Source organism: Myodes glareolus, chromosome 17, assembly GCF_982192425.1.
Source record: "Myodes glareolus chromosome 17, mMyoGla1.1, whole genome shotgun sequence".
In the NCBI taxonomy this organism is placed as follows: Eukaryota; Metazoa; Chordata; class Mammalia; order Rodentia; family Cricetidae; genus Myodes; species Myodes glareolus.
In genome coordinates, this window is record NC_142042.1 from 34,488,131 (window position 1) to 34,740,906 (window position 252,776).

Below are 252,776 nucleotides of genomic sequence, written 5' to 3' on the forward strand. Positions count from 1 at the left end.
GCAGTTGATTTAGTGGCAAGTATTTGAAAGTTCCCTGCATTTTCCCAAGGCAGGAGCTCAAAGCTGAGCTGTTTTCATCAGACATATTTCATAGTTCCCTCCTGGAGTTTGGTGGCATTTTCGGCTTTTTCGTGGTCCCTGAGCAGCGCCTGCCACAGTGAACGGGATACTCTGTGATACAGTTTTCATCTGACACATTCTAAAACAAACTCTGTCTTAACTGTGGCTCTTTCTGTAAGGAAATTAAGGTCTGTGGGTGGTATGTCACAGTTGTTCTTCATGGCGGTGGTTTATTTCTCTGTGGTAGAGGCCCAAACATTAAACAAAAGTATACAAATTATAAATTTAGGGATGGGAAGGAATGTTTACAAGGAGAAAAACACCAAAGGGGCAAGTTGGAAAAAAGATGATAAATGTTGCAAATGTACACCATGATACAAAAATATACAAAATCCAGGCAAAGGAAAGGTTACACAGTTTCCATTTGGTATACTTTCCCCCTCCGTGACCCTTGCTGGATGGCATAATCTTTTTATATGATTATAATTTCGTTATTGCTTAAGCGTCTTGATCTGGTTCATTTTAACCAGTTTAACCATTTTAATTATTCAGTTAAAGAATCAAAAGGCAAAACTCTGAGGAAAAATTCTGAGGCCCAACAGGTAATGGCAGGGAGACTCTCAAACACAGCAGACAGATAGAATCGGCCAATGAAGAAAGGCAGATTCAGTGTGTGAGGAGAGCTCTTTTCACGGCCTGTGGATGGCTGCCTCCTTCAGACATGTTCACAAAGAACAGATAAACACAGCAGGTACATACAGAGAAAGACCTTCTAGAAAGTAGAGGCGGAGACTAGGGGACCCTAAAATCCAGTCTCTCCTCTAGGACTGGGATTTTTAAGGATTTTTGAGGGGTGTCTCCCTAATTTACATTATGCTTTGAACAAGGTTTGAACAAGGACAGGGTGACTGAAAGGTCCACAACTTTGATATTAACATGTTCTGATCCTGCCTTGAACTTGCCAGGCCAGTCTGTTATCTGCAGGGGTGTGGTGGGATGGGGGAAGGGTGGGACTTTATTTTAAAGTTTAAGCTTCCAGGCTTCTGTCTCAGGTCAGGAGGGTGAGGAAGAAGTCAGCCATTTTGGAAAATTACCATCTTTGTTTTATGGCTTCTTTCTCTGTCTGCCTATCAGAGCTTTCGTCTAACTCCTAATCCCTTAGTTTTGTAACAAGTTTCATTAACTTTAAGCAAGATTAATCAGGATCAGTTATTCATCACTGATAATCACATGCACACAAAATGTGAATTATCCTAACAGTCTTGGAGGCTTGTGCCCATAAAATCATGAGTACTTTGCATTTGACAAATCCTCATTTAAAAATAAGTCTTTCCATGATAGTTTCTATTTGGAAATCGGAGGAATTTTCCGCGGACCAGTTTCTGTTACTTCACATATCAATCTCCGTGTCTCCCTTCCATTGCCCAGGTGCTTAGTGTCAAACGGGAGGATGCACACTTACCTCTGCCTTTGCCCGTAGTATTTCCACATCAGGTGAGTTGGCACAGGGCATGGGAAGATTGTGCCTGGAAGCCACCATTCCTTCTCTGGACAGTTGACAATAACTTTACATATATGCGATTGCCAAGCCAAACAGAGAGTAAAGAAATCCCCAGCGTCTTCCTCTTAGTTAAATTCCAATGACATTCCTGCCACTTCAGTACCACACTAGAGGAGAAATTAGAGTTAGTGACACCCAAATCCATTTAAGTGTTTTTACCAATTTCACAAGGGCATACAAATATGCAAACAGACTGGTCTTTCTTCCTAGGCCTCAGGGGTGTTCTGGACATAAGGTCTGTGGGGCTTCACCTTCGTCAGCTTCCTGTTGTGTTGTTCTCTGGTGGAAGGTTTGAACTAGAGTGCCTCAGCTGCACCAGGCTCCACTTAGTCACGTATAGACCCTGCCTCCTTCCACTCCTACTGCTTCCCAAATGATTGTCTCCTTGTCGTTCATCTCAGCCCACGGAGATGTTCTTGTTATCCGATGTTCTTGTGTCTTGTGCCTATCATTCCCGCCACATAACCCTGCTTTACCCTGCTTCAGTTCCTTGTGAGCTCTCACTTCTCCCAAAATGATTTCACTTAGTTTTCAGATTTCTCCAGAAAGATTTCTCCCTAAGAGAGTGGGAAACTTTTCTCTGTGCCTCACTGAAATATTATCTAAAACGCATCTGATAGTCATTCCGTCAAATAACCCTTTGAACAAGTGGACAAACTATGAATATAGATATCTTATATCTTTTTTACTACCTCAACAATTTTACTTCAGTACTTAAATCTCCAACTCTAGTCCCCCTCCCCACTGGGTGGGTGAGGAGATAATTCAACTACAGGTGAAGCCCCGATGTTATGGAGTGAACACTTGTGCCCCCTTCAAATGCATATGCGGTGATGGTACTTAGTGGTAGGGACTCGGAAAGACAATTAGATCCTGGGGATGGAGGCCTCATCAATGAGATTAGAGCCCTTGTAGAAGATAGTCACAATGGAGGTGAACTTCAGTTCCCCATGTAAAAATGTATGGAGGAGTTGTACTCCTCCAAGCCACAAAGAGAGTTTTTATCATACACGAAATCTCAGATTTCCAAGCTTCAAGAACTTTGGGAAATAAATGTCTGAGTTAAAATCAACCTATCTATTTTATTCTTCTATAGCACTCCAAACAGATGAAGACACCAGGATTTGCAAAGCTCTCAGGGGTTCTACAGAGTTTAGGTGGCTTATCCCTTGCTCTCTCTGAAGTCACTGACGTAGCCATGGCATTGGTTAGTGGTATTTATCTATCTTCGGCTTTCATGACATTCGTGTGTCAGGGGATGGAGTCCAGTATCTTCCTGTGACCCAGCAGCTATTTCTCTCTGGGGCCTGTCCTTTCTCTCCATGCCACCAGCAGAGTGGACACTGCTTGCTGAGAGGCCCACAGACCACTGTTAGGGCCAGTCCTTTATCACTCATCTCAGTGACACTCTCCTCTCTCTCCCCCTTGTCTGGAATACTTTACACACTTATTTCATGGAGGTTTAGGCTTTCCAAAACCAACACAATGATTGCCATTTTCTGTTCCATCTCAACAAATGGTCCTGAGGCAGGGAAACATCAAGACTCTGACCACTTGCTTAGAATAGCAAGAAATGGAAAATCTGGATAACAAACACAATTGTCACAGTCTGAAAATGTTTTATATATTTTCATGTATTGAAAAGACATGAACTTCCATCTAAGATATCTGTGTGTATAAAAATGCTTGACAGGGATGACAGAAGCGGGGAAGGACTTCCGTTGGCTGAGGGTTTGTGCATATAGGCCATCACCGCGGCTGGAGAGGAGAGTATGGATTGGGCTCCTCCCACATGACTTAGATGTGAAGCAGAAAGCCTTGGGCAGAGCCAGAAAAGAATGGGCTCTTAAAGGCCACCCTTGGTGATCCAACTTTGCTAGGTTAGGCCACAGTCACCAAGATTCCACAACCCCTAAAAGTGGTGCCACCAGCTGGGGACCAAGTGTTCAAACACAAGACATACAAACCATGACACCTCCAGAATAGTGCAATGATCTTGCTGTGTTTAAGTCCAGCATTCCGTGGTCTCTGCCTGGGGTTGGCAGCCCCGGCACTCACACATGCGCTAATGCTCAGAGACTGAGAAAGGCCAGAGTTCTGAGCTCTCTGCGGAAGCAGTTGTTGCTGGTGAGCATGCCCCATGCTCTGGGACCCTCATGATAGCGGTTCCTCCGCATACCGCTGTCAGTCTCAGAAGAGAGGTCTATGCGTGAGTGAAAACGCCTCAGGGAAGGCCCGAGGGCCCTGTCTCTCACTGTTCTTCTGTCCCCCCACTGGAAGCTGTAGAGCTCAGTCTGCACCTGCTCCGATGGCATTGCCATAGCATGCCTTCCAAGAGAAGACATAAATACTCAAGGCCCACCAGGCCCTGGTAGGTCAGCAGGGGATGGTGAATCAGTGACCCTCTGACAGAAATATAATGGCACATGTTTGCGGTGACCGCACAAACGGTTAGCCATTGTGTTGTTTATCAAAACAGTGTGTGTTGTGAAGCTCTTGGCAGCTGATGACTGCCGGGAGAGGAAGTCAGTTTTCGTCAGGGGATGCTCACCGAGACCTATATTCCAGTAGATTGTCCTTCACCTACACACACACACACACACACACACACACACACACACACACGCACACTGGCAGCACAAGAGGACTCAGTTTAACAGATGACCATATCAGCGGTGGTGGGAATAGGGAAAGAATTGGAAGGGAAGGAGAATAGGAGATAGACTTGACTTAAGTACTTTATATGCATGCATAAAATAAACAGCAGACGACGTTTAAAATATCTGGAACCTTGCAACAGAAAAAAAAGTTATTAGAAGATAGTTCCTAGTAGAACTAGCCCCTCTTCTTCTCCCCCTCCTTCCTCTTCTAAACATATGTTAATTCAGAAAAATACAGTTTCAAGGAAAGATTTTCAAAAACGCTCGTGATTTATTTCCGCCCTTTAAAGGGTTGCCTTCTGCAGGCAGCAGTAGAACAGCACGGAAACTCGCTTTACCTCATCCTTTTTATTCATCAGCGTGGTAGATATAGAAGTATTCTTTGAGAGAGAGAAAGAGAGAGTCTAACTCTCTAGTAATTGATTCCTGAGAACTTATCTTTAGTCAGTTATTCATGGAAGTTAAAACTCCCCCAAGCTGGCTTCTATTTATAACACTGTTAAATCTCTGGTGCTGAATCTGTTACAGCGAGAACAAAGTCGTTCTCCCCGCTCTACACTCATCCCCTCTTGTCCCAAACAGGGATTTTTCCTTTAGTGTGAAGCCCTGTCCTTTTTGCCTACAGTGGGCTGAGCGAAGGGTGTGACGCAAGAGAGGGCGGTTCAGGTGCTGGGAGGGCGGTGGGGAGGCTCAGCCGCCGCGCACTTTCCCTGCCGCCAGCAGCGGGGCAGCCCTGCGTCCTGCACCCTCTGCACCAGCTGGAGCTTAAGGCGCATCCTCCACGGCACCCCGGCCTCGCCTGTCTTTCCCAAGCTCTTGATGCTGCCCGGCTGAAGGGAGAAAATGGGCACTGGAGATTTTATCTGCATTTCCATGACTGGAGGGGCGCCCTGGGGGTTCAGGCTGCAAGGAGGCAAGGAGCAGAAGCAGCCCTTGCAAGTCGCAAAGGTAGGACCGAGAGAGGTGTTCTGAGCTGTTAGAAGCTGGGAAGGAGGGGGATGAAAGCAACCTGTTGGTGGTCTTTCTGGTCATTGGCTTGCTTTCTGCGCTGTTGATGAATTTTATCTATTTATTGATGTGGTTTTTTAAAGAGTGTTTTGTGGAGAAATGTACACCGTACGCCATGTAATTAGCTATCAATTTTGTTACACCCATCAGGTGAAGACAGGGGCTGGTGAATTGTCGTCTGTCAGTCAGCTGGCAGCCTTAGACTGCTTTGATGTGTTCTCCTTCACGTGGCTTTGCTTGACTCCCACCAGAGGAGAAAGGCCTTTGCTTCCCACGGACAATCACTGGGCTCTAATAAACAGTTGGCAGTGACATTTGGTGTGTACTAGGCATAAAAAAAAGGCAGTTTGGGGGCCAATAATCGTTAAGATATAAAGAATTGCCATGAGATCTGTATAAAAGAGTGGCCTTTTAAGGATTTAAAGAAATGCAAAAGCCCAAGTACTGTATTCCATTAACTAGACTCATCTGGCTAAGAGCTCGGGATAGACTCATAGATAGTTTATTATTTTTTTAAATTTTATTTTATTAAAATATAATCACATTATTTCTCGCCATTCCTTTTCCTTCTTCTACCTCCTCCCATGCCCCGACCCTCTTCCTTTTAATGGCTGTGTGTGTGTGTGTGTGTGTGTGTGTGTGTGTGTGTGTGTTTAGGCATAAACATATAAACAGAACCCGCTGAGTCTGTTCAGTGTATTCAGAGATATTTTACATATGCACTGATTACAGCTAACTTTCTGGTGCACCTAATAGCTATTTAAAATATTTTTGTCGCAGCAGTTCGATTTTTCAGCTTAACACAATACCCACGATCTAACAGAGAGCTCTAATTTCTAATTGGCATCCAGCTAAAATAAAGTTAAAAAAACAAGAAGGTAAAATCTTTTAATTGAATGCTAATACTGAGAGCTTTAGAATGCTATGACCTCTTTGACCGGCTCTGGAGGCGGAAGAGGTTACTTTCTTGTTGTATTTTTATATTTCAAATGAATCTAGACCCATATGGAACATGTGGCTCACTTTAGCCTTTGAAGCTATTCTTTCCCTCTGTCTTTTTACCTTTTTCAAATGTTCCCTGTGAAGCCAGAAGTTTCTTTGAAACTTTCTGCTTGCAGGCATGGAACAGAAAATCCTTTCTTCGGTGGTCGAGTTCTGCCACCTAGTGAGGAGTGCGGAAACAGAGCTCTGAGCACCGACCTGGAAGATGAAAGCAGTTTATATCTGGAAAGTTCCTCAGAGGTCCCCAGTTCTTCTGGTTCTTTTGGATAAGCAAAAAAGCCTCCAGAGGCTCCCTTCTGGTAGGGCAGAATGACAAAGGGCTGGAAGGCTGCTCCGTGGGGATTCTTCAGGAGTCAGGGACCAGCAGCAGAGGCGGCGATGTGACTGCCGGATTCAGCGTATCACACGACTTGGGAGACTAAGGCAGATTTATTCACTAGCAGTTGGTTGGCTGGCTCCGGTAGCTGAGATGTGGGTTCTAATTGCAGCTCTGACCTAACTTGTAGTTTGACCCGAGGTCATTGGGCCTGACTCAGGTGCCGTGAAAGGAGAGATGTTGACTGGGTAGGGAAGGAGAAAAATCGAGGAAGAAACTGAATCTATACACTTCATGAGTTCTAGCTTGCTGAAATATCCACTAATCCTAACAGTGTGTAATTTAGAGTCCCTCACCTGCTAGCTGAAGTGTGGGGAGAGAGGTGGCAGACAGCTGGAATTCTGCACAGGCTTTTCCACGGCCAAGCCTGGGAAACAGAGTGGATGGCGGGTTTCCTCTGACATCTCTTAGGGACTGTGGTAACTCTGTGTGACAAGTTTCTGGGGAAGGAGCTGTGGCTCATTTTCCACCAGTCTCCGAATTGCCAGGCTGTATGAAAGTCAAGCATACTGGTCATGCACTCTGTCCAAATCATCTTCCCTAAAATATCCAGGCGATATGTCGATGGCTTTTAAAAGATCGTTCTGAAAGCACCTAGGTGTTCACTTTAAGGAGCCAGTCTGTCAGAGGCAGATGCAGGTCAACGGAAGAGCACAGGGGAGGCACCGAGCTCCCTCCCCATCACTCCCTGACAGTACACCGCATAATTTCCTAGAGTATGTAGAGTTGATTTTAAAACGCTGTTATGAAAGCTCTGAATGTTTGCTTCATTTGTGTTTTCGTGGGCGCTCTGCCTCCTCCAGCCTGCCTCTTCCTCATACGTTAATGAGTTGCAAGAGGAACTAAACAAGGTGTAAGCTTCAGATAACTGTGACTATGACTTTCCATGTTTATCGTTGATCTAAATGTATTATATTTGGTTTTTTATATTATCATACCTGTTTAGCTTTAGAGTTTTTCAAGAGACTACAGAAACTCAGTGAGTGGAACCTCCAGTAAAGATTTTCAATGAGCTCAAGACAAAGTGAATGTCAGTTGCCTGTAGACTGTCTGTCTCAGTAAGACTCCTCCAAGCAGGAGAGAGTAAGCAAGGAAGTGGAAAGGCTAAGTGGAGGAGGATGGCCAGTAAGTTAAACGAAAAATATTCAAGTGAAACACTCGGGAGGTAGACTCTGGAGTAGCGGTGCAGTCTTCCACCTTCGCATGGCGAGTTCTAGTCTAGCCTCCTTCAACAAAATCCGTGCAAGTTACTAGTTTTAGAGTTTAAAAACTGTAGGTGTGTCTAAAAAATAGACAGTCTAATTAAAGCAGTGCCCCTTGGCTTATAATAAGATACTTAAATGTCTGGATTTTCTATACCCCTATGTAGAAATTCTAACAGGCTGAAATAGCATAATAAAATTTGGTTCAGTAATATTGAGATTAGAAATTTAGTTGCTTCTTAGCCCCCAGGAAATACCTTTCTAGTGACAATTTAGTTGTTTATGAGTTATGTACAAACATTTTTTTTAACATTTTCCTGTATACAAACCCAAAATTTTAAGGATTTATGAGAAGAATATTAGTGAAAGTCTTCATTGACATTCAAGCTCAATGCTATAACATTCCAGTTTTTCTTAAAAGTTCAAGTAACCAGGAATATTCTGCACGTCCATAATCAGTAATTCAAAACAGACCTTCCTTACACCCACTCACAGGCTAATCCTCGACAAAGCAGAGTCTTCGTTCATCACAGGAACAAGTTTATCTATACAGAAAGCCCCATTTTGTGTGTGTGTGTGTGTGTGAGTGTGTGTGTGTGTGTGTGTGTGCACTTGCGTGGGTGTTTGCATATTTCCTCACAAAGGGGATGTTGATGTTTTTGCTTTATGAGCCTCTCTCTTTGGGGACATGTGCCTACATGGCCGTGATGGTTTCTTGGCAAACGACTTAAAGGAAGAGAAATCTTCCTCTAAGGACTTGGAGAGAAAGTTTTATTGCAGACAAACCTTACAATTGATAAGTAACTCACATTTTGAAAGTAATGAGAAAAATAAATGGTCAGACTAAACGTAAGTTAAGGTGACCACCATAAAAGTTTCTTTAAAAAAAAAATTAATCCCATAACCTGAGTTAGTGAGTTTGCCCTGGTATCAATATTTCTTAACATTCCAAGGGGAATTCAGATATGTGAGCAAACCCACAAGGCATGCTGATGAGAGCTGAGGCCAGCCATGCCCCCTAAGAGCTGACTAGGGCCTGGGATGTCCTGTGAACATGTCCCTGTTTATTCTTTCTCAGTTTAAGAGGTAGAGCAGGGAAGGCTAAGAGCTGTGTGAGGCTTTGGCATTGCGAACAGGTCATGATTAGCAAAGGGGGTTTCTTTCCCCTTCTGATGTCAAGATAAGGGGGCTATTGGATCAGGAAGAGGTGTTGGGAAGCCCAAAGTGACCATGCTAAACAGACTGCCTGCAAGTTGGGACAGTGGACATGTTTGTTCCTATGTGCTCATTTGGTCGGTGGGTATGGGAGTTGAATGGGAACGGCCCCTATAGGTTCATATATTTGAATGCTTATTCACTAGATAGTAGAACTGTTTAGAAGGATTAGGAAGTGTGGCCTTGTTGGAGGAAGTGTGTGACTGGGGTGGGCTTCGAGGTCTCTTGCCCTGCCTGCTGCCTGTGGACCAGGATGTAAAGTTCTAGTCTACTTCTCCAGCACCAGGCCTTCCTGCCTGCTGTCATGCTCCCCACCATGATGATCATGGGCTAAAACTCTGAAATCATAAGCCAGTCCCCAAATAAATGCTTCCCTTTCTCAAAGTCATTTTGGGCATGGTGTCTCTACACAGCAGTAGGGCACAGTGTAAACCAGAGAAATAGAGCCGGGGACAGAGAGAAGACGAAGGAGGAGGAAAGACAAGGAAATTTTTCTATTAAAGCACCCTCAGTTATTGTTTTATTAAAATACCTAATAAATACTCAGTGTTATTAAATCTTGAATTCTAGAATTAATCTTGAATTCTAGAATCTGACATTAAGAAAATCCCCTCTATACCAGCTGAAAGTAAGACTCTTCCTAAAAGTAAAAATCCATCCTAGGTCTTGGGCATGCTGTCGTCATTGCTGTGAATTCATACGGGAAGCTGTCCTGTTGTGTCCAGAAAACACTGTTAGAGTAGCCTAGGGGATACAGGGGGGCTAACTAACACTAAAGACATCGCAGAAAAGTCTCACATGGAAACCCCTTGCTGCAAAAGCTTCCTAACGTATGTACATACACATACATGAAGAGCGCAATGAAGCAAGGGTGCTCCTATGAGACACCACAGGATAACAATCAAAAGCCCAGAGCTCTAAATGGGGTGTCCCCATCAAATCCTCCCTCAGAGCTCAAAAATCTCCATGGAAGAGGAGGCAGGAAGAGTGTAAGGGCCAGGCAGGACGGGGAGAGCAGGAGAGCAAGGCCCTCGGACTAAACTAAACGAGGTTCATTTGAGCTCACAGAGACTGAAGCAGCAAGCAGGGGTTTATACAAGGCTGCACCCGGTCCTCAGTGTAATGGTACAACTTCAGGTTAGTGTTTTTATGGGGCTCCTGAGTGCTCAACAAGTGGGGCCCTGATTCTTGTGACTTCTCCTGGGGCTCTTTTCCTTCTGTTGGTTTTCCTTGTCCAACTTTTGCATGATGGTTTTTGTTTTGTCTTATTATATTTTATTTTGTTGTGTTCTGTCATTATCTCTTAGAATCCTGTTCTTTTTTTTTTAATGAGAGACAGAAAGGGAGTTGGATCCAAATGGACGGGGAGTTGGGAGGATCTGGGGGGAGTAGTAAAGGGAGGGGCAATTGTAATAAAGATATATTGTATGTGAAAAGAATCTAATTTTTAGTAAAAGAGGGAGAATAAAATTAAAATTTTAAACATGCCCAGTGCCAGGAATGAATTGCCTTCTTTGGAACTGTTGGTAAGTGAAGTCCTATAACCCTCCAGACATCACAGACTCCTATAGACCTCCAGACATCACAGATTCCTATAGCCCTCCAGACATCACAGACTCCTATAGATCTCCAGACACCACAGACTCCTATAGATCTCCAGACATCACAGACTCCTATAGACCTCCAGACATCACAGACTCCTATAGACCTCCAGACATCACAGACTCCTATAGACCTCCAGACATCACAGACTCCTATAGATCTCCAGACATCACAGACTCCTATAGACCTCCAGACATCACAGACTCCTATAGATCTCCAGACATCACAGACTCCTATAGACCTCCAGACACCACAGACTCCTATAGATCTCCAGACATCACAGACTCCTATAGATCTCCAGACATCACAGACTCCTATAGCCCTCCAGACATCACAGATTCCTATAGCCCTCCAGACATCACAGACTCCTATAGATCTCCAGACATCACAGACTCCTATAGCCCTCCAGACATCACAGATTCCTATAGCCCTCCAGACATCACAGACGCCTATAGATCTCCAGACATCACAGACTCCTATAACCCTCCAGACACCACAGACTCCTATAGATCTCCAGACATCACAGACTCCTATAGATCCCCAGACATCACAGACTCCTATAACCCTCCAGACACCACAGACTCCTATAGATCCCCAGACATCACAGACTCCTATAGCCCTCCAGACATCACAGACTCCTATAGACCTCCAGACATCACAGAATCCTATAGATCCCCAGACATCACAGACTCCTATAACCCTCCAGACACCACAGACTCCTATAGATCTCCAGACATCACAGACTCCTATAGACCTCCAGACACCACAGACTCCTATAGACCTCCGACATCACAGACTCTCGCCAGTGCTCTTTCTTACCCTGTTGAACTCGATAATAAGAAGACACCACACCTCATCTCACAGAGATCCGCCTGCCTCTGCCTCACGAGTGCTGGGGTTCAAGGCAAGAGCCACCACCACTGCCCAGCTCACTTGTCTTTTTGTGTAGGAATTTATTACCGTAAATTTCTTTATTGTAAAAAAACAAAACAAAACACTTTAACTGTGTTCTACAAATTATTATATGCTTTGTTTATGTTTTGTTTTAAAGATTTAAATTCTTTTCTTTCTAACGTCTTCACTGTTCACTGTTCACATTCATGTTTTGTATTTCTATTTATTTGTGTATTTATATTGTGTATTTATTGGGTCTGGTTTTCTTGTTATTTCCTATTTTATGTTACTGTAATCAGGAGAAGATATGTGATATGATTTTAGTCTTCTTATTTGTTTCTATTTATTTTCTGGTTTAATGTTGTGTTCTATCTCAGGTAACATTCCACAGGCAGTTGTGAGAAATGTGTAAACTATATATTTTCACACACACACACACACACACACACACGAACACACACGAACACACACATTACATACATTACATTCTTTCCTGAGCTCACACCTGGATGCAGTTGCCTTCTCTGTCTCCTTCTCAGGTTTCGCTAAGGACTGTTTTATCTGATGTCAGTGCACTCCTCTTGCTCATTTGGTTTCTAGTTGTGCAGGGTATCTTTCCTCGGCTCTCACTTTCTCGTGAAATGATTGTCTTCTAAGGGGCTATGTCTTGAATTTTTGAAAACTCTTCATTCCCACCAGGCCCAAGAGAATTTAATCTGCTTTTATTCAAAGCAGTTATTGGGAAGTTAGAACTTATTGCTGCATTATTTTTATTTGACTGTCTGGATGTTTCCTTCCTTCTTTTGTTCCTTCCTTCCTTCCTTCCTTTCTTCTTTCCTTCCTTCCTTCCTTCTTTCCTTCCTTCCTTCCTTCCTTCTTTCCTTCCTTCCTTCCTTCCTTCCTTCCTTCCTTCCTTCCTTCCTTCCTTCCTTCCTTCCTTTCTCTTAATGTCTTTCTTTGTGGTTAAATAATATGTTTTGATTCTTTCTTATTTTTATTTAATATAGCTACCATAGGGTTCTTTGTTTGTTTGTTTGTTTGTTTGAGATAGGGTTTCCTCGTATAATCCTGCCTATTCTGGATCTTGCTGTGTAGACCAGGCTGGCCTAGAACTCTGAGATCTGCCTGCTTCTGTTTCCTGAGTGCTGGGACTAAGATGCATGCCACTAAGTCTGGTTTACCATATGTTTTTAACTTGTCATCACAAGACTTGCAAAGAACACCCAATCTATATTCATAAAAGATTATGTTAATCTGATAAGAAGCTGTATTGCAAGAAAACAAATTGAAGAAAAAAGTTTACCCTTTAATTCTACTTTCTCCAATTTTGAGTTTTTGTTGAATATCACAAATTACATTCTTTATCACAATCCATTAAAATGTTGTGGGCATTGTTTCAATTTTTTAAGATTTGTTTTATTTTTAACATAATTGTGTGTGTGTGTGTGTGTGTGTGTGTGTGTGTGTGTGTGTGTGCGCAAGTGCCCATGAAGACCAGAAGAGGGTGCTGGATCCCCTGGAGCTAGAGTCCCAGGAGGTTGGGCACCACCTGATGTGAGTGCTGAGAACAGAGCCTCTGGCCCTCTGGAAGAGCAGTGGCTACTCTTAACCACAGAACTATCCCTCCAGTCCCTAAGTAGTTTGTCAGTTAACCTTTAAACTATAAATAGTTTATTTTAGTTTGTGAATCACCATCGGTTCACTAGAGTGTTCAGAACTGGGCTGTGTACCTTCAGTGATCAGTAAATCTAGACTTCCAGCCATTTTTATGTTACTCATTGGCACTGATTTTTCTTTTAGCTCAGAAAACACTGGAGCATTTCTTTTTGATGTTTCTCCTTTTTCAGTTTTATTTTACTGTATGCATGATATTAGGCTCCTTGCTATTTTTCCCAAACTACATTAAATATCTCACACTTCTCTGTTTACGTGCACGGATTGTTTTTACTTTGAAGGTGAAAATAGATTTTCTTTCATGTAATATATTCTGATTATGGTTCCCCTCTCTCAACTACTCCCAGGTCCCCCCTGCTTCCCCATCCACCCAAATTCATATTCTTTTTTTCACTCTCTCTCTCTCATTAGAAAACACACAAGCATCAATTAAAAATAGTGATAATATAAGATAAAATAAAAACAAACAAACCTGAATAGGGCAAAATAAACAGATAAAAACATGCAAACAAAAAGAACCACAAGAAACATATGCAAACACTGAGACACATACATTCACACATGCAGAAAACATATAATAAAAACAAAATTGAAAACCATAGTATATAAGGAAAAGATTTGTAAAGAAAAAGAAATCCCTGACAAAACATTGCAAAACAAAAAAACCCTCCAAAAATCCCACTGAGATCCTTCCATGTTGGCCATTTACTGAGCTTGGGACTTGCCCTTAAGGGCGGCATGTATATACAGTGAGACTCTGGTGGAGAAAACTAACCTTTCCCTTGTGGACAGTTACCAATCAGAGATGGCTAGATTAGGGATGGGAGCGTGTGTGCTTCAGTCTCTGTTATATACTTCTGTCCATCCTGTTGTGTCCAGAAGACCTTATTTTCTTGGTGTCTTTCATCCCCACTGGATCTAATAATCTTGCTGCCTTCTCTTCCTCAGAGTTCCCTGGCCCTGGGGGGAAGGGATTTGATGGAGACATCTCATTTAGGACTGGGTGTTTCAAAGGCTCTCATTCTTTCATTTCGGTCGTGGGTCTTTGTATTTGTTACCATATACCGCAGGAGTAAACTTCTCTGATGATGGATGGTCAAGACACTTATCTGTGGGTACAAAACAATGTTGTTAGGAGTTGTTTCATTGCTATGTTCCTTTGGCAGCACAATAGTATTTGGTTTCTCCTCGGTTTATGGCCTATCTAGTCTTAGATTCTTGGCCACCTGGGCAGTGTCAGGCATGAGTTCTATCTCATGCATAGGGCATTATTCCTTCCAATCAGTGGTTGGTTACTCCCACAAGCTTTGTGCCATTATTGCACAAAAGGCCGGTCACCACTGTAGATCCCAGTGTGTGTAGCTGGGTTGGTGTTTTACCTTTACAATAGAAAGCAAACTAATATAGAAAATACCAGATAGTCCTACACTCATGGGCAATTTCTGTAGTGATATTTTGCTTGTGTTTTAACAAATAAAGCTTTCTTGCAGATCAGAATGCAGAGCTAAGCCACTAGAAGCCAGGGAGTGGTGGCACACACCTTTAATCTCGGGACTCGGGGGACAGAGGCAGAGGAATCTCTGTTAGTTCAAGGCCACCCTGAGTTACAGGAGATTAACTCTATCTAAAGGAGAAACAGAGCTCACACAGAGGTGATCCCAGCACTTGGGACCACAGGTCTTTAATCCCAGCACTAGGGAGGTGGGGACAGGAGTGATATGGCTGGGCAGCGAGAGGAATATAAGGTGGGAGAGAGGGCTCAGTGCAGTCTAGTTAGGCAGTCTGAGGAACAGTGCAGTCTGAGGACAGGATCACACCTCTGATCTGAGCATTGGTAAAGAGGTAAGAACTCTAGTGACTAGCTGCTTTACTTCTCTGATCTTCACCATCAACCCCTATATCTGGCTATGGGTTTTTATAATTAAGATTGTTTAAAATTTGTACTACAAATTTCTGTGACAAATCTGATCATGTTGCTTCAAGAGCTTTGGGTTAGAAAAGCCATATGTTCACAACTTAATGGGCTGTCCTTCGAAAGCTTAGGAAATAAGAATATTGAGAGAAATGCAGGTGCTGGAGGTCTGGCTGTGCACTTACAGAGGGGAGTTTTAGAGTCTCTCAGACTGTGCCAGGGCTGTTCATGTACTATTTTGATCTGGGATGGAGAGACAACTCAGTATTTTTTTTATTGGTTTTATTGAACCCTACATTTTTCTCTGCTCCCCTCCCTGCCGCTCCCCTCCCCTTTAACCCTCTCCCAAGGTCCCCATGCTCCAAATTTACTCAGGAGATCTTGTCTTTCTCTACTTCCCATGTAGATTAGATCCATTTAAGTCTCTCTTAGGGTTCTCATTGTTGTCTAAGTTCTCTGGATAATTGTCTTTCTCGGTCTGGGTTTCCTCACACAAAATGATGTTTTCTAAGAAGTTCCATCCATTTGCCTGCAAATTTCAAGATGTTATTATTTTTTTCTGTTGTGTAGTACTCCATTGTGTAAATGTACCACATTTTCCTTATCCATTCTTCAGTTGAGGGGCATTTAGGCTGTTTCCAGGTTCTGGCTATGACAAACAATGTTGCTATGAACATAGTTGAGCAACATGTCCTTGTGGCATGATTGAGCGTCCTGTGGTATTATTTGTGGTATTATTACTGGGTCTTAAGGTAGGTTGTTTCCTAATTTTCTGAGAAATCGCCATACTGATATCCAAAGGGATTGTACCAGCTTGCACTCCCACCAGCAATGCAGGATCTGCAGGCAGCAGGAAGAGACTCTGGTCTTGGCTTGGGTTTTTGGAACCTCAAAGTCTACACTCCAGTGACACTCTTCCTCCAAGGTCAAAATCTCTTAATCCTTTTAATCCTTTCAGGTAGTGCCACCCCTGGCAACTGAGCACTCAGATATATGAATTTACGGGGCCATTCTTACTCAGACCACCACAGCCTCGTCAAGTACAGGTTTTGAGCAAATCACACACACACACACACACACACACACACACACACTCTCTCTCTCTATCTATCTATCTATCTATCATCTATCTATCATCCATTTATCTATCTATCTATCTATTTACCTATCAATTATCTATCTATCTATCTATCTATCTATCTATCTATCTATCTATCTAGTATGTGTACATATATATCACATTCATATCATATATATATATATATATGTATTGGTGTGATAACATTTCATATCTAGTGTAAGTAAAGAGAAATGAATAAAAGATAAAACCAACAGTGTTTAAAACTAATTTTCAATTACTCTATAGTTCAAAAGTATTCTTTTTTTTAAAAATTTTTAAGATTTTATGTGCAGGGGTGTTTTTTTCTGCATGCATGTATGTGTATTCCACACATTCCTGGTGCCCACAAGAGGTTAGAAAAGGGTGTCAGATGCCCTGGAACCGAATTGACAGATGATTGTGAGCCCACCATGTGGGTGCTGGGAACCAAACGCAGGTCCTCTGCATGAACAGCTGAGCCTTTTCCCCCATTCTTGCAGAAAGTGTTCTTAATCTCACTGAGAACAGTTTCTGTGTAGTAAAAATAATGATTTATGGAGTTCATAAATTTTGAAATCTTAATGTGGCCCCATGGGTTACAATTTATTTATTTAAAGATCTAGTGAGATTTTATTTACTTTGGTACTTGAGTTAAATGCTATCATAGCTAACAGAAATAATCTTAGAGAATACATAGATACCCATTGAGGAGATGAATCATGTGACAGCCCTTTATCTCCATTCCATCAGCCAGCAGTGCAAAGACTTTTGCTGAAAGTTGATTTCTGTGTCTGCATGAGTTTGCTCTTTGTTCTCCCAGCTGTTTATGTGGGTACACTTTATATTTTAGTGTTAAATATTATTGTGTTTTATGTTATTCTTTGAAATGTCATTTCTGCATGCCTAACTAGAAAAAAAGATTTCAAGTGTGGTCTCTGATCTTCAAAACATAAAACATACAGACCTGTCCAAACTTTATTATGAAGTTTAAAACTCTGTAAAGTTTTCAGTTCAGTACTGCCTGACTTCAACTGTTGCTGAAAAAAAAATCACATCTAGAATTTTTGTATTTTCTGGTCCAAGCAAACTTCCTCTGCAGCAACAGTGTCTATGCATCGGATCCCTTGTGGGCCTCTTGGTAGTGGTTTTCGGTCTCATGGTAGGACTGGTGATGAGTAGGGCAGAGATGGGTCCAAATCAACTCTATTCTCATACAGTGGGAACACGTCATCTTTAGCTTAAAGCTTTTTATTCCCCCAGAAATGTTTTAGCAAAGATAGTTTTGTGAGTATTGATTATATCAAATTAGGTATGCAAATGAAAATTTGCTAGATCAAAGACAGCAAAGTGTAGCAAAGTTTCTTCTTCCTCCAACTTGTCAGGAGGTCTCATTGTAGGTGAAGTTACATCTTAGTCAGTGTTCTATTGCTGTGAAGAGAAACCATGACCATAGCAATGCTTATAAAAGAAAACACTTAATTGGGGCTGGCTTACAGTTTCAGAGGTATAGTCCATTATCATCATGACAGGAAGCAGGGCAGCGTACAGGCAGACAAGGTTCTGGAGAAGTAGCTGAGAGCTCTACATCTGGATCTGCTGGCAGCAGGAAGAGAGATACACTGGGCCTGGCTTAAGCATTTGAAAACTCCAACTGCTGGATTCCATCCCCAGAATCCTCTAACTGCCCTAAGGGCTGGACACAGTTCTCGACTTACAGAGTAAAATGCCCAAGCTCTGGACTTGAAATGCTACCAATTCCCACCCTGGAAAGCTTCACCCTGAAAAGTTCCACCACCCCGCTAACCCTAGAAGCTCTATATAAACCCCGCCTTCTGCTCAGTTCCCTGCTGTTTCTCACCTGAGCAGAGGCAGCCGCCTGATCTTTTCCCTCCCAGTAAATCTCACGTGTGTGAAGTTTATGCTATCATCCTGGCTCTCAAATGCCAGGATATTTTTCCATCAGAGCTGTAACACATCCCCAGTCCCAGTTTCACACACTTCATAATATGTACTATCAGTTACTAATTAAGAGACCTTTGTTATGCAGTTTTCCTTCAATTGAAATCAGTAGGTGCTGAAATTATGCATTCTATTTGTATGTGTGTGCATGTCTGTGTGTAGGTGAGGTGTGTATGTGCCACAGCACATGTGTGGAGGTCAGGGGACAACCTCAGGCCTGCTTCTCTTGTTGTTCTCCACTGTGTATGCTGACCTAGTTAGACCATAAGCTTCTGGGAATTCTCCTGTCTCTACCTCCAATCTCTCAGTAGCAATTTGGGGATCATAGATGCCCACTTCTTTGTTGGGCTGTTCTGTGGGTTCTGGAGATCCAAACTCAAGACTTCACATTTTAATGAGTGTTTTATCCATGGAGCAGTCTTGCCAGTCTCCAAAATTATACAATCGAGCACTGGCTTGATTGAAACTCACTAGATCAGGCTGGTCCTTGAACTCACAGAGGTACCCCTCCCTGCCTCTTCCTCTCTAGTGCTGACATTAAAGGTGTACACTTCTACACCTGGCTGAAATTATAGATTTTAAAGGCAAAATAAGGTTAAATGATTGGCCCACTTAAAATGGTATGGCTTTTAAAAGATACGACGATAAAATTGATTTATTATTTATTCATGCATTAATAAATGACTGCACATAACTGTCAAGCAGTACTTAGAGTGAGTAGACGCTATCTGTGTGACTTGGTTTCCTCACTTGTGAGACAGATATAGTGATAGCTGTATTTCTAAGAATTGTTTCCAGGGTTAGAAATTACACATGACAACCACTTAAACAATCAAGATTTTAAAAAAGCCATTATTATTCCCTTTGTGGTTATCCCAATTTTTTAAAATCAACTTTGTGAAGTCAAGGCTTTGAGTCTGGGAGGTCATTGAGACGGCTGCTCCACTCTTGGGTCCCTTCCTGGGAAGTGACCGTGAATGATGCCATAATGTTGCTTCCTTCTCAAGGAATACTCTATCACCGTGTAGTCGGAAATGGCACATAGAATCATTATGGAGAGAAGGAATCATTCCATGTTCTTAAGAACTCTAAAGGAAAATAGATTGTCCCTAGTAACTGTAGGGCAGAGCTCTCTGAAGTCAGAAGAAGGCTGTGCCCCTCCCATGGCAGACCTGCCGAGCATCCTTCTCTCCTTCCCTCTTCTTCCTCTAGTCGCTAATATTAGATGGCATTACTATATAAGGCTGCTTTCTCTAAGTACATGATAATATATTGCACTCTTTGGTGCTTTTAGCTTTTCAAAGAATGGTCAGTTATTTTTATCCCTCATGTTCAAACTAAAATGAAAATGGATCATGGTACCGCACACCTTTAATCCCAGCACTGGGGAGGCAGAGGCAGGTGGGTCTCTGAGTTTGAGGCCAGCCTGGTCTGCAGAGTGAGTTCCAGGACAGCCAACGCTATACAGAGGAACCCTGTCTTAAAAAACAAGGGGGAATAAAATCAAACTAAAATGAAAACCAAAAACTGTCAGAGGTGACTACGGGAGAAGTCGTCCTTATTATTCTTTTGTCTAATGAAATCCTACTGGATGGAGGTCAGCATGGCATCTGGAGGCTGTAGATATAACGTGCGCTTTTGGCTGCTACAGAATGTAGATGTCCAGGGATGAGTTTCTAGCTCTAACCTCTAGGCTGTGTGCCTACCAGAGGAGGAAGAAATGCAAATTTGAGCGGTTTTACCCCAGGCACGTGGAGCTTAGCAGAGTGGCCATGGGGGTGGGGTGAGGAGGAAGAACTCATCTTTCTACCAGCTCATTTCCTTGCTCCCTTCCCCTTGACAAAATGAAGCTCCCCATAGCTTCAGCTGAACAGTTTGCCGTGGCCCCACACCAGACACAGGGCTGAGAGCAGACCCTCGTTAGTGTTCCTGGTCAAAGATCTGCATTTTTCACATGTCTGATGTCAACTTTGTCTTTAAACATGGGAACCACGCCATTTCATAGTTGTTGGCTTCTTCTTCTTCTTCTTCTTCTTCTTCTTCTTCTTCTTCTTCTTCTTCTTCTTCTTCTTCTTCTTCTTCTTCTTCTTCCTCTTCCTCTTCCCCTTCCCCTTCCCCTTCCCCTTCCCCTTCCCCTTCCCCTTCCCCTTCTCCTTCTCCTTCTTCTTCTTCTTCTTCCTCTTCTTCCTCTTCCTCTTCCTCTTCTTCTTCTTCTAAACTTTTTGATTTTTTTTGAGACAGGGTTTCTCTGTAGCTTTGGAGCCTGTCCTGGAATCAGCTTTTGTAGATCAGACTAGCTTTGAACTCACAGAGATCCGCCTGCCTCTGTCTCCCGTGTGCTGGAATTAAAGGCATGTGCCACCACTGCACCACTGCCTGATTGTTCTTGGCGTCTTCTACTTGACATGAATGATCAATACAAATCACATGTATGCCTGCATGCCTGACTAGAAACTTATAGCAGGTTACATACATTATTGCTGAAATGTGGAATAAATTAACTAATGAATCAGTATGTCCTTTAATCTTAGTGTGAGAGTGGCAGCTAGTTACATGTATGTAGGTATGTGTGTGTGTATGTGGGGGGGGGGGTTGTATATGTGTATGTGCCATGGTGACAGTTTGAAGGTCAAGAGATAACTGACAGGAGCCAATTCTCTCCTTCCACTTTGCAGTGGTCAGGCTTGGTGTTGTGTTTATCCACTTGCTGGCCAAAGTGATGTCACAGAGGCTTAATTATGAGGAATTGATTTAAATGGTAACTAGAGGGGTTACCAACGTGTTTTGTATGTGTGTGTTCATGTTTTTATTTCATCTTATACGGTACCATGATAAATCCACAAGGTTTGGTGAAATGCACGTTCAGGACATCGGCGTTCTAGACCCGTGTCAGGTTTGACTTTAATGTTAAGGACATCCCTCAGATGAAGGGCCTTCAACTGCTCTATTTATATGCTCTGTCTAAATGAAGGGTTTGGAATAGATGATTTTATTGTTCATTCTGGCTAGAGTTTATTTTTAGATCAAAAGATAATAGATGAAAGGCAATGTTCATGAATGGCAATATTTTCCATAACTTACCAAAGACTTTTTTTTTTTAAAAAAAAGAAAGTTTAATTCTTTGCATAGTGTTATATGGAAATCCAATGTACATTTCTTTCAGTCATAATTTCTGGGACATACTTATTTTAAAAGGCAAAACAAAAACTCTCAAGTGCTACCAATTTAATGAACTTTCACTAAATTTTACTTTTCCATTGATTAAAATAATAGTGCCTTGAATTACTATTGAATTCAATGTGTCCCCTTGCTTTTACTTTTAAAACAAATGTCTGAGATAGCCAATGCATTTTGAAACAAATTATTTTAAAATAAATTGTTTCTTTATTAATTTTCTAAATAATGAGACAGTTCTTCATCACACAAAAATGTAGTCTTTTACAAAACTATTTGCAATTCATATATTTAAGCATAGTTGATATTTTCATAAATCTAAGTTCTTTATTTACATTCTGGGTCAAGAATTATTTGCAGTTAAGATTTTTCTCATCCTTCTGCTGGAAATCCCAAAGAGGCAAAGGATTCAGATTATCTCACATTTATTTCTTTTATTACAGCTACTAAGCAGATAAAAAAGCTTCTGACCAAGCAAGAAGGACCTGAATTTGATCCCTAAGAACCTACATGGTAAAGGGAGAGATTACCACAAGATCTTACCTCCCACAAGTTGTCCCCTGACCCCCTCACATGCCCGGTGGAGAGCACACAGACACACCCATAAAAATAAATAGATAGATAGATAGATAGATAGATAGATAGATAGATAGATAGATAGATAGATAGATTAGAGAGATGTGGTTAGACAGTTTAATTCTAAAAATTTACTTCAATGCAAGTGACCTAGCTGTTCAAGTCTGTGAAGCACTCTGATGTGTATGGAAAAGAAAAACATATTTGATCCTGCTTGCCTATATCTTAGCCCCTTAACCTTACTTGAAAGGAATTCACAAGAGTGGCCCATGTACATACCAAGTGTCAAAAGAGAAAGGAGAGCCGCTAGTTTCTGTGTCTCAGATGTGGTCTTTTAAATCCAACTGTTTTTCCCTAACAAAGGAACTTTTTTTGATGTTTAAAATAGACTTGAAAATGTCTTTCAATTTTAGATAGTAATAAAACAACTTTGTCATTGTAAAAATGATTCAAGCTGCACAAAAAAAGGCTAAAAATGAAACGAACATCCTACAGCCAGGGATAGCACAGCGTCACATTTGGGCAACAGCTTTCCTGGTGTTTCACGTGGCAGGGCAGTGTCCAGTTCATGCCAACAGGATGGCACTTAAGGTCTTTTGTTTGTTTGTCTGGGACAGGGTTTCTGACCGTAGCCCAGCCTGGCCTTGAGTTTGTATTCTCTGACCTCAACCTTCTAAACTTGGGGTTACAGGTGCTCACCACCAGATCCTGTTGAAATGCCTTAACAGTTTCTCCCCTGACCCCCTTTCTCACTCCTAGAGGGAAGTCAGGGCCTCACAAATGCAAGGGAAACCAAAGAATCTGAAAACATTAAAGGAGGGACAGCCAACTTTTAGGTGCATCGTTTGATTGCTGGTATGGAAGACGGGACTAGACATACCTAACAGCCTGGTCCAAAGCCTCCTCCCTAGGACCATCCTCGTTGCACTGTTGTGCAAGGCTCATGTGTAACATCCGTGAGGCAGAAAAGAGGAACAGCTATGATTATAAATTCAGCCTGAAGACACCCAATCTAGCAGAAAGAAAGGGGGGCAGAGGAGAGACAGAAAGAGAGAGAGAGAGAGAGAGAGAGAGAGAGAGAGAGAGAGAGAAGCCTTGATACAGGTATGGCCATATGCCTTGCTGCCATGGCCTTAGTAGAGCTGAGTGGTGGGGCTGCCTCTGAGGGAGCTGAGATTTTCCAAGCATGTCTAAGATATGGACCCATAGAAGTTGTTATGTTTGGGAGTGTGAGGAAGGGGGTTGTCTGTGGGATGTGAAGATGCCTGTTCCCAGGATCTTGGCAAGGGAAAGCTTGAGAGGCATGGTGGGCAGGACAGATGCAGGTTGTAAGAATTCTTCTTTGTGACCTCCTAGGTTGTCGGCGTTGCTAGTCAACACTGTGGAGAGGGATTTTCTGGATATTTCTTCCCCTATGTAGATCAACCTGGTTGTGGCAGATGCAGGGTGGATTTCTGGTCACGCCCATGGTTATCCATGCTTGCAAGGCTGGCAAACAGGTAAGAGGAGCAGAGAAGAGTTGCATTGGTGTCCTCAGGGCATCGTCATCATGCAATGTCATCTGTGCGATTTATAGGACACAGGCTGGATCTTTATCTTCGACTCATAACAGAAGCTGGAACCCATGCACCAAAGGCTCTCTAAACTCATTGTTATTAATGAAGTTTTGAAGATAGAGTCTTACTCTGTAACTCAGTGCGGCCACAGGCTTGTGAACCTGCTGTCTCAGCCTCCCAAATGCTAGGATTTTAGGCCCTCATGCCTTGCTCCAAACTAACATCATGACAGAAGGGACAAGATGGCAATTATGCAGCGGCTCTGACTGATCGCCTAGTGTTTTCCTGACCCCTCCAGTTTTGAAGACAGATGGGATGGGAACATAATTTCTTTTTTAACCCCAGTATTTATTTTTCCATTGTTAGAATTTGTTTTACTATGACCCACAAACTGTCAAACCCTCTCCAGTGTTAGAAGCTCCCCTGTTCACTTTGAGGTGTTGTAACTCACCCGGACACCGTGCAGGAGTGTATGTGGCTGTTGCCCACTCTCGTTGTATCCTGGACGTCGCGCACTGTGGTGTGGCTCACTACCTCCCCTCTGCCACACCCCAACTTGGCAATCTCGGACATTTCTTCGGAACCAAGTCCTCTTGAGAGGATGGTGTCAGGAAGAGCTGTGTTGGGCTCTCTCAGCCTGGCTGTTCTGTCTCTCCCTGAATTTTTTTTAACCTCTGGTAACACTCTCTGTGCATATCCGAAAGAAGAATGTTGTACTGGATGGTTCTATTTGTTCCATTTCCCAGTCTTCTACTCTTCATGATGACAAATGCCTGGAAATTTCTTCTTTTATTGTGCATAGGCATATGTGGGAAACATAATTTGGATATGGACAGTCTTGACAGTTTTGTCAGTTGATGGGAAAAGCAAGGAAAACTGAAAAGCTGTTATCCGAATCAAGGAGTAACTTCCAAGGACCATTGGCTGGAGGTGATTTTAGGCAGCTACCGTAGATAGGCATTTGACCAGGAACTTAAGTCTTAGCATGTAGGTGGATAAGTATGTGCATGTATGTATATGGTCTAAATGTATATCTATGCTAATCCAATAGTTTATTTTCAGATAGTCTGAAGGAACATATGGGGCTGGAGAGATGGCTCAGCAGTTAAGAGTACTGCCTGCTCTTCCAAAGGTCCTGAGTTCAATTCCCAGCAACCAAATTGTGACTCACAACCATCTGTAATGAGATGTAGTGCCCTCTTGAGGAAGGGACCTGGTCAGTCATCCTCATCAACTTAGGCCATGAAACCCAACATGGACAAGTTCAACAGAACTGCCATATACGGGCTGCCCATGCATGCTTCAGCATAGCTAGGGCGTAAATTTCATTCATTCATTCATTTCAAAGGAACATATGTAGCACCTGAACAACCAATTCTTTGGTCTTTCCTAATAATATTCTTTACTGCCATTCTTTAAAGTTTAGTTCAAGCCAGTTTGTTTTAACGAATCCTTCTCTCCACAAACATGAGTGTCTGTAAAGTTCTGGAATCAGCCTAGGTGCCCGCTGATGAGGGAACGTTTAAGGAAATGTGCACAGACACATGGGAGCTTTTTCATTCATAAAGAAGAATGAAGTCATGTTGTTTACAAGAAATGGAAGCAGCTGAACAATCATATTAATAAGTCGAGCCTTTCTTGGGATGATAAATATCTCTCATATGTGGTTCCTAGACTTTATACAGTCACATAAAATTGTTTATGTATATATTAAATGGAAGGTGAAGTCAAATTGGTTGGGGGCTAACAGGAATGGGAAAAGAAGTGAGAAAACATAGGTGGGGAAGTGAGGTGGGGGTGGGAGTTATGCCTAACATACAATATATAACTGTAAGAAACCTAAAAAGTAAGTGCTTCACTGTCTAAAGTCATCCCTGTCCTTCTTGTCTGTGGGTCATACTGTGTTAATTTACTTGATTTTTTAAAAATAAATGTTCTCACTAAGAAAATGATAAAAATCCCTAATTTTAGGGAGGATGCTTTAATCTCTTATTTGATGTCTTCTTGCACATAGAATACACTCAGCAAATACCAAGAGGTCTCCCCTGGGTAGACCTAATTATTTTCCACAGTTGCATCTTTCCCGCTTGATGCCAGCTTGAATCAAGTGTGGATGAAGTGAAAAATAGCAAAAGCTAAAACAAACAAACAAAAATCCTCCAAAAACTAAAGCATAGTGAACATATGATGAGGTTTGAATCAAGGTTAATACTTGTGTTATCTGTGAATTCCAATCGTTTCATTCCCCCTCCGAGCCCATTGTCATGGAAACTGGGGGTAACCGACACTAGTACCGCACCAGTGTCTTAGTTATCGGCATGGATGAGTCAGAAGAAGGACTCCATATATGAGATTAATTAAATTTTTATTTTCTCTTCTCCATTTTTCTCTCTGTGAAATCCAGTGCAAACCAGTTTGTTCCCTGATGCCTATCTGTTCATTCTTTCTTTATTAGTGTTTTATTAGCACAGGCAAAAAAGTTTGTAGCATCTTCCTATGATAACATAAGAAATCTTAATACTTTCAGGACAACTTACATGAAATCTCTGTGTTCGGAAACAAAAGCAGAACTGAACATGAAGGTCTTGCCATCTTGCCAAGGTAGAAAGGGTTAAGAGATATTAGTATTTAGGGTCTATAGAGATCATTAGTTGTAGGAGCTAAGATGTACAATGAAGTAAACATTACTTTGTTTTCAAGTCTAATTTTCTCCAAGGCCTTTTTTCTTCTCTTATAATGGATCTAGATCTACCTCAAGGAGCACACAGACTTAATAGAAAAATGACCCTTGAGATGCAGACATGAGTTAACACGTTAAGCCATCAGACATGATTAAGCCTAAGTGCAAAATATGGCTGATTGCAGAGGGCAATAATAAAATAATAATTGAAAAACCAGGGAAAGCATAAAAAAGTGGGAGTGTGAAGAGCCAAGGGCGGTGATGCACACTAGCAATTCCCAGCACTCGGAAGGGAGAGGGTAGGAAAATCAGGGCTTTAAGTCTAACTTCAGCTATGGAGTTTGACGCTACCCTCGATGACAGGAGACAAGTCTCAAAAAACTAAAATCAATGAACAAAACAATTTAGACTTTGAAAGAGATAACTCTTTTGATGTTATCTGCCCCTAGCTGGTAGCCCTGTTTGGTTTTTTTTTTTTTAAATAACATCACTAACACCTGATCACTCATAACAAAGAAATCACCTTTTCAAAAATAGTTCTGATCAGGAAACGGATCTTGGGCACCTGGACACAGAGCGGGAAAAAAGTCTTTTTTTCTTTTTTTATATTAGATATGACCTTCATGTTTTTAACTTCTGCTCAGTGGTTTAAGCTGGCTTTTGGTGAGAAATGGAGCAAGCCAATCCTCCCAGAACAGCTGTTCAAATAAAGCCAATCATTCTCCTGCGTTTTGCCTGTCAAATGGAACCCATCTACCATTAAACTCTATGAACCCAGCCAATGGATGGAAACCACTGCATTTAATAAGATAATATCAGTTGTATAAAGTGACAGCCGCCAACAACAGTTACTTCAGGTCTGTTAGGCAGGGATTTAGTTGAGTAAGCTCAGCACCAGTTCATAGAGTAAAATCTGGCAGTTATAAAACATTTTCTGGGATCATGAGTAAGGAAAATGTTTCATAAGACTCATAGTTACGACTTATGTTTCCAGCCTTGATTTCATTGCAAGAATACTCGTTTTGTGTAATTTCCCAGGTGGGATCCATAACCACTGGAAGAGCTTCAGGGTAAATCAGCCCCAGGTCACAGGTTCCTCATCTCCAGCTTGTGGCTCCAGCTTCTGATGCTTGTTTTCATTCTATAACATAGTCACTTGTTCTTTAAAGTGCTGGGCTGCCTCTGGAATGAGTCACACAGGAGCCTTGCTCGTTAGAATGTAAACATCTACAGAAGAGGTAGATCTATAACCATTATACAAGATGACAAGAGTTTAGTGGAAATAACATAAAATATACTCTAAAGCACAAATCAGGAAGAAGTTAATTCTGTTTGGTAGCAATGAGGATCAGTGAAGAATTAGCATTCAAACAAGACCCTAATGGTTCAACTGGACAGAGATATTCCAAACCTCAGGGACAGCACCAGCCAAGATGCAGGACCAGCAAAAGAATGGTATGGCTAGTGGATGTCAGGGAATTCCAGAGAACTTTCAGTTCTGGGGCTAGAGTGACCTCTTTTCTAAAAATTGGGATTGGGGATGGGGAGATGCCTCAGTGGCTAAGACCACCGCTGCTCTTGCAGAGAACCAGGTTCCAGTGCCAGCACTCACATGGTTTAACTGCCCGTGACTTCACTTACAGGGGATCTGATACTCTCTGCTGGCCTGTTTAGCACCAAGCATGCATATGATGCACATACACACATTGCAGACGCTAACATATGCAGATAAGATAAAAATAAATATTTAAAATACCCCTGAATTTATCTAAGAAGCTTAGGATTAAGAAAACAGTGCTCTCCAATGTAGTCTAGTTTTCCTGTGTACATGTGTAACCCACCACCGGCATGTCCCTTGGACAGCATCCAAGTCTTTACTCATTTTCCATCATTTGTAAGAAGAAATTATGGCAGCATAAGAAGAAATCCCCATGTGAAGAGGACCATGACAGTGATCTTGCTACTACTACCCGACTACCATGGATAGGTTCAGAGTACTGGCTGTTAGAACTGCCTTAATTAACTCAGAACTCCTGAAGAACTAAGTCCTTAAAACCACCACCTCTTCCTCTCAATGCACTGTTTACTCATTAAGAACCCATTTTGCAAAGTCATTAAAAAATTTTAAGCAAGGATGTGGCACTGTCTGATGCATCCTGAAGACGGCTGGTGATGATGTAGGGATGGGTTGAGAAGCAGAACTGGGAGAAATGCATTTAAACACTCCACATGGCAAACCCAAAGACTATTGGTTAGTCCAGCGGGACCAATGGTGTGCTCCATCCTCTTACTACAAGCAAGAGTCACAGATGAAGCAGAAAAAACATTGGACGTGGATAGCAGGCTGAGGAGCAGAGAAGACAGTTGTGTTGAGACATTTTCCAGGATGACAAAAAAAGATGAATATTGCACTTATTGAACCATTATGTAATAGGAACAGTTATGGGAAAAGGAAAGTGAATGTAACTTTAAATAAAATCAAATTTAAGTTATCTATGGAGAACAGGGGAGGAGCTACTCAATAGCCAGTTAAGATGGTCTGCACACGCTCAACAGGCTGCTTAGTGGTAGAGACCACAGCTGAAGTACATGAAAGTGAAGCATAGACAGCAGTGCATGAGAACTTGATATTTGGTTAGTATTCTTTAGATGACAGACATATTGTTAAGAGCAGAAAAATGAAGCAGTAGTTTTAGTATCTTAAAGTTTTCTTAAAGGCATTTGCGTGATAGATTTGTATCTTAGGGTCTCTATTGCTGTGAAGAGACACCATGACCATATTAACTATTAAAGGAAAACATTGAATTGGGGATGGCTCACAGATTCAGAGGTTTCGTCCATTATCTTCATGGAGCCATGCAGGAGATATGGCCCTGGAGAAGGTGCTAAGAGCTCTACATCTTGATCTGAAGACAACAGGAAGTGAACTGAGTGCCACACTGTGTGTAGCTTGAGCATAAGAGACCTCAAAGTCCACCCCTACAGTGACACATCTCCTTAACAAGGTCATCCCTACACCAACAAATCCATACCTCCTAATACTGCCATTCCCTATGGGGACTATTTTCTTTCAAACCACTACAATCTGAAATTGTTAACTTGTCTAAATTATTATCATCATTATTATTATTGCTATCATTATTTTACTTTAGACAACAGAACAAAGAATCAAATAATGATGATCCTTGGTTTGTTGTATATTTCTTGTTATCTTAGTACTATCCTGAACACATGCTAGCTCAGCCCCCTAGCCAGAATTCAGGTAGCACCCTGTGTCTGTCTTTATGACTGCCCCACCTTACATCACCCTGCCTTTCTCACTTGAGGTAATATGACCCTGGGTTTTGCTTGCCTTTCTTTTTACATAGTGTTACTGAAGATTTATGTGGTACAATGAAGTACTGATTTAGTTGTTTTAGCTTTGTTGAAAGGATTTCATGCTGTGTGTAGTCTCTGTAGATCTTGTCTTTCTTTCCTTACGACATAATACTGGGATTTGTCCATGTAGCTGTAGCTCCAGCTCATTTGCATTATCTGTATACAGTTAATATTGATGTATATCATCCACTTACAGCCTGCAGTTAACTTACCATCCTCTTGATGGGCATCTGGTTTGCTCCAGGTGTTTGTTCTTGTGAACAGTGTTACTAAGACACATCTGCTGTTGTAAACAGGAAAGGACTTAGTTGAGTTGTATGCCTAGAAATGGAAAGGCTGGGTCATGTGTTTGAAGTCGAGGTCTAGGAAAAAAAAATGATGTATGATTTTGGTGTTTCCTCCAGTAATGTAGAAGTGACCCATGTCTCCTGACACTGGATATTATCATGAATTTATTTATATCATTCTGCTGAATGCCCAGCTGTCCTCAGTGTGGTTTTGATTTGTGTTTCTATGACCACGGGTAAGTAGAAGAGCCCTGCATGTTTTTATTGGCTGTCTGTCATTTCTCTGGATTGACTCTTCATATCTCCAATGTTCCTATTTGTGTACTTGTTGATTAGTACAAATGTTTTATATATTCATCATATTGAACATTGCCAGTAATCATGTTTGATTATTCATATTGTCACTCTTCATATTAAACTATGTATCAAATGACGACTCAGTTTTATAACTTATATTTTCATGTTGTTTAAAGTTTCTTTTGTTGAAAAATAATTTTAATGTAGTCAAACTTACCTATTTTGAACTTTTAAGTGGGTATTTGGGGGCCTTGTCAAAGGAAAGTTTTACCTACATGAAGGCCCAAGAAAATTTGCTATAACATCTTTGTGTTTTAATGTTATTAGCTGAAGAGGTTTTTCAGGGTTTTCCACATACATTTTTATAGTCCTTAGTGCTCTTTTCAACCCTACAGAATTTGATTAAAAACCAACAACTCCAACAAAAAGCCCTTTAAATTCAGAGTCTTTAACCAACTCTGCAATTTCCTGACTAAGTTGTAGTATTGAAATTCTTCACCTTAGTAAAGATAACTTATTGTTTGAATCTATAAATTTTTTAGTGGTGAGTTTGCTGCTTGGATAAGAGATATAGGGACCAAATCAAGTTTTACACTAAGAGGATGTGCACATGTGCTCTCTGTGTGTGTGCATGTGTGTTCTGTGTGAATGTGCACGTGTGCATGTGTGTTCTGTGTGTGCTTGCATGTGTGCTCTGTGTGGATGTACATGTGTGCTTTGTGTGTGTGTTGAATGTGTGCTGTGTGTGTGAATGTGTGCTCTGTATAGATGTGCATGTGTGCTATATGTGGGTGTGCATGTATGATCTGTGTGGATGTGGATGTGTACTCTGTGTGTGTGCATGTGTGCTCTGTGTGTGTGTGCATGTGTGCTCTGTGTGTGTGTGCATGTGTGCTCTGTGTGTGTGTGTGCATGTGTGCTCTGTGTGGATGTACATTGTGCTCTGTGTGTGTGCATGTGTGCTCTGTTTGGATGTGCATGTGTGCTCTATGTGGATGTGCACTTGTGCTCTGTATGCATGTGTGCTCTCTGTGTAGAAGTGCATGTGTGTTCTGTGTGGATGTGCACGTGTGTGTGCTCTGTGTAGATGTGCATGTGTGCTCTGTGTGTCCAGTGTGTCCAGACAGCACTAGGTCACTCAAACTGCCAGATGAGTTTGTGGTGCTGGTGAAGAAGTATCTCATTGTGTTGGGGTCATTTCTATAGCCCATTCTAATAGACAGTTTTCCTGTAGAAACTTTTTGCTATAATATAGGGAGAATCAAATGTGAAGAACAGGAATTCAGAGGATGAGAAGTGCTAGTTTTTCACGTTTAAGTAGGTAGTCAATATTTTTTATTTTTGTGCACGCATGGTATCAGGCCTCACACCTGCCAGGCAAGCACTCTGCCATTGTGCTGCATCCTCCACTCACTTCCTGCTTTGTATTTGGAGACAGGTTTGCACTAAACAGTTTAAGATGACCTTGAACTCACCCTGTAGGTCATGCAGGCCTTGAATTTACTGTTCTCAGTCATTAATCTCCAGGGTGGCTGGGATTACAGGCCTACAGACAGGCTTGGCTCGTTCAATGGCTTATATAAATCTATTGCAATATAAATCCCATGCTGCACAAAATTCCTCGATAGTGAATGCTCTTTTTTTTAACTTTTGGAAGTGAATGTCTTCAACAAAAATATCCAACCTTTAATTCCAAACTCCACTTAGATGTCTTAATGTTTGCGAAACCCCTGTGCCTTCTGTCTAACATTTCACATGAGCCTGGGTGTGTGTTTCTGCAGTCTGTTTATGTATGATAACTCATGGTATAGAGGAACTTTAAACAGACCTGCAGATGTGTTTTACAGAGCAGCTCATTTAGTAGGTAATGTATTGTCCGGAGTTTTTCTTTCTTTGGTTGTTGAGACTAAGCTCAACCAGAAAGGAAAATAGGCTTATCACTAGAACAGGCTCGACTTCCTTAAAAGGCAATTGTTTCTTTTTTCCTTTGCTTCTCTGGAGAATTGGCTACGGACTGGGAATAGCTATCCTGTGACTCATGTGCAGAGTGGTGCTGCATCTATAGTTTCAGATCAAACGATAAAGAAACGAGCCTCAGTTAGACCGTGTGGAACAAGAGTAGCCTTCCAAAGGAAGTCTGTGGATGGCAGTTTCTTAACTCTTAGTTTGTCGATACAATAAGTTGGCCCTTTAAGAAAAGAGCTAACCCAGACATTGGGATAAAGTTTATATTTACCCTTTAAGCTTACTATATCTAATTTTTTTTACTTACCAAACGTTATGATATGTAGAGTATACTAGAGAGTAATAGCTTAATCCTCATTCAAGTACTGCAAAGACAATTTAATTGCAATTTCATCTGATTCACGTATAAAATATCGGGATGGGGAGGCTCACTTGGTAAAGTGCTTGCCAGGCAAGCGTGAAGACTTGTGTTTGGATCCTCAGCACTCATGTAAGATGCCTGGTGTATGCACACGTGATCCTGGTGCTGGGTAGGCGGAGAGCAGAGGACCCTCGCAGGTCCCTAGCCAGACCCAACTGGTGAGCACCAGGTTTAGTGAAAGTGTCCGTTTCAAGGAATCAGGTGGAGAGAGATCAAGGAAGGTACCTGGTATTGAGCTCTAGCATCCACATGGATGCACACATATATGTGCACATGCATGCACTCCTATGCATCCATACATCTCATGCTCCCACAAGACATCCATACATGCATGCTTCCAGAATACATACATACATACACACTCATGAGCACACACACACATACAGATATATTTTTGTACCAACCAGACTTCCCAGGCTAACGTTCAGACTATCATAAAAGTAAACATACATTTAAAAACTCTACAGTTGCAGAGTGGCGACTAACAGAAACTCCCTCTCCCCTTTTCACTGTGTCGCTCCCAGTGACCAGTCTTTGAATGGAGACGCTGGCTCACTGGTGCACTCATGGCAAGAGCTTCAGAAATTGAATTCTTATTCAACAGGACTCGACTATGGGACACTTACTTTAAGTGAGAATAAATATAAGGCACTGACACAACCCAAGGGGCTGGCATATTGCAGTCACTCTGCCAAGCCTGGACAGAGCTTCCCAGCTCCCAGGCTTGCGCCATTGCCAACTATTTGAATTGGTGAGAGCTGGATGTGGAGACAAAAGTCTCTTTGTAAGCCTTGCACTTAGCTGTCTTCTGTCCTCATGTGCCCACTACCACAGTAACCGAATGAGAAAGTTTATTCGTGTGAACCTTAGTTTTTAAATCATTCGATGTCAGTAAGCATCAATTAAGGGATTATTAAAAATTAAATAGACTCCAGGGAATGTAAAGGTGAATATTGCAGAGTTCTTCAACTCAAGAAGTTCACTGTGGTCCAGCAAGATGGCTCAGCAGGTAAAGGCACCTGCCTCCAAGGCTGACCATCTGAGTTCTCCAGCCCCTGAGTGGTGGAAAGAGGGAACCACTTCCTGCAAGTTGTCCTTTGACCTCTGCATGCATACTGTGGCACACAAGTGCACACATGCAAAAAATAAATAAACGAAATGTAATTTTAAAAAGTGCTCACACTTTTGCAGAGGCAGGCAAACCTGGCCCCCATTCAGGCATAAAAAGATTCTGTGAGTATAATCATGGAGCAGGAGGTGGAGGACTATGGGTACAGAAAGGATAATTGAAAGAGACGATTTATAGGTTTCTAGGAGAAATTCATTGTTGGAGGTTAAAATAGGAAAGGCGTCTGACAGGGTGGATAAGAGGGTTACTCTAAGTGTTCTAGACAGCCACTTTCAAGTACTAAGCCTCAACTGGGCTAGGAGCCTAGAGGACAGACATTTGTCACAAGATCAGAGGCTCTACTGGCAGGGGGTGGCTGAGGATAGGGAGCCCAAGCAATGGAGAGTTGGGAATCCCATCACTGAAGGGCTCACTGATCCTGCCAAGAAATTGGAGTGCAGTAAAGGCAATAAGTGTTCTCAGAGTTACTATTGATGGGATGGACGGATGCATACTCGGGTGGATAGATGGGTGGGTTGGTGGATGGCTAGATTGTTCTTGGCCATCCTGTCTTCACCCTTGTCCCTCTCAATCTTCAACTCTCCTCCGCTTTCACCTGGAACTTTTATCTTCTCCACTAGCCTGACTTGGCTCTGAGTGTTTTTATAATGCTGTGTTCATATGTGTTCTTTAATATGTGGTTCCACCATTATCTGTTTTGATGCTTCCCTTACTAACCTGAGAGCATTTGAGGGTTGTGATTGTACCTTCTCAGCTTCATAACCTGCCACCCATCGTATGCTTATCACTAAATAAAGGAGTGAAGGTCAAAGGCCACCTCCCACGGGGAACTTATCTTTGTATGTTAGTATGACTTTTTATCCATTCAGTAATTCCAGCCAGTTATAAGCACTCTTTTTTTTTCACGCTTCTGTTATCCATTCTAACTCCCAAATCCCAATTAGATGCTGCTTAAAGGCTAATAGATAGGCTTACCTTTGTAGGATGAATAGAGCTATTTCTTGCACGCCAAAATCTTTCAGAGAGAGAGTAGAAACACAAAGGTTGCTTTTGGTCCGAGATTGCATTGATCTCTTCTGGGAGTAAGAATATGTAGTATTTGTGGTTGTCCTTATTGAAGCCAAACAAAGAGCTCCTTGAGCAAAAATTGATGGTTGCTTTAAGCTTGATGGCATGGTCAAGATGTCTCTACTCTTAACACCTTTCTTTAAACACTTTAAATACATATACTCATGGACACATGCATCTACACAAACACACATATACACACGATCACGTAAACATGAACACACTCAAGCACACCTTCTGATCTTTGGTTACTAAATCAAGAGGGTGCTGGTGAGATTTCCAACTGGATTAAAGACACATGCTGCTAACCCTGACAGTAATGCTCTATTCCTGAGTTCAGTTCCTGGGAACCATCTGGTAGAAGGAGAGAACCAGTTCCTGAGAGTTGCCGCCTGATTTCTATAATAAATGTAAATAAGTATAAATAATCAAATTAAAGTGCAAAGCCAATGACTTTTTCTTTGGAATTAATTCTCATCATTTTTGTAATAGTTGTGAATATAAGGCTATGATAACAGACAGAGAAAGACAAAGTTATCTGTAGCACAAATAATAAAAACCAGGGACAGATATTGGGGTTCAAGATGAAGATCAGAAAATCAAAGCAGCCAGTCCACTAGAGAGTTCTTATGTCGATCAAGGCTCAGACAAAAAAGGGATGATCCTGTCCTCAGTGTGACTATAGCCAACTATGCTCTCCACCAAACCTCAGGCTGCAATGAGCTCTTGTTTCCTCCTGCCTTATACACCTCTCTCTGCCCAGCCATTTCACTCCTGTCTCTTCTTCCCTAGTGCTGGGGATTAAAGGTGTGTGATTTGCAAGTGCTGGGAACACCTTTGTGTGAATTCTATTTCTTCTTTTAGACAAATTCAATTTCATGTAGCCCAGGGTGGCCTTGAATCCTGCGATTAGAAGTATGTATCACCCCTCCTGAGCCTCTAATGGCTTAGCTCTGCACTTAGATCTTCAGGCAGGCATTATTTGTTAAAACACAAATAAAATATCATGATAGTCCCCTTTTTGCCTAATATAAAAAAGAATGCTATAACTAACACAAGAAAAACTATATACAATAAGTACAATAATTATTTGCGGTATAGACAGGCAATAAGTACATCAACAATGTCTAGTCCATTTGCATTTTGACAAATTCAGAGAAAATACTCCATATATATCCTATCTTGATGAGTCCAAATTTTTGTACCTAATTTACTTTCTATCATCACTTTCATTACCATTCAAAACTGTCTTTTGATATCTCTCAACCTTATACACTTTACACTTCTTTAGCAAATTTCTTTTCTGAGCCTCATAAACAAGAAAAACTTTAACTGTCTAGTCTTCACTACCTCAGAGACCTGAGAAGGAAATAATACTAACTGAGTAAGCAGGAAGTGATAGTAGGCGACTTCCAAAAAAAAAAAATGTGTGAAATGACAAAAGCAGCTTATTGTCTGGACAGTCACCAAAGATTCTGCTGCAATGTTGGGGCCTCTATCTTCAGCCTACTGGCCTAGAATATTTGACAGACTTTTCTACAAAGCAGGATTTTTGAAGGACTGTCCTGCCACGCTTCACAAGGTTTGGCAGTCACTGTCTTCTGTGTTCTGCTTTTCCAACTATGATAGCACACTGTCAGAAGTTGAGGCAAGGGCATTTTCTTGCCCAGTGACTTACTTTTGCCACAAAGAAAGTAAACTCCAGGTTGAGTTTCTTCAATGCCCATCATCTTCTCTGAAGTAGATTGGTGCTGCCAGGAGCAGACATGTCTTAGCCTGTGTTATTAAAACATCTTAAATGGCATATTCTGTAGATCGCTGAAGTGTTTGAAGATGACCCGCCTATTTAAAATATATCTCTGTTTGACCTTGGAAACATACCTAAAGTGACTGCAAGTTTAATTGTAATAGGTGACTAATTACTAACCCATATTTCCTTATTATTCTAAACAGTTGGTAATAATAACTTTTGAGAACTAGAAATTTGCATTACATTATTAAATGAGTTGCATACATACAGTACCTTTAACTAGATTAGAAATGTATGTACAGTATGTTTTAATAGAATTAATCTCAAATTTGTATAACTATACAGAATTTGTATACAATATACAAAAGTTCAATCCAGCGTAAAGTGTTTAAAGCTAGTAGTTTCTTTTTAAAAGAAGATTCAATAATCTACCTTTTTGTCTTATTGTATCTGTATCCTCCCTTTTTTCTTTTCTAAAGAAAAACTCTGAATCTAATCAACTTAGTTCAGCTTTCCTCCTGACTGTAACCAATAACAACTTGTAACCAAACCACCCTAAACAATGACAAATATTCATAACCCATAAAAGGATCAAAAATCACTTACCCCACCTCTTGGGAATGTGGGCATCGTATTCTTAAACTTTCTTCCTGCTGTCTGGGTGGTGACAACTTACTCTTTTCCTTGGGAGATTTTTTTCTGGATTCTTTGTCCTTTTTCTTTTTTCAAATGAGTTGTCTCATTTGTCCAGTGGTCTTCAGATTCCTTAGCTGGATGCCTTTTTTCTCCTGAAAAAGACAGAAACAAAATTCTTTACCAAAATTGACCTATTGGTATATCACATTTCCAACAGGATAAAATTTCATAAATCTTCCCAAATGTTTATTTCTGCTGTTCTCTATAGACATACAATGCAAATGGTCTTTTTTGTAGTTGTGGTGCAGTTGAAGATTAAAGTCACCTTTGGAGTTGGATTGTGGCTCTCTGCTTCTCTAAAACCAAGCATGCTTATTAAAGTGAAATTCAAAATCTCTGTCTTATGTCAGAGGTATCTTATAAATTAAGCTTGTAGAAAATGTGTCTTGTATTTTATATACAGGGAACCCAGACAATTAATAGGGCCAGTCCATCAAAAAGAAATAAAACCCTTTTTTAGAAGTATCATCCACCTGAATCAATTAAGTCATATTTTGACTGGCTGAACTACTCTATGTTTCTGCCTTTAATTATAGGTCTGTAATAATATTATCATGACTCTCCTAGGAGGAATAATAAGCTCCTTGTAGAGATGCTAAAACAGCTGTGGCTCCTTGGCGCTCTGCTTGTATTGGTGCTCTTCTCTGCCATGTGTACAGGATGGCTGTGGCCTCAGAAAGTGGATGTTTTAGACACCTGCTACATATAGTCTAAAAACCCCAATGCTCACCTTTGAGTGTGCTTCCTAGCTCTAAAGACAAAGCAAGATAGCCAACTGAGCTGTGCTGTCTCTACTGGGATGTGGAAGGGGCACAGAGCACAGACCATTAGGCAAAGGAAAGGAGGCTTAATATCAGAGAGACTTTTGTGCTCTGTGCAGACAGTTCCTTCTCTGTGTTCTCCAAAACTCTTCTTATGGGGTGACCTTAGGGAAAGGACAGACATCTCACCAGGCTGCACCCAAAGAAGTCAAGTCATGTGGCAGCATGTGTTCTTAAGAAAGTCTGGAGGGGATTGTTATTCTAAATTGCAACTAATGCTGATCTCAGCTTGAAGAATGCGCACTTCTGGGTGATTTGTGTTTTGATACCTATGCAGTTGACAGGAGCTGTCTACATGTATTACACTTTACGCATCTGTCAGTGGATTGAAACTTAAATGGGAAAGGCGGTACCCAGGTGCTTAGTGTGGCTTTGGAGCGTTCCTGAGTGGATTAGGCCCAGATCAATGCAGAGCTACGGGTGTATCAGAAAGCAGCCCCTCCATGACACACATGCCTTACTCTAGGACTGCACATGTCTATAGGAAACTTTTGCTCATGTTTTCAGTAGAGACACCTACACTTGGCAGAAGAGGGTCATGTGGTAGACCTCTAATGAGGAATATAGATGCCTAATTTTCCATCACCTGTAATGCTGTCATTTGAGATAAAATAAATCCATGAACATTGTAGGCTGGTTTTTCCAGAACATGGCTCTAATAGGGAGAAATTATCTCCCCATATGTGTACCCTGTGCTTTGGCAACATAAATAACAGTGGGGACTCAGAGCACAGACTCTCGGGCACTGGCCAGTTTGATTGGATGACTCACACATGAGAGCATCCCCACTGTACCCATTTTTGCTCTTCAGGTTAGGCACTTGCCAGGCCATCAGATCTGACTTCGAGAAGTGCACTGCACCATGTTGTGAGAGCAAGCTGAAGAATCCTCAACAAAGAGAGAGGAATTTTCTTTGGGGCCATGTCTTCTGTGGTCAGCAGAACTCACTACTTGGAAACTGAGCAATCTTTCTGGCTGGGATCTCTTTTGTTTGTTTATTTGCTTATTTATTTGATACCTGGCATCAAACCCAGGGCTTTTCACACACTAAGTACATCTACTCCTGAGTTACATCCCAGCCTTCTTGATGTGCTGTGGGACAATGATCCTATACCCTTTAAAGATTTGTCAGTTGTATTGTTTTAATAGAATTTAATTTAATAAAACGCTGATTGGCCAGGCAGGAAGTATAGGTAGGGCGACAGGAACAGGAGAATTCTGGGAAGAGGAAAAGGTCAGTCTGCAGCCATCACCCAGTCACAGAGGAAGCAAGATGTGACTACCTTGCTGAAAAAGGTACCAAGCCAGGTGGCTAACACAGACAAGAATTATGGACTAATATAAGTTATAAGAGTTAATAAGAAGCCTGTGGTAATAGGCCAATCGGTTTATAATTAATGTAGACCTCTGTGTGTTTATTTGGGACTAAATGGATGTGGGACCTGGTGGGAAAGAAACCTCAGTCAACACTGGTGCTTCAAAGGGATATTTGTGACTAGGCCACTCTATAGGTCATAAAACATGTCTCTAATCCCATTTTTTGTTTGTTTGGCCTTTTTGTTCAGTCTCTTACTTTGAAAAACTAAATATTATGCAGTTGAGCTGACTTCCTATTACTAGATTTTGAAAAAATATTTCAAAAATTTAATCCTAGGTACATAAAACCCAATATACCATCTCTGTGGCTGTAGTATTCCCACAGCTGAACTCTTACAGTAAGGTCGTCCATCATCTTGTCTCTTATTTGGGGTATACTCACAAATGCACTTAGTTTCTTTGTACTGCCCAAGGGAGCACATGTTTAGAATTTGTGTCTGTTATTTAATTATGTGAGGGGAAGGGCACCACATTTTAATGCAATCATTTCAGTATTATTACAATTCAAAAGTGTATGCTAAGTAGGAAAATGTTTCTGACACAGCAAGAGAACAACAAAACAAAATAATAACTTAGTTATCAGGACTTACTAGCCTAACCCTTCAGAACCAATGTACTACCAGTCTCACCAGGTAGTTGGATATCAACTTGAAGTTGCTGGGCTATTGACCTTAAAAGCTCAGCTTACCTGCAAATAATGCATTGGTATTTTTCCATTCCCCAAATACAATTGTTTCATGGTTTTCCTAGTCATGATGTATTATGATTATTTATAGCATTAGATTTTCTATTGTAATACAGGTCCTGGATATTGAGTCTGTGGTCTTTGTCATTTTCTTTCATGTCCTTTAAAGCTGTTCTTTGAGAAGAGAGCTCAAATGCTACAGTTTTCTCACATCAATAATCATAACCTTCAATCACATGAAAGCCTGTCATTAACACAATTTCTGGATGCAACCTTACAGTTATTCAATTAAAATCAATGCATCAGTTCAGTTCTTTCCTAAGTGTATTCAGAAGAGGAGGAAATGTGAATTACAGTATTAAAGGTATGTAAGAGATACGTGTTTTTCTTCATAAACTTGTGAGCATGGTGTATGACTATAAATATGCTCAGCGGAGTCTGAGAATATTGTAGAATATTTTCCCGGCATTGCATTTCTGTCTATAACAGTTCCCTGACCTTAGAGTTTCAGAATTCCCACTTCAAAAACTTTTCAATCCAGGCACAAGGGCACATGCCTTTAATCTCACTACTTGGGACTCAAGGCAGGTAGAAATCTGTGAGTTCAAGGCCAGCCTGATCTATATTGTGCACTTCAGACTAGCCAGGGCTATACAGTAAGACCCTGTCTCAAAAGACAAACAAAGAAAAGTAAAGTGAAATAAAATAAAAATGTTTAAGAAGAATGGCAATTTTGCTGTTTTCTGGGAAAAGAAAGATGAGCTAGAATGGATTCTGATTCCACAGGCATCGCTCCCAGAGGACAAGGTGATCAGGGCTCAGCTGAGAGATGAGCAGCAGAAATGCGGTCATAGCAGAGAAACATCGTGATTTCCTATAGCTAGAGCATGGCTTGATTGTGGAAGTGATGGCGGAGAACGAAGCTGAGACTTAGAGGAGATGCTGTGTTTGGGGTATAAAATGTCCTCTTGAGACTTGAGCATTCTAGCTCCCAAACATGGTGTTGTTGGAAGCTGATGGAAACTTGCAGAGGTGGTGTATAGTGGGAGATTTAGTAGACTATAATGTGACCTTGCAGAAGTGGTGCATACTGGGAGATTTTAGGTAACTGTGGGTGTGACCTTGCAGAAGTGGTGCATACTGGGAGTTTTTAGGTAACTGTGGGTGTTGCCTTGCAGACATAGTGCATGCTGGGAATTCTTAGGTAACTGTGGGTGTGACTTGCAGAGGTGGTGCATACTGGGAGTTTTTAGTAGACAGTAGACATGACCTTGAAGGAGACATTGGTATCCTGGCCTCTTCCTTTCTGTCCTTTTTGCTCCCTGGTTATACGGTAGATAATTTTGCTGGGACATAAACACTCAATGCAATTTGCTTACCTCCAACGAATTCTTTAACAGTATGGATCAAAATTAACTTTTCTTTTCTTTAGAAGTTGCTACTTTAGGTCTTTGCTTTCATCATGGAAAGCTGACTAACATAGGAGGTTAGTTAGAGAGATCATGGGGATTCCAATACAATTCCTGACCTCTTCCCTGTGAATATGTGAAGGGGAAGTAGCAATAGCAGCTAATCACATAGTTCTTGAACTTTTATGGATAGGGGTGTGTCATAGGGTTTCTATTGCTAAGAAAGAGATGTCACGACTATAAAAACTCTTATAAAAGAAAGCATTTAATTGGGGCTAACTTATATTCAGAGGTTAAATTTATTATCAGCATGGTGGGAAGCATGGTGGCACGCAAGCACACATGGCATTGGAGAGTTAGTTGAGAGTTCTACATCTCAGCAGGGAGCAGGAAGAAAGACACAGGGCCTGACTTGAGCATTTAAAAACCCAAGCCTGGTCTTCTGTTTAAGAGAGGGAGGAGGGATCACATGAGCAAAGCAAGGAGAGGGGCCGGTTAAGATCATGATGGGGAAAACCATAGAAACAGCTGACCTGAGCTAGTGGGAGCTCAAGGACCCTGGACTATCAGCTGGGGAACCTGCATGGGACCGAACTAGGCCTTCTGAATGTGGGTGACAGTTATACGGCTTGGTCTGTTTGGGGGACCGCTAGCAATGGGACCAGGAATTATCCCAGAACTAGCTTTTTGGAGCCAATTCTCTATGGTAGGATACCTTGCTCAGTCTTGATGCAGGAGAGAGTGACTTGGTACTGCCTCAACGTGGTATGCCAGACTTTGTTAACTCCTCAAGGGAGGCCTTACCCTTTCTGAGGAGTGGATGTGAGGTGGGATGGGGGAGATGTGGTGTGGGATAAGGGGAGGGAGAGAGAACTGGGATTGAAATGAAAATGAAAAAAATTAAATAATAAAAAATTCATATAAAAATAAAATCAAACCTCATACTCCAATGACACACTTCCTCCAACACCTACACAGACAAGGATACATCTCTTAATAGCGCCACTCCCTAATGACCAAGCATTCACATCTGTGAGCCTTTGGGGGCCTTGCCTGTTCAAACCACCACAGGGGGAAATGACCGTTGGCATTTGACCAGTGTCTGAAGTTACTGGAACCTCTACTGCAGTCACAGAACACAGGGAGCTTGTGCATTGTGGTAACTGCAGTGTGCTGAGGAGAACAGTGCACGAGGAGCTAAACCATTTGTCATTGGTCCTTCGCATTTCCCATCAGTGCAAGCAAAGGTTAGAAGAGGCACATCATAAAATGATCCAATAAACCCAAACGCTCTGTTATAAAATATCAAAATGATAAGTTATGACTTACACAGTCCAGTAGTCTTTGCCCTAGCAGAGGCAGGATGCTGCCAACACCCTAGAGTACATGGACAGGTCTACTCCTCCAGAGCATTTATCCACAGGCTGCCAAAACTCCTCTGCCCACCATGAAGCCTCCTTCACCATCTCAACCCTGAAGCAGCATCTTTACCATTTTGGGCTCCCAATTTGTCTTAGTTGGGTTTCTGAGGGATGCTGGGACTGCCAAGACTGTCCTCCATCAAGTGTCTTTCTGGAATTTTTCGTTCCTTTTCTTGGCAGATGGAGTCTCTCAGTCTGTTTTACTAGTCAGTGCAGTGTGCACAGCCTTTCCTGGATGGCAGCAGGTGCTGGGCAGAGAAGAAAGATGAAATCCCTGCTCCACGCTGTTTCTTCATTAACAGAACTTGTTTAACAAACATACCATGTAGGGTGATGGGTACAATGGACCAGGGATACTTTAAATGATGTTGTTCTAGAGCTTATTTTTGTAAACAATATTGAAAAGTTGCAGTCATTACAGATATTTGGCGGAGGGGGGGAAGGTGTTCCTGTCCTATAGATGACAGCGTTGGCTTGCTGTAGAGATTGATTTCTTTTTAAATTTAGCTTTGCTGCTGACTTGGGGGTGGCTTTTTCTGTGTCCTTCAAGCTGTGCTGGCCTAGGAAAGCCCCCCTATCTTCACCCTTCTAGCATGCTGTGGTTAGTTATCATACCTCTTTGAGCTTATCTGGGGAAGAGGAGGAGGTTTGTGTTGCAAACTCCCCAGGCTTTGTATAGGCCAGCCTGCTCCCACGACAGCGGGTTGACTAGGCAACGTGAAGGGTGCTTGCAAACAAGCCTGGATGTTCCTGCCTGGTTGGCTGCCATTCCCTAAGAAGGCAAGTAGGCACAATGGCTTGGACAGTATTAGCTGATGGCATTAACCTTTCAGACGTGTTGATGTTTTATGGCTAGAGGTTTGTTTGGACAGAGCTAGTTAGTTATCTCATGAAAGGATGTGTGTACTAATTAGTCATAGTCAAACCTAAAAAAAAAAAACTTGGAAGCTATTATCTGTGATTACACTTGGAAGAAGCATTGTATGAAGCAATGAAGTCAAAAGCATTGATCTTTGAGTTGCCGACATGCATTTAATTTTGTGTGGGAAGAAGTACCTTTTAAATAGCCCTACTAAACTAAACCAAGCAGAAACAAAACCAAAAAAAAAACCCTCCAAGCAAGAAGAGAACAGATGGTCAAGACCTTATTAGGCCATCTTTAAGATGTGCAACCCCACACCAGTTCCAATGGCCTCAGATGCCACCAACGATGACATTTCTTGAGAAAGCTGAGACATTTCATAGCAAGTCACCCACCCAGATATAAAATGGGCATTTTCTTTAGCCCACTTTTCTTTGTTCCTTTTAAATTAAACATCTGCTAATGGAGATTAAACTATTTATTAGAGTAAGTTTACACATAAGGATCTTAAGCCTAATTTTCTCAAGATACTGTGAGTCAATGTTTGACTGCGCTATATATAACAGCTATGGTAAATCATAAACAAAAGCAGACATATGTAAAGCAGATTCAGGAGCCTGGGGTCGTGACCGCTGCTCTTATTGTACGCTGTACTTGCCAGATTCTAACCTTGCTATGTTAAAGTAACTACATTTTTTTTCCTGGTGGAAAAATGGTTTATTTTTCTGTGGTATTTTTTAGTTACTATTGTTTGTGTGTGTGTGTGTGTATGTATGTATGGACAGACTTCTGAGTCCATTTAGTTTTGCTCATACGTATATATTTTTAGGGCAGACCACTTTGTATTGAATAGTCAGGGGGCTCATCCCTAAGACTGGTTCTCTCACAATGGCTTCCATCTAGGGGTGGGACCTCGTGAGACTTACCCCATTCACGTTGGCACGTAAACTAGTGTTGTCATTGTTTGGATCTTGTTGAAGGGGTCATTTTGGGGGCCAGTGATGTGTCTGGACTTTTGTCGTTGTTGTTGTTGTTGTTCAGTTCCTTGGTTTCCTTGCTGGTAACATACCAATTTAGGCATGCTTTCTCCTTCTGTCCTGAGATAAATGTCAGTCATTGTAGAAGCTCTGTGTTTCCTTCTCTGTAGCTGGTGGGAGAAAAAAAAAAAAAGCACATTTGTCTCAGATTTCTCTAGAAATCAGCATTGGGCTAAGATACTTTCTCACCCCTGACCCAATTACTGTTGTAGAGAAATGGAATGCACCAAATATGGTCACATTTTGCAAAACGATGGAAAATAGTCTAGAAAATGTGTCGTTGGGTAATTTCATTGTTTAAACATCGTAGTGATGCTTAGTCTGCTTCCCCGAACCAAGAGAGCTGCAACTCCATTATGGTCGAATCCTATGAGACCCCTGCTGTCTGTGCAGCCTGCTCTGGCACATGGATGTCTGAATACTTAACCAAGCTTGACATCTGCCTATCCCAAGGTGAGGTCACAAACCAGCAAAGGGCCATTGCTGCTCTTCAACTGGACTAAGACCCCAAACCTGAGCCTGAGACTTTAGAGTCCTCAGCTAAATGGCTCTGTGATCTGTCACACTTATAAAACATCAATGCAACCTGGTCCCTGGTCCTCTGCAGGCGAAATGTGTGACAAGGCAGAGACTGTCTGCAACGATCCTTTGGGCTTTAATCAGTGCTGTTTGAAAAGAGGTTCCTTACGCTGAGTGGGCCTTGGCTGCTATTTCTCTTCAGCAGCTTGTCTGTTTTATATATTTAACCACACCAAGGAAATGCAATCCTTTCACGTTTTCTAGTAGTAAAATCTTTCCCAAGGCTCAGCATCTGCCGTCTCTCATCTGTTCTTAATATTAAGGTAGAAAACGTCTTCCGCTGCTTGGGCGACTGTGTGAATTCTAGCTTACTGATCTACACTCGGACACACGGTCAATGCCACTGACACAGAACCTCGTGGTGTTGCCCTTGATTGACAGTTCATTGTCATTCCTGTTGAGTGGAGGATTGAGGAAGAGGAGCCTAACCCTCGTGCAGAATAATTTTAGCGGCACATCTATCGAAGAAGCCAGACACAGGTTCTTAAGTCACAATGTGTACAAAATGGGTGTTCTGAAGACTTACCTCTCTCGGCCTTCACAGAGGATTATTGTCATTGGGAGCTTAGTACTTAATTTTTGGGATTCTTAGTAACTACTACTTTAATTTGGATGTGTCAAGGAATATATGTATAACCCATTTTGTTTTAAAGGTAAAACTCTTTACTTTCTCTTAGGGAAACAAAGGAAAAAGCATTCATGAAGATGACCTTGTTCAGGTCGGATCTGTAATCTGAATTCACAGCTCTCTCTTCACTGTGTCGCTGGATCAGTGACAACGGCCCAGACTTGAAACGTGAAGCACCCTAGAAAGGAAACCTGACGAACAGATTTTCCCGCAGCTGTTGTGGATTGGGGGTTGGGGGCAGCATTCTTTCTCTTCTCTCTGCGTGCCTGCCATGCAATCCCAACACTACTGACTAGGAAGGTCCAAGGAAGCTTAGTCAGACTTAAGCCGTATTATTATTAACAGCAATTAAGCCTGTGATGTCATTGTCTTCTTTCCCCGGATTATTTACCCTCAAGTTAGCTCTAGTAAGGGTTGGACCAAAGGGTAGAAAAAGTCTGCAGGGAGATGTCCAGAACTACTGTTCTTCTCTAGTCCTCCAGCAAGTCCTAAGGTTCAGGGAGGCTTCTACGGTGTTGCTCAGTCACCAGCAACCTGTGTTCTCTCAACCGTATTGCTGTTGTGGCATAGACTTCATTGTGAGCCTTTTGGCACTTCTGCAGGCTGAACGTTCCCCACCCACCAGTCTCTTTCTGAACAGACCACTGCATGCAGTAGGAGAATGCCTACTTTCTGGAAACACTTCCACTGGTTTTCTCTGTCATTGCAGCAAAAACACGGTCTCCTTTGTGGTTTGCAAGCTTGCCTGTATGTTCGGGCATACGTCTCTCCATTTTCTGTTGCTCGACACATCACAGGTGCATTCATTTTCTTTTTTCACTACTACAATCTCTTTCCTGTCTTGGGGTCTTTATTCAGGTCCTCTTCCCTGCTTTTGAATACCCCTTATTTCTTTGTACAAGCAGACTCTCATTAAATTCTCAGCCAGTCTCATGTACTCTGCCGTCTACCCAGACTGTTCAGTTTAGGATCCTGTCTTAAATTCTCTGCAGATCTTCCAAGTTATCCCCCACAAGACAACATGTAGTATCTAAGTGTGTGAAGTCTGCCTCCAGCACGAGAGCATGGGTTCTCTCTTAGCCCTTGAAGGCACAGTCTAGCAGCCTGGGTTGGAGTCCTTCAGCCTTTACCTGGAGCGTTGAGAAGTCTTGTCCTCAGCCTAGGTTTCATGACATAGAGGAACCAATATCATTACCTAAATTGGACCACTCCAGGATCAGTAAGAGAATTCATATAAAATGTTAAATGGAGTGTTCAGTGTATATTAGGCATTTAATTTATATTAGCTTTACTAGAGTATCTTAGTTACAGGTCTAGTCTCAGTGAAGAGGCACCATGGTTAAGGCAGTTTATAGAAGAAAGCATTTGTTTGGGGGCTTGCTTACAGTTTCATAGAGTTAGTCCATAATCAATATGGCTGCATGACAGCAAGCAGGAGGCAGACAGGGCACTTGAATGGTCATGTCTGGAAGCCTGGAAGCAGATGGCAGACAGAGAGAGGAAGAGAGAGAGAGAGAGAGAGAGAGAGAGAGAGAGAGAGAGAGAGAGAGAGACTGAGACTGGGCCTAGCATGGGCTCTTGAAACCTCAAGCCCACCCCAAGTGACATACTTTATCCAACAAGACCACACATCCTAAACATCCCTAAATGGTCTACCAACCAGGAACAAAACAGTCAAATACATTAACCTGTTTCCTTCCTTCCTTCCTTCCTTCCTTCCTTCCTTCCTTCCTTCCTTCCTTCCTTCCTTTCTCCCTTCCTCCCTTACTTCCCTCCCTCCCTCCCTCTTTCCCCTTCCCTCCCTTCCCCTTCTGTCTTTCTTTCTTTTTTCTTCTCTTCCTTTTCTGTTTTTGTTTTTCGAGACAGGGTTTCTCTGTGTGTCTTTGGAGCCTGTCCTGGAACTCACTCTGTAGATCAGGTTGGCCTCGAACTCACAGAGACCTGCCTGCTTTTGCATTCACCACAACCCAGCATATGGGTCATTTTCAGTTTAGTCCACCACACATAGATTAGTGATTTCAGTGTTTTACTCATTGAAGGCAAATGTAATGAGGAAACGACATCCGTTTCCTGAACTTCTTCTTAATACACCTTTTAACCCAAGGAGTTTTACATCATTCTGGACATATAGGTATATAAATCAAACACTTTCAGACAGTGAGTCATAAAGAATTTATTTTAAAAGTGTTCTCTGATATACATGTTATTTTAACATTCATTAAAGATGAAAGCAAATTTGTGTGCTAATCTGATGAACATGCTTGAAGAATCAATCTTGACTGAATATTTGATACTACAGGGTGCAGACTGTCTTCAGTCTTTTCAGAATTGGTGGAGACCGTGATTTTATATTCATCAGTGCTGAGAACATGACTTCACATAAAAATGTAGTACAGAAGAATAGAAATATGTCCAGAAGTTGGAAGCTTTGTTCTGTTCCCATGCCAAAATTCATTTAGTGACTTTTTTTATATATAAAACCCAAACAGCAGGTTTTCAAATCAAACATTTTAAGATAACATATTCCAAAGATATGTTAATTTGATGTATGCAGAGGAATGATAGTAGGAAAAAACTTTTTATAGTTTGTAATTAAACCATCATGTTTTAGCAAGAGCAGAAATCTTTGTGTGCATAGTAAAGATGCTGCAATGCAGTTCATAACAGACAGTAGTCTTGACTCGGAGCCATGGTGTTTGAGGCCATGATGGTTGGTGTTATGTGATGCGATGGCATGCAGTGTGCAGAATGAGCATGCAAGGTCACTGTGGATGGCATGCAGCGTGCAAATTGAGCATGCTTTATGAGAACCAAGGCTGCTACGGATGTCATGCAATGTGCAGCGTGAGCATGATGTATGAAAGTCTGGGTCACTGTGGGTGATATGCAGCATGCAGAATGAGTGTGTTGTATGAAAACTAAGGCCACTGCACATGGCATGCAGCATGCAGAGTGAGCTTGCTGTAGGAGAACCAAGGCCGTTGCAAGGCTGCACAATGCTCCACAGTTGATCATGTCCAGGAACCTCCGATGAACCTCTGATTCATTATGTCTTTGAATTTTTCATTACATTTTGGTGTTTCATGTTCAGAAGTCTTGTCCTGTGCCGGTTTTTTGTAACCACTACATTCAGGTATGTGATGCCCCCTGCGATGTGGTGTCATGATCCACAGTTTAATAAGCCAAACTCCGGAAGACTTGTTTTACATGTTAGAACAGTGCTCTAGACATTTGTTTTTAAATGTTGACTTCATTGTTGTTCTCACTAAGGTCCTTCCTTCCTTCTTTCCTTCCTTCCTTCCTTCCTTCCTTCCTTCCTTCCTTCCTTCCTTCCTTCCTTCCTTCCTTTTAACTTCCTTTTAAATGCCCAGTAAGTCACACTAAAATAGTTAGTCTCTTCACAGGTCAGCTTGAGACAAGCCTCAAGACAGACTTTGGAGTCAATGATAACCCTCCACACCGTGTCTCTGTATTCATTCTGTTCATAAGAATATTTGCACAGTAACCTTTAGGCCTCTGCCAGGCCCCAGGCAGTAAGAATAATAACTCTGTGTAAGGCGGTTCTGATGGTGTATAGACTCTCCCTGTCAGATACCTTCTTTGGGTAAATATTTATGTGAAACGAAGCACACGAGTTAAAATAACCACAAAGGAGCTGCGCTCTGCCCTTGTGACCGCCGCAGAAAAGTCTGTGTGTTAGCAGTTGCTTTAACAACATCTGGCACCGAAACATGAAGACAAAAATATACTTTGCCCTGTGATATTTATAGCACTGCCAGTTTAACCATTGTGCCCTATTTAGGAATATTCTTGAGTGAGCATTATTTTAACATCCAAGAGCATAGTCATAGATTAGTGGCTCTCCCTGACCGCAAAAGGCAGAGAGTATCCTTACGTATACAAGTCTAGGACGAGCAAGGGAACTCCCGCTGGTAGGAAGCCCTTTTGCACTCTGACTTGGAAGGCAAGGGTGAGGGAGATAGTGTGTTAAGTTTTGTGTGAGCTGTCGGGAAACCTTCTCTTTCCGGTTTATACATGAGAAACACTGTTACTGAATTCTGAGTTGTCCCTGGCACATGCGGCGTGTGTTTCTCTGTGGCATCCCAGTTGTTACCCACCGCTCAGTTCACGTGATACACATTATAGCTAGCTAGATGGCACGCTAAAATGTGTGGCCACCATATATCTTGACACTTTCTAAAACACACACACACACACACACACACGTTTATATATATATATATATATATATATATATATATATATATATATATATATATAATTGGTGGTTCAAAAACTAAAGTCTGAAAATAGTGGCCTTTGTCATAGAACTCTTGCTAAAATTTTCACGTGTCCTTCTGACTAGCGTCAGTTTTCTCTGTCATGGGAGGCCCCTTTGTGGACTCGATTTGCTCAGTCGACTCCACTTTCTGAAGCATGTGTGTTAAAATTTGTGAACACACAACACAACACTAGAGTTAGTGTGTAAAGTACCACAGCCTTGTTTCTTTTATCCTGAAGGATTTCTTGCTTTCCTGAGCCTCGTATGTGCCTCTCAAATTCCATCTCCTCTCCCTCTCAATTCTTGCTTTGAGTACCAGTATATTAGAAAATGCACGTGAAATATTTCTAAACTAAAAGTAAATTGGCTTCAGTGAATTTGACCCAGGAGAGAGATATGAGAGGGGAGGAAGGAAAAGGGAAATGTAATCATACTGTAATCTCGAAAAATAAAGGAACTAATTTGTTAAGTAAATTGACATCATTGGTTACCTGAAAGATATCCAATGGCTCCAGTGGAATAGTCTTGTTTTTTTTTTTTTTTCAGTTATTCAACGAAACAATATGTCATTGCTTACTGTGTGTTCCTTACCGGACTGGGGACTATGAGCTGATGCCTGGCATTGAGGGAGATATAGGCCTGACATGTGCACACCTGTGACTGAGAAGGACCCTCACTCTAACCTGGGGTGGTCAGGGAAAGTGCCCCGAAGGAGGCCAGAGGCTGAGCCTTCAATGAAGAGTCTCAACAGAATGACATTTCGGGTGAAGACAGGAGAGATGATACGGAGAGGTTGTGTGTGGGGGCGGGCAGGTGGCAGAAGATACTACAGAGAGGCTGTGGGGGGAGCAGAAGTTGATACAATTAGACTGTCTGTGGGGGGGGGTAGTGAAAGATGATACAATTAGGCTGTGGGGGGTAGTGGGAAATGAACAATTAGCCTGGGGGAAACAGGAAGTATACAATTAGGCTGTGGGTGGGGGTTGGAGATGAACAATTAGGCTGTTGGGTAAGGTGGGGGAACAGTACAGTGAGGCTGTGATGGCAGGGGCTTGGAGATTCCAGGTGAAGATTTTCCTGCTTCCCCATCCATCACCCCCATCTCAGGCTCTTTTCAGAACCCCCCTCTCCCTGTGAGCAGCCATCATGTTCTGCTCCTTTTCCCCATGGGCTCGGGTCATCCATCTCTCTTCTCCAGGGCCAACTCCTGGCTGCTGCCATAACTTATAAATAACTTTTATCTAACTTAGATGTGGTTTTTAAGTGTCCTTCTCTGCTTCAGACCTTTGTAGCCTCCCCTCAACTCTGGTTCTCCTCATAGTTGATTTATCTCAGCAAAGATATGGCACCTTGCCCCACTCTCATAAGATCCCAACAGTGTCTTCTTCCTTTTCCCTCTGTCGATTCCTCGGCTCTCCTCAGTACCTTTTGAAAATCTTTCTAATCTATTAACATCTATTACCCTTTACCAACCTGTTTCAGATGCTGGCAACCTTTCCTTACATCATCCTAACAACCCACCACCTGGCTTGTGTGTAGTTCTTTCTCCATTACAACCGGAACAACAACAACAACAACCAGAAAGATCCCTTCAATAAAGCTCTGGTCCAAACTCTCAGTAGCTACTAATGACCTTCAGGATAAGCACTGAGTGTTCAGAGCTTCCGCTCTCCCACTCCAAGTTGGTTGCGTCTGGCCACTTATGCTGCTTTGCCACTTATGCCCCCTTTTCTCAGTAGATGAGATTTGTTTCCTATGTATTCATCTTCCTGACATGAACTCTTGACCAGGAGAGCTTTCCAGCCTCTTTTCCGTATGCTCTGTCTTATGATTAGAGTGACAGGGCTCTGATTTATGGTAGTGACTAAGAGAATGCAGGGAAGCTAATGTCACCAAGGAAGGTTTTTATTACTTGGGTTCCCTGCGGTCCTGTCCTAACTATGCAGGGCCACAAGAGAAGGCACGAAAGAGCAAAGGGCAAACAAAGGCTATGCCTTTATTGTGCTTGCCATAGAAAAGGCAACATGAAAGAAACCACTTATGGTTGATTAATTCGAGTCATTCTAGAGCAGTGGTTCTCAACTTGTGGGTCACAACCCCTTTGGGGGCTCACAGGTCAGATAATCTGCATATCGGGTATTTATATTGCGATTCATGACAAAATAACAATGTTTATCAAATTAGTAGCAGAATTACAATTATGAAGTAGCAACAAAATTAATTTTATGGCTGGGGGTCACTATAACAAGAGGAATTGTCCTAAAGGGTCACAGCATTAAGGCTGAGAATCCCTGTTCTGGAACAGATGGCCTACCTACTTGCTGGGGTTGATTTAGGGAAGGGAAAGTATTAGCCTGGTTTCTGATAGTTAAATAAATGAATGGACGGTGGATACAGATTCAAGATTGCTTAGGAGTGCTGGGCGACAAGCTATAATCTTAGGAATAAACTTTTTTTGGGAGGGCATTGTTTCCCCACCCTGAAAGACGTCCCCACAATATCAAAATATCATGAAATAAAGAATAAAAAACATGATTGATACAGGACCATGGTGGAATATATATCTCCTTGCATTTATATGTCTCAAACTTTCCAATTAAAGGTCTCTTAAGAACAGACATCTGTCTGTCTTGTTTCCCATATAGGCCCAGAGCTCCCCCATGATGTTCCTTATTTAATGCATGCTCAGTAAACAATGGCATTAAAGCATAGATGCCTTTCTCCCTGGCATTTATGCCTAGTGTCCCACCTAAAAATGATGAGCACAATAATTTTGGGGTGGTGGTGGTTCAAGACAGTGTTCCTCTGTGTGGCTCTGGCTGTCCTGGAACTCACTCTGTAGACCAGTAACTATTTTTAATATAGAGTTGATACAGCAATAAAATGATCAAACTATATTTTCCTTTGCTTAAAGTGTGAGGCCTTTTTTTTTCCTCTTTCACATTAGCAAACGTAGTAAATATTTCTACTTGCCTTTAAGTTGATTCTGTATAATATCTATTACTTCAAAGACCATGAAGAGAAGAATAGTTCTCTACTCCTTGTGCCAACCCGAGGTTCTTTTCTTGGGTGTTTTTCCCCACAGTGAACATTTGACGCTGCCTGGAGGTGTTTCCAGCTGTCGCAACGGGCATCTCCTGGGTCAGGCTGGGGATGCTGCTGAACATCTTCTAATACAAATGTCAGGGCCACCCTCCAACCAGGACTAATCCAATCTAAAATATCAACTGAGCTAATGTTGGAAAACCTTTTGTTAGAGGCTAGTACATTTGACAAGCTTAATTAAAAGACCTCACATAAGTATAATCTCCAGGCTCCTCCATGAAGCAATTATGAGCTAACTAGCCGGCGTCTTAGAAGTAAAGACAGAAGCCCCAAGGAAGAGTGAAGTCAAAGGAAAACACAACATGTAAGCTGTCAATGAGCTCATTGTCTGAGCAAATGGCTCGGGAAGAAATCTCAGTGGGCTGGGACCCAGCTGGGCGATGCTGAGGTCTGGGTTTAGGACGGAAACCGGAATGATAAGCTTCTTAATGGACATTTAGAAAGCTTGTTTAGTTTAGTGGGTGTGACATGGGGGATGACAACAATTGCATAGGAATCTAGAAACTGCCAAATCGCTGTGCTCAAAACTAAAATTGCCTTTTAAAGATTTATTTTATTTGTGTGCGTGTGTGCATGCTTGTGCGCCTGGTGTCTGTGTCCGTGTTCATGAGTGCAGGTGCTCATGGAGGCCAAAAATGTATCAGATCCCTTGCAGATGGAGTCTCAGGCAAGTGGGAGCTGCTAGCAGCAGGTGCTGGGAATTGAACCCGGGTCCCCTGTCAGAGCAGTGCACACTCTTAACCACTGAGTCATCCCTCTAATCTCCGAGCTGAAGTTTTCTTGTGTATACAGGCCGCCATTACTCAAAGCAAACGCTTCCCCTATTCAGGACTGGCTTTACTGCCTGTACCCTTTTACCTTTGCCAAGGCTTGCAAATGCTGTCCTCTAAGGTAGAAATTTTGTTTTGCAGGGGAAATTAGGATGTGTGGACTTACATTGGGTGAGTAAGATAAGTGACCTGTGTTCTTCACACAACTCCATTAAGATAGAGAACAGACTGTAAATTAAACTAGTAGCGCCCTAAGGGCAACTTGGTGAGTTTCAGAACTGCTTGCCATCATGGACCAAGGGTGTGGTCCCTCGAGGTGACCACAGGAGAAATGAAACACTGAGATGTGTTTGCAAACATACTTAGTAGCGCATGGCTTTCCGTGTGTGCTCGTGTCTGCACATGGCTTTCTCTGTGTGTGTGCATGTGTCTGCACATGGCTTTCTCTGTGTGTGTGCATGTGTCTGCACATGGCTTTCTCTGTGTGTGTGCATGTGTGTCTGCACATGGCTTTCTCTGTGTGTGTGCATGTGTCTGCACATGGCTTTCTCTGTGTGTGTGTGCATGTGTCTGCACATGGCTTTCTCTGTGTGTGTGCATGCCTGGAAAGATTCTGGAGTTTGTTTAAAACTAAAGTTGTGCTGCAGAGAGACTATTTAAGATAGATCTCATTGTGCCCTTGGTTTTTGACACTTGTTTTAAAAAGTTCATCGTATTTCCTACTGTGCACATGATGGAATGTGTGCACTGTATGAAGATGTGTGCGCCGTAGCAGGCGAGAACTGTGGGGTGAGCTCCAGGGATCGAACTCAGGTTGCCAGGCTCACTGAGCCATCCTGCTGGCCTTTGTGTTTAATGCTTTTTCTTTCCTTTCACATAGAACAAGACTTGATTTTTTTTGTTGCTTAGCTTATTTAGGTTTCGGACACTAGGCCTGCACCTCCAACACCTTCACATTTCCGACTCCTCAGCAGGGAAAGGACATTTGGTCCTATCTCAGACCCGTTTTAGACCATGTGGAGCCATGTAGCCTCCACTGACATGCTTTGGTCTGCTTTAGGCACTCTCTCTTCAACATCTGTCTGGGGACACAGCACATAGTTTTGTGTTTTCCTGATTTTTATTGGTATAAAGGTACGCCGTTTTATTCCCGTGGCTGTGGAACAGGGCCAGCCTCGTTTTTGGCTGTGATGCTGGAAAGCTTAGACATCACATCAAACTGAGGGCCCCTGCACACCATTGCTCGAGGAGAAAAGAGTTAATGTTGAATTTTTAAGCCATGATCTCACACTTCAAAATCTGATCATTCCTAGATTAGACAAGGAGCTATGTTACTCCTCAGGTTCTTTGGCCAGGTGCCAGCTCGATTTTTACCATATGGTCCTAAATTTAGACCAGCTTTATGTGTGTCAAATCAAGTTCTCAGTAGCTATAATTACCCCAGGTTGGTGTTATAGGAGATGAACTGATGAGACTCAAACTGTAGTCTGGTCTCAAAAACCTACCAAATTCACCGTAGTCTGCCCAGAACTGTTCCTCCCAACTTTGAAATTGTTTCCTGCATCCTGGGCAACTCCTTAGTTGTGGGCAAAGAAGATGCTTTCTTAACTCGGTTTCTTAGCTCATCCCCTACTATTTGGGGTTCGTCCATGCTGAAAACAGTTTCCCATGGTAAAGGCACAAACACACCCACAGTAAGAGTTGCAGAGCAGTGGCCAGAACGTACTGAACAACCTGCCAACTGTGCTGGTTCACGCTAGAGTCAGACCCTTTTCTCATGATGGTCCAGGCTATATGCCAACCAGTAACCACAGAAATACACAGGGATAGCATGGATAGAGTTTGAGTTTTAAAGCTCAATCTATTGCACTTATATTTCTTTTGGTTCTAACAACTAATGATCTTGTGCAAGAAAACAACCACCATTTCCTTTGTTAATGACTTAATGTGGTCTGTTTGACAGTGATATACAGTCTCTGAAAACACTGATATATTTTGCTCTTAGTTGCTGCTAAACTCACCAAAATGCATCATTAGTTATTTTGTATAACTGGACAGGAAAGAAGGGATAGTGTGCCTGGTTCTCTCATATTGACACTTTATTGAACACAATTGGGAACATACTCAGAAAGGGCAAGATGTGCCCATTCTCCGGCACTGAGATAAAGGTGTGTCAGCCTCATGCTGTCAGCCAGCCAGAGACTGACAGATTGAAGGTAAGAGAGGAAGGAGAAAGGGGCCTCCAGCTAGAGAGTTTCCCACATAAAAACCTCTAAGTAGGTCCAGATGTCTTAAAATAAAAAATATGTATTCCACCATGGTGATTAGGGTTTTATGTGCTTGAGATTGACTTTGAGGGTTCAAGAAGAAAGGTAGGACATCAAACAAAGCCAGCGCTTTCCTGCAGAATAAGGGCTCAGTGTGTGCTGCTTTGTGAGCACAGAGCACAGACGTTATTTTTAATGCAATTGGCAGATGAGGGGGAGCAGCCAGGAACTTTCTTGGTCTGTGGCCTAGTTATAGAATGAGAGAGGGAGGGAGAGAGAGACAGAGAGACACAGAGAGAGACAGAGAGAGAGACAGAGAGAGAGAGAGAGAGAGAGAGAGAGAGAGAGAGATCACAGTGTGGCAAGGACATTCCTGTATTTGCCTCTGCTGACTGGTGAGAAAGAGAGAGAGAGAGAGAGAGAGAGAGAGAGAGAGAGAGATATCACAGTATGGCAAGGGCATGCCTGTGTTGGCTTCCGTTTCCCTGCTGACCGGCATGCTGTGCATTTCCGTACCTTCATGTCACCCACAGTGTTACACCCTCACCTCTCACCCTTTGTACTCCTCGGACTTTACTAAAGAACTGATCTATGTTGCATCTTCATCATTTTTTCCTGGGAATTCACACGAAGTCTTGCTAGTCTCCCTCTTGACTTTTGTCTTGTGTTTCAAATCCACTACATAAGAGAATGCCGCATGCCCTCTTTTCTCTTTCCTAATGTCTCATGTAAAATGCTTGAGCGAGAACATTGAGTGTTTGAAGGGTGAAATTAAGGAAAAGTTCCTCAAGGGCCATTGAAACAGCTCAGAGGACAGAGGCTGTTACCATCAAGGCCGATGACCCAAATTTCATCCCCAGATAGTCAGATAGTGGACAGAGAGAATCAGATCACAAAAGTTGCAAGCATGCGCACACACACAATAAATAGATAAGCAAATAAAAAGTTTTCCATTTTGCTGTGTCAGGATCAGGCACTTGGATCGACCAATTGTGTCTTTGAACTGGGCAGGTGGGCTGTTTGTGTGAGATCCCAGCTAACACTTTTGAACCAAACACTCTCCTTCATCTCTCTGTTTTGACAAAACGAGTATTTTGTTTGGAGTTTTTCAGTTATATGGCTACTTGTCATCTGATACGTGGTATTCGCCTTTGAATCCACTTGGAGCATCTGGTGATAAACCTCTGTCATCTCCGTTCTGCTCTTTGGTAGCCAGATGGGGAAATGGTTTACATCAGGCACGATGTATATCTGAGCACTCAGGTCACGGGCAGAGTGGTATTGCCTTTTACGGGCAGCGAGACATGGAGTGTGCAGCCGCTTTCCTCTTCCGGCCACACGGACGATGGGACACGAAGCCTTGTTTTTATGTCTGGATTCCAGGGCAGAATTATTTTCTAAACATGTTTGTGTCAGCAGCCCGAGCCTTGTTGAAAGCAGCATTCTCTCTTGAAGTGCAGCAGAATGGATGACCGGCGGCTCCAGCCCGCTTCCATCTGATTAAAGCCACCTGACGGAAGTTGAGCACCACAAACTCTGATCTTTATCCTCTTGTCTTTAGTCCCTCCTCGCCCATAAGAGCAGGACCTAAATTATGTTAATAAAGCCCCGCTCAGAGTAATCATCACACTGGGTAGAATTTCCCCCTTGCTAGAGGCAATTTTGAACCATGTGGAACATTCAAAGGAGGGTGGAAACAGCTTACGGCAGTTGATTAGTTTAATTCTGGAGTGTGGGATGTGTTTCAAGTCTTGATAGGAAGTGTTTTCATAGAATTGTGTGTGTGTGTGTGTGTGTGTGTATGTGTGTGTATGGTGTGTATGTGTGTGGTGTGTATGTGTGTGTTTGTGTATGTATGTTTGTGTGTCTGTATGTGCGTCTTTGTGTGTGTGTATGTGTGTTTGTGTGTGTGTATGTATGTGTGTGTGTCTTTGTGTGTTTGTGTGTGTTTAAAAGGACAGAGTAACACAGGAATTGCAATAGCAAATGGACTCTCCTCAGCCCTATTGTCCAAATGACCCCTTTGGTTCAATGTCACGATAGTTGCAGGGTTTTGATTAATGCTTGAGATTTCAAGTAAAAAACGTATAGTTTTTTTAATAGATTCTGATTATGCAGGAAGATTTAGTTCATTAGCTCTGTAAACAAAAGAAGGAAGTCTCTTCATGTAAAATTTGTGTAAGAAGGTTTGGTTTATACGGTGTTGATGGTGTTAACTGAGAAGTCTTACAGCAGTTACTAAGACAGGAGCTTTAAAACTTGATTACACTAACAGGATCCAAATTGTTAATATCTTGGCTCACAAGAACAGAAAGAAGAACCAATTAGCCAGTGTACCTGGAAAATCTGCAGTCAGCTTTCTTAAGGAGGAGAAGTGACCGGGACAGATGCTGCTCGGGCCTGCATTCACCACAGGTTCTCAGCTGGAGAATGTGGCAGAATCACCCACGGTGGGCTTGCTGAGCGGCAGGTTGCTGCCTCTGCCGCTGCGTTTCTAACTCAAGCCTGGGAGGAGGGTAATTTACCCTTCCAACAAGTTCTGACTCCATACTGATGTGCACCAGGGACTACACCCTGAGAGCTCCTGTTGTAGTCATAGCTGGCCCCCCATAGAGCAGAGCACACATTCACACACACACACACACACACACACACACACACACACACACACAGAGAGAGAGAGAGAGAGAGAGAGAGAGAGAGAGAGAGAGAGAGAGAGAGCAAGCCCTGGACAGAGGCTTAAACTGGGGGCATGTCCTTCTCCTGAACCCTTAGCCCCAAAATGCTCTTTCTTCTTCAAACACTGTGTTCCCAGGATCACAATCTTTGCCTGCTTCCTCTTCTTATGCCAGAAATATTTTCTTGGCCACACCTGTCTCTTGTGTATGAGTCCACATAAATATACATCAATGTCACACAGCTAGCAAATGCCATTTCAGGTTCCTAAGCTAACAGCAAGAGGCTCAGGGCACCAAAGAGACACTGGAATTGCTCCTGTCTACTCGTGACCGAAGGGACTTCATGTGACACACCAAAGAGTTTCAAGCAAGCAAACCAGAGTTTTACCTCAGAGACACTTCAGGCAACTTTTGAGGACTTTCACGTCGAGGCTCCCAGCTCTGATGTACACCAAAGGCTTGGACTTTATCCCTACACACATATGGGCAATGAGGGTGCAGCGCTCCCTCACCACCATGGAAAATTGATTCCTGGTGGTGAAAAACTTGTGATTGGAATCAATGGTTTGCGAGTTTCCAAATTTGTATGGTATATCTGTAGCATTAGGATTTCATCGTGTGTGTCCCAGGGTGGGGTATTAGAAAATATCTCAAAAGATAATTTCTTTTATCTTTATAATTTCTTTAATCATATTTTTTCGGGAAAATAATAATGAATAAGAGGTTAGGCATGCTGATGGAAGCCTGTAAGACTTGCTAATTTCCAAATACTTTGGACATCTAGTTGAATTCTCTTGCAGGTGTTAAAGCAGTGTCCCTGGCTTCTGCAGCAGTAGCTGCCTGCCTGTGGGTGCCTTCACTTTGGGCTGTTCCTCATCATTTTGCCCTTTTATTTCAGAGTCCATCACAAATATGTCTTTACTTGACTCCAGTCACAAATCCATCCATCTCATTTTATAGTGAATATTCCTGTCTTGGTGAGGCTAACAAAATGTTGGCTTGAAGCCGCAAAGCCACCGAACAACTTGCAGCTCCTTTCAAGGCAGACCAGATACATTCCGTCAACTTTGCAAGAATTCTGTTCTTAGCAATACTGCGTTTTGTAAGAAATTTTAACAAATTACGAACTCATTAATTTGCAATAAAATAATTCAAGAAGGCTTGCGATACAGCCCAAGGCTAAATCACTTGTCTGGCCTGTGGGAAGCCACCAAGTTTTATAGCCTTCACCATAAAGAGAACAGAAACCAAACCAAACCAAACACAGTTTTAGAGCACCACATCCACCCAAAAAAGGCAAGTATACCAAAATATCAATGACTTGCGAAAGGATAGGTTTGCTTTAAAATCTCTCTGGGATTTTCAGTTGCTATGGTATGAGGAGGCCAGCAGATTAGGGGACAGCTGCCATTGAAAAGATGGTTTCTTTCTCCGGTTTCCACAAGGAGGGGCACGTGCTGCCGCACAGGACCCCTGAGGAAGCCCAGGCCTATCAAGGGGACAAGGGAAGAACTGCACAGAGTCCCGTTGCTGGATAGGAAGGAGTGGGCAGAGCAGGTGAGCCATGGAGTAGGTTTCCGATCGGCTCATCTCAGTACTTCTGGACGGCTGGGTGTCCAGCAGTCCCTGGCTATGCAGATAGCCCAGGATGCGGAGGCAAAGGCATATTACCTATCAGAGACGACAGTGAAGCTGTGAGGTCAGGGTTGGCTCTTATGTTGGTTACTTTTCTTGTCACAGCGATCAAATACCCAACAGTGACAGTTAAAGGAAGGCAGGACTTGTTTTGTTCCCGTTTGTGAGGCTTCCGCGTGTGGTTGCTTGTCCTCGTGCTGTTGAACTGAATGTTCTGGCAGTGGGAAAGGGTCGGGGAGGCGTTTGTCCACTTCCTGGCAAGTGAGGAGCAAACTGAAACAGGATGGTGGGGCAAGTAGAACCTCCAGAGGCACGCCCCCATCCGCCTATGTCTTTAGCTAGGCCCCACCCACACCTGAGAGTTTCCACCCATTCCTAAGAGAGCAACATCCGCTGGGAGACCCGAGTCTCTCACTTAGCACTGAGTTTGCGGAGGCTTAGGAGAGGTTTATGTGCAGGCAGACCCTTTTCTTTTGCCAAGGATTAGGAACCTTGGGAAGGCAGTGAGGTCCCAGGTACAAGAAAACAAGACTACAGAAAATAAAGCCAAGTATAGTGGTGTACCCCTGTAATTGCTAGAACTCAAGAAACTGAGGCAGGAGGGTTTCCACAGGTTTGAGGTCAGCTCAAGTTACAAATCAAGGGCCTTCATCAAAAACTCCCAATCTGTCCCCCCCCCAAAATAAACAAAGAAATAAACAGTAAATCAGGAGTTGAAGGTCTGCCTCATTTACACAACGAGTTCAAGTTAGCCTGGGCTACAAGAAACCCTGTTAAATTACTATAGTTATGTTACCTGAGCAAAACCATGTCAACAGTATCAGGTAGCTTTCCAATAGGAAGCACTAATTGGACTCAATAAATCATTACAACAACAAAGAGAGCGAGGACATCACTTGGGGAGGGGTGTGTTGGGGTGATTGGGAAGAATGGGAGAGGGGAATTGGGGCTTCTGAGAGGAGTGGGAAGGAAGAGTGGGGCATCTTGAGGGGAGATAGGGAGAGAGGAGTTCATACAATGGGAATGCATCATTTACATATATGGAACTGCCAAGGAATAAACAAAAGATATTCTAAGGAACAAAAAAGAGAGTCTGTCTCATTAACCAGTTAATTTATTAATTCAGGGGGATAGGTAGTTGGCTCACTGGGTAGAAGCACTAACCATGGAAGTCCAATGATCTCAGTGTAGTCTCCTGAACTCACAGAGAAAAGCTGACGCAGCGGCACACATCTGGAATCCCAGTACCTCTACAGTGGGGTGAGAGGCACACACGGGAGAATCAATTAGAAGCTTGGAGTGCAACTGCAGAAACAAGAGAGAACACCTCAATAAGGTGGGAGATGAGAAGACACTCCCAAAAGTTGCTCTGTGTCCGCACACACGTACCATGGCATGTGCATGCCTACACACACACACACACACACACACACACACACACACACACACACACAATTTTTAAATACAGTAATAGTTTTTAAAATAAAGAATATGTAATACAGACAATAAGACCTGAGCCCTCAGTTCCCCTTCTTTAGCACGTGAGAGTAGATGTAAGAAGGGTCATGGTGACTTACGTCATAGGTCCCCAGGGTGCCCTGGAGAACCCTAACAACAGGTCCCCACAAACCTACGCAATTCCTCCCTGGGGAAAGCCATGGGACCTTCCAGGGCAGAACTCTGCCTGGATGCTTCTGATAGCAAAAGACTCGCTCTTGAGAGTCAGTGCAGAGAAAGCTGGCCAGATTCCATCATTGTCCGCCATCTCTCTGGTCTTCAGTATGAGCTCATGTGTGAGCCTTGGGCCTCAGATCTGGGTCCGAGTTTCTGCTCAGTTCACCAGAATTGTAGCTTTATTTTCCTGATCTATGAAGACAAAAGTAATGCTTCTACATCAAAGCCTGCTGTTCCACTGCCTGTATGACATGCTAAACACACAGTAGCTGCTCAGTTCTGTTAGGAGTTGAATGGATGCCGATTGTCTTTGCTGACCAAGAGGCGCTAGCTCATGCCAGGTCTCAATCCTGATTCCCTTTTCCACTTCATAAAATGCCTCGCACCTTCAAGCTCTTCCAGGGCTCTTTTGCATTGGCTCTCACATCCTCCCACAAACCTGTAGGCGACTGAGCATGTGTGGTTATTTCTGATTTGTAATTGGATGGAGAAGGCTTTGGGAGGGACAATGACTTGTTCCCATGGGAAAGTTAGGAGATCATGGTGACTGAACTGGAACCCATGACTGCTTAGTCCTGTGAAAGCCCAGCGGGAAAAGACAAGAGCAGGCTACCATGTTTCTTGCCAAAACACCCTGTACTCCTGCAGAGAGCAGGAAGCTGCAATCGGCTAACGCTGTACTCACATAAAGGAGCTGCTTGTTGGATGTGCAGCCATTGGCAAGTGTGTATCATTTCTTGGCCTTAGCAATGGCTGAGGCTTCTGCTTCGACCTCTTTCAAGACTCTGCACTTTCAGCCTTCTTGAATGGTGGGTGTTGTATCCATCCTTTTCACATCTACCAAACTATGTGACTTGTTACATTTCGCTTGGGCCATCTACCTGCTCATCTGAACCACAAGATTGCTTTGGTATGATACCTATATTCTTTGCAGACTTGTGGAAGGGTAGCTTGGGAAAAGTACAAGTAAAATTTAATAGCAGATATTGTAAGGGCTAGGTGGTGGAGTATTTACTTAGTATGTGAAAGGCCTTACTTTGATCATCAGCTCCTTAAAAATCATCTGAAAGCAAATTATTCTGAGACAGGTTATATTAGTTTAAATCATCTTATTTTAGGTATAAAATATACTTTCCTCTAGTCTTGGGCACAAAGTTGATTAATTGAAAGACCCGTTACTGAATAAATGTCATATTGGCTTGGGAGGCTTCAGGACCGAGTTAGGCGCAATAGCTTTCTCTGCCCCTTAGGACTTTGTGGCAGGTCAGCAGGCATGAGAGAGAGAAAGGGAGGAGGGAGGGTCGAAGGCACAAGCCTTCAATTTCCAGGTCCGCTTCCCGCAAGTGTGAGCAATGGGGATCCCGAATTACTCTGCCCACGACTCACCCACACGTGTGTAAGCAAAGGGGAAGGCAGAAAATTCTCTGAGCGCTCCATGCAGCCTCCACTCATCTCAGAAACGCCCTTTTCCATCGCAAAGTCAGACTGACTGACTTAGAAGACAAAAACTTAAAATTTCCCTTGCTCGGTCACTGTTCTATTGCCATGAAGAGACACCATGACCAAAGCAGCTCTCATCACATCATAGCAGGGAGCAGGGAGCATGCATGGCCTGGAACACCCTAATGAAGAGGGGGGATGACTGGCATGGGCTTTTGGAACCTCATACCCTGCCAGTAACACATTTTTTTTTCAACAAGACCAAACCTATATGAGCCTATGGGAGCTATTCTTATCTTAACCTCCACATTCTCCAAATAACTTTTCTAGAATTCTCTCTCTCTCTCTCTCTCTCTCTCTCTCTCTCTCTCTCTCTCTGTCTCTCAGTCTCTCTCTCTCTGTGTGTGTGTACTTGTGCTCACGTGTGCACAGGTGTGCACAGAAGGCAGAGGTCAGTCAATACCAGTGTTCTTCCTGGTTGTTCTCCACCTTCTTTTCTAAGACAGGGCCTCAGGGTCTCTCACTGAATGGAGCTCAGCAATGCACCTAGACTGGCTGGCCAACAAGCTCCAGGAATCCGCCTGCCTCCTGTCTTCTAGATATTTCTGAGGGCAGATCCTACCATGCCCACCATTAAAGATGATCTGATTCGTCAGGAGTGCAGGAAGATGGGTGTGGCTGCATTCTGAGGTCGGATGTTCAGGTTTATGCGGCTTCAGAATGTATACTAGGTCTTACATTGTCAAGTGATGTTTTTACACTACTTGATATATTTCTATTCCAAAGTTTTCAAACACGTTAATCAATTTATCATGAAGTGAATCCTAAGGCATTGACTGTAGGTGTGCTGGGTAGTTTATGTTAACTCGACACAAGCTAAGGTCATCTGAGAGAAGGGAACCTCAGTGAGGAAATTGCAGTGCCTCCATAAAATCTGTAGGAATTTTCTTAATCAGTGATCGATGCAGGAGGGCACAGCCCATTGTGGGTGGAGCCATCCCTGTGCTGGTGGTCCTGAGCTCTATAAGAAAGCAGGTTGAGCAAGCATGATGAGCAAGCAGGTAAACAGCGCTCCTTCCTCCCTGACCTCTGCATTAGTTCTGCCTTCAGGTTCCTGCCCTTTGATTTCTGTCCTGACTTCCTTTGATGATGAACAATGATGTGAAAGTATTAGCTAAATAAACCCTTCCACCCCAAGTTGCTTTGGTCACAATGTTTCATTGTAGCAGTAGAAACCCTAACTAAGACAATAGGTTTGGATAATCTTGTTTCCTTTTCCCAGGCTTGATGGGTTCGCTGCATCAAGATCAAATTCCTGTTTCTCTGTTGGCAGAGGTTGCTCATCTGGCCACTCAGATCTGAAATAATCACACAGAAACTATATTATTACAACAATGCTTGGCCTATTAGCTTGTGCATATTTTTTGTGACTAGCTCTTATATCTTAAATTAACCCATTTCTATTAATCTGTGCATCACCATGATGTCGTGGCCTACCAGCAAGGTTCCAACATCTGTCTCCTGCAGCAGTTATATGGCGTCTCACTGGCTCCACCTTCTTTCTCCCAGCATTCAGTTTAGTTTTCCTCACCTAGCTCTGTTCTGCACTGTCATAGGCTAAAGCAGTTTCTTTATTCATTAACCCAAAAAAGCAACACATAACACAGAAGGAAATTCCACATCATTTCTCCATCAGAACATTAGGGGGAGCCATTGTCCTTCATCCCTTTTCTCTTCACTGACAACACCTGAACCCCAAATGTAACTTTGGACGTTTGTTGTAAGTTCTAGAAAAACTTTAAATAGGTTTCAGATGTTAGCCCCTTTGTAGACTGAAGAAGGAGGAACGATGGCTGTTATTATGTTCAAAATTTGGCACAAAATAAAACAAGTTACTTTCCCCACTGCTCTTTCCATGTGTTCACCTAGAGAAGAAAAAAATGTGTGCAAATGATTAGACCAAAATGTTCCAATAACCCCAAGGCAGGTACAGGGTGGGACAACAGGCCTTTCAAGATCATCAGAAACATCCGTTTAAAGAATATTTGTTACAGCTGCTGCTGCCCCTCACTGTCTGCCGCGCTCGCTCAGAAGAGCGAGCCTTGCACCTCACCTGGGCAGCCCAGCAGAGCTGACCTTGTTGATGGGGGTGGGGGAGGGCAGGTAATAAGCCTTCGTGAGAATGTGTGTGCTACTAAATGGTGGAATAAGGGAGGAAGAGAGGACTTCCCCCTCCCCCGCCCCTTGTCACCCACCTGTGGCGGGTGGGAGAGCTGGCCCTGAGGTCACGAGAGTGGGAGAACTGGCACTGCCCCTCACCAGCTGCATGCAGCGCGAGGGAGGGCTGGAACAGTGCCTCGCCTGGGCAGAGCAATAGAAGTAACCCCGGTGGCGTGAGTGCAGATGAGCTAGACCCAAGGGTGTGAGCGCCTTGCTGCAGGCTGCATTGGGTGAGCTAGCTGAGGCAGTGTTGGAGAGCTTGTCCGGAAGGCGACCTGGCCACCGCGAGGGAATGCTGGGGGCTGACCAACCAACCCAGAGACCACCTGTTGTAGTTTAGCCGTGCAGTGAGGATGAATCATGATATGTAACAAAGCCACGTGGAAGTTTATTGGTAAGGTGAGGATGGGTGGGTGGAGAGGGAATCGTGGACTGGAGAGGCCCTTTGCGCATGTGTACAGAGGCTTACGCAGCTACGCAGCTACTCAGCACGTGACGTAGCTACGTAAGCTGCAGGGCCCCGGGCTAAGTATTTGCCTGAATTGCTGACAGGTGCATCTTGCCAGGTAACGTGGTGGGGGTGGGGGTGAGGCAGCATAATGTCTAAATGCTAACACCACCCAGGCCCAGAACCAGGGCTGTGAGTTAGCCTACCCCGATATTAGCCTCATCTGTGAACTGGGGGAGTATGTGAAGAGGCCAGACCTACAGACCCAAAGCTACAGGATCTCCATGACACAGGAAAACAAGATATCCAAGAGGACCCAGTATCAATAATGTAGCAGAAACCAGAGGCCTCAAACTGGACCAATGACACATTGCAATGAACTCTTACAAGTAAAGATGTGTGGTCTAAAGAGAGGTGGGTATTTGTTACACTCAGGGGCAACTCCGATGTAAAAGAAATTCAATAGATACAAAAGAAACATGAATGTCAGGCTCCCTTCCCTGGTCGTTTTGAGCCTCCACTGCCGAGCTATACTTTCCCAATCCCTTCCCTCTTTTTGACTCTTTCGCCCTGGCTAGATACACTTGCCCCTAGTGGCTTGAACGGAGACTCACAGATAAGGTCATTTTAATGTCAAGAATCTGTGACTGTTATTTGGGAACAGACGTCTCTGCAGATTTAATGAAGTAATTCAAGATGAAGAGCCCCTGCATTGCCCAAGTGGATCATAAATCTAGTGACAAGTTGTGCTTGGAAGATATTGGGGTTTCTATAAACGCAAGAGGGAGAGGAATGTGACCAGAGAGGCTGGCTGGAGAGTGACGTGTCTGTAAGGCCACAAGTACACAATGGCACAAGGCCCTCAGAAGCTAAGGGAAGCAAGAAGTGGGCTTCCTCCCCCAGTCCTCAGAAGGAGCACAGTCCCACGGACACCTCGATTGGCAGTTTCTTCTAGATTCCTCATGGATTTGCCTAATTCTATCAAATAGACTCCTTGCAGGCATATGTCTCCCATCCTCCCCTTTCAAAGCGCCATGCTCCCACATGTAACCTGACCTCTTGTGGGCTGAATACCGGACTCAACAATCTTGGTTCTGCTGACAGAATTCTTTTCTTTTAATTAACTAACTTATTAATTAATTAATTTTACATCCTTTCCACAGTTTCCCCTCCCTCCTCTCCTCCCAGGCCCTGTCACGCACTCCCGCTTCTGTTCACCCCACAATCCCTTCTTCCTCCTTTTCTGTTCAGGAAAGGGCGGGTCTCCCATGGGTATCAACAAAACATGGCATATCACATTGCAGCAAGACTAAGCACCTCTCCTTGTATTAAGTCTTGGCAAGGTGACCCAGTATGAGGAGTGGGGTCCCAAAAAGCTAGTAAAAGAGTCAGAGACAATCCCTGCCCCCACTGTTAGGAGTCTTACAGAAGGTTGCCAAGCTACACAACTGTAACATATATAGAGGATGCAGGTCAGTCCCATGCAGGCTCCCTAGATGTCAGTTCAGTCTCTGTGAGCCCCTATGGGCCCAGCTTAGTTGATTCTGTGGGTTTTCTTGTGGTGTTCTTGACCCTTCTGGGTCCCACAATCGTTTGTTCCCCTCTTCTGTGTGCTTGTATCTCTGTGGGGGTTCGTGCACATGAATAAAGGCTCCTAGGGAGGTGAGAATAAGACTTCAGATCCCGAAGCTGGAATTTATAGGTGGTTGTGAGTCACCTGCCATGGAGCCTGGAGGTCAAATTTGGGTCTTCTGGAGGAACAGTAGGTGTCTTAACCACTGAGCCATCTATCCAGTCCCTGGGAAACTGCTTTTAAAGAGAAAAGTCACAGATTTACCCTGAAAAAGATATTGATAGGAACGAGAGGATAAAGAGGAATTATCAAAACCAAAACCAAAACAGAAAAAATTTAGAAAAGAAAAATGATGTATCAGAGTTTGAAGTCCCAGTTTACGGACAAAGAAGAGCCACCCTGAGAAGAAAGTGTTAATGAGTCTCGGGTAGTCTGTGCTATCCCGTCAAGGTATTGTGACAATGTTCCTGTCACTCATTAGGGAACACCTGGCAATTTCTGGAAAAACAATTAATTTAGTTATGAACTGAACAAAAAGGCACTAAACAATGTTAGGAGGAGCAACTGGAATAATATCATGAAAATATTCCTGTCTTAATTTCTAAAACCTTTAATCCTGCTCTGAAATGCTTTTAACTGTGAAGGGTTTCACACTGATCCTCCAATCTCTAGTTCTTCAATATCGCTTTGACTTCCAAGGGAAACTTTGAGCACTTTTGTACTCCAGAGTGTTAGAACTAGAAGTCCCTTTGGTTTCAGCTCACCCTTTGTGGAGTGGCTGAGAGATCTGCAGCCGAGAATGACAACGTTAAGAGCTGGCACATGCGTCCATCTGTCGCAAGCTGCTCCAGCACTGTGCCCATGTTTGGGTTTCTTGAGCCTATCCACAAGGTCTTGGCAGTCACCTCTCTGGAGGGTGACACGCACACTTCTCCTCACTACCCATTAGCCACGACTCTGGCCCTGGAGTCTGGAAGCAGACTGCAATGTCTAGAATTGGAAGGCAAGTAAGTTGAGAACTTAGTTACAACGAGGGGGAAACCACTCTGAAGGAACTACGGTGTAGCCACAGAGTAGTGGGCTTGACTATGGGGCTCGAGTTTTTGTCCTACGATATGCAGAGATGAGGCAGGCGGGGTCATTTCTAAAAGAAGAAAAGAAAGTGAAAATTAAACACATCCAAGACAGAGCTTCATCATTGCCTTTGATTCTAAGGAGGCCTGTCTAGTTTCTTCAGGGGGAGAGGAAAGTATGGAAGTCAGGTACCTCCCACTGGCGTGCTGGGCAAGCATCTTCTTAGGTCATCCCAATGAGTACACAAATCAGTGGTTTCAGTCCTATTAAAGGTTTGTAGTCCCAGTATTCTGGAGGATAAAGCAAGAAGCTCATGAGTTTGAGGCCACCTTGGGCCACCTTGGGCTATCTAGGGAAACCCTGTAGGGGCAAATAAAAAGAAGGAAAAGGAAAAAGGGGCATGAGAGTTAGATACTTCCTTATCAGGCATTGATGCTCTTAGACCCAGCCCACTGTTTTGTGTTTCTACCCTTAATCTTTTTAAATATTGGATCTTTTTTCCTCACACCCATTGATTCAGCGCACCAGGAAAGGAGGATTTCTGGCTTCAGTGTAGCCCGGCCTCTAACTCCTGGAAGCCCTCTTTGTCTCAGCTCCACAAGTGCTGGTATCATGGACATGTACCACCCTGCCCAGCCTCAGCTGACGTTTTTATTAGTATTTTAAATGTTATGACTGGCGTCCAAGCTCTGTAAAACGTTCCTTGCTGGGTTACAGTCTGCAGATCCTCTGGCCTAACGACTTGAATCAATCTTTTTGCAAGGATTCCTAGGAAATCTCTCTCCTCATCCAGCCCCTGCCTCTTGGTAAAATCAAATAGCATGGAGGACAGACCGGCTCTGTCCTTAAAATATGAGTGCTTTTACCCCGACGCTGGTCAGGTGGGGAATGGCCCCTACCAAAAGGGGAGGAGCCTGTTAGGGTGCATGTGGCATCTGCAGGAGAGAAAGATGTCCCATCAGTAAGCCTACCAGGCTTCCGAGGAAACTCGGCCTACTGCCACCAGATGTTACAGGTGCTAAGGGAAAATTCTCTCCTGGTCTCCTGCTTTCTCTCTGCTCTCTTCCTCCTGCTGTTCCTCCTCTTCCTCCTCTTCCTCTTCTTGTTTTGCCTTTTCCTTCAGTCCTCCTCCTTTACACTCTCTCCTTGGTTCTTCCTCCCTCAGTTAAGTGAATTCTAAAGAGAAAGGGTCTATGATAAAGCTACTCATGTATTCACCCACAAGCACTAACTATAGTTATATACGGTGTAGAGATCCGGAAATTCTTCCAACCGTGAAACCACAGGCTTCCAGGGAGATTTACAGTCAAAAGTTCTCACCGAAGAAAATGAACGTTCATGTGGAATGCATGTTTCCCAGGTGCTAGCCAGGGGCCTCCTTGCCTCCTGAGTTCTGGCCCCCCTTTCGAAGGCCAAGATTGCACCCCAGGTTCTGTCGCACTTGTCGGCAGCTCGAGTTTTGGTTCCCGGCTTTCTGGTGTACACTACATCAAGTAGCTCTTCTTTTATCTCTGTCTGGCGTAAAAACTCAAGCTTGGGCCCCAACTTCTTTTCTCGTCTCCCCCACACTCTGTCTGCTCCTTATCCTCCCACACAAAGCAATCACGGAAACAAGGCTGATAATGCACTGCAAATACTTGAACTGCAAGCTTTTGGGTCATGGGAGAGCACAGCAATAAACTTCAGATGGCACCGTGCACACTCACGCCGTGAGCCTTTTGCTCTCCCCGCTGCAGGACCTTCTCGTTGTTGGCTTCACCCACAAAGTGTGTGAGCCTCTGCCAATGCTTTCTCTTGTCCCTCCCTGCCAACTCAAGCCTTTGTTCCCGAGTGAGTGGCCTTCTGCGTGTTCTTCAGGCTCCAATGCTGGGCCAGTCTTGCTTGATAGCATATTCCTTATCATGAATCCTCCAAATTCAAGTTCAGGCACATTTTGTTTTCACCTTCACCTATCCTGGTTCTCAGCAAAGATGCCGCTCATATCTCAAGGCCCTCTCTCTATTCCCCGTAAAAGAGAGCTGTGGTGGTTTTCAGAGTGGACTAGAGAGTAGAGAGGGGGAGGACCTGATGAAATCAGGCCCCAGAAAGTGCTTTTTTTTTTTTTGGATTAACTCTAGTGTGGGAGATAAGTCAGCTTGCCTGTTTTTGTGACCTTTAGTCTGCAGGGTGAGAGAGAGAAGTCAGATTATCAGTTTCTGCGACCTTCTGGCTCTCCAGAAGAGAGCTGACTGCTTTGCGGAGTTCTGTGGGTTGCAGGGTTCTTGAAATCCTGGGCCTGTTTTCTGACCCCAGTTTGGGGGTGATGGGTTTCCTTTATATATAAGTTGTATATATGTACTTAAGCAATGCCTATCATGTAAGCACTATATACTTATATAATGGTATTATATAAGCTTATGAGTAACGCAAAATATATACGCGACCCAAAGTTAGATGCCGAGCTCCGTGAGTGGAGTTCTCCCTCTGTGAGTCCCCTTATGAAGAGTGCACATTGAGTAAGTGCCTGCCTGGTTTTCCCCTGTTGTGCGGGCTGTAAAAGTGTAAGTTGAAATAGACCGATGGGATTCTTTCCACTATTGAATCTAGTTGCAGAGTAGATTCTTTCTTACAATGCTTGGAACTGTTTGCCAACAGAATAGTAGTGTTTAAGGACCTGTTCTTCACAGTAGGCGCATCTCACCCCTCCTTGGCCGGTTACTACCGTAATCAGAGCACCAACAAACCTTCACCCAGGGTACTTCATCACAGCTGGCAGTGTGCAGAGACCAACTCAGTGACTTGTAGCACTCACGGCACAGGTGAATCTTAGCATATTCAAGAGTTCAGGAAACAATGGTGTAGAAGTTGAGCTTCACTCCAGAGCCCACTTGTATCCCATTCTACATGGCTTGTTTACTCTGTTCTTCTTCTTTGCATCTCTCTCTTCTTTGCCTTTGGGTCTAGGAGGGGCAGTCATGGGGGGTGATAGTCACTGAGTTTCCCTAAACCATTGAAGTTGGCTTCTAGATCTTCCATCCCTGAGCCTGGATTTTCCAAACCAGCAGCCTTCCCGTCACTGTGCATGTGGACCTGGGATCTGAACATCCTGGCTTCACGTTTCCCAGTCAGTAGGTTAGACTCAGAGCCCACTTCTTGTTGGGATTCCTTCACAAACCCTTGGGCTGAGGTTTGGTGGTTTCTCTGGCCAACTCCTCCATCTATGGCTCTTTGTAGAGAACCATTTGCTTCTGTGGGAAGGGGCTGTGGAACAGCATATGGTCATTGCTGTCCAGAGGGTCTATGTTTTTCTTCATGGCTTTGGCACTCCTCTGGATAATTTCCTTAGCTATTAACCATGTCCTCAAGGCACCATAAAGCATGTAACATTTTATCTAAAGTTTATAATACCATGGCCTGTAACAGCTGTTATCCCCTTTGATTGAGTTTAAACAACTCTTAAATTACAATGTTAAAAAGTACTGTCAACTTAAAACCATGGTGTGTCTGTGCACTCCCAGCCTTCTAGAGAGTATGATGGATGGCTTAAAGAAGCTAACCGCTAATCAATAAAATCTCTCTCTCTCCCTCTTTCCCTCCTCTCTGCCTCCCTCCCTCCCTGGGAAAGGGTAACAGCCAATGATTTAACTTGTAAATAAGATAGCACCATGTTCCTGGTATTGGTTTCAGATCTTCGAGCATTCCCTTGTTTGGGCTTGGAGGAATTCTCTCTGTGATTTCAGCCTGGCCATGGGCTTGCTAAGAGAAGCCAGAACAAAGCAGGCCAGCTACAGAAAATGAAAGTAAGGGGTCCCATTGGGGACCTAATGTGTATTCTTTAAAGAATGAAGAATTTGCTCTGAGAACAGGGATTGTCATGATTGCTAATGCCAATTAGACCTGCTGGGCACCAGACAGATGAATAAGTTCAGGAGCAGGATCTTAGCATTGCCTCTCCAGCAGTGCTGATTTCCCAGACTCCTCTCTTCTCCCAGAGGTCACTGTCAAACCAGTAGCCACTGATGGGTTTCCAGTCTACAAGGATATAGGGACGCCTCTAACTCTGTGGGGATTTGTTCCCCAAGGACATATTCTCCAGGCTATGCAATGTTTTGAATGTATTTCCAGTCCTGTTTAATGAAATCTCTGACAAAGATACTGCCTTGTGCATTCTAAGAAGAAGAGGAGCCGAATTTGTGTGCTTTTGCAAACATTGTGGGCAGCAGGGTCCCTTACCTTGTTTGGGGGGTCAGAATGGGGGAGAAAGGGGAACTGTAGACTCATCCCATGGTGGTGCTTGCTTTGCTTTTTGTTGATTGCTTTCTTTCGTTGCTTTTGAGACATAGTCTTACTGTATAGTTCATGCTGGCACATGAATACACTAAGTAGTCCAGGCTAGTCTCAAACTTCCGGTCTTCCTTCCTCAGCCGCTGGAGTGCTGGAATTACAGGAAAATACTACCACACTTGGCTCTTGGGATCTCACTTTTGAAGAACTTGGCTTAGCCCAGCGATGATGGGTAATGCCTTAATCCCTGAACTTGGGAGGGAGAGGCAGGCAGATCTTTGTGAGTTTGAAGCCAGCCTGGTCTGCAAAGCAAGTTCCAGCTCCAGGACAGCCAGAGCTGTTATATAGAGAAACCCTGTCTTGAAAGAGAGAGAGAGAGAGAGAGAGAGAGAGAGAGAGAGAGAGAGAGAGAGAGAGAAAGAGAAAAGAGACCTGGTACAGTAGTTGATGGGAATTGCCTTGCAAGACTGGCAGCTGGAGTTCAATCTCCTGAATCTATGGAAAGGTGGGAAGGAGAAAGCCAGCTCCAGAAAGATGTTCCCTGACCTCCACATGCATACCAAGGGCTGTCTGTGCACACATGTGACCTCCAGCACAGTGTAACTGCTCAGGGTCTCCCCTTTCAAAGTTGAATATGAACTTTTGCAGAGGCAAGGTCAGACAATCCTGAACCCTTTTGGATCTTCCAGGCAAGGGGAAATTCCTTAACACTGAACCCTGATAAAACATTAAAATCATAAATCAAACCGCTAGTTGTTCAATCTATGTTATGGTGAAACACACACACACACACACACACACACACACATACACACACACATACACACACACATACACACACATACACACATACACACACACACATACACACACACACACACACACACATACACACACACACACACACACACACACACACTCCTACATCCGTGTAGGAAGAGAAGAGAGAGGCTCTTAGAGCTCTGAGACATCTTGGCCTCTCTTCAGGTCACAGAGCCCACTGACCTTTGAGGTCCTTTAAAGAGGAACATGGACTTGTTGGCCTTAGGTAGACCTGCAGCTCTAGTAAATTAACACTGTTCTAACATTCTTTACACTAGACAGGAACAGTTTGGACCAAGCTCCTAGTCCAGTGTTTTTCTCTTAAGTGTTTTTTTTTTTACATATTATGTTGAACTATAAATCTCTGAAATACTACCTAGATCATTCATTTCGTGAATGTTCTATAGGACTCCCCCAATACATCTGAGACTAAAAAGGAGGAAAGTGTATTTCTCATCTCTGACATGTTCGGTGCTGGATTAAAATGGGAAACAAGTTTGCAAGACAATGTATTTCTCTCCAAATTGTAATGAAGGCGTCACATGGTCAATTAACAGTGCCTTCACTGCCCCCTGCTGGTCAGCACAGAACACTGAGTTTGAAAAGCCAAGTCTTTTGCACCAACTAAGGAGGGCCACTTCTTTATTTATGGATATTACTGTTATTAATAGAGAATCGCAAAGACTATGCTGTCTGGTGAGGGAAATCCACACAATGAAGTAGCCAGGATCTGAAGGCAAATAAGCATCGTGCACTGTGAATTCAGGTTTTCTTAAACCTGGGAGTTGAAGTGTTGGGTGCTCTTCCTCCAAGGTCCTTGGTCTGTGAGAACTGGCTGTTGACTTAAAAGCTGGCTGTAAGGATTTTAAAACTCAGTCACTTTTGAAACATGAGAAGAAAGAAGAAATGTCAACAAACATTACCTTGGATGAGAACCCTGCTTCTTTAGAAATTAGATCAGCCGTGTGTATGTGTCGTGTGTGTGTGTGTGTGTGTGTGTGTGTGTGTGTGTGTTGGTTTACAATGGGGAACATAGTTTTCAGGAAAACATATTTCCCCCCAAACTGTAATGGAGGCTTTACATTGTCAGTGACTGCTTTACAGGAACCCTGGGTTAAGACACCGACTGCCAAACCTGATGACCTGAGTTCAGTCCCAAGGCCACATACCGGAAGGGGAGAGCCAACTCAGAGCTGTCCTTTGACCTCTATGAACACTAAATAAATAAATAAAATGTCATGCTCAAAAAAATAGCAAAAACTGGGTTGAGATAAAGTAGATTGCCTTCTTACGAGGTTCTATTGTTTTCCCTATGCTTGCTATAATGGAGGGGCCGAGCGCCTCCATAGCTCCTACATTTCTCTTGCAGTCGTTAACAGCGTTAGGACCCATTTCTGCTTATTCTCTAGAGGTTCTATTTAATGATGATAATAAGATTTGACAGGGTTATAGGTGGTTCACTCACAGTCTGTACATCCGTCCAGCAAAGGCTTCACTTGAAATGCATCTTGTTCCAGAATTACACATGAGTGACAGATTTACCTTTTTAACAGCTACACACACGCTTTCTATGCCCCATACTGGGGAACATTGGTAACTCCATCACCTCTCCTTCACGCTGCCCTCATGATTTAGCACCAGTATTTTGGTTTTGTGGCACTGAGGATCAACCCAAGGCCTCATATATGCGAAGTAAGTTCTCGGTCACTTTGCTACACCCCAGCCCAGGAAAAGATGGGCTTTATGTTCTTATGTTCCCAGGGGTTCTGCTGCCCTGCATGGCAGTCAAGAGCCCGGAAGCTTGACTGTCTGTGATCAGGATCAATGCCACACTTCCTAATGGCTGACTCTGTCTCTCCATAGTCTTCAGCCCTCACTGGGTGACATGAAATGAGCTTTGTTCATTCTGTCTGGGCTCTCTGTGCCAGGATGGGCCTTCTGGCTGTTCAGATGACCTGCCTCGTCTTTGAGCAGAAGAAGCCAGCAGCCTCCTTTGCCTGCTGTTCCACTGATTGTGTGTTCTCCTTGCTCAACGAGGAGAAAGGGGGAAGCTCCAGGGGGAGCTAATTGCAGGCATTAGAAGGTTTTGACTGTGGCCACTTACAAAGGAGTCTCACAGAGCTCCATCATAGGGCAAGTCCCTGATGACCCTCCTCCAAGAGCAACCATGTGGAGGACTGGCTGCAGTTTCAGAGATTTGGGGCCCTTGGGATAACTAATTGTGTTCCCTGAATTCATAATTTCAGAGCACTATCTCATGAGTTCTTGGGAGGGTCACCCTGAGGAGGATTGTTCCTAAAGGCATAAGGGAGCCAGGTCAGTTAGACCCCAAATCCTGGACCTTACAGCTACATAACAGGCAGTGGATTGCTCCAGAGTGAAGGACAAGCTGTGGTCATTGCTAGTGGCCATTTTACCCCTATGCTTCTCGGGTCCATATTGGAACCTTCTTGGACCTCGTGAGTGTAAATAATCACTTGGCACAAAGTGATTTTTTTAGTTTAGGACCCCACCCCCACCCCAACACACACACCTAACAAGTTGGAAACCCAGTTTTCAGGCCAAATGAAATATGGGCTGCTCTTGCATGTGACCACTAGAGGGCAGCATAGTCTTACGACCAAATGGTTTGACCAAGATGACCGTCTCCAGGGTAGATCTGTACTATTGTAGTTCTGGGGCTAAATTCTAAGTGTTTAGAAGACACTTCTGAGACATCTGTTCCTATTTAGACATGGAGATTTCGATTTAGATGCGGTCTATAGATTTTATAGAAGGCATAATTGCTTGAGGCAGGCATGAGGTGAGTCATTGGTATGGCGAGAGATTTATTCTGTGAATTGTGTGTGTTAGTTTTAAAAAAAAAGGTCTAATTTAAAAGAATTAAAAGCATCAAGTTAAAATATATCCCAAAAGCCCGAGAACATCAGGAGTGTGTTTACAGCTCCTTATGTATCTCTTGGAACACATAGTTCTCTACAGTGACAGACTCCCACTAAAGCCTCATCAGGCAGGAAAGACATTTTGCTTACGTTTCTTCTTCTCCTCCTTCTTCTCCTTCTTCTTCTTCTCCTTCTCCTCCTTCTCCTTCTCCTTCCCCTTCCTCTTCCTCTCCTTCTCTTCCTCCGCCTCCTCCTCTCCTTTCTCACCCTCCTCTTCCTCCTCCTCCTCTCCTTTCTCACCCTCCTCCTCCTCCTCCTTCTTCTTTCTATTTAGGGATAAATTTAGTGTAGGTCCTAGGTGGTATTGGCGGGGGGGGGGGGGGGGAGTAGGAGAAAGGAAGCATGCCACTTTGTGCTTGAAAAGCCACCAGCAGAGGGCGCCACCAGCAGAGGGCACCACCAGCAGAGGGTGCCACCAGCAGAGGGCACCACCAGCAGAGGGCGCCACCAGCAGAGGGCACCACCATCTGCGTGGCTTTGCCCACTTCCAGACACATTGTAACGTCTTTTACAGGTTTCCTGGGACACAGGATTGAGCAGCCTCCAGTGACAGAACATCTTAAAGTTCTCTTTGCAAATGTCACTGCTTCAGTTACCTTAATGACAGAAGCCTGCCTTTGGGCATTATACAATATTTCTTCCTTCCTCTGTTTCTCTTCATTGACCTTTAAGAACACAAACCTCCTCCAAAGAGGACAAAGGTTTACCTTTAGGCAAAGTCCTTTAGAGACTGGAGTGTGACAGAAGCGGAATATCAGGAGAGCAGGCAGATGCTGACGTGAGTAACTTTTTAGTCAAGTCTAGATCCTCAGTGTGTTCAGAAGAGTCTACTTTCCCATCCTGACCCCTTTTCCAAGCCGTGGTTATTGTTTCTGCACCCGTGAGCAACATTACACACGAAAACGACCCACAGAAGACGCATCTTTCCCCAACAGCTTCTCCTTCTCCATGGGCAAGTGCAACTCCCCATTCTTCCCATCCCTAAAGTCTCTCAGCAGAATTTCCTCCATCTATGGCTCAGACATCACCTTTAGGAGCAGACTGAACTTGAGTGAGAGACTCACCATTGAAGACATTCTGACAACGTACTATCTACTACAAGCTGCCCTCATAGGGACTGTTGAAATGATTGTCAGACTTGGGTTTCTGCCATCGATTTCTCTTTCATCCTAGCCCAACGAACATTTGTCCATTAACTCTCTTTTCCAAATTACTCCACCCCCATAGAAAATACAGGTGGGAACATGAGTTACTTCCAAAATAGATGGCTGAGAATAAGAAGAGAGGGAAAATAAAATTTACGTTAGTCCTTTGAAAATTCCTATCCTAAGAATGATGCTTAAATTGAACATTAACCATTACCTATTAAACTGTTCACCAAATCCAAGTTACAGAATTAGCCTAGCTGTCCGCAGATAAATTGATAAAGAAAATATGGTATATATGGGATTGGAGAAATGGCTCAGGGGTCAAAAGAAAGGCAGGCATCGCCCATCTTTGTTCATGAGCAGATTCTAGATTTAATATATATGTGCATGTGTATGGCCTATATGTTATTTATGTATGCATAAATATTAAGACACGCATAAAGATCATTTTTGTATAAATACATAAAGTGAAAGTAGAAGCAGGATGATGGCAAAGGGAGGGGACTAGTAAGAAGGAACAGAATTATGATCAAAGTAAACAATGGGCAGTGGGGGCGCACGCCTTTAGTCCCAGCACTCGGGAAGCAGAAACAGGCGAATCTCTGTGAGTTCGAGGCCAGCCTGGTCTACAGGGAGAGTTCCAGACAGCCAGAGTTACACATGGAAACACTGTCTCAAAAAAAAAAAAACCCAAAAAACAAAAAACAAGAACCCCACCCTCCCCTCCCAAACAAAAACAAAGCCAAAGTACATAATATACTTAACTACTGATTTTTCAGTTCCTGCCTCCAATTCCTGACCAATTTCTCTTCATAATGGACTGAACACTCTAAGATGCAATAAACCCTTTCCTTCCCAAGTTGTCTTGGGTCGTGGGGTTTATGATAGCAGTAGAATAAACCTAAGACACTTTCCTATAACTTTTTATGAAACTCGTTTATGTTCAGTGATCAAACTGAGGGGCCTTTTGGTTGATTGGTTATACATCATTGAGGAAAACTAAAGAATAGACTCAGTGCAGAAACTTGAAGCAGAAGCCATGGAGAATGGTGTTTATTTATTTGTTCCCAGGCTTACACTTTCTTATATGTCCCAGGCTTATTTGCTAGGAATGCCACCCAGTTACTGTGGATTTACATCAACTATCAATCAGAAAAAACATGCCCCACAGGCATGCACACAGACCAAGGCGATGGAGCCGGTTCAGGCATGCACACAGGCCCATGTGATGGAGCCGGTTCTTACATTGGTGCTCCCTCTTTCTAGGTGTGACAAGATTTATGTCACAGTAAAACTAACTAACCACACCCCTTACGTCAAAGTTTTTCACTTAAATCTTGATAAGTGGTTTCAGAGTGTCATAAATCGTAGGGATACCAAGAAATCCAAGCTAAGATCTTGAAGGATGTGAGCCCAGTGATTCTTGTGTGTCATCATTGATGTTCATCATGGCCACTGAGAAGCACAAAGCTTGATGGAGCCTCTATGATGGTACTGTGGACCACCAGCTCGCTACAGGATCCTGTGGCTGGCTTGCCCGGGTGGATATCCCTGAACTGAAGCTACGTTTCACTGATTCATAGTCTCCGGGGAAGGCTGTAGTTCTGTGTAACCAAAGCAACTATCCCAAAGGACTCGTATGTTCACTGAGGTTTGGTAACCCCTGGTTTGATAGGTTCCGTCAAGTGTGGGGGGTGGAGAGACAGGCTCCCAACTCTTCAGCCTGGTGTTCTCTGGCTTCTGCTTGTCCTTTGCTCCTGTGTGCCCAGCTTTGTCCCTGTGCCTGGCTTGCCTCCTGCTCTTGGCACACAGTTTGTCCTGTCTCCCCTTTCAGGACACTGGCAGCTGAGCTGTCAAACTCTGGCCTCCTGCAGAGACTGGCACTACCCACCCCCTCGATTGCGGAGGGCACCTCAGACTTCAGCAGCAGCCTCATGGTCTTTCAGTCTCCTGGTCTCCCTGCAGGCAGGCGATCACCCCTGTGCAGCAGATGTGGGGATCCTGTAGCAGGAAAATGTTGGAACTTGCATAAGCCGCTGACATATTAATAGAGTTAATTTCAAAGGCCCTGCCATCCAACTTGGCACTCCCAGGCACTACTATGTCAATCAGCAAGTCAATCAATTAATCATCAAGAATTTGCTGGAGGCCAGCTAGACATCCAGAAGCGTCTTGTTTATCATCTGCTGCCTGCCCTGGGCCCCTTGCAGAGCTCCGTTCAGCGAGTGTCCTCACATTATCTCTGATCTAGGATCTAATTCCGTACCGTGCCGTCTATAGCTGGCTGCCTTCGTGGTCATCCCAGGTTGCCGAGCTATATTTTACATGAGCATCATTGTTTACCGCCTGATTCTGTAGCCCTTAATAATGCGAAGGGAAGGGGCAGACCAGCTGTTTAACCCTCCAAAGTGACGGGCTGTGCAGCAGTCACTGGCTCTACTCAGTTTTCCTTGGACTGGTCATTAAGTTCAAATTAGAAAGTCTAGTGCCAAGAGAGATGGCTCAAAAATATTAAGAGCACTTGCTGCTCTTGCCGAGGACCCGGTTTCGGTTCCCAGCGGTCACCTGGCTACTCCTAACTGTCTGTAGTTTCAGTCCCAGGGGATCTGATGCCATCTTCCAGCCTCCACAGACACCAGGCACATACATGGTGCACAAGCAAACATGCAAGCAAAACACATACGCATCAAAGAAATAGTGAACATTTTCTAAAAATTAGAAATTCTGCAAATGAGCCTGTAACTTTATGAAAGAAACCTTCTTCCTCCCTACCAATCCATGTATGCTGAAAGCCCCAATCTTATCCCCAAAACCTTTCATTCTTAGACTTTGAGGTCCTTCTATAGATTAGGGTTGTCAGCTAAATGAGGTATGTATAACCTGCAGCCCCTTGGGCAGCATGCACCCCAGGATAGCTATGAATGTGGCCCACGTTTGTAGACCACAAAGTCCAAAGGTTAGATACCTCTGAACTTGCCTCCACTACCCACAATGCCTTTCTCAAACTAGGCAGCTACACAATACCTGCACACAAAATGTCTTACTAAGCACGCATCTCTCCCTTTAGTTGCCAACAATCACATAATGAAGTGTCATCACAAGCATGCAGCTTAGAAAGCCACTTAATTTTGTCAGTTTCTTTTTTTAATGAGCCAAGGCTTGTAAAATAACAACTGCCTCTTAAAATGTCAACTCGAATTAGAATTTGTGTGCCAAGAATGCCACGTAGGGTAATACACATCCTTCTAGATCACGCAGAGTACTCTAAAGCATTACAGATTGCCAACAAGGAGTAGGCACCTGAACAAACCAGATAAGGATTTGGCATTTTAGGGCTCCTTTCTTTCTTAGAGAGCATGACTCTTAAAAGCAGCTCCTCAAACTTGACCCCACTGTCAACAGCACGTTGATGGCCCCAAAAATTTCTATGGGAAATGTCTCTGACTTCTCCCATGTCTGAGGCATGATAACAGCCATATGTGGTTATATTAACAGTAGCGGTGAATGGTTTCATCCACGATAGATTGCTGGGCTCCATTTAGTGCTAATTTCTTTCACGGTGCATGGTGCAGAGACAGTTATTGTCTGGAGAGACCTGGTTCCCAGCTTCCCCAGCTTTTTGCTCCAAACTCCATTTCTGGCCCGATGGGCTATGTGTGTGTGCTCTTTCCTTTCCACCTTACCTCACCGTTAAACAAATGCACTTGTTGGATAGCAGGAACTAAGCTAGTGGTGTGTGTGTGTGTGTGTGTGTGTGTGTGTGTGTGTGCACATGTGTGCATGTGCACTTCCCCTACTAACACCTCCAAATGGGCCCAGAAGCTATAATGGGTTGCTGAGGTCCATTTCTGAGTATTGCAAGTGGGTCTTAGGTTTCAATCATAAAATTAGCACAGCCTTGTTGCGTTATGCCAAACCGAAGTCATTTAGATTTCTCATTGTCCTTGTCACTTCTCTAGGTAAAACTGAAAACAACTCTTATCCCTAAGGGTTAGACACATGGATTTGTGTATGTGCATGGAAACGTCATGGTCAGGGAACAAATTCATAAATGTAGAATAAAGCATGAGCTAAGATCTTGTGATTCTCTCCTGTGTAAGGGACAAAGTTCATTTTCTTCCGTGGCATAGAATAATATCCAAATAACATCAGGTAGATTTGCTTCTTGTTCTTTAGAAATTTGCCTTGGTGTGAGACAGCCACGGATGCTGTTTTTAGCTGTCCCTCCTTCGCTTGTTAAAATGGACCAGGATTGATGCTTTCAGATCCATTTAAAATTATTTATTCAGAGTGTGTGGTGTAGTGTGGTGTGTGTGTGTGTGTGTGTACAACTTTCAAGAATCAGTTGTCTCGATTCTGTTGTTGTGTTACAACTCTAGGCCTGCTGGCCTGGGAACTGCTCCTGGTCAATTCTCCTGTCTCTACCTCCCATCCCACGCTAGGAATTCTGGCATTGTGTAAACATCTTGCTGCATCTGGCTTTTTATGTGGGACCTGAGGATTAAGTCCAGGTCCTTTTATCGTCTGAGCCATCCTCCCAGCCCGAGATTGATTTCTTTACTGAGCAGTGGCCCGCCTGAAAAGAGAAGAGGGTCTCTCTGACGATTTTGATGGATTACCATAGAGCCAGATACAGCTGTGTGAGTGGAAATGGTTACATGTGGCCGCTATCATCTCTCAAACTAGAAATGACCTGGGGATATTTCTCATCAAAACTTCTGGTTCCATATATGTGCCGTTGAGATCTGGACCATTTTTATAATTACCTGCTCTATGTATGATGCTTTTTACCTGATGTCTGTATTTTCTATAACATAAAAGCTGCATATTATTATAGGAAAAGGATAAAATTCAAGAAAGCTATATAACATATGGAATATTTAGCTCGGTGCCTAGCAACAATTTTTCAATAAATATTCACTAAAATTAACATTTGTTTTCCTAGGGGCAATAACTGAATGAAGAATTGGAGCTCAAAATCATTTGAATACTTAGCAAACGGCCTCAGGTTTAATGCTTGAGGCTTACTTTAATCATGCTTATCTGAGAAGTCACAACATGCTTATAATCTATATTTGCCCATATTGCTAAAATTAACACATGTGTATAACGTTGCTCTGTTTCTTCTATTTTGTTTTTCTAGCTGTTGATTTTTTTTATTTTAGGCTTTCTCATTGTACACTGTCATGTTTTTAAGAAAATCTCTAGACCAGTGTTCATTTTATTTGCTCTATGGTTAAGGCAAGGGAAGTAAATTTGCCCCGGCCCTTGCCCCGGCCCTGCCCCAGGGAAGAACAGAAAACTTCCCTAAAAGCAGAGGCTCCCAACATAGCCTTATACAGCAGGAGTAAAGCCTCAGTCTAAAAATGGGGCTTGCTTTGGACTGCACATTCGGATTCTGATTTATTTTTGCCTGAAGTTTGGGAGCATGGATTTAGCATTCTCTTTAGACATACTCCGGGGCACTGTCCCTGCCAGTCACTATGTCATAAATCAGTGAATAAATACACCTGGAGGAATTCAAACTTTTATTTGCAAATGAGTAAATGGCGATTCTTTCATTTATGGAGAAGACAGGAATGGAGTTCAGTTCAGATGGTGAGGAAGGACTCCAAGTGCAGGCTTCCCTAGTGCCCTCTCTCTATAGGAGGCTCCCATTGGCCCTTCCCAAGCACTCCCAGCAGCCCCGTTCCTAAGAGGGTCATATCCTTCTCCTTCATCCCATCAAAGGCATCTAGTCCCATCAGTCCTGAAGGTCTTCGCTCCACCTCTGTGAGGAGGCTCAACTTGATGAAAATCCTGTCAGAAGACTCCCCGGTTCATGTTCCTTCCACTTGGCTCCCTCACCTGAGAAAAATGAATGAATGAACAGAGCCATGCACAAAGGGGTTCATTGAATTAGTCAATACATTGAGTCTTGGGAATCGAATTGAAAATCTCAGAACTATTGCTTATACCTGCATTGTTTAATATTTAAATTCAAGGGATCAGCTGCTCAGGGTACTCTAGCGTGATGATTGTGACAGCATGTAGAATTGCATCAGAAAGTGACCGACTCTGGTGCCGCGTGCACCCCCACCCCTCGCCCACCCCTCACCGCCGCCTCCCCGTCTGCGCTCTATGCACTAGAATCCCGTTCGCCAGTTTCAGGCAAGGGGCTGGAGGTTGAGGAAACACACACAGAGACAGACAGACACACGGACCTCCAATCACTGGTACAAAGCCCCTTCTTTAATAGCACCATGGAGGTTTAAATACCCAACAGTCAATGGCCAACAGGTGAAAATCCCATCCTCTGATTCTCTAGGCAAAGCACAGCTTTTAGTAACTTCAATTAGAAGGTTCTAGCAGGGAAGAGCAGCTGAAAGCCAGGACTCCAATTGGTTCCAACACTCCGGGTCACGACTGTGCCTGAGACCGTGTGCTCATAGTTCAGGGGTAGAGTGTGGGTCACAACTGTGCCTGAGACCGTGTGCTCATAGTACAGCGGTAGAGTGTGGAGAGGGAACAGCATGTGCAGAGATTTCTGGAGAGCAGCTAAGCCTAGTTGAACCTCTGGCAAGTTGGGAGCCGGGGAATCAAACTGGGACTCAAATTGGTATATGAAGGCAGGCATGGTGGTGTACACCTTTAATCCCACCACTTGGGAGGCAGAGGCAGGCTGATCTTTGTGAGCTTGAGGCCATCTTGGTCTACATAGAATGTTCCAGCATGGCCAGGACTATCTATCAGGACTCTGTCTCAAAAACCAACAGCAAAATTGGCTTCTGATTCTAGCCTTGTTTGCAATACTCTTAAGTTGTTTTCTATGGGAGAGTATCTCCATAGCGAGCCTGAGAATTTCTGAAAAGAGAATGCATGCCAGTTTTGATTTCTGCAAAGAATCTGTCAGAATCATGGGTTCACCTTGTTGATGGACAGCTACTGCTAGCAGGGACCTCAGCTGAAGGAAAAGGGAAAGAGCTGACGCTCCAAGTCATGAAGAAGAACAACATAGAGACATGCATCCTGGCATTTCACGGATGCCCAGGAGGGAAATACTTTTCGAGACAGAGATGAGTCATACTTTCCAGTATTTGGGGATCTTGAAGCAGGGACAAGAGTTCTGGTAGGCAAAATGGCAGAGACTTTATGAAGGGGCTCCAACGTGTACTCAGGTGAGAACAAGAGCAGCCATTTCCTAAGGAGTGCCTGCTCATTACCAGCAGTCCCCGCAAATGAGCTCTGGGGCTGCAAAGTTCCTGTACTTCAGAGACTTACCACAATTCATTTATATATGATCTCTACCTTTACGGCTGAAACTTGTAAGCAAATAAAATAATACATCAAAATATAGAACTGTGTGTATTTTGATGTAGTACCGTGCGTGTTGACAGTGTGGTTTAATGAGAAGGGATTCTGTTAAAAAATGGATTTTAATTCTGGAGTGGCCATCTATTATTAATTTTTTTTGTTGTTGTTTTTTTTTTCTTTTCAAGACAGGGTTTCTCTTTGAAACAGCCCTGGCTGTTCTGGATCTTGCTTTGTAGACCAGGCTGGCCTCGAACTCACTGAGATCCATCTCTCTTTGATTCCCAAGTACTGGGACTTCAGGCTTGTGCCACCACCACTGAATGACTTGGACTTTTTTAGCTCACTTCCTCATCTGTAATGATGCCTTGAGGAATTTCTGAAAAAAAAATTGAATGAGAATCATAAATAACAATGTTCACAGTGCACGTGTGTAGCCTTATGATTTCTTCCCAAGTGCTGTGTTTTTTGGCAAGCACCAGTAGCTGGCTACCTCTTAAAGCAAGGGGATACATCACCTAGTAGGCAACACTTTTGTTTGATTATAAAGAATAAAATTATTTTCTCATTTAATCATTTGTTTATAAAATACTTAAAGGGTGCTGTTTATGTGCCAGATACTAGACCAAATGTCAGGGGTAGGGTGATGGGGAGATGAGAGACATGGCCCTGATTCTTGTAAAGCATGGGTTCCAATGAGAGATGCAGATCAGGACCAAAGAAATGGATGTAACAGTAATGAGCTGGGAGGCTCGTGTAGGGAAGCAGGACTCTGAGATGTGCCCAGAGACATCCAAGATTCAGCCTTGACGAGGCGACTTCCTGTGTTTAAATATAGAGTTACATAGGCAAGGCATTGTTTTTCAGGACCTTGAATTGAACTTTCAGAACAGAGTTCTGACCTAATTCAATGGCTCTTTTGTTTGACTTTCTCTATTTATTTACACTTAACATTTGCATTTTTGTGTGCATGTTGAGGGAATGGAACATGTACAGGTCTGTGACAGACGTGTGCTCAGAAGACAAGAAGTTGACTCTCTCAACTGAGAGCCCGGGATTTGAACTCAGGTTGTCAGTCTTGGCAGCAGGTACTTTTCCTGCTAAGCCATCTAATTGACCCTTGCTTTGTCTTACTGAGATAATATCAAGATGGTGCTGGATGGCCCCAACTTGAAGTCCCCCTGCTTCAGCATCCTAAGTTCTGGCATTATTGGAGTGTACCATTGTGCCCACTCAATGACTTATTTACTAATACCTCTTGTTTAGTTGTTTTTAGCTAAGAAAGAAGCAGTTTTCTGTTCTCTCTCTTACTCCACACACACACACACACACACACACACACACACATATATATATATACATATAAACACACATATTTATATAGGTTGAGTATTCCACTAGAATTATCATCAAAATTGAATTTTCTCAGACCATGGGAACCCTAAGACTAAAATGAATAGACTTGAGGAGAAAGAAGGGAGACAGAACAGCATAAGAAGAAGACAAAGGAGAAAGAGCTGTGTATTCCTTCTTCATTAGTGACTTAAAATTTTTAAATTACATCTTTCCTTCCTTCCTTCCTTCCTTCCTTCCTTCCTTCCTTCCTTCCTTCCTTCCTTCCTTCCTTCCTTCCTTCCTCCCTGTCTATCTTCTTATTTATTTAGGTGTGGAAGCATGTGCCACAGTGCACATATATTCAGAGGACAAGCTGTTGCTGAGTGGTGGCGGCACACACCTTTAATCCCAGCACTTGGGAGGCAGAGGCAGGTGAATCTCTGAGTTCAAGGCCAGCCTGGTCTACAGGGTGAGTTCCAGGACAACCAGAGCTACACAGTAAAACCCTGTCTCAAAAAACAAACAATCAAAACAAAACAAAAAGGCAGAGGACAAATTGTTGGGGTCAGTTCCTCCTTCTATGTGGGACCCAGGGATCAAACTCGGGTCATTAGGCTTGGCGGTTAGTGCCCTCGGTGGTTGAACCATCTTACTGGTCCGACTGACCTTCAGCTTCCTGCAAAGAAGCCGAATGGTGCCTGGATGAATCCAAATATGAGGCTCCTGTAAGCCTGACAACCATGCTATAGGGAAAGAGGTGTCTCGCTGACACCAGACAGGAACCAGTGAGGGAAGGGGAGCCAGCAGCATAAAAATTGGAAGGAAGTTGTTGGCAGGAACAACATGAACAGCTATCTGGAAATCAGGAGAGCTTGGCTGAGCAAGTGAGAGCGTATAATAGAGTCGAAAGAGGTCAGAACAGCACTTAACAGAGGTCAACACAGAGGACTCAGAGGAATTTTATTCCCGCATGAGCAGCACATGCAACGATGAAGAACTGAGCAAGAATCTGGAAGGCTGCAGGATGAGCGGAAAGAGCAGCACTCTGGCTACACTCTGTCAAAGAAATGGCACAGGGGTGGAAGGTGTCCGAGTCAGGTGGCACTTGGGCTGTGACATGTGACTGACCATGCTGTGTGATGGATGAAGATACCTAAAGTCCACCTGTTCATGAGCAAGGCTACCTGGTGTCTTACGTCAACTGATGAGGATGTGTGAACAGAGGTGAAGCGATTGGGAGGAAGAGATCACATCTGAGGCTGATCAGCTTGAAGAAGGACCAGAGTCAGTAGGCCACATTGACGTCAGAGCCAAGTCCAGAGTGAATAGACAAAGGCATGGTTAGTCATTTGGAAGATACACAGTCAGTTAGCTATCAGAGTGAGATGTGGGAAAACTGCCCCGTTATATCAGGAGACGGAGGAGGGCAAATGACACCTTGCTATTGTCAATCAATTTCAACCTCAAGGATCCCCAGAAGGGTCCCAGGATGGGGGTCCTTGAAGCATACGCTGGTATCTGCTGTCCAAGGGGTGACTTCATGTTCTTTTTCCCACCTCTGAATTCACCATCAGCCAATCATATGTGCATTCGGTCTGGGATTGTTTGCCCTTGGGGTGTTGACTGACGTTGATCTGAGGCTCCTAACTTGACCTGCCAACCCACCCCTAAGCTTTTGATAGCCATGTCTAAGTTTTCCTCGTGGTACCGCTTTCTTGTTGCCCACCAGGTTAGGGGCCTTGGTTGTTCTATGCTGAATCAGTTTCTCTTGCTACTCAGAACTGAGGCGTCTTCTGTCTAGAGCAGGAAGATCTACCAAGCCCTGAACTTAGGGAAAACCTTGTCTAGTAGAGACCTGAAGTGAGTGGTTTAGTGACTCTAGATTTATTTTGAAATTTAGAAATTTAGAAAACTATAAAAGGAGAGTAGACAGTGAAGTCGTGTGAGATTGTTAATGTATTTCAACAATTATTTGCGTAATTAAAGCAAGGAGAGAATAACCATGTATGCATATTGTGCGTGTATTAGTATAGTGTTTGTGTGCATGTGTGTACGTGTGTATATGTGTGTATTGATGTTGTGTGTGTGCATATGTGTGTGTACATGTGTGTATACTCTTTAAAGGGAACAAGTCAACCTGGGTGCTGCCGTGCCTTTAATCACAACTCCTTCAAGTTCTGACTTAGCAACTTGATGTCACTGTATATCCACATGAGATAAAGAGGGACTGGATGTAACACAATGGTAGGACTTTGGTGTGCATAGGGTTTTAGGTTCAGTCTCCAGAACTGCCATCAGCAACAACAGAAATGAAACCTCTGCAAAAGGGAAGCTTCCTTTACAAGGTAGAACACAATAGTACGTGGCAGAGAGCCGTAGGACCCGCTGTAATTTCATGGATTGAAATTTACTTGGAAACTTTCTTTTAAATGTGTTTGCCTCCTTATTTGGGGTTTCTTGATTTCAAACTCAATGGTAGAAACATACTCTGTTGGATCTGTTGCCACGGGCAGCTTGGTGGCATGTCTGTGTGGCTTTCTGACCTCTGAACAGTTGAGGACTCTTGTCTTGGATCTGTGCACTCAATGACGCTGCCCTGTGTGTCAGCAGCAACCCTCCCTCCTCCCACATTTTGCTCTTCAAACAGATTTCTTTTCAAAACTGTCTTGTTGCCCCCTCCCCAGCCTTGTAGCCACCAATTCAGCAAGTGTCCTGGCATCTGAAAATCTGCTTCACCGATTTCTGAAGCTTTTCTCCTTGCCCTCACTTTGCTTTTTTTCCCCCATGAGTCTTAGGGAGTTTTGTTTGTTTTTCATTGGAACTATTTTTTCTAATTTTAAAGACGCAACAGATGAATGTTCAGTTATGTTCTGATGGTAAAAATATACTCATCTGACAAACATAACCGCTGGGTTCACGGTGATAGAAGGGAGGTTTGATCCAGCACCTCACTCATCATCAGTCCTGTGAAAAAGCTGCAGAACCAACGAGTGTTGCCCTCGCTCTTGTCAAACATGTGGTGTTCGTGGGAGGCCTTGGAGCCTGCCTGGACTCCATAATAGGCTTCTCTTTGACAAGTAGTTTTGTAGAAAAATCTAGTTTCCTTCTCTGATATGTTTTAACTGCCCGGAGGATGGGACAGAGTGCCAGGAATACACTTGACATCCGTAACAGCTGGAACAGCTGAAGATACACACACACATGCACACACACACACACACACACACACACACACACACACACGCCTTAGTCATCCGCTCTGGCTGTGGGCAGGGCAGGTATGTGGTCGCTGGAACATCCTGCAGAGGAGCCGCTCCCTAGGTGGGTCTCCTGCCAGAAAGTCAGATGTGAAGAATCCGCAGGCTGCACTGTCAGAGCAAGTGTGTCGTTTAGGTCATCCTGACAGAACGAGGTCGCCTAACTCCATGTGCAACACGAGGTGGTGAGGCTGGAGGGACCGTTGTCCGTGGTGGAGTCAGCAGAGTGTGGTTGAGTCACGGCTGAGCTGAGACAGCTCACTGATGGCTTAAAGGCTCTGCGCCCTGCGTCTCACATCACCTAGGGAAAGAAACTGGAAAGTCTAGTGAAAATCAGCCTCAAGGACAGCGGAAACAAGTCATGGTACTTGGTCAGAAATGACACACAACTGACATGACCCCCGGGAAACCTGAAGTTAAAAGCTTCACAGCTGCGTGCCCTTTCCTTAAGGATTTGGGTGTTCGATTTTTTTTTTTAATTTTTGGCTTTTGAGATACTTGTGGTTAAAATAATTTCTCAAAACCCACAAACAGCAGTGAAGGGGTCCCTGACCCTCGGCTTGACTGATCCCATTGACCCTGCGTTTTGTGTCAGTTTGATGTGTTTTATAAAGTCCCGAGTCTAACTATAAACTCTGTATTTTGAGCCCCGCTTCCAAGGCTCATTTATTCATTTATGGGGTCCCTCTGGTTAAACCCCATAGTTTTGCTCATGCTCTTCCCACTGAGCCACACTGCCAGCCCTTGCCTAAGCATGAATCCTAGCTTTGAACCTTGATAACTATGATATTTGAGCAAACTATCTTGTCTCTGCCTCAGTTTTTATCATTTTTCATTTTTATTGAGCTCTACATTTTTCTCTGCTCCCCTTCTTGCCTCTCCCCTCCCCACTACAACCCTCCCCACAAGGTCCCCATGTTCCCCAATTTACTCAGGAGATCTTGTCTCTTTCTACTTCCCACGTAGATTAGATCTATGTAAATCTCTCTTAGTGTCCTCATTGTTGTCTAAGTTTTGTCGTTTTTAATGTGAAGGAAAGTTATGGAATCTAGCTCATATCATTATTTTGAAAAGTAAATGCATTTATGTACTGAAAGAGACACACAAGCCATCCTGAAGGTATTAGTAAACTCACTAGGCCTGATCTCTCTCTCTCTCTCTCTCTCTCTCTCTCTCTCTCTCTCTCTTCCTCTTTCTCTTTCTCCGTTTCTCTGTCTCCACTCATACACATACACAGCCATTACATATACCCACTCAGACATACACATATACATGCAGCTACACAGCTGCACACAGACACACACAGACATGTGCACACAGACATATAGACACACATAAACATACAGATACACACATATGCACATACAAACACACTAACTCAAACCAAATCAAATGCATTCTAAGCAAATTCTTTATTAAACTTGTTCTACTTGGCCGATGGAGTTGTCATCCAGAGAGTCTTCTGAGCTAAACATTTTCATATTCAACATCATATTCATTTCATATTCATCATCAATGTCCAGTGCATCTTGAAAGGACTTTGTAAACGTCTGCCTACCCTTCAGCCCTGGCCTCATCAACACGTGTGAATGGCTGTCTAATTCAGGAGCCATGGCCATATACGCCACCGAGTGCTTAAACTACAGCTAGTACAAATTGATGTATGTTATGAGGGTTAAATACATCTATTTCAAAGGCCTATAACAAAATAATGTAAACTGTTTCATTAATACTTCTATTCAATATGTTGAAAGAATATGAATACATAGGGTTAAATTTATAATAATTCTCTTTATTCTTGCTGACACTGGGGATAACACCAAGGTCTTTGCATGTGCTAGCTGAATGCTATCCCATTGAGTTTATCCCCGGCCTGTTTTTGTGCTTTTTATTTTGATACAGAATCCTGCTAATTTCCCTAGGCTGGTTTTGAACTCAGTTCTGCTGTAGCCTAGGCAGACCCTGGTACTTGTGATTTTCATGTTTTGGGTTACACGTCTGAGCTTCCAGGCCTGGATCAATATAAGTATGAAAAATGAATTTTAACCATTTCTCATTTCAACATGGCTTCTGAAAAGCTTAGGACGATGTGTGTGGCTTGTATTCGTGGCTCACATTCTGCTTCTGTTTGATCGTCCTGGCCTGGACTTTCCCAAATGGCTTCTTTCAATTTTTCTTACCAGCCCAGCCACCCTTGCTTTCTTCTGGTTTGTGTCAATACTGGTACTGAAAGTGCCGACTTGAGCATAAGCAATCGTGCCTCAGCCTCTTTTGTACTTCAGAGCCCTTGCTAACTCCTGTCGCCTGCAGTGGAAATTCCCAACTGTCCCAACTCTGCACGAGTATTTGTTTCCTTCCCCTCCCTCTCCAGCCTTGTCCCTGTGGCTGTCCGCCTCACATGTCACATTTCAGAACCTCTGAGCTGTGTCCTGGGTCTCACACATCATAGAATGTGTACACATTGTTCCCTTTGCTTTGAGCACTCGTCCCCTTTCTGCTTATCTTGATGAAGTTTTATCACGCTACCAAATTCACGTTCAGACTCCAGCTCCTCCGTAGAGGCTTCCCAACACGGTGATCTCTATTTTGCAATAGCTGTGTTATTTTGTTTACTTTGATGATAGCCTCACCACATGTACCTCTTAGGCCAGTGGCAGAGAACTGGAAAGCATCTTACCCATCTAAGTATTGACACGCAGCTACCTGGGGTTGGATAAGGAAATGAAAATAATACTCATTCTGAATGGGAGAGTCATGGTTTTGTAAAATAAAAATAGTCAAACCATGAGGCTGACGGTGTGCTAGGCGAAGAGACAGTGGTGTGTGTGTGAGTGTGTGCATGTGTGTGTGCATGTGTATGAATGTGTGCATATGTGTTGGGGTCCTAGTTTCAAGCTGAGAAGTCAATTAGTTTTAACTACAGTTGGGGGTGGGGAGGATGTAGCAACACGAGGCAAGGGTAATTTCCCGGCTGTGGAAGGTCTACTGAGGGGGCCTTGCCTTTGTAATCATAGCATAGCTGGGGCCTGACCCTCAGGCACGCTCTGAAGCAATCAGGCCCCTGTCCTAGCAGTATGGAGACTAGCTGCTGCCTGAGGGCAGAGAAGGCACGCTAAACCAGAAGTCTGACTTCTGTCTTCACGGGGAAAGAAAAAGCGCGTGGCCAAGACCGAATACTTGCGCTACTAGGCTGCAGCTCCTTCCCTTGGTGCAACGCTAGAGTGAGGGTCAGAGGTTGGACCCTCACCTGCCCTGGCCCTGGGCCAGCCCGTCCTTCCCTGGGACATCTTTCTCCCTGGCCAGTGCTTTTATGGGCACTGCTTGTCTCTGGGCACCTTTCTGATTTCTATTTCTGACCAGTCCATTCAGAAAAGACACATTCTTTCCTTAGATACGTTAAGACCTTCATTTGGGCTGCCCTAGCCTCAGCTCAGTCCATTTCTATGAGGTAACTCTGAGTATCACTCTTCTCATGTTACTTGGTATCCGAGGTGAACCGCAGAAGGCACAAGCCCTTCCCATCACTCACTGCCAAGGTCTTGGCCATGCCTGATCCCTGCCGCGGTGTGCTTGCTCTGGGGAGCTGAGCAGGAGAAGGCAGGCTTCCTGGACAAGGCAATGTCAGAACTCCCCCTCCCCCACTCCCTGTATCCTGAGGGGTGGGAGGAGCTGTGGCAGGGCTCTTTAGATGTGGGCCACTTAGGATTTGCTTGCCTGCCTGCTTGGTAACCACACTTTTATGTAAGCATGTCGTGTCATTGAGTGAACTCTCTATAGTCTTCAAACTGATGCCCCTCTTCGCTGAATATCCCTAACTGATTAGGCGCTTCCATTTGCTAGTGTATGTTCCTAGTGGAGTACACAGGCCACTCTGCTGGCCTCCAGGCAAGGTGTCTGTTTCCAAAGGCAGAGACACCCCGTTATTTGCTGTGCTTAAGACTGTTCTGTGTGTGCAGTGATGAAAAGGTAACCAGGCAAGTGTTACAGGGCGTGGTGTTTGCTCCTTAGGAGCCACAGAATTTTAAACAAGAGTCTGAGCACACGGTCTCTGTGTCTTAGTTTGGATCCTCTTTTAAAAGCACGTTGATTGGCCCAAATTTTACTTCCTGCTGTGAAAGGAACTTTGGGGTGGAGTTGAGATCCTTGGGGTCTCTACGAGATTCTGTAGCCTTGCACAACCTTAACTCCTCCGAGTCTCTGTTCTCCCTGGAAAAGAGGGAGTTTGTGTGTTAATTTCTCACCCTACAGTTCCAGGGCTGTGAATGGTTATGCCAGTCTAATAAATGGACCAAAGCCTGAATTTCTAAACTTTATTTTCCTTCCTTCTTCTTTTTTTCTTTCCTTCACTTCCCTCCCTCTCTCTCCATTTCTTTCCAGGTTACAGCAAAGCTATTCAAGATTTAGACACAGGCTCTTGCCAGAATGTTCATTGCCTGGCCACTGACAAGCTCCCCATAGATCTCCGAGACTCAGTCATTGCCTTCACCAGCATGGGCTTAGCAATCTTTCTCAAACTGTCCAGAGAGGTGGCAAGCAGTCGGTAAAGCATTGTGCCGATCATCGGGTCAGACCATGGCAGGGATCAGAACAAAATTCTGCTCTCCTGGGATACAGTTTGCTGTGGAGCTGACACTTTAAAGATTAAAATAAGCAGAACCCAAAGAGATGTTCTGAGTAATTGGTGCTGAGTTCATAGACTGCCACAGTCTCTGTCTGGGGACAGCGGGGGCTGAGGACAAAGCAGGATCAGAGGTGGGGTAGAGGCTTCGGGGAATGTAAGAAAGGTTCTGAGCACAGGTGGAAAACAGAACCGTTTCCTCCCTCACTGCTTCAGGGCACCTTTTAAAGCCATCCAGGCAGAGATGCTAAATGCCACCATGTTGATGTTTTGGCCTTTGCAGTCTTTTCTTCTTCTTCTTCTTCTTCTTCTTCTTCTTCTTCTTCTTCTTCTTCTTCTTCTTCTTCTTCTTCTTCTTCTTCTTCTTCTTCTTCTTCTGATGATGATGATGATGAAATTGATAAAGAAGAACTAAGGGAGTTTTGTGGAGATACCCTGGCAGAGAAAAGAGCTTCCAAGTCTGGGAAGCAGGGTACATAAGAAGCAAGCAGAAGCAGAGTCAAGGGTATCTTACCCCTTGCCAGTCACTCCTGTTAGGACCAAGATGGATTTAACAGACAATAAAGAAAAGATGCTAACTGGGGGTGGGGGACAATGTCCTAAGGAAGCAGGTCACCTGTAACCCACTGAGCTGATGCCTGTGCTGGACAAAGGGACATTCTTCTAAGGGCAGCCTTTCTTTCAATGTCAAAGACCTTGGTAATAGACAAGAAGCTAGGGCAGGCTTCACACCAGTCTCTCCATTCTCCCAGTACGCTCAGCTGGAAAAGACTTCCTGATGGCTGCTTAAGAAAGCAGGAAACCGTAGAATGAACAAACAGATACACACACACAAATATACACAGACACACACATATGCACACACACATAGACACACACACATACACACGCATGCACACACACAGACACACACAGACACACAAGGACACACACAGCAATGACCCTGGATTACTGACATAGCATCACTCAGGATGGATGACTCTCTCTTCTCGGCAAGGAGAGGTGCTGCAAAAAGCTGTGTGACAGCCTTCCTGCTGCCATCATCTTCATACCATGCCCATAAAGAGCCCATGACCTCATCACTGTCTGTGTTGCCAGGGCTGGATACCAGGAGACAGGGGGGAGGGAGGTGGACAGGCGAGAGCGAGCAAAGAACAGGAGAGAGTTCAAAGAATTAAGACATTTATGTATCTCTTTAGAATTCAGTGATGTCATTTGCAAAAAGGATTATTGTCTTGTTAGTCTCCCTCCTTCCCTCCCCTCTGCCTTCTCCCTTCTCTGTTTTACACACACACACACACACACACACACACACACACACACCTACACGCACTACTGAGATATATATCTAGAAAAATCTCTAAGGAACTAATGGATTCTCCCAGACTCAAGACTGTCATGTCTAGGGTTTAAAGGAGTGTGGTGGGGTTTTAATCCCTTTTTTCTTTTCCCATCAGTACACTTTTATTCCACCGCACAAAACATCTTTCTGATGTGTCTACATTTCTAGGCTAAGCTGTAGTACCGTGGCTACCGATCCTTCTGCACACAGTCCCCTTCTCTCTTTCCTGTAAGCAGCCATCGGCCTGGACATATTATTGCACAACTACAACGCCAGGACTTAGGAGGCTGAGGCAAAGAATTGCATCAAGTTCCACGGCAGCCGGGGCAAATCGTGCCTGAAAAATAAACAAAACAATTAACAACTATCAGTTTAACTTCTTGTCACTACATTTATATCTCAAACTCTCTTTCATCGTTAAAATATCTTTCTGATGTTTAAGAATGTATCAGGAGCCCTCCTAGTCAATCCCCCGGTATGGAGTGGTTTTCTCCTAGTCTTCAGCCTTTTCTACTTTGGATCCGTCATCCCTGTGGCCTGGTGCACAACCATTTGCTGGAACTTTCCTTCACAATCTCCCTGGGCTTCCTCTTTTCTCTCTTGCAAGTCAGACTGCCCATTTCTTACATCGCACGCCCCGTTTGTTTCTTACATTTCTTTCTCACTTTCATGGTACCGTTTCGCCACTTGCTTCACATGGAAGCCTCTTTACCCTCCGCCCTCATCATTTATTGATAACTTAACTAGGCAGCATTTTGCCTACGACACTTTGACTTAGGATACTAAAGATGCCACACTCTCCTTCTCAGCTTCCAGTATTGCTGAGCAGCCCGAAGTTATTGTGATTCTTGGGCCTTTGTTTTTCCCTTAGAAACTTACATTCATGACTTTTCACAAACTGGTGCCTTGGTTTGGGTCTACTTTTATATCGTGTGCGCCTTCTAATTCAGGAACTTCTCTCCTTCCACTCCAATTCAAGAGAATTCCTTGAATTATTTACTTGAGTTGTCATTTGTTTCTTAGCCTTCGTTTCTGTCACTTGGGCATTAAACTATCTGTAGGCATTCCCTAACTTTCTTAGCTTCTTCTGTTTTAGTTATTGGTCTTGTTTTCGGAATGTGTTGAGTTGTAGAAGAACCTGGGAAAGTTCTCTCAATATTCTCTTCCAGTTTTCTACTAAGCTATTCATTTCTTCTGAGATGGTTTCCTTTGTCAGGAGTATTTCTTAAACTTTTTAATATTGCACCCTCTTCTGTGTCTCACGTTTGACGTAGCTTTAGAGAAAGCAACTGTTTCTGGATGGCTTCCAAAAAGAGTTTCTCTTTATTTCCTAATTTACTGGTCTTTTTTCCCACTTTTTTTTTTTGCTGTTTTTGTTTGTGTGTTTTGAAGATGGGTCAGAGTGTTAAATGAAGAAAGCACAAATGTCACGCCTCAGACCAATTGGGAGCTGCACCCATCTTTGATAGAACACAGATTATCCGAGGAATTTGTGTTCAATAACCCAAGCACGCAAGTGTCTTCTGGACAGAGTGAAGATGTAAGACGTGAAGTCCCAGCAGTCCCTTGCCTGGCAGCAAGCCTGGGAATGCCTGGGGATTTCCTAAGAAAATCATATGACTGTTGTTTCTCAGGATTTAAACCCGACAACTGCCTTCAGGAGAATGCGCTTGGGGAATGGAAATATCACTGCCTCGCAGCCTCACAGACTGGGGCATTTATCTGTCAAAAAGAAATGTCAGTGCAAAGAAGGAGCCATTTCTGTGTCTGACATAAGTGAACTTGGGGTCGTCTCTAGATGGGCATGTTGCTTGTTTTTTCTTTATTTGTTATAACAGCTGTAATCATTTATGTTTGTGGTAGGGATATCTGTTAGCTACGGACACAAGAGACAGAGTGCTGGCTTACGTCTACAGCTTCCCCTTTGAGTTAGGAGAGCAGGGATTGCCTGTCCTAACCAGGGCGTTGCCACATGTAGACAGTCCCCTAACCACCATTGGTCTTTCAAGTTTTATTTATTCTTTAGTGTATGTCTATTCCTTAGTGTGTGTGTGTGTGTGTGTGTGTGTGTGTGTGTGTGTGTGTGTGTACATTTCTGTGACCATCTTGAATCACCTTATAGTTTTCTAAGCTTCATTTAACTTCTGCCTTGTTGCTTTGTTATTTCACTGTTGGGAAATAACAGACTTCGGAAGTCCGTGAGTTCATAGCAGGCAATTGTAGTGGGCTCTTTGTGCCAGATGGAAAGACATGGTCTTTATTATCATGAAATAGGTAGATATTTACCACCCCCAATACACACACACACACACACACACACACACACACACACACATAAATACCAGAGATAACAAGTGTTGGTAAGGATTCCCAGAATAGGTTCCCTTGTACCATGCTTAGTCCATTCCTTAAGGAAAGAAGTATGGAGATTCCCCTAAAAATTAAAAGCAGAGCTACCAATAATGATTGTTCAGTCTAATTCCTGGATGTATATCCAAAGGAAATGAAATGAGATGCCAAAGGCACAGCAATCTGCATTTCCACATTATAGTATGGAGCGCAGGTCCTTTGTTCCATCCCGGCCGCCCAGCTAGCTTACACCCGAAATGATCACACAGAAATTATATTAATTAAATCACTGCCTGGCCCATTAGCTCTAGCCTCTTATTGGCTAACTCTCATGTCTTGATTATCCTATTTCTATTAAATCTGTGTATCACATCATGACTGTGGCTTACTGGCAAGATTCTAACCTAGGTCCCTCTCAGGCCAGAGATTCATGGCATCTGCCACACTTCCCTTCTTCCCAGCATTCTGTTCTGTCTACTCTGCCCACCTAAGGGCTGCCCTATCAAAAGGCAAAGGCAGTTTCTTCATTCAACCAATGAAAGCAACGCACATACAGAAGGACCTCCTACACTGCCACGTCCCTTGCAATACTAAAATAGCCAAGCCGTGGAAGTGACCGTTGACTGGTGCGTGGATGAAGAAACTGTGGGATACATGTGGGATATTCACTAAACAAATAAAATTCTGTCATTTGTAGCAACGTGGCTAGGACTGGAGAGCTTTGTGTTAAGTTACAAGCCCAGTACAGGAACACAAGCATCATGTGATCTCACCCATAAGATGAATGTAAAAAGCTGATCTTGTGAAGTTGAGAGGAGAATGGTTGGTACCAGAGGCTGAAGACAGTAGGGGATCCCAGGGCAGACGTGGGGATGTTGATGAGTTGGTGTTACCTATAGACAGATGAAAGCAAGATTTTCTAACGTGATCTGTGTATACAGAAGGGGAATAAAGATGAGAGTGAGGTACGGTGGATACAGAAGGTAATTAGAGACAAGAGTGGGGTCTGTGTATTCAGATGGTGATTATCAATGATGGTGCAGTCTGTGTATTTCACAGTGTATTTCTGTGTATTTTCCGTGTACCTAGCAAAAAGGGGTTTAAATGTTTTCAGCATAAAGAAATCGTAAGTGCTTAGGAAATATGTCTGGCCTAATTAATACATTAGAGACACAATATATACCTATGTTACAATACTACATGGCACTAATTAAGTATGTATAATTGTGTGTGGTGGTATACGTACATGCTCATGTGTCGTATAGATGCATGTATGAAGGTGCATTTGCTCATGTGTAGAGATCAGTGGTCACCTATCTCTCTCAATCACTCTCTACTTTACTCTTTGGCACAGAATTTCTCCCTGAACCTGGAGCTGACTGATGTGACAAGGTTGTCTGATCTGATCGGTGTGCTCCAGGCATCCTCTTGCCTCTGCCCCAGCTCAGTGCTGGAGTACAGGGGCCTGCCACCCCGCCAGCTTTTGTGTGGGTCCTCGGGACTTAAGCCCAGGTCCTTATCTCCCCCAGGCTCAATTTAGGCTTTACTTTAGAAGTTTGAAAATAAATTTAAGTTTACATTGTTTTTGAAAAGAGGCATAAGATGAATAGTTCTCACATGGATAAATCTAAAGTATATATAATATCGGAGTCAATTTGGTGTCAATTGTATGTACATGTTGTGGGACCTCTAATGCTCAGGGGTTGGTAGGCTTATTATGAAAGTGCCCCTTCTACTGAAAGCCACCTACAGATTCAATGAGCTTTCCACCACAATTCAAATGTAATTCTTTACAAAAACCGAAAACCAAAATCTCAAAACTCCTACAGAAGTACAGAAGACCCAGGACAGCGAGGACAGCCCTGAACAATCAAAGCACAGCCAGAAGTGTCTCCAGCCCTGCTACCAGCCCTGTAGCTGCTCTGAGCTACAGGGACCAAAATAGCCCTGCGGGGGCTTTAAAAAAACAAGAAGCACCGATCCAAGGAATAGAATCCAGAAGCCAGGTGTGAAGTCCACACACCTACAGATGCCTCCATTTTGACAAAGATACAAAAAAATGTACATCAGAGAAAAGACAGAACCTTCAACCAACAGTGCTAGTCAAAGTAGGCAGCGACATGTGGACGTACGGAATTAGAGCCTCACCTCTTGCCCTGTGCAAAATTCAACCCTTAGGGGATTAAGGACCTGAATATAAGACTTAGTACCCTGAATCTGTTAGAGAGAAAGTAGAGAATAATTAGTTAAACTAAGAGGCTCAGGGAAGGACTTTCTGGGTAGGGCCCTGGTAGCATAGGCGTTAAGACCAAAACTTGGCAAATGGAACTTGATGAAACCCAAAATCTTCTGTACGGCACAGGTTGCAATCATGTGAGGGAAGAGGCAGCCAAGGACACGAGAAAATCTTTACCAGCTGTACATCTGACACAAGACCAGTGTCTGAGGCTGGAGAGATGGCTCAGCAGTTAAGAGCACTGACTGCTCTTCCAGAGGTCCTGAGTTCAATTCCCAGCAACCACATGGTGGCTCACAACCATCTGTAATGAGATCTGGTGTTCCCTTCTGGCCTGAAGGCCTACATACAAACAGAACACCGTATGCATAATAAATCAGTAAATATTAAAAAAAAAAAAGACCAGTGTCAGGAATGTCCAGAGAAGTAAATACCAAGAAAACAAGCAACCCAATTAAAATTGAGGGCATGGAACTCAACAGAGTGCTCCAAAGAAGAAATGCAAATGGTCAAGAGGTATTTTTTAAAAAAACGTTTAACATCCTTATGAAATGCAAAGTAAAGGTAATTTAAAGTTTCATCTTACCCCGGTTGGAGTGACTAGGACAAATAATAAAATGAAGACATTGCGGATTGGTGAAGACACTGTGGAAGTCACTGTAGAGGTTCCTCAGCAACCTAAAAACAGGTTTACCAGATGACCCAGTCGTTGTACTCCTCGGTATGTTTCCGAGGGACTCCATATCCTACTATGAGGGTATCACCCATCCATTTCATCATTGCTGCAGCCCAAGTAGTCAGGACATTAAACCATCTACGTGTCTGTCGATGGATGAAACATTCAAAGTGTGGTATATTTAACAACAGGATGTTATTCAGCTATTAAGAAAAATGAAATTTGAAGGTAAATGGATGAATCTGGAAGTGATAATTTGAGTGACGTCATCCAGGCTCAGGAAGACAAATGTCACATGTTTCCTCTCATACGTGGAAGCTAGCCTAGATTCTTTAGTCTCTTCCCATGCAAACTTTAAAGTTTTAGCAAGTATAAATGTAATTAGCTGCAGAGACTGTGTTATTGTGAAGGATCACTGGCCAACCATCCGCTTGAAAATGGAGTAGGCATGATTCACTCAAATCCAGATTGTTTATAGCAAGGGCAGGGCCCCAACATTATTAAATGTTGTTCTGTGAACACTTTGTAAAATTAGAACTCTTGTCTAAAGAAATTATAGCATGGTCTTCCCATTAAAATATAATTGTTATAGACTGTTTAGGTTGCTTGAATTCATCACATTTTTTATGTTGCTCTGTAATACTTATGAAAATACTTGGATATATTTATATTGCCACCACATTCAACTATCACAATAGCCATATGCTTTGCAGTTAATTAACACGAAGAGCATTTTCCTATGTAACAAGCACTCACTGATTTCATTTGGTTTGAATTTATCTAATAAGAATGAGGAAATTATGTTTACTGTCAAATGAGGATCAAGAACAAGTGGGACTTGGATGTGGCGGTGCATACCTGCAATCCCAGCACTTTGGAGGTAGAGTCAGAAGAATAAGAAGTTCAAGACCAGTCTCTGATACATGGAGAGATTAAGGCCGCATGAGCTATATCGGATCCTGTCTGTAAAATAAATGATGACAGTTGGCTACTAGACGAGGGCAGATCAGTTTTCCGGAATGTGGCCCTGGTATGGCTACCCACGCCCCAGCGGATGGCCCTCAACACACAGAGACAGCATGAAGTGGACAGAATAGAGTTTCAGGAAGGAGCACATGTAGTCGGGAGGTGGGAAGTGTAGTGTGGGGATAGGAGAGGAACTGGGGGTGCAGGTATGAGATTCTGTAATAATAATATTATTATATTAATAATCAATAACATTATTAATATAATATTATATTAATAATAATTAATAAATAATATTGATAATATATTGATAACAATTAATTTTAATAATTTGTTAATTTAATTATTAATGATTATTAATGATAAATAATTATATTAATAATAATTAATGAATAATGATATCAATAATATTATATTAATAATGATATTAATAATAAAAAAACAAGGTGAGTAGTCCCTAAGGAACAATGCCCAAGGTCTTTTATCTGTAGCCTCCATGTGTACACACTCTGTACATACCTGCAACACACATATGTGTGTGCCCACACAAGCACACACACATATACATATACTAGTTCAAGATATTTAAGTTATACCTGCTTGATTCATAAGCAGCTTAATTGTTCTTTGTTTTTCTTTTTTCACCGACAGGGCTAACAGTGGCCTCAGCCTCACAAGGTTGTAAAAATTAAATTAGATAACACCAGTATGAAAACACACACATACAAAAATATAAAGACATGCCTGTAACACAGTAACTGCTGTGTAACTATAGCGACTATAAACTACATGAACACTGTTGCCACAAAATAACTCTAACAACGATAAACCACATGAACACTGTTGCCACAAAATAGCTCGAAATCTTAAACATGTTTCAATAAGCATTCTGGTAAACTATAATAAAATATTGGGAATTTTTGAGTTTTTTAAAGTTATTTTGTAAACTTTTTATATAAAATATTTTACATCCTGGATACCTCTCCTAACTGCCACATTTTATATGCTTTCTCTCTCTTAAAAACAAACACAAAAACAAACAGAAAGCACACACAACCCAAACAGAAACAAAAGCCTAGGGTCTATCTTGTGTTGATTAGCTACTCCTGCCCTGGGATGCGGTTGAAATACCCAATGTCACTCCATTGACGTTATCAGTTGCAAATAATTTCTTGGTCCATTTCCCCTTCTCCATGCTGGGACTTTGTCGGGTCCTGTGTGTGCTGCCACAGTTTCTGTGAGTTCATATGTGTGTTCATATGTCCTGCTATGTCCAGAAAACACTGTTTCCTTGGAGTCATCCGTCACTCTTAGGATCTCCCCACCTCCACTTTCAAATAGCTCCCTTACCATTTAGGGGAGGGATTTGATAAAGATGCCTCAGTTAGGACTGAGTGCTCCCAAGTCTCTCACTCTCTGCACATGGCCCAGTCGTAGGTTTCTGAATTAATTACCACCTACTGCAAGTGTCTCTGTTGAGTGATTCACTAACCTATGGGTGTAGCGATACATCATTGGCTGACTTTTCTGTCACGCCACACTCAAAATGATATAATGGGAGCTTGCGAGTTGGTGGATTACACATGCCAGCTCCTTGGCCTTTCATTAATTATGAGTTATCAACTCCCATCTGACACTTCTGGCCACAAGTATTCTGAGATAAGTTAAGAATATAAGGTCCCTTTGTGTTGTTTGTTCGTCTGGTCATCATTAATGTGCCCAGTTCTATCAATCCTTTTGTTACAAGCACAATGTGCCTTGTTCAGTTCATAAGCCGATGCCTGAGCAGCCATCTCTATTGTTCTTCTGTTTAATAGTCCGTAATGGACAGAGCCAAGCCCTGGAGATGCGCAGAATCGGTCTCAGATCCATGTGGGGGAGAATTCTGCAAAGGCTCAGAGCAGTGCCTTTTCGTGCCTTCCAGTCTTTAAAATTCTGTATAACATTTTAATTTTATTGTCAATAAAAAATAACTCGTTGATATGGCTTCCAATATCACTGATGGATTTAAATTTTCACTGCATTCCACTTTGACCTCCGAACCTATACCTTCCTCCGTAAAGAAAGTTCAGCTCAACTAGTGTGACATTTCCTCTCTCTCACTAACTTCATCCCTTCTTCCAGGTTCCTGCAGCTCTGCTCTCTCTTGCCTTTTCTCTCTAAGTCAAAGGAATATAAGGAATAGCCCTCATCCTGCATGTGTTACTGAGGGTCCACACAAGATTACCAGGTTATTCGCACATTCATTTCCAGCCTTTTGGATTGAAAACAGGTGTGCACATCCCTTCCAAATTGAAGAGAAAACCCTGTGTGTTTAACAATTCTGGTTTCTCTATTTCTGTCTATAAGCATGTGGATCCCGCTCCCCACCCCCGCCCTGCAAGCCTTCTACACTTCAAGGAATTAGCAAAAATAGCACTTAACGCAATATTTGAAAAATGAAACGAATACCAAAATACGATGCACAAAATATTAAAACTGTAGGGAAAGTCAGAATCAGCCTTCCTGAGTCTGGTTAGGGCTGGGACTAAAGGAAAACCCATGACATGATCTTGGTCATTGAGAATGTTGCGCTTTAATTTTGGTTGCATTTTGTTGCACTAAAATCTTCTTCTCTTGACTCCTGAGTCTGGGAACTCCCAAAGCCAAAGGTTCAGATGTTGCCTGGAATCCTGGCCCTGCCTCTGTGTTCTAAAGATGGCATATGCCAGTCAGCGGTTGTGACCTTCAGCAGCCTGTGTGAGGAAGCCAGAAATTCAAAGGGACTTTCTTTAGGGCAGGAGAGGATTTTTCCTGGTTGATGAAGTAGATGATGGGCAGGGCCTTCTGCTCACTTGTTGGTGGAACTCTGTAAAAGGGGAGTTAGAAAGGATACAGCAGAAGGAATTTGCTCCCATCTGTTTAGGAATCCCCAGGCCATGGGTAAGTCGGAAAGACTGCTCAGATTACCCCCACCACCACCCCTGTCCCGTTGCAAGAGGAGGCTGTGAGAGGTGAACCACGAAGGATGGAGCTGGGAAAGAACCATGAAGGCTGCAGAGGATGAACCATCTGCACCAGGAAATACTGGAGCACGAGGTCTTCAGATTGTCTCAGAATCTAATAGTGTGTCCTATGGGAGACATACCTATGGCTTTGCAACCCACAGAAGATAGTCAGTAGCCAAGGGAGGAATAGAAACCAGGCCCAGGTATACCTTAGGCTGATTTTCCTTCCACCCTTAGCTCCTCTGCACCCTGCAATGCCAGCTGTGGGTCAGAGGGTAGTGCTCAACAAGAAGCTGCCCATGGGGGAGCCTCCAGCAGCACCAGCAAGTAAGGAAGGTTGAGTTGGGGAGAATGTCGGAGATGATTGAGAAATGCCATGATGTCTTCTGTTAGAGAGAACTGGACCTTTTAAGACCTGAAAATGAGGTGAATTAGGCTCTGAAGTGGCTAAAGAAAGGAGGATGGGCTCTGCCCAAGATCTTCAGACTGTGACAGAAGATAGTGAGAGAAATAAATATTTAAATCACACCATTAGTGGCTCCCTGTGGAGTCCAAACTACATTATGAAACAGTGCGGCTTCTTTTCATGGGTCCCCTATCATGGCCCAGGGTCTGACCGTCTCTGCACTGCCCAGGACAGCCTGGAGACTGCAGCTCATGATCTCAGAGGACAATCCCCTGCCTATTGTGCTCACCAGAGACTGTGGCACCAAGGCGGCCTCTGTCCCACATCTGTCAGCAACCCTGCACATCTCTGAACTTGTAACAGTGCTGCATCTCTGGAACTAGGATGGTGACAGCTTCCATACTCCCAGTTCTGATAGCCGCATCTTTTGTATGTTCCTTGAAGCCCTGTCCACACCTGTTAATAAAGCATTTTTTTTTTAGTGATGGTAATCTTTTGTCTTCAGTGGGACACGTTTTGTGAATGAAAGTTTTGTTTGCAGACTGGAGAGATGGCTCAGAAGTTAGGAAAACTTATTTTATAAGAGGACCAGAGCTTGGATTCTCGTTCCCATATCCAGTGGCTCACAAGTTCTTAGAACTCCTGATCAAAGGACCTGATACTGCCTTCTGGTCTCTGTGGGTATCCTCATACACATATATGCATTCACATTTATGCGCACATGTAGTAAACCCAATTTGTTTTGGTTTTGTTATGGTAAATTTGAATTTGGATGTGTTATTGTCCATTATGCATCTGGCAGAAGTATAATCAAATGTTACGTGGGCTTTTGTGTGCACGAGGGCTGTCCATAGCAGCTTTGAAGGCGCCACTCTTTGCGTGCATGATCTTCCTATGCTCAGAATCAAGGCTGTAGTTTTTCCAGTGGGAGGCTGAGGCTGAACAGCATGCCAGCTTACATTGTTTGCCGGTTCTCGCCCACAGAGTCTTGGCTTAGGAACATCTTTGTTTTAGAACAATAGAAGTCATACAGTTAAAGAGCCATGCCAAAACAACATAAATTAATGATTATATAGTCATCTTCTAGTTCTTCAAAAGGGAGAGACAAGTGAATAAAGTTAATATTATAGTTTCTTAGAAAAAGTCACTTATTAAACCCCCCCCACACACACACGTTGGCTCCCAACATGTTTCCTTAGAGTGTTTTATGGAAAACAATAGTTTATCGTATCAACAGTAAACCCACAGCCCGCCTAAGAATTCTCACTAAAAATGCAGCCACACAGCCTCCTGCTTCCGGGATATGGTTTCCATGGAAGACTGTGAAATAACACTGCTCTTCCGCATGCTGAGAGACTCCACTCCACGAGTGTGTGATGTTCATTGAGCCACTCTTCTGAAGACCATCACTAGTTGACAAACCTTGAGTACCATACAGATTTAACCCCTCATATGTATACTAATTGCCCGTTAACAAGCTGCCTCCCGCATGCCAGTGTGCAACCCTCCCTTTGACTATCCAGTGTGAGTCCTTCCCTCATCGTCTGTAACATCGCTCGCTATCCGTGAGCTTCCCAGCACAGTGACTGTTTCGAGCTCTCTTCTAGATACTGCAGTCTTGATCGGAGGTGTCCTTATGCTGTGAACAGGTAGTTTATCCAGCAAACAGGGTGATGAACTAATTGACCAAATGAAGAAATGCAAGCAACTGCCTGCTCTCCAACTTCATTTCCCTTAGAAATTCCTCACAGATTTGTGCCTGGCGTAGAGTAGCCAGCAGTTCTTGTGTGCCTTCGCAGCACTCTCCGTGACTGGTGCTGGCCCAGGATCCTTTAGACAAGATGATGACATTTCACACAGGCTTTCCTTGGTCAGGATTAGACAGGAGAACTCGTAGTCGGTCACAGCAAGGAGCACAGCCGGGCTCACCCTTCATCGCCAGTGCAATCTCCTGACAGAGGTCAGTTGGCAGGATCTTGGATCCTCTTCTTGAAGTGCCTGGTTTGGAAGTCTCCCTCACTGCCCAGCCTTGCTCACTTGGACCTGCCAAGACAAACAGACATGTCAAACTCACTGGCAACTGTGGGGGTGCCTTTGACCCAACGCTGCGGTCTGTTTCTTTGTATGTGTTCATTTCCACAAATGGCAGCCAGATCTATACAGCATGAGTGCTTTTAGGGTTTACTGGCTGCCCTGTGACTTTTCTTCTCATTGAGACGGACAAACTGTGATGTAAGTGGAGCCACTGCCAGGCACAGCTGTAGTTTCTTAATAAAGTCGTGATTTGACTGAGGCTTTGACAGGGAAAGTTCACTTCCTTCTGCTGTCTGGGGCTCAGCTGAACCATTTCCTTTCCGCAATCACGTGGGGAGTTTCCTATCATCCTCATAATGCTTTAATTATAATGCCATACAGACCTAAAGAAAACAATGAAAAAATAAATAGTAAGTAGGAGGTTTGAGAATGTCTCTTAGCCCAAGGACTGGGGACAGAAGATCAGACCTTGGATACAATTCAGTCGTCCCATTTGTCAATCATTGGGGCATATTTGTTGCAGACCTGTTATATCCAAGATCTCCTTCAGACTGAAGAAGATGCGATGACTTTTGAGTGTCAAGATCAGCTCTCATGGAACTTTTGCTAACTGCCTTTAGAAACCGAATGAGAACATTTTCCAAAGCAAACTTGACATTTTAGGGCTGTGAAGACGTCCCCTTTTCTCCGCTTTACAAAAGACTCTGATGCCCTAGAGGGCCAGAGCTACCCCTAGACTAAATCTATGGCTGGGTTTAGGCATACTTTCTGAGCTCACATGCTAGGCAAGTGCTCTCACCGTGTTCCCAGTCCCAGCACACAGTTCATGCTAGGCAAGTGTTCCCACTATGCTCGCAGCCCTAGCACACAGTTCATGCTAGGCAAGTGCTCCCACTGTGTCCCCAGTCCCAGCACACAGTTCATGCTAGGCAAGTGCTCCCACTGTGTTCCCAATCCCGGCACACAGTTCATGCTTGGCAAGTACTCCCACTGTGCTCCCAGCCCTAGCACACAGTTCATGCTAGGCAAGTGCTCCCACTGGGCTCCCAGTCCCAGTACAGAGTTCATGCCAGGCAAGTGCTCCCACTGTGCTCCCAGCCCTAGCACACAGTTCATGCTAGGCAAGTGCTCCCACTGTGTTCCCAATCCCGGCACACAGTTCATGCTAGGCAAGTGCTCCCACTGTGTTCCCAATCCCGGCACACAGTTCATGCTAGGCAAGTGCTCCCACTGTGTCCCCAGTCCCGGCACACGGTTCTTCAAGGCGCTCACCCTTTGCTGGTTCCTGTAAGTCTCGCTTCCTCAGATCATCCCGGGTCCTGCTTACTCTTGGATTGCCTGTGATGGAGCATCCCCCAGTCTAACTCAGTTACCTGAGAGACCAAGTGTGCTTAGAATCCTAGCTCTTTCCACCTTTCAAAGCATGATCCACAGATGTCTGGTAAGATCTGAGATGCTTTTGACTGGAATAATTTTGATGCTAAGACATAATTTTCTTTTGTCTTTTCTAATCTTATTGGCATTTACTCTGTGATGGTGTAAAGGCAAGTGTAACTAAAGCCACTTGCACTTCTGTCATTCAGAGCAATGGCAGCCAGCTTTACCAGACAGCGTTCCCCTCCGCAGAGCCATGCGCTTGCCTGCTTGCCTTTCATTCTGTGCATTATGAGGGTGCATCTTTCTAGTATTCTGAATAACAGAATGGAAAGAGTAGGCCATACATGTGGCTGAAAACTGAGCCCCAGAACATTTTCCTCAGAAAATTTGCATATTTCTTTGAATTAAAAGCTGAATTGTCCTTTTTTTTTTGGAGGGGGACATTATTTTTACAAATCATGGCTATCTATATTTGCATATTTTGTATGTATTTTCTAGAAAAAGAGGAAATGAAGTACACCACTCAGGAAGAACAATCGAAAATATCTGATCTTTCAAGGGAAAGATAAGATTCTGAGACAGTCTCGTAAGCTGTTGTATGTTTGGCTACTTTCCCGCCAGGAACTACTTATCTCGATGACATCAGCGAGAGTCATTGTCTTGCTCTTTTACAAGGAAATGTGTTAGTATTTATATTATTAATAAAACATGTAATGAATAAATACTTCCCAAATAGCCAGGATTCCAAAAATCACACATGAAAAGAATTCCCGTCCAAGATGTGAGCATGCTGTTGTCCTTTTCTTCTCTTCTCTTTCTTTATTATGAGACAGAGGCTCACCCTGGAGCCCAGGCTGCCCAGGTACTTCCTGCGGGGCCGAGCTCACCTGGAGCTTGTGGACGTTCTGTCTCGACCTTGCAAGTCCTGGGGGTCTCGATGTGAGCCCCTGTGTCCAGATGAGTCAGAGGCTTTTAATTCAGCAGGATATAAAGAAAGCTCACTGCGGCAGTATCAGATTCCACACTGCAGCTTCGGAAACTGTGATTTATTGAGTTTAACTTGGTATCAAAGAATACTACCCAAAATCATCTTGGTTTCCCTGAGACCCAAGGGGAGGGATTTGGTGGTGACATCCTGTTTAGGGCTGAGAACTCAAAGGTCCTTTGTGTATATATTATAGTTTCCTGTTTGGTATTTTTATGGGATTCCTGAATGTACAAACAAGTGGGGTCTGTGTCTATATCTGGTTTTCGTGCCTTTTTTGGGGCTCATTTCCTTCTGCTTGTTTGTTTTGTCCTATTCCAATATGTTATTTTATTTTATTTTATTATCAACCCTAAAAAGTCTGTTTTCTAATGAGAGACAGAAAGGGAATGGCTGTGTATGGGAGGGAAGGTGGAGAAGAAATAGGAGGAGGGTGTGAGAACTGAAATCAGGATATATTATGTGAAAAAAAATCTATTTTCAAAGAGAGGAAAAAAATAGGAACTCAGCATATGAATCTGGAGAATATGTGATAGTTCAGTCCACAGAAGTACTTCTCTCTAAACATGAACTGTGTAACTAGGCAGAAGAGTAATAATGGAAATATATTATCTTCATCCCCAAATGGCGTTGCTGAAGTTTACCTTGTTTTTAATGTTAATTCCATAATCATGGAATAACAAAACCACAGAACAATAAAATTCAGTGTGCAAATAATATTTTTAAAGTATCCCATTTACAGCAATATGCCTACCTGAGGCTTGCTTTTCTTCATATGCTTCAACCAACACAAACAGCGCATAGCAGGTGCTGTAGAAGCATGTAAGACCATCAACCTGTCTTCTACTAAGCTCAGAGATGGAAGAAATTTACAGAAATGAAAAGTAATGCCACTATTCCTCCTAAGTAATCTCTGTTTCAGAAAACAGGCCTTACTGGTGTGCATAAAATTCATTTTATGCTAAATGTTACTGTTATTTTTAAATAAATTAATAAAAATTAAATTTCTCACTTTTATTTCTAACATTACAAATGCCACTGGCTATAACCTACGGACCAAAGATTCTTTGAAGTTCTCTACCATCTTCAGGAGTGCTGACGGCTTCTAAGAAAATTAGATATGAATGTGTGACCACGCCTCCCATTGAAGATCTCAGTCATCCTAATACAATGAAATCCCCCTCGTCCCTGCTCTGGCCATGGGACTGTGCTTTGCCCCGCCTTCTCAGTGTGTCCAGGGACTGGGGACTGACGTCATCTCTGCTTTGTGGGTTTTTTATTCCCGTTCTCTACTTCAGAAAATGTTCTGTGCATCCCTTCTCAACCCCCTGAGCTGAGACTTCCGTTTCTACAGTGGTTTCCCCCTTATACGTGTGCCTCCTTCTGCTCAAATCACTCCTTCAGGTCTCCCAGCTTCTCCGCTAGCTCTCAGAATGACTGAAGGAGAACAAATTTCTGTATTTTACAGATCTGCCAAAAACAAGTTAAACATTTTCAATGACGTGGAATCACTATTTATTTTACTTGAGTATTACAAAGACGATCAATCCTGTTGAGTGAGACAGCTTAGGGTTCTGTGCCTTTTTGAGTGAGTGTTTTGGCCATTAAGATTTCATACTTTTGGATTTTTGAAATTTATTCTGTATCAGCTGTGCATAGTAATATAAGGGTGCGTATTTGCTTGCCACTTCCAACTTTCTGTAAAATAAACAAGGGTTATTAGAACTGTATAAAATTGAGAAGACCAAGAAAAAGACTGAGACTCTTTTACTAATTTGCAAAAGTTTCAGTGAAATCTTTTTCCTGTATTTTGACCACACAAAAAACATTTGGGCAAACACACACAGCATCCACACATGTGAACCATCATACACACATATATGCCATATATACATTCACATGTATCTATACACATGAACAATCTCACACACATACATATACCATACACACATGCACTTACATCCACATATGCAAGCAATCATGCACACATATATACATGTTCATTACATGAACAGTCATCTACATATACACAACCATGTACACATGTGTATACTATACACACATACACATATGTTCATACACATGAACAATCATCTACACATACATGATATACACATACATGTGAGTCAAAGACATTGGGGGTTTGCCTATAGGTTCTTCAGAAAACCATTTTTTTAATTTTTAAAATTTGTTTATGCTTTTGATAATTTTATATGGAAGTGTTGTATTTATATCATTTCCCTCCCTCCATCTCCTGCCTCCACCCAAATTCATGGGCACTTTTTCTTTATTACTAACAGCCCCCTTCCCACCAGTCCATTTCAGGTTCCCCATATATGTTTTTAGGGTTGATAACTTGGGGTTCATTCCTGGAGACAACTGATTCTCTCTCTCTGCAGTCATGGATTACCTATAGCTCTTCACCTACCCATGGGGCCGTGTGAGATACCCATCCCCATTGGCATGTTAGCAACAACACAGCTACTCAGATAACTGATTTCTTCTTAACAAATCACAGAGATGTGGCAGCATGCCAAGGACCTGTGCTGGTCTGAGCCAGCTGGGTCCCAAGGCTAAGAGGGACACCAGGCCCCATCCTAACCCAGCTGTCTCCAATTGTTAACCGCCCACGAGGAGAAATTCATTTTCGCCACTGCAGTCTCACTGAATATGCAAATCGCACTGAAGGGCAGCAGTGCCGGCCAACGCAAAACAACTCAAGGGAATGTTGGGGTGTTTTCTGTCTCATAATATTTTGTTTGGCTCTTTTTAAAACCTTTTAGGTCTTTTGCTTATATATTATAGTCTCTGATTTTGCCTTTATGGCTTTCTGTGTGTGCAAATGTGTGTCTCTGCATCTCTGTTTCTGATGCTTGTTCTTTGACTTTTCTTCTCCCCTGTTGGTTCATCTGTTTTGTCCTATTTTTTATTTTATTTTATTAGATGCCTGTTTGTTTTCTAATGAGAGAAAGAATGGGTGTGGAGTTAGGTAGGTGGGGAGGTAGGGTGATATGGGAAGAGTTGGTGGGAGAGGAAAAACTTGTAATCAAAAAATATATATAGGGAGATCTATTTTCAATAAAAAGAATAAAAACACAGAGTATGGAGAATTATTTACTAATAGGTTGTGTGCCCAGTTGACAAATACGAATTGAGGTTTGGAAAACCCAAACAATGAGTTCTGCTTCTGCTTTTTCCTTACCAACTTCAATTAAATAGGCAGTTTATTAAGTTTTTTTTTATTTAGTCATGCTCTTCCACCTTATCCCCCACTGTACAGGTAGAATTGACTCCCCCAAGCATGTTAGGCAAGTACTCTACCACTGAGCCACATCTCTGGGGCACACGAACATTTCCCCCCTTAATATGTAGTTTTCAATGAGCTCTTTAAAATGCACTTTTTCACATTTTGTATAAATATTTATATAAAAAGAATATGCTTATATAATTTCATAATTTAATGCAAGGAAAACATATTCGGCACAGGCTCTGGTCTGTCTGTGTTTTCAGGAAGTGCTAAGGGGTTTGCATTCTCAAGGGAAAAGGAGAGGCAAAGAATACCATTCCATGTTTGTAGCTGCGGGTTCTCTAACAGCATGGCAGAGGCTTCGTCACGCTGCATAGCTGCTGCATTGCTGCGTGATCTCTGTCCCGGGGAATTCGGTATGCAGACTCTCAAGCATGCAGCCCCCTGGATTAAGGCCCTCTATCTAGTCACAGTTATTGTTCTAGGAAGATGTTCAACATTGCTACCCGGAATGTGTTTGACTTTTATGGCGACTTGTTCCTGAGGGTAAGAATCATCATTCAACATTCCCAAAGGAAAAGTTTCTTATTCAATAAATACCACGTAGAATTCTTGACAGGTCTGGAAGGTTGGAGTTTAGGAAGGGCCTCCAGAAGTGACCTCAAGGATGTGGAGGAACTGGCTGCCCAAGGGATCAGCAACACTTGGCTTAAAAAGGAAAGTGAGGAGCCGGGACGCTCCTGGGATTTCAACTGGGTCCGGGGTTCAGTATGGAGCCAGAGACCTATCATCCAGCAGATCAAAACCAGCCAAACAGGGACCTCCCAAATGGACACCTCTTTTCTTAACTCAGGTCCAAATGCAAGTTTCAGCCCAGTGTGGAGGCAGGAAGATCAGGAGTTCAAGGCTAGCCTGGGCTACAAGAGTCCCTGTTTTTGTTTGATAAAAAATATACACATAAATAAAAAGTTTCTTACTGGCGTCCCTGCTGTGCTGGCGCTCCTGGGTGCTTGGGAAAATGACTTTTTCTTGTCAACCTCTGTGTCACACACAGGCCACTAGAAGGCGGGGGCAGGGCCAACACCCTTGCAGGGCTTCTACTCTGACAGTTGATTTCACTCCATTTTATTTTATTTTATTTTTATCATGCATTCTAGGCATTTCTCAAGTGCCTTCTCCATCTTATTTGATTGAGTTTCTTCTGTGTTATTCAGGATGCGTGTTGCTTCTCACACTGAAGTTTTTACTTGGTTAGGTTTTCACTCTGTTCTACTCTTTTCATCTCATACGCTATATTTTGATCATATTCTTTTCCCTCCCCCAACTCTTGCCAGATCCAACTCCATGTTACCTTTCTTATAAATAGAAAAAAGAAAGGAAAGAAAGCAGCACCAAAACAAAAACAAACAAACATAAAAGGTCAAATCAAAACCATCTTAAAGAGAAAACTAAAGATTCAGAAGATCATGACGGCCAGGAAACTATTACCATTCTTAACTGTTTGTTTGTGTTTGAGAAGTGTCTCATTCCCAGGAATCCTTCTGCCTCAGACTTCAGAGTGCTGGGATTAGAGGTGTGCACTGCCAGGCCCAGGCTTTCCATGGTTCTTGAGGGCTTAACAGTTCTGTTTTGCAGACAAACATGGAGGCCAGGGAAGCAGAGTCACGCCATTGGTTGGGAATGTAGCAAGTGCGCACCGGAGGAATGCTGATGACTCCGTGCTCTTGCATTGGCTTGCTCAGACACCGTTAAAAGCTCCGCTTGACAGGCCTAAGCCAGTGATGGACTGCACATTTCCCAAGCAACACATGCTTGGATGACAGACAGCTCTGTTGTGTTGGGGACTTACTTCTCTCCCAAGAATCAATTTGTCATCTTGTTCTGCAAGCCCATAAAGCTGCTCAAAACTCTGAGTTTTGATTGTTGGTAAAGGGCACCTCTAGCTAAGATTGGGCCGTGAAGGGTACGGAATATAGAATCCATCCCAACACTCTGTGGCATGGACAGAGGCCGAGAGACTTAGTTGACAGTGCCTGATGTTGGAACAGAACAAAAGTTAAGGCCATGGGACAGACTGACAAGAATTAGAACTATCTAGACCAAAGAGCAGAGCCATTACCAAATCAAAGCACAGCAGGCCCCGAGGGAGGCCACACACCCTTCCTCTTGTCCACATGCTCTTTGAACTCCTGTGAGTGCTGTCTGTTGACCAGCTCCAACCACCATGAGCCAGAATGCGAGGGAGTCCAGCCTTTGGGTCTCCAGAGACCTCTGCACAACGGAGCTGGGGAATGAGCCTGGAAGGGTTGCCTGAGGATAAGGAACATTTCAGTGGGGTCCTAGTTACCTCGGATGCTGGCCTCCAGCATCTGCTCACTATGGAGCTAACGAGACTCCTCTGCTATTATACTAATATTCTAGAGCCCCTGCTAGGTCTGTGTTGGTGGCGGAATGTGATGTAGGCCTTATGTAGCATGGCTCCTATTTCTCTTTTTTATTCTTTCTAATTTTCATCATTTTAATTATCATCATTTTGTCTTTTTGCTAAAAGTTGTCCTTAATTCTATGTCCTGATTAGTTTTTTGTTTGTCTGTTTGTTTGGTGGTGGGCTTTTTGTTTTTTGTTTTGTTTTTTGATTTTTCGAGACAGGGTTTCTCTGTAGTTTTTGGTGCCTGTCCTGGAACTAGCTCTTGTAGACCAGGCTGGCCTCGAACTCACAGGGATTCGCCTGCCTCTGCCTCCCGAGTGCTGGGATTAAAGGCGTGCGCCACCACCGCCCGGCTTGGTGGTGGGCTTTTTGAGACAGGGTCTGTCTAATTAGCCCTAGCTGATCTGAAATAATTTATGTAGAACCAAATTCCTGAGGGCCTTGGCCACTATGCCTGGCTGAATAGTTCATTTTAATCAAGGATTCCTTCTTTGGACTCACTCTTTAATATCCTAGTCATGTGCCCTCCTTGGGTAGCGGGGTGGTTTTCAGCACATTTCATCTGTCTGTTTTGCCATCTCTAACATATGCTTCCTGAAATTGGAGCTCCAAGGTCCCGTGGTCACTCTCTGCCTTGAAATAAAAACCCAGCACCTTTCCCGGTTCTTCCTCATTTTTTATTTCTTTCATGGTTTCTTCATGATGGTTTGACTTGCTTGTTTCCTATTTCCTTACAATATGATGCATTAAATGGTGTGGTTATGATAAGTCATAAATTGTGTGTGTGTGTGTGTGTGGAGGGGGGGTGTTTGGAAGAGGTGAGATGTGTCTAAGACAGACTTACAGGTTAGCAGATGAAGCAAAAGTCAGGGTTGGATTCATAACTTGCAGGTCATAATTTTCTTCTCTCTTGGAGAAGATGACATAGTTTCTACCTGTTATGTGATTCTATTACCTATTTTTTTTCTCTCCGCTCAGATTCGAAGTCAGAGCAAAGCGTCAGACTCTGGCCTGTGTGAGGGGGATGAAGTGGTGTCCATCAATGGCAACCCGTGTGCAGACCTCACCTACCCGGAAGTCATCAAGCTTATGGAGAGCATAGCGGACTCTCTCCACTTGCTTATCAAAAGGTAAAGCAAATTTGCTGCAAGAGGTATTTGTTACTTGAAGCTGTGTGGGAAAGACTAGCGGGTCTATGAACATATGTACTGTGAGTTACGAGGGAGTTCATGGTTCTACATAGAAAGTCGGGGCAGGCCAGGTGGTGGTAGCACATGCCTTTAATCCCAGCAATTGGGAGGCAGAGGCAGGTAGATGGCAGATCGCTGTGAGCCTGAGGCCAGAATTGTCTACAGAGTGAGTTCCAGGACAGACTCCAAAGCTACAGAGAAAACCTGTCTCGAAAAACCAAAAAAAGAGAAAGAAAGAAAGAAAGAAAGAAAGAAAGAAAGAGGAAGAAAGAAAAGAAAGAGAGAAAGAAAGAAAAGAAGGAAGGAAGGAAGGGAGGAAGAAAGAAAGAAAGAAAGAAAGAGAAAGAAAGAAAGAAAGAAAGAAAGAAAGAAAGAAAGAAAGAAAGAAAGAAAAGAAAGTCAGGACAGCTAAACAGATCACCACAGTGTTTGAGAATGAGCAATTCCATTTAATGGGGCTTTCTGGTTAGTTGAGAATTAGCTGCAAATACTTGTGTCAAGTCAAGCACTTTGTTGGAAATCTTAGGTATTTTAGACCACCTTTTTAGAAAGTCTGGTGTATTAACCATAACAACAACACCATTTCCAAGGTGAAGAGTTTCTATAAGGCCAGGATTATAATTCTTAGATTTGAAGATGAATTGAAAATGATTGTGCATTGAACTGTTGTCCAATATAATATTTTTATACAAAGATGATGCCTTGGGGTGTGAAACAAAAAGCTTAAAGGCAGGTTTTTACTGCTCAGGACTCCCAATTCGACCATATTTGGGAATGGAAAGCAGGCTAGATAAATATTCGGTGCTAACAAAGTATTATTTATAGTGTAGAAGAAACACCCCCCAAAACTGCCCTGTGTTATCTAAGTCCATGTGTGTGCCATGTATGTATGAGTGCATGTATGTTGTATATATAAATGTTCACACACCAAGCTCTTAAGATCCCACTTACTTACAATGTTGCCTTTTGCTTTTAAAAATAACTAGTTAAAAAAAATCAAGAGTAACTATTTAAAAGCCAACCAACAAAACAAACAAAAACAACAACAACAAAATACCAGAAACGAAACAAATAATGTATCAGGAATGTTGCCAAGGGAGAACTGTTCCTCCCTTAGGCCTCATTCTGAGGAAGTCTACTAAAGGTCTGAAGACTTCCAAGTTCCCCCAGCAAAGAATCCACATACAAATAGGGAATCAACCTTTCCTGCTTTATTCCCTTCGGTGTTTACTGTCCTTACTGACTTAATGAGGCCAGTTTCTCTGGAACACATTAGTCTGGGACATGTTCTGCTGGTTCCCATTTCCATTACGATGCTATCACATGAAAAAATATTTGGTTCAACGCTCCAATCTAGGCACCTACCTCGTTTTAGAGATAAATGGATTTGTTCTCCGCTGCTCCGAATAGCTAGCTCATGTTTCGTTTTGTTTTGTTTTGTTTTTCTCTCAAGTATCTTGAATTTCTGTGATGCAGTTAATTGGGCTGGAAAGTTGGGACAATGCTTAATAACACTTGTTGCCCTTACACAGGGCATGGATTAATTCTTAGTCCCCACATGGTGCTCAAAACTGTAAGTCCCGTCACAGGGGTTCGGAGGCCCTCTTCTAACCTCCAAGGGCACTGGGCATAAATGCGGTCTACATATACACATGCAGGCAAAACACTCACAGACACATAAAATAGTCAAATAAATAAGTCAGCATTTTAAAAATAAATAGTTAACTGATGGGATTCAGATGAAATTTTCATTTTATGAGACCCATAGTAACAGCGCTGTGGACATTTGGATATGTTCCTGAAACTAAACAGTCCTCAGTCATATCACTGACAGTCAGAGGACCCAAGTGTGAACTTACTACCCAGAAATGGCTGGCTAACACTATTTAAAAACAAACCGAAAACCAGCCTTTTAATACTGAATCTTTATTACCTTAGATGTTATTAAAATCATTAAAAAAAATCAAAAGCAAATGATTCTCTAATTGTACAAATGGTGAGATTGAGTACCTGTGTATCTGTATCTCCCTCCTATATCTTTATGATTTTTTGTTCATATGTATATATTTTATTTCAGCTACCAAGAAATATTAGCACTGGCCTGCTTGTCTATATCCCAATCTATAAGGCTAGAATGAGTTGAAACTGTTTTTTTCTCAGATACATATTTGACAAAGTGATTTCAGCTGCCTTTATTCCAAATTCTGCTAGATTAAACCTCTCCGACTTCTGGCACTCTCAAACTCAGTTGCATAGAGCTATTCATCATTTCCTGTATAAACTACTTGGATCTGCTAGCTCATGCTTATTTCTCAACTCTTAGGAGGCTGAGACAGGAGGATAGTCATGACTTGAAGCCTAGGCTATGGAGTGAATTCCAGGCCTGTGTAGTCCTACTGTGTAAAGACTCTGTCGCAAAAAGTGAAAAGAAGACTATCCTAATATGCTAACAAAATGTTTCAAAAAGTGTAATTTTTGTTGGTTTCTGTTTTGTTTGTTGTTGGTTTTGGTTCTTCAAGACAGGGTTTTTCTGTATAGTCCTGGCTATCCTGGAAAGTGCTCTGTAAACCAGGTTGGCCTCAAACTCAGAGATCCACCTGCCTCTGCCTCCCAAGAGCTGGGATTAAAGGCGTGCTGCCACCACCTGGCTTACTTTTATGTTATTTTGTTTTGTTTTTATAATTTTTAAATAGTATACCATTATAAAGCCTTTCAGATGGCTTGGATAGAGAGAGCAACCTTTGGTTTGACTTTTGTTGGGTTTTTCTAAATGTAGTCAACATCACAGTTAGAGGAAATTCCGTATCCACATAATTCTAAAGTAAATTCCTTTGAGGAGAAGAGAAGTAGGAACTCCCGGTGTGTGACTGATCCCTGTAGCAGTCAGGATGCAGCCCCAGGAAGCAAGAAGGGGGAGAGAGATACTGTTGCCTGAAAACTCTACAAGTGAGAAATGAGGGAGTCTTCTATAGCTGTCCTGAGAAGGACCCTTCTATTACAAACGGGTTGAGAGCTCGGAGACTTAGTAAGAAGTGAATGCAAATATGCAAAACTGCCTACAAGTGGCTGGGTTTTCATCAGAGGAGACTGTGGAATAGCTCTGCTCTCAGGAGCTAAAGAAGCTGTCTGAGGGCAGGGATTCTGTAAGGAAAATGCTGCAAGTGACAACTGCTAAGAGAAGGGACGGCATCTTGGATTATAAGTACCACGTGATTTAGCAATTCGTTGCAGCATAGACAGGATTACTCTTTGCATAGGGGTTCTGGCTGGGGCCTACTATGCTCACTAGAGCTTAGAAATGGACTTCCATTTTATCCTGTTAAGCATATACCATGTCTAAAATGTATTCATAGTTTAAGGTCGATCTGACGTTCCGGATGTGTCTATGTGACTTGGTGATATCTAGGCCAAAACTTACTCCATGGGACACTGAAGTTTCTGGTCATCTACAGCAAACGTAGTTTGTTGAGAAAACCCAAACCATTTCAAATGAGGGGCACACACATAGCTATACCCTGTGCTTTTACAAATAAAGGCTGAATTAAAGATGGGTTTAGATTTCAAGGGGTTTTTTTTTTTTTGCAAGCATTTTTATTGTGCTTGAAAGACAATTTTATCTTGATGATCTTTAGTAACCGTGTAGATGAGCCTTCAAGTTCTATTTTCTAATATGCTGGAGTTATTGAGGGGATTTTTGGTGAACCATGCATGAGACATCATTAGTGTTGGGAAATCCTTTGACAGGTGGAACACAAGCTGAAATAACTGTTTGGAATTTTTTTTTTTTGTATGCAGACCATGCAGTGGTACAAGTGAGACTTTGGGTTCTGAAACAGAAAACATAAACCATCAGCATCTCACACATGAGGGACCCACGGAAAGTACCACCTTGCAGATTCTTCCAGCCACAAACACCCAGTGCAAAGACTTCCTTCTTGCTTCGGTCCCAAGTAAAGTTCCCCTAACCGAGGACCAAGGAAATGATTGGGGTTACGCAGAATGTACAACGGGAGAAAAAATTCCCCAGATGCTTGGCTCCCAAGAAGAACACTTGGTAGAGGAGGTCATCTTAAGGGAAAAGGCAGAAGAAGGCCAGCCGGGCCGTGTAGTTGAGCTACAACTGTCCCTCTCAAAGGAAAGACATCAGGATGCTAGTGGCCCTGTAGTGGCTCCCCAGGGAAACGAAAACTCCAAGTCTCCTGACCCAGACTGGAGTTCACAACACGAGAGGACCGTCCACATCAATTCGATCCCTGCTCCTGAGGAGGAAGCAGACACTTCTCTCCTGCCCAGCACAACAAGTCAGCCCTCCAGCGGCCGGCAGCTGAGAGTGATCCAAGGGAGAGAAGCAGGAGGCGCCGGGCTGCCCCAGGTGGAAGTGATTCTGGATTGCTCTGACAGGCAGAAGGCGGAAGAGTGCAGGCTGCAGGCGGGAAAGGGGTGTGTGGCTTCTGGGGTGGAAGGAGGGCGGTCAGAAGCACCTCCTTCTCTGGTCTCCTTTGCTGTCTCACCAGAAGGCACCGAGCAGGGGGAAGATCAACGCCCAGGAAAGGATCACAGCAGACCACACAAACACAGGGCACGACATGCTAGTAAGTCCTGCCGTGGGTGGGGGCTGCTGTCTGGGGAGCTGGACTTTTAAAATATTTTGCTAGTTGAACTGCATGAATATTTTAAAAAAGTTTTTTTTTCTTAGACCTTTTTACCATCTTTAATGCTTCAATTGATGCATAAAATAACAAATCTGAATAGGGTGGAAAATGCCAGTTTCGGAACTGGAAGCAGTAAATTTGAACTTCATATTAGACCAAAATGTTTTTTCGTAAACAATTATTTTTATTCCCAAAGATGCAGGAACTGTTGAAGAAATATAAAACGTGCCTCTTTAATCTGCTGAAGAGTGTTATGACATTTCGTGTTTAAAATATTCTTAAGGGTATTGGAAGTTAAGTGGACTCAGTTTAAATGACAAAAACAGGTCCGTCTTCTTCCGAAGAACCTTTAACGGAGGCTCCACTCTGGTATTAAAAGCAGAGCTTCATTTTGGGGGGGGGGGGGGAAGAAGGAGAAGAAGCATTCTGCGGCTTGATGATGCTTGCAGAAGTGTTTGATGGACAGGAGCATGTGTGATGCCCAGCGGTTAGGTTACATGATCCTTGCTGTGGTGTAAGCCTCACTAGGTGGCGGTGCGCTTCACCTTCCAGGCTGGGTCTCCAGAACCATGGGCAGGCAGCTCAGTGCTTCCCCCACAGAAACTGTGGCTTAATGCAAGGCCTCTGCCGGTATTTTGTTTTATCTGGGTTACTAGGGTCACAAATAGAACGAGGTCAAGAATTGAAGCTAAGTGTCCCTATTATTTTCTTTTGGATATATAGTTCTTCTCCTGAAGTCTTAGTAACTTTGGGTTTTCTTTGGGGATGCAAGGCTGACTGTACTCAATAGCAATGAGCTCGGTTACCCAAAGTCATGCATTAGCTTTCGAGCCCTTGTTGTTCCTTTGGGTGCATATTTTTAGCACAGGCATTTGTAGCGGTGTTGGCATGTGCCAGTGGCCGCGCCTCCTCCTTTAGGCACCCTCACATATATAGCATATTAGCCCCAGTGCTATGACAGCATGCGCATAGTTCACAAGTTGGCAGCGAGCAGACACCATGCAGTTGTTACTGTCAGTTTAATAACAAGCTGTAACATCACTAGTTAAAAAGGAATCCCTTTCAATAATGGCCACGTTGTGAACTATCTGGTCTGCACAAAACTGGATCACCAGAAAAATACCTATAAGGTTACTCCAAAATTAGTTTCTCTCATTCTGTTTTCTGATTCACCAAGTCTGACTTTTAACAACAAAAATTAATTTTCACCATGAAATATATTATTCTTTTGGTATTTTTATTTAACTCAAGGTATTACAAAATTTATTTGTGGATCATGTTCATTAAAAGTGGTTACAATTAATTGATGCTATAAATTCATTTGTCATTGTTTTTTTTCTAACAGTAAAATGAAAATGTAAAGTTTGTCATTTTAAAACTGCCAAGTTATTTTTTATGGCATAATTGTTGCATCAATTCTGTTTCAATGTTAGTTTAAAAGACCTCAAGTCGTACAATGTTTAAACATCCCCAGGCTTTGCTCTCATTCTTTCTGCAACTTAAGCAGCATTGTATTCGCAGGAGACTGTTACAGAATTGTGTAGATAGTGTTGAGCCTAAAGCTTGTTACAGATTTTCACAATGTTCCAGCACTCTAAAATACAACTAATTATTTAGCTCAGTACTGTTGATTATTATTAATTCACTATTGTGAATTTATATTAATTCAGCAGCCCAGTGGAAAGATTTGAAGTGGTCCTCAAAGGAAAAAAGAAGAAACTTAAATATTTAAATGCATTGCATTGAAGCAATTCAGTTCATTTTACTTTTAGATACTGTCAGTACAAAGTACATCTTGTTTTCAAAACATATTACGTTCCTAAAGGATATTCTTTTTAATACAATTATATCCTATTAACTGAAACTTCCCAACCTAATTTTTTTAAATTAAAGTTTAAGAAGCCATGGGTGGGAGGGGGCTCTGACTCATGATATAAGTCAGCATATATAAAGCTGTGCTTAGGTTAGCAAATGGAACAAGATGTACTGGGCTATATATTACTACTATGTAAGTGCAAATCTGAAAAGCAATGAAGAGTGTGTGGTTCAGTGCTTGATTCTGTACACTCCCCAAACACCGTGGATGGGGGCAGAATGAATGAAAAACGAGTTAGATATCTTCAAATTTCAGTACCCAATCATAAGAAATTTTTGTATATATTCATTTTCTCCATTGGGAATCAATTGCAATGCATTCATCAATTGAATACAATCTGTGTATCTTTCCCTAGGGCTCAGGAGGAGCGAAAGTCTGTCTGAAAAGCAAGTGAAAGAAGCTAAGTCTAAATGCAAAAGCATCGCTCTCCTTCTAACGGATGCTCCCAACCCCAACTCCAAGGGGGTGTTGATGTTTAAGAAGCGGAGGCGGAGGGCCCGGAAGTACACCCTAATCAGTTACGGTACTGGCGAGCTTGAAAGAGAGGAGGAGGAGGAGGAGGACCAGGAAGAAGGTGACAAGGACGAGATAGGCGAAGTCGCATTTCTTGGAACGAGCGAGTCAGAAGTGGATGAAGAGTTACTGTCTGACATTGACGACGACACACAAGTTGTGAACTTTGACTGGGATTCTGGACTGGTAGACATTGAAAAGAAACTGAGCCGAGGGGACAAGATGGAGATGCTGCCAGACACCACAGGCAAGGGAGCGCTCATGTTTGCTAAGAGGAGAGAGAGGATGGAACAGTTCACGGCCCAAAATGAAGAGGAGAAAGCGGGTGCGCTGCCAGGCAGAGAACCAGACGGGCTGCAGTCGGACGGTCTGAGAACCGTGACTTCTTATCAAAGGAAGGAAGAGGACTCCGTGAGAATGCAGAGCTCTCTGAGTGAAAGCTCCATCCAGATGGGTTGTAGTCTTGGCAACATGCCACAACAGAATGGCTTCAGTGGCGTTTCGGAGGCAGCAGGGGCCCAGAGGATGATCCCTATGAATAGAACCGCCAAGCCCTTCTTGGGAACTATGAACCAGCCAACAGCCCCCTTCTCCCCGACACGGAGTGTGACAAGCCCCATGTCCGACTTTCCTGCCCCTCCACCTTACTCTGCCGTCACACCTCCACCTGAAGCCTTCTCCAGAGGGATAGCAAGTCCAATCACTGGCCCAGCACAGCCGCCGCCATGGCCCCAGCCTGCTCCATGGTCACAACCAGCGTTCTATGATTCTTCTGAGCAAATAGCTTCCCGGGACGAGAGGATCGCAGTGCCGGCGAAAAGAACAGGCATACTGCAGGAAGCCAGAAGGCGAGGCACAACAAAACCCATGTTTACGTTTAAAGAAACCAAAGTGAGCCCCAACCCTGAGCTCCTGTCACTTCTTCAAAATGCAGAAGGTAAGCGAGGCACCGGAGCTGGAGGGGATTCGGGGCCAGAAGAAGACTATCTCAGCTTAGGCGCAGAGGCTTGTAACTTCATGCAAAGTTCTGCTAAGCAGAAGACCCCACCTCCCGTCGCTCCAAAGCCTGCAGTCAAGTCCTCCTCCTCACAACCGATAACCCCAGTTTCTCCAGTCTGGTCTCCCGGAGTGACTCCATCCCAGCGTCCTGCCTTCTCCACATCAAACCTACCGAACCCACCACAGGTCACAGCTGTGTCCTCCATCAAAATAGCCCAGCCTTCCTACCCTCCTGCCCGGCCTGCGAGCTCACTGAACCTGGCCGGTCCCTTCAAAGGGCCCCAAGCAGCAGTCGCCAGTCATAACTACACACCCAAGCTATCGGCACCCACACCGCAAGTAAATGCTGCTCACGCTGGTGCCGGGGGACCATCCAATGAGCTTCCTGGAATGAGCGGGAAAGGAGCCCAGCTGTTTGCTAAAAGGCAGTCAAGGATGGAGAAGTACGTGGTAGATTCCGACACGGTGCAGGCCCACGCAGTTCGGGCCCAGTCTCCTACTCCATCCCTGCCAGCCAGCTGGAAATACTCCTCAAATGTTCGAGCACCCCCTCCTATGGCCTACAATCCGATCCATTCCCCCTCATACCCACTGGCTGCTATCAAATCTCAGCCACCTACTGCCCAGGCCTCCAAAACGAGCAAGAAAAAGGGCAAGAAACCGCTTAACACTTTGGATGTCATGAAGCATCAACCGTATCAGCTCAACGCGTCTTTGTTTACCTTCCAACCTCCCGACGCAAAGGATAGCCTCCCTCAAAAGTCAACGGTCAAGGTCACTTCAGGGCCAGCCGTGAAGCAGGCCCTTCCTCCCCGACAGGTGAATGTTGGCTCTCCCATCAATGCACAGGCTTCGTCTGTGTACTCGGTACCGGCCTATCCCTCTCAACCCTCCTTCTTCACGGAGCCCACCTCGCCTGTCAGTGCATCCCCAGTTCCTGTGAGTGTTCCCACCTCGCCAAAGCAAGAATCGGCTTCCTCGTCCTATTTTGTGGCACCAAGGCCGAAGTTCTCAGCCAAGAAAAGCGGTGTCACAGTACAGGTGTGGAAACCGTCGGTTGCGGAAGAGTGATCTCTCGCTGAAGCTGAGTGTCCGCTTTGCTTGAAATGAATTGTTTGCAGTGTTGAGTCCCCACGAATGCTTAGCCGGTCCTCAACTTACTTAATTTCAGATACCTTACCTCCCAGTCTGGGTCCAAGAAGCATAATAATATGTTTTTGGGTCAAAACCCCAACTCAGTGTGACTTAAAATATATTTACTTTCTTTGCACACTTAAATCTATCTGTGATATCCCAAAATAGGCATGTGCCATTACATCAAGTAAGCAGGATACTTAGGTTTAGTCATTAGCCAAAGTCAGCGATCAGTGTAACCAAGCTTGGAAGCCCAGCCTTGATGTAGCATAGCTGCACTCCCGTAGTGGAAGGGCTCAAACAGGTGAACATACAGCATGCTGGCTGAGAGTCCCTTCAAGTCATTCTTTAGTCCTATTTCTGGTATTAAGGAAATAGGGAATCTCTGGAGGGCAGGAATCAGCTCTGGCCAGTCACCTCAGATGCCTGTTCAACCACAGAGAAGGAACTCAAGAGACTTGTTGGGATTTACGTAACTTAGCAATAGCTTGCAAGGAGGATCTTAGACACAGGCATTTACTCTGCACTGGGCCCCTCACTAGCTGTTCTCACACACATTGACTCACTGCAGAAGACATACATGAAGTCATTAGGATAGGGCGAGAAACCTCCTTATCCTTAGAAATGGCTTTCCGCCGTCCTTCCCCAGTTCCTTAGGGAGCTGTGTGTCTCTCTCCCGTTGCCCATGAAAGCACGTGTTTGTTTTCCTCAGCTGAGGCAAAGAGGGGAGGGGCACAGTAAGATGAAGGAACACCAAAAGGAGGGCGGACAGAAAGTCACACATGGCTCCTGTTTTGCTTTGAGAAGCCACCTAACCAGGACTGGGAGGGTTACTGACCACAGGAGCTGGTGCGTTGGAGACAAAGCAAGAACCGCTGAGAGCCTGTCCGGGTGACCTCACAGATTTTCTTCTCCTGTTCTGCTTGCTCTTGATCCGTGCTTCCTCTACTGTCCCTGGCGATTCTATTCTTGCACCTTGGTTTTCTAACTTGCATTTGATGAGCCAGCATAGTTTCGAGCAAGGTTACCTTGTGAATTTGGATTGCTTACACACCATGTTGTCATCTAGCTGGCGATGAGGTTAATAATGGCCCTGATCGCAAACCTGAAGACCTTGCTCGTGTCTATTTTAAGTCTGGGCGCAACCAACCATGGAAACTATTCATTGTGAGTTAATGGAGGGGAGTAGAAAGCAGTTTCGACAGCTCCAGGAAAAACCGTCTGCTGTGGGCAGGGCACAGATGTGTCTAGAGATTTCCTGTAAAGACTTTCCCGGTTTGAGAGAACACAGTAACACTCCAGTCTCGAGATACCTGTATATTCCTGCCTTCTTCTGCTGTCCCTGCCTTTCTGCTGTATTCCCCTATCCTATTAAACTATTACCTTCTCTATCTGTTCCTTGTATTCCTTACGGGCTTTGCATATGACTTTGCTCTAATCTTAATCATCTCCCTCAGGTTTCTCTTACAGCATCCGAATGTCCCTTTGGAGAGCACCCATTTCTTTTTTGGGAGCATCCATTGTCAAACTGTCAGTTTTAGGTATTTGCGAAATGCAAGGAGGAGTAGGTCAGCTGCAGAGCAGTGGAACTCACTGTCCCGCTTCTCTCTAGAAAACCACCTGCTGCGTTTGTGGCGATGCAATGACCAGGAGTGATTTGGTCTGTTTGCCTGTATGGAAATCAAGTAGTAAGACTCTTGCCAAAGACCAACCCCTTAGACGACAGTGTATTTGTGTTACTCATTGCCTGTCATTGAATGGCATGATTTTTTTTTCTTATGGAACAATCAAAAATGTCTTAGCATGAGTTAGAAGAAAGACCTAGAACTTATGGGTGCTCTACCTAATGGCTGACAAGTAGTTAGTTTGAAATCCTTGGCTCCAAAGAGCTCTTGCTAGTAGTAACCCCAGAGTATCCACAGTTCTGCAGTGGTTTGTGGTGTGCAGCCATGACATGCGTCCTGGCTGTGTTTCCTGTTGACCAGTGATCTTGGCACAGCCAAGTTCATAACCAAAGGTACAGCTACCATGGCTATGCTGTCTTCTTCTCTGGAGACCTCTTGTGGGTTTAGAAACCCCTCTAAGAGACATGCCAAGCATACAGACTCAGTTTCGACAGTTTTTACAGGTGGACCAGGACCACAGGGTCCAGGGGTGGAGGTTAGATGAACTCACCAATGACCAGTGTGGAAAGGAGAGGGCCAAGCCAACTCCCTGAGGAAGATGGGCTTCCTCCTCTTCTCCCCCCTCCAAGGAGCTCTACGTGCCCCCACCCCTGTGTTGGAGTTAAGACAAGGATGTCAGTGTGCAGGTAGGAGGTTAGAACTCTGGGTTCTAACCACTGCTGCACCCACCTTCAAATCTGAGTCCTGGCTTTGCTTAGGTGGAGGTTTTTGGATCAGCTGTTTGGCTGGGTGGGGAGTCTGGAAAAGCGGTTTCCTTTTTTCTTACCTTTTTGTTTTCTTGTTGGTTGGTTTGGTTTTGCTTTGCTTGGTCCTCCGCTCTTCAGGAAGTCTATTTGTGTTGTCAATGACAATGATAACGGATCCCTGAGCACGCCTTGTATTGGGTGCCTGAAGAACTGTACCCAGAGGGACCTGCTGCGTGTTTTATTCGCTGAGAGGTACTCATACCACTGACTGGCTGAAGGGCTATGCTAAATTCTTCTTCTGAGAGTTTCCCCTTTAACTGCCTCAAGCCTCTCTTCCCAGGGGGAACATGGTCCTGGGGGAAGCACGTACAATGTACAACGTGGAAGATTCTAGGAGAAAGGCAGATAGCATACAAATACAAGCACAGCATTGCCCCACGTTCTGGAGGGAGTGCATTGACACCTGAACCCAAGAGCACTCGCTGGCCTTTGAAACCTCGACAATACGTGTGTTTTTTAATACTTCAATAATAAGCGTGCTTGGTGTGGAGAAGGGGCGACACACAGCGCGTGTGTGTTTAGGCTATCCACTGTCACATCTGTAGAACTATCTTTATAATGCACATTTGGGTGACCACTCTCGTACATGGAAAATGGCACCGTCTACAAGGATTGTTGGCGGTGACACCCACCAACATCTTATTTAATATGCATAAGAAGCAGCTGGTGTTCAGGCGCAGGAACCATGTCTAAGCTACAAATAGTTACTTAACGTACGCTGGCATCTTTTAGTCTAGAGCGGAGTTCTCAACCTTCCTAATCCTTTAATACAGTCCCTCATGTTGTGCTGACCCCCAACCATTACGTTATTTTGTTGACATTTCATCACTGTAATTTTGCTACCGTTACGAATCATAATGTACATATCTGATATGCAGGAGATGTGGAAGGGTCGTTCAGCACCCAAAGGGGTCTCAGCCCACAGGTTAAAAACGCTGTCTTAGTTAGTGCTGACCTCTCTCAGTGTAGGACAGCTGCGGTTTATCCCGCAGCCCATAGCCTAGCGTCATTCACATCTGTGATGCCAAAAACAAAATCCTCTTTTCAAGAGCTGCATGAACATATGAGATGGCTTTCCCAACTGCAGTCACCACAGTGACAGAGGACACCAAGGGTCCTTGTTACAAAGCTCTCTGGGGCATGTCCAGTCATGCCTGTTCAGAGCGCTGGACTTGAGGTGGGCAGTACTTATTGGGTGTCACCTCGGTTACTTAGTACAGAACCCACAAGCACCCACATCTTAAGGGTGAGTCCCTCAATGCCCCCAGAAGCCATCAGGAAGGGTGTTTGAAATCAGTCATCAACAAGCTCCTGTTTTCTCAAATCCTGAACATGATTTTGGAACGAAATATGGAGAATACATTCAACTCTCCTGAAATCAGAGTTGTTGAGTTTGTTTTTTAAAGTTTCAACACCACATACACACACACACACATCATGAGAAAAGTATGTAAATTCCAACAACCAACATTCCCGGTAACACTGACCCTCTCTGGTCTTGTGTCCCATAGCCCTGGACTCTGGGGAACACAAAGACCTTTGTGAGCTCTTCAAAGCTGCTGGAGGAGTCGACAAGCATTCTGGGAAAATGCCAAGTTGAAATTCTTCTCTTGACTTCCTACCAGGGTTGGCCTCGAGCCACAAAGCAGACCAGTAAATTCTCATAGGGCCCCGACACCACTTATCCCCCTGTGAGCTCCCATCTGCCACAGGACCACCGAGACACAACTGTTACCTGATCAGCTGAAGCCTGTTTCCAAAATTTAAGTGTGTGCCCATGTGATATGTGCATAGCCATCTACCACTTGGCACCCAGAAATCAAAGGACTACTCAGAGGCAACTGAATGAAGAGAATTTTAATTTTAACATTGTCAAATCTGGGGTTAGGGGTGTCATTCGGGTATGCAGAGGTAGGTTCCCAGGTTCAATCCCCCAGATCACTGTGAGGGAAAAAAAAAACAGTCAAATCCTGTCAGACACTGATTTCATCAGAAGTTTGGGAGCTAACAGGGTACAATCAAGAGTAAGAGGGTGGCTTCTGCAGGACCCTATAAGTGATTTTTCTCATCATGGGCACACACATCAGTTTTTGCTTTCATTTTTCACTGTTTTTTCCATGTAAAGATCCTTGTGAGGGTCTTTGTTTATCTCAATCTTGCTGCTATAAGGTTGGTCAGAGTCCCGAAGCCAACTCTCCCGAGACCTGCCCTTCAGTCTGCCTCTGCTGATGGGAACACTCAGAGATGTCCCCTCACACTGCAAAGATCTGATCCCTGGGTTCCTGCCTTCTCAGCGCCATAGGACACGTCCCTGGTATGTTTGTGAGAGACAGTCTAAAGGCCAAGGGCTGCAGTTGGCCCTGCATGGGAAGGAAATGCGCCTTGTAGGAATAAACAGAAAAATGTTCCTCTTGGAAGTTGACGTCAAAGAATACAGGGTTGTGTTTTGTTACACTTGGGGAGGGAATGGTATTTTCACACACCAGACAACCAGGAAATAAAGACTCTCGGTTATATCAGATGGCAGTTAGGGGTTGAAACCGGGGCAGTCATTCACGCAGTTTCACAGCTTCTGAGGGGTTAGGTTGAAGGCAGAAGGCAGGCAAAAGAATTAACATATCAGTCATCCGTTATATGTCAGGCAGTCTGTGAAATATTTATATAAACTGTAAAGATAGTACTGTCTTTTTGAAACCTTTAGCCATCAGTCCACTGAGTACCCTTTATACACTATCCTTTTGACCAGTGGTCCAGGTCAGGCCTGGAACACCTTTTGTGCCCATTTCATGGACTGTAGATGGGATTCCGAGGCACAGAGGCTAGAGACCTTGCCCTAGGTTGTACGCTGTGAGCTAGCGTGCCGTGGATAACTCAGTGTGCAACCTGCCTTCTTAACCCACACCACATTTACTCCTTGGAATTGCCCCAAGAGCCGAGGTGTTTTCCTTCTTTATGAAACACCTGAAACTCAGAGAGGGTACTGTTTGCAAGTGTCTACCGTTTAGATCTACTGACCAAACTCTAAGATGTTTCAGTTCTTTCTTGGGCTCAAAAGAGCTAATGAAGTTTTTGTGGTAGTTCTGTGCTTTGGGTAGTGCACAAGTTTTAGCTATATGCCTGCCGGCCAAGGCTGTACTCTCCATACAAAACCGGATGGTTTCCACCCTGGCCTCTCACTCCTTAAGACCCCGTAGTTGTCTGTTGGGTAAGCAAATTCACCATACAGTTCCCTGTGCTGTATAAATGGCTTTGGCTACAATGAGTGACTTTAGGAAGGACCCTACTTTGAGCATAAGATAGTCCAAAAGTTTATATGCTATGACATCTTGTCAGAAATGAAAATAAGTCTCTATGAAATATCCATTTTATAAGTTAAAAAATATGGCTCTGACGGTGAGCTTGTGTGGCTGGTTTCATGGGTGGGCTAGGCCAGGGATGTGATTTAGATGGTAGATTGGGACTGGGGGTGTAGCTCAGCCATACATCACTTGCCTAGCTTGTGTGAGGCCTTGGGCTCAATCCTTGCCTTGAAAACTGTAAAGTAAAATCAAAATAAAACATAACAAATCTGAGAAGAGGGTTGGTGATGTAGGGGAGGGAAGCAGACAGGCCGACTAAGACAGTGAACCATCCCCTGGCTTTATGCCATCCTGACCACGTGTAGCTCAAAGAAATGTCCTACGAGGCAGTCCCCAAAGTTGGATTATTTCAAAACCCATAACTCTCAGCTTTTCAAAGATGATTCTGGGCAGAATAATGATGAGGGACTCGGCAGTTCCCAGGGTTTCAAAGGATACAAGTACTTATCACTGGGAGCCTTGAGAGCAATGCTAGCTGTTGAGCCGGCAGCCACCCTGGAAGTGCACAGAGGCATCAATCCCTTCCTGCTGTGCAGACCCCACTGGAAGATTCCCCACCACACGCAACTAGCAACTATCGCTGTCCTCGTAAAGGTTTCTATTGCTGTGATGAAACACCATGGCCGAGAGCAAGCTGGGGAAGAAAGGCTTACACTTCCACATTGTAGTTCATTATTGAAGAGTCAGGATAGGAACCCACACCTGGAGGCAGAAGCTGGTGCAGTAGCCATGGAGGGGGGGGGGTGCTGCTTACTGGCTTGCTCCCCAAGGCTTGCTCAGACTGCTTTCTTATAGAATCCAGAGCCACCAAGCCTGGAGTGGCACCACTTGTCAGGTGGGCCCAGGGCAGGGCACAGCCCTCCCCCATCAATCACTAATTAAGAAAATGCTCTAGAGACTTGCCTGCAGTCTGATCTTACAGAAGCATTGTTTCAATTGACGTTCCCTCCTTTTAGATGACTCTAGCCTGGGTCAAGTTTACATAAACTTAGCCAGCACGGCCCCTGTCAAATAATTCCCTGCAACCATATCCACACCTTACATTTCAGGGGAATGTGCCAGACCAAGTCCTCCAAACTCCCACTGCTTCTAGTCTCATAAGTTACCAGAGCTGTGTCCATTGGTCCCAGGACAATAAAAGACCAAGCAAAGAAAGAAAACCCTCAAAATTTAAAGAGAATTATACTAAATAACCAAAAGTTGTGAATTTAAAAAAAAGCTGTGGTTTGGGAGTAAAGTATAGCTCAATAGCATAGTAACTGCCCTGCAAGTGTAAGGTCTTGGGTTCCAAACCTAGGGCTGGGGAGGGGATAGGAACATGATTTGATTTGGAATAATAAAAAAATAATTACTCCTTAAGTCATTGATTCTCAATCTTCCTAATGCCGCAGTCCTTTAATAAGGTTCCTCATGTGACCCCCAGCCAAATAATTATTTCAATGCTACTTCATAACTGTAATTTTGCTACTGTTATGAATTGTAATGCAAATATCTGATATGCAGGACATCCGATATGTGACCCCTAAAGGTTGAGAACTGCTGTCTTAAGTGTCCACGCTGGATTACATGAAATAACACATGTACACTTGGAATATACAGAGGCACTTCCCCCATTCTTTTTATTCTTGAGATAGACTCTCACTGTGTATCCATAACTGGCTTGGAACGCACTACAGAACCCAGGCTAGCCTGCAATTTTCCTGTGATCCTCCTGCCTCAGCCTCTGAAGTGTTAAAATGACAAGTGCAGGCCACTGTTCCCAAACCAGAGGCCCATTTTATGGTGTTTAAGAGTGTGTCCTTCACAGTCTGAGAGATAGTGTAGAGGTTGAGAGCTTTTCCAAGTAACCAGAATTTGAATCATAACACCCACATAGCATGGCTAACGACTGTAAATCCAATTCCTGGAGGATACAGCGCCTTCTTCTGGCCTCTGCTGGTACTGCACACTTGTAGTACACAGGCACACATGCAGGCAGGCATATACATAAAAATAAGTAATTCTTTTAAAAAAAATAGTGTGTCTTTGGAGCCAAATTGCCTTCATCTTAATCCAACTCTGTTTCTTGTGGGTATCAAGGCTTTAAACAAATGATTGTGCCCCTCCATACCCCAGGATCTCAGCTGTGAAATGAAGCTTACGCATATGTATAGAGCAACTGCTGGCATATGGAAAGCACTTAGCGAGTGTTAGACATTGTTATTTCTATTAACAACACACCCGCCAGAAACAAGAACTATTATTTCAGGAACTTTGCAGGGAAATGTTACCAGACAAGATTTGTGGGTTCTTTGTTGGCGTGAATCTTACTTTTAAGGGAACTCCCAAAACTAGAGGAGCATGTGTAGTTCAGTTGGTGGAATGTTTACCTGTGTGCACAAGCCCCCCCCCCCATCAATCCCTAGCACTGTAAAAACTGGGTGTGGTAGTGCAGGCCTGTGATGCCTATTCTTGAGAGGTTGGGGCTGGAAGAGCAGGAGTTCAAGGTCATCCTCAGCTAAGGAGGGAGTTTGAGTCTAACCTGGGCTACAGACCATATCCAGTATCTGTATACATCTCATATGGATGTCAGAAGTCAATTTCCCAAAATATTTGAGAGGTCCGTCTTCATTGATTTTTGTTGTTGTTTATTTCAGATTTGTTCTTGCTTACGTAGCTCTGGGTATCCTTGAAATCCAGTGTTCTGACCTCATCCAGAGCTTTAACTACCTGTGTTCAGCACCCTCCCCCCACCCGGCCAGCCCCACTCTGGGCCTGCATGTTTACTCTCTGTTCAGCCTGCTTTCATTTCTCTGCTTTCTAGTCCCCAGGTGCGCTGGCATAGTTTCAGTGAGCATTAAGACGAGACCATGATGAATTTTTGAGATAATCCTTTATAATATTTTGAGATAATGTTTAATTCAAAACAATGCTGCCAATAGAGTGACTATGTTATGCTTAGCAATCTGGAGAGTACTCTTTGGGGGAGAGATTTTAGTAAGTCAGATATATTCTCAGAGTAAAATAGGCAGCGTTCTGAATAAGATTCAGTAGGATCCCCTGTCATATAGAAAGTGGGACATTCCCACTGGCCCTTCCCAAAGCCGCCCCAAGCCTTCAGTGCGCTGCCAGCACCCACTGACTGGTTCACTGCCTCTCACTGTCTTGGGCCTGTGGCAGTCACGTAGGACAACCAAGGGTCAACAACCCGACCTGTTTTGCAGTATTTGTGTTCCTTGCCTGAGAGGCATGGTTGCTTTCCAAAACCACAGTGAAACTCAGGCCTCCACAGAGCAAGCACCCAGCTCCCAGGAAGGCAGGGAGCCAGTCTGAGAAGCCATGCAGGGAGGGACCTAGCAGCCCAGGAAATTTTTGTGGATTTCCTGGAACTTCGAGAATGTTTCTGAGTCAGAAGCAGAAGTCAGAGCTCAGAAGACTTGATCTTTAAAAGAATGACAAATCAAAACAAGCCTTGATTTGGAATTTTTATTTAGATCCAGCATACTTTTTCTTTCGAATATAATTAAACTGACATTGCTTAGTTTTCCTTGTGTGACATCTATTTACAGTCAAACACAGCACATGACGGTGTCCTAACAGCAACAACAAAACCCAAAAAGCCACACCTGGGTCTTGTGTTGGTTTACCTGTGGTCATTTTTCTTCTAGTGTATTTCAAATGTGTGAATGCCCTCAACAGTCAACCACTCCACCTAAGATTCGCTACAAAACAACCTGAGGCAGGACAGAGCAGGTGGCCAGAGAGTTGTAAATCTTCAGAATCAGGTTTCTGGATTTTTCTTCTTCTTTCTTTCTTTTCTTTCTTTCTTTCTTTCTTTCTTTCTTTCTTTCTTTCTTTCTTTCTTTCTTCCTTCCTTCCTTCCTTCCTTCCTTCCTTCCTTTCTTTCTTTCTCTCTTTCTTTCTTTTTTTCTTTCTTTCTTTTAAAACCATCTCAGCACCAGTGGACGGTGGCCTGGTCACCAGGCCTGCCTGTTAATGTTTGTCCTGTTTGGCTAACTGCAATTCTTCACGGTGGCCTATTATGACCTCCATAGATGCTGGAATCTGAGTTAGGAAATGCCTGCTTCTGAAGCCAGCTTAATGGTGCAAACTGATAATTCAGCCTGAGGTAGGTGGAGGTAGGAACAGAGTTTCAAGGTCACCCTCAATCACAGAGAAGTTTGGAGGCTAGACTGAGCTTCATGAGACCCTGTCTCAAACCAAACCAGGAACTATGCCCTGAAAGTAACACAGCTCCATGGTGACATCGAAACAAAGTAAGCATACCACTCCAAATATTTGCTTTTAATTTTAATTTGGTACTTCATCAACTCAGTGAGACTAATTCCTTTGTACATAGCACATTTGTTTCAGTAAAGTGTTATCTTTCCGGTGTTTTTATTTATCTGGGGCTTTGGATGGAGATTGTTTTATGTTTTGGAGAGAGCATCTCATTCTGTGGCCCAGCAAGCAGGGAAGTCCAAGGAATCCTGTGGGTTCTGCATTTGGAGTGTGAAGTGGCAGGATGAGCCACCGTGCCCGGCTCTCTTTCTGGTGTTTTAACGCTTGGTTTTCCAACTTTTATTCCCCTAGGACAGATGGGTGCGGGGGCCACACCTTAGGTACTTCTTTACTAGATCTGGGTGGGAGCCAGAAATTTGTCATCTAACATACCGGCAGGTGGTTTTGATACAAACTGCTTAGGCAACGCATTTTCTGAAACGTATTTCTAAGATTTGTCAACTTTATTAATTAAAACTCCTAAGGGTTTGCAATCGCTCCTCCTTAGGGACAGCCAGACCGCTGGGGCTGTGGACTGGCTCTGAAGTTGCGGAGAGGCGCTAATGCAAAGGATGCCTAATGTCCACCAGGTGGCAGCAGACTCTTGCCCACTCCCAGAGCTTTGGTCATTCCGAAGTTCTTGGCTCAGCAACTGACTTCCAATGTTGTCCCTGAAGTATAGGAGAAGACTAGAGATCTGATTTTATCAGATCCTTGACTGCTCGCCTAGAATGAGCGTAAATATTTTCAAAAATAGAGCACAGTTTTATCACTTAGAAGGACAGTCCTGAGTTCTTCAGGGTATTTTTTTTTTCTTTGCATCTCTTGGAGAAGGGATTGTCTACCCTTGGTTGGGGGACCTAGATCTGCTAACGCCAATCAAAAATGTTCTTACTAATGAAATTTGTCTGGCAGTTATCAAAAACATTCTTATATATCTAACTGGAGGATTCCGAAGCATCTTGAATGCTAACTAGCTAACTAGCTATACTTTCTTTTTTCAGTTTTGTTTGTTTGTTTTTATTTTTCTAGACAAGGTTTCTCTGGTTCTTTGGAGCCTGTCCTGGCACTAGCTCTTGTAGACCAGGATGGCCTCAAACTCACAGAGATCGCCTGCCTCTGTCTCCTGAGTGCTGGGATTAAAGGCATGTACCACCACCGCCCAACTTTTTCAGATTTTATAGAGACAGAGTTCAAGGCCAGCCTAGACTATATAAAGTAAAACTGTGTGCTCTTCCAATACATAATTAATTAATTAATTAATAAAAATAAAGTATGATAGAGTAATAGTAGTCCATCTCTCAGGTACACAATGATTTCTTTCCTTCCTAATCTCAGTCTCTCTATGTGCTGGGATTAAACATAGTGAGCCACCGTGCCCAAATAAAATGATTCCCAAATGCAGCCAGATTTGAGAGAGACATTTTCATTATTTGTTAAAATCATTTTTTTCACTCCTTCTCCAGCATTGCTTTTTTAAAAATGGGTAGGTGCGTATGCATTTCAGACATGTGTATTTGGGGATGTCTGTTTTCTTCTCTCTGTCTTCTCCTTCTGTACTTGTAAGGACGTAGACATTTAGTTACCTTTAGCAGTTGGCGTCTTAGGCTAAAATGACCCACCCACGATGGCTTGGAAGACCAACGCAATGGCCATAAGTGAGTCACCATGGTTTTGTAAATTCACCCATACCTTAAAAGAAATTAAGATTGAAAGTGGAAAAATTGGTACTTGGGTAAATATTTATACCATACCAAAATCAATACAAACTTGAAGACAGGAGCCAAAGAAATAATTAGAAATGAGCGTGAGAAACAAAGATCTTCACTTCATAATAAGAGCACTGGAAACTCAGAGTAGCAGAAGTGAGGCAGTTTGTTTATGACTTAGGGGTCATCGGCCCAGAATGACTGGCCTGCTCTTTGAGTGCGGGGAACAATTTTAAAACCCTTTCTCTCTGAGGACATGGGAGCACACAACCTACCACATCATCTAGGTCTTGGCTTCCCCTCTGCTGTGTTTGTCTTTTTCAGGAAAAAAAAATACACCTTTGGGTGTAATTACAAGAGTATCTTTAGATCCATCACACGGTAGTTGTAGTTTTGGCTTTTTGAGAAACCTCTGTCCAGATTTCTAGTGGCTTCACGACATCCTCGGCAATGTTTTCATTTGATTTGTTAATGATAGACTGGGGTAAGATTGTGTCTTAGATTTCCCTTGCTGGGATAAGACACGAAGATCCGAAGCATCTGGGAGGAAAGAGTTTATTTCATCTTATAGCCCTTGGCTGCTTAGACCCAAAATAACCACACAGAAACTGTATTAATTAAATCATTGCTTGGCCCATTAGCTCTAGCTTCTTATTGGCTAATTATTACACCTTAATTTAACCCATTTCTAGTATCTATGTATCATCATGTGGCTGTGGCTTACCAGGTAAAGTTCCATCTGGCTCCAGGGGGCTACATGGCTTCTCTCTGACTCCACTTCCTTTCTTTCATCATTAGTTTAGTTTTCTCTGCCTAGCTCTGTTCTACCCTATCACAGGCCCAAAACAGCTTCTTTATTAACCAATAATATTCATAGCATACAGAGGGGAATCCCATATCACCTCCCCCTTTCTGTTTAAATAGAAAGGAAGGTTTTAACTTTAACATAGTAAAGTTACATATAACAAAACAGTTATCAAGCAAGAATTACAGTTACAATATTTATATCTAATTTATCTTTTATCATAACTAAGGAAAACTATAACTATATATTCTTCAACTCCATCAAAGACTCCAGAAAGATATATTACTTAAGTAAACAGGAAGTGCATCGTAAGCAACTTCCAAAACTCTTAAATTGACAGAAACATCTCACTGCCTGGACAGTCACCCAAAGTTCTTCTGGACCGTTGGGGAATCCATCTTCAGCCTACAGGTCCTTAGTATCCAGCAGACTTTTCCATGAATCAGGAAATTTCAAAGACAGTTCTGCCTATATTGGCAGTTTGTCAGTCACTTCCTTCTGTGTCTTGCAGAATGTCTGGCAGACTCTTTCACGAAGCAGGAACCCCAAAGGACCTTTAGGCAAGTTTAGCAGTCATCTCTCTGTGGATCCTACATGTCCAGCTCACACAGCATAACATCAAGCAGTCCAGGCAAGAGCAGTTTCTTGTCCAAATGGCTAACAAACTCCATAAGTAGCCTCTTTGGTGCCCATCTTCCTCTTGAAGTAACTGGTGCTGCCAGGAGCAGATGTGACTCATTGTCGTGAAAAGTGCTAAGTTATTAAAACATTTTAAATGCCATATTCTGAAGATCTCTGAAAGATTTGAAGAATACCTATCTGAACTACATCTCTGTAATCTAGAAAATCTAAATAGTATGACTACAAACTTGACTATTATACATGGTTATCTATTACCTATATTTCTTAATTATATATTACATTTTTAAATGAGATGCACAAACACTATACCTTAATCAAGAGGAGAAATATACATATATCAAAATTGACCTTAAATTTGTATCAATAAACCAAGATCCATACCAATGCAAATCTCTATAGCATATTCCCCTTAAAATGTAAACAAACATTTATAAACAATATTTGGTGTAGTTCTCTACAAACTGCTTCCTGCTTTTTGTTGGGCAACGTAATTTTTGGGGGTGTTCATGACTACCTTTTGGGGCATCTTTTGTCCATCAAAATACATTAGTCTTGAAGGATTCCACAGGTTCTCATCCTCTGTGGAAATAAAGGAAGAACCTCTTTTCCAAAGCAATGTATCCTTAGACTTAAATTTTGAAGTCAAGAAATTTTAAAATATATATGTTGGTTACTTAGCTCCTCACAGTCAAAAAATTCAAAGAAAACACAATAATATACATAATTCTGACTCTCTGTCCATATTTCATCTTTACATGGTTTGTTTGTATTTACTCTACTACTTACTATTAAGGTGTTTCATTAAATTATTTAAATCTCTCCACTTTTTAAATATAGGTACTTAGAGCTTAGAATTCCCCTCCTAAGACAGCTTTCATTGTATCTTATGATGTGCTGTAATTTTCATTTGATTTTAGGATTGTAAATTTTTTTCTGTCTTGATTTTTCTAAGGACAGTACCCATTCACTGTTCAATAGTTCACTGCTTAATTTCCATGAGTTTGCATATGTCCTAGGGTTTCTCTTGCTATTGATTTGTAGCCTTAGTCCATTATGATCAAATAGAATATAAGAAGTTATCTCAGCTTTCCTATATCTGTTGAGAATTGTTCTGTGTCCTGGTATATGATATGTTTTAGAGAAATCTCCATGGACCCTAAAGAAAAACATATATTCTTTATTGTTTGTATGGGTGTTTGGTAGGTGTCTACTAAGTCTATTTGATATATAATGTCACTTAATTCAGAGATTTCTCTGTTTAGTTTTTATTTGAATGCCTATCAGCTGGAGAGAATAGGATATTTATGCCACCCACTCCTATTGTACTAAGGTTAATTTGGTGACTTCACATTTATTAGTGTGTTTTTTTAAGTTTTATTTTTCTTTTTTCGTGTAATGTGGTGCAACTGTGTTCAGGCTGCTAAGTTTAGAACTGTATTCTTGTTTGATCGTTCCCTTAGTCAGCAGGAACTGACCATCTTTATCTGTTTTTAATAGCTGGAGCTTCAAGTTTATTTTGTCAAATATTGGAACAGTGACAGCCGCTTGCTCTGTATGTCTGTTTTCTCAGAATATGTTTCTTCAGCCTTTCACTCTAAGGGAGGGTCTGTCTTTTGTAGTAGGATACATTCCTCGGGAACAATAAGGAGTTTGTTCCAACCTTTTGATCCCATCTCCTAGTCTGTGTCTTTTGACTGAGGAATTAAGACCATCAGCGTTCTGAATTGTTCTTTAAAGATGTGTATTGATTCCTATCATTTTGTTAATACTGAATTTTTCCCCTCTTCCTCTCTTGCTTAGCTATTATTATACTATGGTTTATTCTTCCCAGAGGCCTGATGTATGGGGACTTTTCTCCTTCAATCGGAAGAATTTCTTTAAACATCTCCTGTAGAACTGACTTAGTGATCATAAATTCTTTTAGTCTATTTTTGTTATGGAAAGGTTTTATTTTTCTTCAATTATGACAAGTAGCTTTGCTGGTTAGTATGGGCTGGCAGATACTTCAGAACTTGAAATACATCATTCCAATCTCTTCTGGATTTTAAAGTTTCAGTTAAATAATCTGCTGTTTTCTTAGAGGCCTGCCCTTGTGTGGAAAGTTTTTGTGTTTCTCTCTTACTGTTTTCAGTATAATTTCTTTGTTCTGTATATTTAATGCTTTAATTTTAATATGACAAGTGAGGTTCTTTTTTTTTTTTTGCCCTAAATACCTTCTATGCTTGGATAACTTTTCCTAGCTCTGTGAAATTTTGTTATGATTCTTTTGAAGATGTTTTCTATACATTTAGAATGAGAGTCTTCTCCTTCTTTGTATACCTAAATGTTTAATCTTTTCAGAGTATCACATATATTTTTGAATTCTTACTGGTATCTTTTTTATTATTTTATTATCTTAGTCGTTTGTCTGTTGCTGTGAAGAAACACTGTGTCTAAGGCAACTTATAAAAGAAAGCATTTAGTTGGGGGCTTCTTTATACTTTCACAGGCTGAGTCCATGACCTTCACCAGGGAAGCCTTGCAGCAAGTAAGCATGGTGCAGGAGCAGTAACCGAGAACTTACATCCCATTTGCAAACAGGAGACAGAGAATGCCAGAACTAACTGGGTGTGGCATAGGCTTTTGAAACCTCAAAGCCCATCCCCAGTGACTCACCTCCTCCAACAAGGCTACACCTTATCCTTCCTAAGCAGTTCACCATCTGGGAACCAAACATTCAAATATGTGAGCCCATGGAGGCCATTCTCATTCAAACCACCATATTTATCTCCGTCCTTGTGGGATTGTTCTGTTCCTACACGCTGTCGCCAAGCTCACCTCTTCTGTCCTCGCCTCCTTCCACTCTGTTGCTTTTTTCCTTTCAATTTCCAGTGATCTGGATTGGTGTTTCTACCTTTGTTGAATTCCTTGTTTATTTTATGCATCACCAAGAGATGATGATGATGAGACATAAGGAAATGCCATTCAGCCCTTTGTGGCTTTGATCATTCTTACAGTCATTTTGAGTTCTGGGTGGGGTTTCTCTAACTCCATCTCACTAAGTGCCATTATTGTAAAGTGAACACTTAGAGAAAGACCTGCCGTGTCTTGTTTTTCCTGGCTTCTTTTTTATGTGATGTTGGAATTTATGCATCTGGTGTTGTTTTGTTATTTGGTTTAGTTTTTGATCAGCTACTTTCTGCCAGTTTCAAGTATCTGCAGAACTCAAATGTGTTGGAGCTGAACGTGTTGTGGTTCAGAAAATAACTCCTCAGGAGGCCTGGTGTAAACTCCACATCATCCTCTGAATAAAAGACTAACTGCAAGAGCAACCGCAGCTGCTGAATGCTGCCACTATTCAAATACTTTACTAGCCAGTTAACGACAGTGGCTCCTTTGACTGCAGTAACTTTGGAGGCTCAACAGCTAAGGATAGTATGAACTGTAGTTGATTTTAGTTAGCATGTTTATTTTCTAAAGAGAGAGAAAAAAAGTATGGAATTCGGTGGATAGGGAGGTTGGGAGAATCTGGGAGGAGTTGAGGGAAGGGAAGCTTTAATCTGACTATATTGTAGGAAATATATATATGAAATAATCATGTAATCTAAAATACGCCTAGTGGAAAATTTGGATTAGGAAGGAAGCAGACTAGGTAAGGAATGGGAGAAGTATTAAATTAACACCGAGCAGAAAACAGAATGAGGCAGGGAAGTAGCTGGGAGAGGAAAGCCTGGGAGGGAAGAGGACGGAGGGAACTAAAGGTGAGTGCACCAGCCCTGGCCTTACAGTACACTGTGAGTGGGAGCATGAGCAACAGCCCTAAAACCTAACTAAGCTCCAGAAAAACAAAAGCAAAACCATCATGGGACACATATGCAAGAATAGAAGTAGTGGAAAGTGAAAAATCAAAGAACGCTTATGGAGTACGCGGCTGGTATGGCGGCGACACAAAGTTGAAAGACAAGGTTCCCAGACCCCTCTGGCTCTTCCAGGCTTTGTGTGGCCTCTGTGCAGGAGGGAGGAGTGGAGGACTGTGGCCTCTGCGGCCTAGGTTCCCTGGTAGTCAGGCACCTGAGGTAATGGTGGTTGTGAGCCTTTCCCGGTACTGTCTGTAGACCCCGGACATGCGCCGTGGCCACTTCCGGTTTTGAGCTCCACTGCATGTGTGCACTGCAAGCTTCTTCCGCACCTTCTACTGCTCTTCCCTGGGCAGCTTTACCCAAGTTAGACTCTTATTAACGTATGATTAAAATAACGCTGCACATTACAAAACTTTAAAATGGCATTTTCAACTATTTCGATAGAATGTAGCTTATAGTATTAATAGAAGCATTTTAATAAGCTATAATTCATGCATTGGCTATTTTTCTGAAGTTGGTAAAAATGATCGTAGTAACTGCTTTCTGGCCTTAAAGTAGAGTATTCAAATTCAATGTTATTGCCTGTGTCTTCAATGCTCCAGTTATTTATGCAAATGCATGTGATGCACGCTCTGTGGCACGGGGTAAATACCTTTTGTAGGTATTTTGTAAATACCTTTTGTGTTCCTTATTTGCAGGGTGGGGACTTGGAGGCTTTGCAGATGGCGGAAGGTAACAGACACTGGGCGCTCAGCATTCAGATGAACACATGGTCACTCATGATATCTTAGCTGTATTTTCACTGCCTGTCTCTAAAACAAAGGGATCACCAAAAGTATGCACAGATTTCTCCAGAGCATGAATCTCTCTGACCTTAAGTTGAGAGCTACTGTCTTTATCTCTTATCTTTTTAAGATAGCCCATTAGAGACAAACAGCTCCTACTCTGGTCTAGCAGGGAGACGGGGTCAGGGGTGGTGGTGCTTCTGGCCAGCACAGCTGCCTGTGTTCCTGCTAGCACGGGAGGCCGGGCTGGCTTGGCACTCTCCGAGTCCAGCATGGCTAACCCCACTTCAAAGTCAAGGCTTGCTTCTATTTTTATGTAGGGCCGGCAGCTCGCCCATGCAGTTGCCTCTCGAACAAAAGGTTCTGCCAGGTTTCTGACACCTTTAGAGCCACATGGTCTCTTCACCCAATAATAAAAATAGTCATGTTTGCTGTGTTACATGGCTTTCAATGTACAAACTCAGTCCTCTTCTACCCGGAATCTGGAAATGGTAGTCAACATCATTCCTATTTTACAATCACAAGAAAAATTAAATCCTAGTGGGAAATCAGGGTCAGTGTGTCCACGTCTCTTGGATGTCAAAATTCTCCTCCCTTTTAGTGCAACGTACACCCACTCCCAGCCCTTACATTTTCTCAGAAAGGTTATCTTTAAACGTGAAGTGAAGTCTAAAAGTTCTGCCGTTCTGTTGACTTTATGTTACTGTGATAAAACACCACATTCAGAAGCAACTTGGGGAGGAAAGAGTTTATTTCTTCTTAGACTTTACAGCCCATCATCAGAAGAAGTCAGGACAGGAACTCAGGCAGAAACCTAGAAGCAGGGGTCATTTTGTGTATAATGATCGCATTCATCAAACTCTCTTAAAATGTTTGGTTTCTTGGCTACTTTCCTGATAAAGCAGACAGATAGAAACAAAGATTGATAGATAGACACAGTCCAAAAGATAGAGACATATATGGTCTGTCAGTTAGGACTTTTGTCTATTGTTGCAAGCAGAATAATAATGCAAACTTGTGAAGACTCTCGTCTCGGTCTCCTTGATAAAAGAATGCAACAATTGGATTTCCAAAACTTTCCCACGGGAGTATTTTGAAGAGACCGTGAGAAAGACACTAGAACAAAGCATATGAGATGCTTCCTCATACTCTAGAGTCAACCTTGATTATATTTTATCACCTTGAGGAAATATTGCCTATATTTAAAACCTCCAGCTAGGGATGGGGATGTAGGTGAGTGTTTGCCTAGTACTCACCGGGTCCCGGGTCAGTCTCCAGCACTGCTTAAACTAGGTGTAGCGCTGAATGCCTATAATTCCAGAGCTCAGGAGGCAGAGGCAGGAGGACCAGAAGTTCAAAGCCATCTTTTACCATTTTGAGGCAATTATGGGCTATATGAATCCTCCCTCAAAAAGTATAATAAAGCAAGATATTAAATAAATAAAAGATAAAGTGAATCTATATATTAATGTAGTTTTTTAAAATACTGCTTCCAGGCACATAATAAATGGAAAAATCAACTTGGTTTTTCCCTTCTTCCAGCCCTGTCCTGGTTAGTTGCTGGTCAGCTTGACACAAGCTAGAATTATTTGCGAAGAACCTCAATGGAGAAAATGCCTCTATCGGATTGCCTGCAGGCAAATCTATGGGGACATTTTCTTGGCTAATGATTGGTGTGGGAGGGTCCAGGTCACTGTGGTCAACGTCACCCCTGGGTAGATGGTCCTGAGTCACGTAAGAAAGCAGGCTGAGCAAGCCCTGGGGAACACGCCAGTGGGCAGTATTTCTCCATCTCCTTGGCTTTAGTTTTTGTGTCCAGGTTCCTGCCTCAGTTTCCCTCCATGGACTGTGACCTGAGATATATAAGCCAAATAAGCCTTTTCATTTCGAAGTTGGTTTTGGTCATGGTCTTTAAAGTGATGTGTGTAATTCTGCCCTTGAGAGACGAGAAGAGGAATTAAAGACTACCTGAGACCCCGCCTCAAAGAAAGAAGAAAAAGCAGTTCAGAACTCCCAAATCTCTATACCTTGAATACCAATCGTTCATTTTCATACTCCACTTATTTAGAAAAAGTTGGTCAATACATGAGGTGAGGGTCAGGGTTTAACTCGGTGGTAGAACACTTGCCTCGAATGAGCAAGGTTCGGGGTTCCCATCTCCAGCGTTACAGAGCAACAAAGGAAAATCGGCATGGATGGGAGAATACACTGATGTGTCTGTATTAGGGGTCAGGGGAGTGTGCATGTTTCTATTGCCACATGTACCTGGTATGTGAAACGGGCTACATTTTGTAAGTCAATCAAAAATTCCAGTGATGATAGGAAAATGTCCTACTTACAATAAGATGATATAGAAATCACAATTCATTTAACAAATATTTGCTAAACAGCTTTTATTTTGATGCCAGGTATTGTTTTAAGAATTCTCCTCTCTCTCTCTCTCTCTCTCTTCTTTGGGGAACTTTTTGGCATCTTTGAAACAAAGTCTTACTCTGTAACCTACAATTCTTGATCCTCTGGCCTCAGCTTTCTAAATGCTGTTGACTTGTTGACCTAAGCTTCCAAACCTGCCCTCTAGGGATATCTTCCTAAAACAAAAAACCATCACCCTTAGACAGATTTCAGATCTTAATTTCTCTCTTTAGGAGAAAAACAAAATGATGATGAAGTAAAAGATTTCTCACGTTAGACTGAGTATGCATGGAGGTAGGGGGGTGGTAACGGAGAATGGGAACTTCAAGAGACGGAACACACAGACTGGATGACATTTGAGTAGGGACTGATGAAGGACAGAGTCATGCTGGTGTCTGGAGCATTGTGTCCCACACAGAAGGATCAGCAGATCTCAATTCTGGGTTATGAGAATGCCTAATGTCTCAGGAATTGCAAACAGAGATGCAGTGGGGACTTGGCAGATTTTGTGGGCTATGTAGAGGCCAGCAAAAGATCTTTGGCTTTGGTTCTTGTGACATGCGCAGTCAACGAGGAATTTTAATCGGAGTATCATAATCTAACCTCAGTTTGAACAACCAGGAAGGCTGGGCACTGAAAATCAACTGCACAAGCAAGGATGGGACTGGGGTCTATATAGTGCTGATCCAACTTGGGCTCTTGGTGCCCGAGCCCAACATGGCAACAGTGGAAGCGGGGTCAAATCACAAGGTACTGAGCATGCCTGAGGTCAGTGCTGTAAAGATTCCAGACCAATCAGTGGCTATGTGTATAAAATAGGGCAGGAGGGGTGCCGGCTGCAAGGCCTTTGCCTTAGCAAATGGAAACCTGGAAGCTTCTTTTTGCTTTTTGCATGCTTGCTTCCATTGGTTCACCTCTCCTAGGACCTCTGCTTTTCAGAAACCTTAATCAGTGTTTTAAAAGGCAAAGGAAATACAATCAGCTCCTATTTCCTTGCTTTGGACCTCTCGAGAGCTGCTTGTGATAGAGTGTGTGTTTGCAAAATGTATTTTCTGATTATGTGCTTAACAGAGAAAGGTACCTGAGGAGTTGAAATAATATTTGTCAAGTGGAAATGCTTTCTCCACGGTGCATGGGTAAGCAAGACTTCAGCCAAGAAAATTGTTCTAGTGTTCGGAGTTTCTGAGATAAAATACTTTGAGTCGGAAAACCTGTATCACATTCAACGCCTCTGGCTGCTAGGACAATTCGCATGGCTTTAGAACAGCCTTTGTTGTCTGTTGTAAACTTCAGAAGGCGTTTCCATGCTAAGGTCATTACCAGACAGTTCAGGAAGAAGCCAGCTAAGCTGTTTGGTTACAAAGCTATGTGAATAACATTTGGTTGGCCTGAAAAGATGGTTGCTAAAAAACTGAGAAGGCCCCTTAGCTCCTCTGTGCTTCTTCCCTGAGTGCAGAGCCCAGGCGTGTCTCACCAACAAGTAGTAGATGAATGTCTAAATGTGATCTGTGCATGGTCCCTGTGTGCCGGTCATTAATGCTAATCAGCGTTGCCTAGCACAGATTTAATCAGAATTTAAATGACCTTTTCTAAAATTTCTAAGAGTGCATTCCATTTAGTTTTCCTGGATTCAAATGTTAAGAGAAAAGGTCACTGTACGGAGATGGTTGCCTGCAGCCCAGGCTGACTTTGAACCTGCTCTGCGCCAGGGGTTGACCTTGAACTTCTGTCTTTCAACCTCTACCTCCCAAGTGATGGAATTACAGGCCTATGTCATCATGATTAAAACTGAGGCTTTGAGTTTGCTAGGCAAATGCTCCACCAACCAAGCTACAGTATCAGCACCCAATGTTTTGTTAGTTTGTTTGTTTTATAAATGTCTCCCCCAAAACAATTTTATATTTTGTTTCAAGTAAAGTCTAACATTATATTAAGAATGAGCAACATTTGAGGTTTTTTTCTTTTGAGACAGGGTATCCTTGTGTAGCCCTAGCTGATCTGGAAACCACTATGTAGTCAGGGCTTACCCTCAATTTTCAGTAATCCTCCTGCTGTTGCCCCCTGAATTCTGGGATTACAGGTGTGTATAAATCTATGAGATTAAAACCTGATCCAAGCATAGCTCAGTGGAAGAGTGTTTGCCTAGAATATGTAAAACTCCAAGTTCGATTCCTAGAAAAAAAGAGAAAGAAAAATATTAAAAAAAGATCTGTGCTATGAGAATTATTGTGCTCAACTCTCCACACCAATGGCGTTTAGCTTCCTACCCTTGGGGAGGCTGCTCACCTTGATCTAGGGCCAGCAGAAGACAAACAGAAAATAGAGATAATGACAGTGTCTCCCTCATGGGTCTGTTGTGAGGATTGTAGGAAATAGTCCACCAAAGCGATAAACACCCCCTGCTGGATATATGATAATAAGCAATAAGTTTACGTCAGCTGTAATTAAAAGTAAAAGCAGAAAAATAGTATTTAGTATTTAGTCCTCCCGTGGGAATATATACCTCCAGCCGATTCATGAGTTCAGGGAGAATCTTGTAGTCTTTACTGTATTAAAAATATTGAGCTATTTTAAGATTGGCATGGAAAAAAAGAAATGGCACGTACTCTCATGGGTTAAGGAACAGAATGCTCTAAGTATACGAGCATTCTCCATGTAAGTGATTAATTGTCATCTACCAAATGACATGGCCCCATAGTCAGTCTGAATAAAGTTTTTACTTAGCCCATAGGTTGTGTATGTGTGTGTGTGTGTGTGTGTGTGTCTATTTCAAAGTATTTGTGCACGAATCCTACTTGACAAACTGGAAGAATGTAGAAAATAGAAGACAGTAAGAGTGAAACTGGTCAGATGTGTATGTGTTAAAATCTGGAATCAGTGTAAGAATGCTGTAAAGAAGAAGAAGTAAGAGCACATCTGTAAGCCCAGCATGTACAAGGCTGAGGCCGAAGGGCCAGCCTGGGCTACAGAGTGAGACGCTGTTTGGAGGCAGCCAACAAGCCATTGAGGAGAAGGGAAAGGAGGGGGAGAGTGCCGTTCGAAGACAATTCTGTATCATCAGGATCAAGCAGCAGGCAAAGCCATGGAGAGGGGAGTTTGGGTCAATATAAAGAAGAAGTGCCCAGGCCAATGGTCCATGGTGCCCTGGAAGCAAACAAGCACTCCTCTTCAGGGCAGGGCCTGAACGAGTCATAAAGTCTCCCCTCTTAAGACCATAGACAGTTCCTAGTCATTTTTCTTAAAATTAATTTGTAAAATAAAGTTCGATTCCCTTTTTAGCTCTTATTTTAGAAAGCAAACTAGGATAGAGACTTCATGCTTGACTGAAGATGTAGAAATGTGTGAGTTCAGAAGGAGAGAACGCCCTGATGTTTTAGTCAAGAAATCCCGGATAGGAGCTGCCGCACGCTGGCATGAGAGTTCACAACAGAATGCAAGGCTTTACAAAGGCAATAACAGATTACTTCTACAGTGCTTGGGCTCCTCAGCCAGGTCCACATGGCTAAACAGGCCAGAGCATGGGCAAGGACAATGGAGGGTAGAAGCTGAGGAACTCTGCATTTTTACTTCAGACCAGGCAGGAGAAGAATGTTCAAGTGGTGTCTGCGATGAGCTGACATGAGAGGCAATTTGAGGACAGCTGAGGGGTCATGGAGAGAGCTGTGACCTGACATGCTCAGGAAATCTGGAGGAGGAGAGACAGGCTGGCAAACAGTGTTGGCAAAGAACCAGGAAATTTGCTGCCTCGTGCCCACAAATGATATGTGTTTCACTGTGGTCCAGGGCAGGGCAGGGGCAAGGGAAAACCGAGTGGCATATTCACCAAGCCTCCCAAGGAAGCAAATGGATTCTAATAGTTACAAGCTGAGGTAGACAGCTTCCTAAGTGAATGGAAAATGATTTACAAACTCCCTTCTAGAATGGAGAGAGATTGCAATGCTTAGCTATTGCTGAAATGAAGCACAAAGACCAAAAGCAACGTTGGGGACAAAAGATTTGTTTTACCTTAGAGTTCTTGGGTTCCATTGCATCACTGAGCAAGCCAGGGCAGGAATCTGCAGGCAGGAACTGAAAGAGACTGTGGAGGAGTGCTGCTTACTGACTTGCTCTGTTTGGCTTGCTTAGCCTGTTTTCTTATACATCCCAGGACCACCTGCCCAAAGACGGCACCACCCACAATGGGCTGACCCCTTCCACATCAGTCATTCATCAAGAGAATGCCTGGTGGAGATATCTTCTCAGTTGAGGTCTGTCTGTGTGTTGCACACACACCATGACAAGCAAGCATCAACAACCACGGGCTATGTCCTCAGGGAGCAATCTTTCTATCTATCCTATGAAAGTACGTCTCTCACACACTGTCTGTCCCCAAGAGCTAAAAGTCAGAGGACAGTGTTACTGAAAACCTTCCTTTTCTCTCTGCTTTCCTTCATCTTTGTCCTTTATCCCAAAGCGTCAGAGTTAGCAAGCTGGGAGAGAAAAAAAGAGAGAGGGCCCACCTTAACTCTTCTCCAGCAGGCAAACCTTTAGACTCCATGGGGGAAAACGCAGGAGCCTTCACTTTTAGTTAAAATTAGAGCCTGGACAAGGTGGAGCCTTCTCGTTCAAAATAAGCCTGGTTTGGGTAGCTTGAGCAGCTACAGAACTGCTCCTACCAGTAAACAGGATGTGGGGACCTGCTCGGTTTTGGCAGAGGAAAAACTTCTTTCCTTCTGTTAAACAAAACTTCTATGGAGCAAAGAGAAACAATTTGATGAGGTAACCACAAAAAGCCAACTTGAAATACTATTACTAATAATCTCTAATTAAAAAAAAAAGCTTTCATTCTGATCAGGCAGAATATCTCAGTGGGTTAAAACACTCGCCATGCAAGCCTGCCATGAGTTAAGGCCTAGATCCCACCGTAGGAAAAAACCCACTCTCAAAAACTGTCCCCGCCTACCTCCATACTCAGGAAGTGGTGTTTCCTACTCTGACAGACACATACACGTGATAATAAAATAAATGACCATTTTTTTTTATTTCTCTGATAATGAGAAAGCACACGATGGAGGCATAGTACAGGGTGTGGGGGGGGAGGGGTGTCATGCTGGATTGCTACCACACCAGATGCAAACTTCAAAACAGAAGGAACGTTTCTGATAATCTCAGGTTCGTTAGTCGTCTCTGGGTCAAGGTGTGTCACATGGCTCCAGTCACCAGCTGAGGAGAGAGCAGCAGGAATCTTGGGACAGAGATGGACAGACGGGAGTGACACCGACAAACAATACATGACGATGTCACGTTAGGGATTCGGGGGAAAGTGAGACTAGAAGCACTTAGTACTGGGGGCACACCCCCCAAACCCTGTACCGAAAGATGAGTGGTTTATATCGTAACTGAATCTCCAGTCTAAGATAATTCAAAAGTTTCTCCCCTATGATTAGCAGTTAAAGGATCGTGCGGTGTACGTGGCGCACACGCACAGAACCGTGTTCAGTTTGTTCACTGAGATGAGTCTCCTCCCCACCTCACAACTGCCGTGTGCGTCCTCCCCACCTCACAACTGCCGTGTGCGTCCTCCCCACCTCACAACTGTCGTGTGCGTCCTCCCCACCTCACAACACTGTCGTGTGTGTCCTCCCCACCTCACAACACTGTCGTGTGCGTCCTCCATGGCATTTCATCGGCTCTCCGCTGTGATTCTTAATGTCCCCCCTCAGAAAGCCCTGACTTTCTCTTTTATCAGTACACCGCCAAGTTTTACTCTCCTCTGTACATATTTGACTAATAACTAGCATTTGCTTTCGCTGAGAAAAGCCTCATCTTTCATACCAGGTTATCTCTGAAAAATACTTTGATCTTTCCCCTTCTGTTAAATTTTGATTCCTCTTAAGATTCTCAAGCTAAGTGAGTTGGGAGGAAAGGCAAGAAATAAATTTCTTTTCTTCAGTATTTTAGCTAGCTCATCACTTCAGAGTCTGTGTGATGTGCATGTCTGTGTGTGTGTGTGTGTGTGTGTGTGTGTGTACATGTGTGTATCTATATACTGAGTCTGTCCTGTATTTCTGTAGTCTTGGGTTCCTTTAGCTGTCACTGTCCCCACACTGTGTTGTTATATGCCCTGGCATGTGCTGAAAGAACTTCTCCTGACCAGATGAATCTTCTGCAGGTATCATTGGAATCTAACAATTTTTCCCGGGACTCTGGAGGCCTTAGCTACTGAGAAAAGGGGGGTTAGACAATGCTGTGGGGGCAGCTACTTCTCTTTCCCAGACAATATTTTTTCAAAGTTTAGGAAAAAAAAACCAAAACAGCCTTTTTTCCTGTCAAGGTAGGTAGTGTCTTTTTGGTTATTGGGTATGCCACGGGAGGATGGATGGAGCTGGATGGTGTGCTCCAGGTGTAGCCCTTATTGTCTCTGTGTCTTTGGCTCATGGAACAGTGTTTGGACGCATTAGATATGCCATAAAAGATGTTTAAAATGTTTATGAAACTAAGCATGAGTAATGTAGAACTGTGCCATTTTGTTGTCAGATTTTAAAATGAAGATGTAGGTCAAAGGTGAAGAGAGCACCAATCTCCCCTTGCCAGCTCTGTAGCGAAGAGGATTTGCTTTAAGTTAAGATAAGGACATTAACAGAAATAAGTTTTTACTGGGCTTCAAGCATTGCAGACAAATTTTGGTGACTAAAAGGAGAAACCCAACATCTGCTATAGTGACCCCTTACTCATCACCCACACAGATCCGGAACCGGCCATCTCCTGTGGTAGCCTGTGTGTTAGGGTGGGGAGGCATGCTGGAAAACAAACCAGCTGAGCCTGAGACATTTTGCCCAAATCCAGTGTGGTTGCTATTCACTTAATCAGTTAAGAGAGAAATGTTTAGAAGCTGGGAAATTTGTATTCGTCTTCAAGCATGGCCTTTTGTTCAACAAATCTTCTCTTCCTCCCTTTCTTATATTTTTTTTCTCTCTCTCTCTCCCTCCACTCCCCCCCCCATGTAGGTGTGGTTTGTTGAGACTTTTCAGGCTTGCCTCTCACACTTTATGAGGCTGAGGCTGACTTTGAACTCCTGATTCTTCCACCACCAACTCCTAAGTGCAAGGACGGTAGGCAGTACCACTATGCCTGGTTAAGAAGCAATGCTTTGATACTTTCAAAGTTGACTCATTTTCCCTTGCATTCCCCCCCCCTTGCAGTTTGTCTAAGTGAGCCTCATGTAAAGAGGAGCACACCCATGCGAAAGTACAGAGGATAGTCACTGGCCAGGGTTCTGAGGGAGTCAGAAGGAAGGGTCAAGGGTCAAGTTTTCAGTAAACCAGATTGCTGTGCTGTGGATTAGGCAAGCAGAGCATTTAGCAAGCACAGGGGAATGTTGTGAAGTCAAACTCTGAGAGGCTCTGGAATGTAATACAAATAAAAACAGAGCCAAAATGCACATGAGCCGAGCAGTGTGACTCCCTTAGAGACAGGGGCCACGCCTCACCCTTGAGAACCCAAGGCACAAGAACTCCGTGGCTCAGGGCTACCATTTTAGCCTTGGGAGGCTGAGGCAAGATTTCCCAGAGATCTGCCTGGACTACAGAGTAAGACCATGTCTCTATAGCAAGTGAGAGAGAAAGAGAGAGAGAGAGAGAGAGAGAGAGAGAATAAAGGCCCATGTCCTATGGTCCTCATCACATAAATAGGTTCTTATAGGAGCGGTGTATAAGTATCTTTTAGTGAATTTACTGAACTGAAATGAGTCAAACAATTAAAAGTAATAGGTTTTCGACACCCCCCACCCCCCCCACCCCCCCACCCCCGCCAATAGGCTTCTCTGCCAACAGAGTAAACCAGATTAAGCCGAATTGAAAGAGTGTAACAGGTTTATTTGAACAAAGCCAACTCCTGGGAGACTTCTCCAGTCCCAGAGATCGAGGCCGGAGAAGCTACACCCACAAACAAAAGCAGAGAGACTCTATAAATTGTAGGCAACGGGGAAATGAGGGATCTACCACAAGCTGGGTTTGTGCCCAAGTGTGGTCCAAAGCTGACTGCTATAGGCAGACTTGCGCGACTGGAGTCTTCAGGGGAGGAAGATGCAGTAACCACCATAAATGCTGAACTGGGCTTTTTGGCGTCTTCCTTTTGTTCGGAGACTCTCTCAGCAGGCAGGATTTGGGGAGAGAGAGAGAGAGAGAGAGAGAGAGAGAGAGAGAGAGAGAGAGAGACAGAGGAATGGGCTTTCCAGACTGTGAAAGGGCGAGCTGGAGGTTCCAACCCAACAACAAGCTATATGGTAAAAGTAAAAATTATAGGAGCATATGGCCTATTTCTGGAGTTATTCCTATTTTGTTGATTTTGTGCCAGAAAACACAGGACTGGAATGAAGCAGGTGGGCTGTGAGGGTGTGGAAGACAGAGAAAAGGGTAGATCCCAGGGGTGTTAGGGTTTCTGCCGTGAGTTTACTCCCGGGAAAAAAACATGGCAGCAGTTTGAACAGTGAGAGCAAAAAGGGAGACCAAGAATGAGGGCCGGATGAAAGGCGTGGGACTCCAGCGGCAGACTGGAGCTAGAATAAACTAGGTACGGCAACTCTTCCAGACCTCAGGACTGAAGGAGTTCAGTCCGTGCAGAGCTTGGTGATGGTGCTGAGCATGGCTTGCAATAACAAATGCAGACAGAAGCGAATGAGATGCAGTAATGTTTTCTTTGTTTTTAGGCGAGTGGACGCTCCCTTTCTCTTCCTGGAAAACCAGCCCCGCCCAACATGTCTGCATCTCCGTGGCTGTACCAGCCGGCTCACGGTTACCCCAGCAGGCCGACCCTCGGGCTGGAGAAAGCTAACAAGAGACCAACACCTTGGGAAGCAGCGGCTAGGTCTCCCCTTGGTCTAGTGGATGACGCCTTCGGACCCAGAAGCATCCAGGAATCCATTGTGGCGAATGTAGTCTCTGCAGCTCGGAGGAAGGCGTGCTCAGGGTCCCAAGAGGACTGGAAAGAGAGACTCTCCTTTGTCTCCCAAACTCATAAGACCAACATGAGTTTCCCTGAAAGGCAAGAGTATAATGCTCCATCCCCAGTCAGCAGCCTCATGTCCACCCACTCCGTATACAGTTCCCAGTTGCCATATGTGTGCCCTAGGCAGGAGTCCAGATATGACCCGAAAATAATGCCCATGGAGACCAGGTCTGAATACGGTCTTCCATTAGGTGGCTATAATTATAACCCACACCCACGGGGGTGGAGACACCAACCATGAGAGCCAGCGTGACGACTCTGTGGGTTTCATAGCTTATGTCCATGATCCTTTGGAGGGTTCTTCACTTCTTAAGTAGACTTAAATCCACTTTTAGCCCCTTGTGGCTCTCACGGGTCATTTATCTGAGTGCATACGTGTGTAAGCACATAAGTGTGGATCACTTCCTTGTCTGTTGATGCCTGAGGAACTGCTTGGAAGCTGAGAGTCACTGTGAGCAGGGCGTGGTGGCGCACACCCATAATGAGGCAGGGCAGAACACCAGAAATTTCAAGATAATCCTCAGGCATGTAGTTTGAAATCAGCCAAGGGTACATAAGACCCTGCCTCAAAAAAAAAAAAAAAAAAAAGCAAAAAAAACCAAACCCCACAAGTTTCTCACATTAATTTTCTAGCACTTCCATATAGTTTAAACTCCATTTGCAACGAGTCCCGAGTTCGCTCAATTACAGTGAATCCAACATCTTCCTCTCTGTGCCTTAGTTCAACAGGCGATTATTAGAATATGGTGTATCAATTGCCAGTAGCAAAGAATATAAAATTTTCTTTTTATTAATTTTAAGTTAGCATCCAAAGGAAGGGGTTTCATTTTGTCGCGTCAATGTGCATGTACCATTATACTTTGTTCTAACCCATCTGTCATTCCTTTGCCTGACCTTCCCCATGCCACAGGCCTTTCCTCTGGGCAGTTCCCATCCTTCCTATTAGGATAAATTCCTAAGGCGAGCCTGGCAGGAAGTATAATAATTATACAGGAAAGAATCTCCATGGTGTCATTCCAAACATTTCTCTAAAACCTTTTCTAGGTGCAGTTCAGGTGTTTTAGAAGGCCGAAACCGAAATGTTCCATTCGCGACAGTGCTTTGCTATGTAGCTCTGGTTGGCTTGGCGCTGCTTTTGTAGCCCAGGTTATCCATAAACCCACATCTTGTCTCAGTCTGCCAAATGCTGGGATGTCGGGTGGGCAGCATTATGCCTGGCTGCCATAGGGATGTTCTTAGACAGGTGTGTGTCAGGGTCAGGGAACTACGCAACTCAGATGAACTTGGGAGGAAACAGAACAATAGTATGTGGGAAGCAGAAATCTAAGCATTGGGTTTATTCCTCATTTAAAGCCAGCCTGAGACAGGGAGGTTTCAGTTCACTTATTCTCACTCATCAAATGAGAAGGCTGGATTGTCTAATTGCTTAGGTTCTTAACAATTCTGGTACGGTGAAAAATCTCTCAGTAGAATAACCTCTGATGTATTGTTTATTCTTGCTCATCACCTTTAGGAGTGGATGAGGTTATTCCTGCCATGAAATGCGTCACCAAAGGTCCCAAAAGGAATTTTTAAGTGGCGGGTTTTGTGTTATGTGGAGTGAGGGTTGATGTAAAGATAAAACTATTAATGGATTTCAGGAAGTGGTGGATGAATGCGCCTGTCATTATGCAACTGTTGTTCGTGACCACCTACGTGGTCACAGAAAACACACTGGGGAAGCCTACACAGGGCTGCTTCCAGGCTGTTCCAGGGAAGTCAGACCTGCTGACTCACCTCTCCTGTAGCCCAGGCCTTGTCAGCATGAACACCTGCTGCTCACTGCCGTACCCACAAAGGGTTAAATATAAGGGGGTTCAGAGTGCTTCATATCGTCGAATTTACCCCGAATACTTTTTAACTTAAAAATTCTTGAGTGTTTACTATCTTCTTGTCTCTTAAGAAAGGGATACCTGTGCCTGATTCTCCACTTTAACTCTTCACCTTCTCATTGTGATGGGATCTTTCACGAAATGAAAAGGAACCATGAGGATGCGATCGGTCCCTTACCTTAGAAGGTTTTAAATTTTTGAAGAACTCACAGTAAGTTCCACAGGGGGCAGGAGTGGCCAGACATCAATTCGCTCAATTAGATGGTAAGAAAACAGATGGCTACTTTCCAAAATGTATTGCTAGCCAGCTGCGGTGCCTCCTGCCAGCAACCCCAGACTCAGGAGATGAAGAGGAGGGACTGCCTAAAATTCCAGACCAGGCTGGGCTATCAGGGAGACCATGTCTCAAAGCAACAACAAAGACAAAAACAAAACTCAGCAGCAAAAGTTTCATTGTTTATTTATATAAAATTGATATAACGTTAATTCCCTTAAAGTATAAAACATAATTATGGGCACCTATGAGTTTTTTTTTTTTTGTAGAATCTTAAAAGAATAATGTCAGGCTAGTAGCGTCTTAAGAATCCTGCACATATGATCCTTATCGGGTTCAGACTGATCACAGCGTTTGAGTCATTCTGGGTTAGGCTGTTTTAAGAACTGGGGGACTCAGCAGAACAGGTGTTATTTATCAGGTCCGCATCCTATCCTGCCACTTTCATTCATAAGTGCTGGACTTTCTTCCCACTGGTGGCTTCACTTCTCACTATTTGCTAGAACGCACTGGACTCAAAAGAAGCAGATGTTTTAGATATTGTTATAAAATGCACTTGCCCTCCGCTTGTGCCACATCCAAACTAGCATTGATACTGAGCTTGTCTGAACTTAGTCTACACAACTCAGGAAGGCTGCACATTTTGTTCGTGAGGACTCAAGCGTCTTTATCAGTCAGTGTGCAGACACCTCCGCGAAACAAGAATGCTGCTGCAAATTCGCACCAGGTGCACTGTGGGATTTTCCCATTGTTGACTAGAAAGTAATCCAGGTCCATCACTGACCTTCAGTCACCCTGAGATCCAGGCTCTTATGGTTGGGAAGATGTCAATAACTACTGTTCTCACAAGAATGAAATGAGGGGGTCTCAGTTTCCCGATAATAGCGCTTGTACGGAGGAGTTGTGGTTTTAAAAGGTGTGCCATCTTTGTTGCAAGTCACATTTCAATCACCAGCAGCTGCCTCATGTTTTACCAAACCTGCTCGAAAGGCTGAGCATGCCAATCATAGGGATGTTAATACGGCGTTTCCTCCCATCGAGTCTGAACATCATACCAGTGCCTGGGTGTGGAGTTAGTTAGTTAGTAGATAATTTGAACTTGAACTTTGAGTGCGGTGATGGTACAGATCCTAGTACCCTTGTTCTTTTGTTTTTAGAGGATGTCTCATGTTTGGCAGCATCATGCACATTGGAGAGCATATACTTATTAGGGCTTTAATCATAGACATGTATGTGTATTAGTGACTGAAAACTTTGGATTAATAAATACGTCAATCAGGGACAGCCATAATAGAGAGGAACTGCAAGAATGTTTCTTAAGAAAAGGTAGATTTTTCACATTTGGTTTCTATTCAAAGCAGAAGTAACTGCTACACAGTTCATACTTTCCTATCAAAGTCAAGTCTGTTCTCTGTCTAATTTAGATCGTCATTTCTGTTTCTCTCTGTCCCCAAAGGTTGTGTGGTGAAAGACTCGCACTGAAAATCCAAGCAATATTAGTAATAAAACATAACTTGAAAATCGAGTCAGGAGTCATTTCATTTATTTCCATACAAAGATCACTTTGGAATCATCTTTCATTGCAAAGGAGATTTTTTTTTCCTGCCTAGTGTCTGGTTTACAAATTTCACAAATTTTTCATAGCAGCTTTCAGACACATTGTAAGGATGTCATACTGCATGGCAATATTTTAATTGTTTTTTATCATTGTATGACATTTACTAAAGCATGGCAGAGGCTCGGTTCAGTATCAGGCCGCAGTGTGAGAGGCTCAGTGCTGGAGCTTTGCGGTGGGGAAAGAGATGGCATTCACCTCCAAAGGAGGCATGGCAGAGAGAACTCAGAGTGAAGGGACACACGGAACAGGGTGGGTGGGAATAGCTAAGGACACGTTGGAACATTCAAAAGTCTGGATAAGTCAAACTAACAGGGTGCTTGCTGCTGACAGGCCAGGATGTTCAGAAGACTTCTGGGCAGTGTTGGAAGATAAGGGGCCCGATTAGATATCCAAAGTGGGGTCTTAGGTTACACGGGCCTGGCCATGTTCTTTGCCGATACTGGGTTTTCTGAGGAAGCATACGGATATGCTTAAGTCACCGTGCATACATACACTGATTGGATTTTTGCCAAGAAAGGGCTATCACTGTAACATTCAAAAACTTCTTTCCAGACTCACTTGAGAATACAGTCAATTTCACACATTAGGTAGTTGAGATCCAGCCAGGAGTGAAAGCATGTGTCTATAATACCAGGACATTGGAGGCTGAAGCAAGAGGGTCACAAGTTCAAGTCCAGCCTGGCCTACATAGCAAGACCCCGTCTCACAAACCAAAGTACAGCACAGTAAAACAAAAACAAGTGCGGGATCTGGGAGGCTTACTATTGTTCTCTTGACAGGACCTAGAGTCCCTTAGGAGACAAGCCTCTGGGTGCTCCTCTGAGAGAGTACATTAGAGTTGGCCTCTGGACACAGCGGTGAGGGAGGGACTCCCTGGGGCAATTGAGACACCCTAAGACCAAGAAAGACCACACCATGAGCTTGAGTGTTGAGCTGCCTAAAAAGGAGAAAGCAGCTGGCCTGTCACTCTTTATGTCTTGACTGCGCAAGCGCTGTATTCCGTCACGGCGACGCCCTCTCTGCGACGGACTATACCCATTAGGGTGTGAGCCAAAACAAACCCTTTCCCTCAAGTTGCTTTTTGGGGTGTATTTTATCACCATATGGAAAGGAACTAATACAGAAGCGAAACATTTTTTTTTTTAGATATTATTCTTATCATTTTTGGAAATCAATTTCAAGCACAAACCCAGCCAGGACAGAAGTGGACAGCGTACTGGTGAAGGCTAAATGCACTGTGTTCTTTCTCTGTCCTTCCCAGTGTGGCATTCCAGGGTTTCTAATGCTTTGCCCGCTTGGGGCTGGCCGAGTCTTGCCTATGGGAAACGGAAGCTGCTGTTTCATACACCGCTTCCTTGGTAATGGCTTGAACTTTTCCTGTGGTCTATTAATCTGACCAGTTAGAATGTGAGTTTCCCAGTCACTCATACCACACAGCACAGTTTTCTAACTTTGTTTTTGGGTAAATACTAAGTAAAAGGCTATTTTTTTTTTGCCTGATAATAAAGGGTGATTGTTTGAAAGCATACTTAAATAATGGGGGATGCTTTAAAGGGTTTTATGTGACTTATGAGAAAATAGTAGGACTGGGGATGTAGTTCACAGTCCGCTGCTGACCTAGCATATTAGAGATCTGGCTTTGATCCCCAGCCTGGGGAAGAGAGAAATAGAGGGAGACAGGGAGGCAGAAAACTTGCCTGGCTTCAACACAACCACTGCACTGAAAACTCCTTTCCCCGAGAATGCTGAGGCTTAGTAAACTATAAGCTTCAACACGCTAAGACATAGGTAATGCCATTTCCATTGGACCCAAGAGGAAGTCCAAGACAAGAGAAACTCAATTCCTGCGCCTCCTCTCCCAAGAAGACGGCAACAAAGCCAAGCCAAGATGACCCGGTCTCCCTGGTGCACATAGTAACACAGTGCACCCATCTCTCAGCAGCCCGGGGAAAGCCGCAGCGTGGTGACGGTTTCTCTCAGTGTAGCAGAGCAGCGCGCTATCCATGAAGCGATCGATGTCTCACTGCTCACAGCCTTATGAACACAACTGCTCACCTTTCTGGGGCCACCTCACAGCACCCTTCCCCCTCGTAAAAACCAGGCAGTTTCACTAAGGGCATTTAGAGATGAAACCGTCTCACCGTATCCGACATATTTTTCTCTCCCTACAGTCTTTTGCAGCCTGGCTTCCTGGCACCCCTTTTCCTAACCTTATCTGCAGCTCTTCTTTTACAGGAGGAAAAGCTTGGTTCACCCGCACAGCACTTCGTACCTTAGTTCTTTGCTCGAGGTTCTGGAAAGGCTTTGTACAGTAGGAACGCCGCACCGTGATGACGTAAGCGTGAGGTTTTTCTCTAAATAGCGAAGTAAATCAGAACAACTTAAACCCAGGCAATAGCATGATCTTGGGCCCAAATCCCACGCCAAAGGCCTCGTCTACATTCCTACAAAAACAGCCATGGGCAGCAGGGTTTTGTTAGCAGTACCTTATAGAAGGAATTATCCACGTACAGAGTTGGGTCTTACTCGTACTCTTTGAGGACAGTTCTCCCACACATGGTAGTCCTAGAGCACACGTTAGAAAGCAAAGGGCTGTCTTCTGTGTGCGCATGCTCTCAATGCCATGAATCAACCGGTCCTGAAGCAAGACAGAAAACCAAACAAGCAAGGCTGGGTGTAATGGACTGTCAATAATTCTGGCACTGGAGAAGCTGCACCAGGAAGATATAAGTTCAAGGTCATTTGGGAATACTTAGTGAAGTGGAGGCCATCTCATGCTACCTGCTTAGATCCTGTTTCAAAATAAAGGAGAGAGAGTCGGGAGGTAGAGGAACTGCAGACATTTTGCAGGTCTCAGGGCTGCTACCTGCCCCACAGAGACTGGCCTCGTTTTGAGGCACATTGGTTGTTTTTCTGTTGATCATCACCTAATTCACAGCCCAGATTTCCGCAGGATTAGTACAAAGGTTTAAAACACACAAATAACTGTAGAAGAGGCTGCTTGTTCGTCCTGGACTCCAAGAACCAAACTAACCACACAGAAACTGTACTATTTAAATCACTGATTGGCCTATTAGCTCTAGCTTCTTATTGACTAGCTCTTACATCTTAATTTAACCCATCTCCATTTACCTGCGCATCACCATGAGATTGTGGCCTACCAGCAAAGTTTCTGCATGTCTGTCTCTGGGGACTCCATGGCTTTTCTCTGACTCTACCTCCTTTCTCCCAGCATTCTGTTTCGTTTTCCCTGCCTAGCTCTGTTCCCCTATAGCTCTGCTATAGGCCCAAAGACGTTCCTTTATTAACCAATGATATTCCCAGCATACAGAGGGGAATCCCACATCAAATAACTAATCGAGGAGTGGTAGATGCCCCATGGGGCTGAACCGCAGAGTGTGACCCTCTCACCTAGAGAATCACAACAGCACCCATAATAAAAGACAACTTAAAAAGGGGGAAAAAACACTAAAAAAGATTTAATGACAGTCGGGGATAACACAGAAGTCTTCGGAAAATGAAGATTCAAAGACCTAGGGAGCATTGTCCATTTTTATGCTTAGTTTGTTGACAATGGGCAGCCATGTTGAAATGGGACTGGATACAAAGGCGTGACCTAACGGTAGCAGATTGAGGGACTGGTTTGAGTTTCCCCGTGGAATACATAGCTCTCTCGAGGATAGGAAAGGACCTTCTGGAGCGACATTTCAAGGGGCAAAAAGAAGAGTGACTTTCCTGGGTGTTACAGCTGACCGGGGAGAGAGAGACTCTCCCTGGGAGTGCTGTGACTCTCCCGGGGAAGAGGAATTCTAGTTTCCAGGACAGGCTTCAGAGGATGCCTGAAGGATGCAGGTTCCGAAGATCTCTCCCACCTCTGAGGGTATCAGACACCCTTCACATCCAATAACCCAGCTCTTCAAGGCACTGGACTTGGCAACTTTGAGATTATCTGAATTTTTCTTCCTTTTTTAAATTGATTTTTTTAAAAAATATTTATTTATTGTGTATATAATATTCTGTCTGTGTGGATGCCTGCAGGCCAGAAGAGGGCACCAGACCTCATTACAGATGGTTGTGAGCCACCATGTGGTTGCTGGGAATTGAACTCAGGACCTTTGAAAGAGCAGACAATGTTCTTAACCTCTGAGCCATCTCTCCAGCTCTTGATTTTTTTGAGCTCTACATTTTTCTCTACTCCCCTCCCTGCCTCTCCCCTCCCCTTCAACATTCTCCCAAGGTCCCCATGCTCCTAATTTACTCAGGAAATCTTGTCTTTTTCTACTTCCCATATAGATTAGATCTATGTAAGTCACTCTTAGTGTCCTCATTGTTGTCTAAGTTCTCTGGGATTGTGGTTTGATTATCTGAACTTTGTTTTTGGAATTAAGTGCTTCCTTTGGACTCAGATGCCCCTCTCTATCCTTGCACTCAGGTAATAATTACATGGGAGCCAAACACAAAATGTAAAAAATAAAATAAAAAATGTTTACATATGAAAAAGCAGGTACTTTCACCTTCAGAACCCTCCCTATGAAGTCAGTCAGCACTAGACTCTCCCCAGGGGCCCCTTCCTCTCCATCATTGCCATCCACTTCTGTCACTGTGTCTTTGCCCTCCCTCTCACCTAGCTCCCACCTCCAGCACACTGTCGTTACCAGCTGCTGCCCCTTTAAATCTCTGTCAGCAGAACTGAGAACTGTGCTTAGTGACTCCCATATGCCCCTTTGTTGATTTCTAGGAAAGCAGGGATGACTGGGCAAGCCAGGGACAGTCACCCTTCCTCCTGACTGCCAAAGCATAGAACATGCAATTATGGTTTTAGCAAGGTTTATTTTATGAATGACCAGAATAGTGATACTTTTAAAAAAAAATCATTTGTCAGACAAAATAATGAGATCTCAGAAAAATTGAATAGATTTCCTTCCTGAACTATAATCTAAGAAGTTATCCTTTGTTGAATGATCTTGAATCCCTGATTTCAAAGTATTTGAAATTATATATGCCACAAAATGCCATGATACCAAAATTATTTTTCCAAGATTAAGATAATAATACCTTGGCTGGGTTTTTAAAACTTGGACAATTAAAATTAGGCGGGAACCTAGAGCTGAGCAGTGGCATGGAGGAGGGGACGAAGCCACGAGAAAAATCACGTCTGGTTCTCTGTCTTTCTATGCTGTGTCCTTACAGAGATACCACCGCAGAACTTTTGGAGCCAGCCATTGCTAGGTTTAAAGCGGCACCCTTACACCTTGGTACAATGTCATCATCAAATGTTAATGTCACTGAGTTGTAGACCACTTTCCAGTCGTAAGGAGCTCAGTGTGTGGAGACCAAAGCCACTGTTGCTCCAGACACAGCTTCCCTCCTCCCTTCCTGTTTTACAGACAAAGATGATGTCATGGCGAGAGAAGGCAGATCTTAAGTGGCAGTCTATCATTACTTCCTTCAGTAATTCTCCCCAAACAGACACAAGACGAAGGTGAACACCACAATAGGAAATGTATTATGATGTGTGCTTCCGAAAGAGCAAAACAAACAGTATCAGCCAACAGCAAGGTAACTGGGTCTAAACAGAGCAACTCTGAAACTGGAAGGTTGCCAGCCTGTGCTCCCCATGCAGATAGAGTGTGCTCCAGAGACCCACAAGTCTGTCAACAGTGTGGTGACAGACAGAAAGTCGCAATGGTTTCATTGTTTTGATATTTTAAATAATTGGAAAGGGATTCACACAGTCATCTGGGTTGTTCGAGTTTTTATCACCTACGTCATCTATGTTCAGCATTTAGATAAAAATATGAAGACATAAGAGCTGGAGACATAAGAGCTGGAAGCTATGCATTCATAAAGTCAGTATGGTGTTGAAGTCATCAGACCAAAAGCACAGAACGAAACAAAACCTGAAGCAGCCATTGGCTTGGCATAACTGCCTGACTCATCAAATCACTCATCAGGAAGCTGTGGAGAAGAGTTTTCTTTCTTATTTATTTACTTATTTAGTTAGTTAGTTGTTGGTTAGCTTATTAGTTTGTATTTTGGTGACACGATCCATTTTCTTTGTTCCAGACAAGCCTCAAACTCACTACGTAGCATGGTCAGGCTTTGAACTCGTGACAATCCTTCAGCCTCAGCCTCAGGGTGCTGCAGGTGTGAGTCAGCGCCCCCACCTGGACAAGAGAGGTATTTCTAAGTGCTGAGTACACTACTGGATAATGGTGTGGAGGTGGTGGGGATCATAGTAACCATCCATTGTCTGCAGGTACAGCACACTAAACCCTGTATCAAACAATTTACTTCTACCGCAGTTAATGCCTTTAAATTGGGAGCTTGGTACTGTTATCTCCATTTTACAGATGAAAGTGTCATACTGATAGACTTTGGTGAACAGGGGGTTGAATTTGAACCTGTTCTATGTTCTAGTCTGCATGCACACGAGAGAAAGATGTGGGTGATACGGCCTCCCCGTATTTAGAAATGAGACAGGTCAATTCACAACAACAGAAAAAACGTAAAGTACACATGGGGTTCCAGACTAATTTTAACATAAAGATGGAAAAATGAGCGCCAACCTTGACTTCTCTCTCCTTCCTTCCTTGTTGAGGCTGGAAGGGTTCAGCTGCTACAGGCTCTGGCCACTCCAGGTGGGCTGCTCTCAGCTCCTTCCCCTCCCATTGTCATGGACAGCACCCCATGAGCCAATATAAACCCTTCTTCCTTTGGTAGATTGTTTTTGTTGGACATTTATAACACAAATAACAAAAGTACATTTGGCTGTGATAGTTCAGTAACACTTCATTCTGCACGCTACTTGCATACTTATTTGTCTACATGGAGTGGATATCAAAGTGGCCTCAGGCCACATGTCTCCCTCCCGGGGTCTTTATAGTTACGTCTCAAACTCAGGCCTGGCAATGTTGAATTACTTCAGCTCTTTATGGTTTCTTTTCTTTTCATCTTCCCAAAGGCCCCTTGCCTTTTCGACACCAGTCAGTCTCCTGTTCCAGTTCTCACCACTCCTCCAGATGGTGGCCAGTCCATTGTCCCAGTTCCCTTGTCCCTCAGCAGCCTCTTGCCTCGGTCTGCCACATCTACTTTGGTTCCTGTCTTGCCAACTGGTTCGTCCTTTAAAAAATGGCTCGTATATCACCTATTAATCACTGCAGTATCCAAACTGTTTGTGATCTTCACCCTTGCCCTTTTGCGTTATCTCAGTATTAGAGGCAAAGCCAACTTGTTGGGTCAATGAGCAAACTATGAATGGCTTAGTCTCTTGGCTACTAAATCAATTATTGGTGCAGTAGATCCCATTCAGTCTTCTAGTTCATCTATGTATTCATTATATTTCTATGTTGGTTCCCGACTGCTCAGCCCCCAAATAATCACACAGAAACTATATTATTTAAAACACTGCTTGGCCTATTAGCTCTAACTTCTTATTGTCTAGCTTTCCCATCTTAGTTTAACCCATCTCCATTATTTTATATTTTACTATGAGGCCCGTAGCCTACCAGCAAGGTTTTGGCATCTCCTCCTGCAGTGCTACATGGCTTCTCCCTGACTCCGCCTCCTTTCTCCCAGCATTCAGTTTAGTTTTCCCCATCTACCTCTGTTCCCTCCTCAGGCCCAAGACAGTTTTTTTTTATTAACCAATGGCATTCACAGAATACAGAGGGGAATCCCACATCATTTCTACTTTCTACAAGATGCTTCGCTGGTGAAAGACAGTTGCAAAGTCTCTGACCTAACAAAGTTCTTCTGCCAAGAAATTCAGGTGATCAAAGCAAGTGCTGGGGAATCCATAAGCGGTGGATGAAAGAGAAAAGAATGAAGAAAAACCATCCCAGAAGAAGGTTTTAGAATAATGTTTTCTAAGCACTTTTAATTGAGAACTCAGGAAAATGCCTATCTTTGTGTAGAGTTGGACATTTTCCATGCAATTGAAACAGGCTTGTAGGCACTATGTTCCCAAACTTGGAAGAGGTCTGTCAGGCCAGCATCACATAGTGGAGAGGGACATTTAGGTGTGAAGGAGTTGGAGAGGTTGACAAAACACTGTTCAAATGGCTTTGTGTACTAGAAGGTTGATTAAGGGAATGGAATTTTCTTTTTAAAAAAGTGAAAAGTAAGTCAATCTGATCTGCATATTGAAAAGTTGGCAAGATAGCTGGACTTGACCTAGAGGCCTCCTCCCTGAGAACAACCCTCACAGTGCCAGAAGGTGCTATTCAAACTGCCAACGGAAGGAAGCAACCAAGACTCCTACCCGGCCCGCAATGCTTGTGAGCCGCAACAATGATGGGCATGGGAAGCTGTTTCCAATAGTGGCACTCACGTCTCAGAGGTAACCAACAGCTGTCTGACTGAACTCAAGACCCTCTCAACAGGAGGGAAATCATGAGCAGCCATGGCAACCTAGCCAGGTGCACAAGGCTAGTGAGGCCACAGGACTGAGAGGAGAACGTACAACCTCCAGTTTCCTGAGCCAGCGCGAGTCTTGAGTAGAAAGAAGAAAAAAAGAAAGAAAGGAAAGAAAAAGGGATTGGAAAGGGTGAGGGTAAAAGCAGGAGGAATAGTTAGGAAATTCCTGTCAAAATCCATAAAAACAATGCTAAAAATTGAATAATCAGAGATAGAGGTGCAGAAAGGCTTCGGTCATACTCAGAGGATTGATTGGCTGAGTCTTAGAAAGCATCAGAGAAGGTAAGAAGGAGTGAGGAGTTGGTTTTTAGATTTCTGTGGCTCGACCACTGAACAGATGGTATCTTTGTTTGTTTTCTTGCGGGAATGAGAAACTCTACAGTGAGAGGTAAATTTTGAATGGAAGAACCGAAAGCCTTGCACTGGACATCTTTAGCTGATATTGAGTATGGATGTTTTTAATCTTTGCGGGAAACTGTTGTTGGCAGAAAAGAACCACCAGAGTGCAATCCCGAGAGCTAAGGATGGCGACGTTTGCTTCCTCTGCGCCAGACTGTTTATATGTCCATTTATTTAATCCTCACAGCCACCATACAAAGGAGTTGCCAATGTAACTTCCACTTTACAGAAGAGGAAAAGAAGGTACAGGACAGTCTGGCCAACCGGCTTCCCAAGAGCTACGCTTGTCACTGCAGACTTGGGACTCAATGATAAGCTTCTGAGCTTAATCCCTGCACCATAAAATCAGAGTGTACATGCCAGAGAAGGGATTAAAACACCACTCATCTCAAATCATGACAACAGGAAGCAGGCATGACAGTCCACCATGCCAAGCCAGGACCTATTAAACACTGATTTTAATACATCTCAGCAATTCTATTGTTGAAATAAGGCTATTTTTTCTTTTTACCCTTTTCTTGCTGTTTTTATTGATGGTTAGTTGGTTTTTGAGTCAGGGTCTCACTATATGGTCGCACATGGCCTAGAACTTTCTAGGTAGGCCAGGGTGTCCTCACACTTTGGCAATCCTCCTGCCACTGAACTGAGATGTAGATGCATGGCACTATAGTTGCGTAAGATGACACTTCTTATAGCAAGTACAATTACATAGCTACAGTGTGTTCTGAGCACTAAGAGCAAACGCTTCAACACGGTCTTTTACCTACGTGTACAGTACCTAGCAGGGAGTTCTCCCAAAAGAATGAACTGGATCACTACATGCCTGGACACATCCAACTGTAGATTCTCGCATACTACAGGCGTCACTTCAGAGGTTGTTGGTTGCCATAGTGAGCTGAGCACTCCTAGAACCCCGACTCCCTCCGACGTTGAGCCTTACAAGCAGTGACAGAGGCAAAAATACAAAGCCATCAAGTAACTTAGGCTGTGACTGTTGGAAATACACACCACTGTGAGGTCCAGATGTTTCAGGAGTTGGGGGTGACATCTACTGACTATAGGGCACACATCAGTGATAACTGGAAGTTAGGGTAGGTGGCATGTCTTCTTATTTTATTGCGCACTTAGGGTAGGTGGGGGTGATATCTGCCGAGTATCGTACACACTGCCTTGACATTCCAGATGTCAGAACAGGTACATATGTGGCAGGGGGTGTATCTACACATATCACAGGGGGGTAGGCCACACCACAGTGATGTCCCGCTGTTAGGAAGGCAGCGCAGTATCTGTTCTTTGTATTATGTTAGGGGAGGTGGGGTGACATCGGCCGACTGTAATGTGTACTGTAGTAACACTTCAGCGGGGGACAGGGATTCATGTGGCAATCTGTTTTAAGTTTTCACTCACTTTAAGGTTGTTAATTGTGCATGGATGACAAGTACCTCCTGTTCATATTCTTCCTCACTGTCTGCCTACTTCATTTCTGGAGCAGTGTAGAACAAGAACCCTATTTGGGACAACAGCAGACTGTCTCCACTGGCCCCTTGACAACCCTCTATGGAAGAAGTTATGTCTCCGTGAAGGAAGCTAGGTCTTAACCTGGAAGCTACCCAACATTCGTTTACAGAGCACTTTGAAAATGGCACAGAAGTGTTCATTCAGACATCATTGCCTTTGTGTGCAGTGTGTGTATGTGTGTGTGTGTGTGTGTGTGTGTGTGTGTGTGTGTGTACATGTGTGACACTCTGAGATAGGTCTCATTCTGTAGGCCAGTCTGGCTTTGAACTCATGCTGATCCTCCTGCCTCAGACTCCCAGAGCACTGGGATTACAGACATGAGCCACCATGCCCAGCCCTACCTCCGTCCTCTACATCAAACTTAAACTCCATAAACGCCTTTCATGGACACAGATCCAGAGCCCTGCAGCTTTGAGGGCTAACAGCTTGAAAAGCCATTCATCACCACCCCCCAAACCTTGTCTCACCTCCCCTGCCTCAACTTACAGACCGGCTTCTCTCGGAAGCATTTCCCTGCCCCCTCATCTTCTGCTTCAGATAGAACTGACCCTTGCCCCTATTTCTGGCCCCTGGTGCTTCCGATGTGAAATATTTCCATATCACTTCTGTTATGGTTATCTGGTCAGTGCAGCCCAATGCCAGCCTATCAGGTCCCCTTCTCTTCAGTCCTGTTCTTTGGACCTTCTGGGTCCTAAGGCGAATATTTACCAAGGAACCACATGCCCAGCCCTTGCCTATCACATTCTCGAATAGATAAAACAAGTATTCATAATTTGCCAGCCGTAGGTGTTACGGCCAAATGCTGGAAAAGCAGAAAGAATAAATCTTGCCCTCTATATTTCTGAAGAGCCACAGAGTAGAATGTTTTGGTCCCAAAGTCACAAGTCCTCCATTGCCCTTTATGTCACCGGTACTACAGCGGGGCTTCCCCGCAGCTAACATCAGAACTAGTTTAGAAGCTTCCCTTCTAAAGTCCTGTGCTCGTTTGGTAGTTTGAAGTGGAAAATTACACCTTTTCTAGAACATCTTTTCTTAAGCCCAGGTCCTAAAGTTAGACACATTTCAAGTCCAACACAAACCTGCATCCACCCTGGCTCCGGGCTTGCCGTCGTTTATCTGCGGCCACAGACTGTAAACAGAGCTGACGAAAAAGTCAACAGCGGTTCTGGGTGGGTTGCAGCGAGATGGCACCTGCTTCCTCCTGGGTGGGGAAGCCCAGTGTTGACTGGAGGAGGTCAGCACCCACCCCCTCCTGAAGAACCTAGACAACACGGAGGGAGGGCTGTTGTCTCCAGCTCCCCTCCTGCCCTCCACTCCTCACGGAGGGTGAATTAGAACCGAGAGGGCCAGGAAAACCGTGGTTCTACTCTAACATATGACACATCGCACTGGCTCAAGCTGGTTCATGATGGGAGACACAATACCAGCAGGCCAGAAATGGGGAAAAGGGGATGTTAGAAGCAAATTCAAAAGTGAGGTTCCATGTGGCCTCCCAGACCTGGAAAAGGAATTGGGGATCCCTGTCCCACCTACAGCACTGCCTTCAGTCAAGGCTGCACGGTGTTTCTCTGTGGCCTACACCAGCACTCAGGAGTCCAGGTTACGCTTGGGGGCAGAGTCAAGCTCTTTCAAGGTCCCCAAGTACAGAAAAAAAAAATTGGGATCACCACTACTTCCATTACGTAAGGTAAACCACACTTAAATATATTTTAGTGACACACAGTTTACATGGATGCTAAAATTAGGACACTTTTTTCCCCTCTAAATTTTAGAATTTGTACATTTTGGGTAAACTGTTTGGTCAAAAGTGAGACCCCAGTCATCTCACACCCCTATATCCAAAGAGGCTGGAATGTAATATTGAGTTGGAAGTGTCTCTCCCAGCCTGCCAAGCACTTGGACTCCAACTCCCAGCCTGCCGGGTGCTTTGCGCTTGGACTCCAACTCCCAGCCTGCCAGGTGCTTTGCGCTTGGACTCCAACTCCCAGCCTGCCAAGCGCTGACCCTACAGGGTATTTAAGCTCGTGCCAGAAAGAGGAACACGTGGTTTTGGGTTTGCATGTGTGCTCCCTCTGTCTTTCCTTCGCCATGCTCTCACCCTGGAATGTGCTGCTATTAAACACGGACATTTAATTTGGCTTCTCTGGTCTGATTGGGTTTCTTCGCGCCTGCAGAGATGCTGAAGATTTTTCCTAACATAAACTAGCTGAATCTGATCATCCCCCTCCTCCTCCAGTTTGCTTATCCTGCCCCGAGCTAGTCTTTATTGATGGTATGACTGTGGGAAGGTACCTTTCTGCCCTGTCTGTTCATTTATAAAGTTGGTGTGTAATATCCCTTTATCCCCATGGATCTATTAATCATCATTTTCTTTTCTCTTTTAAACAAAACAGTTTAAAATACTTCTGCCCAGGCTGTGCACCCTACCGACTTATACAGAGAAAAGGATGCCCTGCCCAGATTACAGAGCACACCCCAGGAATGTCTTGATGCATCTGATTTCATCCATTCCATAAATGCTTACTGAATACTTACCGCCTGTTGGCCATTGAGTGATGAACAAAGAAACGCTCCTTCCCTTGGAGGTTGTAGTTATAACTCAGTGTTTGGATAGGGGGTTAAGCCAGCTGTCTGATTCTGTGGCCAAAGTACCTGAGTCTGTGGTGAGGTAGCCTGGGCTTACATTCCAGTGGTGACTTCCCGGCTTTATGATGTTGAGCTAGGCGCACTGCTAAGAATTCCTTCTCCTTAAAATCAGGCTAGGGATAGGAGAGCCATGTGCCCAAGGTGTGTCTCCCTTAATGGATGCTTCCTCTTGAGAGTCAAGAGGGTGAGTGTGCAGGCCCAGGAGAGTTTCCTCCTTGCCTCAGGAGAAGCTTCTGGCCACGGAGAAGAATGGTTCTCTCTCCAGCTAGTGTCATACTTTGGGATTCAGAGTCCGGGGGCTGCACTGATGTCATACTGAGATGTGGTGAAAATGCCCTTTTTAGTTTTCAGAACAGGGCCTGTTTATCATCCTATGCCCTTGGGGGCTCTAATAAGGAATTCAGAGCAAGCGTGATTCCAGTTTCTTCTGGTTCTTTCCCGTCTGTTTGATCTTCCCAACCTCTGCCTGGCCCTAGAAATGGATACCCTGGCCAAAAAGATATTACTGAGAAATGTGCGATTTACTCAAGCTTTCATGGAAACAAAGAGGAAGTGAAACCATTCTCTCTGCAGTTGGCCACTAGAAAATGCCTTCCAGACAACCCACTTCTCTTCCTAGCTTCCCTCCAGCAACGCTACCAGCAGCAACGTCAGCCCCTCCCCGCAGCAGCAAGGATGCCAATCCTCATTCCACACCCAGCAAGCCCACACCTCTGGGCAATCTGTCCCTGGTTTGCCTGCTCACTCAGGCTCAATCTTACTTGCCCTCTCCAGCCTGCCTTGCAGGGAGGCAGTCCCCTTCCACCGGATGCAACCCCGATGGAGGTGGAGATCACTTCCACACCAGCTGAGGTGCTGAAGGTGTGTTACAGGTTGTTCTTATCTGCCAACAAGCCTTACCATTCACAGCAATAAATAAATAAATAAATAAATAAATAAATAAATAAATAAATACAAACATACATACATACATACATACAAACATACATACATACAAACATACATACATACATTGAATTTTATCACTGGCCATTGGGTTTCAAGCCTCTCCTGGCCTTATCTTCCCACATTTTATCCTTTGGCGAACTTTCTTCTTTCTGCACATTTTCTGTAACAGCCCCATTTGCCTCCAGAACCCAACAGGTCACAATTTCCTTTGTGTCTGTGTGTGTTCATCCTAGTAGGTTATATGAGTTCTGTGAATTCAGACATCAAGACTTTTGGAGCTCAGCCCCCAGGATAGTGTTCAGTTCCACTAAGTGTCATGTGCATTCACTGAATTAAGGGATGAACGAATAACGTAGACTTTTCCACAGGTCATAGTCATTAGGAAGTAAAACGTACCGTGCTTTTTGTGGTCAGTCCCGAATGAAATCTGTCCTAGGAAAGACCCACTGTGTCTTCATCTCGACCTCTCCTTTGTCTCTTTCCCAGGCTAGAGCCTTACAGGGGAGAACATCATGAACTCCTTAGTTCATTTGCTTGTTTTCTTCTCTTGTTCTTTCTAACCACAAAGCAAAGCAAACACAGAATCTGGAGGAACCGTCTTAAAAAATGCTTGTTTTAGCTGTGTGATGATGGCACAAGCCTGCAATACCAGCAACTGGGAAGAAGAGATAGGAGGACCATGAGTTCAAAGCCAGTCTGGAACCGGTATATAGTGAAACACACACACACACACACACACACACACACACACACACACTAGGAAGAATAAATTATCTTCTATTTTATTTTCCTTATAATAAAATGAAGACACCTACTATAATAGCATTGTCCAAGAATTAGTTGGTTTGTATGGGTCCTGCCGGCACACCTGAGGGTTCAGTAAACATGAATCCTAATACACTCTCTCCTTTCACCTCTGCTGTAACTGGACTATATTCTAGAAGTTTGATATGCTCGTCACTGTTCCACACCTTTTCTATTTTAAGATTTTTTTTTCTCCCTACAGTTGATAAGACTGTCTTAGAATTTTGCCCTTCCTTTCTCCCTCCTCTGCCTCTGACCCACCCCCTTTCTTGTTCCCGGGAGAATCTTTCCACACAACCCAAGGCTGCTAAGCCTGTGGCCAAGGACAACCTTGAACTTCTGAGCCTCCTAGTTCCACCTCCTGAGCTCTGGAGTTACAGGTCTGTACCACCTTATCGGGATTATGAAGTATTAGTTAATGCCTTAAAACAACCTCCCAGAGTAACTCTGTGGTGCCTAAGGAATGAAAATAAAGCTACTTCCTCTTGGATTAATTTGGCCAAGAGCAAGCCCAAATTTGAATTCTCCACTTCTTTCCCCATGTTTTCTTTCCATCTGTAGTTTGAGGTTATTGGCCTGTCTGTGATGTGTCTGTTGAGTGAGTTTAAAAAATCTGTGCTCTGTTAGTTGTGTCTAGTTCCTGTGAGCTGTGCCTGTGTCTGATGTCTGAGCCTGTTCTTGCGGCTGACTCAGAGTCTTCAACAGAGTTCACAAGGGAAGTAGTTACTGCCCACGTGACTCAGCGTGGTAGTCAGCAATGCAAACAGAGCCTGCCGGCCTATAGCCATGCTGCTTGCTACACTCATGGTGGCTTCCTCTTTTGTGTTTAACCTTTTTCTGTTGATTCTTTGGGAGTTTCCCATCATGCACCCCAGTCCCTTTCATTTCTCAGTCCTTCCATGTCTGCCCTCCGTTCTTGTAGCCTCTCCCTAAAATAAAATAAAAATAAATAAACATAAGTAAGATAAAATAAAACATTTTGCTCCTCCACTTTTCCTGCCTCTCCATCACATATTCTTCGGCTGGTAGTTGTGATGTGCCACACGGTGGATACTTTGGTTCAAATATCTTTACTTGCAAATGTGCATGGCAGTGAGCTGTTGGACTGGTTCAATGGCTTCTGGTACATCATCAATACTGGAACCCCACTGAAACGTCTCTCTGATATCCTGCCGTTACCCCCAAGTTAGGAAAATTCTGTGGCAATGGTTCTGTAGGACTGATCCCTTCATGAGAGGGTTGGGGCTAGCTCTCCCTATGCAGGTTCAGCTCTCATTTCCAGGGAAGTTCTCCCAGGGCTGACACGGGTGGTCCAGTTCTCTTGCACCCATGCCTCTGCTGACAGTTCTCCCGGGAGTGGAGGGCAGCTATCACGCTGAGTTGGCTGGAGAGGGGCAGGACAGCTCTCCAGTGCCCAGGCCACCATGGCCTCTGATGGTAACACTGGCCATAGACATCAATACACACCCCAGCTGTGATAGGACCACAGACCCAGAGATGGCCTTCTGCTGCCGCTCAGGACCTGACTTCACCAAGGTTCTGGGTGACTGCACAAGTCACTCAGGTTATTATGGCCCTGGTGGATCACCCTAAGAAGGGGAAATGGATAATATCTCCTGGGTAAACTGGGGATGGGGAGTATATAGGATGGGGTGAGAGTTGAGAACATGAGGGAACTAGATTATCGAGTTTGGGGAGGGATGGAGGAGAGTATTGAAAGAGATATCTTGATAGAGGAAGCCATTATGGAGTTAGGGAGAAACCTGGTGTTAGGGAAATTCCCAGGAAGCCACCAGGTAAGACTCCTAGCAATAGTGGAGAGGGTGCTTGAATGGACCTCCTCTAATTAGATTGGTGACTATACTAATCGCTATCGTAGAACCCTCATCCAGTAACTGATGGAAGCAGATGCCGAGATCCACAGCCAAGCACTGGACCGAACTCTGGGAGCTCAGTCAAAGAGAGGGAGGAGGGATTCTATGAGCAAGGGAGGTCAAGATCATCACAGGGAAACCCTTGGCTGACCCAAACTGGTGAGAGGTCAGGGACTCTGGACCGACAGCTGGGGAACCTGCATGGGACTGAACTAGGCCCTCTGAATGTGGGTGACAGTTACGTGGCTTGGTCTGTTTGTGTGACCCCTGGTAGTGGGACCAGAATCTATCCCTGGTGCATGAGCTGGTCCATTCCCTATGGTGGGATGCCTTTCTCAGCCTCAGTGCTGGGAGCAGGGAGAGGGGCTTGTTCCTGCCTCAACTTGATGTGTCGGGCTTTATTGACTCCCCACGGGAGACCTTATCCTTTCTGAGGAGTGGATGACGGGTGGGGGTGGAGGAAGTGGGGAGACATCAGGAGGAGGGGAGAGAGGAGGAACTGTGATTGGTATGTAAAATGAATAATTTCCTTTTTAAAAACAGATGGCGGTGAAGTCACATGACATCCATCTTCTCCAACTCTAGTAGAGAGCTGCCAGCCTTGTGACTGCCCAAAGACGGTAAAGCCACATGATATCTGTCCTCTTCATCCCTAGCAAATATGACTTCCAGCCATACGGCTTCCTAAAGATTGTGGCAATCCACATGTTGCTTATTTCCAAAATGGAAAAATGTCACATGTTTTGTTTAAGATTAACTGTGCATAGATTCTCAACTACCAACTCTCTTACAAATTTTAAATTAATTTTTTCATAGATTTGTACAGATTTTTAACCATACACAATATAATAAACATAAATAATGAGGTATATTTATATAAATGTTCACATAAACTGAATTTAGTTTTTTTCAGCTTTTCCGCTTTGCTTTCTTCTTGTTGTCACAGTATCAGGTGCTCAGACTGACACAGTACACAGAGGGAGTTTTTAAGTGTACTTGGGTCTAGAGACGGCAGATCCAACACCTGACTCTAGAGCTAGCATTTCAATAAAGTATAATAGCATAAAACAACTTTAATGTTATCCACACCCAAAAGACATCTGAAGTCCTGCTAATCTGAATCACGTAACCAGATAACTCAGAGAAAAATTCTGAGCTCCAGCCATACAAGTGACCATAGCAGTGGTGGTGACTGTTAGCTGGTACAAAGAGACAGCAAAAACAAAATGAAATGTACAGACACACCAGAACATAGACAGACAAAATAGATAGATACTACTTTTGAGAGAGACAGACAAAACTTTCCAACCAGAACCAGAATCAAATGGGCAGGCAGCATCTCACTATATGCCCTGGATGGGAGAATATTGGGGTTCTGTTGAAATCCCTCCACATCCCAGATGGAGATTCCACAAAACATAACCAGACTGTTATGTTTTGACTGACTCACCGGGAGGCCTCTGGAGATGCCTGTTGCATTTCTCAGCATGGAGTTCTCTCTGATAGTCTATGAAATAGAGGCAGCCTTGGAGTCTTGTAACATCTCAAGGCACTTGCCTCCTGAAGTGGTCCCTCAGCCATGGAGTTCCAGAGTGAAGGTCCTGGTTAGGATTTGGGTTGGTGGTCTGAGTCTCGCTGGGGTCTCTAGGAAATGTTAATCCCACTGATTAAGAATGAGACCATTATCACAGTTTAAAGTTGAATTTGAAGCAAGCTTTAGTGAAATACTGGCTAGGTTTATGGGCTCTCTGACCAGGTCCATCTCTGACTTCCCAGAAAAATGGCCCTGAATCACAGTTTTCAGTGACTTAAGTATTTCCCATCAGCTCCATTCAGAAGCAAGCACATATCCTGACATACCTCTGGCCTATGTCCGATCAGGGGCAAACCTACATCCTGATATATTTCCTGCCTATGAACCTTCTACCCACATGTGATGAAACATATCTGGTGCAGCTGGATCAAGCTTGTTCAGGGGAGTGAAAAATATGGCTTGTTATCTCACATATCGAGCATTCCAGAAATGAGCTATTTTTGGTCAAGAGGCTTGCAGATCAGAGACATTTTGTTTTGTGGATCTCTTAGGCATAGTAATTAAAGCTTAAAATATACCTTTGGCTCTCACACTTTGGTTAAGTAGTTCTGGTTTAAGGAGAGAAGTAAGGAGCTATGGAATTTGCCTCCATGACTAAGGAAAGCGGCTGAGGTCAGGCGTGTGTCAGGAGTGTCCCTGAATGGACACCTAGAGAGGACATTGTGTGAATCTCTAAGGGTAAAGCCTGGGTTGCCTTGGAGACCCCAAGACGCTGGAGAAGTCAGAACCATGGGATACTGCAGTCACCTGGGAAGAAAGCAGAAATTCTCAGAAAGTGCAACAGTGCTGCTGGGTTTTTCTACATTAATCATAAATTTCTAGTTTAACTAGGTACACTTAAGAAATGTAGTCAGTGCACAAAAACTTAAAATTTTGTAGTGATTGAAAGTCCCATTCTTAATAAATCCTCCTGGTGTTTGCCAGGGAGCTTCACAGCCATGCCTCCCCCTTGGAGATGTAAGAGGCCTCCTTTACCTGCTTTAGTGATTCTGTGACAAGCATGCTTGATACTATTGGTACCACCTGTTGAACTGCAAACTTGTCTGTATGTGTATAAAAACTAAAAGCCTTGTGGGGAAAGATTCTTTTTCTTCCTCACCCAAGAAATAAAGAAACATGCAGAGAAAAGGTGCTTGAGTCGGTTTGTTCTACCCCCTCAGGTCCCTTTTTCAGCCAGTTTTCACTTGGGATAGATGTCCTGTTCTGGACCCTGAGGAAGTGCTGAAGCTGGTCCTCAGTAACCCGTTAAGGGGTGAGTACTTGGTACTGGATGACAGACTGGGGGGGGGGGGCTCATCCCTGGAGGAATCTGATTCTCTCTCTCTCTCTCTCTCTCTCTCTCTCTCTCTCTCTTCTTCCTCTTCCTCTTCTTCCTCTTCTTCCTCTTCTTCCTCTTCTTCCTCTTCTTCCTCTTCTTCCTCTTCTTCTTCTTCTTCTTCTTCTTCTTCCTCTTCTTCCTCTTCTTCCTCTTCTTCCTCTTCTTCTTCTTCCTCTTCTTCCTCTTCTTCCTCTTCTTCCTCTTCTTCCTCTTCTTCCTCTTCTTCCTCTTCTTCCTCTTCTTCTTCCTCTTCCTCTTCTTCCTCTTCTTCCTCTTCTTCCTCTTCTTCCTCTTCTTCCTCTTCTTCCTCTTCTTCCTCTTCTTCTTCTTCTTCTTCTTCCTCTTCTTCTTCTTCCTCTTCCTCTTCCTCTTCTTCTTCTTCTTCTTCTTCTTCTTCTTCTTCTTCTTCTTCTTCTTCTTCTCCCCTGCTCCCAGTCATCAGTGGTTGCCTGTAGCTCTTCCTCTAGGAGCCTGGTAAGATTTCCTTCATCCATGTTGCCATGAAAGTTGGTGTCATCATTTTTTCAGGTTCTGTTTAGGTTACCATATTGCTATTTCATGGCTGTAGCTTCCCTGTCCTACACAGAAGACATGGTCTCTCAGCAGGCATCATGGTCCCTTGGCTCCTACAATCTTTCCAGCTCCTCTTCTGTGATGCCCCTGGAGAATCAGGTATAGGGACTGTATTGTAGACGTACCTGTCGGGGTGAGTTTGCCCTCTGCATTTTCACCAGCTGTGGCTTTCTGTAATGCTCTCTTTCTGCTGTGCAAAGAGAAGCCAGAATTTGAAGGGACGTGTATGATTTTCATGAGTTACTCATCTTCCTTGAACCTTTCCTCATGTTTAAGACCTGAGGAAAATTGGGCTTTTATACACAGAGTTTCCATTAGTGTCGTAAGTGCTTTTGCAGTGTTGGTCTTGGATCAATCGAAAATTGAGTCTGCAAGCTACAAGAGAATGTGAGAATTCTGTCCCCAAACACACATGGAAACTAGTTTATAGTTAGAACTTCTAAAGCTTATTTATTTACTTATTTATTCTAAAGCTATTTGCTTATTGCCAAATTCAGGGCCTTTGCATACCATACAGGAGTGCCAGCACCAAACTCATCTCTCTTTTTATTTTGCTTTCTGTGGAGTCTTACTAAATTATGTAAGTTGTTACAGATCTAAGTTGTTACAGATCCCAAGCTAGCCCTGAATGCTTGATCGCCTTACCTCCTGACTAGCTGGCCTTCTAAGTGTGAACCACGCCTGGCTTTATTGCCCAGGTTAAATACAGGTAATATCCCTCGGGAGGGGCAATGTACATAGTACAAGCAAGTTTATTTCCGGTTCTCTCTTGTGTTACAAGTCCAGTCCTTTTACATTCTGACTTAGAGTGCATCTTTAACTAAGTGTCTCATGCAAGGCTAACTCCTGACTTTATTGTCCATCCTCATAAAAGATAAACAGATTAGTAATCAAGCTCATACAGGTCAGAAAATACGTCAACTGTGGTGTTCAGAGGGACGATGCAGGCAGGGACTGCACCTGTAATCTCTGCACTTGAGAGCTCGGAGTAAGAGAAGACATCTTCCAGGTCAATTTATGTTACACAGCATGGATTTGTCCCAGAAACAGGTACAAAAGTGCATTCTGGTCTTCTGCCCACCTCTCTAAAGCCGCCCCCTTTTTACTTCATTGCATCAGCATCCCTGCTAGTGAATATAATATTTTTTCAAACACTAATGCATTTTAGACACCTTTTAGAGTTTGTTCAGTCTGATGGTGGGTTAAGTTACTAGCCCATCTTGATGGATGATCAGCCTAATACAAAGTCATAGTGCTTAATCCACTATCCTGAGACTCATAAATCAATAAGTCAGCTGCATTATTCTTACTGCCTCTTTTTTATTTGGGCAATAACATGTTGCTATAGATAAAAGAAGGGTCCAAGAAGAAGCTATGGAAGAATCTTCATTGGGAACCTGTTAGAAATTCCAAGCAGGGCTTAGCCTATTTTCTTTGCCTTACCCTGTTTACGGTTCTGCCAAGTTGATTTCACAGTGGAAAAGCTAATTGTTTGCACGTGTTTAAACATTTGCTCACTGACCCCAAGGCTGGGTGTGCCTTTGGAATAGCAAAAGATAAATAAGCTACATAAATTTAATTTTGTCTGTCTTCTGTAGACTGTTGAAATTAAACAACAGCAAAACATAGAAGCAGGAATACATGTACCTGCTGTGCACTAAGCTCCTGGAGTACAAGGCCATTAGCAATATTAGAGGACCAGTTCATCCAAAGCTCCCCTGTAACCGACAAGGAACCCCAATCCCATGGGAGCAACATGACCTGTTTAACCGCACACAATAGAACTGTTGCTAGGAATGGAGCTCCTGATTCTTGGAAAACAATTTCCTTCAACTGTGTCATGTTATTGAGTAACATACAATTTTATTTTGTTAGAAAATGGTGAATGTGTTTAACAAATGGTGCATTTTATGACCATAGCTTTTGTGGGGTGTCTAATGACAAATTTGTGGAAATAAGCAGAATGAATCTATTGTACACAGAGAGAAGTTAAAGACTTTCATTATATAATAGATTAATCTTCTAAAAGGAGGTTCATGATTTGGAGGTAAGCTGGCTAAATACTAAATTCTATGCCATCCTTAGAGACATAAGATCCTGTTCTTTTTTAAAAAATGAAAGCTAATATATATCAAAGTTATTTTAAACCTTACACGATTACAAAAACAAAATTTTATTATTTAGATATTTTCCATTTGGAAATATTTTCATATGTAGATCTTCGTCAGGGCATCTTCTTTGCTGTCATTCACCATAAGATGCATAAAATAGACGCAGATGTGCACAGACATGCGCACAGAGATGTTATATAGCAGGGTGAATGCTAACTGGAGGCGCAGGAGGAGTAAACTTCAGAGCTCCATGACATAAGATGAGAACTAACAGCAGAAGGAAGAGTCCCGTGTCCTCAGCGTCATCCAGGACAAAGCAGAAGCTGATCACACTGCTTAAGGAGCCGTCACGGTCTCTGTGCTCTTACAGTCAAACCACAGCAGGAACTGTGTCGGGTCATTGCTAATGGATCGGATTTGATGGTGCTCCCACTTACAACAAACAAATAACTGGATATTCCGCAACGCACATTTTTACCAGATATTTCACAATTACTACTTTCCCTTTATAAGAATGATAATGTTCCACACAAAATTGTTCGAAGATACTTTAAAGTGTTAATCACCTATTTGAAAAACAAAACAAAACTAAACAATTTCCAAGATTCCAAAGGGTAACTCTAAGATAACTCCGTGTTGCCAGCACATTCCAGACTTCACAGGCTCACAGAAATTTTAGTCACCTAGAACTAATTAGATCCAGCAGAGACTTCTTGCTTATTTTCTTTTGTTTTAACCATGAACATAGAACATTCACTTATTTATTACAGGCTTTGTGTCACATCTGCAGAGATCAGAGTTCATATGGGAAGTATCTCCTTCTGATGCGTGTTGTACAGTAAGGGGAATGGCCTGTGCCAGTGGAATCCAGTGTTTGGGTGATGTCTCATGAACAAAAGATGGAGTAAACATGATCTCTATTAATAATAAGGTGTCTAGCCGAGAAAATAGAAAGTTATTACTTCATAGAATTTGTCCTATTCACCCTTAGTTGTGAACCTGGCACAGCCTAGATTCATTTGCAAGAAAAGCATCCACTGATGAATTGCCTAGATCAGAATCGCTTATCATGTCTGTTAGGTGGGTTGTCTGGATTGGTAATTGATGTAGGAAAGTCCAGCCCACTGCGGGAGGCACCATCCACAGGTAGTGATCTTGGGCTGATTAAGAAAGTTAGCCAGCAGGAGAGGTGGCTCAATTGCTGTCTATTGCTCTATTGCTCTTGCAGAGGACCAGTGTTTGGTTTTCAGCACCCACAATGGGTGGCTTGTGAAGTCAGAGAGGGAGAAAATAATTAAGGCATCGGAATAATCATGCACTCTTTCTTTGTGTTTCCTTCAACAAGCGGTGAGGAAGCCTCTGCTAGATATTAGATATTCTTGTAGATATTGATTTTATACAAGGAAACAAAACTAAGCATTTTCCTCTGTGTCTATATTCTAGTGCAGGGACAGGCCAACTTTTGGTCTAAAAGGCCAGACAGTAAATAGTTTACGCTTTGCAGGCCATACATGTTATGATGCCCAGTCTTGCTATTATAATGCAGAAGCTTTTATAGAAAGGCCAGCAAATGGCCATGACTTCATTTTAAGTAAACTTCTTTAAAACAGATGGCACAAGGCGTGAGGGAGTGGTGGAGAATAGGGACAAGCATGCTTGCAATCTCCATACTCTGGAGGTGGGGCGTCAAGAGTTCAAGGCCAGCCTTGGCTGCACAGTAAGCTCCAAGTCAGTCTCGGCTACACAAGACCCTGTCTTCTTAACCCTCACTACCATAAATAAAAAACAAGCAAACAAACAAATAAAATTTAAAAAAGAGAGAATCAAAGAAGCAGTTCCATTTTGAAGACAGGCTTTTCTCTGGGTATTTCATTGTGGAATGTGAAAAACAGAATGAAGTCATGGGGAATGGCCAAGGTTTTGAGTTACGCATCAGAGGGACATTACAGGAACCAGTTTGTATTGGTGCAGCAGATTAAGACTGAAGTTGCAATGTAGCTACATCTGGAGGGCAGGGCTGAGCAAGGACTCTAGGGGCAGAGTAGATCAAAGGAAGGGCTTGTTATGCTTTGATTCTGTCTGTGAGCTTCTGTGTGTGTGTTCATGTTTTGATTTTATGTCATTTCTATTTTGTTTTGTTTTGCTTTGGGAAAGATCTTTCTTTCTTTTAAACTGTTTATTTTTTAAGTATTCATTTGTTTATCCACTCATTTATCTTAATATATTGCAATGGCTCACATAAGGCCATTTTTAAGAAAGTATATGAGTGAATTTAGAACATGTCCCCTAGCCCATGCCCTAATCTCCTCAAGACAGAGTCTTGCTATGAAGTCTTTTCTGATCTCATACTTGTCATATATATAGGACTGGCTTGAACTTTCAACAATTCTCCTGCCTCCCGAGGGTTGGAATTAGAGTCATACACCATTACATCAGGCCTATGAGACTTTTTCTTTTTTAATGTTTCCAGATAGAGTTTCTCTGTAGCTTTGGAGAGTGTCCTGAAACTAGCTCTTGTAAACCAGGCTGGCCTCGAACTCACAGAGATTGGCCTGCCACTGCCTCCGAGTGCTAGGATTAAAGGCATGCGTCACCACCGCCCAGCCAACCTATGAGACATTAAGTAACTATTTTTGTGGTGCTGAGGATTGAACCTATGGGCTGAAACACGCTTGGCAGGCACTTTACTCCTGAGCTATATCCCAGTCTTTTTTGTTTGCTTTTGATGTAAGACAGAGAACAGCACTGTTTCTATGCTGATGGGGAAACTCCAGTAGAAAGAGTAAATGACAGGAATAGAGGGGAAACAAGTGATAATTGTAGGAAGTCAGGGCTTAATTTTGAACAGAGATGAGCAAATGAGACTGAGTTCACAAGAACTAGGTCTTGACTCTAAATAAGAACATGGGCAATCCTCTCTTACGGTAACCACAGAGTTACATTGGTGAGCAGATTGTGATTGTCTAGGAGTCTGTGGGTATTCTGTCTGATCACCAGTGGAAGTAACGACTAGAACTCTGGCCTTACTTGCCCTCTAGTTTCTATTCTTTACTTTCTGAAGGCAATAAACTCCGTAAATAGTATAGGTAGATAAGAACACAGCAGAAATCAATCCCTTAGCAGTTTTAAAGGAGGGAAGACCTGTAGCTTAGGAGAAGGGGAAGTACATTCCAAGAATAGCAACTAGATGATATAACAGCTTTCAGGGTTATCATGTGACTCGGGCTCATAAATACTGGAATGAGCTGTCCTGTGACTGTAAATGGGAGGCAGGATGTCAGCAGAGGAACATTTAAAAGGGTATTAAAATGTACATGTTACTTAATCAGCGATACTGTCAATCCTTGGGAGCTGTGGAAGGGTCTGCGGAGGAACAGAGAAAGATGACCCAGTCAATAATGTCTGCCATACTAAGAAATACTAACAAAGAGGCCTCTTGTTCCTTTCTCCCTGGGATAATCTATGGTCTGTCTCATAAAGGTATCAGAGTACAAGCCAAGAAGGCTGATTGTATGCAACCAACTCACGGGAAAAATGCGACAAAGAAAACCACTATCCAGGAAATAATATTTAGACAGAAATGGGGAATAGAAAAATAGACTTGATAACTAAGGATGATCAGCACATGTATACAATGAATTTCAAAACTATAAAACAGTGCAAAGTAAACATTCAGCTAGTGGGATATGAATTCTAGACATACTCATATGAAGACAACAGTGATACATTGTAGGGACAATATTAACGATGCCTCCCCTGAAATATTACATCATGCTAGGTCGATACCTGGTGGGTGTAGACTCCTTCCAAACAAGAGGGCAGTGGGTCACACGTCTGTGTTCTTCATTCCTGCTGGCTGACTCAAGCCTGTCTGAAGGTCAAAGCCTTTGTTCTCCAGAGCCATTAACTCCAAGGGCAAAGTTTGTCTGTGGAAATTGGAAACTGGCATTTAGTCACTTTTGTACTTACCATCTAAAAATAAAACTGTGATTTTTATACCAACCACAGAAATAAACTACCAAAGCACAATGGCGGTCACATTTAAAAATAAGACCATACTCCTTAACAAAAACAGTTTTGAGGCGGGAACATAAAGAAAGGTAGATTAAGTTTCATACATATATATAACATTTAGAGTCAGTAACTTCCTTACTCTGTTCTTTTTTTTTTTTTTTTTTTTTTTTGGCTAGGTAAATGGTTTACTGTTATAATCTTGAAACAGCCATTTAAAGTCTAGGCATTGAACTTCCTTCAAACTATACAATGAACCTAGTAAGAAAGTTTGAGAACACAGGACATTTTTTGCCTCTCCAATTACCGGTAGTTAACAGTAACAAAAGAATAAAAAGAGAAAAGGGGAGAGATTTATAAAGCAAAAATAATTCTTTATCAAAGTAATTTTCTAATAAATTACTATTTCCCTTGGAAATACAAATTTTTGAGCTGTTTCCACATGAACACTGGAGGAAGAGATTAAAGAATTAAGACTTTTTCATATAAACTGATTTTAAAATTATGGTTCTAGATCTTGCTGAGAAGATACGGCAAACCCATTTGAGTTTTTTCATTCAGATGGGACCTCACTATGCAGCCACTACTGTCCTGGCATGCTCAGCCTAGCCTCTAAACCCAGAGATTCACCGCCATTTGCCTCCCAGGCGCTGGGGTTAAAGGTTATTTGAATAAGAATAGCTCCCATAGGCTCATATATTTGAATGTTCAGTCATAGGTAGTGGCACTATTTGAAAGAAGTAGAATGTGGAGAGAATTTGTCCGAAGAATTTGGACAAAATGTGGACTTGCTGGAGGAAGGTGTGGCTTTGAGGTTTCGTACTTTCAATCTCTCTCTGTGTCTCTGTCTGTCTGTCTGTCTGTCTCCCACTGTGGATCAGGATATAGCTCTCAGCTACTGCTCCAGCACCATTCATTCTGTCATGCCTTCCCCACCCCCACCCGCACCCCCACCCCCGTAACGATAAGGGACTAAACCTTTGAAGCTGTAAGCCAGTCCCAGTCAAGTGCTTTCTTCTTTAAGAGTTGCCTCAGTAATGGTGTCTTCCCATAGCAATAGAGCACTGACGAAGGCAATCACCGTGCCCAGCCAGTGTTTTCCAAACTTAAAAATGGCATTGTACTGTATGTTTATGAACAGATCTTCTGATAGTTCAATCCAAAAACTCTCACCAAATATTGCATCAACTATAGCTTTTCTTCAGGACACATGGCATAAATTGTCAGGATTCGTTTAGTTACAAAGAGTGAGGGCAGGCTCAAGTGTCAACCACTCTATATACCATCTCATGGGGTCCCATGAGTACAGGAAGGTCCTCTGGGCCCATTTTACTTGCCTGTCAATCAACCACCCTATGCACCATACCATCTAGCCCTTCATGGTGCCCATTCTACCCCTCTGACCACCTATCAATCACCCCACTCACCATGCCACCCATCACCTCTAGAGTCTAACAAGCAACTCTAGACAAAGACTTCCTGAGCCAGTCCAACACCTAACCACTAAGATATCTAGGGACCATAGCATTCTGCACCCCACTCCACCAAAGAATGGTTTAGCATCCTGTGCCCCATCTCCAAAGAACACTGTCAACTCCTACTGTGACCTCAGCCACTGCCTCCCAAAGACCACTTTGGATCTTTGGCAAAATCTGGTGATCCTTCTATAAAGTTATCAAGAATAGTAGCAAGAATTTTCCAAGCCAAGTGCTGTGGGACAATGATTTTATACCCTGTAAAGATTTGTCAGTCGTATTGATTTAATAAAATGGTGATTGGCTAGGAGCCAGGCAAGAAGCCTAGGCGGGGCAACCAGAACAGGAGAATTCTGAGAAGAGGAAAGATTCTGCAGTCATCACCCAGCTGCAGAGGAAGCAAGATGAGAAGGCCTCACCGATAAAGCAACCGAGCCACGTGGCTAACACAGACAAGAATTATGGGCTAATGTAAGATGTAAGAGTAAGTTAATAAGAAAGCCTGAGCTAATAGGCCAATCAGTTCATAATTAATCTAAGCCCTGTGTATTTCCTTGGGACTGAACGGCTGTGGGACCTGGCGGAACAGAAACCTCTGTCAACAGTCAACAGGAGGCTGACTCCTAGGCTCAGAATTTACACCTATTCTGGCTGAGCTGAGGCCACTTCTGACACCTTATTTCTACACCAACACAGAGTAAATTTGAGACTGAACAACAAGTCATTCAGCCAGTCTACAACCTGACAGAGTGAGGTAACAGTAAACAAAGATCTAAAGACTCACTCAATAAAGGCAAGATCACATATCTACACTAACACCCACTACCAATGACATAACTCCAGCTCCCTGGGTCCCATTGCAAAAACAGAAACAACATGAGAAACCAAAACAACATATCTCCCTGAGAAATTAACACCCCTATTGTAACAATCCCTGAGAAAATAACTTAGCTAATGTATAAGACAATGCTTTCAAAATATTTTCAAGGAACTCAAAGAGGATATGAACAGAATGCCTGAATGAAAACCACAAAACACAGTTGAATTAAATAATAAAAAGAATTTAAGATACAAAAATAAAATTTAGCAAAGAGATAGAAACTCTGAAAGAACTAAAAACAAAATAAAACCTGAAATGATGAGAATGAACTAGACTTCTAAACTGCAAGTCAGCCCCAATTTAATGTTTTTCTTCATTCGGTTGCTGAGATTATACTGTTTCTTCACAGCAATAAAATCCTGGGACAAGGATGAATATGATCAGAATTGGATGAAAACCACTAAGAATTAATAAAAATATGATAAAAAATTGGGCTTCAGAAAATTTTTTTTCTGCAAAAGGAGGGGGGATGAATGAAAGCTTCTACAGGTTATCTACATTTTTCTCACATGACTGGAGTTTGAACTCAGGCACTCAAACATGCTAGACAAGTGCTAAGATCTTGATCCTCTTGCCAGCCAACCATTTGAGTAGCTGAAATTACAGGTGTGCCGCACCAGACACAGGTACAACGTAGAGTTTTTAATTCATCCTTTTTTGCCATCTCCTTTTATTTGGTTCCTATTCAGTCAAGAGCTGTAGCCCAGGAGATGAGGCCACCACTTTCAAGGTGGGTCTTTGATCATCAGATAAACTCATCCATAACCCTCTCGTGTGACTCACGCTTAAGGAAGGTGTGATTTCTAGGTGTCTCTAAACACAGTCAAGTTGGCAATGAAAATAAACCATCTCAATGACTCCCTTGTTTGCTTGACACCCAAATACATCACTTTAAATCATAACATTCTAAATCTGGCCCTTAAAATCTGGTCTTTATCTTAGGTAACATATGTCTAGTACATCTTTAAAAGTGCCCGTAGACTGCAATAATCTCAATACTGTACAAAAGCCCAAGTCCAAAGTCTCCTTTGAGAATCAAGGCAATTTCTTAACTGTTTAAGTATGAGTAAAATAGTAAGAGTAGGAAGAGATATATACTCCAATGCACAATGCACAAAGTAAACATTCTCATTTTAAAAGAGAGAAATGGTGTTACAACAAGAAGAGATCTTTCCAAAGTAAGAACAAAATCCAGCAGAGCAAATAGCAAACCCCACAGTTCCTTGTCTGGCATCTGGGGCTCTTGGAGGTCTAAACTGGGCTCCAATGGGCAGAGGTGACTCTGCCCCTCTTGTTCTGCCAACTGTAACAAACACAGCCTCTCCTTTACACCAGTTTGTAGTGGTATTTCATTTGTATTTTAATAAATAAAGCTTGCCTGAAGATCAGAGAGTAAAACAACCCCACTGGTCAGCCTTACAGACCAAGCAGCGGTAACACACACCTTTAATCCTAGTAGCCATACCAATTGCCATAAAAATCAGGCAGTAGTAGTGTACACCTTTAATCCCAGAACAAGAGAGGATTATAAGACAGGAGGAGACAGTTCCAAAGACATAGTCATTTTGAGGTTCTTGGAGACTTTTCAGACTGAGGTAGAGGTAAGAGCCAGTGGCTGGCTGTTTCTCTTTTCTGACCTTCAGGCAAGTTTTATTTATTAAAATACAAGTGAGATGCCACTGTGCCAACTCTACTCCATGACCGCAGCTTTCCTCAGTAGACCTTCTATGTTGCTGGCATGGCAAACATCCTGGGGACTCCACTGCAACTTCACCTTCACAGCTTCATGCCACGCCCTTGTAGAGCTGCCTTGCAGAAGAGCTGACTCTGACACGCATTGGCTGGCCTCGGTGTCTTTCTAGACCCTTGACGCACACCACCTGACCCTGCCACTGTTGCATTTTGCAAGATTTCAAAACTGTATGGACAACAGTGCCAGATTCTTCTATCATCTTGAGATGCCATCTGGCTCCTGTTTGTCACAGCGGCAATGGCCTCTCTCTACTCTGCTAGAGGACCCCTGGGAAACCCTTTCTAGGGAATTGATTTCAACCAGGTCACCTCTTCAGCACAGTTCTCAATTTGGGATCTCCTTTCAAATGAATTTGTATTTTCACAATGTCTTTGATATTTTATTTACTCATTTATTTGTGTGTGTATGTGTCTGTCTGAATGTTTGTCACAGCACACAAGGGGAGGTCAGAGAACAACTTACAGGAGTCCCTTCTCTCCTCCAACATATGAGACCTAGAAATTGAACCAAGGCTGAGCCAGGCAGCAGGTGCCTTTATTGGCTGAGCCACCAAAAACCCCAAACCACTGTCTTTTAATTTACCCTTTTTTTTTTTGCCTAAGTATAATATACAGGACCTTGAGAGCAATAGAATCCTTCCTTGTTGCTCTAAAAACCAATGGACATGGTTTTTACTTCCTGATTTCTATAACAATTCTGCTTTTCCGTATTCACACCCGAATGGTTCATTAAGCCCCGCTTGTAGTATTCTGAGCTTCTATGGATTCCATGTCCAAAGTCTTTCATATTTTTTCTATAAACCACTTCCAAAGGCCTAAAGCCATATGTTCAGGTGGGTAAAAGTAACAGTCATATTTTTATATACCATTTTTTATTTTAATTTTAAAAATTATAATACAATTGCATTGTTTTCTCCCTTCCTTTCTTTCCTCTAACCTTTCTTATGACCCCCGACCCACTCCTTTCTCTCTTTTAAATTTATGGTCTCTTTCTTTTTTTTAAAAAATAGTCTCTGTTTTTTAATTATTGTTATGAGTACATATATAATTCTAAACATGGAAATATAATCGCTCAGTCTATGTAATGTTATTTGTAAGTATATGATTTTAGGACTGACTACTTGGAATTGAGTAAATAATTTGAGGACTATCCCCTGGGGAAGACGATTTTTCCCACCCACCAAACTTCTTAGTTGCCTATAGGTCTTTGCCTAGGAGTGAGGCCCCATGAGATGTCCCCATTCTATATTAGCATGTCTATATGTGTCATCCAAGTTTCAGGTCTTGTTTTGGCAGACATGTTAAGAAGATGTTCTGGATATGTGGTGTTGGACTAGGAGTCCAAACATCAGGAAGAAGTTGCTTCAGACACCACTCTCATAACCACAACTGATGCAAAAGCAAGAAGGTTTTTGTCCTGTCATGACAGGGCCCTTCAGGTTCAGGATATGAAGGACATCCAATAGCTGTTACAGTCCATCTTTTAAAGAAAAAAGCCACAGACACAAGGGGGGGGAACCTGAAGGTTGTTTTCCAACTTATTGGATTGGCTTATTTAAAACATCACTAGCAGTGATTGGTCTATTCCAGGGCAGGAGAATAGCTGTGTGGTCAGGTGAGATAAAGAGAGCATCTGTGGCCTTCCTGACCTTGTTCTAGTGACTAAATCAAACATTAGGAACTGAGTCAACATCTGTGGGTTGTCTTTGCCTTAATTCCCAGAATGGAGTTATGTTTGAAGATTATTCACAAGGACACAGGAGGATGAGCAGTCCAGCATGTGTGTGTGTGGGCGACTGTCCCGTTTCCAAGAGAGAGTGAGTGTAAGGTTTTAGAAAAATGTCTTAGGGTTGAGGGGGCTTACAAATGCATTTAGAGTCTTTCATTGGCTTCTCAGACACTTCTAGGAGATGAAATCTCACAACAACTTCGTTTCCTCTGACTGTTGCAGTCTTTCTGCTCTATCTTCCACTATGATCCCTGAACCTGAGTAGCAGGAACTGGGTTGCAGTTGTATTAGTTGGGGCCTGGGGTTACTTAATTTTATGCATTTTGATCACTTGTGGTTTTCTGCAATGGTCTCCATCTGTTGCAAGGAGGCGTTTCTTTGATAATCTGTGATGGCAGGCTGTAAATGGACAACATCTGGAATGCACTAAAAACCCATGTACCTGGACATGCCTGTGAAGGATTTTCTTGATTGGATCATTTGAGGTGGGCAGACCCACTCTAAATCTGGCCACGCCTTCTTCTGGGAATTGACAAAAAAGGACATGGAAGAAGGAAGCTTTTGCTTTTTGCCTGCTTGCCTTTCACTCTTGCTGACAAGTTGATCTATCTTGCTGCTGTAGCAGTCCTTCACTGGTATTTGAACCTACATCTTTCAGATTCCAATATAGACTAAAGGCTGACAATTCTCTAAGACTTCCCTAGGACTCCAGCACAAGACTGGGACTGCTGAGATATCCCATCTTATGGGCTGAACAACTTTTAGGTCCTTGGCCTATCTGTTGGGAGGTATCCATTGTTGGACTACCCAGATCACAGCCTATGAGCTAGTCTAGGAAATTCAAGTAGAAATATTTATAGGACTTGAAAATGGTAGGACCTATACCTTATCTGTGGGTATAAGGAAAAACATTTAGAATACCTATTGGAATTAAACTGGCTTGGTAAAGTGTCAATGTAGTATAGGTACCCAGGTCTTTTTCCCTTTTCTTCCTGGCGATTCGCAGGGCCTTTTGACCTCTGGCTCCCTGGAGATTCTGCACTAACACTGGCTTGAGGGTATAGTTTAGAAAGAACTTGGCTCTCTTTTGTTATGGTAATTCCACCTGTGAACAAGGTTCCAGCTGCGGGCCCTATATGCCTGCCAGGCCTGCCTCCCGCAGCTGATTCTGCCTGAGGTGCTGGGCACCTGTCATCTTCCACTGCTACTGATGGGAGGGGGCTTTGCCCTTTTGCCCCCTTTTTGCCCACTAGTATAAATACTCGATTTGAGTTTAATAAAGTGGCCATTTACTCTTTGGCGAATGAGCAGGTCTCTTTGTGTCGTGTGTTTAAACCCTTAGGACAGTCGTCCACTCTCATGGACTCGGTTCGGGAAAGCGTGCTCTTGGATCGGGTGTGGGTATTCACAGAAAAGTGCAGAGGCTAACAATGTAGGTTCTCTTCCAAGATTCATGACTTCACTAGCCCCAGGTAGATAGATAGATTTCCAGTACCAGGCATGGTGTCCCGTTTGTTGAATGGGCCTTAAGTACAATAGAGAGCTTTGGTTACTTCTAAGGTGTGAGTGCCACCATTAAAGCCTTAGGAATATCTTGTCATGCTGGCCATCACTTTAGTTCACAGGCATCATAGCTGGGTAGGACTCTTAGGTGTGCCCCCACCCCCCAGAAGCTTGTGTAGTGATGTCTGGTAAACCATGAAAGCTAGTCCTGAGGAAGGATGCTTTCTGGTCAGAACCAACTTGGGTCCTCTGGCTCCTAAGTTCAAAGTACACAGTGTCTCTGGCAATAAGGGACCTACCTTCAACCTCTGGGAGGCAGTCAAGGGCACCAGCCATAACTTCTATTTGCCAAGTCTTTTGCACAAACCCAACCATCAACTCAAAAGGAGGAGCTTAAGCTTCTTGATACCCTATGTTAAAAATAAATAAGTGGTTAATTCAACAAAAGAATACATAAAAAGTAAGCTGGACATGGTGACCCATGTGTATTATGTTGGCACCTTGGAGGCCAGATTAGAAAATTGCCATGAGTTTGAGGCCGGTCTGGACTACAGTGTGAGACCCAGTGCCAAAACAGCAACAAAAATCAGATGAACAAAAAAAATCCATATGGAGTAAAATTTACAGTCTAACCTATAATTAGCTGGTTTTTATTATTGAGGATAAGTTTGACCCAGGGACTACAATAGTTTAGAAAAAGTTTGTTTATTTTTCAACTTTTGTTTAGCAAAGATTTCCTTAGGAAGACGGCCTGTACAGTCTTGAGATCACCCATCACATGTAAAATTGGAAACATATAGGTATTTTGTTTCTCTTTGGAGAAGGTGGAACTTTTATTTCAAATACCTTACTTTTATATAATTTCAGGCACAGCAAATAGCACTTAAATTTTTTGGTTCTTCTGAAACATTGTTAAGTAGACAGGTTTTAGAATTCACCAAACCAAATGAATAGAGACAAGCAGAATAAAACAACCAGAAAGATAGCAAAGCAGACATCAAAATTCAGGTCCTTGTGGCAAATCATAGCTTGAAATCTAAATACTTAGCAAGGCAGAAATGCTATGGAGAAATTATGAGTGGAAGAAAACTAGAAGGCCCAGCCATCTTTGTTATTTGATATTACTTTGACTAGGCAAAGTTGTGTTACATTTGTTTATACTGAGGAATATTACTTTAACTATGTAAAGGTGTGATACATTTGTTTATGTAAAGACCTGCTGCATTTGTTTCACCTTGCCTGCCTAAGGCACCTGATTGGTCTAATAAAGAGCTGAACAGCTAATACCTAGGCAGGAGAGGAGATGCAGGACTGGCAGGGAGAGAGAATAAATAGGATGAGGCGTGAGAAAAGGGAGAAGAGAAGGAGCAGAAAGAAAGGGATATGCCTGGTGCCAGAAGGCAGGCATCCACACCAGCCAGACACAAGAAGCAGTAAAAGCAAGGTGTCCAGAATGAAAGGCTAAAAGCCCTGAGGCAAAACGTAGATGGAAAGAGACCAGTTAAATTAAAAGAGCTAGCCAGAAGCAACCCTAAGCTAAGGATGAGCATTCGTAACTAATAATAAGTCTCCACGCTATGTTTGGCGGCCCCAAAGAAAAAGCCTGGAACACCACTCTGGCTGACTATAAACAGTGGCGTATTGTGAGTGTGTGCCTCTCTCTGGGCCACCGAACAGAAACAGAACCACGGCCACTGGTAAGAAAGGCCATTGTCTGTCAGCTACTGGCTTGCCCTCTATGCCCACTTTTTCTAAATCCTGGCTTGAGAAAATGGGTGCCTTGGCCAGGAAAGCTATCTGATCTGACCATCCTGACATCCTCATCACACCCCGCTTGCCCCTTAAACCACATCTATGAACACAGGTTGATTTAGTCTTTGCTATTTTTCCTTGAATACTTCTATTAAATGTTTTTTGCTGTAATTATTACTCTTGATGTTTTGTTTAAGTAGACTTTCTTATTATAAATTAAATATCCAGAAAATACATTACTTTCTGTCTGTAGAGTGCATTATGTTTCAATTTCTTAGTACATTTCTTCATATCTAAGTTGAATATGAATATCAATCACAAAATTTTCATGAAGAATATAATCAAAACTATGGGGCTTAAAATAATTTAATTAACTAGTCTTATTTCTACGCAAAACCTTAGCAATTTATTAAGAATGAAGGCTATATTAATTATACACACAGTATATACTAGAAGGCATATTTTCCCACTTTTATATGTAGTTCTATTTTTATGGTAGGAAACTCATTCAAATGAAACCAAACACAATTTTGTATTCTTAGAAGCACATTTAAAGATTTGGGATGTTTTTCTCTTTTTAACCAGGAAGCAGGGCTGGATATACACCCAAAATACCAGCACTCAGTAGACTGGGGCTGGAACAATGCAGGTGTGAAGCCAGCCTGGGTCACATAATGAGACCCTGTGTCCAGCGAGGAGTGGGCCATGGAAAGGGTAGTGCGCTGTAATTGCCACTTTCCTTTTTAGAGTGAAGTTTCAAAAACAGACATGACAACACCGGATCTTTTCGTTTCCATGAAAAATAAGATAAAATGATATGTGTTAAGTTGGGAGCATAACCCCAGCCCCTGGCACCCATCCCAGGCACCTGGCCTGGGAGGTTCATTGGTCTGGACTCCAAATCCCAGCATGCCAGGTCCTGACCCCTCCCCAGGGGAGGGTCCGAACCATCCCTACAGGGTATTCAAGTGGGCTTCCAGAGGAGAAACGTGTGGTCCTGGGTTTGAATGTGCTCCGTGGTTTTCTGTCTCCTCTGCCATGCTCTCAGCCACCCAAGAGCACTGTACTTAATAAAACATGAACATTTTAATTTGGTTTAATATGTTTTAATTGGATTTTTCTGCTCCTCTGACCATGGACACTAAACACACATGTGTCGTGTTGTATGTACCTATTCAAGCACCGAAACACACGACACCCATTTAATCAAAACACTAAGAGTCGAAACAATTCAAGTGTCTGTTTATTGATATTCCCTCCTGCCACTAATCTGCCTATATTGCTTTACAGCTACCGGAGTGACATGACCATTTGATTGTTTTCCTCTGCTTGCATTTCTGTAAGGAAGTATAAGACAAATTCTAACCAGCTTTGCAAAGACTAGAAGACCTCGAAACTGGACGTTTGGCATCTCCCCAGTTTAATCTCCCAGTCCCATTTATTTGCTTATAGCAGTGGCTCTCAACCTGTGGGGTGCTCAGGAGTCTCCTAAGACCATTGAAAAACATAGATATTTATATTATAATTCATAACTACCAAAATTACAGTTATGAAGTAGCAACGAAAGCAATTTTATGGTTGGGGAGCATGAAGAGCTGTATTAAAGGGTCACAGCATTAGGAAGGTTGAGAATCATTGGCCTGGAGTATCTCTGCTCTAGAATTCCCACATAACATGTTGCCTCCTTCACAGAGATGTGCCTGCTTCTGAAACGCATGTGTGGCTGCCCCTCCTCACTGGTTTTCAGTTGTTTTCTGTTTATCTCCACTCTAGTGATTACCTTATTGTTTGTTCCCACATCTGTCTACTCACGGGGTCCCTAACAACTAGCACTGCAAGAAAGTAACAAATATTTTGTAATAAAATGATTTATCCCTAAAACCTCATTTTCTTTTTTCCATTTCCTCAGCTATTCCCTGAAAGTATTCTGAGCTGCTGCAATAAACTCTGGTTGGCCTCACTGCCTCTTCTGGATTTAGTCTTCACATTGCTGCCATGGTTACAAGATAAAACATCCCTGTCATATAGTCTTCAATGGCTTTTATTGTCCATGACAGTTCCTTGTCACTCAAGAATGCTCACAGCTTATCCTGACTGACCTTTTAGGGCCATTTTCCATCCTTCCTCCCTCGGGTAGTAGGCACCAATCTAGTCGAGCTAGTTCATCTTAGTCCCTGGAAACATGGCATGGAATGAGCCTGTGCCCCTACCGAGGTCACGCCTATCCTGGCCCAGCCTTTCTTACTGCATCAATGGTTGAATTATTTTTCAAGAGCTATATATTTTTAAATGATTTAAAACAAAAACAATACCTCTTCTGGTGTTGGGACAGGGAGCTGAAGAGAAACTGGAAGGAATAAAGGGAGGGAAACTATGATCCGGATAGATTATAGGAGAAAAAAATCTATTTTCAATAAAAGTAAAAAATATAAAACCCCCTTACATGAAATCTCCAAGCCTCCCCACTCTTGTTTCCCAAGCTGAAGAAGTTCTGCAAACTTTTATATAAGTATAATAATGTACTTGGGAATAAGACATTACAGCCGTTATTTAAGATGACATATCTTTTCATAGGTTGAAGCTAACTTTTTTTTAAAAAAATTCTTCTCTCATATATTACATCCTGACCACAACCTTTCCTCCCTCCCCTCTCCCCTAGCTAGTGAAACGGCCAAGACTCTTACATCCCATTTTACAGCCATGTTACACTCTGGCATATGCCACCTGACTGTGAGGTTACAAAAGAACAGTTTGTAGGGGGTGGGGCATTGTACCATGAAATGTGTGTAGAGATCAGAGATCATCGCCTTCCATCTCAAGGAAGGATCCGGTTGCTGTTTCTCTGCTGTGTGTGCCAGGTTGGTGGGCCTGCAATCTCCTGGGGGTTCTTCTGTTTCTGCTTCTCATCATGGTGTAGGAAAGCTGGGATTAAAGACACATGCAACCTTGGCCACCTATATGTGGTTCTGGAGATTCAAACTTATGGCCTCATGTTTTCACAGCAAGAATTTGACCCTCTGACCTATCTCCTAAGATTCATACTTTAGTGTTTTTGTTTTTGTTTGTTTGTTTTTTAAGACAGCCTTACCTATATAGTCCAGACTGGCCTTGAAATCATGAGCCTATAGCCCAAGCCTCCTGGGTGCTGAGATTCTAGATACGTATCACAATGTCTGACTCCTTGAATGAATTTATTTAATTATGTCAGTTGAGGTCTATATGTAAGAGACGAATTGTTTTTCCTTGTATAGTTGAGAAAACTAAAGAAGAGCTTCAATGTTTTGAATCTGTATAGAATGTGGCCTGGCTGGAACTATGCAAGAGAATGTGACAAGGCTCTGCAATGTTGGGCTTGAGCAATAAAGGAAAATGACTTGCAGGTTTGTTTTGGCAACTTGTTTCTTAATATTTCTGTGTACAAAACTTTATTTCCAAGTTCTTAGCCCATTACTTTGGTGTTTGTCCTTGAAAAGCCAGCCAGTGGACTCTGTTTATCCCTCCTTTTTTCTCTTCTCAACTTATTTTGAGGCTTCATTTGAACATTTAAAGAAATGCATAAGAAACAAAACAAAACAAAAGTAACTTGCAGAAGAAGACAGATGAAGCTTGTGTATTCCCTTCGTGGGTGCTTTCAGTGGAGTGGGACTTAATGTCTGCTCTCAGCGTGAGGTGGTGTGTTTGTGGGACTGTGGTACCCAGGCCAGGAGAAGAAGGAAGGGGCTGAAAAACAGTGCTCTTGCCTTCATTTGTTTACACTCCCCATTTTAATAACTTCAATATTTGCACAGCTGGAGGAAAGGGAAACACACTGAGAATAGATATCACAAAGATCTCCAGGAGTCGGCAAACCAGAAAAGCATGAGCAGGGAAACTGTTGCATAGGTTGTAAATAAACCTCACCTCCACCAAGTCCTGGGGGTTGAGGACTCCAAAGGTAACTTATAAGGAACACATTGCTGTAATTATTTGGTGCATTCTCTGTTCTCTTTATTATAGACATGTTCAAAACAGACTAGTGAAGAAGGACGCTAAAAAGAAATCCCACACTAGCTCAGAATTAAGTATCATAAAAGGTTATTTATTTAAGGGGTAGACTCACAGATCACAATCCTCTGCATGAATGGGGAACAGGAAACAAATCATGCCACCAGAAGAGAGGCTGGAAGTGTACTTTACATCAACATATATAGTATAAGAGGTCATGCCCAAGTGGGCAGGTAACTTAAAGGCTTCTGGCTGTATGAATTCCTACAGCACCTCCCCCTTTTGTTTAAATAAAAAAGTTCTAAGCCTAATACAAAATTATATATAATAAGAACAAATATCAGGTATAAAAATATAATTACAACCAGCATAAACAATATCAAGCAAGAAACTTGATAAATGTTTCAGTGATTATCCTGTTCTAATGAGTTTAAGTCTTATATAATAAATAACTTGGCCAAGTCATGAGCGGAAAGTAACTACAACTATCTAGTCTTCATCCCATCGAAGACCCAAGAAGGGAAATAATATTACTTGAGTAAGCAGAAAGTGCTATCAAGCAACTTCCAAAATGTGCAACAAATGACAGAGACAACTGGCTACCTGGGCAATCACCCGAACTTTCACTTGCAACATTGGAGCAACCAACTTTGGCTAAGGCCTAGAGTAGTTGACAGACCATTTTCAGAGGCAGGAAACTTTTCAAAACCGTCTTACCCTGTCTTGGCAAGATTTGACAGTCTTGTTTCTTGTATCCTGTTTGTCCTGTCCAGACATCATGCATTTTGTTAGTGGTCGATGCATGGACAGTTCCTTGCCCAAAGGCCAGTTTTGTCAAGAAAAAGACAAGTTCCAAGTGGAGCATCTTCGGTGCTCAACATTCTCTTGGGAATAGATCGGTGCTGCCTGGAGCAATAGTGTCTAATGTAAAACAGAACCCTAAGTTATTTAAATGCCATATTGTACAGCTCTTTGAAGTGATTGAAGATTGCCTATCTATGCAAAATACAATCTCTATGTATCTAAAGAACCTGATTAGTCTAACTATAAGTACGACAAACATGGATGACTATATAACTTAAAGACCAAGACTTCATATTAGAATATTACACAATCTTTAAACAATTGTGCAACAAATGAGGACAATAACCTCAAAATGTAAACAATGTATAAGTATCTTGATCAGAGGTAGAAATGTATATGGCAATATGATAAATATATCCTAAAATTGTATCAATATATAAAATGTCTTAAGCAGAGGTAGAAGCATGCATGCATATAATATGACAAAATAACTTTGCCTAGGTATACAAATATTGTAGACAAAAATAGGACCATGTTCAATATCTATACCAATGTAAATGGCCTATAAATAATAGCTCACAAATATTCACTCCATTACTCACTATTATTATTAGTGTGAGTAAGCTCACACTAATCTATTATCCCATCCAATTTCCTTTTTTTCCCCAAAGAGATCCCTGAGCTTCCATAATTTCCCCCCCAACTCCCAACCCTATAACAATTTTAATCAACCCCTAAATGATATCCCTAACCCTGAGGACAAACTTTGTTGGGAGAGAGTACGTCGTCTTTTAAAATTACTTTCAGCTGTCATGGGGGCGATGTTCTTTCTATGTGATCTTGTGAAAGTAAAATGATGGTTAAGTTCCAAGATTACTGTCTGATATAATTGCAAATAGTCTCTGAGTATTTGGTAGGGTTTTTCTGAGGTTCCTATTTGGAGTTCTTGCCAGAACATTGTAAAAAAAAAAAAGTGCACCATTTCAACTAATCAAGTTGGAACCATCTTAAACAGCTGGTACCCAAAACAGGTCTTATAGAATTGCTATCAGCATCATGGCGTTGTATCAACCAGGTAGAGTTGTTGTTGTGGGGTCCCATATTCTTCCTGGAAACTTAAAAGATTATTGCAGAAAAATTCATTATTCATTGTGGAAAACTTAAACATTATTTATACAGACATATAGTCAATGAAAGGTATGATAGTGACAAAAATAGGTACAACCTCATGATGATGTACACATTCATGTAAATGGATTAAATTAAGATGTAAGAGTTAGCCAATAAGAAGAGCTAATGGACAAAGCAGTGATTTAAATAATATAGTTTCTGTGTGATTATTTCAGGTCTAAGCAGACAGGAACAAACAAGTAGCCTTCCAACAACAAATTGGCGCACCAGCATGGCCAACTAAAATTCACTTAAAACCTGAGAAAGCTTGAAAAGAAATTCTAGACACTAAAAAACAAAGATTAGCAGCATTTATTTTCCTGAATGGGCTTTGCTTGCTGGCGGCATGATATGGCTCCTTTAAGGGAAGTTTTCCTGATTCAGCAGTGGGGGGGTGGGAGCCACAGTTTTGAAATACTGGCTTTCTGTCTGGGCTGTGCTGCCAGCATGGATTCTGATTCTTTCTGGAGGCCCAGCAATGGAACATTTAAATGGGTTTTGTGAACAGAATGCTACAACTTGCTTAAAGGCAGCATAGATTGGCTGTGTGCCTAAAAATGGGGCTGTGAGCATGGTTCTCAGAGGCAGCAAACAGTTCCACCATGCTGGACTGGGCGGGGAGACAGAGCTGTAAAATACCCTCGCAATGGCACAACTTAAGTTCATAAAGTTAAAGTAAATATAATAAAAATTATAAATAAATATAAATAATAAATATAAATTATATAATATATATTAATTAATAAATTATAAATAAATATAATAAAAAGTTAAAGTAAAGTTAATAAAAATAAATATTAAGAAGTAATAGAGTAAAAACAAGCCATGTAAAGATGAAATATGCAAAGAGAGTCTGGATTATGTATATTATTATGTTTTCTTTGAGTTTTCTGTGAAAATTTTCTTTGAATTTTCTGTGAAGGAACTAAATATAGAGAGATATTTTACTGTATAGGCTGCTGAGCTAAACCAGCATGTATACTATAAAGGTATCTTGACTTCAGAATTTGAGTCTAAGGATATGTTGCTTTGAAAAAGAGGTTCTGCTTTTGTTTCCACAGAAGATGAGAACTTGTGGATTAATTCCAGATTAATGTGGTTTGATGGACCAAGATCCCCTGAAAGGTCACCTTGAATGCCTCTCAAAAATTACTTTGTCCAATAAATATCAGGAAGCAGTTTGGAGATGAACTACACCCATATTCCCAAATATTTATAAATGTTTCTTTACATTTAAAGGGGGATATACTATAGAGATTTGCATTGGTATGGATCTTGGTTTTATTAATACAAATTTAAGGTCAATTATTTTATATTTATTAATTTATTATTATTATATTTATTAAGGTATTGTGTTTATGCAGCTCATTTAAAGATGTAATGTATAATTAAAAGTATAGGTAAATAGAGTCATCTATAATAATCTTGTAGTCATGTTAGTTAGGTTTTCTAGATATATAGATATATATTTCAATTAGATAGGTATTCTTCAAATCTTTCAGAGACCTTAAGAATATGGCATTTAAAATGTTTTAAGAATTTAGGACTTTTTATGACAGTGGGACACATCTGCTTCTGGCAGCACCAATCTACTTCAAGAGGAAGATGGGCATCGAAGAGGCTCCTTATGGACTTGGTTAGCCATTTGAGTGAGAAACTGATCTTGCCTGGACTAGTTGATGAAATAGACATGTAGAATCTTCAGAAAAATGACTGCTGAACTTTCCTAAAGGTGAGACAGTCTGTCAGGGTTCCTGCTTCATGAACGAGTCTGCTAGACATTCTGCAGGACACAAAAGAAAGTGACTGACAAACTGCCAATATAGCCAGAACTGTCTTTGAAATTTCCTGCTTCATGGAAAAGTCTTCTAGATACTATAGGCCTGCAGGCTGAAGATGGATGCCCCAATGGTACAGAAGAATTTTGGGTGACTGTTCAGGCAGTGAGATGTCTCTGTCATTTCTAGAGTTTTGGAAGTCGCTTACAATGCACTTCCTGTTTACTTAGGTAATATTATATCCTTCTGGAGTCTTTGATGGAGTTGAAGAATTTATAGTTATAGTTTTCCTTAGTGTACCATGAAGGCCGGCTTGTTGGGATATCTGTTCCCACTTGGTACCCCACAGCTGGCAAGTCTCGGAGAAAATCAACCACACAGAGATCTCTATAAGTTATAAAGCTGATTGGCCCATTAGATCAGGCTACTTATTAGCTCTTATAACTTATATTACCCCATTATCCTTATCTACGTTAGCACATGGCTCAGTATCTTTTCCAACGGGGCAGCTTACATCTTTCCTCTCCGGTGGTCTGGGCAGAACTGGCAGAAGGAGCTTCCTAGAATACTCCCAGTCTCTTTGCTCCACCTCTACTTCCTGTCTGGCTTTCCTGCCTGTACTGCCTGCCTGGCCAATCAGCGTTTTATTAAAATATGATTGACAGAATACAGATAATTCTCCCGCACCACCTTAGTTATGATAAAATATAAAGTAGATATAAATATTGTAACTATAATTGTTGCTTGATACCCATTTTGTTGTATGTAATTTTACTGTGTTAAATTTAAAACTTTCCTTTTCATTTAAACAGAAAAGGAAAGGTGATATGGGATTCCCCTTTGTGTGCTGAAATATCATTGGTTAATAAAGGAACTGCTTTGGGCCTATAACAGAGCTATAGGGTAACAGAGCTAGGTGGGGAAAACTAAACTGAATGCTGGGAGAATTAAGGGCAGAGTTAGAGAGTAGCCATGGAGCTGTTGCTGGAGACAGTCGTGCAGAAACTTTGCTGGTAGGCCATAACCTCGTGGTGATGCACAGAATAATGGAGATGGGTTAAATTAAGATATAAGTGTTAGCCAATAAGAAGCTAGAGCTAATGGGCCAAGCAGTGATTTAAATAATATAATTTCTGTGTGATTATTTTGGGTCAGAAACAAATGAGCAGCTCCTTGCAACAGACTAGGGAAATAGAGATCTCTCCATGATAATGTAAAAATGCAAAGTCTTTGAATTGGACACAATCAGTTAATAATTCCATTTCTGTAACTTACAAACATGACCTTGTGGAGATTGTCCTTAGACCGCAGTTCCATGTCTTTGAAACACTTCAGGCATAACAAATACAGAGGTGCCTGTAATTGTGCCTCACACATCATAACATTCCCACTTTTAGACTTTTTTCTATAGTGAGATCTTTCTTCCTTTCTTTCTTTCTTTCTTTCTTTCTTTCTTTCTTTCTTTCTTTCTTTTTTTCTTTCTTCCTTCCTTCCTTCCTTTCTTTCTCTTCCCTTTTTTCCTTCCTTTCTTTTTCTTTTCCTTTTTTTTTTTCAAATTTTCAAATCAAGGTTTCTCTGTGTAGCCTTGACTGTCCTTGTAGACAAGACTGGTCACAAAGTCACAGAGATCTGCCTGCCTCTGCCTCTCGAGAGCTGGGACTAAAGGCATGTGCCACCACTGCACAGTGTGAAATCTCTTTCAAACTCACCTGTCTCTCTTGAATCATCTCACACTGCCTTGTGGGGAAAACAGTCAGTACTTGGCCTTCTTTATGGCCAGTGAAGAAGTCTGTCAGTTGCTCTGCCATTTCCTGAATAGGAAAATGGAAACCCTGGACAACTCAGCAGGCCAGTGAGGCGTGAAACAAAGAATAGGGCACTTTGGACAAACCAAATCCCTTCTTTCATGAATAGTCCTTCTACTTGTTCACACAACTGTGAAGTATATTTCCAAGTTCCTAGACTTACCCTTTAACATTGCCTTGACAGACTGGTCTTTGCATTCTCCTTCTCCCTGCTCTTTCCCTGGCTTATTTTAAGGTTTGATTTGTTATTCATTCCTCACAGGTAGCTTGACAGCTTTGCTGTTGGAGTCCCTCAGTGCCCTGTTTGGGCTTCATGTGTGTCAACCTGAACCCAAACCTCAGGAACAGTAGTGTGATATTTGCTCAGCTCCCAGTCAGCTCCCACATCCTGCACCCTTCAAATCCTGCCTGAATCTGGAATTTCCCGCAGCCACCTAAGATAGACTGCAAAGAGGACAAGGAGAAGCACAGTTTCAAAACAAGCTCTCCGTTAAGGGCAGTCATGGCAAACCTTGTTTACTGGTTGGCTGAGGTGCCTGTGTTTACTCACAGTTGAATAAGTTTGCCTTTCATGGGTCTCAAGATGTGAATTTTTGTTGGGCAGTAATGCGATGATCTTTTCTGATCTTTTCTGATCTTTCAGCAAATGGTAAGATTGGAAATGCAGCTGGGGCCGGCCCAACAATGGGAACAGTTGCACTACAAAGATATTGTAGCTATACCACATACACAGCAAAGGAACTTCAGTCTCTATCTTCCCAAGACAGAGGTTAGACACTAGAATGCCATCCTTCTGCTCATTAAGGAAAATAGTCTCCTTTTTTTGTTTGTTTGTTTGTCTTTAGCATCAATTGTGAACTACTTAAGAATTCAGAACTCAAGGGGAAAAGAAAGCACTGCCTTGTTTGAACAGACCTTGGAAGATTTTCCAAGGAAGGCAGGACTTAGTGAGATAAAAAGTATCTTGAGTACGGGGATATCCTCTTCTAGTGTTGAGGGTGGAGCAGGGTCAGGGCTGGGCCTGGGCCATAGGAATGGGATCGTGGTGCTACAGACCAAAGGGTGATCCCAGTGTGACGCGGGGCAGGGTACAATTCGGTCAAGTGCCAAATATATTTATAGATACAATAGAAATACACTGACGGTGATTTTGTTGGAAATCAAGAGCCTTCAAGAACGGAACACCTGGCGAGGCTTCCTTCCCCTTAGCACCCGAGTGTTATGTGACTCTCTCCACTGTGTCATGAGATGGATGCCCAACATATACTGCCTTAAAATCTACAACGCTGGGGGTTTACATTTTTCTTTACAAACAAAAGTAACTCAGAAACCAAAACACCAGTTAAACAATTACTGATTAAACAAAATAGTTTAAAGTATGTTTGAAAACTAAATGGAAATATTTAAGCTATTAATATCCTAAAATACATTTCAAATTTTCAAAAATATTGATTTCAACCTTATAGCTGTATCCAATGTAAAACTGGAAATAAGATGAGTAGGTAGAAAAACCAGGACTTTCTTAATCTATATTTTTACTAAATAACTCAATTGATTATTTTAAAGCCCTTCATATTATAGGGACAGCAATAAACAAACATTTTTAAACTTTCATATATTTAAGGAATTTCTAAAATTTTTATACAAATTGTTCACGGCTATATAACAGATACTACAATCTTCATTTTACAGATTAGAAAACTATTTTAAAAGATCTAACAGCTAATGCTAGAGTCAGGAATAAAGGAAAATTGAAAGATTTTGGTTGTGGTTTGGAATTTCTTTTTTGGGGTCCAGGATAACCTACTGCCAGCTGTGGAGTTGATGGCTTGAATTTTTCCTCCCCTACTTTATGGGTGCTGAGATTGCAGTTGTGCACCCCCATCCAACCAGCTAATTGAAGGATCTTGAGATGAATGCAAATTTGTTGACTTTAACTAAATGATTTCTTATTGGCCCTATGTGAATTGCTTCTGAGCAAATGTTTGCCCGGGAGCGGTTGCAAGAGAGAAACGTCAACCTTCAGTGTTAAAAATTAATGCTTTGGCTAGGTTCACAGTCTATGTCCATTTCTTTCAGTGTCCAGTCTCATCTCAGTTGAACATATGCTCTTTAGTTTAATTAATTTATTTGTGCAGGGGTTCAAATCCCGTACCTGACACATGCCTTGTAAGCACTCTGACTGAACTCCATTCCAAGCTTCTCTCAATCTCTTAGTGCAAGTTCTACCAAAACCAGCTACCATCTTATATTCAAATGACTGGTCACTTATCACAACTTCATACTTTCCCAAGTGATCCACACAAGAGAACTCTAAATTCATGCCGGCCTTTTGATGTGTTTCATAATTAGACCCCAGACTCCTAATTCATTACATTGAAATAAAGTATGTATTTACCAGATAAATGTTTTTTAATTGGCTTGGGGTTTTGTTGTTGTTATTGTTGTTGTTTGGGCCAGAGTCTCATGTAGCCCAGGATGGCTTCCCACTCTCTATGTCGCTGAAGACGAATTTGAACTCCTGGCCCCTCCTCCTTCTGCCTCCACCTTCTAAATGCAAGGATTATAAGCATGTGCCAACATGTCCAATTTATGTGGCGCTAGCTACCAAAGTCAGGACTTCATGCATGCTAGGATGGCCCTCTATCAATTGAGTTACACATCCAGTTCTCAGTTCTGCATGCTAAAGACACAGCAAGGCCGGATTCTTTCAGAGTGCATAGTTTAGTAATAAGAAGATGCAGTAGAAAAATCAGTGATTAGATTAAGATAAGATTAGATAAGAGAGTGTCATGTTTTGGGGGCGGATACCGAGAACTATTACTCTGAAACCTTTACCTCCTTTTTTTTTAAGTGTAGATTACTCTTTTATTTTGTGTGAGACTCTATGACTAACCTTGGCTCCATGGATATAAACAGGAAAGAGGTGAATAATAATCAGACATCTTCTAAAGAGGGAATGTTCTTGTCTTTCTTTTCTGCCGGCTAACATAGAAGGCTGCTAGCTGGAACAATCATCTAGATCTCGGAGGTCTGGATTTTAGGGATAATGGCGTAAAAAGAAGGGAGTCAAGATCAGTTAGGTCAGTTAGATGCACCCTAGGTTCCTCACTCTGGATTAAGTTTTCTCGGGTTGGGGGACAAACAAAAGTCCACCTCATTGTTGGTTGTTTGTTTCAATGAGCAGTGATTCCATCACTCACTCGCATTTGATATCACTCTTGACTAATTTCAAGGCACTAAGAACACTGAGTGAGGGACTCGAGAGTGGTATAGTGTGATGTAGGCGGGATGGTTGGGACCAGGTATCGTGAGAACTTAGCATTCAAGCTGAGCCCTCAACGCGTGAAGAAGTGAGCCAGGTGAGCAGGGAAGGGTGTTTCTGGAATGGGAAAGAGTGAAAGAAAAACGCCGCGTGGGAGAAGGGAACGTGACTTTGTGATCAAAGTCCATCCACCAAGGAAGCCAGGATGGTTGACGCTGAGGATGATCCCTGTTATTGTTCCTAGAGACAGAGATCCTTCCCTCCGGGCCTGGAAGAGGCCGGGCAACTTTGCAGGGATAACCTTTATGGATGCCTTCCAAAGTGTGACCCAGTTAGAAGCCTACAGCTCCGTGACTCAACCCGTAACGGTCAATTTTAAGCTCTCTTTATGTCCCTATTCAGATGTTGCCTGTTGTTAAAAGCTGCAACCATTTTCCCCTTTGATTACATCTTTGCTTTGTTGACCAACTCATCACAGCTTTGGTCTTGATGAGGCCTCATGAATATTGTGCATAATGTTAATTTTTAAAAAGGTTTATTTTACTCTTCCCTCTCCCTTCTTCCCCCTCCTCGCCCTCCTCTTCCTCTCTCTCTCTCTCTCTCTCTCTCTCTCTCTCTCTCTCTCTCTCTCTCTCTGTGTGTGTGTGTGTGTGTGTGCGCGCGCGCGCACGCGCACACATGTGTGCATGCCCACCTGTAGTGGCTAAAAAATATGTCAGATTCTCTGAAGCTGAAGTTCGGGCAGCTGTGAGCCACCACGCGGGTGACTGGGATCTGAACCCAGGTCCTCCAGAAGAACAGCAAATATCCTTAGCTACAGAGTCATCTCTCCAGGGCCCCTACAGTTCATTTTGATTCTGAATAAGCCATCGTTTTGCTCTAATTAATACCTGTCTCTTGTTGCCTCAACTACGATATAGAATAAGAACTACATCTTTAAAATGTTTTAAAATCCATGTGGGCTGTGGTCTCTTCCAACAGAAGGTGTTCACTAAAAACGTTCTTCTTGAATGAGTATTCCATTCGACTATATCACAGGCCAGAAACACAATAGAGAGAACTTAATCTCTCCCTCTCCCTCCCCTTTGCCAGGAAGATATGAGTAGCTAAAGTATTTGGTGCTATATATAGTCAGTTGATGTCAGCTGGATGCCAGTCTCTTCAGAGAGGCTCAGTCCCCAGTTTGAGTCAGAGCTAGGGACCATGCCGTTCCAGGTTCAAGGATAAAACCCATCAGGCCCAAGTGCCATCATATTCCACCTTCAGCGTTTTCCTCTACAATTGGGACCCACCCCTGCTGAAAAGTGCAGTCTGACAGTAAGGTGAGTATATTGTTTCCTAAAATGTCGTATTAGTCAGTTGTCCCCAGAGGTCCAGAGTTGTGACTCATAAATTTGCCATTCTTTGCTCTAAAGAGAGGCTGTTGATGTCGACCTGAAATGTTAGCACCAAAGAGTTCTGGCTGAGGCTGGCCTCTTCCTCGGTCTTAAAGGGTGCTGGAAATGATGTCCTCTGATGCTGGTGGGATGGCAGCCAGGAGAAGCACTGGGAGATGAAAACCAAAAAACTAAATTATAGGAAAGAGAGGGGAGCACAAGGAAGCTGGCACTTCCATTGCTTCTCAGTGCAAAATGGTCAGCACACTGAAAGAAGGGGTCTGAGGCTGTGTCGTCCTCTGTCCCCTGGGACATGGGCTGCTGCTGAAAACCATGCACTGCAGACAGACAAGCAGTATATGGTGGTCACTCAGTCAAAAGCAATGATACATTCTTAATAAAGAAGAAGGATGTTCTCTTGCAGAAAGGATGGTCACGACGAGTTCTTTACACTGTCTCAACAGTGTCCCTTTGTTTTCAACAGGGAACCAAAACACCATGCTATCGCACAGTGCCACGGTGAAGCAAAGGAAGCAGCAGGCGTCGGCCATCACAAAGGAAATCCACGGAAACGGTACCACTCGAACCTCGTCATGGTCTTAATGCAGCGTGGCTTAAGTATAGATCCCTTCTGGGGCGACTATTCTGTAGTCCGTTTCCCACCCACCGTAACAAACGTGAGGCTCTCGGGGTGCTGTGGAGAAACCTATGGTAACGGATCCCTTTGGAGCCCTCCTTTCTCATTTGGAGCTATTTTCAGATGGGCAGCTGCTGCAAAAGGAATGAGGCAGGCTGACAGCTGGTGTGCATTCTCCTGGCTCCTCACGCTATCAGCGAGCACGATGCTTACAGGTTCCGCTGCTTTGTAGATAATTTTCATACAACCCTGTGGGGTTTTTTTGTTGTTGTTGTTCTATCTTGATTTCTTTTACTTCGTGTTACATCAAAAAATTTAAAATAGGTTCTATCCGCCTTCTAAAGTTTTCAAATACGACTGACAGCGTAGGCATTCGTATTCACGGTTTACACCTGACACTCGTTTTCGCATTCAGCAATTGATTTACTAACATATATTGCATGCAGAATCTACTTTTAATTTTGCTTTCTGAAAAAAAAAACCAGGGTTCTTTTAACGTCAAGACAACTTTATTTTTAACATATGATAGATGTAAGATATTAGTCCAATAATAAATAATATTGTTATTATTCTAAAATCCTAGCAACTAATTCTGGATTAAGTTAGTTGGCCTTTCTAAAAAGGCCTTACGTTTTACTTGTTTGAAAAACAAATACAGTTTGCTCATGAATGAAAATGAGCATCCTGTTAACTTTTGAGTTTAATACATAGGTCATTTTCCGGGCTGATCTGAGCCATTCCGGACAGGTTTGTGGAATTCACAGGGTGTCCCTTCATGGTCGTTCAGCTGACAAGTGGGGAGATGCACCCTGAAAATATTCACATCTAGATGCATGAACCCTGGGGAGGCATCTGGAAGCCACGCCAAGTGTAGTGTTTCACATCATCCTTTCCGTAAAGCAAGCTGAACTACCAATCGAAGTGTTTTACATACCGGCCACATAGCACAGTTGTGTTGAAAGGGTACGGCTCGCCTTTAATCTCTTCGCTGTCAAGTCATTGTGCCGGCTTCTGTTTGTTTCCCAGGTTTTATGTTCGTGCCAAATTCATTTAGAATTAAATGAGAGTAATTCTGTCTGAGCAACCAGATTATATCAATCCAAACTTCTGAACCCCTCTGCTTCTTTTAAATTTGTGTATATCTTCTGGTGTCCTACTTTGGGCAATAATTTGCTTGTTTGTGTCAATATGGTAAAATCAGATGACAGCTGAAGTTTGAGACTAAATTGTTTGTTGTAAAACTAGGCTTTGGCTAAATCACTTTCCATTATGTCATCATCATAATTGTCTTAGTCCATACCACCCTGGACACAATTGACCCCATCTAATTACATCACAACCGTAAGCAAGTAAATCCATTTAACGTAATCTCGTTCCAAATTATATGTCAGATTGTACTCTTTATTTGCTTGCCTATATCTACAAAAGTAAAATTATATTTTCATAATTTTTATAAATATAATGATTGAAAACTTTATATTTAGAAAATATAAAGAAAATACACTCATGTATCCATGGGGAACACTACAACCTCCCCACCAGGAAGTCTTGGCCATGTGAAAGCCTTCCCTCCAACATCGGATGAGCTCCAGCCCAGGTAGAAAGAGCCCCAGACTCGGGCTTTATGATGTTGAATATTCTAGATAAGCTGGATAAACAGAGTCATCCAAGATAAGACAACTAAATATTATGAAGAAGGACAAATACTTCATTTCTTTCTTTCCTTCCTGCTGGAGTCTTGCACGAAACTTAACTATTTGTATGCTGCAGGGAGCCGAGGACACTGCAGCTGGGGAATGCCGTCACCTTTTCCATAGACGTAGAAATGAGATACGGACTTCAGAGGAAACATTTATGGCGGGGATGAGTGTATTTTAAAACATATTGCAGCTATGAAACATCTGGATGGTTTAAAATGGTATATGCTAGAGTTCTGACCTTAATTTTAAGACTAATTAGTCTCCTGGCACATAAGAACGGTGTTAAGTATTAGAAAACCTTGTGTTATTATTAACACACTCCAAAAACAATAATAATGAATGAGGTTCAGCCAACTGCAGCTCTTGTAGGGCTGACACCATAGCCAGGGACGCTTTGAGATGAGTGGGGAGATATAAGAGGGCTAGGTCCACATTCTATCCCTCTTACTATTAGAAGGACAAAATGCCTGAAAGAATTAGTGGAACATTCTACCCATACGGACTAGAGTTAACTGGATAGAACGAGTTTTTGAAATCGCTAGTTTCCATTTGCTTTCCCATGTTGTTGTCCAGTAGGGATCCACTGTAATTTGGTGTCATGTTATGCACCAGGAGTGAGTACATCACATATCCAACAAAAAGCTGATAAAAGTGTCTAGGGCCTGCCAGATGGCTCAGCAACCTTGCTGTCAGCCTTGGAACCTGAATTCAATCTTTGGAAGTCACATAATACACACACACACACACACACACACACACACACACACACTGAAAGAGAGAGAGACAGAGAGAGAGAGAGAGAGAGAGAGAGAGAGAGAGAGAAACAGAGCCAGACAGAGACCAAGAGATTGAATAAACAAATGCTAAAGGAGAAATGGATTTCCTGTTTCCTAGGCTCTCTGCCCCATCGGCCTCACCTTAGTCCTGCACTGCATTCCTACTGGCCTGAGAGGACCGAATGGGGGTGGGGGGTGTGGTCTTGTGTTACTGTTGTAACAAAAACCCCTGTGCTCCACACAGCAGCATGCAAGCCATGTCTGCAAAGCATCCAAAGTGTGCTGTGATGCAAGAATGAAGAAAGCTTTCATCTGAGTCTACACATGGATTAGCCGTGAAGACAAGGGAAGACAGGCTGTCACAGTTCCTACCCATAAGCCCTGTGCAATTTACCTGCATCTCTATGGGCTTCCAGCATGCACTGTAATCCTCGCTCACTCCTTAACTCATTTCAAACCTGAAGACTAAACAAGGAGGGCTAGGGAGGAGTGACAAAGGAAGAGATGGGGTCATCAGGACGGATGAAGGACAAGCAGTCTAGAGTATGGCCGGGAAAGGAACTGGAGCTAAAACAGCCACAGGATGGACCAGGACTGTGATGTCACTAGCCGCTCAGAGTCAGAGCCTCTTAACAGCAAAGGGGACCTCGGTGGTGTCTGCTGTGCTGCCTTGCTTGCCCCCTGCAGCCTTTCCTCCTGCCCTGTGGGAGGGCTTTGTTGTTACATGCTTTTGGGATTATTGTCTCTTTCTTTGTATAGTTTTCCTGGGCACACTGAAGAGAATCAGGCTGGTGATTTTTGTAATTTCAGGGAAAGAGCACAGCTTTGTGGTCTGAAATTCTGAACGGAGGACTCACCTCCGTGTGGATATGGCTTCACCTGTGCGTCTAACTCAGAAATACCATGTTTACATCTGTAGAGCTGCCTGAAGGCAGGAATGGATGGGCCCTGTTTCTCCATCAGTAACAAAAAAGGAATAATAGTATGGACAGAAATCGCAAGAACTCTAGAGCCCAAGGCCTTTCAGTTGAAGGATCGTGTGAGGATCGGTTTTTACTTTTCCTGTCAAGCAAGATTTCAGTTTCGAAATGACGACACCAGAAAGACCTAGTAGACCTCCACACTTGGGGTGGGGGAGGAGCCATTCAGTGCATGGGTTTGTGATAGTTCTTTAACGTTTTCATCTCACTGTCATAAGGTCAAGGAGAAATAGAGCATCTTTTATTCTGAAAAATGGTGAGCAGTCACCCATTGAGAACTCAGTGTCTAAGCCCCTGACCTGATCAAGGTTCTTCAGAGAACAAAGCTGAATCCTGTTTCTTACTGATCAGTGCCCTGGGTTTCTCCAGCGTCTTTCGCTGTAAGAGGCTCCTCTCCTGCAGTCTTCGGGCAGTGCTGGATGAACTGCTGTGCAGCCGAGAACACTGGCAATAGGATTTCCTAAGTATTTACAGCTCTTTTTAGCTAATCACACATTAACGGAAGGCTTTATAAGTAGTCTTAAAACTGAAATTGAAAGCCATTGGTGGGGGTGCATGCCTTTAATCCAGCACCAGGGAGCAAGAGGCCGTTGAATTTCTGTGAGTTCAAGGGCAGCCTGGTCTATGTAGTAAGTTCTAGGTTAGCCAGATCCATATAGTGAGACTTTGTCTCAAAAGCAAAAAAACAAGGAAAAAAACCTTAGCGACAACAACAACAACAAAATGTCCCCACAGTGACACAAAGATATCTGAAGTAGGAACGCAAAGTGTCTCATATGGATTTCAAAGTCATCTTCATTTAGAAAAAAATTATCAGTAAAATTTTATTAATTGGAAAATTTTTCAAGCATTATTCAAGATCACAGACTGTACTACAATGTCTTGTGTTGTGTGCTATACGGCATATAGTATATTAAAAGTAGATTTTATGAACTATCACTTGTAGATGGAGCCCTTTGCAAGTGTGGCAAAGCATCTCTTTGTAGCAGTAAGACCACCTAAGTAAAATAAGCTTCTGCCAGCTCTCCTCCTATGGTTGATACATCCTACTAAGATTGTGGTCTCCTGACAAGCATGAACAAGCGATTTTAAAAGATCTTCGGCCCACTGCAATTGTCCGTCAGTGGATTAGATGCTTGGATCTGAGTACGGTTCCATATCACTAGGGATGACCGCAGTCGGAAAGTATGCCTAGCAATCTTATTTTCAATGGATGATCTAATGCCTCAAAGACAACCTTCTAAGTCATGAGGGCAAGGATGTGTATCATCGCTCGGGCACTGAGGTTAAAATTCCCATTAAAACCCTGTGCTGGGGTGACACCAAAGGGCAGGGACACCTGAGCTTGGAATCTGTGTGCCCAGGGGTGGACAGCACTCTGCACTGAAAGTTATGAATAATGAGAGCGATCATTCACTAGATTCTCCGCTCACAGACAGTTCTGAACCTGTGACATCATAAACTGAACTTTAAAAGGTGTGTGTGGGGGAACCTTGAGAAGTCAGCTTGTCTTTGCTGTTTGTTTAGGCAAAGGATGTTGTCTAATATATACCTGACATAGGGACATGATGCTTTCGTTGGGAGTTTGCCATGTTTTGTGTTGTAAATATGCTCACCACAGCCAACATCAAGCTCCCATCATAGAGACACTAAATGAAGCGTGGAGAGAAACATGCAACAGGAATGTCACATAGGTACGCATAAAGCAGAGGTATAGCAAGCACTGTAGTGTTTTCAGGTTTTCCTCATGTAGCTATAACACATACAAACAACCTCAAGACCACATGGACAACAGCAAAGGTATCCAGCCACTTATAGAGCAATACCTTCTTAATTGTCATTGCTGTCTTTACTGTGATTTGGCTAATTATGGGACTTTGTGCTGTTTTGCGCATGGTCTTACTGTTGTAGCTCAGGTTGACCTTCTATTCGTGATCCTCCTACCTCTGTCTGCTGAACGCAGGATAACAGAGATATATCCCACTATACATAGCCAGAAGATCTTTCTACTCATTGCTGAGAATGGAACAAGGCTTCACATAGGTTAGGCAAATGTTCTACCACTGAGCTACATTCATAACACCATTACTCAGTGTGTGTGTGTGTGTGTGTGTGTGTGTGTGTGTGTGTGTGTGCTCTTGCACATGAGCATGCGTGTGTGCATGCACAAGTTTTTAGGTACAAACTGATCTTGAACTTAAGTTGACCTTGAGGCCTTGAGCCTTTGCCTCCACCCCCAAGAGTGCTGGGAGTCCAGGTGTGTATCAGCACACCTGACTTCTCTCTGAATTTTAACGATCGCGTCTCCACTGTGTAACTGCTGGCTTGTAGAATTTCTGAAAATCTGTGAGTCTGGTCTGTGAGCCAGCCTGCGTCCCAGCCATCCCTTTGTGCTCCTGAGCTTAGCATCCAGAAGCTGTTCAGTCACTCACAGCCACTGTGGAGGGGGAGGGGAAATTAACATTGAGACATCCATATTGGGAGGTAACGAAGAACTTGAAAGTTGGTAAAGAGCTGCCTGTTTTGTTCACTGTGTCTGTGTTCTTGTGGTATACATTTAAAGCAACACTCGACTGTGGTTGCTGATAATTTCTTGGTGTGCTCTTCCATTGAGGGCTGGTAAGTTCTGGTAGCTGGGGGTGCACATTTATTCCTTGTGGGCCGCTTGTACTGAGTTGCTAAAAAGGAGCAACTGCTTCTTGTGAACCCAATGAGTCTATAGCTGGGGGCGAGAACTTTCTTTTTCCTAATTCCTCCTCCATGCCCTATTTATCAAGGACCTCACCATGGGTCTTCTAGGTCAGCTTCTCTCATCCTTCGTTCATCGACTCCTTTGGCCTTGTCCTGTTCTGCCTGTCACCCTACTGAGGACAGTTGTGTTCCAGTACACGCTCCTCAAAGCTTAATCGTCACAGTAATCTGTCACCTCAACTACGGTTTCTGTCTCGTCAAAATAAATACTTATTTGCCCAGCAGTCCAGTTATTCTCCCTGGGTACGTAAAAAAGTTTTTGATGGCAAAGAGATTCTGTGCTTTATACAGAAATAAATTTCTGATTCCAAAAGCACTTGGAGGCGCTTAGCGTGGTGAAATACAGCTACAAACCCAGAGCTTGAGAAGGCTGCTACAGGGGTATCAAGAGTTGGTGACTAGCCTGGGCTACAAATCTGTCTCAAAATAAAATCAAAGTAAATGAAAGTAAAAGAATTTTATCTCTCTTGACTTATGAGAAAGCTCTTTAGCATTAGAGATAGGAAATGATAATCTTTAGTCTTGATTTTTTTTTTGTTTCTTTGTTTTGAGACAGAGTATCAGATGTAACCCAGGTTGACATCAAACTTACTATGTAACTGAAGCTGATAATGAACCCAACTATCTGCATCCTCTTCTGGCCTCTGGGATTACAGACATGTACCCACACTCTCAGCTAAGAATAACATTCATTGCAAAATTTTTCCTTTGTTTACAATATAAGGTTCATAAAAAAATTAAAACCAGAAGAAAATCCAAAACATAAGAGAGTTGTGATTCAGGGCTTTGGATACAATGGAAATATTAGTAACTATGTGGAGATTCTAGTGCAGAGATCCACAGAAGCAGCGTTAGAACTGGCTGGGAAAAATGTCAGCTCCACTCTTCTTGCCTGGCCCCTTTATGCAGGGTGCTTGGTGCCAGGCACAGTATGAATGGTGCTTCTCCAAGACTAGACGGTGGAGCTGAGGGAGCATGCATGCACTTCAGTGCTAGGCAAAGCTTAAGTGAATAGAAATGTGGGGAGAAAAGCAAAGATTATTAATATAAATATGAAACAGTTCTGTTTGAAAAGTCACAAAGTGGAAAGCCTAAATTGTCCTAATAACATGATAGCTAACTTTTATTTATTCTTCTTATGTGTCTGATAACATGTGTGTAACTAAATATAATTGAACTGTATTTAATATCAACTCCTTGTAGCAATTATTATTCTCATTATTATTAGCTGAACATTAGCCATGAGGACATGGAGGTCTAGACAAAATAAGCAACACATGTGATCATGCACTGCCAAAATGGTGAGGACCCCCAAGGCCAGCCTACTGAAGCACATCTCAATCACTTACTATAATGCAGGGCAGGAAGCAAATTATAGAACATAGCAACATGTTTTAAAATGCTTTCTTTTGGATTTTCATGAATGTAAATATTGTTTTCCAGATGTAGATGGCATGATCCTGGGCAAAAAAGTCAGTATCCCCAGAGACATCATGATAGAAGAGTTGTCCCATTTCAGTAATCGTGGTGCCAGACTCTTTAAGATGCGTCAAAGAAGATCTGACAAGTACACCTTTGAAAATTTCCAGTATGAGTCAAAGGCACAAATAAATGTAGGTACAACCGGATCGTGAGTATCTAAATGAATTAGCGGCATACCTAAGGTGGTACGTGTTACCAGGCTCCCAAACAAGTTCCTCTACGTCTCTACTTTCAGTTGATTCTATTAGACCCTTGTATTCAGGATGATGAATGGCTTAGGTGGGTCAATAAAGGAAGCATTATGTACGATATGAGAATGCTTTTTGTGTTCACTAGGGACATTGTGAGCTGTAGATTTGGCACCGAGGAACTGGCCTGTTTTGCTAGGAGGGTGGACAGTGAGTGGAGAGAACTGGTACTGGACGTTTCCAAGCCTTATCACCTACAGTTTGTGGTGGAAACATTCCCAAAGCACACAGAGGACCACAAAGCAGGGATAAGCATTGTTTTTGCTGCATACATTCTGGCCCTGCAAATGCTGAGAACAGCAGACTCCATCAGTCTTGTCGCAAAGTTTTAATCCTACATGGTCATGACAAAGCCATCATGGACGTAACTGTGTGGGCTAGCAAGCATCGAAACCTTAACATTTTAAATTATGTTTTCCAGCTGGTGTGGTGTTGTACACCTGTGACCCCAGCATTCTGAAGGCAGAAGTAGAAGGATCCCTCCCAAGTTCGAGGCAAACTTGGGCTATATAGTGAGTTCCAAGCCAGCCGAAACTACATAGTGAGACCTTATCCCAAGCTAACAGAAATCAGACTTTACATGTGTTAGCATCATGTTCCTTTAAGCAGTCTTTGAGGGAAACTGTAGAGAAGGTAGTTCATTAAAGACAGATAAACAGTTAAGGCAGAATGACTTGACTTATTTTTATTACTTATTTCCTTGTCATACTTACTGAGAGCTGAATGAAAGAAAAATTGAAAGAGAGTCTCACTATGCAGCCCTGGCTGTCCCGAAACTTTCTGTGTAGACCAAGCTGATCTTGAACTCACACAGATCTGCCTGCCTCTTCTACCTAAGGACTGGGATAAAAGGCCTGTGCTACCAGGCCAGGCTTAAAGTAAGATTTTGAGAGCGGAGGTTTTAATGCAAGGATTGAATCCTTGCCAGGCTTGTTCAAGGCCCCACATTCAATCCCCAGAACTACAATCAATCAATCAATCAATCAATCAATATCCATAGCTTAATTCTAGTTTTAATTGTGAATTCAGTTAGACATAAAATCATACTCGACTATAGTATTTGCATTTGCGAAGGATAGTTCCTTGCTTGAAATCATGCGTAAATATATGTTATTTTAGCCTGTATTTATACACGACACCCTCTCCTCTCAGAAGATGTCTGCGGCTAGTTCAATATGAGCGGGAAATAATCTGCACTTATCTGACGGTGTATTATGTAACTGCATTCATAAAGGAATAACAATGAAGAGGACCTTTTATGAAGTAACGTGAAATAGGTGGATTAAGGAAAGCCTTGCAAAGTCTCCGGCAAGTTCAGACATTTCAGTAAATGAATAACGTCTGTTTTCATGACTCCCTCTTATGCTGCAAGCCCTCACAGCGTAACTACTGCTCTGAAGAAGATCTCTGATAGTGATTCTCAACCTTCCTAATGCTGAGACCCTTTAATACAGTTCGTCATGCGGTGGTGACCCCCCAACCATAAAATTATTATTTTTTTGCTACTTTGTAACTGTAATTTTGCTACTGTTATGATGTGTAAGGCATCTATGTTTTCCAATGGTCTTAGGTGACCCCTGTGAAAGGCTTGCAACCCACAGGTTGAAAACCACTATGAATGGGATTAAAACTGTCCTTATGAAAATAACATAATCTCTCATCACGGCTATCTTAAGCTATTGACAATAATCTTATATACCTGTTTTCAGTTATAATACACGCATGATTTGAGAATCTTTTACTGTTGCAAGAAAATTGGGCACTAAATGATTGATAGAATCCCAAGCAGCCATACTAAAGCAATTTAGTGATGATAAATAATTCAGAGTAGTAAATACTAATAGCGATTGTAAAGACAGTAATTACTCTATCTTTAAATACTGCATGTTTTTTATCAGCTCTGGACAAAGGTTGGATTTATTTGCCTTTGAATTTCCGACAGAATGTCTACAACATAATAGGTACTCAATAAACACTTGCCCAAGGTGTAAATTAATGGACAGGAGTAGGCATTCTTTTCAAAGTTCCTGCCACGTGAACAATGTTCCGCACTGCAGTGGCTCTGGCATTCTACATGGCAACACACATGACGCCTTCCTCATGTTCCTTGGCATGTTTTAGGATTAAAACCATGTCACAAAGAGGTTGTACGGTCCGATGGCATCTTCGAGAGGATGTGAGTCCCTAGACACAAAAAGAAATTAAGAAAGGCAGAGAAACTTGTAAATTAACTAATCACATTGTTGATAGGAGAATTAAGACTAAACCCTCAGTGCCTGGTTCCCCAGCCAGAGTTGCCTTTTAACATATCTTGAGCCATTAACCTAATTATTGATTACATTTTCTGGAGAATGCTTTTACGCTTCCCCATCCACTGAGCTACAGACACCCTAAAAATAATTACTTACCTGTATTGTTTCCTTCTTATTATAGTATTTAGTATCTCATATAGATGATAACAGAATCAAATCCCCAATAACCAAAGCCATCATTTCTACTATTAAGTTATTATCATTTATTATTTATCCCCTCACAAAATAGTTCAGTTTGATATGATTTTAGACTGCCACATTCTGCTTTTTATCCAAAATATTTATTACTATATCAAAATAAAAACTTCTGATTTTTTTCTAGAAAAAAGAACCCAATTCTTAAATAAGACTAACCAAGCTATCTCAGAATACGTATAATAAATAATACGTATTTATTATTTTTTGTTTAAAAACAATTTCTTTAAATTTGATGTAAAGTTTACAATAAATCCTCCTTTCTGTTATTACTTCAGAAATCATGTAATGTGTATTACTTATTTTAATCTTCTTTAACTGGCATGCTTTTAGCCTATAATGTTCTCTTCTGGTCTCGTTTTCTTTAGAGCTAGCCTCACTAAACTAAAAATCACGTGCTCATTTTTCGCATCGACCTTTCTGGCAGGAAGTCCAGACGATGAACATAATAATTTAAGGCTTATGTCACAATCTGTCATCAGCAGCACATCACGGTGCTTTGTTTGCACACTAACCTGTGATAATAGAAGTCTGGCAGCCTTCCTGCTAATGACTAACCAGAGTTGATGTTCCTGTTCATTGCAAGCCTCAGGAGAGGCTTCCTGAACTGAATATGGGTAGGATTTCCTGTCCCCATAGGTGAAATTCATTTCATAGATACCTTCTAGAAACTCTACAACAGGTGATTCTTTATCCACCTTTGTCTTTATGTTTTGTACCTTCCCACATTTTCTCAATGGCCTTTTAGTTTGCAGTTGAAGTTGGTAAAATATTAATATAGTAAATTAAGTAAATTATGAGGTAGACATTAAATTCAAACTGTAAAACATCAAATTATATATATATATACATATGTATATAGTATATATATTATATTTGGTAATCATTAAAAATAGCCTTTGAAACTTTTTTGAGACAAGAGTTTCACTGTGTAGTCCTGGCTGTTCTGGAACTCATTGTGTAGACTATACTGGCTTCAGACTCCCAGCGATCCATCTGCATCTGTTTCATTAGTGCTGAGAATAAAGGCGTGTACCACTACACCTGGCTATAAATAGTCTTCTATATAAGTACAGAAAAGGGATAATGTTGCCTAGTCAGATTTAAAAAGTCTATAGTGGGAACTCACAATGCCATTTGTTACCACAATGTGGTAACAAAAATCTGTTTGACAAGGACAAGTAAGAGAGGTCACAAAGAAATGGTACAGATGTTGCTGAAATGTTGAAATAATGTAGGTAGATGTGGTGGCATTTCTGGTAGGCTACATTAGAAAGAAGAGGGAAATTGAAGATAGACATAGAGAAGTTAGGACTTGGCTTGACAATGAGCAGAGGGAGGTCCTTCCACGGAGATGAAGAGGCAATAGTAAATTGATGAGCAGGAAAGAACAGGGAATATGAGGGATTAGATCTTGGAAATGTGCTGCTATGAGAAAGAGGTAAGTCCAAGATCCTAATGGCTGGACGCGAGTTTGAATGGTCTTCAACATGAAATAAAGATGCATTTCTAAAGGTTGGAGTCATGTCATCCATAGAAACACTAGTGTTCCAACCGACTAAAGGAGATGTGCATGATGGGAAACGAGCAGAAGGCAGACATCTGTATGATGAAACACGAGGAAGGTGGGTGGACTCAGCAGCCAAGATGAGCCAACTTGATGTTCTAACAGAGGACCTAACTTTAGCTCCCAACACCCACGTGGTAGCTCACAACTGCCTGTAACTCCAGCTCCAGAAGATGCAGCCCCCTCTGGTCTCTGTAGGCAACTACACTCACAGGCTCTGCCCGTACACAGACACGCATGCAGGTAGGTCATAAAATATAATATAACTTTTGTAAGAAAAATAGTCAAGGAAGATATACACATGGAGACTAAAGTGGAAAAGACAGACCATGTTTAAAATGGTTGTGGCAAAAAGAAGTGAGCTCGATTTGATGATCTAGTCACTAAAAATTCAGCAAAATACTCACAGGATACTGATACGATCTGGGGTTTTGTAAGGAAACGAGCATTCAGTTAGATTCAAAGCAGACTCGTATACATCTGAAGGTGGCCATGTGTCAGGACCTAGAGTGCTGTTTGGGTCTGTGAAGCACCTTCTGGAACTTCGAGAGCTAGTCCCAAAGAGGAGACCTCCAGGCCAGATGCCGCTTTAAACCTCCACAGCTTGTGTCCAGAGTGTGTACTCTCTTCACCATGACTAATGCCTTCCCTTCAATCTCAGAGAAACGAACAAGGGCAACACTGATTGCCTGTTGTTGTTTTGGGGTTCTCTTGGACTCTCTTGATGGACAGCTTGAAATGACATTTCACAGACCTGGCCCTGGAGGTTTTGATAAATAACCTGTGACTTTTGGGAGGAGCATTGTCATCCCAGGTGGCATAATTTCATTTAAATTGTATATAATATATGGAAAGTATATATTATATGTAATTTTAGATAATCATAAAATAATATTATTCCCTATGGCTTTTAAAAATATTCCTGGTGTTATTTGCCCTTTCTATCTCCCTCTCTATTGTCCCTCCCCCTCCCCAGCTAAAGTCCCTCCCCTGTTTTTCTCATGTATCCCTTCATAATACTTATATACTGTAATCCCCCTCTCTCGGACCCTCCCCCATCCCCTCAGGTCCGTTTTTACTTTCCTGACTTCTGTGGTTGCTCCAGGTTATATCCTCACAGCTAAAATTTCACAGCTAGGATCTACTAATAAGGAACCCCAATGTGGCATTTGTCTTTATGAACAAACTGAAAGTTACCTCACACAGTATAATATCTTATAGCTCAATTAGTTACCTGAAAATTTCATTTTTCTTTATAGCTAATTAATATCTCATTGTGTATATATGTCCATTCATCAATTAAAAGACATTGATCAATTGAGTGGGGAAAAAAATCCACAGAGTGGGAGAGAATCTTTGCCAGCTATCCATCTGAAATAAGATCAAGATCCAAGAATATATAAAAAACTTAAAACAGAGCCAAGAAAACAAATGACCCAGTTAAAGATGGCTTATGGTTCTGAACTAAGAGTCGCAAAAGAATAACTCAAACTTGCTAAGAAGTGTCTTTAAACGTGTTTAACATCGATAGGAACCAGTAAAATGCAAATTTAAAATACTTTGATATTTCATCTCAACTCAGAATGGCAAAGATCAAGAAAACAACCGACAACAAATATTGGTGAAGATGTGGGAGGAGGGAAAACCCGTACTCACTGTGGACATTACTCCAAGCTTAAATAGATCTGCCGTAGCACCCAGCTGTACCACTCCTAGGCATGTGACCAAACAACTGGACAGATACTTTCTTAGCTCCGTTCATTTCTAATTAATTCACAACAGCTAGGAAAATGGAAACAAAAAGCAAGCTTTTACAGGTGTTATTTTGTTGCCGTAGAGTAAATCCTGAATTATGACTACCACAAATCCACTTAAAAACTTAAAAGAGAAGTCTCCTTTTTAGAATTTTCTTAAAAAATTAGATTCATTCTTTTCAGTCCGTGTAGTTAAATATATGTAGGTTTTCTGTTTGTGGGTATAGTATGTATAATGGCTGTTCAAATACCACAGGATTCAAACAATCTAAATATTCTAAACAATCTAAAACTTCACCATAAAATATGATGTAATATAATAAACTATAAGTCAAAGAAGGTTACAAACACAAAGAGGGTTAAAACATTATAGGCTATTGGTTATTTGACAGTAAGATTTTATTGCTGAAGATCCCACATACTTGAGTCATAGAGAACATGGGAAAACCTAGCTAGTACTCAGTTGGAAGCTTCATCCCTACCGGCTAGCGTTCATAGTGCTGAAATGCACTATGCTTGCGACTAGAGCAAAGCAACCCAATCACAGCCAGCTGTGAATCTTGCAAATTGCATTGATGACTGGCCAAGCAAGACATGCCCACTAATGGATGCAATGGGAGCACAAATTTTATGGATGTAATCAACCACTAAGTACAATAACTGTCAATAGAACCAAGAACTTGTTACTGCAAAGGTCTGGGGCCCTAGGGAACAATCTACTAGTATATTCTGCTACAAGACATAGCATTAAAACGATTCCTAAAGACGTATTGCTGTAGTGATAGGTCAGTGCACTGTTCATCTTTCATCAGAGAGCTTGCATAGAGACTCCAATTGGTCAACATTCAGAGAATAGCAGACTTCAGAGTGCTCCGTTTTAAATGGTGCATCTGTGCCACAAGGCTCAGGAAGCCTTACGAACAAGAGGGTGGGAAGATTGTAACAGCCAGGCGCAGTGGATGGCATTTGCCAGGCTGCAGCAGGACAGATGCACCTGGAAACTCGCAGCAGTTGTGACAGGGTGCACAGGACCCGAGCAAGCTCAGGCCAGACAGAACCCCAGCACGGGAGAGGGAAGGTAGGCATGAGGTCCCAACCCTAGCCAAGGAGCTCTCGCTATTTAATTTCTGCGGAGAGAGGAAAGGTCAGTTTTCTTTAAGAGCGTAACACCTGGTTGACCTGGTCAAGCCCCACAGCCGGGAGCAGTTGGCCAATACAGTAGGACTCAATGGGGGAGGGGAGGCATGGAGCTTAAGAAAGTGGAGGAGGATCTTGGAGGCATTTGAGGAGGGAAATGAATATGATTAAAATACATTGTATAAAATTCTCAAAAGATGAATAGAAACGTTATTTTATGAAAGAATCTCTAGATCAAATGTTTGGCCAATATGCTTTGTTTTATTAGACTGGTAAAGATATTAAAAGTAAACATATTTCTCGCAGTGATATTATGAACAGAAATCAAATAAATTGAGGGGAAGCTCTATATTGTCATGCACACAGTAATATTAAATTAATTTTGGTTTTAATTTTTGTCAAATGGATGATAGCCTGACATACACATAAGTTTTTATTGAACTGCTCAACTTTATTACAGTGCAAATTACTGAGGTCCCGAGAAACAATATAGTGCCATTATGTTTAATTTCTTGATATACAAATGGAAGCTTACATATGCTATTACTGTGCATAATGGTTTTATCTTACTTTTGAACAACTACAGCACAAAATTGCCATGCAGAATGGGAAAATTGATGGCAGCAACCTTGAAGGTGGTCCACAGCAAGCCCCCTCAACTCCTCCCAACACCCCAGATCCACGAAGTCCCCCAAATCCAGAGAACATTGCACCAGGTAATGAACCACTTTCAAATGGGACAGTAAAATTTCTATGTATCTAAAAATACTACTTTATGACATTTAAATGGTATAGCTTTTCTCATTAAATATATTTTGTTCATAAGTTTAAGACAAAAATACAATTGAAGTTTAAAAGAATCATGTAAAATATTTATAATAGTTATATATTCTTTCAGACCGTTCATGGTATTCCTTTTTAAAATTTCTATTTATTTGTGTGTGTGTGCGTGTGTATTTGAGTGTATGTGTGGGTGAGAGAGAGTACATGTGTATGAGTGTGTGTGAGAGAGAGCATGTGTGCACCTATATGAGTGTATGAGTGTGTGTAAAAGAGAGAATGTTTGAATGTGTGTGTGAGAGTATGTGTGTATGAGTGTGTGTGAAAGAGTGTATGAGTGTGTGTGGGGGGGGTGTGGGGGGTAGTGAGGGTGTGTGAGAGAGAGAGAGACTTCTGCTGAGTGCATGTGGAGGTCAGGAGACAGCTCCCAGTGTCAGCTTTCCCACTGGTTTCTGTTCTCTGGAAGGATTTATATGCGGTCTAGAAAACATAGATTTAGTTAGGTGTAAGGGGCTCATTACTTTAATCCCAGCACTCTGAAAGCTACGGCAGAAGGTTTATGGCTTCCAGGCTAGTCTGGGCAACTAAGACCCTGTCTCAAAAGAAACAAATAATATCAACAATAACAACAAAACCCATTAAAAAAACATAGCTTTTAATTTGTTTTAAAAACGAATCCCATTAAGTTAATATGCATCATTTAGAAATAGTATTACCTTCTGAGAGAGATATTTAGGAAAAAATATATTAATTAATTGATAACTCTTCAAAATAACCTACAGCAAGTACTTTTTGTCTTTGAAAATTCAAATATTTCCTTAAAAGCATTATGTAAAGTAGATTTTTTTTTAAATTTACGGGATTGAACTGTGAAATGAGTAATAATATCTCTTGGGTTCTAGAAAATGAACAAACAATTTAGGAAAAACACTGCAGGAGTTTTTCTCAGAGTAGTAATGAGCTATTTTTGAATGTATATGAGCCAACTCACTAATATTTAATCTTTAAAGAAGATATGTTGAACATCAATCACTGCGGAACTTGATAGTTTAGAAGCATTCTGACTGATCACATTGAGAAAAAAACATAGACAGACATATCAAAACAACACTTCAGAAGAATGAGTAAATACAATTAAACTGCACAATATTCTAAGATCAATATGGTAACAAAGTTCTTCAGTAGTTCCAAACAAAAGTTGTGGCAGAAAGCAAGCTTTTGGGTCACAGTGGGCTGAATTCAACACCCATTCTGTCCACTTGTTCCTTTTTATTTTACTATTGCATTGTTAAAAAGAAAATTATTTATTTTGGTTTGACGTTTTAAAATATTTAAAACAAAGAAAACAAGGTGGGGTGAGAACTAAGTGTGATGAGCATAGTCTTTAAGATATAATGAGTACTTGACAAATCTTTAAAGTTTTATTTATTTAATTTTACATTTCAATTAAAATACAATTACATTACTTCCTCCTATCCTTTGCTCCCTCCAGCCCCTCCCATGTGCCCTTCTTCCTACCCCTTTTCACTCTCAAATTGATAGCCGCCTTTTAAAACCATTACATATATGTTATATATGTCTGCATGTATACAGATATTGCCATTACACATATATGAACAAATAAATAAATACAATCTTTTGCGTCTATTTTTGTCTGTGTGTATATGGCTTCAGGGCTGATTACTTTGTACTGGATGAACAAATGTGGGGGGCTCGTTCTTGGGAGAGGCTAATTCTCCTCTCAGTAATCATTAGTAGCCTATATCATCATTTTTGCATTATTGCTAATACTTAAATTTTCTTCTTTTTCTTTTTTGTTTGATTGTTTATTTTGTTTTTGCTCGAGACAGGGTTTCTCTGTTTAACAGCTCTGGCTGTCTTGGATTTTGCTCTGTAGACCAGGCTGGCCTCGAATTCTGAGATCCACCTGCCTCTGCTTCTGAATGCTGGGATTAAAGACTTGGCCCACCACAGTCTGGTTAAAATTTTTAGCTCGGTAAAAATTTTAAAGTGTGAAGAAGTTCATAACAATAAGGCTACTCAGATATTCTTTAAAATAATAAATTTTGAGTCTCATGTAAAGTAACAAAAGAGCACATTTAAAAATAATAGTTTTACTTAAATAAATGTAATGTATAGTCAAGGGGAAAATAACATAATCTGGAAAAGCAAATCATTAGAATAATAAGTGTTAGTTAATAATAATGATGATTGACGGTGAAAATAATAACGTATTTTCTAAGGTCCTTAAGCTTAAAAGAGTTTTTAAATGTCTCCAATTGGTTACTTTCCGGTGACTTATAGAAAGTGTCCGTCATAAACTTACCCCAGCAAGAGACACTAAACGCGGGACAGCGTTAGAAACGGAGGGCGCCCTGCTGATTGCCTTCTGCTCTGTTCCCAAAGGATACTCTGGACCCCTGAAGGAAATCCCCCCGGAAAGGTTTAACACGACGGCCGTCCCCAAGTACTACCAGTCACCCTGGGAGCAGGCCATTGGCGGCGACCCTGAGCTCCTGGAGGCTCTGTACCCGAAACTCTTCAAGCCCGAAGGAAAGGCAGAACTGCCAGATTACAGGAGCTTCAACAGGTAACTCGGTTATCCAGCGTGACTCGGTGGGTTTGTGGAACCCAGACATTCTCACTGCTGGGCAGGGAGTAGAATCCTCTGTAGGAAACCAACTTTGATCTTAAAATAATCTAACTACAAACACAGGTGTCTAAGTCTGAGTGGACACTCAGGTTTTTTTTTTTTGTTGTTTTTTTTTGCGCCCTTACTAATACTCAGAAAGTTTTATCTGGTTAATTCACTGGGGTCTGTACGAAGAACTTCATAAAAATGACGAACAATTTAAATGTTACCATTTACTTATTACTTATTATTTCTTTAAATTTCTCCATCATGTTTGTGTGGTGGGAGGTCAGCACGCATGCCACAGAGCACACACAAAGCTCAGAGGAGAATCTGCAGGGGTCTGTTTGTCTCCTACCAAGTAAGACCCAGCGGTTGAACTCAGGTCATCAGAACGGCAGGGGCCTTTACCTGCTGAACTGCCTTGCAGGCGAAATAATAGTTTTTAAGTGGCTGAAAAGCTATAAAGATAGTCAAATATCTTGAAGACCAAAATCTCAGAGGAAAACAAAAGAAAATTTTAGAATCTAAACCCAATATTTGATGCCATTTGTGGGGAGAGGCATTCACTGGTAAAACATACAAGGCTGAGGGGATGAGCCGAACTGAGCAGTTTGGAGAGTTGGACAAGCAGGAACGAATTAGGATCTTTCAAGGAGAAGCCCTGCTGTCTGCTCCAGGCTCTCAGGAAGAAATCGTTAGCACACTCCTTTGGAGTAAAGGCAAACAGTAGACCAACTTCAACACACTCAATGTGGCTTCAGTCAGCTGGGCAAACACCACCTCCTTTCCGTCACACAGCTGCAGTGACAAAAGTCGGTCCTTTTGAATGATACAATGTTAGATTTCATATCATCGTTATGATTGTTAAGTTTATGTCAACTTTTTATTATGGTAAATAGTACATAGTAAAAATTGAACAACTTTAACCACTTTTTAAAAGATGCATGTCTTTTGTTTTACGTGGATGAGTGTTCTACCTGGATGTATGTGCACCACATGTGTTCATGGTGCCCACGGAGGGCAGGAAAGGTCATGAGGTCCCCTGGAACTGGAGCTACGGGTGGCAGCCTGCCGCCATTTAAATGCTGGGAGCCTAGAAACCTGCAAGAGCCGGGCACGTCCTTAATTGCTGAACCATCTTCCCGAATCCTCGCTTTTCGTCATGTTAAGGCACTGACCAGCAGAGTTTACTATTTTCACAGTGTATGTACCATCCCCAAGATACATTTTCTTGTAAGACCAAAGCTCCCACGGACAGGATTTTTACGCCCTAATTTCCTGGTCTCTGACAGCCATCATTCTACTTTCGGTCCTCAGATTTTTACTGCTCTAAATACTTTTATAAGTGAAATTATATAGTATTTATCTTTTCAGATCGGCTTAGTATAATGTCCTCTAGTTTAAAAATTACTTGGTGTTTATAGTACTATAAAATTCAAATTATTGACTATTTCTAGGGGCAAGGGGGTTTATAATTGAACACGGATATATATATATATATAATATTATATATATGTATATAATATTATATATAATAGTTTCAAGATAGCTAGATGTATATAAGTGGTGGAAACTTTAACATGTTTGTCTGAACATGGATTGTATTGAGAGCTAGAGATACTTTCCGCTTAATAAATGGATTTGGTGACAGTGGACACAGCTGAAGAGAAGACTGTGCTATGACACAGACAATGTTCCAGCTGGAACACGGGGGGTGAAGGAATTCCCAGAGGAAGGAAAGCAGAGGGCAGTGGGCAGCGGTCATGCCAATCTGGGAGAACAGGACCTCTGGGAGGAGTTGGCACAACATGGGCAGGACTTCTTCAAACGTGACAGAAACAAGACCTTTTCAAACTTGACAGAAGACACAAAAGCCTCAGGAAACACCACAGAAGCTGAGAAGAGTGAGCGAGGCAGGAAATTCTAAAGGGTCAGGATTAAAGTACGTCGCCAAAGAATTAAAAACAAGTTGATTTCCTAACTAAAACGATGGAAATCATGAAATAGCACCTAAAATCATGATATCACTACCAATTTATAATGCCTCATCCATGGAAAGTATTCTTTAAAGGTCAAAGTTAAATTTTAGAGTTATACACATGTATTCAGACACAGATTTTTGTTGGCCCCTATTGGACACTAAGACAAGAATAATAAGCAAGGTTGCCGTTATGCACAGATGGCGTGATTCTGTCCATGAACATCCAAAAGGAGCTATAGACAATCACCAGAGCTAGAAGGGAAACATGGCGGGAGTGCAGACCACACAGTCAAGATCAAATACACCAGGAGCAAATAGCTAGAAAATAAATTATTCTAATAATATTCATGGCCAAATCTGTGATTTGTGAGTGCTTCTTTTGTGTATCTTGTACTTCAATATATTTTTTTACTTAAAACTATCATATAGACAAAGTAACTCCAGTAATTATCTCTACCCGTATAAATTCAGTGTGACAAAGGCCCCTCATTGAATTCGTCAGAATACAGTCCAGACATTTAAAAAGAGAAGTTCAAATGAATTCCAGGTATAAAATGGGCATTGTAGGTCAACACATTTTTATTTTCTCAAACTACTAATGATTTTGAGGCTATGATTTGACCAAGAATTTAGTTTATCTACTATTATGCATACATGTTTCCAAAGTAACTTACTTAGTAGTATGTATTGCTTTTCTCCTAGCCTCACTAAATTATTCAGCATGTTACTGCACTGAGGCCTTATTCTGATGCAACCTTTTCATTTTTGTGGCACAAATGGCAAAGACACACAGCAGGAGAGTGAGGGAGAGAGAGGTTCCACATATCCCCAAGTCCTTGCAAGAAGTAAGCTACTACAGCTTAGTGCGCCCTTGTTCTCTGGCATAATCATTGGCTATTAACAAGGGTCAGACAGGCTGATAACACTCAGTAGTGAAAATGATGATAAGAAAAGCGACTCCCAAGGATAATTACAATCTCAAAATGACCGAGATCTGAATACAGCGTTTTGTTCTTGTATTCCTTTCATGTGTATTCAAACTCCATGCTACATTCAAGCCCGTGAAACAGACGAGAAATAAACTGAGAGACAGGAAAATCCTGGCTGTGCTTTAAATTGCTATATGACCTTAGAAGCAATATTTAGCTTAATTTTCTCATCTGTAGAACATATTTTATGATTAAAGTGCCTTTAAATATAGCACACTTTTTTTGCTATTCGCTAGAATAATTTATTTTTCAAGTTTCTATGCAAACACTTTAACTTTCAGAAAAAAATAACAATTATTGTGAGTATATTATACATCTAGTGTTGTTTAATTTTACAAATGGACTACCATCAGGATAAACAAGAAAGCATCCATCTGTGAATCTGAAAGAAACAGGCTTATTATTCACTACGGAGATGACGTGATGTGAAAACCATCTTAACTCAGACCTATTTCTGAAAAGCTAGTATTATGGAAATCATAGAGATACAATTTCATCTTAAAAGAAGACTTGAAGTCTTTCCCCTGGACATTTTTGCTCCGCTAACTTGGAATGAAGCTTCAGAGTATTTCCACGGGCCCACAGCGCCTTGCAGGCAATCTACCACTCTGGATCCTTCTGTGCTCTCCTTCACGCCCGCGGAGAGGGCAACAGAGCCCAAATCAACAGGATGTCCTCTCAGCCGTTGCAAAGGAAAGAAAAGAAAACTGTTTTCCAAACAGCAACCTCCACTGGACCTGTGGTGGGAGCTCAGAAGTGGACGATGGAACGGAAGGGATATTGTCCTTTGCAAGGCTGGAAAACTACTCCCGGCTTCTTGGGAAAAATAAACTGCCATTGGTTAAAAAGAGAGAAGACAGGAAACTAGAGCCAAACCTCAGCAGTGGGCTGGGCGCTGGGGAGCTCTCCCTTTGAGATTTAAGCCAGAAAATAATTTTAAAATGAGCAAATGTTATTTCTGGAATAGCTATAAAACCACTTAACCTAATGCTTCTGCGTACTTTAGAAATGCTCGACTCCAGCCTCTTCATCTAATGCATGTAGCCATGCTTGATTCAGGAGCTCCATTATTCCTACCTAGTTTCTCTCTCTCTCTCTCTCTCTCTCTCTCTCTCTCTCTCTCTCTCTCTCTCTCTTTCTCTCTCTCTCTCTCCCATCCCCCCTTTCCTCTCTTTGTGTTCTTACTGAGCCCAAGCCCTCTCACACGCTAGGCATGAACTCTACTACTGAGCTCTATCTCCAGTCTAAAATAATTAATTTTTTAATTATTAGGAGGGCTCTGTGTTATCTTACCAAGTCTTGGTGAGTGAATTTAAATGGTGCCCTTCCTCCTTGCAATAAGTAGCGTGTTTTATTTTTCTTCCTGGTACTCCTCACTGCTTCCAGTATGGCCAATTCATTCTGGTTCCGTGAGTCTCCCTCTTTAACGCAGACACCAGTGAAATGTACCACTTTGTCCTATTTTTACCATGACTTTAGAATTTATAATGGCACCTGAGACCTAGTAGGCATTCATTTAACATCTATGTTAATAATGAATTGATCTTGTATAATGTTTGGGAAGCCCTGAATGTTAAGCAATTTATCTTAGAATATTGGTTCTCACCTTGTGGGTCATGACCCCTCTGTGAGTCAAATGACCCCCTCCCTCCTCCTCCCCTAGACAAGCAGATTCATCCACAACCCCCTTCAATGGGGTGACTCTTTTTGACTCAGCTTCTTCTCCCTTCTTTCAAGAAAGTTACACTCTATCAATAATTGGCTCCGATCGAGATTTCACCGCTCTCTTATTGTGCCGGAAGCCTGAATGTCCTCAATGTTAGCTCTGGAAGCTTGAATGTCCTCAATGTTAGCTCCGGAAGCCTGAATGTCCTCAATGTCAGCTATCACTTGTTTTATCTGTTGCATCTCTGCTTCCTGTACATTCTGGGAGACTTCTCCAACACAGTTGGGTACAGCATACCTTTACTACAGGAAGAGAACTTGACCAGCTTCTAAAGGGATTACAGTTTCTTTGAGAGTAATGGCGATGCCTTTGGTTTCTTCTTACAGTCTTCTAGCACATTCTGAGAAACAAAGGATTTTCATGATAATTTTCGTAATTGCTCTTTGGTATTCCTTTTTTTTACTTATTTATTTTTTATTTTTAAGAAAATCATATTCTGCATACCAATTCCAGCTCCCTCTCCCTCCCACCCTCGCACTTCGCCTACCTTCTCCCCATGTTATTTGGCATTCTTAGGTGGATTAAGATAATATGTGATAATGGAGGCTTATGGTCTGACTAGAAAAAATATAGCTGAGTACTGAAAAGGTGGAACGCCAAGGCTGTTTCTAGAAATATACACATTTTAAGCATTTGGCAAACAAGAACCCAGTGATGGGAATGTAACTCAGGCGTGGGATGCTTATCAGATTGCACAAAGTCCTTAGTTTGACCCTGAGTACAACAAAACAAACAGAAAACCCTGAATCCAACACATACGGAGAAACCCATGTCACATGTGTGAATAAAATAAGGGCTCAACTTAAATTGATACAGACTCAATTTTAAAAACTTATTGTCATATTATTACAAAATAACAAATATTGCAGAGTTCAAAGAAAAACAAACATGTTGGGCAGTGTCCAGTGTTTGTTTCAAAACATGACTTTGTTTTAGAAATTTGACAAAATTTTCAAGACAGTATATAAAATTTCAAGTGTTTCTGAACTAATAATTTTGTAATATTTTTAGAATTTATAATAATTTAGAAAGATAGGTCTTCTTTTCCCTGAACTTTCCAAAATTTTATCTGCCTTTGCCTCTTCTCTGTAGTGGACATGCTGTTACATGCTAACAGCTAACCTCTCGCCCTCAGAAGGTAGTTTAAATGTCATTTTTTCTCCCCAGAGAAATATTTGCGATGATTCAATCTAAAGAAATTAAACACTCAATTATCCACAGAATCAGTCTGTTTAAACGTGCTGCGTAGATCATCATTGTGAAATAGTTTCTTGTGTGGGTTTAATTTGCTATATGCCCCCTTCACTGCTTGAGATCTGAAACTGTATTATCTACTTTGGTCATTGAGAACTATGCCTGCCAATGAATGAGCAAATAATGCCTGACATCAACCAAGTTAAAAATGTATCTGAGCTCCTGTATGCAATGGCAGAGGTTAGATTGTTATTCAGAGATAAATGGGGAAATTTTGAAACTTTTTGTTTGCTTATTTGGGGATTATGTTTTCATTACGACATCTCTCCCTGCCCTTTCCTTCCTCCAAGCCCCCCCATATGCTCCTCCCTGCTCTCCTTCAAATTCATGGCCGCTTTTTCCCAAATTTTGAAATTTCTAAGATGAAGATAGAAACATACACAAGACACACTTCTCACCTTCAAAGAGTTCACAGATGCCCCCAAGCAGATGATAATCTTAAAAACATGCATGAATAGTACAATCTACCAAGTACCACATGGTTAATAGAAACAACCTCTACCCCAGGGATCTAAGGAAGGGAGCGTCAGCTGGGGTAGTCGGAGGGACGATGGAGCTGAAATGCCGCAGTCAGCAAAAGCACAGAGGCTTTTGGCTGTAATGATGCAGGGAGCAGATTTGTTCAAAGATAAGAGTCCATACAAAGGGGCTTTGCAGCAATTTGTCCTTTATCTGTTTCCCTAGCAACGTGTGGACCATCCATGAAATCACTTGATTCCGGGGCCTCAAACAGAAAATTATCAGTTGGAGTCTACAAAATTATGAAATTGTATGAAAATTATAAAAATTATGAATTTTTAATGACAAATCAAACTGAATATTAATCATTATTTGCTTTTCTTTTGATTCCCACAGAGTTGCCACTCCATTTGGCGGTTTTGAAAAAGCATCAAAAATGGTTAAATTCAAAGTTCCAGATTTTGAATTCCTGCTGCTAACAGATCCCAGGTTCATGGCCTTTGCCAATCCTCTTTCAGGCAGACGGTCCTTTAACAGGACTCCGAAGGGATGGATATCTGAGAATATTCCTGTAGTGATAACAACTGAACCTACAGAAGACACCGCTGTGCCAGAATCGGACGACCTGTGACAGGGAAGCTGGACACGCCTCAGAAAGTGCTGCACAGAGAAGCCGCTGCTAGCCTCCTTGCGGGCAAAGCCGTTTAAGTTATTCATTACTAAAATCATTTAATGGCAGTTAAGTAAATTTCATTTCGTTGCATTTAATTTGAATTGAACAATTAAATTCTTATTTAAAGAACTTTTAAGTCACTTGTATTTTTTTCATACCTTTATTTTCATATTCAATTTTGTTTTTCATAATCCAGTCTTTTCATTGTGGAGGCTCAGGTGGAAAAGTAACTAACCAAGTTTTCTTTGTTTTAATGAGTTATTCCAGAAAACTTACACCGGCTTTAGAATCAGAGTGTGCTGTAAGGTATGTGGGGGTCACTTGAAATTTTATCTGAGGGGCAAGACTGGTGTGAGATGCTCTGTAGACGTTATTGCTGAAGATGAGGATCAGGTACTTCCTGCTTGGTACCATGTAGCATAGCATATTTGGGTACGTGTTCTCTTTAGCTGTGAGTAGAACTAGAAAAACTATGTGTTTTTTTACTTGTTTTAAATTGCTAACGTTCTTGAGTTAGAATGGGCTATTGAATTTGTCTAGTATTGTTAAGAAGACTAGGAGGTGATGGTCCTGGGAACAGAACCTATAATACCACTGCAGCTTTAAAGACTGATGTGTTCTTTGAATCCAAGTTCCCAAATCTCAATACTATTGCTTGACTTTCTTTGGACTGCCAGCTCCCAAATAATGGCATGAAGACTTCTTATTAATTATGAATGCTTGACCTTAGCTTAGGCTTGTTCCCAACTAACTCGTACAACTTAAATTAACCCATTTATATTAATCTATGTTCTGCCATGTGGCTAGTTACCTCTGCTCTGTACTGCGCATCTCACTTTCTTGGTGTCTGGATGGTGAATTCTACTTCTCTTTTTCTCAGAGTTCCCATCTCTTCTCAGAAGTCCCGCTTGTCTTCCCCTGCCTAGCTATTGGCCATTCAGCTCTTTATTAAACAATCAGAAGGTGCCTAGTCAGAGACACATCTTCACAGTGTACAAAAAAATTAACCCACAACACAACGTATTGATTAGGCATATATTTACATATAAATTTTAGAGAGTAATAACATACATTAAATATATGAGTAATTGTATAAAATCTGGATTAGCAACTTTTTTTTAAATTGGCCAACTAATTGCTAGTCAAATTCAAATCAAATAGCAGCAAATTACATCTAATACAATAAAATAAAGGGTACGAAAGGTTCTCAAAGCAATGTGGCACATATCCACCACAAGATATCGGAATACAGTAGTTAAAAACTAATAAAGCTAAAAACATATCTTAAAATGTGAATGAGAAAGTGTGCAATATAAAACTTGCTGACAGCAATTTCTTCCCATTTTAACCTGTTTAAGACGTCTATGAGTGATGGGGATATAGAACACTTATTCACACGTATGAATTGCTGAGTTTAAGCAAGTACTGAAAATAACAATAATTTATATAGAATAATAATAATCACGGATTTGGGGGACAATGATGGGGATTGGTGCTCATATCTGTAATTCCGGGCTGAGGAAGGAAAACACCTTACAAAAAAAGAAAACAGAAAAAAGAAAGAAGAGAAAAAAAGCTTCGTAGTTTTGCAGCAGCAAACGAAGAACAACTCATGGGTATAAAACTCTGCCGTGCTAAGTTTAGACAGGAAGGTAAAGAAGTAAGAGCGAAAACATCAAGCAGCAAAATTATTGCAGATATCCATAAACGCCCCCATGTGCAGATAGCGTAGGAATTGGTGATTTCATCATCTTCTGCACCTACAGAGAAAAAGAAAATATCATCTCACCATGTAGGCCTCAAACTCAAGAGACCTACCTGCCTCTGCCTCTTACGTGCTTCAGTTAAAGGTGTGGATCGTCACACCCAGGGAGAAAAACGTTTCAATGTTAATAAAAATACACTCTCTAGAAATAATGTCAAAATATTGTGTTTATATACACAGTGATTGCTGTAGAGAATATGAATAATTTCAAATATTTCTTAAGTTACATTTATTTATAACTTTTGGTATTTACTCATTTGAAAATAACACCATTGGCATCTGTGGTACATCATCAGGATCCTACCACACCTTACTTTGTTCAGCATCGTCTTAAAAATTGAGTCATATTCTCTTATGATGTATCTTGTGTTTTATTACAATATTGAATCAATACTTTAATGAAATTATAACTTTATCACATTGCTTTAGTTATGTCCCAATTTCTAATTAGTATGATTAAAGACATTTTTCTGTCCACCCCTGAAAATACAGCAATTAAATGTGTCAGTTATAAAACAGTATTTTTTAATACCATAAAGTCTTTCAAACTGGAGTAGCTTAGATGATTTCTTCAGATTATGTGGAAAATGAAGAAACAACCCTCTGTTCACTAATATGCTTCTTCCATTCCTGGAAATGTCTATGAACTCATGCTCAGCTGACAGCATCAGAAATGCCAAAATTTCACTCTGGTTCCTATGCAGTTGAAAATTCAAAAGGAATTTTGAATGGGTTTTTCATTGACCTAAAAAACAGCTAAATCTTTTAGAGTCCAGAGAAAAATAATGGTCTCTTTAGAGGAGCAGAAGAACTGTGGTATTTTTCCACAGAATTTGTAAACGTGCAAGATGGAGGAAATTTAAAAATGTCAGAAGAAAAAGCAAAAGGATAAAAATAACATCTGTTGATGAGCTGCCGGATGTCAGACTGTATACACTGCTTCATAAAAACAATTGTGTGTTTTAGTAATTATTCTGTGTGGCAGGTATTATATATAAATGATCTCAACTTTATAAAAAATAATCCTTGAGTAGCTAATATGACCTCTTACTGAGCCTTACATATCAGGGTAACTCTAAGAGCACATGCTTGTCACTTCTTTAAGAGAAAAATACAAACTATTTTATTATATTTAGGTAAATAATTATGTTTTGTTAGAGTTAAGCAAATACTATTTCACCTGTATTGTTTCATTATATTTAGACAAATAGGATGTTCAAATAATTTTATGTCCTTTCCTTTAGATAAGTACTTTTTAAAACTTCCCATTATTTTAATTTTGGCTTATTATACTGAAAAAAAAAGACTAAATTTTGTGTCCAAAGACACACGATCAGGAGCTAAACTTCCAGGCTGTATTGAAAGTTGAACTATTAAAACAAGCAATTGCATGTGAAGTTTGCAATAGAAAAAAAAACACAAAGGTTTTCCAGGATAAACCTGCTCATCTCTGTCCCGTGGAATTCACTCTCTCTGGGTCTGCAGGCTCTCCCTTTTCATTCTGCTCTAAGGGAAGGAGAAAAAGATGAGGAAAAAAAATAAGAAATGGGCTAAAAGAAGCCATCCATTGTAGCAATACACCAGAATTATTCTGTCAAAAGAAAAGTTTTAGATGAAACTCTTTCAATTTTTATTACATTGTTCAATTGAATTTGGTGTTATAAATTAAACTTCCTATTTTCTTTGACAGTTTCCTCTTTTTTTCATAGAGGTGAGCAACTGCCACCTATTCTTAGACCATAGCTAGAATTGATTAATAACTGTCTGGTCAATCAAAAGACAATCCTTAGGTTTTAATTGCAAACTTCCACTAATCATTTTTCTAGTATTTTCTTATTTCAATGGTGTTCTTAAATGTTTGAGAATTTCATACAAAGTACTTTGCTTAGATTCATCATCCCATATCCTTCCCTATCTTCCTATCCACACAACTTCATGCTCTCTCTCCCTTCATCCTTCCCAGTCTCCTATCTATCTGTCTGTCTATCTGTCTATCTATCTATCTGTCTGTCTGTTTGTCTATCTATCCATCCACCATCCATCTATATCTATCTATCTATCTATCTATCTATCTATCTATCTATCTATCTATCTATCTATCTATCATCTGTCTGTCTGTCTGTCTATCTATCCATACACCATCCATCTATATCTATCTATCATCTATCATCTATCTATCTGTCTATCTATCTATCTATCTATCTATCTATCTATCTATCTATCTATCATCTGTCTGTCTATCTGTCTGTCTATCTATCCATACACCATCCATCTATATCTATCTATCATCTGTCATCTATCTATCTATCTATCTATCTATCTATCTATCTATCTATCTATCATCTATCTATCTATCATCTATCTATCTATCTATCTATCTATCTATCTATCTATCTATCTATCTATCTATCTATCTTCATCCAGTTGGTGTTGACTACCCCTTGGTGTGGGGCCTGCCCTGGAGTGTGGTTGACCATTAAAGAAAACTGACTTTTCCTCTCTCAGCAGCAATCAAATGCCAAGAGCTCCTCAACCAGGGTTGGGACCTCATGCCCACCTCCCCTCTCCGGTGCTGGAATTTTGTCTAGCATGATCTTGCTCGGGTCTTATACACACTCACAATTTCTGAATTCCTATTGCATCTGACCTGCTGAGTCTGTCAAGCACTGCTTCCTTGAAATCATCCACTACCCCTGGCTGTTACAATCCCTTCACCACCTCATCCACGATGATCCCTGAGCCTTGAGAGGAGGGTTGTAGCAAGTCTTTCTCTGTACTGCCAGCTCCCAAATAACATCATGGGGACTTATTCATTATGAAAGTTTGGCCTTAACTTACGCTTGTCCTGCTAACTCTTATAACTTAATCCATTGATTTTAATGTACAATTTGTCACGTGGATCATTACCTCATCTCTTCTACAGCTCACGCTGCTTTCTCCATGTCTGGCTGGCGACCTGCATTTCTTCTTCCTTGAGTCCTTTCTGTTCCCAGAAGTCCCACCTAACCACTTCTTGCCTAGCTCTTGATCATTCAACTCTTTATCAAACCAATCACAGTGACCCAGTGTAAAGGAATATTCCACAACAGAAGACTGTGATATATACGTACCATGTGGGGCTGAGCAGTCTAAAGTCCTTTATGCTCTGCATACTGGTCAATTGTGGTTTTCTGTGGTAATTGCCATCTACTACAAGAAGAAGCTTCCTGATGAGGACTAATCAATATACTGGTCTATCTCAATAAGTCATTAAGGGTCACTTTAATTCCATGTCTTTCAGCAGACTGACAAAAGTAGGTTTCCCCTAGGGCTTATGCCCCATCAAGCCACAGGATCTTGGTTCCATTGGCAGTGTTAGCTATGAGTCCCATCTCTTTGATGAACCTTAAACTCAACAGAAACGTGGTTGGCTACTCTCATAACAACTGTGCTTCCATTGCACCGGTGAGCATGTCTCTCCAGGCAGGCTGGTTTTGCAGCTTTTAAGCTTCACAGCTGGGTGAGATCACTGATTGCTTTTCTCCAGTCTCATGCTTAGCACCTTTCATCACTATGAAAGCTAGCTAGTAGGGATGAAGCGTCTAGTTGAATACCAGCTAGATTTCTTCGTGTTCCATGATTCAAGGATGTGGTGTCCTCAGCAATATGATCTTACTGGCACATTTGGAGGATAATCAAAAGCATTGGCAAAAGCCTGTAATGTTTGGGGGATTTATGGTTGTTCATTGATAAGAAATTCAGAAAGAAGCCACCCACCTTAGGAAAGGGGATTCCATTTGGTAGTATATGGTGTCTAGATGGGTACTGTCCCCTTCATTATAAGTAACTATATTTAAACTTCACATATCTAAAATAGATTTCATATGACTTTTTCAAAAAGGCCTTTAGTTTAAATCATTTGTCCCCACACACTCTCCTCTATCCCACCCTCCCATCACCTACCCCATTTCATATCATTCCCTTTCCTCCTTTATATTCCTATATTCTATGTCCCCTTCCCTCTTCCCCCATGACTCCTTATTAATTTGCTAATCTCTGTGAGTATTAGGAAAGTTGCTTATCTAAAGTTTAAAAGCTAATATTCACATATGAGAGAAAACATTTGATGTTTGTCTTTCTGGGTCAGGGTTACCATACTCAGGATGATTGTTTACAGTCACATTCATCAGCCTACAAATTTCATTTTTCTTAGCAGCCTAATGATAACCTTTTGCCTGAAAATACCACGTTTTCACTATCCACTCATCAGTTCATGGACATCTAGGCTGCTCCCATTTCCTGGCTCTGATGAATAGATTAGCTTTGAATATAAATGAGCAAGTGTCTCTGTAGTAAGTAATATCTTTTGGGTATATACCTAAGAGTGGTATAGCTGGTTCTTGCAGATCTGTTTCCAACTCTTCGAGAAACCTCCACACCGATTTCCACAGGCTTGCTCCAGTCTGCATCCCCTCCAGTTCTTCTCAGCTCCAAAATCATCATGTTAAAGGACTTAGCAATCAAGCATATTAGTTAAAATAACCATTGATTGCATCCAGGTTTTGTATTAAGGTTTTATATCAAGGTTTTATACTTTCTATCTAGATCTATTTATAAATAGTTTAGTAGCCTGGAAACAGAGGGAGTCGATGAGACGTCCAAATGTGAGCACAATTGCCCAGTCTTGAATATGCAAAGAACATCTTGAACTTTTCAGTCCAGGGCACAGTTCTACCAGCGGACTTACTCGTTCTGGAATTTCCTCGCTCCGCTGCTTTTGTAAGATCAAAGTTATATGACATCATCGCAGTTCTTCAGCTGTGACTCCTCTTTCTGAAGCTTAGGAAAGTATGGCTTTGAATAACTCTTTTCTTATGAATGGGAAGTGCTTTTGTTGGTGTTTGTCCTTCTGCAGGACAGAAAGGGACCTTGCTTTCTGGTGGAATGTAGGCTTCTGGCAATCCCGCAAGCGAAGGGAATCCATTCCAAGTTAAGTGACCAAACACACTTCGCAAGTATTCAAAAGACTTGCCTTAAAACTACACCGTTTCTTTCAAACCTAAGCAACAAAATTAAAAATTAAAAATTTTGTAAAGTTTTCAGAGGCTAAAATGAGATGCTATTAGATTTTAAAAGCATGCATTCTTATTTGAATTCTTATGATATGTGAGATACAAATTTATTCTGACTTCTCATTGCAATATAATTTTAAAAAGAAAATTAAGAACATGGGGCAAAGGGCAATGAGAAAATTATTGTTAAGAGTTTATAGAACTGGAATAGTCGCTCATACCTATAATCCTAGCACTATAGAGTATGAAACAAGAGTATCAAAAGTTCAAAGTTACCTTTGGCTATAGTGAATTGGAGGTCAAACTGAGCTACAGGAGACCCTCTTTCAGCAAACAAACAGACAAACAAATGAGTTCATAGCTCAAATCTAAATAAGAATATAAAGATCACTCGGTAGTTTCAATTTCAAGACTATTTCAATAGTAAGTTGGCAAATGTTCTAGGAAATATCACTGGAAAAGTCAGGAGAAAAAAAGAAAAGGTCAATGTCATTTTATATTTTCAAAGTGTGTGTGTGTGTGTGTGTGTGTGTGAGAGAGAGAGAGAGAGAGAGAGAGAGAGAGAGAGCACATGCACACACACACACACACACACACACACACACACACACACACATATGGACATCAAAGGACAACTTTTGGGAATCAACACAGAAACTACTCCCTTACTAGTAAGTTAAACATGGATAAAGTAGAGGGTTGCACCACAATGAAGTAGAATGAAAAGAAATGCAGCTTTATCTGTAAATGGCAATTCCTCCTACCGTATGGCATCTGAAGCTTTTCCCTCATCCTTTTTGATGTTACTGTATTCCATGTATACATTAGCTTGATATGAACTGCCACATAATTAGGCACTCTCATTATATTCTCTCCATCACTCACAAATAATACATAAAGCAGTTGTGCTTAAAACTGTCGTACTTAGAGGAAGAAGTTTACACGCTGGTTTATCACAAATCAGTGAAGCAATACACTATGTGGCTTAGAGGATAATTGCTCCTCAGACTGTTCCTGATCACACTTGAAAGATCCACATCAACTTTTCTCTCCTTCCTCTGCTGCTTTTCTTTTTACTGGACTTGTTACTCCCTAACAGAATGTCACTGGTAGGTTCTTTTAGAAGCTGATGCCAAGATGGAATCAAATGTAAAGTAATTTTCTTAGGTGTAATGTCTATATAACAGAAAATTTATGAACCACAGAGAAATAGGATCAAAAATTTAATTTAAGTATAGTCAGAAGTTTCTCTCCCATCTGGTCCTGCAGCCATTCAGTCCCAAAGAAACACACGGAGGCTTATATTAATTATAAACTGTTTGGCCAATGGCTCAGGCTTATTATTAATTGTGTTGTACAACTTAAATTAACCCATAATTTTTATTTAAGTTTAGCCACATGACTTGGTACCTTTTAACAATGAGGATTTCTCATCTTGTTTCCTCTCCATCTGGGTGATGACTGAAAACTGAGTCTTTCCTCTTCCCAGAATTCTTCTAGTCTGGTCACCTCGCTTATACTTCCTGCCTGGCTACTGACCAATCAGCATTTTATTAAACCAATACAAGTAACAGATCTTTACAGGGACAAGAGCACTATCCCAGAGCATGTTAGTAAAATATGGGGCCAGAGGTTAAAGTCCATTATTATAACACCTGGAAGTTTCAATTTTATCAGTAAAATCAGTAATAGGATGATATAAAACTTCTATGGCTTTGATGTGGTTTTATGTGCCTCATATAGGCTCAAATGCTAGAATTTTGGTCCCCACTGTGTCAGTGTTAAGATGGTGCCAAGCAGAGGGTGATAAGGACTTTAATAGTTCCTCCTTGTAAAGGGATTAGTGTAGTTTTCATAAGATGTCAGTTCCAAAGAAAGCAGACTGTGCAAAAGGGTCCTGGATCTCTATGGCTTCTGGTCATGTGATCTCTTCTGAATCTGCTTCCACAATTACTATGACAACCAAACCAGAGATGAATGAAGGGGACTGACTAATTTTTACCTTTGGCTTTCTAGATTGTAAGATAAACAAACATTTCTCCACTATAAAGTATCTAACCTCAAATATTTTGTTATGCAAATAGAAATGGATTAATATGTGACCCACACTGAATATTTTCTAACTGAATAAGAATAAATTTTTATTCTGTATAATAAAAAAAGAGTTAATATTGCTTTGGTTAATAAAAAAATTCTGTTGATCCTTGTCTGTCAAACTATTATGTTTTGTAAAGAAGGCTAGATCTTAATTTGGTTGCTTAAGATTACAGCTTTTAAAATGAAATAGAATAGAATAGCAGAATAAATCTCTAATGTCAAAATATTAACCCATGAAATTCTGGGGTCATTTTTAAGCATGTTTGTGTGTAGAGTCACAAACACACAATTCCACATACTCTAGGTTGTAGTGTAAAATATCTGAAATCTGCTAGTAGTTTATGGTGGTTTGAATGAAGATGGCCCTATAGGCCCATAGGAAGTGGCACTATTAGCAGGTGTGACTTTGTTGGGGTATATGTGGCTCTGTGGGGGAAGTGTGTCACTAGGTGTGGTCTTAGAGGTTTCTGATGCTCAAGTCAAGCCCGGCGTCACTCTCTGCTTCCTGCTGATTCTCATGTAGATCTTTCAGCTCCTTTTCTAACAGCATGTCTGAATGTGTGCGGTCTTGCTTTCCATGACTGTCAGAATGGACTAAACCTCCGAACCCAACTAAATGCTTTGCTTTATAAGAGTCGCTGTGGTCATGGTGTCTCAGCTCTTGGAATTTTGGATACCGATTTTGTTTTTATTAACTTAATAGTGTCTATTTTATTAAAATTATTCTAATTTGATAATTAACAACATAAAGGAATTAGACACAGACCTGCCTGCTAAAAGGTAATTTGAAATATCAGCAGAAGAAAAATCTATAGAAAGCTTTTTATTTAATCAGAAAACTTTGATTTTGAAATATACAATATGTCCAGAGATATTATATTTTGAGGGGCTTGCTGGTGTTTCTCTTCAGTATATTTCAGGTTTAGGGCTGGTTTCACAGGAAGAAGAGATCCAAGAATACAAGCAGTTAAGATTTAGAGATATCTGAGTATGTGGTTTAGGCCTTTAATCCCAACACTATGAACCCAGAGGCAACAGACCTCTCTTTGTGTTTGAGACCACCCTAGTCTACATTGTGAGTTCCAGAAGAGAAACCCTGTCTGAAAAACAAAACAAATCAAAATCCAAAAAACCGGAATCAAAATAAACAAATAACTTATATTAAATTCAGTCCTCTGGTAAATTTCTGCTATTAGAAATATTTATAATTCTCTGAAATGTTTATTACTGAATATTTTCCAACAATATTTTCTGAAAATTTTATTACATTACTAAAAATTAAGAATTCTTCCTCTCCCCCACTTTTTTTTTTTTTTTTTTTTTTTTGGTCCTGTGAAGTGAATTGCAAGAAGGAAGTTCAACTTGGAAACAGTGGTGTCCTGAATATTTTGGTCATCTTTACAAAGAACTACACTCTCCAGGGCAACTTCCTTTATATTCTAGCCAAAGTGTCCTGAGCAAAGGACACTGTGCTACTTTTCTATTGTTTTTTAAGAAATGTTTTGCAATAAGTCACTCCAGGATGCACACACGTTCATGTGTCTGTGCGCCCACTCCCGCCTGTGCACATGTATGTACCTGTCTGTTCCTGTGCTTGGCACTGAGGCTTCTGTGTGGCTTTTCTAGGCTGCCAAAGGATAGGAAAATGTTTGACCAATCTCTAAATATCATGGTATTTTAAATTTTAGTGTTTATTTTTATAAATTAAAAAATTTAACTAAAATATAATTACATCATTTACCCCCTTCTTTTACCATTTTCCAACCCCTCCCCATTTCTCCCTTCCAAATTGATGGCCTCTTTTCATTTATTATTGTTATATACACATTAATAACATACTTTTATATATACACAGTCTGCCAAATCTGTTTAGTATAGCTTGTATTTATATGATTTTAGTTCTTGCCATTTTGCATAGGATAATCAATTATCCTATAGAGTTCATCCCAGGGGAAACTGACTCCCTCGCTCCTCTCAGCAGTCATTAGTGTCTGTAGCTCTTTGCCTTGCAGTAGGGTCCCATGAGCTTTGCCCTCTCACATTAGCAGGTCTGTGGGTGGTATCCTTGTTGGCTCTTGTTTAGGCAGCCATCCTGTTGAGTGTAGATTCTCTGTTATTTCTAGGAGATACAATCTCATCTTACAATCTTTCTGCCCTCTCTTCCTTGATGTTCTCTGAGCCTTGGCACAGGAATTGTGATGTAAATGCATCAATTAGGGCTCAGCACCCATGATCAATTGATGCCTATATGTTGACCAATTATGTGTTTCTATAATGGTTTCTATCTGCTACATAGGGAAGCTTCTTTGATGAGGGGTAAGAGGTATACTCATCCGTGGGTATAAGGATAAGCCTTCAGAACACAGCTAGGATTTAGGCTGGTTAAATAAATTGGCAGCAGTAGGTTCTCCTCCATGATTCATGACATCATTAGCTCCATGTAGCTGTCTAGGTTTCCCTTACCAGGCATGATTTCCCTCTTGTTGAATAGACCTTCAGTTTCACTAGACCACTGTTAGTTATTGCCAAGATCTGAGTGTCTCTCCTGCACCGTTAGGGATATCTTGCCACTAGTATGGCAGTTGTGTGGTTCACAGGAGTCAGCTAAATAGACTGCTGATTGCTTCCTCCCTTGGCAGCTTGCATAGCATCTTCATGTAGTACAAAGGCTAGTGCTTAGGGAGGAGAGCGGCTTTTAGATCAGACCCAGTTAGAATCTTCGGAGTCCCATAGCCTTCAGCACTGTTCTTCTCTTTGACACTGAAGATACTACTAATTTTGGCGATACAAAAATCTAGGAAGAAGCTGGCCATGAGGGTGTGCACCTGTAACCCCAGCATCTGGAAGGTAGAGGCAACAAGATCAAGATTTCAAGCCCATCTACATAGCTTGGAGGACAGTAAGCGACCTATAACCTTGTCTCCAAACAAACAAATGGAAACAAGCAAACAAACACCCTAAAACTAGATAGAGACAGAATGTGAATCCCTTTTATAAGTTATGGATAAAACTTGAAAAATCTAGTAAGATTTTGTGCTGTGAGTCCACATAACACTTACAGTCTATGAAGAACCTGAGGGTAATATGATCTGAGAAACTCAGTTTCACATAAATTCATTTAAGACATCAAATAAAAAAATTAACTATTTTAAGATAAACTTACCTTGGATAGCAAAGCATAGTTACAAAATATTTCAAACCACCCGAATTGAGCTCTTCTGATTTAAAAAATCAGTGGTGTGAGACAATGGGAAAACCTTCTGCAAACTGCAATTGGAGCGCCCTGCAAAATCTAGTTTTATTTTTGTAGCCCATTTTTCTCAGAAGTTGAAAACAAAAGTATATTATGAATCCAGTCACATGGGCACATGGAGCTTGGTTCTGTGTTTGCCAGGAACATGTTGATAAGGAGACTCTCGGAGAATATGGATAAGAACCTCATAATGCGCAAACTTCCTTCGACGAAGATCCACTTTGTGGGGGAGGTGCGCTTTAGATAAAGACAGAAAGATGTTTCCTTACTGTGTATCTTTTAAATACATTAATCACTTTTGGTTTTCAAAGGCAAACTGATGCATGTGTCTGTGTTATTATTTGGATTTTTCTTGTACTTTACTTTCTACTTTTAGTATCGTTTTCTGTTTATATTCACCAATGATTTACATGCTCTGCTAGAATTCTCTTCAAGAATTTTGTAGACTACGGTGAAGTACAACAAATATATGTAACATGACGAGGCCGGCTTGTTGGGGTTTCCGTCCTGCCTGGTACCCCACAACCGGCAAATCCCAAAGAGAAATCACACACAGGACTCCATAAGGTTATAAACTGATTGGCCCATTAGGTCAGGCTACTTATTAGCTCTTATAATTTATGTTACCCCATTTTCCTTATCTACATTAGCCACATGGCTCCGTACCTTTCTCAGCTGGGCAAGTTACATGCTGTCTCTTCGGTGGTCTGTGCAGGAGTGGCAGAGGAAGTTTCCTCCTCCCTAGCCTTCTCCTATTCTCATTGCCCCGCCTCCACTTCCTGTCTGCTTGACCCACCTATACTTCCTGCCTGGCCAATCAGCGTTTTATTAAAATACATGATTGACAGAATACAGACAATTCTCCCACACCAAATATAAAAAAAAACAAATTAGTTTACTTTTCACTAGGCCTTCAAAAGCTGAGGAGATTATTTTTAGCTTCAGAGCACAAGAGGTATTTTCAATATTAAGCAGAGTCTTAAGAGAAACAGAAGATAAAATTCCTTTGCTGTAAAGCACAAAATTCAGGGCAGTAGGTGCAAATTACTGGGAGGTGGCTTTCATTTCATTGTGACAGACACATTTTAAGAGTTAGAAAGTCATAAAAAGGAAATAATATGTTGCCTTCCCTCAGTTTGGGAGGGAACAGAGCCTTACGTGAATGAGAGTCTAGACAAGGACATGTGGCTGGAACACAGGACATAGATTCCTGTAGTACTACACTATCACAGTATTACACAGCACTGGTCATCAAAACAGCAGCACTGATGGCCATAATAATACAGCATAGTGCTGAGTAGCTGTTTTCCTCTAGAGTATTGTCAAATGACATTACATATGTTCTGTCTCATCCCAGTCTTTACAGTAAGAAAATCAGAATGTTTCAAAATAAAATAACATGAATATGAGATTGGCTAAGCTAACTGATCAACAAAACTTAAGGAGGCCACAGTTTAAGTCACCTGGTATCTTACCAGCAAATTTTCTTGGAATAGCTGCTCTTAGGAGGAACTGGGGGTTGAGCTAATGGCGATTAAACCAAAGAAGGCTGTGTAAGATGCCAGAGATATTGAATTTGACCTTCTCGTGTTTATCAAGACATGATGCCCCTGATCTTGGCCATCCAGTGAATATTCAACCCCTGACTTCTTTGAAAGAGGAATAATAACCCTCAGGGATTCTTTCTCACTTTACTCTTTTAGGCTAGTGACATGAAATACAAAGGGTCATTGCTGCAATAGCTCCCAGTGCATGTCTATACTGCTTGCAATTAGAGAAGACAACTCTGAGAAAACTGCCTGGAAGAAGGCAGAATCACCCACCCACTGATTACCTAACAGAAAGGGGTAAAAATATCCCACTAGGACGATGCCCACTTAATCCTGTGATGAACTGAGAAGGATCTGTTACGAAAAGCAGGGAATTTTTATCTGGGGCTGGATGATAATTTGTCGTGAGAGGCTCTCCTGCCTTGTGTTGTTTAGCAGCATCCTTGCATACAACTGTCACAACCAGAACTGCCCCACATAGCGTCAAATGTCCCACAGGAGAGAAGCACACAGGAAATAAAGACAAATATCCCAGTTGAGATGTACATAGAAAACAAAGAATGAACAGTATTCTAGCAGGAGATTCTAAGATATTGTTAGAAAAGCAAAGAGATCATGGGTTTGTAGGCATTGGCAAGAATCCTGTATTTTACTTCATATTAATGGTAAACCACTGAACAATTTTAAGGTGGGAACTAACATGAATACACTCTAAGTAGACTACTTTGTTGGCTTATGTGAAAAACGAATTTAAAATCATGAGGATAAATGAGACCTGTTGAGCATACACTAAAGCATACCATCATTTAAAGTAGATTGAGAGGGGGCAGCAAGAGAGCTCAGATAAAGGCACTTGCTGCCAAGCCTGATGACCCAAGTTCGATTCCTGGGATCCACATGGTGGAAGGAGAAAACAGATTTCCATAAGTTGTCTTCTGACCTCCACACACGATATAGTATGTGTATATACATACACAAATAAATAAATAAATGGAAGTAATTGTGTTACAGCCCTGTAAAATGAGAAGGAAAAACTGATGAAGTAGGAGTGAACTGGAGGTTTCTTGCCTGCCCATCAGTTCCCAAATAACCACTTAATATTAAATATTAATTATTGTAATATTAATTACAAACTGTTTGGCCTATTAGCTCAGGCTTATTATCAGCTAGCTCTTGCAACTTAAATGAACCCATTTTTATTATTCTGTATTTTACTGCGCGGTTTGTGGCTTGTGACCTCACATCTTGCTTCCCCCTGAAGTTACTCGAATTTCTCAGACTCTACTTTCTTTTTTCCCCCATATCTTTGCTTGGATTTTCCGCCTGGTTCTATTTTGCCTGGGTATCGGCCAAATCAGCTTCTTTATTAACTATTGGCAATAAAATGTATTCACAGCATACAGAGAGGCACCCCACATCGTAGGAGGAAAGCAGCGAAAGGATTGTGTCATGTGATATGTGATATCACTGTGATATGTGTGGAGGAAATGGCTTTGACTTGATTTCTCTTGGAGGTTCATCTCTAAGTCATGGTCTGAACTTTTTCTTCTCACAAACTAATCATATCATTCAAGAATTTACAAGGGCTTCCCATTACATCAACTCCATAGTAGCCTTACTTTGTTTCAAAAACTTGGCTTTCTGAACAGGCACATCTCTTCCTTCAAACATCCCCAGTAGCTCTAACTTTTGTCCAAACAGCTCTCTATTCTGAGAAACAAGATCCACTAAAACTTTCATTCCATTCACTAAGAGATATTTGTTAAACAGTGGTGCCAGGCACTCAGTTATGCCCTAAAGCTACTGGGAAAAATAGAGCTCCTACTCCCTAGGGCTTAGCTAATATGCAATTACTCATCAGACCTCCTCCTGGATGCATTTGGAGGAAAAAAGGGTTTGTCTACTATCTAATTTTGACTCATTCTTTTAGTGTTTCTTGATGCCACATTTTACTCTACTCCACCCAGTTCTGGCATGACTTTACCACACCTAGAACTATTAATGACTTCCAGGAACTGCTGGATCCCAGCTCCTCAGGACAGAATGTTGCTGCTCCCACCAGTCAACAGTGGCAGGAATCTAGCCACAGGGTACTGCATTCTCCAGTCTGAGTTCTAATCAGCCCATAATAATAGAATTCCGTTGACACTGTGCAGTTTACTTGGACTACACCTGAATGATGTAGGATATTCTCTGACACACCCGAACTATTCATTTTATGATCCCTTAACCAGTGAGGCAAGGATGGTCTTTTATAATTTAGGTCTGCTCACTCAGGGACTATTTGAATCCAACCCCCAGCACACACATCTCCAGTAGGAATAGAGATTCTGAGAGTCAGTACATCTATAGTCCACACTTTGAGCTTCCTAAACACAAAGTTTTCTGGGAGCAAACAGTTCAGATCTTGTCATGTCGACTTCCTGTTCTTTCGTGTGGCTTCAGGCTCTTTTCTCTTGATGCTTCTATGGGGAGCTGCTACACTACTATCATTTATAAGTCAGTACTTAGGTATACTGAAACTTGAACAGTGCTTGAGACTGTATGACAAAAAGTGTACAGTCAGGATTTAGTCAAATTCTTGAGCAGTGCAAACTGAAGGACATTCTGTAATCTCTAAATTACAAAGAGGTAGACTACCTCCTGTCCATAAGTCATATATTTCTCAAGAATGAATGTCACAGTTGTTCTGCCTGGTAACACTTAAGAGAATCAGAACAATAACTGCTATAATACAAATATGTTAGCCAGGAAGTAGTGGCGCACGCCTTCAATCCCATTGCTTGAGAGGCAGAGGCAGGCAGATCTCTGTGAGTTTGAGACTAGCCTGCTCTACAGAGTGAGTTCAATGACAGCGAGGCATACATATAGAAACTCTGTCTTGAAACACCAAATAAGAAAGGAAGAAAGAAAGAAAGGAAGGAAGGAAGGAAGGAAGGAAGGAAGGAAGGAAGAAAGAAAGGAAGAAAGAAAGAAAGAAAGAAAGAGAAAAAAGATAGAAAGATAGATGTCCAAAGGGGTAAATGGGGTGTGGGGTGGCAAATTTATCTCAGGGAACTATGAAAAGATCTAAGGAAGAGAAGAAGTATTCAGTTGAGACTGAGCTGATCATGAAGGCCTCAGAGGATGACAGAACGGTGGGGATTCTGGAATAGCTAGTGTGAAGAAACTGAGGAAATGTCAGGTGCAGTTTACCAGTATTGTGGTAAGATCACAAAGGGCAATGCTGATGATAATGAAGGAAGGTGCCTGAAAAAAGTTCATTTTCATGGTAGAAAAGCGACTAATATAATGGAGGTTGGAGGAAGAAATTAGAAGATAAAACGATTCCTTGAAGGATGAGGGGGAATTACAACAGGTGGGTTTGAGAGATACTTAGACTAGGCAATAGTGAGATGGAATGAAGAGAAGGGCACTGGGAGGTAACATTATTTGAAGAACAGAACAGTACAGATGAGTGAGGAGAAAACTGTTCTCAGGATAAGAAAAAGATGTCCAAGTCTATTTTAGGACATACTTAAGGCACTCATGTTAAATCCAAATGGACATCGTTAGACGGATCCAGTATGAAGATACACACCTCGGAGTGCTTTGTCTATAACAGAGCTGATAGGCTGAGTCGGTGATGAGGAAGAGGTGACCGACGACAATATCAAACAACACCATAAAATGGAGTGTTGCGAATAAAGGGGTCCAGAGGAAGAAAAAAGCTCCAAGGGCATCAGAGAGATTGATGCAGGGCCAGGAGGACAGGGCATGGTGCCAGTTACTTTAACTTCCTAAGAGCCGGTTTCTCCTCCTCCCCCCACTCCGAATTTTAATGCGGAGGGCAGCGTCATGTCATTTCGTTCTACTTCTCTTATGTGGTAAAGAGACTCAATGAATTCTCAGAGATCCAGTTTCAAGCGCAATAAACTTGCTGCATGTCACCCACCAACTTCTAAGGCGTCCCCATCGTTTCTTCAGGTAAACTTAAGGGCAATCTGTGAGCTCACCTAAGTCTGTTTTTATCACAGTGTTCTACACATCCTAGCTCTGGAAAGAGCTTTCAAAACCACGTTTACTTTGGAGAGATCTTGATAGCCAGATAGCCAGGCAGGTTTTCTGTTTTGTTTTCCCTTTTCACTGTGATCCCTAAGGAAGGTTTTGCAAACAAAGATTAGCTTGGTTCTCAGCAGCAGCTTGCAACTTAAAACCTGTTCCAAAACACGGAAACGAAGTTGCCAAATTTTCCAGACAAATATTAACCGGGTCAACACGCTAATTAAGGCTTTCATTTTATTAACGGT

General features: G+C 42.4%; 2 protein-coding genes across 3 annotated transcripts; both read left to right on the forward strand.

Moving 5' to 3' along the window:
• The first annotated feature begins 4,974 nt into the window (after nucleotides 1-4,974).
• Synpo2 (synaptopodin 2) lies at nucleotides 4,975-159,155 on the forward strand. Of its 2 annotated transcripts, none has more exons than XM_048456742.3 (5): nucleotides 4,975-5,229; nucleotides 116,873-117,024; nucleotides 120,880-121,676; nucleotides 123,968-126,165; nucleotides 155,187-159,155. In XM_048456742.3, the coding sequence occupies exons 1-5, from the start codon at nucleotides 5,125-5,127 to the stop codon at nucleotides 155,724-155,726; spliced, it is 3,792 nt and encodes a 1,263-aa protein (XP_048312699.3). In that variant the 5' UTR covers nucleotides 4,975-5,124; the 3' UTR covers nucleotides 155,727-159,155. The 2 variants fall into 2 exon arrangements, with proteins under 2 accessions (XP_048312699.3, XP_085533883.2); XM_085677757.2 differs by lacking the exon at nucleotides 155,187-159,155 and adding an exon at nucleotides 126,463-127,649 and having other exon boundaries at nucleotides 4,976-5,229; nucleotides 123,968-126,237.
• A 49,353-nt stretch (nucleotides 159,156-208,508) lies between these two features.
• Nucleotides 208,509-234,900, forward strand: Myoz2 (myozenin 2). The gene is made up of 6 exons (XM_048456962.3): nucleotides 208,509-208,681; nucleotides 209,220-209,309; nucleotides 217,023-217,192; nucleotides 224,861-224,990; nucleotides 227,461-227,644; nucleotides 234,495-234,900. Exons 2-6 carry the CDS (start codon nucleotides 209,234-209,236, stop codon nucleotides 234,727-234,729), a joined length of 795 nt encoding a protein of 264 aa, XP_048312919.3. The 5' UTR covers nucleotides 208,509-208,681; nucleotides 209,220-209,233; the 3' UTR covers nucleotides 234,730-234,900.
• Nucleotides 234,901-252,776: the final 17,876 nt, after the last annotated feature.

Coding starts and splice junctions, on each gene's coding strand:
- Synpo2 (XM_048456742.3), top strand. CDS start 5,125: ATGGGCACTGGAGATTTTATCTGCATTTCCATGACTGGAGGGGCGCCC. Junction 5,230..116,872: donor AGCCCTTGCAAGTCGCAAAG/GTAGGACCGAGA, acceptor CTCTCCGCTCAG/ATTCGAAGTCAGAGCAAAGC. Junction 117,025..120,879: donor CTCCACTTGCTTATCAAAAG/GTAAAGCAAATT, acceptor TTTTGTATGCAG/ACCATGCAGTGGTACAAGTG.
- Myoz2 (XM_048456962.3), top strand. CDS start 209,234: ATGCTATCGCACAGTGCCACGGTGAAGCAAAGGAAGCAGCAGGCGTCG. Junction 217,193..224,860: donor AGTCAAAGGCACAAATAAAT/GTAGGTACAACC, acceptor GAACAACTACAG/CACAAAATTGCCATGCAGAA. Junction 227,645..234,494: donor GATTACAGGAGCTTCAACAG/GTAACTCGGTTA, acceptor TGATTCCCACAG/AGTTGCCACTCCATTTGGCG.